This window comes from Callorhinchus milii, unplaced genomic scaffold, assembly GCF_018977255.1.
Source record: "Callorhinchus milii isolate IMCB2004 unplaced genomic scaffold, IMCB_Cmil_1.0 Scaffold2, whole genome shotgun sequence".
In the NCBI taxonomy this organism is placed as follows: Eukaryota; Metazoa; Chordata; class Chondrichthyes; order Chimaeriformes; family Callorhinchidae; genus Callorhinchus; species Callorhinchus milii.
This window is the reverse complement of record NW_024704743.1, coordinates 109213750-109502107: the sequence shown is the minus strand read 5'-3', so window position 1 is coordinate 109502107 and position 288358 is coordinate 109213750. Positions and strand designations below refer to the sequence as shown.

General features: G+C 41.7%; 6 protein-coding genes across 12 annotated transcripts; 2 read left to right on the top strand and 4 right to left on the bottom strand.

The window, feature by feature from the left end:
- Positions 1-52128: 52128 nt before the first annotated feature.
- On the bottom strand, positions 52129-120325 carry sgk3 (serum/glucocorticoid regulated kinase family member 3). 6 transcript variants are annotated; one of them, XM_007896754.2, is made up of 18 exons: positions 120116-120264; positions 84747-84798; positions 83738-83936; positions 80972-81055; positions 67273-67345; positions 63407-63482; positions 62011-62098; positions 61005-61054; positions 60717-60774; positions 60330-60413; positions 60104-60235; positions 59364-59476; positions 58705-58741; positions 58255-58341; positions 57303-57398; positions 56756-56911; positions 55090-55179; positions 52129-54985 (listed from the first exon to the last, which is right to left on the bottom strand). In XM_007896754.2, the coding sequence occupies exons 3-18, from the start codon at positions 83813-83815 to the stop codon at positions 54815-54817; spliced, it is 1473 nt and encodes a 490-aa protein (XP_007894945.2). In that variant the 5' UTR covers positions 83816-83936; positions 84747-84798; positions 120116-120264; the 3' UTR covers positions 52129-54814. The 6 variants fall into 6 exon arrangements, with proteins under 6 accessions (XP_007894945.2, XP_007894946.2, XP_007894948.2 ...); XM_007896755.2 differs by lacking the exon at positions 120116-120264 and adding an exon at positions 115098-115172; XM_007896757.2 differs by lacking the exons at positions 84747-84798; positions 120116-120264 and adding an exon at positions 120307-120325.
- Positions 120326-134615: 14290 nt separating this feature from the next.
- Positions 134616-160243, top strand: vcpip1 (valosin containing protein (p97)/p47 complex interacting protein 1). 2 transcript variants are annotated; one of them, XM_007896805.2, is made up of 4 exons: positions 134616-137276; positions 152014-152100; positions 154709-155632; positions 157259-160243. In XM_007896805.2, exons 1-3 carry the CDS (start codon positions 134666-134668, stop codon positions 155599-155601), a joined length of 3591 nt encoding a protein of 1196 aa, XP_007894996.2. In that variant the 5' UTR covers positions 134616-134665; the 3' UTR covers positions 155602-155632; positions 157259-160243. The 2 variants fall into 2 exon arrangements, with proteins under 2 accessions (XP_007894996.2, XP_042187872.1); XM_042331938.1 differs by having other exon boundaries at positions 158767-158813.
- A 2393-nt stretch (positions 160244-162636) lies between these two features.
- On the top strand, positions 162637-194260 carry mybl1 (v-myb avian myeloblastosis viral oncogene homolog-like 1). Its single transcript, XM_042332428.1, has 16 exons — positions 162637-162698; positions 175597-175702; positions 176037-176108; positions 176563-176655; positions 177228-177448; positions 178172-178355; positions 178483-178557; positions 179358-179456; positions 180287-180532; positions 184141-184515; positions 186474-186616; positions 187609-187723; positions 188283-188399; positions 188515-188622; positions 190057-190197; positions 190840-194260. The coding sequence occupies exons 1-16, from the start codon at positions 162679-162681 to the stop codon at positions 190963-190965; spliced, it is 2241 nt and encodes a 746-aa protein (XP_042188362.1). The 5' UTR covers positions 162637-162678; the 3' UTR covers positions 190966-194260.
- Positions 194261-211083: 16823 nt separating this feature from the next.
- On the bottom strand, positions 211084-225996 carry LOC103180735 (vexin-like). Its single transcript, XM_007896751.2, has 6 exons — positions 225818-225996; positions 225572-225627; positions 217947-218109; positions 216617-216792; positions 214272-214360; positions 211084-211926 (listed from the first exon to the last, which is right to left on the bottom strand). Exons 1-6 carry the CDS (start codon positions 225897-225899, stop codon positions 211749-211751), a joined length of 744 nt encoding a protein of 247 aa, XP_007894942.2. The 5' UTR covers positions 225900-225996; the 3' UTR covers positions 211084-211748.
- A 5462-nt stretch (positions 225997-231458) lies between these two features.
- Positions 231459-249928, bottom strand: adhfe1 (alcohol dehydrogenase iron containing 1). The gene is made up of 14 exons (XM_007896750.2): positions 249842-249928; positions 248232-248269; positions 246551-246594; positions 246270-246323; positions 245507-245661; positions 243250-243446; positions 241951-242028; positions 240883-240988; positions 239426-239578; positions 237958-238056; positions 234723-234801; positions 234086-234182; positions 233822-233979; positions 231459-232897 (listed from the first exon to the last, which is right to left on the bottom strand). The coding sequence occupies exons 1-14, from the start codon at positions 249892-249894 to the stop codon at positions 232814-232816; spliced, it is 1395 nt and encodes a 464-aa protein (XP_007894941.2). The 5' UTR covers positions 249895-249928; the 3' UTR covers positions 231459-232813.
- Positions 249929-252845: 2917 nt separating this feature from the next.
- rrs1 (ribosome biogenesis regulator 1 homolog) lies at positions 252846-253979 on the bottom strand. Its single transcript, XM_007896749.2, has one exon. It carries the CDS (start codon positions 253951-253953, stop codon positions 252904-252906), a length of 1050 nt encoding a protein of 349 aa, XP_007894940.1. The 5' UTR covers positions 253954-253979; the 3' UTR covers positions 252846-252903.
- Between the last annotated feature and the right edge of the window lie 34379 nt (positions 253980-288358).

The window sequence follows — 288358 nt, the reverse complement described above, 5'->3', positions numbered from 1 at the left end:
TCCCATATGCTTATTTAACAGCTTTATCTATCTGTCCTGCCACCTTCAAAGATTTACTTATATGAACCCCCAGGCCTTTCTGTTCCTTCACCCCCTTTAAGATTGTACCATCAGCTTATATTGCCTCTCCTTATTCTTCTTCCCAAAATGCATCACTTCACATTTCTCCACATTAAACTTCATCTGCCACATGTCTGTCCATTTTACCAGTCTGGCTATGTCCATTTGCAGTCTGCTACTACCCTCCTCACTGCTGCCACTGTCCCTTTAATACCGTGGGCTTCTATTTTGCTTACAAGTCTCCTCTGTGGCACTTTATCAAACACCTTTTGAAAATCCATATAAACTACATCAACTGCACTACCTTCATCCACCCTCTCTGTCACTTCATCAAAACACTCTATCAGATTTGTTAGACATGATTTGCCTTTAACAAATCCATGTTGGCTGTCCTATATTAACCCATATTTTTTCTAAGTGAAAATTTATTTTGTCCCGGATTATAGTCTCTAGAAGTTTCCCCACTACTGATGTTAGGCTGACTGGCCTGTAGTTCCCCAGGTTTATCCTTCTGCCCCTTTGTGTACAGTGGAGTAACATTTGCAACCCTCCAGTCCTCTGGTACCACCCCGGTCGGTGTCCAAGGAGGATTGAAAGATTGTAGCTGGAGCATCCATTATTTCCATGCTTACTTTCTTCAGTAATCTAGGATGCATCCCGTCCAGCCAGGGAGACTTATCTACCTTGAGCGCAGACAATCTTTTTAATACCTCCTCTCGGTTTATTCTTATCTTATCCAATTTCTCTACCCTCTCCTCTGATACGGCGGCATTGGCTGCATCCTCTTTTTTTGTGAAGACAGATGCAAAGTACGCTTTAACTCACTGAAATTAGCCCTCTTCCAGTTGAGTATCTTCACCTTTGATTCCTCCTTGTCCCTTTCCATAAGTACTCTAAACTTAATCATGTTGTGATCACTGTTGTCCAGATGCTCAACTACTGAAACCTGCTCCACTTATCCCATTTCATTCCCCAGAACTAGATCCAGCTCTGCTTCCTTCCTCATTGGGTTGGAAGCATACTGATCCAGAAAGTTATCCAATTTCAGGAATCCTTTCCCCTCCTTGCCCTTTACACTCTTATTTTGCCAGTCTATGGTAGGATAATTGAAGTCCCCATTATCACTGTTCTATTGTTTATGCATCTTTCTGAAATCTGCTTGCAGATTTGCTCGTCTATTTCCTTCCCTGATGTTCACTTGCATGAGGCACTGGGAGTAATCCAGCGATCACCACCTTTGAGGTTCTACTCTTTAGCTTTTTCCCTTGCTTCTGACACTCTCCCTGTAAGATCTCAGCTCTTTTTTCCCTATGTCATGGATCCCAACATGGACCATGACTTCTGGATGTTCCCCCTAACCCTATAGAATGTTTTGCACCTGTTCCATGATGTCTTCAACCCTGACACCAGGGAGGCAACATATCATGCAAGAATCAGGTCTTTGGTTGCAGAAACACCTGTCTACTCTTTTAACCATTCTGTCCCCAATGACAATTGCATTGACTCTCTTTCCTGTGTCCCCCTGTGCATCCATTTGCTTTTGACTTGCCTCCCCAGAGGAGTCATCACCCTCACCCGTATTCAGTACAGAGAACCAGTTTGTGAGTGCCACACCCTCAGGGGATTTCTGCACTGCCTCTTCCTACCACGCCAGGTGCTCACCTACTCACTCTCTTCATGAAAGGCGCTATACAAATGTAATTTTGTTGTTGTGGTTCTGAACCCTCTGTGGCTGTGGGGTGACCACCTCCTGGAACATTCGATCCATGAACGCTTCAGCCTCCCGTATGCTATGTAATGACACCAGCCGCTCCTCGAGCACAGAAACTCTAAGCTCAAGCTCGAACAGCCAAAGGCACTTCCTTCACACGAGTCTGTGCAGGACACACAACGCATCCTGGCATTCCCAAATGGCATAGATTGTGTATGCAACCAGTCTCAGCTGCCCTGCCATATTCCCATACATGTTTTATATTATTTTAATGTAAATATTATATATTTTATAATTCTGCACCATATTCCCACTCTCACCAAATTCCTTAACAGAATAACACTCTGTTCCACCTCACCCAGTTCCCTTCTCATGCTGCTGGGCTCTCTGCTTAAGTGAGGCACTCGCAAGTCTTCTCCTTTATATAGGACTCAAACAAAAGTACCCTGTTTGGTCTGGTCAGCAGATTTTTTAATCCCCAACACCTGGCCTATGATTAACTCCGAATTGACTTGTTTGCTGCTTATGTATAAGGTTGCCTCCACTTCAAGATAGATTTCCCACTCTTCTGCTGAGTGAAAGAGTTTTCTCTCGCTCTCTGGTATCTCTCTTGCTGAAGAAATCCCACTCTCATCAAATTCCTTAACAGAATTCTCACTCTGTTCCATCTCACTCAGTTCCCTCCTCATGCTGTTGGTCTCTCTGCTCATGAAGTTGACTAGCAAGATTGCCACAGAGGATGGGCTCAATTCTGACGTTCAATTGCCTCACATCTCACCTTGAAGCTAGTTCAGCTCCAAGGAGCCCCTATTTACCACCCCCCCACAGGAGGATAGTCACTAGTTGGTCATCTGACATCCAACAAGCACAGGTTTCCATCCTCACCAGATGGATGGCAGGTACCAGAACTCCTACAAGCTTCCTGGTAGGCAATACAGCTCCGCATAAAATCAGCATAAAATGCGTGAGAGCCATTGTCACCATCTTCCTGCCCACAGCTCAGACACACATCCCTTCCCATTGAGCAATGGAGAGTTTAGGAGGAACTTCTTCACACACAGGGTGGGGAGAATGTGGAACTTACTGTGGTTGAAGTAAAAAGCATTGAAGTTGTGGTTGAAGCAAAAATCATTGATGTATTTTAATGAAATCTTGATGTAAATGTGAGGGAATAATGGGGTGGGGGGGCTTATGTGGAGCGTAAACGCCAACGTCTAGTTAGGCTGAATGTCCTGTTTCCATGCCATAGCACTCTATGTAATTCTATAAAACACTTGTATTATTATTGGATGTCACGAGGTGATGAGTGAAGGACACAAACAGAAAGGAAGAAGTTGTAGAGGAAACATCCAGCTTTTGAATGGGAGATGGATGTTATTTAACTAGTCCTCTACTCCAGCATCTGAGAGGTGACAGGGATGAATAATGACTACTTCATCAACAATAGTTTGTCCTACGCTTAAGCACTGGCTGCTCTCCTTCGGGAGCCGTTCATCTTATTCAGTTGCTAGAGTGTGCCTGTGTGTGTCTGTGTGTGTGTGTGTATGTAGGAATTGAGATGTACATGAGAGACACAGGGCCCAAATGTGAGTGAGTTCATCGCTTTTGCCCAGCGTTGCATTGCTTTAAAACAACAGATTGATGGATTGTCAAAAGAAACACAACTGACAATAAAAATTCCACCACTCTGAGCAGAAATAAAAACATGTGCCCCCAATTGGGAACAAGTGACTGACTCTTCCTGTACTCTGTGGTTTACCTGATGGTAGGATTGTATTTTCCTTTTTATATTGTACTCAAATTTCACATCTTCTCATTGCTGGCTCATCCGCTGTGTGTCCCCTGTGAATCCATTTGCTCGGCGAGTGGCATATCACCATCCACGGCAGGTTGGGGGGGGAATGGGGAGGTACTTCATTGGTGCCGTACTTCAGATGAGATGTTAAACCAAGGTCCCCACCTGCCTTTTCAGCTGAACAATAAAGTACCACTGGCTCTATTCAAAAAGACAAGGAGTTTCTCCTGGTGCCTTGGTCAACAATTCCCAAACTAAAATTAATCAGTCACTTCATTGCTGTTTGTGGGACCTTGATGTAACATTTAGGGTAATATTTGCAGTTATTACCAGTCAACAACAACAACTTGCACTTGTAAAGCGCCCTCCACACCGGACGGTGTCTCGGAGTGCTTAACAATGGTGGAGCCCAAGGCTTAGCCAGTCAATTCAAGTTCGGATTTAAAAGCAGAGAGAAAGTGAGGGAAGTGAATGTTTAAAAGTGAGGCATGATATTTACCTTGGCTTCATGTGTAAAATCTACATGACCTATTTTCAAAATCAAATTACAGTTACCAAAAAAAAGTATTTATCTCTCAATTCTCTGTTACATTTCAAATCAGTGAAGGCAATGGACAGAGATACAGATGGAAATATTAATATCTTCCCTGACTGTTTAGAAACTGCTGCAATGAATGGAGTAGCATTTAATTATGTGCCTTATCGCGCCAAAATGCCTCAAGGTGCTTCACAATGAGTTGCTTTCTCTGTTTTCTGAAGAGGGAAATAACTTGCATTTTCTTAACATACCATCCAAAGGTCAGCATCTTCAACAACACAATGCACCTCTAGCACTGCACTGTATTGCCAGCCTAGACTGCAAATTCAAAGTCCCAAAATGGAGCTTCAACCCACAACTTTACAACTCAGAGGTGATAGTGCAACCAACTCAATAAAACACTCTGAGATGCCACGCCACCTGAAAGGCACTATATAATAATAATAATAATAATCCTTGCATTTCATACAGCATCTTATCACATCCTCAAGTCATCTCAAAGAGCTTCATAGGATATACAGTAAAGTGGCGTGACTGTGGATTTTGTATGTGAACACAAATGCAAATTGTTGTTGTAAGTTTGATGACACCACTCTCTGCTCCATGCAGATCCCTGGAGACACTTAGGCTAAGTTTTTAATGGAGTTCAGTGAAAGGATTGTGAAAGAGTAACCTTTATGCTAAAAGCTGGTTCATCCATCTGCACACCTGTGTTAAAAGGGTCCCTTGTCTAGAACAGTGGAAATGTCATAGCTGTCACCTGGAAAGAAGATGCATTAACTCCTCATTTTATAAGCTCACTGACTGCAGGGATCCATGCCTGAACCCTTCACTGCAAGGCTCTTAAACCATAAATGCAAAGAAAAAACATTTATTGTATGAAATATCTATTTTTCTTCGCAGATAGATTTCCTACCCTCATCTGAAAAAAAGCGGCATTTCCATTTGAGGCATATATCACAGTCTAGGCTGACACTCCAATATAATGCTTGGGGTGTGTATTGCATTGTCAGAGGTGCCGTCCTTCAGATGAGATGTTTAACCAAGATCCCTTGAGCCTCTCCAGGTGGATATAATTCTCTCAGTGTCCTGGCAAACAAATCCCCACATAATAATAGTCATTCACTTCATAACTGCTTGGGGACATTGCTCTATGCAAATTAGCTGCCTACATAATTACCAGAATTTACAGTATGAAATGTGAAGAACTTTGAGATGTCCTTCCAACCTGAAAGGCATTACATAAAATCTCAGGATTATTATTATTTTAATGTTCTCTTCCCTTCTTTGGTAGAATTTCAGGGCCCTCATACTTTCAGGAGAAAAAGGTGACAGGAGCACAAAAAGTGTTTGAAATGTTCCCCTTTAGTTCAAATAAAAGGACGTGTTATATGATCAGGTGTCATTTAAACCTTGAGACTGCTTTCAGAATCTTGAACTGAAATATGGCTTTCTGACTCCCAGAGCAATTCATTTCACTCCCATAATCTACTGGACAATTGCGTTCAGAGCACAGTGATTCACAGTTTCAGAGCAATTTGTTAACAAGAAAATGCCTCCTATCTTTATTTCCCCCAGTGGGAGACAGGCACAGGCTGACTAACAGCTTTTAAATAAACACTGGGATGTCCGAGTAGCTATTACCTAATTGTCTTGTATAATTCCCCTGGTTATGGGATGTATTGAGGCAACTTACAAACGCATTTAGATCTTTTTTCTATGGATATTTTCCCCAGAGTCAGTGTCAGAGAAGGTTTACAGCACAGAAGAAGGCCATTTGGCCCATCGTGCCTGGGCTAATACGAGCTTTCCCCATTGGAGCAATCTGTAATAAACCTTGCATTTGACAAAGCGCTTCATCGTGTAGTTGGGACATTTTAAAATGCTTCATGGGATTTTACTGTAAAGTGCAGTGACTGTATTTGTAGGCCTCAATCTGTACCTTATCAAATGGCTTCTGAAAAATCCATACACATGATTTGTCACTTTCAGTTCACTTTCACGCTTTGACTTTCTCAAAAATATTCAGTCAAATGATTCAAGTGGTGTGTGTGTGGATGAGTGGATGAAAGCATATTCAAAAAGATAGGTGTTTATACAGGTTTGAAGATAGGAGGAGATAGATAAAACAATTTCTGAGTCTGGGTATCAAAGGTTAAAATGGTGAAATGGGATCTGTCATGATTTTAAGGGGTAACCTCTGATCCCATGAACCCTCTTTTCTTACAAGATAAAAAAAAAGCTCAGGTCTAGCAGAACAAAGGCTTTGATTCCCAATATACTGCTGATAGTTTATTTCTTACAATAATGAGGTGCCCAGTACTCATTCAGAATTTAGAGATGAAGCACTGGAAGCACTGAATACATTTGGACGCTATTATAATGTGGTGCTTTGGATCCATAAACTCAGATCTACAAATTATAATGATCTTGCACCAGTTATAGCCCTAGACATCCTATAGAAATGGCCCCGTTGATATAATTTCTTCTGCACTGCCCTACACACTGCTGACATCACTTCCTTTGAGCTGCAGACAGACAAATTATGTGCAGCTCAGGAAGTCAGTCAGTCAATGCCAGAGGCCAGTAGTTTGCAACGATGCTACAAGCTGATGGACCCTATACCAGCCTGCATTATAACGAGATCTGACTGAAAAAGAGTAACAACAACAATAACGTGCACTTATACACTTAGTACCTTTCACCAAGTTAAACATCTTGAGGTGCTTTCTAGAGATGGAGTGCTCGGCCAACCAATGTGGGAGCTAAGGGGGCAGGGATGTAGGAGGGAGATGAGGTAGCTGACAGAGAATAACTTGTGAGGATTGATCGCATGAATCTCTTTGTCCCATTTATTGCTTTGGCAAATTTTCAAGCAAGAATAAAATCCTGCTCAAAGCGCTGCCAAGAAGATATCAACAATGTCACCAAGGAAATGATGGAGACGTCCGGAATAGAGATTACTCAAGGACTTGCAGTCAATAAGGGAGCTACAACCTGCCACTCAAATGATTGTTATTGATATTTTTTTTATCTTTCTGTATTCACTTGGGGCTTGGAGAAGGGCAGAATATTGAAACTTTAGACACAAGTGTTTCATCTGGCTCCAAAACGAATGGACCGTGCAAGAAATAAATTAGCCGTGTAGACAGGGGATGGTGTAAGGGGAAGGGGTAGAGGGAGTTTGATGGAAGAAAGGTGTCGCACTACTAAATGTTAGAGGGGCTGGAAGCAGACATTGATGCCAGTCAAATAACTTCAGAAAATATTGAGCTGTGGTTTCACCAAGTCCTTGGAGTGCTCCCCTCGTATTATTAACAGATTTGTTCAGCAATGGAGAGAGCAAGCAATTAATCACAAAGATTTAAATGGGAGGATAGGAAAAAGTGACATTAACACAGAGGGTGGCTAGATTCTTGGAAAGCTCTGCTACTCGCTTCAACTTTTAAAGAGGGGGGGTTAAGTATCATGCAAAGAGAAGAGTTTCTCCCAGTGCGCTAGCCGACAATCTCCCAGATTGTTAAAAGCGGTCATTTACCAAATTCATAGCTGGGTTTACTTCTTCAATCCCATTCAAAATAACTTGTACTTTCAGAACTTGAATAAATGTTTGCTCCATTGAAGACCCATTGTGCTGTTAAATTTTTATAGACAATCTGGAGAGGGTTTTGACAAGGATGTATTAAAAGGGAGGGTCTGGTACAGCTCCCACATTCTAACATGCTTTTGCACTTTGTAAATTCTGGGGAGATATTAATTATTTATGTTGCCCAAAAGTTTGATACCCACATTATGTTGTGGAATTTGCAGTCATTTTTAAAGTATTCCTTAACAATAATAATCCTTTAATTTGATACAGCGCCTTTCAAGCCAGGACGATGTCTCAAAGTGCTTCAAAGGATACAACAACAACAAGATTCCATTTATAAAGCGCCTTTCACGTCAGGAGGACGTCCCAAGGCGCTGTAAAGATATTACTGTAAAGTGTAGTGACTGTGTATTTTGTAGGCCAACACAGAGCCAATTTACACACAGTAATGACCCGCAAACAGCCATTGGGGACCAATTTTATCTTCAGGGTTTGTTGGTCAGATCACCGGGAAAAAATTCTTCTCTTTTCAAATAATGCCAAAGGGTCTTCCTCAAGCCAAACAGAAACATTCTCCTCACAAGCAAACCATGTATAGATGCATTTTCCTTTAATACCTCAACAATGTTTATTTTTGGTGGCTTTTTAAAAGAAAATGTGAGGCTTCTTATAGCACTTTACACATTAAAAGTATCACGTTCGTATTAACACAATAAAGCTCCTACTCATGGAAGATTTTTTCAACACATTCCTAGGTGATTGAGTACTGAGCAGGCTGAATCTCTTTACAACTGTTAAAGATGCCGAAGTGAGTTTGGGCCCTGTTTAAATCCAGCTCCTGGTGGGACTTGAATCCATAGCACAGTAAGGTTGAGATAATTGGCAAATCTCACTCTGAAAGGCCCTGTGGTGCGGGGCAGCGGGAGACTTGCTTGGCATGCGGTTGGGGTTGTTTCCCCCGAGGACAGATGCTAGAGATGAGAACTCAAAGCTCCTCAGGCCACCTCATCTGGTCTATTTTGGTGTTTTCATGTCAATAGCTAGTGAAAGTAGAAATGGTTGGTTCTCACAGTGCTGATATCTCTCTCCTCCCATTGGATTCCACACAGAAACTGAACTCCCTTCTTGGCAGTGAACTGTTGGATTGCTGTTGGAATCACTTCCTGTGCATCGAGTGGATTGTCACTATCTGCAGGAAGTTTTGCGGACGTCACTTCCCGCTCATTCATGCGCTGTGCACAGGAAGTGTCATTCATGTAAATTTACATGGCGCCCTTCACGCGGGGCAGGACCCGGAGCGCACAGTGGCGGAGTCTGACACTGAGCCAGAGAGAGGGGGAGGGGGGAGGTAACCATAAGCAAAATCAAAAAGAAAGGTTTTTAGGCAGGATTTGAAAGTGCGGAGGGAGAGGGCAAAACGGAGGGATTTAGGGAGAGCGTAGTGGTTGAAGGCTCGGCCACCGATGTGGAGCGTTGGGACGAGGGACAAACAGTAGGCCGGAGCCAGTCAAGCAGAGGCAGTGGGTGGTGGAGTGGGGGGGTAAGCAGATCTGATGACGTATTGGAATAGTCCAGTCAGGAAGTGAGATCCAGACTGCCTGGTCAGTTGGATGTTAAAAATCCGATGCACTATTTGGAAAGAGAAGGGTGTTTTTGCTGGTGTCCTGGCAAATGAGCCTCCAGAATGAATTAGTTGTTCACTTCACAGCTGTTTATGGAACATTGCTAGTTGCAAACTGGGTCCACTCTCCTCAGCTCTCTCTTCCCTCCCCACTTCCACCCCAGGTTCCCATTCAATTATGTGAAGTGCTTTGAGACATCCTCCTGAATGTGAATGGTGCTGTATAAATAGAAATTGATGGATTTTGTTCTTACAGACTAAATCAAGATGGAATTTCGTGGCACCAATCATTAATAGTAAGACCCCTTACATTTGTACCTTTCGCATCAGAAGGATGTTTCAAAGCACTTCACAGGATATACTCCAAAGTGACTGGATACATTTGAGGTGGACATAATAATAACAGTGCAACCTGCAATTGCTATGCTGAAAACTGAAGAGCTGAAACAAACCGCTATTTACCTCGACCGTGGTCGAGATGGCGTCCGATGTCTCAATAATGCTGATAGCTCTCACTGTGCTGATTGCGTCAATTCAAAATAGGTCAATGATTAGATCACATTACTCATCAGGGACTACTACATTTATCTGACTGAACTAACTAGGGGATAAGAGGCTCCATTGGCTGCAGTGCTGAGCCTTGAATGAGAATTTAATCTAGAGCAAAGAGATGAAAGCCCTTTCTAATTGATTCTGACAGGATTCAGCTGAGTCTCTAATGGACGCATGTTCCAGGCAAAAAAACAATCAGTTCCATTTGCTACCAATATTTGGCAGGTTTAGACTGAGGATCGAGCCAAGACCCAAACTGTGGGATCCTCACTTGTGCTCAAAGGAGAAACAAACTGATGGGAAAGTAGTGACTATGTGACTCCGACCTTGAGTTTTAAATACAACAACGTGCATTTATATAATGGCCTTCACTTGAGTAGCTTCTTGGCGTGCTTAATGGTGGAGGAGCTTGACGCCGAGCCAGGGAGAAAGTAGAGGTGACTGTAGGCATGGTCAAAGAGGTAAGCCTCCAGATGCAATCTGAAGATGGGCAAGGAGTGTGCAAGGTGGAGGGATTGAGGCAGAATTCCAGAGTTAAACCAGGGATAAATCCAAAAATACGTGGGAGGGAAGAAAGGAGGGGAAGCATGCATTTCCTTCCCTTCAAGGAGAACTCCACCTATAAATTCCTACATACCCTCACCCTCCTCTACCTCTGTGACTTTACCTAGCATTACTCTCCCACCCTCCCTGCTCGATGTCTAGCACCATCTCTGTAAAGCGCTCTCTGACGTTACCCTACAGGAAAGGCAAGTTGTTTCGGGTTGTTGATAGTCATTTAGTGCCCAGACCTCATTGTACCTTAGAACTAACCTCAGAAAAACAACACCTCAGAAATAGATTCCTTAATTCACAAATCCATTAAGAAATACCCAAACATTGACTCCACTTGGACTGCAGTATCAAAGCTGAAACCAAGCACCTTTTATTGACCCGTCCTCTCTGAACAGCACAATGTATTTTGGTTATTGACACTAACCTGCAATTACTCTGTTTCTCACACACCAGCACAGCCTGTACAGAGCCAGCTGCAGTTTGACGGCAGCAATGTCCCCTTTCTATAAAGATTATCATGTTCAGTGTCAGAAACAAGGTACGTATTTTATCATCTTCTGATCTTCACTTGATCTTCAGATCACAGCAAGGATTCAGCTCCTTAAACATATAAACTCCTCACATACGAAAGCAATTGGAGAAATTTAAAGAGAGAGTAAATATTTGCTAATGCAAAGACTCATCCTTTCATCCTGTGATACATTTGCCTACAAATACGCAATAATTTGAGACATGCTTCCAACGTGATAAAGCGCAATATCAAATGCAAGGATCATTATTATTTTGTGACTATGTATTTGTAGACAGATCCAGCTGCCAACTTGCACACAGCTATTACACCACAGCATTTGTATTTTAAACATAGTTAATAGGTTTTACATTCCCCGAACAGCCATCGCACTGTTTGAGAAAGAAAAAGGATTTTCTCCTGGTATCCTGGCCAACAAATTCACCGTATAAAATTGATTATTCACTTCTAGGCTGTTTTGGGACATTGCTGTGTGCAAATCGGCTGCTGTGTTTACATTTAAAATACACAGTCACTATACTTTAAAGTGTATCCTCTGAAGTGCTTTGAGATGTCTCGAAGATGTAAGATGCTCTATCAAATGCAAGTATTAATAATAATAATAATAATGCAAGTTGCTTCTTTTCCATGATCTTATTGTTTTCTGTAAGACATAAATTCTCCAGGTGGGATTGTGAACAGTCAGTTTCTCAGTGTGGGCTTAACTGTGATCAGTCACCACACAGAAGCACAGCCTCAGTCAGCAACAATTCATTTCACAGATATTGTGCTCACGCCCTATGGTTATTACACCACAACATCAACAATTTCAACATAGTTAATGGGTTTTGAATGAATTAGCGACAGGAAACATTGCAGTAGTGTTTAGCAAAGCCAGTTGTTACCTCCTTCTTTGTTATTTCCTCCTCTCAAGTCATGTGTGAAATAAACATTAAAAGCACCCAAGTGACGCCTTGAGCCGTCACAACCCATTTTGATCAACCTTAGCCTCAGAAGTCACAAACAATATTTTGCTTAATTAATCTCAAACCAAAACTGCGTTTGTCTTAACTTCAAAGCTTGGACTACATGATTTAGATGTTTATGAGTATAGTTATATATATTTATGAATAGTCCTTGCCTTGATGTAGTGCCATAACATCAAAACACTTCACAGGAATTTGCTGTCAGGTGAAGTGACCATCTATTTGTAGGCAAACATAACAGCTAATTTACTTAGAGTAATGTCCCACATACAGCATTAAAGTGAAAGACCAATTTTATCTGGAGTGGTCTTCTTCTGTGCTGTAAATTTCTATGGTTCTATGATTGTTTGCCAGCCGGTGGGAAAAACCTTTTTGAATAACGCCGTGGGATCTTTAACGTCCACCCGAACAACACAGACAGGTTTAACGTCTGACAAAGTTGTGCCCCCCTCCCTCCTCAGTACTGAATTATCAGCCTAAACTATAATCTTAAAGTCCCGATATTGGTTAAGAGCTTCAATACTGTAAAGCACTCTGAGACATTTCGCCATGATCACTCGAACATAAATTATTTCAAAATAATGGAGACTGGTTTGATACAGTCGATACAAAACATGGAATTGAACATTGGCTTATCACAGTCAGATTAAAAAGTAAAGGCTATTCTTATTATTAGTTGACCAGGACACTGAAAAAAACTCCCTTCTCTTTTGAATAGTGCTGTGAGATCCTTAACATCCACCTGAACAGCGAGAGGGGACTTATCTTCAAGTCTCATCCAACCACCATTGTTAGCAACACAAAGCAATCCCACCCCCGGAGGAAGACAAGTTCAAAGTCCCGGTGTGGGGTTGAACCCCCAAGAGGGCTACCAACTGATGAGAGTGCTAAGTGCTCCGAGATGCCGACCGGTGTGAAGGGCGCTATATAAATGCAAGTTGTTGTTGATGGTGCAAGGTTGATACAAAGGCATTTCTGAGATAATGCTTTCCACAATTTTTCTGAAAAATATAAATCAGGTTGACACGGCATAGAGAGTCGTCTTTGGTTGATAGAGACCAAAGGCAGTAAGCAAACGGAGCATAGCTGGTGTACATTGACAAGCAATGAAAAGATCCCATTTTCAACTCCCAGAATCTCTTTGTGTAATCCCTCCCACCCCCAAACATGGTGACATTTTCAACTGGCATTGGCAGCCGAGCCAGTGTGTGAAATGAAGTAAATAAAGACAAATATTTCTATACAAAGTGTGCGGACGAGTCTTGCAGATCCCCGTTTATATATCTATTTAAAAAAAAATTAAGAGCTTGAAAAAGCATGCTAAAAGCCTCAGAATGTTCTGCAGGCAAGCTGATTTAAAGGTCCATCGCAATACATTGCAAGACAGCAGCGTACGTGATGAAAATAACAATGTTACAAACAACTGGGAGTGTTATCCGAAAGAAAGAGATACTGATATATGGGCAGATTCAATCTCACTGTCACAAAGCGCTAGAGATCTCAGTATTTAATATTGCCATCAACAGTACAGTATATCTTATCCAACAGGCAAGGCATGAGAAGTGGACAGGCCGGGGACATTAACGTTGCTGCCACGGTCTCCTGATCATTACGCACTGCAGCTGGATCATTGAATGTTCGGTTCAGGAGCTCCAAGTTATTAGCAATGATTAGGGCTACGGCTCTACAGTCCTGAGAGAAGACAACTCAGGAAGTAACCTTATAAAGGGGTATAACATTTTAAATGAGATTCAAAAATTAAACCCACAGCAATACTTAAGGATGCACCAATACAGAACCATGGATTTAGAGCTGCAAAGGGAAATTTCAGGACAAACGCTAAGAAGTTTTTATTTACCTAAAGAGTATTTACAATACAAGTTACACTTACACAGTGCCTTTCACTTCAGGGAGATGTCTCAAAGTGCTTGACACTGCTGGCTAGGCAGCTGAGCTCGGAGTGGGAGCCGAGGGGGTTGGAAAAGGAAAATGACTGATCTCAATGATCACCTCAATATGAAAGTTGATATTTTATCATATATCATTAAATATATGATATTTAACTCAAATCTACCTCTTGTGTGGAGGTGCTCATGTAGAGAACACATTAAACTACAGGCATGTGCTCGCTCCATCTTCAGGTAAATTAGAACAACACTCAGATAATATTCAAAGATCTGAGCATGGAACAATGGATGGGGGTGTGAGAAAGTGTGCCTTTAAACATTGCTTTAATCGGAATAAGCTGATTATTAAATCTTGCGAATCCTGTTATCTGAGAACACAGGTAGCTCCTGCTGTAGAGATTGGCTCGAACACACAGAGATTCCTTTATAAAGAAACATCACGACTCAAAGGAATTTTACTCCAACACAATCTTACTTTCTGGACTGGGTTTCTGAGGGTCGGTATTACATAAATTTCCATATTAAAGAAATCATCTAGACTTACATTAGAGAAAGAAACAGGCTATTAGCCCCTCTAGTCCATGTGTTTATACCCCATTCGACTCTCCACTCTTCCAAACCCTTCTCCTATACTCCAACTATTTCCTCCTCCCTCATGTATGCAAGTTTTCTCTTAAATACGTTGTTGCTTTTTGCTTCAACCACAGCTTCCAGCAGTGAGGTCCACATTCTCATTCCCCCACCACCCACTCCCCTCGTGTGAATAAGTTTCTTCTAAACTCCCAACTAGTTGTACTGCTGATTATCTTATATTTGCACCTATTCACTTTGGATTCACCAACAAGTAGAAACTGACTATCAACATCTACCTTATCAAATCGTTTCATAATCTTAAATACGACTATCAGGTCCACTCTCAGTCATCTCATCACTAAAGAGAAAAGCTCCAACCTGTCCAATAGCTGTATCCACTCATCCATGGTAACATCCCTGTAAATCTGCACTGTACTCTCTAATGTATAATATCTTTCCTTTAATATTAGATCCCCTATATGTGTGCATTTCTGCTATCTGACAAGCCCCCTGGAAGCATTGAGAATTTCACTGGCTAGAATTATTGAAACAGGTTGAAAATGCAACACTTGTGACAATTAATACATCAGCTAAAGCTGTGGTCAAAACCAGTCATGGTTATTGGAATGAAACCAATAATTTAATTGAACTATTTTAAGAGACCAGCTTCAAACATGATAAGACTGTGCAACATCTGTTTTTTCGGACATAGATGTAAGCAAAGAGGGACAAAACTTTTCAAAGTAGATTGTGTCTGATCATAGAGTTCCATGTTTCAGCAAGCGCCCCTGAATTGTATTGACGTTGTTTAAAATCTTTCTTTCTGTATCCTAAGCCAGATACTTTATAAATTGCTCAAATGATTTCTTGATTTCTACATCTCTTCAAGGTGTCTAACGTTACAGAGCAAACCCCTCCACACACACAGATCTTGATATGTCAAAGTGAGGGAGTGAATCAGAAAGCATTGACAACCCCCATGCGGTTGTTAACCATTGAACGGCAACTTAGCAGATCGAGAAAAACTGCAGCTTCCCTGGTGGTTCAGTGAGATTTAATTTTCTGCACTGTGGAGCTGAAGAAAACAACAAAAATAACAGCAACAAAGGAAGTCAAAGATCAGACATAGCTTACTGTAAAAACCTACCCTAGACTGTTAAACACAATAGTTAAAAACAATTAAAATAAACTACTTTAAATACTCTTGCACACTTTAGTTTTCTATTTTGACATATTCTTTATTCTCCGGCTGTCTATTTTATTTTGGATTCATTTTAATGTTCTCTGGAATTAGTAAGCATGGTGTGTCCCTCCAAGGAGAGTGCACATTCCATTCCAGACACAGGAACATTTCCATGTGTAGGTGGCATATATATGTGGAATTCTCAGTCTGTTTTGGATACTCTTTGCCTGGTAATGGGTTTGTGCATGGGTCAGAAACCCAGCTGACCAAACCTTCTTATTATGGAAGGGGTGACCCAGGTCTTGTAGTAGAACGAGCTTGAAACTGACAAATTAAAATAATGGAACAGATCTGTGCTCTCATACCAAACTCAACGTCTAATGCAGAGCAACTCATTTCAACAGTAAACTGCCCTTGATCCTTTAGTTAAAAATAATCAATAGCCTCTTCGTTTAACATAAAAGCTGTCTCTCTGTAGCTGCCTCTCTGCATTGTGTAATGAATCGAAGAGGCACAAACTCAGATCACACGGCAGTGATTACAGAACAGCCTGGCTCAGTATGGTAGCATTTTCATCTCGGAGTCAGCATCCTGCCCAACAATCTTCTAGATAAAGAAATTGGTTGTTCACTTCATCACTGTTTGTGGACATCGTTGTGCGCAAAATAGCTGCCACATTTGCCAACAAATACACAGTCACCACAACAACTTGCATTTATATAACGCCCCTCAAGCAGGGTAGCATTCCAGAGCGCTAGACAGCTGAGGAGCACGCAAAGCCAGGTAGAGGGAGAGGTGACCGTAGGCATGGTTGAAGAGGAAAGTTTTCAGTCACGACCTAAAGATGGTGAAGGAAAGGGAAAGGCGGAGGTAGAGGAAGAGTGTTCCAGAGTTTTGGGGCGTAGTGTCTGAAAACGCGGCCACCAATGATGGAACAGAGGGACATGCAGAAGACTGGAGCCAGTCAAGCAGAGGCAGTGATTTGAAAACAAGTATGAGGATCGTATTCCTCTTTACAGAGATTACCTGTAAGGAGAAGAGGATATGCCCTGACATGGCTTAACGTCTTTAAGGTGCTGTAACAAATGCAAGGATTATTAGTTTTTATTGGAAGCGACCGACCGACTAATTTAAAGGCCTGCATGTGAGTCGTTCAACATCATTCTATTCTCATCTCATTTTCTGGCCTGAAAAATATTGCTGATGTAAGTGAGGGTTTGTACTGTGATATTTTATGGAATGAGCTGCAGTCCGAGTCCCAGCACATCCTCCAACAGGAGATGCAATCTCTCTGCTTGCAGTAACTCTGTCTAGCCAAGATTTATTTGATTGTGGATAACGTTGTCTGAGTATCCATGCTGCCTCTTTCAACCATCCACAGAGGGATTTATATCCGTGGACTAGAATGTAACCACTTTGCTGCCACACTGGTGCCTAACTGTTCTCTCAATTGACTCAAGCAAGCTTCTAGCTCTTTTAAGTGCATAAAATAGACATTATACAATAGAACCCCATTATAAGCAAGAAGTATTAATGAATAATTCTTACATTTGGTGTACACCTTTCACGTCGGGAGGACGTCTCAAAGCACTTCACGGGATATAGTGTAAAGTTTAGTGACAGCTTCTTTTTGTGGGCAAATATGGCAGGAAATTTATGCACAACAATATCCCGTGACAGCCATGAACGAATGACCAATTTTTGGGGGGATTGTTGGCCAGGACACCAGGAAAACTCCCCTCTCTTCTCGAGTAGTACCATAGGATCTTTAATATCAACTTGAACAGATCGACAGAGTCTTGGTTTAAAATCTCAACCGAAGGATGGTACCGTGGACTTGTACTCTTTCAATGCTATTTACAATTCTATATACATTTAAAAGGTCCCCTCCCTTTTGAAATGTCTCTTTTTAAGACTGAAGAACCTTGACTTGTCTAATTATCACTCATAGCTTATTCCCACCAACCCTGGGGATCATCTTCATTGCTCTCCACTGCATTGACTCTCCTCTAGGGCCTTGGCAGCCCCCAGTAGCTAGAATTAATACCCAGTTCACTCCTGCCTCTGCACGAGAGTGAAATACACGAGCTCTAAAAATCATCAATACTTAGGAAGTCTTGGACTAGGTTAAAAATGATGATGTTATCCAGCCCAACATGCTCCTATTTTCAAACATTGTAAATGTTTTCCTTTTGCTACCAGACAAAATATCTTTGTTCTGGTGAATAATGGTTCTGCATCAATTTGGACTTTGAAAAGATGTTTTTTTCTGTGGGGGCTTTTTTTCCCTGCAACGCAGCTGCCCCCTACTGTCAATATTTAACATTTTTGGGTGTCCGGAAAGCATAAGCAAATTCTCATGAACTAAGTAATATATTAATACTGGACTGGTTAACGGCTCACAGGAAGGGTACGGTCTGTGCATTTGTAGACAAATGCTGCAGCCATTTTGAATACCACAAATAACAACAACAACAAAATTACTTTTATAGAGAGCCTTTCACGTCGGGAGGACGTCCCAAAACGTCCCAAACACCTACTAATAGCCATGAAGTTAATGAGCAATTTTGGCACAAAGGCTGCTTGGCGCACTGGGAGAAACTCATTACAGACAACAGGATGTTTTCAATAGTATCTTTCAGCCCCACATCCACTTCCACACCAGAGCTCAATGTGGATAAGTGTCCAAGCAGAAAATAATAATAATAATAATAATCATTGCACTTGATATAGTGCCTTGTCACATCTTCAAGATATATTGTAAAATGAATGGTTGGCAAAATGTGGTAGCCAATTGGACACAGCAGTGTCCCACAAACAGTCGTGGATTGAGTGACCAAAGGACTTAAGCTGTGTACAGGCTTGTTAGAACACAGATTTGTTTTTTGTTTACAAGCAGCAGCCTCGTGAGGCTGAGACCATCAATGACATTCAATAGAGAAATAGATAAAATATTAGCAGCCTGAAAAATTCTCAAGGTCGTTGCCTTCAATCGTGTTATTTGATTATGTATCAAGTAGCAATCATCAATGGTTTAAAATTGTTGATTGCCCAACGTTTTTGAAAATTCTCAACTTAATTTTTAAAAAAATTGGCAGAAAACCCACTTCCAAATTTAACCTGAATTTCAGAATTTTGCAAAATCCTGAGCAATTTTAAGATAATGGTCTTAAAGCTAAGACCATGAGATATTTCAAGCCCCTAGAGGCCCCAAATTCTACCTAGTCTTAGCCTGTTTTTCCCCCACACTTCTGAATGGGAAACTGCCTTCCAAATTATAAGAATAATAAATAATAATCCTGGTATTTGATATTGTAACTTTCACAACAAGAGAATGTCTTAAAACATTTCACTATACTTACTGAAAAGTCTAGTTACTGTGTATTTTGTGGGCGAACACAGCAGCTAATTTATGCACATCAGTGTCCCACAAACAGCCATGACCAATTTTATCTGGGGGGTAGTTGGCCAGGACACCGGCAGAAACTCCTTTCTCTTTTCAAATAGTATCCACAGAAACGGAAACTTGGTTAAACATCTCATCTGAAAGACATTGTCTCAAACAATACAGTGCAGCATTTTATTAAAGTATTAGCAAAGACTGTGAGTTCCTTACATGGGGCTTGATGCTCGATCCCACAGCCTTATGACACAGATGGGAGAGTTCTACCAACTGAGCCAGGTGACACCTATGGATATGCACCTAATGCTCGAGGGGCTGAATGGCTTATTCCTGTCCCTATGTTCCTATGTAATTAAGACCGAATTTAAGAATTTTCCACAATTCTGCCTAGTTTTAAATTCTCAGACTAAACGGTCTTACAGGCTAAGGCTGGGTACAATTTTGGGTCTCATCTGACCTAAATACAGGCATTCAGCCAGAGCAGAATTAGATGTCGAAAGCTGTGTGGGTTATGTCAACTTCCTCCACAGAAAAGATAAGAGTTCTGGCACCGACGACCAAATACCAGCTTCAAGTAAAGATGTTACAATCTATTACAATTTGATTGTAGTATCTTTGCTGACTGCAGCAGCCATGGAGCTGATGTCTTCCAGCTCAGAGGGAGATTGGTTTCATTCGAGCTGTTCAATAATGTCCCATTTAATTAGGCATATTTAAACACACCTGTCCAATTATACAGAACCAGATGGAGATCAGCCTCATGTAAGAGACGTGAGCGATATAAAGTTCTAAGAAGTATTTAAACATGGAATTAACCCCCCACCCCACTGAGAAGGACGTGAATTAATTTAATTATATCGCTATAGATGTCAGCCTGACTCAGTTGGTAGCACACTTACCTCTGAGTCAGAAGGATATGGGTTGAAACCCCTACTGTGACTTCAAGCTCACAGTCTAGGCTGGACAAGCGCTGTGTTGTCAGTGGTACCATCCTTCGGTTAAGTCATGAAACTGAAGTCCCATTTACCTATGGATTTTAAGGATCCCATGGAGCTATTTGAATAGAGAAGCGAGTTTCTCCTGGTGTCCTGGCCAACAATCCCAAAGATAACATAAATTGATCTTTCACTTTATGGCTGTTTACGGAATGTTGCAGTGTGCAAATTGGTTGCCTTGTATGCAAACAAAATGTACTCACTACACTAGACAGTAAGAATCCTGTGAAGCACTTTTTGATATTTTGAGGATATGATAAAGTACAATATGAAAAGATTATAACAAAAGAGTATGTGGGGGTGGTGGGGGGGCTGGGTGGAGGTGGGGAGAAGGTGATGAAGGCAGAGGAGTGAGACTAAATTAAGAGCTAGCACAGGGTTGATGGGTTAAATAGTCTCCTTCTGTTCTGTAAAATTCTATGTATTGTGTCTCACAGTTGCTCCATCACCAAGAAATGCAAGCTTCCCACAGCAGAAAGCCATTGCTTACAATCTTAGGACTTAATCATCAGCTGGTGCTCCCTCCACTGACCAGCTCAGTCACAATGATCAGTTTGACCCTTAGACAGGTTTGCAAGATCTCAGTTATCACTTTTCTCTAATTTTCCTTTCAATCTTTAATTTCTATTTACAATTATTGGTACCTACTTATATCATAGATTTTATAATCATTGTATTTGAGAATAGTGCTTTATTATGTCATTGAAACATATCAAAGGGTTTCACAGTATTTACTGTAAAGTGCAGTAACTGTTTATTTGTAGGTGAGTGCAGCAGCAAATTTGCATACAGCCAAGTCTCACAAACAGCCATGAAGTTAATGACTATTTTTTTATTTGGGGGATTGTGGAACCAGGACACCAGGAAAAAATTCCTTTCTCTTTTGAAATAGTGTTTAAAAAATCCACTAAAACAGGTTTAATGTCTAATCCAAAGGATGTCACTGCCAACAATGCACCTCCCAGCACTACACTGAAGTGTCAGCATAGATTATACACAACAACAAGATTACATTTGTATAGCGCCTTTCACGTTGGGAGGACGTCCCAAGGCGCTGGACAGTGTACAGCATTTCAGACCCGAGCTGGGGTCAGGGGGGAGAAGGGAGGGGAGGGGAAGGGGGGTGGCCGATGGCATGGTCGAAGAGGAGTCTTGAGGCGGGACTTGAAGGAGGCTAAGGAGGGGCGAGGCGGAGTGATTGGAGGATGGAATTCAAGAGGTTGGGGGCAGAGTGACTGAAGGCTCTCCCGCCAATGGTGGGGAGGGTGGGTCGGGGTACGTGGAGCAGGCCGGAGCCGGCTGAGTGGAGGGAGCGGGCGGGTTGGTAGGGGGTTAGGAGATCGCAGAGGTAGGGAGGGGCGAGGCCGTGGAGGGCTTTGTAGGTGAGGACCGAGATCTTGAACTGGATCCTCTGAAGGATAGGGAGCCAATGGAGTCAGGCGAGAATGGGGGCGATGAGTTTGGTGCGGGAGAGGCCTGTGGAGGGAGGAGTTGAGACGACCGACAAGCAGGGCATTTGCATAGTTGAGCCTGGATGTGATGAAGGCATGAACAAGAGTTTCAGCGTTTAAACATTTAAATTTTAATTTAATTTAAATTTAAATTAATTTAAACTCAATGTCCTGACATAGGGTTTGAACCCACAATCTAGTTGGGCTTTGATTTTACCAATTCTTGCATTCGAATTGAACATCACTTCCTTTGTAGTAAAATAATAATCTTTTCATTTGATACTGCATCTATAATGTCAAAACATATCAAAGCACTTCACAGATAATTGCTGTCAAGTCCAGTCTAGGGAAACCCAGCAGGAAATTTTTCTCACAGGGGAGCCCCTGCTCTCTGGAATCCTCTCCCAGTGTTGCTTTAACTGAACTCCTCCCTCCCCACTTTCAAAGCCCGCCTCAAGACTGTATTTTTGGTCATCTTTCCCCCTTACACAATGTTCTTCAACTCCGACACCCACCTCCTCTCAAGCACAAGTGACTGGGCAGCTATGAAGCACTTTGAGACATCCTCCCAATCTGAAAGGTACGAGTGTAAATTGTATTGTAATTGTACTGCGCCAAAGAACAGGCTAACAAGAACTTAGATTTAACATCTCTTCTTGAAGGATGGCACCTCCAATCATTCAGTAAAAAGCTTCTCCGTGGCTGCACTATCTCAGCCTGAACTGTTTTATTTTGATCAATTGGGTGCCTGACACATATGGAAAACTTTGCTCAACTTATGTGGAAACCCATCACTGTGTTTAGGATTGAGTTCCACATGTATGCCACATACACATGGGAATTTCCCTGTGTCTGGAATGGAATACATTTTCCTCACTCTCCTGCTAAGATCTACCCATTGGTGTTTGCAGGGTTAACAGGGAGCTCATCCTGTTACCTGCCATCCAGGTAAGGGCTCAAACCCACGCCTGTCGAATGTCAAATGACCAACCAGTGATTAACCTCCGGAGTGGGGAAGGTAAGTGGAGTCTCTGTGGAGCTGAATTGACTCCAAGATGACATGTTTTTCAACAGAATGTCAGAATCGACCCAAGTCTCAGGGTCAGACTCTGCCAATGTCAAGCCCTCCGAGACCCTACCCTGCATAAAGGGTGCTATATAAATGCATGTGTTGTTGATGTAGTCCGGTTACTGAACCAGGATGGGCCTCGGTGTTACAGGACAACCCAGCCAGCCTGGCTCATCAGCAGGGCCTGGAATTGCAGACTAGTCACTGGGGGCAGGGATGCTTCCCACTCAGCTCCTGTTAACGCTGCAAGCCAAAGCTCTAACAAATAGGGTGGTATTAACGTTACACTTTAACTCACAAACTTCTGACCCAGAGGGTAAGAGTGCTTACCAGCTGAGCTAAGTTTGCTTCTGCGTTCAATCTCCCTATACATAAACGTAGTCCAATCTATTCAACTTTCTCTTCCTATTTTAAAATCGTTCAATTATCTTTTTTATCAGTTATCATCTTTCCTCACTATCTATTTTTGAAAGTCGGACCGAATATAAATTAACCTTCTGCACTATCTGGGATGTTTAGATCAAATGAATGTTAGTGAGGAGGTCCATGGTTGGATTGTTGTCCATACACTGTAGAACGAGCATTTTAGTTTGGCCAATTGGCCTTTATTATTCCAGCAGAGGTCCAGGAATGTGGAAAATGTCTTCAATGCAGTGTTGATTTGGAGGCAAGTTTCGCTTTTTTTTGCAAATTTTAGTGTGTCCTATTATATCGGTAACTTTCTCCCCTCTGGCTTAAGCCTCTCTGCTGCCGGTCTGGCTTCCTCTTGCTGGGGTGTAGTTCCACCGGTAATAGTTGCTCTCCGTTACCCAGTCCATCTAGTCATTATTCATATGTGAGCCTTGGTAATGATTGACAGTAGACCAACAATAGGCCTAGCCTGACCTCTCCTCACCGACACATACACACACACACATTCATACACACACAAACACACACACACACAGCACTATACCTCCCCCCTCTCCCCTCTCCACACACAATTCACAATTTTCAACAATTCATCAAGATCTTAGAAAGAATTTTGGGGCCACTGGCATTTTAACAGTTGATAACGAATATTATTATAACATATACAAAGCAGCAGACACCAACCAGGCAAAGTGAAATCTCATCAGGAAAAGCCAATGTCGATTGCTTTCAAATAGGTTTGTTATCACAGTAAAGGCATGTCAATGCGGGAAGCAACAATTCCATCTCTCCAGCTTTCAATCTAGGGCTTTTCATTATAGTTGCTGAACACAGAGCTTAGAATAGTGTCAAGTGATGAGATAAATGATCAAAGACCACAGTAGCATCAACCAAAGTGTTGGCCTCACTGACAACAGGCTCATCGCAATAAAAGGCACGAAAGTAGAAAAAAATGCAATAAGAAGACCTCATTACCAGACACTGATAAGCCTTAACACAATGGACTCCAGGCGTTACTCTAAATCAGTTACTTATGCTCTCTCGTCATGTACTAGGATGTCATATGGATCAGAGCAAACCCTGGAATGATTCACGCTAACTGTTTAGAAGCTGAATGCTTTCTTCAAGGCCAATGTCACATTTATAGGACATTCTGGCACTTATTCATCACACCCAATTTCATGCTGAAGTCAAGCGTTTATCAAAAAAATAACTTTGAATTGCAGAGCCCTCTTTACACATTAGGACATATGTCAATCCACGGCATAGAGCCTATGTTAAGGAGAGTCAGCCTGGCTCAGTTGGTAGAATCTCCCCTCTGAATCAGAAGATTGTGGGTTTAAGCCCCATGTCTGGACTTGGAACTCATATAATCTAAGCTGACATTCCAATGAGGTGCTGCGGGAGCCATTAATCTATCTGTCTGTTCAGGTGAAAGTTAAAAATCCCACGGCACTATTCGAAAGGAGAAGGGAGTTTATCCTGGGATTCTGGCCAACAATCTCAGAAATTAAAAAAATTGTTCATTGACCTCATGGCTGATGTGGGACATTGCTGTATACAATTGATTGTCCACAAAACACAGTCAATGCACTTGGTGAAGCGCTTTGAGATGTCCTCCCCATGTTTCATAGTAATAGAGGGAAGGACATTCAGGCCATCATTTCTGTGCTGCTGTGAGCTCCCCTACTGGATCCATCTACTCTAGTCTGTCCTTTGCCCATATCCTTTTATATTCTGATCATGGCTGTTTGTGAGTCTGTTGAGCGTAAATTGACTGCCACAATCGCCCCCAGGCGCTGCACTTTACAGTAAAATCCTGTTAACAACTTTGAAGGGGAGAGAGGAGGGGGGAGAGAAACATCTCTGATTATGTCCTCACCCGATCTCTACACACACATACACTGGCATCAGATTATTACTTATGTGGCATTTAGTAGCAATATATAAGGTTATTTAATATTGTATTAAATATATTTAATACGAATATTGTAGTGGTAAACAGTCTGAGACAAAAATGGCTAAGACTGGGTGGGGTTTTAGAATTATATTGAAAGTCCCTCAAAGGGTTAACCCATTTCGAGTCTGTAATAAAGTATTCTTTCTGAATGAAAAACTGTGAACTTTGGTTTAATACTTCAGATCAACCTGTCAGTCTCCTGCATTTATAACTTTTCTATTCATCCATAGAGGCAGCCCTTAATAACAGCCCAAACCAATGAAGCACTAAATTTAATATTCTTTACTGTTGACTTTGTTGAATTTTATATTTCACTTTTTAGGGCTGTTATTATGACTGTATTGTCTCATTGGTGTGATTTTCAAATCAAAATATCTGTACCTCTCGCTCCCTCTCTCTTGCGCTCACTCTCCAACCCACCCCTCCTGTGAATAAAGTAGTAATCTTGACAACTTTTGTAAGTGTTGGCTACAACACTTCTGTCCTTTTATCACATAGTAAGGCACTGACTGCTGAGTTATGTTGGCTCTTAGCAATGTATGACCGATCAGGTGCCACAAAAGGCGTAAACCTGAGCTCAATTTTCCACCCATTGGGGAGCTTATTGACTGCTCATCACTGAAGCCGGGATAGGCTATTGCCACCTTATTAAGGAATTCAGTGTTCTCATCTCTGGAGAGATTACTTTGTGCAACAGATGGAATACAAATGTGCATAGAGCACAGATTCGGTTCAATATCTGACCGACCTTTCAGTCTAAGATGGAGGAGAGGGCGAAAAGACTAAACCTTTCACAATTAGAAGAATTAACTTCTAAGGGAAGGGAGTTTCTCCCAGTGTCCTGGCCAACGATCCTCCAGATGAAATTGGTAATTTGCTTCATGGCTGTTTGTGAGACATTGCTATGTCCATATTGGATGCCATGTTCACCTACATATATATAGTCACTCCACTTTGCAGTAAATCCTGTGAAGCACTTTGGGATGTTTCTACAACATGATAAGTCACAATATCAAATGAAAGAAATATTATTATTGAAGGATTAATATATTATTAATAACTTGTGCCAGACTTTATCTGAACCAGAGGTGAAGCAAGTAGTACAGTTTGGGGTGTCCCGTTGTGGTAATGTGCCTCAGTGTAAAAAATATCATTCTTCTTGGGCTATCTTAAATCTTTGTACCTCATCACTTTCTTCCTTACAAGGAAATAGTTTCTCCATATTCATCATCAAAATGTGGAGTCCTGTAGCTCAGTGGTTAGAGTACTCATCTCACAAGCAAGCGACCTGGGTTGAATTCCCGGCAGGGCGAAATGTTGGGCAAGTTTCCTTACTCCACATGCCTGTTTACTTAGCAGGAAGTAGGAACCCAGTTATTAGTCGATTGGTGGAAAGCTTTTCCAAGGGTAATAATTCCTTAAAAAAAATTGGTCACTCAATCCACAATTGTTTGTGGGACACTTCTGTGTGCAAATGGCTGCAATGTTGTTTCCACAAAATATACAGTCAATTCACTTTACAGTATATTCTGTGAAGCGTTTTGAGGCTTCTCGAAGATGAGATAAGGCGCCATATCAAATGCAAGGATTATTATTATTATAAAATCCCTCATATCAGGTCCCCTGTCAACCTTCTCTGCTCCAATGAACGCAGACCCAACCTCTCCAATCTCTCCTCACTATAGCCCCTCATCCCTGGTATCATTGTTGTAAATCTGAAGCCAGGTGCCCAAAATTGAACACAACATTTATTGGTGAATACTGCTGGTAAAGCCCTTATATTTATAGGTTAGTAAAAAAAGGTCCCCACCAAAACTTTTCCAACAGCCTTAAAATGGTAAAAGTAGTTCAATGCAGGTTTAGAATTTAGTGAAAAACTTACTCCCACATGCACCACGTATGTAACATTGGGATCTAATATGCTGTATTTCTTAACAAATTTCTTAATAACAAATGTGTAATTATTGAATTTCTGATGCTGAATGGCTTCAAAAATGAAATATTGGATTTCTAACACGTTATTGGATATATTCTTCAAGCATATTCGACATTTTGGAAATTGGAACAATTGCACATTCCTTATTAAGAAATACCACAAATTATGGCCCCACATATTTCTCGCCTTCTACAGTCAACCCCCCTCTCCGACACATACACACACAAACACACGAATACTCGCACACTGCTGTTTGATCTCTCTCCACTATCCATGTCTTTGCAGCTGCTTGAATTGAGCATTTGACATCTGCCTGATAATAAATCACAGTATTAGATTTTTTTTAATATTTGTTCCTGGCAAGAATAACCACTTCAAATAAGTGTTGCTAAAATGAAGCACTACATCACTGTAATTGGCTGTAAATAAAACATGCCGCTGTTCTTGGCGATGTCGAAAATGTAATTATCACAGAATAGTCCAGTCTAATCGCTGGACTGGATGGACTTGAATATAAATCTCACTCGTCACCAGGCAATTTATCAGAAGAGGTCATTTTTAGTTGGAAAAATACTGTGGTGACTTCTTTCGAAACAATAATCTAGAACCATGGAATTTAATCTGCACAGGTCCATAATTCTATCAAGTTTAAGCCTGCAAGACATTTTCCTCACATTTTGCCTTAAATTTTAAGATTGCGCAGAATTATGTTTCTTTTTATAAATCAGCCTTAATTTGGAGGCCGGTTCTTCTTAAGAACTGCAGGAATTAATAATAAACAATCTTTCAATTTGATATAGCACCTTGCATGTTAGAGGATGTCTCAGAGTATGTCACAGGATTTACTACAAAGTGAACTCAATTGTGTATTTGGTAGGCAAATTCTGCAGCCAAGTTGCACACAGCAAACAGCCATGAAGTGCTTGGCCCATTTTATCAATGGGATTGTTAGCCAGAACACCATTGTGGCACATTGATGTGAATTACAATTTATTGTTTAACTTGTGATGATTATTTGCTAATTGTATTTCCTTGCATTTGCAATAGAAATGATAGAAAGTAAATATCAATAATGTGTTGAACAGTGTTTGGCCCAGTCTTTGACATCTTGAAACCATGCAACAATAGCGTTAGTAACAATGTGCTCTGATAATGTCTCTCTCTGTAAGATTCCCTGTCTGCTTTGCACATTATGCTTTAAAGACCTTGCTAATTCTATGTTTAACACTGTTTCTTCAACCAACATTCCTTTGAAAACAAATTGCTTTCCTCATTATGCCTGTTGAATGGGAAAGCAATTATGACAATGGCTGTTGAGTTATCCATTGCCACAACATCTGACTGAAACTATTCCGCTAACACACTTAATATGACAGTCAATTTGTGTCAGCCTGACTCTGGGTTCAATAGGTTGTGGATTCAAGCCCCATACCAAGACTTTGAGGTTACACTCCAGTGCAGTGTTGGAGGAGGCGGGGGTGGGGGGTGCATTAAAGTGCGCTATAAAAAATTAAGTTGTTGTAAATAAATGCAAGTTGTTGTTGTTAAATAGCAGTCCTGTGTGCCTGTTCAGTTGAACATTAAAAATCCCATAGCACATTCAAAAAAGTGTAAGTGAGTTTCCAGGCCAACAATCCCACAGATAAAATTGATTATTCACTTCATGGCTGTCTGTGGAACATTGCTGTGCACAAATTGTCTGTTGCGTTTGCCTACATGTACACAATTACTATAATTCACAGCAATTCCTTGTAAAGCGCGTTGAGACATTTTGGCAAGGGTTATGCAAGGATTATTAATACTCATGTAATGATAACAGTCTCCATTGAAGCCCTAGGCTTGGACCAATCTCCACATGAGATACACTGACACTCTCATTAGTGTTTGATTGGTACATTGATAGTTCTCTTATCTCAATGCTAAAACAGTGCTCCCTGAGCATTTGAGCAGAGAAGTTCACTTTGATTAAAAGTGGGGAAATGGGACAGAAAGATAGTCTGCAACAAAGTGATACAATGGCAAACCAGGTGCAATTGGCTACTCCTACTCCTAAATATTTAAGATTTTAAGTGAACTAAAAGTGACGTGTGGAGCTTGTAGCTCAGTGGTTAGAGCACTCACCTCGCGAGTGAGAAGACCTGGGTTCAATTCCCAGCAGGGCAAAACGTTGGGAACTTTCCTTACTCCACACACCTCTGTTTACCTAACAGTAAGTAGGAATCTGATTGTTAATCGATTGGCGGATTGCTTTTCCGGGGATAATAATCCTCTCTAAAAAAATAATTGTCACTCAATCAACGACTGTTTGTGGGACACTGCTGTGCTGCTGCGTTTCGCCCACAAAATATAGTCACTTCACTTTACAGTATATTCTATGAAGTGTTTCGAGATGCCTCGAAGACCTGATATATCAAATGCAAAAGGAAAAAAAACAATACACAACTTACAATCATTCATTTTATTATAGACCCTTCAGCATACGAAGTAAGAAAACATGTCTGCTTCCGCTCCCCACCCCTCATCCCCACCCTACCAAAACCATCAGCAACCTACCTTTCAACCACTCTGCAACCAGTAAGCCATTGGCGTAAACCAAGATCCAATAAACTGGAACAGGCTCAATGAGCTGAATGACCTTCTCCTTTTCCTGTTTTGCTACGTTTATAATTTTCACATTGAATCGGTTAAGAAATATTGCAATATTCACATTTCGTTCTACCATGAACTCCAAGACACTCACCCACATGAAGGACACTATATAAACGCAAGTTGTTGCTGTAACACGCTTCCTTTTGTGAGCTTTTTAGCAACCCTCTTAGCCTGTGGCGTGTGGGCTGAACCAAGACTTACTGGATTGTATATCCACATGTGTAATATAGCTGCATGGATTGTCAAGCTTTGCTAATAAGAGAGTCTGTTTACGGTGTGAAGCGACTCTCAGTATTCAGCCTGAGTATGCACTGATCACCCACAGAGAGGGTCAAATACTATCAAGCAATTAGACATTGTTTTGAAGATCAATGCGCTCTCAAATATTAAATCATTGTACACTTAAATGATATTTAGTTGTCTCCCATTCTTCTCACTGTGCAGCCACGTTGCTTCTTTTTTTGCAAGACTTCCTGAGGTCATGAAATAAAATATGGATTGGAAGGAATTCACTTTGGGAGCGAGAGAGAGAGAGAGAGGAAGAGAAACATTGGACAGGATTTTTTTTAGGCCTTTGTTTAGTTTCAATGTTGAAGCAGCAGCCAATATTGGATTATTGGCCAGGATAACAGGAGAAACTCTTTCCACCTTTCAAATAGTTAACTTCAACACATGAATTAGTCATTTCACCCACAAAAATATACAGTCATATCACTTAACAGTATATTCTGTGAAGTGCTTTGAGGCATCTCAAAGACGTGATAAGGCGCTATATTAAATCCAGCATTATTATTATTATTATTATTATTCACCTCAGGGTTGTGTTATGCACATAAAGATTGCAGCATTTGCCTGCAAACTACACTTGATAGCATTGTAAAGTGTTTTGAGATATTTGCATTTGGAACATTGCTGTGGGCAAAGTGGCTGCCACATTCGCTTACAAATATACAGTGACTACACTTCACAAAAAATTCTGTGAAGACTTTGAGATGTTTTGACGGCGTGATAATATGTTATATCAAATGCAAGGATTACTATCATTGTTATTATTATGAAGCTCTCTAATTCTCTCTTGAGTTTGCTGACACAATCTCACCACATCTCTGGGTATCAGTTCCACACACTTGTCACTCTGAGTAGTCATTAAATGCAAACTATCCATTTCCCTTCCATCTTCTCAGCTCGAGTGCAGGTCTCCTTATTTTGGATTTAGCTGACCGTGCTAACACAAAATCTCAAGCGGGTCTGCATTAAAACTTCAACTCAGGGTCACGCCAAGCTTGACTATTATCTGCAGTGTGCTGAGCACAGGCTGAAATTAGCCCTTGCTCTTGTTAAGCATGACCAGCTTCAGTCAGGCTAAATACTGTGCAAAATTGACCATGTCAAATTGTAAGGAGAGCAATTTGGGAATTGGAAATTTCCCTCTGGACAAAATTACATTGAATTCCAGGGATGACAACCGTAGACTCAAGTCCCTAATAAAGCTCTGGTGTGAAAGCAGAGCAATTAACTAAGTCACTGCTTCCTCTCAGATCACCGTCACATACTACGTGTCTTGGTTGCCAATTATTTTGCTAGGAACTTCAAGCCCCAATTATATCCACGAGTTGGTTGCTGGGTATTGTCCGTGTCCTGCTCTTAGCCTCACTGGCAAGGAGGTTAGATCGGAAAGCAGGAAACTACAACATATATTTCCCACAAACTATAGTCATTTCACTTTAAAGTATATTCTGTGAAGCACTTTGAGACGTCTCAATGAAGTGATAAGGCGCTATATCAATGCAAGAATTATTATTAGTAGTATTATTTGTATTATTGGTATTATTAGCCTATTAGTATTATTATCATTAGTATTATTATTATGATTACTACAGACCATTGCAATCCTTCTGACACACTCCAGGGTCCCCAAACTTTAGCTGTTTGCCAGCCTGCACCTTATACTGTCTTGAATTAGGTAAGCAGGGTTTTAAAGTGAAAGCATGTTTCTTTCACTTCATTGATTGGCCTGACACATATACTTTTTAATATTCAGATTTAGCAAACAAATGGAGAGTGCTGTACATGAGATAATAATAATAATAATCCTTGTATTTGATATAGGAGCTTATCACAATATTAAAGATGTTTTTAAGTGTTGGGTCACTACATTAGCATCCAACAGGGACCACTTCTGGACTTTGCTCTTGCCAACTTGTGCCTAATGGTCTCTGGAATTAGGTGAGCAGGGTGCATCTCTCCAGGGAAATTTCCACTTGTAGGTGGCATATATACTTGCATCTCTCATTCTGGTTTGGATACTCTTAAATATGGTGATGGGTCTCCATATCTGTCAGACACCCAGCTGAGCAAACCAAAAAGATATAGTGAGCAACCAGTTGTCGTGCGACCATCTCATCCACCTGGTCCTTCAACAAACCAACATCTCACAAGCTGAAAAAGAGCCTGCTTGGATCCTGTTCGGTCACTTACAAGTTCATCAGGTCATCCAGCCTGGATTCCTGGTGTCCCTTAGCAACAAATCTTGAGTTCCATTTATTTCAGTGCTTAAAGGTCTCTCTGCTCATTACAGGCTTTCCTGAAGATCCTATGTACAGATGCTGCTGACATCCTCCATGAATCACCTGCTTCTTGTGGAGGATAAAAGGCCCATCGAGAGCTCTTGGGTGTGAAGAGGTCAGCAGGCACCAGCTGAGACATTCCTTTCATAAGGGGCAGTGCAAGGGATGTGATTCGTATCTCTGCAGGAAGCATGCTTTGTGTGGACATGTTGTAAGTCACAAGGCTTTAAAGTGTTGTCTCCCTCTGCATTCCCGAGCCAGGGGTGAGGCACAAGCAGAAACTCACCAACACGTTGTAATGGCCATCAAAACCTTTACAGCTTTTTTTTAACAATAATCCATGCATTTGATATAACATCTATTATATCATCAAGCTGTCTCAAAACGTTTCACTGCTTGTCCACCTGGGACCAATCAATCCATTTGGGATTCGGCTTGCAGGTTAACAAGAACTGAGTGGAAAAAAATCATATCCCCATTGACTGGTAGATCCTGCAGATGAGCCAGGCTGCCTGGTCTGTCATTAGCAGTTCCCTGGAGTGCAGCGCCAGGCTGGCTCTGGAACTTGATTCTGACATTTTGACAAAGTATATTTCCATCTCTTAACAACAGTAACCTGTACGTATTTTGTGTTATTTAGCCACTTTCATGAAGGATAAGGTCTCAAAGTGCTTATAATGCTCTGTGTGAAAGTTATAGCATCTGTTGTCTAAATCTGTTCTCTTTATGGAAGTTAAAGGAACTGTCAGACTGAAATTCCACCCAGTCTTCCACTGTGGGACCATTTTGCCTTTAAAAAAATTTAAGATCACACAAAATTGTTGATTTTTTAAAAAAATCTAATCTTAATTTGCAAGGCATATTTCCCAAATTCATAAAATGAATCGGCTCCAAATTAAGACTGGATTTATGAATTTTCCAGTGATGTAATAAAATTTGCATTTATGTAGCTTCTTTCACATTGGGAGGATGCCCCAAGGCACTTGACAGTCCTGTCTTGACACCTGTGTTCTTAAATTACAAGACAACAATGGCATCACAGAGGGATATAGGAGAGGGGATTGGAAGGAGAGGAGGCATGTGGGAAGTATAAACCAGTTGGGCGAATGGCCTATATCCGTGCTGTAATTTCCTGTACAACTCTATGTAACAGGCTGAATGAAGCTGGGTGGAAATTTGGGCCTATTGTGTCCTTGACCTGAACAAATGAATCTTACACTTCTGACTTTTGCAAAGTTTAGACAATTTAAAGAAAGGTAATGTTATTTCATACAATGAGCGAATCCAACCCTTTGTTCATTTGGTGCTTTTCATTTGGAGAGCACAGAAAGATTTATATAAGCCTTCAAATGGTGGTGTGAAAGCCTCAAAGGCCCTCATCTTTTAGAAATACTTAACGTTATTAGTTTTACGAGCTGTTGTAGCCTTGCAGATTATCTTCACATTAACATCACATTAAATGCACATCATGCCTTGGAATCTTTGTGCTATATTTTCTGTGTTTCCCGATGAAAAAAGATTATGCGCTATTGAACTGCAATGAACAAACACACGCTCAGTGTTCCCTTTATCTTAACAAACATTGAAGAGAGCATTAGCTAGCATGAGAAATGTCCTCGCTGTTACATTTCCTAAGTTTGTATTTTATCAGAGGTCGTCACCCAAATGACTTGCCCAGCTTTCTTTCTGAACAGTATGAGATATTAAACCCAGAAGCTTTGCGCAGGGTGCTTGAGACAACCATCATCAAGCTCCATTTCCTTCACCAAATAGGTTGGTGCAAAGTCTCCAATGGGACCACAGAAAGCATGGGTTTTGGCTCCATTCCCTGGGTTTTTGCCTGGCGTGTTGGGGAGGTGAGGTAACTGGGAACTGAACTCGTTCCAAGTTGGCATACTTGCCACCAAATTGTCTGTGTCGATCTCGGTACTACAGTTCCTGAGCAAGGCTGGTCAGGGCACTGCTGATCTATCTTTCTCACCCTCTCCACTCTGTTGCCTCTAACGATTTCTCCTCCAGCCCCCGCACTGTCATGTCTGGCGTCCCCCAGGGATCTGTCCTTGGCCCTCTCCTCTTTAATATCTACATGGTGACATCATCCGCAGACATGGGGTCAACTTCAATATGTATGCGGATGACACCCAACTCTATCTTTCTGCTTCCACCCTCAACTCCAGGACCACTGCTGTCCTGACAGACTGTCTGTCGGACATCAAGTCCTGGATGAGGGAAAACTTCCTACAGTTGAATGTGAACAAGACTGAGGCCCTCAGGCTCTGGCAGCATCAACCTCTATGGTTGCACACTACAACTCACCAAGCCAGTCAGGAACCTCGGTGTCTTGCTCAACCCTCAACTGTCTTTTCTTCCCCATATCCAAGCCATGACCCGCTCTGCCTCCGTAACATCGCCCAATTCCGCCACTACCTCACCCCTCAGGCCGCTGAAATTCTTGTTCATGCCTTCATCACCTCCAGGCTCAACTATGCAAATGTCCTGCTTGTCGGCCTTCCCAACTCCTCCGTCCACAGACTGCAGATAATCCAGAACTCAGCAGCTTGTGTCCTCTCTCGCACCAAACTCCGTGACCCCATCTCCCCCATTCTCGCCCGACTCCATTGGCTCCCTATCCTTCAGAGAATCCAGTTTAAAATCCTGGTCCTCACCTACAAAGCCCTCAATGATCTCGCCCCACCCTGTCTCTATGACCTCCTAACATCCAACCAATCCGCCTGCTCCATCCACTCAGCCAGCTCCGGCCTGTTCCACGTCTCCCGACCCACCCTCCCCACCATTGGCAGAAGAGTCTTCAGCCACTCTGCCCACAACCTCTGGAACTCCATCCCTCAATCACTCCACCTCGCCCTCTCCTTAGCCGCCTTCAAGTCCCACATCAAAACCCTCCTCTTCGACCATGCCATTGGCCACCCCCTTTCCCCTCCCCTTCCTTCACCCCCTCCCCCGACCCTAGCTCGGGTCTGAAATGCTGTACACTGTCCAGCGCCTTGGTATGTCCTCCCAATGTGAAAGGCGCTATACAAATGTAATCTTGTTGTTGTTGTTGCTGATGACAGCACAGCCAGCCTGAGCAAGACACCAGGAGAAATTTCCTTCTCTTTTCCAATAGTGTCTTTAACATCCATCTAAGGAAAAGCAGACAGAATCTTGGTTTGATATCTCGTCCAATGATACGGCTCTTCCTCCAGCCCCCGCACTGTCTCGTGCGGTGTCCCTCAGGGCTCTGTCCTCGGTCCCTTCCTCTTCACCCTCTATATGCTCCCCCTTGGTGACATCATCCGCAGACATGGGTTAACTTCCACATGTATGCGGATGACACCCAACTCTACCTTTCCTCCTCTATCCTCAACTCCACGACCACCGATGTCCTGACAGCCTGCCTGTCCGACATCGAGTCCTGGACGAGAGACAACTTTCTTCAGCTCAACGTGCGTAAAACTGAGGCCCTCCTGAATGGCTCACGTCAGCGCCTCCGCACCTCAGGCGCTGACAGCATCAGCATCCAAGGCTGCACTCTCCACCTCTCAAAGTCAGTCAGGAACCTCGGTGTTCTGTTCGACCCTGAGCTGTCCTTTCTTCCTCGTATCCGCACCACAACTGGTACCGCCTTCCATCACCTCCGAAACATCGCCAGACTACAGCTCTACCTCACCCCTCACGCTGCTGAAACTCTGGTCCACGCCTTTATCACCTCAAGGCTGGACTATGGGAACTCTCTCCTCGCCGGCCTTCCCGCCACCTCCCTCCACAAGCTGCAGGTCATTCAGAACTCTGCAGCTCGTGTACTATCCCGCACCAGGCTTCGGGACCACATCACTCCCACCCTCGCTCGCCTCCACTGGCTCCCCATCCCCCAGAGGATCGAATTCAAGATCCTCATCCTCACCTACAAGGCCATTCACGGCCTTGTTCCCTCCTACCTCTCTGACCTACTATTCCCTACCTACCTGCCCGTACCCTCCGTTCCTCTGGCTCCGGTCTGCTCCACACCACCAACCCCAACCTCCCTACCATCGGTGGCCGGTCCTTCAGCCTCTCAGCCCCTAGGCTCTGGAACTCTATCCCCCAGTGCCTTCGCCATGCCTCCTCCCTTTCCTCCGTCAAGGCCGGTCTCAAGACCTTTCTCTTTGACCATGCCTTCCGCTCCCCTCTCAACTCTCTACCCCCTCCTCGCTCCCTCCCTTACCTCCCCTCACCCTGACCATTTCCCCTCTGCTCGGGTCCTGACCCAACTGTACAGCGCCTTGGGACGTCCTCCCGACGTGAAAGGTGCTCTATAAATGGAATCTTGTTGTTGTTGTTGCCTGTACACAATGTTTCCACCCTCCCACCTCTGACCCCGGGTAGCAATGCAAGGTTTAATGTGACATTTAAACTCTCAACCTTCTGACCCAGAGGTTCAGCTTGTTACCGTTTCAGTTCTAAGGATAGCTGCGCAAATTCCTCCTGCTTAGCTTGTGTTTAATAACTGGTTGAAGAGGAAAGTCCCCATCCCTGTGTTTGCTGAAGTTTCCTTCTTCTCAAAAAATATTCAAGAGTGGAAAACAAATGGCTTCAATTACTTTTTTATATCCTGGATGACAAGTATCTCAGTGCCCTTAAATTAAATCAGGAGGGTCAAAAGTATGGAAAACCTATCCCCTGAACAGGAAAAATGGGATTAGATAGGCTTTTATACCAGAGAGAGAATTGATAGATGACTCAAATTATCTTTTCTGTATTATCCACTCTTCCTTCAGAGCAGACTTTGTCATATCCCTAATAAATAGTTAAATCCTTTGATGGAGGAGAATGGAGTTTCTCCTCCACGTTCAACTCAAGACTTGGGCTGAAAAGAGAATTTTTAAAAATATATATCAATGGGTTCAATCATACATTTCCCCCCTTGTGGATTTACTACATGCATTATGTGTTTGGGATAAGGAGGCCAGTGGGTTGACCATATCCCACCTGCCCCCCACCCTCCCCCCCGACACACACACACACAATATCTAGGATGTTGCTTTGGAGAGAGGATGGAGACTTGACTGGCCTTGACCTATACTATTGCTTTTTCTGCCCTGATTTTCTCCCCTTAACCTTCCCATCCTCACTCGTGCTTGAGTATGGATCCATAGACAAATGGTACTCAACCCAAGAGACTACATGCTTAGAGATTAGGCTGACCACTTCAGGACAGTGCTGGAGGAGAGGTGCATTGTCGGGGACCTCTAAATTGTTTGAATGCCCATTCTTCAGTTGAAAAGATGAAATGGAAGTTTTGCCAGATTGTTCAAGTGGATATTAAGGATTCAACACTATTCAGAAAGAGCATTGCATTTCCCCTTGTTTCCTGGCCAACCAACCCTCCAAATATATTAGTCATTCACTTTGTAACTGTTTGTGCACAAAATGAGTTGTCACGTGTGCCTATGTGTACACAGTTACTACACGTGATAACAGTCACCTGTGAAATTTTGAAGTATTTTGATGTTTCAGACACAGTCTCAAATGCAAGGATTATTACTATTTTTAAGTGATTGGAGACAATGAAGCTTCACTGTTTACTAAATATCAGTCCATGTTTTTAGCCCATACAAGTATACCCAGTGAAAGGAATAAAAAGGCCTTTTTGCGACCTTTAACTGAGCACAAGCTAAACACTGAGAATAGCAAATGATAACATAACCAGATAGTTGATGAAGATCCATTGGGACCTCTGTGTGGCTGCATTCTCGATGTGACTTTACCCTTCAAAGATCACAGTACACAATGTAAATCAAAGGAAGTGTGGATGTAAAACCTAAAGGAGAAACACAACTAATGTTTTTATGCTGCACAGGGTTTGCAGTGTTACTGAGATGTGTAGATACAGTGCAGCTTCTGATTGGAGCAGTACTTTATAACAGGATCTAATGTACACTGTTTGCTCACCTTATGATCAGTGCTTGCGATCGCAAATTGCTAACAGAATTGGATAAGTTTCTGAGGAGAAAGAATGTAAAATCATACAGGGAAAAAGGGTGCAATTGGGATTAGAGCATAGTCGGTTTCAATGGCACCAATATTATAATAATCCTTGAAATAGCACATATTGAATATCTCTAAGCGCTTCACAACATTTCTGTAAGTAAACACAGCCACCAATTTGCACACAGCAATGTCCCACAAACAGCCATGAGGTAAATAATCAATTTTATTATCTGAGGGATTGTTGGCTAGGACACTGGGAGAAACTTCTCTTTTCGAATAGAGCCATGGGATTTTTAACGTTCACCTAAAGAAGTAGATAGGGCCTCGGTTTAAGCTCTCATTCAAAGGACATAACCCCAGTACTACAATAGAGTGTTAGCGTAGAGTATGAACTGAAAGTCCTGATGTGGGGCTTGAATCCAAAACCTTCAAGGTTGACAACTTACTCGGTTGGTAGTTGGTAGCACATTCACTGGATGTGCCAGATGTGGCGGTAATTTGTATGATATTATTGCACATTATAAACAGTTTGAAAGAGTAGTTAGCATTAGAAAACAGTGCACATTAGACACCCTCCACCCTTCTCTCAGAACTCGATATCAATACATACAACAGACCCATCAGGTCTCACTTATGTATGTTCATTTATATTTGGGGGAAAAAAATGCAACCTCTTTCTTGTGCCTCAAAGGCTAAAAAAAACACTACTCATTTCAGCGAGTTTCAAATCTGTTTTGCTGAAATAAAAGTCACTCTTGGTTGGTCTGAACTTGCAAGCTCTGAGACAAAGTAGATTAACTCATAACTCACAAGTGCAAAGGTCTTCTTCACAGAATCTCACAGCCCATTGGTTTCACACCAATAAAAATTCGAACAAATAAGATAATCGGGATTTTTTTTTATAGATATTTTTTCTTCATCTTTTCTGAATATCTTACCTCCTCCTCAAGCGAAAGACCTGAGTTCATTTCCAGACAGGGCGAAACCTTGGGCAAGTTTCCTTATTCCACACGCCTAATAATAATTCCTCCAAAAAACAAAACAATAATAAAAAATTGGTCATTTTCAATCCATGACTGTTTGTGGGACATTGCTGTGCGCAATTGGCTGCCGCGTTCGCCTACAAATATACAGTCAATTCACTTTACAGTATATCCTGTGAAGCGCTTTGGGACGTCTAGAAGACGTGAAAAGCGCTATATCAAATGCGAGGATTATTATGATTATTTCAGATATTGATTCTTACTACTTACTTGGCTCTACAGGTTCCACTCACCCATAGCTTGTCCAAGTGCCCATTTTCCATTGGAATGTTTTGAACAGAGACGAATGAATAATTGGGAAGTGAGGATAAGGGGTATTAAGGACTTCTTTTTGGCCAGTCTGGTTTCTGATGCATGTAGATACCAATCACCTGCTTAAGAGTTTCCAAACTAGTTCCCTCTTCAACATCCTCTACTGGTTGTTTGTATGTGTGACAGCCATGTGGAGGCAAGTTAGGCTTGGTTATTGTCACCCTCTACATTATTTGAATAATACTTAAAATACCACAATGTCACAAGATAGTTTTTTGATGAAGTCTCTTCAGCCCACTTAATTTCATTTTTCCCAAATACCCACCCACTCAGCACATCTCATTGCTTTTTAAAAAATAAATGAGTCCAGTGACCTGGCCTCAACCACCCTTTCGGTAACTTGTTCCAGTCATTAATTACCTTCTGGGTAACTAAAACCTTCCTGCTGTCTGCCCTAAAATTGCCCTTTGCATCTCTAAACCTACATCCTTTTGTTCTACCATCTTGGCATATCCTAAAGTATTGTTGTGGGTTTATTTTTCCTGTCCCAGACATCTTTTCTGTATCCCCAACCAGATAAAAAAAATTCTATTATCCTTGTATTTGATATAGCGCCCTTCAAGTCAAGAGGATGACTCAAAGTACTTCACAGGATATTGCGAGGATAAGATAGTGTAGCTCAACATGGCAGCAGATGTGTGTACAGCAGGTGTCTCTAACCAATCAATTGCCCATAGGTGGGTTCTCGAGAATGCTCCATAAAAAGAGGAAGGAAGAAGGAGGAACGATATTTACCTCAGTTTTATTATTATTTTGAGATGTATAAATACTTTGTGCATCTGGCTTTGTTTTCAATTGGACTCAATAACTATGCAGTCCTATTGCTCCTACCTCTTGTCTTTTTTATAATGCGCGATTGACCGGTTAGAGACCCCTGGTGTACAGACAGCAATGTCCCACAAACAGGCACAAAATGAATGACCAAGTATATCAATTTTACCAATTTCCGTGGTCAGAGAAACTTCTTTCTCTCCACCCTGATATCCAGCTCTTTTTAATGTGAAACACACACAAAACACCCTGGCTGCCAAATAGTAATATTCATTCACATTCTGCAATACTTTTCAGTATAAAATCACCACCTCGCTTCAGCCCACTGAGCTGAGTGTGGTGAACATTATGCATCACCGGGTGGAATTTAAATAACGATGTACATTATGCGTATCAGGTTTCTGTTTCTCTTCGCAATCTGATGAAAAGCCCTGATGCATTGACACTGTTCAGAGACCATATGTGTGCCAACAATGCAGAACAGAGAATGCCCTTGTAAACTAAAGGCCATTCGTAATCTGATGCAAGTGTAACATCTGCTTCATCCTGGCTCAGTTGGTAGCACCTCAACTCTGAGTCAGAAGGTTGTGCAGAGAAGTTAGGGTTAGAGTTAGCAAGAGGAGACCATACCAGGAGCAGAGGAACACATCAGTGGGGATAATTAGAAAAGAAATTAGCTACACCTATAAAATATACACTTCCACAGTAGATCCTGACATAAGACACTCTATCAAATGCATGGATTATTACTATTATAAGGATCCAATTCTTTAATATCCTTTAATTTGTTCACCTTTCACACTCTATATTAAGCAATAATTTTGAAATGTAATATTGCTCCTTCCCAGTGTAAAATATTCAAAGCGGAGATGAACTGCTCTAGTGGTGGAATCAGATTAAGTGGTCTCACAGGTAATTCCATTTAATGTATTTTTGTGCTTATGAATGTTATTGAAATTTGGAAATTTGAAAGCAGTTAACTCAATCTGCCAATAACACACATAAAATAGATGTCTCCTAACTTCAATATTTTGTGGGAACTACATACAGAAATTACATTGCGGGCAGTGGGGGCGGGGCAATTTACGTGTCAGGAGCATCGAATACATTGATTGTGTGAATCCCCATCAGTGCTAAATTTGCTGGGTTAGGGATAAACAGCCAGGGTTCGTGTTTTTAGGGAGTTGTTGCAGTCAGAGAGGGAGATTAAACATATCTGCCTCATTTAAGGTTTTCTGCTCAGTATACATACTCGACTGTATTCTCACGTCCACTCCTTTTGGCTCCATTGTCACACAGACTAGGCCGAGTAGGACAATAAATAATAATTATAATAATAATCCTTGTATTTGATAATGTGCTTTTCACGTCAAGGAGGACATCTTAAAGCGCTTCACAGGAATTACTGTAAAGTGTAGTGACTGTGTACTTTGCAGGCAAACACGACAGCCAATTTGCACCGGACAATGTCACATAAACAGCCATGAAGTGAATGACCAATTTTATTTGGGAGATTGTTGGCCAGGACACTAGGAGAATTTGTCTCCTCTTCTCCAATCATGCCATAGGATCTTTAATGCTCACCTGAACAGGTAGACGGGACTTCAGTTTAACTTCTCATCTGAAGAACAGAATCTCTAATAATGCAGCACTCCCCCAGCATTGGATACAAATGTCAGTTTAGATCTTGAGTTCAAAGTCCTGATGTAGTCTTTGAACTCACAATCTTCTGATACTGAGGCGAGAGAGCTATCAATTTAGCCAGATTGGCACGATGCTCTGAGGTAACATCTGGAAGGCGATTTCCATGCTTTGAATGAAGTCCTATGCGTTACCCACTTTTCCAATTATGTCCAGAGAGCAGGGAAATTGATGTTCTGCTTGGCTGTGCTGCCAGATTATCTGGACGGTCTGCCTGCGCAATGCCAAATTTGCTATTTCACTGACAACTCCTTTCCAGATGTGAGTGACGCTAAAGCCTTAAATGCCTAAACAGGAATCATTCTCAGGTTAGTGCATCGATCAGTAAATCCTGATGCTCTTAAAAGCCCAACAGTGCACTCAAGTGGTAGTGACTTACTGCAGCCCACCCTGTTATTACAGTGCAGCTCTTTCTGAGTACGCAACTCCTTCTAGTGGATAACTACCATTAGATGCAGTACCACAACTCCTACTGGCGGTGAAACAGAACCCATAGGTTTTCAATAGGAGTTGATGACTTTTGAAGGGGAGGAATATTAACAACAAAAATAACTTGCATTTATACAGCGCCCTTCACGTGAGGTAGAGTCCTGGAGCTTGTTATTAAATAGCAATGGGGGGTGGAGAGCCGGAGATCGGGATTAGATTAGGTAGCTCACATGGAGGGAGAGAGTGGGGGGTTGGCAATGGAATATTAGGATTGAGCCAACCCCTGCGGTGGTCTCGGTAGTCCAGTACCTCAGCTTTGCAATGAAATCCTGTGAAACATTTTGATGTCTCAACAACATGAATCGTTGCAACATCAAATGGAAGGATTATTGTGTATCCAACAAACTCACGGTGGTTTGAAATGATAACGTAAACTGCCCACCCAGCAGCTCTCTTTGCTCAGGGAGCACCGTGTAAGTCTGAGGGATAGACTGGGGAGGTTATGCAGGTGAGAGCTTTGACCCGAGCCCCCTCACCCCCTCCCTCCCGCCCCCCTCCTCTCTACCCCCAAACCCTCCCCCCTCTGCATCTCTCCCGCTCTCTCCTCCTCTCTCTCCGTCCCTCTCGTCTTCTATCCCCACTTGACCCTCCCACAACCTCCCTCTGCTCCAGCCTGGGAATCCTCCGCCGGGCTCACCGTGGCACTCGGCGTTGGCTGTCCAGCAGCAGCCACACCGACTGCCCCATTCCCCACCACACTCGCCACCCACCCCGGACACAGACCCGGGGAGTCAACCTCTCCTCCCTCATCCCCATCTCCCCCACCCCTGCCTCACAACCTGGACCCCCCTCCCCTCCCACACACCCTTCTGTCAACCGCTCCCTCCACATCGGACTGCAAAATGTCCGCTCCCTCTGCAACAAGGCCCTGGTCATCAACGATCTCATCCTTGATGAGAACGTTGATATCATGGCCTTGACAGAAACGTGGCTCACCCCAGGCGACACCTTCCCCCTCACGGAGGCCACGCCACCCGGCTACACCTCCCACCACATCCCCCGCCCCAACCGCCGTGGCGGTGGTGTTGCCCTTATCTCAAGGACACCACTTGCCCTATCCCCCTACTCCACTGGCTCTTTCCCCTCCTTTGAGCACCTCACCCTCTCCCACCCCTCATTCCTCTCCCTTAAAATCCTCCTCCTCTACCGGCCCCCTAAAACCTCTCCCACCTTCATCTCTGACATTTCAACACTCCTCACATCTCTTTGCCTCTGCTCCGATCGCCTCATCATCCTGGGCGACTTTAACCTACACTTCACCCCCTCCTGCTCCATCTCCACAGACTTCTCTTCCCTGCTCTCCTCACTCAACCTCTCCCTACACATAAACTCCCCCACTCACAGTCACGGCCACCCACTCGATTTGGTGATCACCCGGGGCCTCAGTGTCTCGGATGTCACTATTACCGACAAGGCCATCTCTGACCACTACTTCATCTCCTTCACCACCTCCACCCCCCTCCCCACCTCCACCAGACCCACCACCATCTTCTACCGCCCTTGGAAGAAGTTACCCCCACAATCCCTAACCGATGCCTTGGAGTCCTCTGAACTCCTCTCCCTCTGGCCTTCAACCCTCACCGACCCCTCTTCTCCTCTCTCCCTCCTCCACAATACCCTCTCCTCCACACTCGATACTCTTGCCCCCATCACTTCCCGCACTGTCTCCTACTCCCGCTCCTCCCCCTGGTACACCACCCACCTCCGCTCACTGAAAAGCCAGGTGCGGGCTGCTGAACGCACCTGTGTCAAATCTGGCCTAACGGTCCACCGACAAATCTGGCTGGACCTCCTCAAAATTTACCGCTCCACTCTAGCCTCGGCCAAGTCGTCCTTCTACTCCAGGATAATCCTGGAGGCGAAGAACAACCCCAGGCTACTGTTTTCCACCACAACCCGACTCCTCCGTCCCCCCGCCACCCCGCGCAGGTCATCTCCTCCAACCTTCACTGCGAGGAGATGCTGGATTTCCTTGAATCCAAGATCAAGGGAATCCGCTCCGCGGTCACTTCCCCTCCAACTTCCACCCACCACCCACCCCTTCCCTCCCACACTCCGACTCCTACCCATCCTCCCCTACACACCTTCGTACCCGTTTCCCCACCCTCTGTCACTGAACTCATCCTATCCCTAAAACCAACCACCTGCTCCCTTGACCCCATCCCCACTCCACTCCTTATCTCCCAGCTCCACTTTCTTGCCCCACATATCACTGACATCATCAACCTGTCCCTCTCCTCTGGCTCTGTCCCCATTCCATTAAAAACTGCCATCATCACGCCCACCCTGAAAAAACCCTCCCTTGATGCGTCGCAGCTATCAAGCTACCGGCCCATCTCCAACCTCCCCTTTCTCTCCAAGGTCTTGGAAAGAGTTGTCGCCTCCCAACTGCGCTCTTTCCTTTCCACCCATTCTCTTTTTGAACCCCTTCAGTCAGGTTTCCGTGCTGCCCATAGCACAGAAACTGCCCTGGTCAAGGTCACCAATGATATCCTGACCATCTGTGACCAGGGCTCCCTCTGTCTCCTCGTCCTCCTCGACCTATCGGCAGCATTCGATACGGTCGACCACGCTATCCTACTCCACCGCTTGTCCTCCCACCTCAACCTTCAAGGCACTGTCCTTGAATGGTTTAGGTCGTACCTTTCTCACCGTCTTCACTTTGTCTCAACGAATGGCTTCTCCTCCACCCCCCGTACTGTCTCATGTGGTGTCCCTCAGGGCTCTGTCCTCGGTCCCCTCCTCTTCACCCTCTATATGCTCCCCCTCGGTGACATCATCCGCAGACATGGGGTTAACTTCCACATGTATGCGGATGACACCCAACTCTACCTTTCCTCCTCTACTCTCAACTCCACGACCACCGATGTCCTGACAGCCTGCCTGTCCGACATCGAGTCCTGGACGAGAGACAACTTTCTTCAGCTCAACGTGCGAAAAACCGAGGCCCTCCTGATTGGCTCACGTCAGCGCCTCCGCACCTCAGGCGCTGACACCATCAGCATCCAAGGCTGCACTCTCCACCTCTCAAAGCCAGTCAGGAACCTCGGCGTTTTGTTCGACCCTGAGCTGTCCTTTCTCCCTCACATCCGCACCACAACTGGCACCGCCTTCCATCACCTCCGGAACATCGCCAGACTACGGCACTACCTCACCCCTCACGCTGCTGAAACCCTGGTCCACGCCTTTGTCACCTCAAGGCTGGACTATGGGAACTCTCTCCTCGCCGGCCTTCCCGCCACCTCCCTCCACAAGCTGCAGGTCATTCAGAACTCTGCAGCTCGTGTACTGTCCCGCACCAGGCTTCGGGACCACATCACTCCCACCCTCGCTCGCCTCCACTGGCTCCCCATCCCCCAGAGGATTGATTTCAAGATCCTCATCCTCACCTACAAGGCCATTCACGGCCTTGCTCCCTCCTACCTCTCCAACCTACTATCCCCCTACCTACCTGCCCGTACCCTCCGTTCCTCTGGCTCCGGTCTGCTCCACGTCCCCCGCCCCAACCGCCCTACCATCGGTGGTCGGGCCTTCAGCCTCTCAGCCCCAGGCTCTGGAACTCCATCCCCCAGTGCCTTCGCCTTGCTTCCTCCCTTTCCTCCTTCAAGGCCGGTCTCAAAACCTTTCTCTTTGACCGTGCCTTCAGCTCCCCTCTCGACTCTCTTCCCCCTCCTCGCTCCCTCCCTTCCCTCCCCTCACCCTGACCATTTCCCCCTCCTTGCTCCCTCCCTTCCCTCACCCTGACCATTTCCCCCCTCCTCGCTCCCTCCCTTCCCTCCCCTCACCCTGACCATTTCCCCCCTGCTCGGGTCATGACCCAACTGTGCAGCGCCTTGGGACGTCCTCCTGACGTGAAAGGCGCTTTATAAATGGAATCTTGTTGTTGTTGTTGAGAGCTGCAGATGAAATGGTGTTGAACGGAGCGAAGGAATATGGCTTCTGCTTGGAAGCCCGCCCCACCATCAGCAGACAGGCTTTCAGCTATTCTGCTCTTGCTCTCTGGAACTCTATCCCTGGGTCCTGCGCTTCATGTTTTCAAGCCCACATCTCAAGTCTCAAAGTGTACATCTTTGACTGCGCTTTTGTTCATCATTCTTCTGGCTTCCACCCCCAGCTCGGTTGCTTATCTAGCACTGGGAATTTAGTTTGGGAAGCGTTCCAGTTGTGAAAGAGCGGAGTGACTGTAAATTGTACTGTCCAACCGCAGAGTGAACATTTGCTGCCCTCCAGTGGAGTGCACCTGTAACTGCCCAGACATGTTAATCTGCAAGCGGCTTGTAGCTGCTGCTGCCATTACAACAACAACAACAACAAGATTCCATTTATAGAGCGCCTTTCACGTCAGGAGGACGTCCCAAGGCGCTGCACAGTTGGGTCATGACCCGAGCAGGGGGGAAATGGTCAGGGTGAGGGGAGGGAAGGGAGGGAGAGAGGAGGGGGGAAATGGTCAGGGTGAGGGGAGGGAAGGGAGGGAGAGAGGAGGGGGGAAATGGTCAGGGTGAGGGGAGGGAAGGGAGGGAGCGAGGAGGAGGAAGAGAGTCGAGAGGGGAGCTGAAGGCACGGTCAAAGAGAAGCAGACAAAACCCAAATCTACTTCTTCTCCTCCAGTTCCAATGCTGTTCTGTCCTCTTGTTCGTCAGACATCAAGGCCTGGATGAGCACCAACTTTCTGCAGCTGAATATTGACAAGACAGAAGCCATACCTTGGCTCCCATCAACACCTTTTCACCTGCAGCTCTGACATCCTTAACTTCTCCAGTCAATCCCTCAAATTTACTGAATCTGTGCATAACCCAAGTATCAGTTTGATCTTCAACTGCCCCACATCTGGTCCCTGATGAGGACCGCTTTCCTCCACCTCCGCTACAATGCCCGCCTCTGATCGTATCTCACACTCAACGTAGCCCAAACCTTAAACACGCATTTGTCATCTTTCACCTTGATTATTCCAATCTCCCCAGCTCCACCATTCATAAAATCCAATTAAAAATTCACCCACCTTCCCGTGTACTCTAAACTCCATACCACCCCAGTACCTGCCAGGCTGCATTGACTCCCTATTACAGAAAAGATTTCAAGATCTTTACACTCATGTACAATCACTTCACACCCTGATACCTCTCTCTCTCCAATCTGCTTACTCCCATTCCACTACCCACCATCTTTGATCAGCTGGCTCCAGCTTCTTGCACATCCCTTGACCCTTCTGTTCCACCATCGGTGGCCATGTTTTCAGCCATTATGCCCGGAAAATATAGAACTTTCTGCCTCAATTCCTCCACCTTGCCCCGTCCTTAATCACCGTCAAATCACACATGAAAACGACGATCGCACACTTCGAAGATCACATTCTCCCCTCCCCACGGCTTGGTGTCAAACTTCACCACTGTTAAGCTCTCCGAGATGCTACGCTATCTGAAGGGCGCTACATAAATGCAAGTTGTTGTTACCAGATGTTCGTGCTGCTGCTATTGCTGCCACTGTCTATGGGACATTTCTGTACGCAAACTAGATTACGCACAAACCACAAGATACACAATTACTACACTAAATAGTGAAATGTTTTCGTGTCTCGACTATAGGGGGAAAGCCAATGAGAGCTGGAGGGTGGGAAGGATCAGGTGGGGTCATAATCCCCCCGACCAATCAATCAGTTTGAGGTCAGCCAGTTTTCTATGTCAGTCAGCTAAAACTGACTGCAACTAATTTGTGGAGTCCTGTAGCTTAGTGGTTAGAACACTCGCCTTGCAAGTGAGACACCTGGGTTCAATTCCCGGCAGGGGGCGAAACCTTGGGCAAGTTTCCTTATAATAATAACGCCTAATAATAATCCTTACAAAAAACAATAATAAATTGGTCATTTTCAATCCATGACTTCTGTGCGCAATTGGCTACTGCGTTTCGCCCACAAATATAGTCAATTCACTTTACAGCATATTCTGTTAAGCGCTTTGAGACGTCTAGAAGAGGTGAAAAGCTCTATATCAAATGCAAGGATTATTATTATTATTAATAATTTACTTACTTTTAAATTCCCGATCGTGAACTGCATTGTGGCATGTAACAACAAATTACATTTGTAAAGCACCGTTCATGTTGGGAGGATGCAGAACAGTTAAGGATTTGGAACCGAGCTGGGTGTTGGGATCAGAAGCGATGGAGAGCATGGAGGGTAGGGTTGGAAGGTGACCCAAGGGGAGAATCTTGAGCCATGCCTTGTAAGAGGCGAGGGAGAAAGTGAGGATGGTGTTGTGGCTGTGTTGCAAATGCAGCCAAGAAGCATGAGCTCTATGTTCGGAGGTGGAGCTATGTTAGAAGTAGAAGGCAGAGGGGCGGAGCTGCTCACGGGGGACATTTATTGTAGGCTATATAATAGAGTAACCATACATCCCCAATTTCTGGGGATAATCCCCAGATGAGGTATTGTGTCCCTGGCCAAATCAGTGTGATGTTAAGGTTAAAAGATTTGTATGATGCTGAACAATAGGCTTAAAATTAATTGCTTATCGTGCAAAAAGGAATTAATTTGGATGATACAAATAAACATCGGAAAAATGTGCATCTGCATATAGCTGTATTGCCATACGAGACTGCAGATGCTGTAGTAAACCTATTTGTGTAAGCAGCTACTAATTACAAACGTGTTCAAATTCATGTTGAGATCAGCAGCACTCTATCCAAGAGGTTTTCTTGTCTCACAAAAGCTTCAAGCCCAATAGTTAACAGTGATAATGGATCAATTGACAAAAGTCATTGTACTTTTGGAGTCCTGTAGCTCAGTGGTTAGAGCACTCGCTTTGCAAGTGAGAGACCCAAGTTCAATTCCAGGCAGAGGGCGAAACCTTGGGCAAGTTTCCTTACTCCACAATAATAATCCCTCCAAAACTCAAAACAATAATAAATTGGTCATTTTCAATCTACGACTGTTTGTGGGACATTGCTGTGCGCAATTGGCTGCCACGTTCGCCCACAAATATACAGTCAATTCACTTTACAGTGTGTTCTGTGAAGCGCTTTGGGACGTCCTCCTGACGTGAAAAGCGCTATACCAACTGCAAGGATTATTATTATTATTATTATTATTGTACGGTTGAAGACAAGCCTGATGCTGATGTGGAAACCCACAGGAAAACAAATTAAAGCGTTGAAACTGATGTAAGTCAGAGCAGCCTGACAATTCCAGGCATCAAGAATGAAGATGTTGAAGCTAATGTGGGCCAGACATTTCTAGATAACGTCACAAATGATCCCGGTGGTTAGTGGAGTTGTAAGTTCTGCCCTGAGATACGTTATGCCGAACAGGACCAATGCAGATGAATGAAAGCGAGAATAAATTTGGTTTTCCCAAAGGTCCTGCTGGTAAAAGATTTTCTGAAACCTGGTCCACAACCATTCCAGCAAATCAGGCTCAACAGAAAAGAATTCAAAGTAACAACAACTTGCATTTACACAGTGCCACGTACACAGGGTTGAGTCCCAGAGTGCTTGACAGTGCTGGAGCACTTCCATCTCCTTTCGAATAGTGGCATGCGACCTTTAATATTGACCTGAACAGCAGACAGTACCTCGGTTTAATATCTCATTCGGAGGATGGCACCTCCAACAATGCAGCACACCCTCAGCAATGCACTGAAGTTTCAGCTTAGACTATGTAACTTCAAAGTCCTGACACTTAGACATACAACATACATACACCCACAATTCACTATGCCTTTGCTAGTGCTGCCAAATGGTATACTGAAAACAGGAAGAAATGGGTAAAATCATCACATCTTTAGACTTCCTGTAGAGAATGCTCAAGGGAGCAATACATCTCAATAGTCAAAGGGAAGTCAACAAACTGTTGATTATAATGGCTCAATCTCTTTGATGTGTTGAATGAAAGAACTTATATTTTTAGACCCTTAACATGTTGAAATATCTTGAAGCAATTTACAGTAATTACAGTGAAATGTAGGGCCTGTTCTTTTTTTTCCTCCAGTCTTGTGACATATTCCAGAAAATCACTTAACCTACACATTAGTTAGACAGACTTGCTCACATAAGAGAAATGTTAAGTGGGATTTTTGATCAACAAGATCGTCACAGGTTGCAAAACCATTTGCAGTTGTATTTATTTTTCATTACACCTGGTGACCATCAATGACACTTAACAGGTCACATTACGATCAGACAGTAGCTCCTGTACCAGGAGGAGTTAGTTGGAGTTGAGATGGTCCTTTTTTTCAGGGGCGACAAGTGATTTGAAAGTGGAGGGTGTTAGAAAATAAAATCAGCCAAATCTGCAAGGAAATAACGCTAATTCCTCTAACCAGATATCAGACTGTTTTATTATTATTCGTTCGTTATTCCCCAATATCCCGATGGGTCAGACCAAAGGCCAGTACAATCAACAGATCTTATAACAGAATAGTACCACTATAGATATCTCAAGTTCAAGAGTTCAACACTGTGTCTTTGCAGCACACAAGCTTGATTCTTCATGCTTTCAGTCTTCTTGCTTACAGCTTTCAATCTTCCATCTGATATCCTCAGTCTTAGTGTTTCCAGCTCTCAGTCTTCCATCTCCGTACCGTTGTCTCCGCAGCCCGGGAGGGCCCCATCTCCCGTATCCTTGTCTCCGCGACGGCTCCATCTCCCGTATCCTTGTCTCCGCGACGGCTCCATCTCCCGTATCCTTGTCTCCGCGACGGCTCCATCTCCCGTATCCTTGTCTCCGCGACCCGGGATGGCTCCATACACAAAGTTATCGGAACTCTTATACCAATGTTCATCCAATCATGGTGCAGACATTAGATCATCTGGTCGAAATCATGCCGGGTTCACGTGAACATCTCATGGGGTGTACGTGCCTCACACACAAACACACTGTCCTTGAGACTGTCCGTTATCTCGTGTACGTGCAGGGAGTTTCAGTCCAGCTGCCCACAACACACTTAACTTAAAAGTTAACCCGTTCGCAACATCTATTATGGTTCTAACATTATACAAAAAGTGTATATTCTAACAAGGGGAACAGCTGTTTAGCAGCTCGATGGCTGCATCAAGATTACTGGGATATAGGGCGGGAAAGAAAGAACCTGACTCCGAGCTGGGGGGGGGGTGTGACCGTAAACATGGTCGAAAAAGGTTTTCAGGTGGGACTTGAAAAAGGGGAGGGCAAGGCGGAGGGATTGAGGGAGAGTGTTCCAGAGTTTCGGGGCATAGTGGCTGAAAGAAGGATGTTTGTGAGGATGAGAGGCCATCTGTGAGAGACTCAGGGGGGCTTTTACCAAGGGCAGCTGAGGAAATAGTCATGAGATGGCGTTATGCCCAATGGGATGTAAAAGAAAAAAAGTTTTTACAAACTGAAATGATTCAGTTATATCCTCATTGTGTCAGCTTCCCATTCTCGCACAGCACAAGTAATTGGCTGCCCACTCGTATACTTAATAATAATAATCCTTGCATTTGATATAGCGCGTTTCACGTCTTCTAGACGTCCCAAAGCGCTTCACAGAATATAATCTAAAGTGAATTGACTGTATATTGGTGGGCGAACGCGGCAACCAATTGCACACAGCAATGTCCCACAAACAGTCGTAGATTGAAAATGACCAATTTATTATTGTTTTTGGAGGGATTATTATTAGGCGTGTGGAGTAAGGAAACTTGCTCAAGGTTTCGCCCTGTCTGGAATTGAACTCAGGTCTCTCACTTGCAAAGCGAGTGCTCTAACTACTGAGCTACAGGACACCACTTGTGGTGTTCTAAGCGTAAATTGGAAAATAGGGTTTTTCTGAAGGGAATGTATGAAGACTTGTCATGGAAATGACAATACGAAGAATTTCAAACATTGCTGTTTTATTTGACATTTGCCTACACCATATTTTACAGTGAACTATTACATTATTATTTCACATCACCTAAATGGAAGCAATAACGCGAGTAGCAACAGATGCTGTTTTGGATGATTTGGAGACAAACAATTTACTGCCATGTGCTGAAAAATCACTTTTTCTAAACTTATAGAATCAGGCACAGAAGATATTATCTCTATACAGTGTTTGCTGACAGCTGAGATACAACTTTCAACGCCAAGATATTTGAAGGAGAGCTTTTTGTTTTGGTCACCAGGGTGTCGAATACACGCGAAAACCCATCACCATGCTCAAGAGTATCCAAACCAAACAGATTTCCATGTATCCCACCTATTCATGGAAATTACCATGTATTGGAATGAAATGTGCGATATCTTCCCAGAGGGACACATTCTCTGTACCTAATTCCAGAGATTATAAGGCCAGGTTGGCAAGAGCCTTGGTGACTTCAGAGCACGCACTGAGCTACTCATGGAGTCTAACCAGCTAAAACTACATAACTGGTTCAGGGAAATGTCAAATGAACAGTCGGTTAATAAAGAAAATGATCTGCAAATTCTGTTTTACTAATAGTAAAATAGTTAAGTTCTCCTTCCTTCTCACCAACCTCAAATCAACATGTTCAAACTCCCAGCTCCAAGTAATTAACGATAACAAATCTGCCCAGGATCAGCATTCTGATCAATAATATGTGGTCCCATAATGTATCACTTGTGGAGCTCATACCGTTTCCCTGGCAGTGAATGTAGATACAGATTGATGTTGAAGTGTGAATCCAAGTTGGTTCCCTCTCTCCCTTTTAAAATGGATGCTAATGGTCAGACTAAATGCATTTGCCTTGTTTAATAAAGCCAGTCAGACTACGCTGTCTTGGTGATCTTCAGACAGGTTATGGTGGGTTATTCCCATTTACAGGAGCTCACAAATTACCACTGTGGCGCACGATTGTCATTTGCACATACACAGCATTTAGCACTTCCAATAAAAGTTTTACTTCATATTTAGCACAGAAATAGAGATAAATGTTTCCTGAGATGGTTACAAAAATTAGATGCAAATTTTCTTGCATTCATCTCTCAACCCTCATCCCACTCTCCTTTTCTCATTCTTTCCCTCCCCCATACAAGGTATGATTATGATGACTTTGGACTGTAATAAATATTAATTGTTGAGCCCTATTAAGCTCCAATAAGTGCTATGCATAACTGATGACATAGATGGGGGTATATACTCCCAAACATCTAATAATTGCCCCTTGTAATCAGCCATTAGGTTGGGGAAAGAGGAGGTAGTTGAGAGATTAGTGAAAGAGGATTTGCTGATCATTTTCTTTATTAACCCTCTGAAGAAAACATCCCATTATTTCTGTTTTCAAAGTCTCTTGGATAATCTGGTCAATATGAAGAACTTGCTATGCAGAGAATTGTGGAAGCAAACAGTTAACAAAACCAGCTGACTAAATGGGATAAAAAGTCCTTACCTAGTTTTTATAACTCCTTCATTGAAGCAACCTTGAATCCTCATTTACTTGTAAAACAGCACAGTACAAAGTCAAGCTACCAACATTTTACATATTTAAAATTATAATATGTCACCTGGATTATTTTAAACATGTGCAATCCAGTTATTCTGTATATAAATATATTCATATATATATATATAATCTTCATCTCAAACAAACTGCACTAAGTTAAATATCACAAAAGTAGCAGTTTCACCCAATTAAGCAACAGTAATTGCAGATCTGTACTTTTCCAATAAACTTTTGCAGAACAAAATGAACGTTTTACAACAGGTACAACAACAAATTTGTACTGAACAGGTTCTTTAACCAATATACATTGAAGAACTTGAAAACAGCTTCATATCTCTAACCTGAGTAGCTGTGAAACCTTCCTCCCTTATTCAAGTACTGTAATCTACATCCTCAACACACGTCTATTCACAGAGAAAACCCGAATGGATCATAGTGTCAGGACAGGGGAAAGCTGTGACCAAACCCGGTAGACTTTGACCTTATGGCATATCAAGGGATGAGGAAAGATAATTCCTTTTCCTTTGCTCGTATGACAAAGTGATTTGTGTGACATTTCGAGATATGATGGTGCTGAGTTTGGACGCAATAGAACATTAACTCTTGAGAAAGAAACAGTATAACCACATATTTCTCCAACATTAATTATCCAATATTGGCCGCCCCGTGCCCACAATATAGAAAATCTATGGCACATAGCATAACAATATTATTTTGACAAGAAACTAACTCAACGATTTGCACAAACAAACCCATAATCCCCCCCAAAATAATCAGGTCTTATTTCACAAGCAGATTGTCCTTAAAGCTGAGTCACTTTGAGTCTCGTGCCTTGAAAAAGTAAAAGCAATTAAATATTTGGATCATTAATAGACTGCTCATGGAATGTAGAGTTTTCTTATAGTTTTTCTTTTCTTTTAAAAAAGGTTGTGTGCTCACTTGTTTCCTTTGACCCAAATGCTACAAGCTTCATTTAAGGCATGCAGATAGTTGTGTTGCAGAATCATAAGTCCACATCTGGATGGCTTTAGGCTGGATCAAGTTTTCATTTCCTGCTGTTAAGTACTTTGTTTCCTATATAAGCGCAATTACTCAGTGTTTCGTGAACGTGTTCATTACAAGAACGAATCTTCAATCGGCGGGGCGTACGAAAAGCCAATAAATGCATCGTCAGCTTCTAAAACACTGGCGTTAACTATTGACCGGTCAGGAGACTGGCAGATGGAGTGTGGAACCTGTTCTTCTGTGAACTCTGGGTCAAAATTCTGTAGATCTTCAGGTCCCGCCTAAAACACAAATTATTAATGTTGTTAAATTTATTATCTTTTTTTCACATTTCATATCAGACATCATTGTCTTAGTTTATCTGGATCATTAATGAGTTACATACCACACTGGGATTAAAGGGTGGAGGAATTTCCTTCTGATCCAGGTCTTCCCAGTTGATAAGATCAAAAAAGGGATGGCATTTGATTTCAGCCTGGAAGAGTGAAAAACCATTGCAAATCAATGAACAGCAAATTGTGCAACATTAAAAGTAACAATAGTTAAACATCTATACAGAGTTGTTTGCTAAATTTCATTTGAGTGTGTCGGAATATTAAACAAATTAAGCTTTCCCTCCTCATTTGTTGCGAGTTTTTGTCTTTTTGCTGCACATTTTAAAAACATTTCAAAAGTTGTATTAAAAATCATAACTAAAATGCACGTAAAGGTCAAGGTTCAGGATTTGAGTTTATCAGTGCAGATTTGCATGAAAGTAACTGAACTGAGGCAATTTGTACACTTGTGTCTAATTTGTGCTATTTAACAGATTTCTATAAAATGATCACATTTCTAGAACACTGAATGGAGTGAAGAATGTATTGTTTGGCATATTTGATGCTGCAGATTGCAAGAATTCACTCTTCAATGCATTTTTTAGAGATGTTTTAGAGATTTGCTAATTACATATTTCTCAAGTAAACTGAATTACAGATGTTAAACCCCACTGTGAAATAGAGTTGTTCAGCATACAAGAAGCGAAACCTAGCCAGCCATCAAGTTCATTTTGGATTTAAAAAGTACATTAAAGCTGCATATACTGAGAGAATCTTAGAAGTTAAGGTGATTTGCAGGTGCTTCCATCTAAAAAATACTCCTCTCTTCACATTCTCTATGAAAAGAAACCATATTTGGTTTGGTTGAAAATCTGGGACCTGAAGGGAAGAAAACATAATTTTCGGGATGAAAGTAAACTCTCTTGCACAAGAAGGTTATAAATTGGATAAGAAGTTGGATAAATCATGGGAAACTAATAGATGTGAGCAACAGCAGCAGCATTTTAACTGGGAAGGTAGGTCCCTCAGAGTATCACAATATTTAAAAGTCTGCAGAATACCATCAAGTAACGTAGCAGAAAAACAGAGGGTGTTCAAAAGAAAGGGATAGAATTTTAGAGATCTGGAGAAACTTTAGTAACTGGACAGATAGTTTAAAGTTGAGGAAAGTGAGTAATGTCTAAATGGTACTAAAATAACATTGATTCTTATATAAAGGTAACATTGTTAAAAAAGGCAAGTCAAGAAAAAGGTCCATGTCGCAGCAGCAAAGTAGACATTGAAACGATCACTGAAATGTATTGCTACAGCTGCAAATGCAATGTTGATTAGTATAATTTGTTGCAAAGCATATGAATCCAATAGCAAAAGTGAGTTCCCTGCAGAGTCCAGTTTCCAGGTGTGATTGTTACACCTGGGTAGGAAGGAGTAGGAAGGATTGGGAAGGCAGGGTGGGAAACCAGGAGATTCTCTATTTCAGATGATTGAGTTACAAAGAAACGCCAAGTACATAGCATCATATTGACAAACTCGATAGCTCCGCAAATTAATACGACTCCATCTTTTGATCAAATGACCACGAGATTTCAGCAAATAATGTCTATTCTCAAATGACCCTTACACGGCAAAGTGTTTGGTTAACAATCCCGGTCTAACAAAATGCTAAAATTAACTGTGCAGCAACATCATTCTATTAAAAAAACTACTGTCATTTTTTTAAAAAAGAGAAGTTCTTACAAAATCTTCTTTTGCTCCTAGCCTTCTCTGCCGGTCTTTTTCGAGCAGCCCTTCCAGGATAGAGCAGGCGGAGTTACTTGTCCCAGGCCTCAACTGCAAAGGCTTGTGAAGAATGTGTTCGTACATCTCTGCAGTATCACGACTGTAGAAGGGAGGCTACAGGACACACACACACATTGATTTTGGTCAACTGGCATCACTTTGTCTTAGATTAATTCCCATCATCTATTTTGGTTCTTCTCCTTTTACCTGTGCATTCGCTAGGCTTGAAGCAGATCCTGCCAATATCATCGATGAAGTGGGGAATACATTTAATGCCTAGCATCGCAGTTACTGCACAGTTCTGCTACTTTTGCATGGGAGGTGGTGGAAGGTTCTGAATAAATGTTAGCTCTGTCTTGTACCAAGTCATCAGTATTAGTCGTCTCAAAGAGAATGATACACATGGGTGTGTATCTGATGAGAGCCCTTCCACCAAAGGCTTTCAGAGTGGTTTTATCAAAATTATGTTAATTGAAAATGTATCACAATAAAGTAGAATACACACCAGCCCATACAGCATTTCATACAGAACAGATCCAAGACACCACCAGTCAACTGTATTATCATAAGGCTGCTTTCGAAGCACTTCTGGGGCAAGGTACTGAAAAAGAGAGCACAATACGTATTTTCTACTAAACCACAACCCCTCAGTAATCAGTAACTTTTTTTGGATAGGGGAAAATGTTTCAGTGGTTTGACCTCACGATCCCAAGATCTGTTCCATTGCCCCGGTAGAGAATGACTGATAAAAGTTTCCAATGGCATCAAATGGAAAAAATGGGTAGCATAATGTGTCGATCAATCCACTCCAGAAACAAAAAAACGTTTCCTCAAATCCCAATGCAGTAGAGATGCAAAATCTCACTGAGATCACATTAGTTAAATCTTTAAACAACCCAACTCAAGATCCCTTCAAGATTAGGTTTAAACTGACCTATGTTCACCTCCAGAGGGGGCTGTACACCATTATCATTCATACTGGAATATTTCATTGCTGTGTCCCAAATTTCTGCTTCTACGGATATGTTTCCTTCAACGATGGCCAGACTACAGTCTATTAGTTTTGATCAGCTGGGTGCGTGACACATGCTGAAGGACCCTTCAACTCTGCATCCTCACCCTCACCAAACTCCACACGCCTATCATCCGAAAGCTCGCAAGGTCCACTCTCACCTTGTCTCCCATCAGATCGACTTCAAGCCCCTCGCCCTCATCTACAAATAGAGCTTTAAAGACCCCATGGCACTACTCAAAAAGAGAATGAAGTTTCTCTTGGTCAATAATCCCACAGATAGTATTAGGAATTTGCCCCATGGCTGTTTGGGCTAATGAATTTGCTGAGTGTAAATTGCCAACTGTGTTCACCTGAAAAGTATACAGTAACTACACTCAATAAATCCTGTGGCGGCCTCCTGATATGAAAATCGCTACATCAAAGCAAGGATTTTTTTTATTACCTCAGGTGTTCCACAGAAAGTTGATGTGGTGTCAGTGCAAGAGACTCCTTCTTTACACAGGCCAAAGTCTGTTAAAACTATGTGTCCCTGTAACATAAAAGCAAACGGCATTTGCTAAATCCAAGAACCACATCAAACACACCTTTTAAAACAAGAGGCGAGATTTTTTTTAATTTTGGGAGGGTGGTGGGGGGAGCTGGCTAAGCAAACTGAGATGACTAAACTGGCCAAATAAATCCAGGGGCAACTAAACTTATGAGGAGGGTAGGGAACATTACCAAGTCTTTAGAGCTTCAGCAACCAAATTCACCGTTATTATTCACTAAATTCACCATTTTTAACTCACATAGTAGGGAGTTTGAAGATTACCTCTGTGCCATGTCACACACTATCAGTATTCTGAAAGAAACTAATTGCTTCATTAACAAAGTAAACCATGCATGTACATACCTGCGAGTCTAAAAGAATATTTTCTGGTTTCAAATCCCTGTTACAAAAAAAGTGTAAGTTATTTTTTAAAAAGGTAGGTTTTCAAATTAAAAATAACTAACACGTTATTTCACACAAATGAGGAGTATGCGCAATGGTTTTCCTGTGATCAACAAAATGTTTACATCCGCAGTCCCAATAGAAGATGCATGCAAAACAGAGCTGCAATGTCATTGTAAACAGAAGATACTTACACAAGTTTTATTCAGTTGCTTTTAAAATCATTTCTATTGTGCTAGGAGGCAAGTGTATGCCATAAACAATCAATAAGCTCAATATGCACAATATGCGCAGTCAGTGGGCAGAGATAGCCTTCAAACTTCCTTTCGGTCAGCACAGCATCTTTGCTCATTCAGTCAGGACTGATTTGTTGTGGATTGTACACTCAGACACAACTGCCATCCCACACATGTTGCTCTGACAATCCACAATTGAGGAGAGTCCCAAAAAAACAGCTGACTGGACCAGCCATCAGGTTGAAAGTTACGCTTCAAAATATTGATTGTTATACCACAGAATGTAAACGCAGCATCAATGGTGCATCAATTTAAAATCCACCATAAAAACCTTAATAATAGTAAACAGTAGTGATACTTGGCACATTTAAAGCATCCGGTTACCTGTAAACAATGTTGAGTGAATGCAAGTACCCCAGTGCACTGGCTATTTCCGCAGCATAAAACCTGGCTCTGGCTTCTGGGAAGCAACGTTCCCGTTGAAGATGGAAAAACAACTGGAAATATTTTTAAATACATTAAAGTTAACAAGAAGACCACAGGTTTCCCATCTTACTCTCTCACCTTTCAGAGGGTAATCTATTTACATGTGATTGATATTTCCATTTCTTCAAACTAATTGTGCATTATAACCCCAATTATTTTGAGCAGATGGATTAAAATTGTCAAATGGTTTTGAATGTCTCCTCTCATACAAGTATTAGTAACCATAATGGCATCCTGTAAGTGTGATGTTTGTACAATGGGAACATTTGCTCAGCTCGCAATTCCCCCACAATCTCCAGTATTCGCTTAAGTTACTATATAAAAAATCCTTTTTGCTGTCTTGTCTGGAAGTGTTCACAATAACACTTTTATCCTGTACGAATAATGCAATAGAATATTTTGGGTTTCATGACAAATGAACGCAGTGGATGCGCCCTAAAATGGAAAGAGTTAACAGTGGAAAGGTGTTCAATATGATTATCTCCAAGTGAGAAAACATGTCCATTTGTTGCTATCAAGCAAACACTGCAGGTAGTGGTGACTGACAAATGTAAATTAATTCAACTACCATGAATCTGACTGTGGATTGACTGCGTATTTTGTGGGTAAAATGTCTCAGTTCATGTCTCAGTACAAACCTCTCCACCATTAATAAAGTCCAGGACAAAGTAGAGCTTGTCTGTAGTTTGGAATGAGTAATGAAGCCCAACAAGGAAGGGATGTTTCACATTTTTCAGCAACACATTACGTTCAGCCATGATGTGCCTTTGCTGCAGTGTGCAAAACACAGAAAAACAAAATGAGCAAGGAAAAAAAATTAACACTAAAAACTGATTTGATAACAAGTAAATGTCTAAAAGTTACCTCTTTTCTCTTTAGGATTACTTTCTTATGTAAGACTTTGACCGCATAAAATTTCCCGTCCATTTTGTGTTTAGCAAGCAGAACCTGACGAAAGAAAAATAAGAGTTAGATACACAATGGGATGCAACTCACAGGGGTACTCTTTACACATTAGAATTCCTGCTGACTCGCGGGAACACTTTCCTGGAAGTAGATCCCGTTGGAGCAGAGTTTCTATGGGGTAATGTGATGTCATGTACTTTGAGTTTCCAAAAGGTGTGCTACATTTGCATGTCTCAAATGCAGTGTTAAGGAATGGTATTCAGAAATATTGCAAATGAAGACCCAGATTAATATAGACGTCTTTGAAACACACAGTGAAAAGTAAAGCTGTGTCAGCAATCTTACCTTGCCAAAGCTTCCTTTGCCAATTACTTTCAAGAAAGCAAAGTCCGTTGGCTTTGCCCTGAAACAAACCCAAAAGCATTCTGTAAGTGCAACCAGCGCCTGTGGATGTAGGGGATTAATTAACCGTTTATAACTCACAAAAGCACAAGAAACCAAATCAAGCCACCTGATGTGAAAAGCACTATATAAATGTAAATTTGTATTATATGTACTGCAATCAAAAAAACAGGAAGAATATCTGAGTTTTACATTAAGAAAAGTAAATTCAAGAAATATAAGAATACTCACTGTGGATTTCCTGAGGCACCAAGGTAAATGCTTTCAGAGGTAGAATGTTGCTATAATAATAAAATAAAACAATCTTAGATTTCTGTGCCAGTCAGGACATTCAATCAGATTACTGCACCTGACAGCAGGGTTAATCTAGCCTAGAAGGTAAAGACAGCACTAAATGCAGCACTGCAAGTTATACAGACTGGGAAAAGATTGCAGATTCAACAGACCTCACCAGTCTGCTGTGAGGTAGCTGATCTCAGCTGGTGCTGCAATCAGCCTTCATGCCCCTCGTTTAGAGAAGATATAAATCAGCCACTGCTTCCGAATCCTTACAAGAGAATCCGTCCCCCCGAAAGATACATCACAAGATCAGTTCCAAAGAAGGAAGCCCTTTGGCCATTTGATTGCATCTTTCCAGAACATACACACTACCATCCTCCCATCACAGCATCAAGCTGTTTTTTTTAAAAAAACGAGTCCAGTGTCCAAGCCTCAACCACCCATTCTGTCAACCTGTTCCAGTTGTTCATTATTTCTGATACCTGTTCTGCAATTGCCCTTTGCAACTCTAAACCCACGTCTTCTTGTTCCTCCTTATCCTAAAGTATTGTTGTGGTTCCTAAAGTATTGTTCTGGGTTTACTTTCTCAATCGCACTTAAAATTTGATACACCTCAATTAGATCCTCACTTTGAAGGCTGAAAATGCATATGAATGTCAGTTGAGGACAAGATTGGGCTCAGATGTCACTGCCCAACCTCACATTTAAATAGGATCACACATGAATACTGGATAATTTTATTGAATTGTTGTTGTTCTTGTGGATACTTGGGCAAAGTATTGAAGTCTTTGGAATTGTCCTCCAGTGGATGGACAACAATTGCGAAAACAATTTAAGACAAATTTCCTGGTAGGATGAGTGTGGGAAGGAGGGAAGGAGAAACTGAACGTTAGACCTCTGAGGTAACAAATATATACATTTGAAAAAAANGTGAACCAAACTTTGCAATGTACAGTACCATTTGGCCAGTCTTTTCATCTTCATCCTCGGAAGGATCTGACTGATTTTTTGGGTTGTCCATTTGAAGGAATGCTCGGACATCGGGTCTAAATCAGAAAACACACAATAGCAAATTCCCTTAACCATAGGCTGTTTTGAGGTTCTTAAGAAACAATATATTATAAGTAAGATAAAGAGTTACGCTGGCACCCATGTTTCCAAAACATCAAGTGTGGTGCAAAACCATACAGTTGCATTCCAACATCTCAATAGTTATTTTTAATTAAAAAATTCCAAAAAACAAAACTAAAAACATCAGGAATATTGCCTTTTGGGCAAAATAATTTAAGCTCACTGAATTCGAACATTGCTGAACCATCCAACTTTCATGAGGACAACTACAACAATGGGAATCTTTCATAGTCAGCTGAAGTGGAGACATCAACTTGTTCGGTTCTTCAACTTCTGGTTAACATTCAGCCTGCAACCATTAGTTTAAATAACTATGGTTTTGGGAACTCTTCATTTATATTGATACTCTTGAATTAGTTTAAAAAGATGGGAATCAGCACAGGTAAAGCTGAGCAATAGAAATAACCCTTCAATATTATCTGCTGAATTCTAAAGTTAATAATCAAAAACAGAAGTTTAGGAGGATTCCAGGGAGCACTAATGATGAGTCTATTTCGAACGGTTATGTGAGTATTTTTCATTTCTCCTTTTTGTTTTAAACTGTGTAACTTTACAAAGACTGTACAGCTCAGAAAAAGGTCATTCGGCCCAACTATTTTGTGCCGGTTTATACTCCACACAAGACAAGCCTTAATTTCTTCTATGTGCCTCCATTCCTTTCTCCCTCATGTATGCATTGAGTTGCCTCTTAAATACATTGATGCTTTCTGCTTCAAACACAGTTTCTGGCAACAAGTAGTGAATAGTACTGCATTTTACATCGTCTTAAACTGCCTTATTCAGTCACTTGTTTTTTTCCCCAAACATTCCCATGAACATTTAATAATCTCCTCTTAATGACTCTCAGCTGCCTCTTGATTTCTTTTTTAAAAACTTCTTGACATTATGTTTTGTTCCTCTCCCTTCCCTACTCTTTTCTAGAGAGGAACTCCAGTTCACCGTTTCAGTTCCAACAAAGGGTCATGCCCGAAACCTTAACTTCTCTTCTGCTTTCAGATGCTAAGGATTTACAGAATTTTCTGATTTCATTTCAACCCAATTTCACTTAGAGACTTTCTTTCTATTTCTGCAGAACAGAAAGTGGAGAAGGAATGAGTCGTTGAAATTAATTGCTATTTGGCATTGTTTACTGTCTCCTCCACAACACTTACTCCAGCTACTGCAAAAGACCACTTAAAGTTAGTATCACCAGCATTTCAGAGAAATAATAGGGTGAAACTTACTGTTCACTTAACTCTGGATTGGAAACCAGTTTCTGAATGAACTCATTCAACCCTGCTCTTCTTTGCTTAATGAAGGCTGTTGAAAAGAAAAAAAGTGAAAAAAACTCCTACATTGAGATGCTTTTAAAATAAAAAATTTAAAAATTATGAAGCATTCATCCAATCAAAATGTTTGCGATTGAGACGCACCTAACAGTCAAAAACAGATTAATTTACTTATCAGAATTGTTTTTGCCTCAACATCACCCTGCATCAATGGACATGATTGTTGGCAATTGAATTGAAAATGCATGAGCCCTCTAGTGGCAGATAACAATCGAGTGTCTTAAATAGCAAATTACAGTGGAATATCCATTACAACAACATATTACATTTATATAGCGCCTTTCATGTTAGAAGGTCGTCCCAAGTCACTTATGGATATTATTTTATAATAATAATGGTACTTACATTTGATATAGTCTTACATCAGGAGGATGCCTCAAAGCGCTTCACAGGATAGACTACAAAGTGCAGTGACTGTTTTGTGGGCAAACGTGGCAGCCAAGTTTAACATATGGTAAAGTATGTGTTGTGTGCCAAATCAACTGTTGGAATGGTTTCAACCGCACTGTCCAAATGGACAACAATGATTTGTCCTGCCCCTTTGCTCCCCTCAAGCACAATTGAATGCACTTCCAACCACTCACCCACCCACCCACCTGGAAGTAGGTTTTGTTTATTAATAATTTGCTTATAATTTCTCCTTTGAAAATGACGATCAACAAGAAAGCGTCAAGGTTGATTACAAATCAATTTCCACAGCCATCCTTTTCCCACTGCTCACTTAGAGAAGGAAAGAGTGTTTCTTGTACTGATGGGACTAGCTTAGGTGGCCAGGTAGTAATAATATAATAATCCTTGCATTTGATACAGGGCTTTCTACGTCGTCTAGACATCTCAAAGCGCTTCACAGAATATGCTGTAAAGTGAATTGATTGTATATTTGTGGGTGAAATGTGGCAGCCAATTGCGCACAGCAGTGTCCCACCAACAATCGTGGATTGAAGTGACCAATTTATTATTGTTTTTTTTTGAGGGATTGTTATCAGGCGTGTGGAGTAAGGAAACTTGCCCAAGGTTTCACCCTGCCGGGAATCAAACCCACGTCTCTCGCTTGCAAAGAGAGTGCTCTAACCACTGAGCTACAGGCCTCCAAGTATAGGACTCCAGGTAAAAGTTATTCAAAAGATTGCCTTGTGAGACAACAAAAAAAATCTTTCTCTCTCTCACTCAAAAGCCCTATTACAAAAGGCAAGGTAATGCTACATTTCACTCAGACTATCTGAAAACTGGTTTTACAGCAGCCCGAGGCTGACACTGACCAGAATCCACCGGGATGACTTTGCATGCGTGTATACCGGGAACAATGAAAATCATTTAGGATCCTGGGTCACCACTTGCAAATTTTTACCACACCTGGATCTCTGAACGTTCGCTAGCCTGTTGGGGTGGACAGATGCTCAGTCCTTACCACACCTCCGCCCAACCAGAAAAACCCAGCACTCTTGCGGCAGCCACTTAGCTTACTGGGTTGTGTTGTGCCAGATCTGGTGTCGCCTCTGGATGTAGAAGCACCACCTCAGATAGCAGCAGTGTCTGTGAAATCAGGGCAACCACCAGAGTCAGGGCTGGAGGTGAATCGGAAAGTTAACATTTAAAGAATGAGAAAGGCCACACCAATGCTGGGTTTTCTGACTTTATCCCCCATGGATTAGTGTCATCACTTCACAGAACTTCACGGCATGGAGCCGTGAAGTAGCATTCCTCCAGTGCAGTACTCCATGCGGGAGAGTTTCAATCTTGTTCCCTTTAAGATTAGAATATGTTCTGGTTTGAGAAAAACAAACTCAGCGTGTGGTAATGTCCCTGAATATGCAGCAAGCTCAGTTCAAAATAAAACCTCCAGAAATTTAAAACCGGGAGAAGGATAATTAAATCATATGAAAAGGATTTTCATGTATATTTACATTATATATTAATAACAATCCTTGCATTTGATATAGCGTCTTATCACGTCTTCAAAATGTCTCATTGCGCATCACAGAATATACTGTAAAGTGAATTGACTGTATACCTTTGTGGGCAACCAATTTTGCACAGCAGTGTCTCACAAATAATCATGGATTGAGTGACCTAAGAGTGACCTAAAGTAATTTTTATTACTTTTTTATGAAGGGATTATTAACCGCAGAAAAGCAATCCCCCAATCGACTAACAACCGGGTTCCTACTTACTGCTAGATAAACAGAGGCGTGTGGAGTAAGGAAACTTGCTTAACATTTCGCCTTGTCTGGGAATCGAACCCAGATCCTCTCGCTTGCGAGGCAAATGCTCTAACCAATATGCTCCAGGATTCCATTTTAACTGCAGTGCATTGTTTAATAGGTGATTTTGAAAGTTATTTCAATCTATAAGCACTAACAATCGAGCCTACACATTGAGTAACTATAAGTAAATCGACCGGTCAGCATAATTTACTGGGTTTTTAGAATGCACTTATCCTGGATTCAATTCTTTTAACAGTGTAAAAAGCCATTGGGCTGGCAAATCATTAAATTAATGATATTATACATATCATACAACAGAGTAAATGAAATCGGGCAACAACTAATAATTATACACCACCCTTCACTTAGGGCAACGTTTCAGAGCGCTGTACAAGCATGGTTCGGATGCCAAGTGACAGGGAGCATAGACACGGTCGAAGAGATGGGTATTAAGGTGAGACTTAATGACGGATAAAAAGGGACGAGGTTGATTGAGGGAGGGGGTTCCAAAGAAGAGGTATATATAAAATCTGCAGTGGCACGTCTTTTTACATTCCAGCAGATGTTAGATAGAAGTCAAAGGGAAATCGCCTTCATTTATAATGAGTTCCTTGTGATAGTCCAGTAGGGCAACTCATAAAGAGCATACAATAGATGCTTCTCATTCTAGCACTTGTATCAACAACGGCTCAGTGGTCTGGGACAGTGAAATGAATCGGGAGACATTCTGATCACAGCTAGAACAGCTTCCTTCTCAAAGTGTGTGCTAAGTAAGAGTGCCAAAACCTTCCTCTTTCAAGTTGAAATGAAAGCTCAAAGGCGGAAAAAAATGTATTGACTTCTGCTCTGCAATTCTAAGTTACACTGGTGAATGTACACAGCACAATCAAAACATCTTCCACAGAATAGTCGCTGAGCTGTTGTAGATCTGATCTTACTGTTTTTTTAATAAAACAGATAAAATTGTAAATGGTAAAATTGCACCACCGAGCTAAAAGAGGGACAAGAGAGGGCCTGCGGGTGCTGTGGGTTGGGGCTGCTTGGAGGACTGGCTATCGTCCTCCTCAGGGTTTCCCCTCCAGCTCCCCTTAAAGAGCTGAGCTGCAAATAGATTTTTTTTTGGGGGGAGGAGAGACCGAGCCACTTCTCGCCCTAGCGACCCACCACTTATGGGCACTAGGGCAACACTGTCTCTCTTCTCACTCCCTCCACCTGCCTGCCCCTCACCCACAACCTTAGGAAGCAGCTTGAATCTGTAACACTGGAAACCCACATCACACTTGAAATGATTGTTTGACCAAGTACAATGATGCACCACCACACTCTGGCATTGAATATGAAAGTCAAGAAACAATGTTACATTTGATAAAAGGTTCAGTTATCACTTAACAAGAGCATTAAAAAACATAGAATTCACTTAAAGAACAAAAGGTTTAAATGATAAAAATAATTTTTACTTGGCAGGGAAGGAGAAAGGCTTAATCTGGTACCTTTCAACTGGATTATATTGTAAATCACTTCAGAAGCATTTATTGTTTTACACATAACCAACTTTACCTGGATCAAAGTTGTCTCCAAATATTCTTTTTGCAGGAAGTTTCAGCGGAAATTGAGGATACTGCTTCTTTAGCTGGAATGAAAGAAAAGTGACTGAATTAGATCTTTCATACAGACAGATCTCAGATTCAGAAACCATGTCTCTCTGTAGGAGAGAAAAAAATATTCCTGTTCAGAATCAGTGAGGCTCGTAGCTTTCTCCAGCACCATAAATTATGGTACACTAAAGGAGCTGTGCCAAAGTAATTAAGCCGAATATCAAGTGACTGTTTCCAGCAGTGTGTTGGGACACAGTTGGGTAGAAATTCCACCTGGGTGTAGGTTTATTCTTATTGGTGCAGCATTTCAGAGCGTGGGGAATTTGCCAATTTATTGAAGTCGGTTTTAACTTGGTTTGGTTTCTTTAATTCTTAAAAGAACATTCTAAAGACTAAATGTGAGAGTTTAACATATTCTGGATGCTCTGAAATGCTGCGCTAATAGAAGAAAAGTAGACCTAGGTGGAATCTAACAACTGTCTCTTCACCACTAGAACCTAGTTTTGATATTCCCTTCACTGTGACACCTATGGAGGCCAAGATGTCAGCCTGGTTTTATTGGTAGCACTCTTCCCTCTGAGTCAGAAGGTTGTGGGTTCAAGCCCCACATCGGGACACTGAACTCATAGTCTAGGTCAACACTCGGTGCTGGGGGAGTTCCAGAGTTGCCATCTTTCGGATGAGACATTAAACTGAGGTCCCATCTGCCTGTTCAGGGAGATGTTAAAGAGCCCATAGCAGCACTCAAAAAAGAGATTGAGTTACTTCCTGCGACCTGGTCAACAATCCCCAAGATAAAATTATTCATTTATTCAATGGTTGTTTGTAAGATGTTGCTGTGCATATAATGGCTGCTGTATATTTGCCTACAAAATACAGTCACCATACTTCACAGTAAATTCTTTGAGATGTTGCAACAACATTAAGTTATATCGAGTGCAAGGATTATTATTATTATTATGACAAGCTTTTTGAGTCTGCACCACAAAAACTCATTCCCAAGTCGAGTCAGAGGATGGCTGACTTGGTTCAGACTCCATTGGACCTGTCTCTCAGGGAAGAGTTTATACATCTTTGAACATGTCCACCTACTTGAAAACCCCAATTGTGGATGATTCAGATGTCATACATCAAAAGTTCTAACGTATCAAGGTGGAGTGAAAAGCAACCAAAAAANGCCCTGCGTTGGTAATGAAAACACACATACACACACATATTTAAAAATTGCAACGGCCGTGGAAACAAAAAAAGAGGTTGGGTCAAAGAAGAAAAACATCTTGTGATTTCAGCCAAGAAAGTCGACAAAAAAGTAAATGTTTTGAATGACGTCTCTGGCTGATGCACTGATTCCTATGAATCATGTGAAATAATGTAATTCAGCATTCAACACTAAACAAAAGAAATAGCTTAGGCCACTAGATGGTCTTTCAAATTCAAGCTTGTCATGAGTAACACCTTCTCAAAGTGATCTGAACAATTGCACTGAATCAGTGCGTAAAGGAGGTACAAATTATATAGTATCAAGAACCGATTCACAAATGCAATGTCTGGATGCAATTATTTCAAGAACAAATTTTAGGGGTAATTTTCGAATTTTCACTTAAGTGCAAAGTCTAAGAATAAGAATGCTAAATGAAAACTTTCAACATTAGACACCTTAGATAGTAAGTATTTTATTATAGGATCCATTTAATTCAAAACAATCAGCTGCAAACTGGTTAAAAGCAACATTTATCCAAACGATACTAATTTGTATTCAACACAGCAAGCGGTAGGTATTGCATATCACCTAGAGATTAGTCTATTCAAGTTTCAAGCAATTAAAGCTAAAAACAGTGACTAATATAATATTATAAACAGACCTGCCACATGTACTACCTGCCAGATTATGCTGAAAATTCTCGCTAAGTGCAACTTGAACTAAATTGACAAATCATTTATATTCATAACCGGCATAGGCAATGTGAAGAAACTACATTCAACATCTCAATTGCGAGGCGCATTGCAGTTAAGAGTATATTAAGCATTCTCTTAAGAGTTGCATGTTAGAAATTTGAATGAGTCAGTACCATAGAAGTTAATACTGCATGCTGCCTCATTCTCTTGAAATTGTTGATTGCAGATTCATTTTCTACTCCCTCCTCCTCTCAAACAGCTCAGACAGAACCTTTTTAAATTTCGCATGTCAGCACCCATCTTGATCAGTTTGCAAATGTGCCAGAAAATAGAATCATAAGATCAAGTTCCTATAATACTTGGATGTTTGTCATTAAAATCATCGTATGTTGTGCCTACTTAGAAAACACACCCAAATATATTCTCATTAGTACTGGTGTCAAGTGTCAGAGTGGATAGCATTCTTGCCTCTGAGACAGAAGGTTGGGAAGTGAAGCCCTACCTCAGGACTTTGAGTTTGTAGGCTAGGCTGACACTCGTAAGGTGCTGGAGCTGTGCTATATTGTTAGAGGTACTGTCCTTCAGGTGAAATGTTAAGCCAATGTTTCATCTGTGCCTGTTCTTGGCACTATTTTAAAAAAATGTTTCTGACCAACAGTCTGACAGATAAAATTGGTCATTCACTTTATAACTTCGTGGACGTTGATGTGAGAAAATGGCTGCTGTATTTGTCTGGAAGTAACTACAGTCATTACTTGTCACAGTAAAATCTTGTGAAGTGCCTTGAGATACCTCAACAGTGTGAGAGGTGCAATATCAAATGCAAATATTCTTAATATACTTCAGTGTACCTACAGAAAATACAGAAAATACCATTTTAAAAATAAACTTTGGACATTTTATAATAATAATAATCCTTGCATTTGATATAGTGCTTTTCACGTCGGGAGGACGTCCCAAAGCGCTTCACAGAACACACTGTAAAGTGAATTGACTGTATATTTGTGGGCGAATGCAGCAGCCAATTGCGCACAGCAATGTCCCACAAACAGTCGTAGATTGAAAATAACCAATTTATTATTGTTTTTGGTTTTGGAGGGATTATTATTAGATGTGTGGAGTAAGGAAACTTGCCCAAGGTTTCGCCCTGTCTGGAATTGTACTCGGGTCTCTCGCTTGCAAAGCGAGTGCTCTAACCACTGAGCTACAGGACTCTTTATAGTACCAACATCAAAGCACATTAGGTGAGTCGTGCATACGAACATAAGAATTAGGAGCAGGAGTAGGCCATTCGGCCCCTCGAGCCTGCCCCGCCATTCAATAAGATCATGGCTGATCTATTCTAACTCCACCTACCCACCTTATCCCCATATCCCTTAATCCCTTTATCCACAAGAAATCTATCAATCTCAGTCTTGAATATGTTCAAGGACTGAGCATCTACAGCCCTTTGGGGTAGAGAATTCCATAAATTCACTACCCTCTGAATGAAGAAGTTTTTCCTCAACTCAGTGCAAAAGGGCTTACCCCTAATTTTAGGACTATGACCCCTGGTCATAGTTTCTCCAACCAGGGGAAAAAGTCTCCCACTATCTATTCTGTTGTGCCCCTTAATAATCATATAGGTTTCTATAAGATCACCTCTCATTCTTCTACATTCTAGAGAATATAGGCCTAAATTGCTCAACCTATCCTCATAACTCATCCCAGGTACCAACCTAGTGAATTTACGTTGTAGCCCTCCAAGGCGAGTACATCCTTTCTTAAATAAGGAGACCAAAACTGCACATAATACTCTAGGTGCGGTCTCACCAGGGCCCTATACATTTGCAGCAAGACTTCCCTACTCTTATATTCTAACCCTTTTGTAACAAATACCAACACACCATTAGCCTTCCTGATTGCTTGCTATACCGGCAAACTAACTTTTTGTGACTGGTGTGTACAAGGACACCCAAGTCCCTCTGAATGCTAACACTATCTCGTTTCTCCCGTTCTAAAAAATAATCTGCTCTACTGTTTTAGCCACCTGGGTGGATGACTTCAGAATTCCCTGCATTATACTTCATCTGCCACCTATTTGCCCACTCACCTAGCCTATCTATATCTTGTTGCATTTTTTTTAAATGTCATCCTCAGTGTTTACTCTCCCTTCTAGTTTAGTGTCATCCGCGAATTTGGATATATTAAGTTCGATGTCCTCATCTAGATCGTTGATGTAGATTGTAAATAATTGAGGCCCAAGCACTAATCCTTATGGCATTCCACTAGTCACATCCCACCAATCTGAGAAGGACCAGTTTATCCCTACTCTTTGGTTTTCTTCCCGTTAGCCATTCTTCAATCTATGATAATATATTCCCCTTAATTCCATGGGCCCTAATCTTGTGGATCAACCTCTTATGGGGCACCTTATTGAATGCTTTTGGAAATCTAAATGCACGACATCCACTGATTGCCCCTATCTAACCTACTTGACATGTCCTCAAAAAAATCTAAAAGATTTGTTAAGCATGAAACCTTGTGTAAGCATTTCATTGTGCGTTAACTAGACAACTGAGATAAGGACACTCGATATTCCCTTTGTACTCATTTACAACTCACATAATACCAGCGTTTTCACAACTCAATGTATTAAAATGATTTGAAAAAACAATGGCACTGTGTTGTAGCTCACTGCCATTTCAATGTAACAAATCGGAGAGACAAGGCATATGCTTCTGCCTGTGATTCCTCCACACAGTGAGGTCCCCCACTCTCTTTGGGGAAGCACCAATGAAGACTACTGCTTAAAAAACAGATTACACATTAGGCTGGCTGACTACTTGTATCCTGTACTAATTGTGTCCTGTATACACAATCTTGCAATATTTTGATGGCACTCATTACAGACCTCTGCACAATTATTTGAAATGGTGCTACACAACATTTGTGTCACCTCAACAACAATAAATCATATAACTACTTGCCAATATAGTTCAGGTTCCCAATATCATGTTCCTTCGGACAGTAACCACAATAATCTCCATCCACCCCAAACCTACAGTTCCTGAATAATGGCCAGCAAAAGGATCATTTTAAACTTATTGTCAATGGGAAATTTCTTCAGGACCTTCAGATCTAGGTGCTGGGCTTATAGTCATTGTCTCTTCGGAAGTAGAAATTTTCCGTAATGAAATACAATATTCTCTCTTGTTGTCACTATGTCACTGATCAAGTCATTGTTCAGCTTTGGGGTTTTTTACAGGGGGGTGGGGGCAAAGGAATGGAAAGAGTCTTAGCTTTTAAGTATAATCATTGGGATTATAGCAACAACAACAACAAAATTACATTCATAGAGCGCCTTTCATGTTGGGAGGACGTCCCAAAGCGCTGAACAGTCAGATGTCAGGGCTCGAGCATGGGGAGGGGTGGTGTAGGGGTGAGGGAAGGCAGAGAGGTGGGAGGGAGACCAAAGGCATGGTCGAAGAGAAGGGTCTTGAGACCGGCCTTGAAGGATGCAAGGGAGGAAGCGAGACGAAGGGACCGTGGAATGGAGTTCCAGAGTGTGGGGGCAGAGAGGCTGAAAGCCCAGCCACCGATAGTAGGGTGGGTCGGGCGGGAGACGTGGAGCAACAAGCTTCAATGCATTTTTGAGCAGAAATTTTAAAATATCTAAACTCTGTTCCCCCGAGACCAGTTTCTCAGGAGCATGAAAATGGTGCCGCCCCACAACATGTTCAGAGGACTCATCTGTTTTTATAGGAAGCAGAATTTAACAATGAATAGCATAGTATATTAAGACTAAAGTGTTTTTCTATTCATACAAATATACACAACAGGACCAGATGGAATGCACCTGAGCACAAAGCAGTATTGTAGGAGAAGGAGGAGCAGTGACAGAAATGCCTCACAGCACATTGTGGAAAAGGATAACACCAGAAGGCTGGAAAATAATTCCAAATGTTCCCAGTTGAAGGCCGATTCTGTAGCGGAGGCACGCCAGCACTCATGGGTTCATTGAATGGTCCATGAACTCATGAAATTAATTATGGAAATTGTCTGGTTAGTTGTCTTTCATTGTTGACTTTCATTGAAGGATCTCTCTCTCACACACACACACGATGCCTCGATGCATCTTCATTACTTTGCTGCAAAAAATCAAAAGTCTTGTGTCTCCCTGGCTCAGAAGTTCCTAATCTCATGCATGTTATCGGGGGACATATGTACTGCCTCCTCTCAGAACCCAGCACCGAAGACCATGTCAGGATTTCCCCCCAGATCTCAGCAGGCAACAAGAGGAGGAACAGACTACGAACAAGTGACTGAGAGAAGAAAAAAAGTCAATAAGTGACACGTATCTATCTATTGGGATAGCAAAAAAAAAAACTGCAGTCTTACTGCAAAAATACTTTAAAAGTTTTATACAATTCCACAAGCTGTGAGATTTAGAGCACCAAATTAATTTGGGTGCGAGTAACTTAACAGTTATTTTTTTTTGAATATAAAGCCTTTGTTGATTGACTTTCTTTATTCATGGAATTAATTGAGGAATTCATTGTACATTGGAAATAAAGACCTCCAATTTTAATAAAGAATGTTTTTGTTTCAAAAAATCATGGGGCTTTTTCCATTGAAGATTTCAGGGGAGATGGGAGAATAATTCAATATAATTCATGAAAATCAATTTCCATCCTTAGTGGATAAAAATAAGAGTCATAATCTCATCTCTGAGTGGAATAAACTCCCTCATTCCACACTACAGAATAAAATTATTACAAACTGCATCAGACTCATTTTTTATTCTGAACATTATTCCTTCAAACGGAAATAAGAGGCAGAGGACACTTTGATACTTCCAATGACGTTGCGTGAGCCATCCAACTGTCTAGTCCAGCTGAACTACATTGTGCTGAGAGGAAGAAAAAAATATCTGGAGTACATTAACTGCCTTAATTAAAAAAAAATTACAAACATCAACAAAAAGATGGTGCACAGAGAGAGAAATAAGTGATTATAATTGTGTACTTAGAGGTGTATTAGAAAAATAAATTTACAATACATTGATAAAAAGTTACTCACGACCAGTGTTTCAGGCTGAAAAGATCTTACAGATTACAAATGCAATCTTTGGAAATGCAATTACCCACTGTGTAAAAAGTGGGAAAAATTATTACAATCAGAGCACTAACCATTCAAGTGTATTGCTGAGAGTCTGTGGTCTTCCCTCAGGACACTGATCTCCTGACCAACTGTCTCCTCTGTACAATGCCTGCAACCCCTACTGAACAACCAACTCTCACACTCTGAAGATATATTTGTGAGAAAAAACATGGAACATTTGGTTGAGTGGAAAAATACCAACAGATTGAATTATTTAAACAAAAAAAACTTGCTGCTTTCTGAAGGAGATTTAAGATCCAGCAGATTGCTGCTGGAACAAACTATAATTTTTTTTGGAATTGAAATTGTTAGCGACCTCCCCCCACCTCTCCCCAGTTTGAATTAGTCCAATTACAAAAACAAATACTTAACCTAACACCCCTAAAATGGATCAGCGATACTCACAAGTTCATAAGCAAATTCCAATTTTGAGGGTTTTCATTGTAGAACATCTTCAATGTGGAATTACTGTCCTTACAAGGCAAACACATCTGACTTGCCTTAGATTGGAGTGGAATTAAAAAGGACAAAGCAAAAAATAAACTAAAAAGAGTTGATGAACTCATCTGAAAGAGAATGCGATCTCACAAAGAGAAGTTGATGTGGTATGCAAATACATTGGTGACTGGCAAATTAAGGTCAATACTAAGAAATGCAAAGTATAGAATATAGGAAGTAAAAGTAGGAGACACACATAATAATAATCATCCTTCCTTTGGTATAGTACCTTTCGCTTCAAGAGAACATCTCAAAATGCTTCACTGGATATACTGTAAAGTGTAGTGACTGTGTGTTTTTGTGGGCGAACAGGTAGCCAACTTACACACATCGTAAACCCCAAACAATACTTTCAGATATGCCAGGACAGCAGAGCAGGAGGCACAGATCCCAGGAAAGATCACTGAGGCCATGACGTTGGACTCATTTCGGAAACATCCTAATGCTGTGATGGAACAAAATAAAGGAGTGCAATGCTAATACACATCACCTGTTCCTAACACAATTAACGAGCAACATTTTTAATCAAGCTTTAGACTCGGAGAAAGGCTCCAAAACGCTGGTGTTTCGCTCACTAGATCTGCCCTCTCCTACGTCGCCATTAAGGATGGAGTTGGGGTATCCATTTCTGGATGATAGAACTGCAAATAATAATCCTTGCATCCTTGCATTTGATATAGGCCTTATCACGTCTTTGAGACGTCTCCAAGCACTACGCACAATACACTGTAAAGTCAATTGACTGTGTATTTTGTAGGTGAAATGCGGCAGCCAATTGCGCACAGCAGTGTCCCACAAACAGTCATGGATTCAAATTTGTTTTTTTTTTGGAAGGAATTATTAGCCCAGGAATAGCGATCCGCTAGTCGACTAACAACCCCAATCATGGAATTTAGGGCACCCAACTTTCAAAAGGACATCATGTCCTTCCAGCATTAGCGCTATGGTCTCCTGTGCTGTAAATGTTCCATGCACTGGAGTGGGTGGAAAGGAGTGCTAAAATGAAGCAGATTCTTAGATTCCAACTCATTTTCACTGGGGATAAGAAAATTGAGAATGGACAGTTTTATTAGTCTTTAAGCTGCAGACTCCTGTTTGCAGTAATTACTGCTGCAGAGGACAACTGAACAATGACAACCACAACTCGTTTGATGTGGAACACAAAAAAAAGATGTGAGTAGTTTGCAAGATATAATTGTTGGTGTTCATGTAAATCACTCTATAATCAGAATAATAGAAAATGACATGAAAATAATTCTAGCAATAAGCAGATGTTTCAAAGACCTCAGAATAGTAGGAGGTACACACTTGCATTGGCCTCTTCAGTAAATGATGAAGGTAAGCAGCACAGCTTTGATCTTTTGTCGTGATCTAATTCACGCTTCATAACTTTTTAGGTCATTTGATTTTCTTGTGGCAAATGTCAGGATTTCTAGATAATTTATGGAGCAAAATCACTCCTAAGATGTTATCTTTATCTTACCATAGCACACGTGTATAAACTTTGCATGCTTATAGCATGAGTAGCATAACTGCATAAGTGGCTCATTTAAATAAGTGAATATTAAATTTGTGATTAATCTTTGGGTGGCTTAAATTCCAAGTTTAGCATGTGAGCTGTCATCCTGGGATACTTGAACGGCTTTCTAAATATAGACTATGAAACACACTTTTGTTGGGGGAATAAAGATACTAAGGTAACAGATGAGGAAACTTGATGCTGGAATGGTACTAATATAATCCTGGTTGTTGCAAGTACCCAGAGTTCATGTTCAAAAGTAAAAGTATTTGATCTTCAGCAATGTCCCAAAAGATAACTGCACATCATTTGTTGATAGCAGGATTTACAATGTCTAAAATTTGACACAATTCACCTGGCGTTTGACTTCTAAAACAAGGTTCAACTCCACGGGTTATACAAATGGAATTTTGTTGTTGTTGTTTTACTGCAGTCTGAAGTTGCTGACATTTCTCTCCTCATACTTGGCAATCATAATATTAATAGTATTATTATATGGTAATATTAATATTATCCATCTCAGGCTAAACTTAAAACAACACCTTTTTGTCAAAAGTTAATGGTACCATTCCACCAGATTACAGAAGAAAACATCCCTACATTTATAGTCTTTAAATGTCATGTAATAAAATAATAATCCTTGCATTTGATATAGCGCCTTATAATACAGATTATACATACCCAGGCCAGAATTCTTATAATACTTCCCCCACCCCATCCATTCAAATTTAATCATGCAAATAGTTTCTGTTGACCCTTAAGTGTTATCAAACATGTTTTACAAGATCAGCACAGGCAACTGAGCAGGAGTTTCACAGTGAATCAAGAAGCAACTTCCATTTAAATACTGCTTTTCAAATTGACATGAACGCCTTGAAGGGTTTCAGAAAGAGCAGGGTGGAGAGGAGGTTGCGGGGGTGGTGGGGGGTAAGGAAGAGTGTAAACTAAAGCATGGTCAGAGATATGTTTTAAAGAGTTTTAAAAATGGGGAGGGAAAAGAGATTTGGAATGATTGCTCCAGAGCGTGGAAAAACAGTGGTTGACTTAGTTACCAATATTCGGGTGGAGGGAGTGAGGAATAAGCAAGGAAGGATCAAGTAAACTAGTCGAAAATGTAAAGGGTAATGATCAGAGGTCTGGAAGAGCAAGTGTGTGAAGGGATTTGAAGGCACGATATTGATCTTCAAGTCAATTCACTGGGATATTGGAAGCCATAACATACAAGAAGGCTATTTGGTCCATCAATTCCACAATAGTACTAGTTCCCCCACAGCAGCTATATAATGTAATCCCAGTTCCCTGCTCTTTTATATTGTTCTGCTTCAAATACTTGTCCAATTCCCTTTTAAATATTGTGGGAGTGGGTTTAGCTTCAATAGGGATTTGCAGGGCTACTTAAATTTCAAGGCATTCAGTTTTCCAGTAGTTTATTTTACCCCCAATCTAGTTTCAGAATAAATTAAATCACCTCTGACAGCTGAGAACACACATAATGGTACAAGTTTGACAGTATCCCTTTGAGCCACTTTACGGAAAGACACTGCTAATTTATAGCTTGAATATAATTTACTCAATTTGTTATCTTCTATAACAAAACTGATATAACGCCTTTATGTCTCACAGCACTTCACAGGATTTTACTGAAAAGTGAAACAACTTTATTTTATATGTGAACGTGGCAACCAATTTGCATATATCCAGCAAACATCCGTGAAGTTAATAAACAATGTTATTTTGTGGAATTGATGGCCAGGATACCAGGAGAAACTCCCTTTTCTTTTACAATCGTGCCATGGCGAAAAAAAGGTGGACTTTAAAAATGGGGAGGGAAGGGGGGAGGGAGAGGGACTTTGGGATGGGGTTCCAGAGAGGGGGGCAGAAAAGCTGAAAGATTGTACACCGATGGTGGGGTGAAGGACTTGAAGCAGGATGGTGCTTGCTCTCAAAACACAGCCCACTACACCCTGATCAATACACTTCTTGCCAAGATATCTTTTCTCTATAAAAAAAATCTTTTCACTACAGCATGAAATAAGTTTGCATCAACTGCTACTTTGTGGTTTCCTGGCTATTGTTTGCTTTCATGGTTATTTCAGATTACTTTCTTGTGGTTCTGCTAATCAAAAAGTAAACTCGGATATAAAGTCTTTCAAGGCATAATCCTCAGGAAATTTGGATTTAAAAATTTCTTTAAAAAAAATACTGACCCTCATGACTGGGATCATCTTCTCTGCAATGCAACACCACACAACACAAACAATAAAAACACCACACAACAACTTGGATTTATGTAGAGCCCTTCACACAGAGTAGCATCTCAGAATGGCTATGCAACAACAACAACAAGATTCCATTTATTGAGCGCCTTTCACGTCGGGAGGACGTCCCAAGGCGTTGTACAGTTGGGTCAGGACCCGAGCAGGGGGGAAATGGTCAGAGTGAGGGGAGGGAAGGAGCGAAGAGGGGGGAAATGGTCAGGGTGAGGGGAGGGAAGGGAGGGAGCGAGGAGGGGGTAGAGAGTCGAGAGGGGAGCTGAAGGCACGGTCAAAGAGAAAGGTCTTGAGACCGGCCTTGAAGGAGGAAAGGGAGGAGGCGGCGAAGGCACTGGGGAATGGAGTTCCAGAGCCTGGGGGCTGAGAGGCTGAAGGCCCGGCCACCGATGGTAGGGCAGTTGGGGCGGGGGATGTGGAGCAGACCGGAGCCAGAGGAACGGAGGGTACGGGCAGGTAGGTAGGGGGATAGTAGGTCAGAGAGGTAGGAGGGAACAAGGCCGTGAATGGCCTTGTAGGTGAGGGTGAGGATCTTGAATTCGATCCTCTGGGGGATGGGGAGCCAGTGGAGGCGAGCGAGGGTGGGAGTGATGTGGTCACGAAGCTGGTGCGGGACAGTACACGAGCTGCAGTATTCTGAATGACCTGCAACTTGTGGAGGGAGGTGGCGGGAAGGCCGACGAGGAGAGAGTTCCCATAGTCCAGCCTTGAGGTGATAAAGGCGTGGACCAGAGTTTCAGCAGCGTGAGGGGTGAGGTAGTGCCGTAGTCTGGCGATATTTCGGAGGTGATGGAAGGCGGTGCCAGTTGTGGCGCGGATATGAGGAAAAAAGGACAGCTCAGGGTCGAACAGAACCCCGAGGTTCCTGACTGGCTTTGAGAGGTGGAGAGTGCAGCCTTGGATGCTGATGCTGTCAGCGCCTGAGGTGCGGAGGCGCTGACGTGAGCCAATCAGGAGGGCCTCAGTTTTACGCACGTTGAGCTGAAGAAAGTTATCTTTCCTCCAGGACTCGATGTCGGACAGGCAGGCTGTCAGGACATCGGTGGTCGTGGAGTTGAGGGTAGAGGAGAAAAGGTAGAGTTGGGTGTCATCCGCATACATGTGGAAGTTAGCCCCATATCTGCGGATGATGTCACCACAGGGGGAGCATATAGAGGGTGAAGAGGAGGGGACCGAGGACAGAGCCCTGAGGGACACCGCACGAGACAGTGCGGGGGCTGGAGGAAAAGCCGAAGAAAGCTGAAGAAAATGCAGAGTCTGGAGCTGAGACAGAGATTGAAGACTTCATCATTCTTCAGATGTTTTCCCTAGATTGGGAAGCACAGTCCTAGTTGAGCAGTCAGTTACTTTGTGGTGTGGTGAAATGCCTTTCCACCACACACACAACACATTCCCTGCAGTATTTTCAGAATGAAGAACACACTACATCATAAAGTCTTATAAAATGATATCTGCCAATTTACAGGTGACATTATAATTTACAACCCTTGAGACAACAAATGCAACAACACAGCCACTACCACTTTCAGACAAATAAGCAATCTTGAAAATGAGGAAAGAATTATTTCAGCAAGTTTCTGAAGGATTGAATACTTGAGACAACAAATGCAACAACACAGCCACTACCACTTTCAGACAAATAAGCAATCTTGAAAATGAGGAAAGAATTATTTCAGCAAGTTTCTGAAGGATTGAATATTCAGGGTACACCTAGAAGTACCCTAGGTTTGAGAGAGCTGGCAATCTTAGGTTTCCATACATCTCAAGACACTATGATATATGTCCTCCCACCATGAAAGGTGCAATATAAATACAATTTATAGTTGCTGTAGTATATAGAGCCCAAGTACATAAAGTTTCTGATTGAATGTGGTCATGAACAAATTATACAAGCATATGGCAATGAGTTTGTTTGGTCAAACAACAACAACAACAACAACAAAATTACATTTGTATAGCGCCTTTCATGTCGGGAGGATGTCCCAAGGCACTGGACAGTGTCCAGCATTTCAGACCCGAGAGGGGTCAGGGAGGGAGAAGGGAGGGGAGGGGAAGGGGCTGACCGATGGCATGGTCGAAGAGGAGGGTTTTGAGGCGGGACTTGACGGAGGCTAAGGAGGACATTCAATTATGGATACAAACGAAACATGATACTATTGCACAACTGTTTTAAAAAAAGTAATTTTCCTTCTGTTCTCCATATTCATCTTCCTCGCTTTCTCAACAACCTGCCATGCATTACAAGTGGAAATCAAGACATTGCATCCAATCACTTAATGCATTTGGCAGACTTCAAAAAGGTTAGAAATGGAAATCAATTAAGAAAAAAAACTTACTGTGTTGTACAATTTATCAAATTCAGCATAACGTCTCAAGACAAACCATTCGCTCCTACCCACTGTTACCAGCACTTTGTAGACCTGCAGATAGGAGGAAAAAGCTGTTACAAAAGAAAGCAAAACTAAAAATCATAAAACAGCTCTTTTCACATTTTACCAAGAGAACACCTGGATATCAGCTCACAGACATCTAGAATACATTCCACCAACCTCTGGTCATCAGTTGATTTAAAGGTTTTACTTCAATGGGACTGCAGTGAATTTTCTGACACGTCTCAATCTGAGCAGAAAGATCCTGTGTGCCTACTGACTTAACATAACTAATATTCAATTTCAGACTCACACACAGCAGCAAAACAAGGCAGACTAGTAACTTGATGAGCCAGGTGGAATTCAGACACCACCTCAGGCAGGAATGTCAAGATCAGAGCACTGTTTTGTTTGCATGCCTGATCAGATAGAAATGTTCACCGATCATATGGGTTTCAGTCCTCCATTAAGTGACCTACCAGTTTGTGAATCAACTATTTATTTTGCAGGGCACAATTGGGAGAGTGGATAAATGCGCTGCCCTATAGAACACATATCTATACAGACTTTTGGTTCAAATTCTCAGCTGATCTCAGCCTAAGCAGCAATTGGATCTGCTACAATCAGCTTCGGCTACGGTGACTATAGTTTGTAAACCAAATTTGGGGAGACACAAAAATATTGAACTCACCACAATTCCTGATGCCAACAGTACTGGAAAACCTTGTTGACTGTGTTTCTCTGATAAGTGTATCTGTTTTAGAATTTTATTGTTCTTTTCAGTTTGCTGCTGAACACAAAACAGGGCAAATTTGCCAAGAACACAATACTTTATCTGGGAGCTATCCCCAGAAATCGGGAACATATGGTCACCCTACCTCAATACCTCTAGGCTAGTGGGTATCGGGGTAGAAAATCAGCTAGCATTCCAGCTTCTGATACACACAGAGATCCCCTGCTTCTCTGTTCCTCTAGAGATCTGATATCCAAACAACCTGGATTTCTGGTACTATACTTACTTTAGTATTTCATACCATAGATCATTGAAATTTATGGCTCGGAAGGAATAATAATATTCATATCCAAGCCGTTTCGCCCACAAAATACAGTCTAATTTACATTACATTTGCATTATAATCTGTGAAGTGCTTTGAGACGCCTCAACAACATGATAAAGCGCTATAACAAATGCAAGGTTCATTATATTATTATTAATACATAATATGTATAATTTATGCCTCATCCACACACCCCTTCAAGCCTCTATCCTTCATATAACTGTCTATTTCCCTCTTAAAACCCACAATAGACTGTGCCTTTTCTACTTTACTTGGCAGGGCATTCCACATCCCAACAACTCAAGAGCGAAAAAAAAATTGGGCTAAGCTGCTTTCCTTTCACTCTTCTTGCGACTATCCTATCAATGGATGTATATTTATTGTCAAGTCACTTCTCTTTATTTCTTTTTTTCTCCCCCACTCACTCAACTGAGATATGGCTGGACTCCCTGACTGCTCAGCTCCTTGGAACGTCCTCCTGTCGTGAAAGGCACTTTATAATTGTAATTTTGTATTGTATTCATGGATATGGTTCAATGGTAAGTATCAGCAATGGTAGGGGGAGAGAAAGAGAGAGAGAGCGGGAATTCATAATTGAGAATTTGAGAGCAGTCCCTGGCAGCAGTTAATTATTCTACAATGGCGTTTGCGTGTTCAAACTCCATTTGCTAGATAACTACCTGTGCAAAGCCAGACTCCAAGGTGACGCCACCCAGAGCTTTTCAGCCAGGTAAGGGCACTGTCATATTTCCAAAGTTGGAATGGAAGGTATTTTAACCTTGTTTCTCAAGTAAGAAACTGAATGTATTTAGGAATAGAGTGCCACAATTTTGACCTTGTTTAAGTTTCAGACTTTGCAAAGATCCTGGAAATCACCAATAGAGGTGTAAAAAAACATTTCACTGCCAGGGTACAAACAGGATGCTCTCAGGATCATTCAGTCCCAGGGCCAGCCATCACCACTACCAGATGCGAGTGTTCACATTGAAGAGTGGTTTTCCGTTCCTACTTAGAAATCAAGCTAAACATTGCATCCACACTGAATACTGTACAACTCTGAACAGACTCAACCTTGTTCCAAACAAGGAACTCATCTGTAATTTGGAACATTTCAGTGTTCTCTGCCAAGAGACAGTTTAAAAATAAAGCGTTATACTTTATTATAACGTTATATAACGTTATATAAAGCGTTATACTTTATTATAACGTTAAGCGTTATACTCTCTTGGCCAGTATTTTAGATGTAATTTGCGTCTCTTGTGAGAAGCACTAATAATGCTGCAGGAAGTAATTTCCTAAAACAAACAGGTGGACAAGGATGGGGACAAGAGTGTTGATCTATTGTGAAACAAAAAGCACTTCTCCAGAATCAGCCAGTATCGAAGGTTAGTCATCAGTTTATTCTTTTGGGGACATTCTTTGGATATTTGAGTGTTCAACCACTGAATCAATAATTTTAGCCATTTTTACAGCTGAATTTGTTTGAGAAGTTCTATGATTATGCACTCTATTTACTAAAAAAAAATTCTTCAGGAAGCCAATGAGAAATTTAGAAAATAACCTTGATGCCTTGACCCAAGGAAAGGCTTAATATTAAAGAGCTGTTTTAATATTTAAAGGGTTTCCACAGAACATTTGTTACAGAAATTCTAAAAAAGATTTATTCAGTACTTACAGTGTAACGTTTCTTTTTCTCACGATGCTCATCAAAGCTGGGAATGCTAACATTCGGATAACTCGACTTGGAATCCATTTTACGCTTTGCTGAGCTGCTGGAAAGTACTAGTTCCAAAGTAGCAGAAATGGCAAACTGTGGATTCTACGGGTGCTGATGCAAACTTGATAATTCGTGACCAATACAAACATCATGCCGCCTGGAAAAGAACATGGTTTCATTTGAGCTCTTTAATCAACATTTATGGCTATGAAAACATAATCACTGAGCTGTTTTGCAAAGGTTTTTACCTTTACGTTTTAAAATGTATACATAATACAATAAAAATAAAGCGCACATAATCAACAGCTGTTCTTAAATTTCTTTTGTGACTGTACTGCAGGAATGAAGCTACCGACATGCAACTACAAGTTATAACATTCATGCCATATTACTGGGCTCTGACTAAACAGTTTTATCAGATTTCAACAGTGAATTGTAGCATACAGAAATTAACTATATGCAATGCAAGCCTTAGTTGATAGCACTCTCGCCTCAGAGACAGAAGGTTGTGGGTATACGCACCACATCAGACTTGAAACTCAGTCTAGGCTGACACTTCTATACAGTCTGAATAATAAAATCATGTGAGGTGCTTTGAGACTTCCTCCAAGAAAGAGGTTCGTCAAATGCAAGGTTTATTAAGGATTATTATATTTAATTTGTCTAGAGATGCACATCAATTGACCCTCATAACAATGCAACTAGCATGTCCGGAAAATAAATTTACAATAATCTGAATACATTGATACAGCAGAGTTCCAAACAGTATCACAGTCAGAGAAAATCTATAATTTGCAATACTAAATAATGTACCCATGCATTTGATATAAGTGCCTCATCACGTCGACAAAACAACTCAAGGTGCTTCACAGGATTTACTATCAAGTGTAGTAACTGTATTTTGTAGGCAAACGTGGCAGCCTGTTTTCTCATTGAGAAAGGTTATCCTAACTCTGCCTTGACTCACTGTATCAGTGTGGATATTTCCAGTTCCCACCATAGCCATCCTTCCGATGCATCTAAAGAGGATTCAAATCAGTGTCAATTTATGCATTGTGGACTAAATTCACACTACCCAAACATCTTTCACACAGCTTTGTCAGCAAAAAGAGGAAACCTTTATCCCATTAGTTTTGGGTGGATTCAAATCCAGATCTCAAAGTGGTAAAAAGGATGGTCCTTCATGCAATGTGTCCACCAGATCCCCCAGAATAACAAACGGACTTAAGAAAATTGTCTTGTGTTCATACTGGTCTCACAACACTAGTCTGCATTCAATTGTTACTGTTTGAGTGAGTAATCAAGGTGCTAAATTTGTAACACTGAGGACTCTTTTGCAGAGACAGAGAAGTTATAAATCTTTTCAAAAATGTTTTTATTCTCTACAGCCACAACAGCAAATTGTATTCTCCAGGCTACAATTAAAATGAATTTAATGTTGCTAAGCAATCTAAAACAAACAGGCAATACTGAGCCTGCCTATTAGGTTTTGGAATGCCACATTTTTTTGCAGGTCTGTGGTTTAAGATCTAATTTCGTACCAGTATCTAATGCATTGCTAGTTGTGACATGCTGCTTATAAAAAGAGAATAAGACTGATTGACTGAACAGAGTGGTGGAGGAGCAGCAGGAGGATATTACTCACAGATACTACACTCACACTAATTTCTGTATGTTAGTAACCATAATTGGATGTACTGTGCAATTCCTGTAGTCCTTTTAAAAATATTTGTTATGCCTTTTTTTTTGGTCAGCTGGGTGTCTGACACATGCGGAAACCAAAGCTCCGTGTCACTTAGACTAAGTGAGGTCAAAGTCTGTCTACGTGTGCCTTGAACCCACACCTTTCCAACTGCAAGGCGAGAATGCTACCAACTGAGCTAGGCTGACATCTGCAATCAACTACATGCTTTTCTGAGTCTTAACAGTAGAGCAAACATTAAGTTCTTCTCGAAACTTCTAGAAGTTGCCTCCAACCTTGTTATTTTGAGTGTTGGGAAGAGAAAAGGATAGAAGAGGTAGAAGATATTCTATGAATCAGATTATCTACAAAAAAAGGTAAAGTTATACCACAACAACCTGCATTTATATAAAGATGCAAATTAGGGAAAGTGGAAGAGAGAAAGACAGGGTAAATAAAACTGAAATGTTGACTTATAAATGAAAAATGATACATTAGGTGATATTGTTATTATTAGCAGGTCTGGATAGCACTCAGATACTACACTAACACTGTCCATGTTATTACCATAAAATGTTATTACATTTGTATTTATTTTACGCTAAATTGGGCAAGATGGAACGGGTTGGCCTAGTAAGAAAGTAATTTCCATGATTCATCAGCCGTCTAATAAGCATCTTACATGTTCAACAACAACTCGCATTTATATAGCGCTCCCTCACACAGGGTAGGGTCCAGGAGCGCTTGACAGTGGTGAAGTCTCACACCAAGCCATGGGGAGAGGGAGGGAGGAGGTGACCGGAAACACGATCAAAAAGGAAGGTCTTTAGGCGGGATTTGAAAGTGGAGAGGGAGGGGCAAGGCAGAGGGATGGAGGGAGAGAGTTCTAGGGCGCAGTGGCTGAAGGCACAGTTACCGATGGTGGAGCAGAGGGGACAAGAGACAAAAAGGAGGCCGGAGCCAGCAGGTGGTGGGGTGGGGGGTAAAGCAGGTTGGATAAGTAGGGAGGTGCGAGGGCATGAAGGGATTTGAAAACGAGTGAGAATCTTGAAATCGATCTATTCAGTAAGTGGGAGCTAGTAGAGTCTGGCAACAACTGGTGTGATGGGGGTACAGAGTTTTGTGCGGGTGAGCTTCCGGGTGGCGGAGTTTTGAATTAATTGGATTTTGTGGATGGTGGAGCTGGGAAGACCAGCGAGAGGGCATTGGAATAGTCTAGAGGGAAGTGACAAAGGCATGGATGAGGGCTTCAGCTGTGTCAGTTGTGAGGTAAGGACCAAAGGTGGACAATGTGGCAGAGGTGGAAAAAAGCAGTCCTGGTCAGGGAATAGATGTGGGGTAGAAAGAAAAGTTGGGGATTGAACCTGACGCCTAAGTTGCGAAGGGGTTTGGTGAGTCTGAGGGAGAGCTCAGGGAGGTTGAGGAGTTCAGACTCACAGCAGAGAAGACGTTGATGGAACACAAAAAGTATGGCCTCCATTTTGTCGACATGTCCAAGCATTTACTCTACTACCAGTTTTAGGCTAAATGGCTTATGTCATTTCTTGATTCACGTCTCATTACTTTTTTTTTTTTTGAACATGGTGATAACATTTCCTAACCTCTATCTTTAAATCCTACATTTATTGTTCCTAGTAGTATAAAACAGAGCTTCCTCCCATTTCCTTTCTGATTTTGTGTCAAAAGTTAGTAGCTGCTCCGTGGGAACAGCTGATGGATTGTTCAGAATTGTTCATCCCATTACTGTCAGCCTCCTCTGCCTTGACTACTTGAGATTATAGCCGTCATACCAAATGGTGAGAATCCATTATCTGCCCTCCTTGACAATTGACCTCAACGTCCTTGGATTTGAGGGGGGGGGGGTGTGTGGAGAAATCTTGGAGCCCTTGTTATTTTAAATGATATTGCGCAGCTATGAAGCAACACCCAAGACATTTGACGGCAACTTCTCTGGGCGACATTCTGGATGCGGCATTAAATCTGAAATTGCACCTTATCCAGTCATCAAAACTTCTCAAAACGCTTCACAGCATTTATTGCAAAGTGCAATGATTGTGTATTTGTAGGCGAAAGCAGCAGACAATTTTATGTGTAGCAATGTCCCACAACAGCCATGAAGTGAATGGTCAATGACAACATTTCATTGGGAACTGTGTTTGTTTATTGTGTAAACCAAATGAGGTTGTTGAGCACCAACTTCTGGAAAGTGCACTTGACGTGTTTCACTGTGGGCTAGTAAATAACAGAAATTACACACAGAAAATAGCCTATTGTAGATTCTATCATAGGCACCTCTTCAACGCTGAATGTGGAGGTGGTTCTCATTGAAAACAAAGCACGCAACCAGAACTTATTTTTGCAAATGTTTGCACAACACTAAGGTGCAGCTGGAGGCCGGGAATCAAACCCAGATCCTCTCGCTTGCGAGCCGAGTGCTCTAACCACTAAGCTACAGAACTCCAAGGGTTATATACCTCGTAACATCCACCTAAACACACAAACAGAATCCCAGTTTAACATCTCATCTGAAGGACAGCATCTCTCCAACAATGCAGTGCTCCTACAGCACTGCAATGATGTGTCAGCATAGACTGAGAGCTCAGTCGTAATGCAGAGCCTAAACCCACAAATTTCTGACCCAGCTACATAAGTGCCACCAACCGAGCCAAGATGCCAACTCATAAAAAAAACCTTGCATTTGATATAGCACCTTATCACATTATCACATCATCGAAATGTCTCAAAATACTTCACAGAATTTACTGATTTACTGGGTTTGACTGTGTATTTTATAGGCATAACATTGACTCAAGAATTTAACCCATGTGGATGTTGGGAGCAGAAAACGGTTAAGTCACCATACAACGAGCTTGCTGGCCTAAAATAAATCAGTTAAGTAATCGTAGTCTTTGACTAGCAGCTTTAAAAGATCCTCTTCACATCACTCATTGCAGTGTAGAGCCCATTAGACATCCTGATGCAAATCACTAAAAGATACTTCCCAAAAAGAAAACCTCTGAATAAAATGGGAAGCTATTACTAATTCCAAAACTGAAATTTGTGAACAAGCCATTTTGGGGAAATTAAAAGGATATTACAAATTTCTACAACTACTTAAGAGCTTCTATCCTATTAAATTATGGGAAGTTTAGATTCCATGGGCCTTACCCACAAGAGGATGAAAGTAATTTGGTTTCAGTCTCCTCTCTCAAACCCTACATTAATAAATCACGCAGTCATTGCACCTTACAGTATGTCCCATGAAGCACTTTGGGCGTCCACCCAAAGTGAAAGTTACTATTCCAAATGTAAAGATTTTCATTATTAATAAAGATTGCTAACCAAAAGCAAAACAAATTCACATCAAACTTTGATCGTATTGTGCATTTTTGAAAACCTGAATATACAGAGTCACGAACTGTGGGAAGAGTTTTTTTGGAAGAGAATATTAACAAAACTGTTAAGGGTCATGGGATGTACAATCATTCACCCGTTCTTCAGTTTTAAACATTTCATTCAATGAATAACAATAATCCTTGCATTTGATATAGCACCTTATCACATCTTCGAGACGTCTCAATAGCGCTTCACAAAATATACTGTAAAGTGAATTGACTGTATATTTTGTGGGTGAAACACAGCAACCAATTGCGCACAACAATGCTCCACAAACAGTCGTGGATTGAATGACCAATTTACTTATTTTTTTAAGAAATTATTACCCCCGGAAATGTGATCCATCCATCAACTAATGACCAGGTTCCTACTTACTGCTAGGTAAACAGAGGCGTGTGGAGTAAGGAAACTTGCCCAACATTTCGCCTTGCCGGGAATCAAGCCGAGGTCTCTTGCTTGCGAGGCGAGTGCTCTAACCACTGAACTACAGGGCTCCACTATCATAAATGCCACTATCAAACAAGCCATGTATAAACTCAAGCTCTCCAGCTGGAGATTGAAGGGGATACAACTGACTTCAACATCCTTGGATTTGGGGAGGGCGTGGGGGTGGGTAGAAAGCCAATATAATTTCCATTCCTGAATTGGTATCCAGAACATTGGTCTGAAAGTACTTATGTATTTGCATCCTTGTATTTGATTTAGCGCTTTTCAACATGTTGCCGCAACAGGATTCTAGATTTCAGCCTCTGCGATTAGGAAGTCAATATCTACCTACACCTTTCTTCCACAATCTTCCAATTTATTTATTTATTTTTTAGTACATTTTCTAAAATACTCTCTCTTTTGAGAAACTTGTGTGAGAGGCCCTTTTGTCTGTAGAGGCATCACAAGTGAACCTGAACCTGATACCCACGCACAAGCAACTTTCCAGCAGAATTCTCTGGGCAGCAATCAGAAGCAGGAACAGACTGATTTTCTCCTCCCTAAACCTGGGACCCCAAAATAAATTACACCCCTTCTAAACTTTACTGCCTTAGTGCCGTGATCCACTACTGCATCACTATTCCTTTCGATTTGTCACACAAGTCTCGCTCGTGGCTTTTCCGAGTGAGACTATGGACAGTTCTGTTCTGTGAAATTATAACCACTAGCAAACTGGGTTGATGACTACCAAAACTCATCACACTTTCATTCCATATTTGATTTGAACCCAATGCCCTTGGAAATAATCTCAACTTTCAATGAATGCAGTTATTGCCTGTGAACTGCTGCACTACAGGTTTATTGCTAAAAAAAGAATTAAGTGGTCAATCTCACTGTGCTCTAAACACCATCTTATATTGGTTTTAAAAAGGATGGAAAATAAAGAGGTCATTTCTCCACAAATGCATCAGCAGTAATTTATACACCATTTCAGAACTAAATTTATGCGCAGAAATTGCATAGCACTGTAACTTGTATTAGGGAGCTTATTGTTTTAAAATCAAGGTTTTAGCAAAACACGTATTTCCATACTGATGAAGCAATCGAGTTATGTGGCCTCTTTCAGTGCTAAAGTATAGGCTTGTGAAATGGGCATTAGTGCCCTGTTGACAGATGCAAAGGGGATAATTGAGCAGTAACTGTACAGTTCTAGGCTACAAGCTTTCAGCGTTAAAACACTTAGAGCAATTTCCTCTTGAAGAAGTTTCAGTGCTTGGACCATAACATCCCGTCTCCTCCGTGGAATGGTTTTCACATGCACAGTAGCTCATGTCTGCAAGGAGTCATATGAAAGGCAAGTGACGAGGATTCTTCCTGTCTATTGACATTGTGTATTAATGAGGGAACAGGAACAAGTAGAGGCTGAAACAAACATGTGACTGGCTGAAATACATCCCCTGATATTACAGTGACAAATACATTGGGAAATATGTTGTATTAATCAAAAGATATCATGCTACACTTTTGAAAATTAGGCCAGCTTAATCTGCTTAGCAAATTCAGGGGGTGGGGTAGAAAAGGGGAAAGGAGGAAAGAGAAGTACACAAAGAGAATTTGGTAAATGGCAATCGATTTGATTTTTTGTTTCTATCCATCCTCCAATTTTCTCACTTCTTCTTGGTAGTGTTCAATTTAATGGGGGCCATTCCCTCTCTGAACCCTACCCACTAGCTAGTCTTCATGTGAGTGCTTAATCACATCATTGTCGGCTACTTCAATCACGAAGTCAATAATTATTTGGGGAGAACAAATTTGCAGGGCTATGGGGAGTGAGCGGGGGAGTGGGATTGATTTGGATAGTTCTTTTCAAAGAGCGGGCACAGACACTATGGGCCGAAATGGCCTCCTTCTGTGCTGTATAATTCTATGATTTTATGACACCAAGCCTGATCCTGACCTTCTCCTAATTGCCCTTGCTGATAACGACAGCAAACAGGAACCCCTGGAGGAATTTTGTCCACCTCCTAGCCAGGAGCATTGAGGCCAAATGTTTAGCCTAAACTGCTTCCTCACACCAGATCAGCACAGGCTGGTAATCAAACACGGGTGATTCAGTTTCACATCCAGCTGTGGATTCATCAACTACATCATCAGAGGAGATAGACAACCACAAGCAACTACCATCAGACAAAAACTGCAACAAACTGACAACAAATCATGTTTATACAACACATTTTATGTTAGAAGGATGTCCCAAGGCATTGGACAGCCGAGTGGTTGTATCCAACCTGGGCACTGGATTTGGGAGGTGTGGCAAGGGGAGTGGAGGTGGAAAGAAGGTATTGAGACAGACTTAAAGGAGGTAAGGGAAGGGGCAAGGCAAAGGGATTCCAGGATGGAGTTCCAAAGGGTGGGGACAGAAGGCTGAATAACTTACCACCAATGGTGGAATGGGCAGGGTGGGGAACGTGAAGCAGGCTGGTGCTTGTCTAGCAGAAGGAGTGGACGAGTTGTTTAGGTTTTAAAAGGTCATAGAGGTAGGGGCTGACCGTGGAAGGATTTAACAGTGAAGATGAGGATCTTGAACTCAATACTCTGGGGGATGGGGAGCCCGTGGAGCCAAGTAATGATGGTGGTAATAGGCTCACAGACATGTGACTTGTGCAACACAGAGCACTGTAGCAATGCAATTTGTTGCACCTGATTCTGTGCATTCCAGCCAACGATATTACAGAACTGCTTCACTCAAGGTCTTTTCTTCCCTTGCCGTTTTCTATCATTTCAACCTTGGCCACCTCATCTCAGCATCTGATTAAACATCACACAGCAAAACATGCCTCACAGGAGAAGACTGGAGCCAGAAAATGAAGCAGAATGTTTACCGGGGGTGGTACAGGCCAGGCACTAAGCTCAAGGGGCTAGAACACAGAAGCAGTGTTTGAACTGGTGCACGTCATGGAATCTCACATTAGCCGGTGGAAACATGGTTAGGAAGTTCCAAGCACAGCAAGCCCCATTAATAACATTTCCTAGATTTCCATTACTCCACTCCATCGACTACGTGTTAAAACTGTGCTCGAAATGTAAATACACTCTTCTGCTGCTTTATTTCAGCATAACCGAGCACTGTCGCACTCAGACACGATAGCATGGTCTGAGTTTAAAAAAATAAAAACATCTACATTAAAATTATACAAATGAGGACGCATTCATAAAACCCAAGACACTTGCGCAAATCGTAAGACTTGAGCAAGTCCTAACCCCCTACCAACCCGCCCGCTCCCTCCGCTCAGCCGGCTCCGGCCTGCTCCACGTCCCCCGACCCACCCGCCCCACCATTGGCGGGAGAACCTTCAGCCACTCTGCCCCAACCTCTGGAATTCCATCCCCCAAGTCACTCCGCCTCACCCCCTCCTTAGCCTTCTTCAAGTCCTGCTTCAAGACCCTCCTCTTCGACTATGCCATCGGCCACCCCCCTTCCCCTCCCTTTTCCCCCCCTGACCCCAGCTCGGGTCTGAAACCCTGTACTCTGTCCAGCGCCTTGGGACGTCCTCCCAATGTGAAAAGCATTATACAAATGTAATCTTGTTGTTGTTTGTGAAGAGGGAGGCAGCAAAGAGCAATGGAAGAGCTGACTTTCAAGAAGTAATTTGGGCACAACGGTCTAAAAGCTGATTGTACACATTTTATAGTAAGGAATAAAGAATGATTATGCTTCCTCCACAAACACACACCCCCTCTCTGTGGGTGCACAGAAATGATGTACTGTTTTTTCCATGACTGCGTTGCAATAGTGACAGCAGACTGCGCTCCATGCCTTTTCCCCCACCTCCTTTTCCCACAGCCGCCAAACTGAAACTGTTGGCGAGAGGTGATGATGATGACTCATCTTCTCCCAAGGTCCTAGCACCCTTTCATTTAGTTAAAATTGAGACCATTAACAGTTATTCACAATGAAATGTTAACAGTAATTCACACATGAAACAGGTGAACTGAGGAACTGGATTGAAAGGAAAAATCTTTGAATGTTACAGCGCCTTTCACTATGTGAGGGAGTCTCAAAGCACTTTAAGGACTCTATTATAGAGTATTTTTTATACATAGGTGAACAAACTGCACAAACTGAATATGCTATTGTCATTATTAACATAGCTACAGGAGTATACAATTTGGCTTGCCTATTCTACCATTCTACTCAAACATGGCAAATCTTTTAATTCCATTTTCTCACCGTTTTCTCTACATCCATTACTTCCCAAGAATCTATCTATCTCCTTTTAAAACTTCCTAATTGATTCCTCACCTACAGCCTTCCGAGGCTTTAAATTTCAAGTTCTCACAAACCTTTTGCTGGAAAAGAAGATTGGCAACCATCTCTTTGTTTAGATTACAGAGGAGCTTCCAAATTAACATTTTAATCCTATTTGAAAAAATTACTGGCACCAAACTAAAGCAGAAAGTCGACATGCAAAGTAATGAATCACACACACAAAAAGCTACCGAGTCCACAAGTGAATGTGTAGAGAACAATCATTGCTTTTTGCTGGATCAGAATAGGAAATGAATATTTCCTGTTTGAGGGTTTCCAGGAGTTCATGAGCCGAGATTAACACAGTTTTTCATTGCCTATTATTAAGTATTTATAGGATAAGACAGTGTTGATAAGAGAGTTAACAAGTCAGCAATTCAAACAAATGATTTTGACAAAATCATAAATCACGAATGAAGTTCGAGTATTTTGACGGACATCAGCAAAAATTCTAATAGCAAAATACACTGAAAATAATGTAGTACACTTTTTAAAAGAAGTCTGACTATTTTAATCGTACCATGGGCCCCATATCCACCCACAAAATGGTGTCTCTCGCATAATGCCATTATTCCAACCGCCTTCCTTATTTGTTCAGGCTACTTTTGGACAAGCTGAGCTAAAGTTAATTTGGCAATTAGCACGAGTCACGTGGACTTTGTTTTGTACAAAAGAAGAAGTTTTTTTAAAGTTTTGTTGCAAGCTAAAATCAAATTTGAAATTCAAAATTGTTTCAGGATCTTACAGTTCAATCCTTTTGTCGTGTTTTATTATTAAAAATGGAGAGAAAATAATAATTTAGCAATAGTCCTTGCATTTGAATCCTACAGTGGAGTCCTGTAGCTCAGTGGTTGGAGCACTCGCCTCGCAAATGAGAGACCTGGGTTCGATTCCTGGCAGGGCGAAACCTGGAGCAAGTTTCCTTACTCCACATGCCTGATAATAATCCCTCAAAAAAAACAATAATAGATTTCAATCCGCAACTGTTTGTGGGACACTGCTGTGCGCAATTGGCTGCCACGTTTCGCCCACAAATATACGGACGTGAAAAGCGCTATATCAAATGCAAGGATTATTATTATTTGATGTCGTGCCCCTTCTCGTCAGGAAGACATCTCAAAGTGCTGCACAGAAGAACTTCATTTCCCGCGATTCAATGCGATTCCAATAATAATAATCCCTCCAAAACCAAAAACAATAATAAATTGGTCATTTTCAATCTACTACTGTTTGTGGGACATTGCTGTGTGCAATTGGCTGCCGCGTTCGCCCACAAATATACAGTCAATTCACTTTACAGTGTGTTCTGTGAAGCGCTTTGGGACGTCCTCCCGATGCGAAAAGCGCTATATCAAATGCAAGCATTATTATTATTATAATGTTTGCACGAAAGTGCGCATGCAGCGACAGGTCAAGACGTACCGAATCGTGGGAAATGTCATCTCCACTTGTCATCACATGTGCATTCACTGGCTGCAGTGATGAGGTACAGCATGCACATTTACTGGTTGCATTGAATTACACGTGCGCAGTGTCAACTGATTAAATCTGATTTTAAACGACATACAGATTTGTCTGCATTCAGACTTTGCGTATTTCATATTAAATGTTATAGTCCCGACTGATATGACTTGTGGGTTTTACAGCACTTCCGTTCAATTTATAGTACCACCTCATTGCACAGAAACATTTCAAAGCATTTTATATGAGTTACTTTGAAATAACATTTAAATGATTTAAGCAAATGTGACAGCAAATCCCACAAACAAGATAAATTACTAATTAAACTGTCATTTGTGTTACTAAATTAAAATTGTGAAGGCATATTGGACAGGACACTTAAATAGTTCCATGAGTAGGCAGACAGGACTTTGGTTTTAAGATCTCAGGTAAGAGAACACTACTTCATACTGTATTCAGTCTAGATTATGAATCTGACTCAGAAATGCGAGTCCTGCCAAAATGAGCTCAACTCACACGTTATAAATGGTAATAATGCCAGAAAAATATGTGAACCCATGTGCTCTTCCATGGCAGACTGTTTTGGATTTATCCAGATCCAAATCCCACAATGACCTTATTTTTAAAACAACACTGAAAAGAATCACCATCATTTAACTGCTTAATATTTTGTACAAGTTTTGGCTAGAATTAAGCAACCACTCAAAAACGCAACAGTAACAATCAGGAATGGAGTAAATTACTAATTTGCTTCACAAGCCATGTAATAGTTTCAAATTATGCTTACTGCCCAATATATTTAGAATTACCTTACGAGAATGGAGGTTATTAATGGTTATGAATTCCTCTCCTGAACTCAACCTGAAACCTTCAGACCAGTCAAGTCAGTATGAGATTAATCAAGAGAATTCATAAAAAACAGGAACATAACACTCACTACAATAGGCTAAAGGGCACACTTGAATTAATGAGAATTGAAAACACTGAACTGTTGGCATTGTCACACATACCACACATGCACACACGCAATCATCCTCAGAGGCAGAGCAACGATGCTAATACAACTAATCCAGATATAAAACAGATCTCAAATCGAATACATCAACAACTGACCAACTTCCATGCTGATTTGAAAACAAATGCAGTAGCTGAAATGATAACATTCTCACCGACTGTGGGAGGAAAGTGATTCTCTGCTACAACAGGATATTAACAAGCATACTTATTATGCTGGTATCAAGGGGTTAGGTGTGGGAGGGGGTGGATATATGAAAGTAACGCCATAATGTTCCAAGTAGTATGTAACAAAGAGCTTTTTTTTCCCCCACATAAAGATGTGTCAAAGTACTTCTCTTCTCTTCCAGAATAAATGACTCACAGCTGACAGCTTCAACAGAATTAATGTGCTCCGAGCTTGTGCATGTGAAAGCAGGTAATCAGTAATTCAGTATATTCCAGACATACAGTTGCTTAGATCTTGCAATGAATGTAACAAAGCCATGTATTTAATTTTGCTATTTGATTTTTTTAGCTGATGGATTTCCCACCCCCTTCCCTTTACATAGAATCCTGCAGTAAGCTGAAATCGGTCTCACTGCTTGCCACATTAAAATTTGATTATATCATCAACACTACAGTATTTGCTCTTGAATTCTACACGCAAAAAACCCACAACAGCTGCTGATAATGGCTGAAACTAAGAAAAATGTAATTAGCATATAAGTAAAAAGAGCTTCAGTCTTTTGATAGTAAACGTAAAAACTATCTGCATGACTTTTTTTATATTCAAGGAGAGGAAGAAAAAAATGAGGATTTAAAACAAATTGTGGTCAAAGACGGTTCTTTTTCAAATCTTTCCCTCCTCCCACCTCCCCAGCAATTTTAACAAACAATTACCAGCATCTATTTGATTACTGGTAGCAATGAAGCTAAATGAATACCAAGTTTTCCATGTGAGATCTTGGGCTTGCCAGGCAGGGAAGAAAATGTTCCCATTGACTGCAGAACATCTGACATGAGCTTGGGTCACCACAACCCAATTGATAGTGGTCAATAGTGAGTCCAGGTGAATCGGTCAGTCACTCCATAGCTGTTTCTTGAGACTTGGCTGACGGTAAATGGCTGCCGTGTCTGTCTACTAAAAGATTACCTACCGTGTTTGCCTACAATTACCACATTTGACAGTAATTACCTGTGAAGTGCTTTCAGACACCATCAGTAAAGCACAAAATGCAATGTATTTTTAAATTCTATAAAAGACACTTCTTTTCGAAGGAGCACCAATATATTAGGAATGCTGATTAATGCATCTTCTTGAGTCGTGCTTCCACTTCACAATCAAGACTATACTTCTCAGTCAATCAATGCTTCTCAATCAATCAATGCTATCTTTATCTTTTTGCATTAACAAAGTATGGGATGGTTGTGTATGATTGCAATACAATCAACATATTGTAATCTTAAGTGACAGCAAGCACGACTTTTTCTCAATAAAATCCCAAATAGGCAAAATGATTTGTTCTGAAAATTACAATCACATGCATGAAGCCAATTGCCTATAATGTGCGCAGAACATGAAGACAATCAATTTGCCTAACAAATTATATCACAAGATATAAAAAAAACTTGATTGCATACAAGGAATTAAATGACTTTGATCCTTAAATCAAATTTGTACATGACGCTGAATGTAAAAAAAATCTTAATGGCTTGATCACATTGATCAACACATACTGTGACTTTCGCATAGATAATATCCCGCAGCACTTCACAGGGATTGAGTTGGATGTAACAGCATTTTTTTTAATATAGATCCAAAATGCTTTCATAACAACTTTTATTCTTATCTTTACAGTCTTTCAGCCAAACCACCAGGATAATTGGGCAACACAGCAGAGTGAAATTGCGTAATTAGCTTACTCAAGAGTTTGACTTATTTAGCTTTTTTCTCTCCCCTCCTACCAAAGAGAGCCCCAATCATCTGTCCAAAGTCCCACCTACAAAGTGTCAGGCAATTCTTGGACTCAAACCTACAAACAGACAATGTGTGCATGACCTGAGCCTTCCAAAACAAGTATATGCCGAGTACACCAAAGAAGATGATTAACAGGCAACTGTCAATTAACCCAGAGTCTTGCCAGCTTTATAAAATCAGTAAACTCTGGGAAGTGCTGCTTTTACTGAAGTCATTACAATTTTAATACTTGTTTTTTGGGGGCTTTAACTAGCATTATGGGTTCAAACATTATGAAAACAGTACCTGGTACAACCTTCGTGGAGTACTTTTCACAGGTGGTTAGCGGAGAGGGGTCATTCAATATCCAAGTACATTTCCAAGTAGCCAAATGAAACAAGATAACACCACTTTTCCAAACTCATGATTTTCCTGCTCACTTGTTTATTATATACTCAAGATCCTGCTGGACTAACTTGCCCACACACCAAAGGTTCTGTTCTGATTCATCCAGAGTTGGCACAAGACTGTCTCAGAAAAACATTCTTCACCTCCTGACACTGGTGCCAGTGTCCAGCCAATAAAATTCCTTCCCCCAAATAGGGGGGTGGGACTGAAATGCCTGTGACAAATAATTAATAATAAAAGTATATTTACAAAGATCACCTAGGTTTACAATTTCCAAATATCATAAGTGATGCGTTTGGACTATTAAGTTGATTTCCGGATATTTGTAGATCCCCTCAAGTTATAGGGTATAGCATAAACCAGGTATAATGAAAATAGAGGTTGTTACAGGTAATCCAAAGTACTGATGCGTTATTTAATTTATTGGGTCTCAACATAAAAAACCTACTACAATAACCACACCCTTTGCTTTTTCCCCCAGTGTCCTCTTCTATTTCCTGACACCCTCTTGGCATCTCCTTCGAGCTTTCAGACCATCCATTTTGTAACATGTTAGGTATTACTTCCCTTGCTCCATCTTGTCTGGTTGCCTCTTTTATTTCCTTCTCTTGTTTTATCGCTTTAGCCATTTCCCATCCATTCTACTCCATTTTGTTATTCTAATCTTTGGTTTTCTATGTTTCCTTCTTCACTCACTATTCTACTCAATCCATCTGCCACATATAATGCTCCTCCTGGTGTATATTTGAATTCTACATTATATCTCTGTTAACATATTTGCATGTGTTGAAGTCTTGGAGACATTTCATTCGGTTTCCTTTTTAAAGGCTGTTTCTAATGGTTTGTGATCATTTTCCACTACTATTTTCCAAATACATACGGTTTAATAATAATAATAATTCTTGCATTTGATATAGCACCTTATCACGTATTTGTGACGTCTCAAAGCGCTTCACAGAATATACTGTAAAGTGAATTGACTGTATATTGTGTGGCCAGAATGAGGCAGCCAATTGCGCACAGCAGTGTCCCACAAACAGTCGTGGATTGCATGACCAAATTATTACTATTTTTTNAAAACGGGATTAATCCCCCCAAAAAAGCGATCGTCAATCGACTGAACCGGGTTCCTACTCACTGCTAGGTGAACAGAGGCATGTCGAATAAGGAAACTTGACCAACTTTTCACCCTGCCTGGGAATCGAACACGCTTGCGAGGCGAGTGCTCTAACAACTAAGCTACAGGCTCCACCTGTAGCCTGTTTGAACCACACAAAAAAAACTACTGGTAAACATTTCTTCTCTATTTATGCATATTTCTTTTCAGCCTTCAAGAATACTCTTGATGCAGAAACTACTGGATCTTCTCTTTGTATTAATATTTTGTATTATTATTATTAAAACTGCATTTATCCTGGTTTTACTTGCATCGACTGATATCTTAACTGGAGCATTGACATCATAAAATTTTAACAAAGAGCCCTTTGCAGGGCCCAATAGTGTCTTTTATTTTTTTTAAAATGCCTGCTGCTGTTTTCATTCCCAGATAAATTCCCAGTCTATTTTTACTAACTCTCTTATTGGCTCCAGAATCTCCGTTATCTTTGGTATGAACAGGGCCACCCAGTTCACCATCCTCATTAACCTTTTCACTCCACGTATTGTGTGCTGGCATCTTTATTATTGCTTTGACTTTCTTTAGATCTACCTTCAACCTTTTGTGTAAGTGGAGTCTTGTAGATTAAATTCACTTTACAGTATATTCTGTGAAGCATTTGAGACGTCTAGAAGACGTGATAAGGCGCTATATCAAATGCAAGGATTATTATTATTAGTAGTAAAGGTTAGAGCACTCACCTCGCAAGCGAGAGGACTTGGGTTCGATTCCTGGGCAGGGCGAAATTTTGGACAAGTTTCCTTACTCCACACACGTCTGTTTACTTAGCAATAATAACTGCATGTAATGCCTCATCACGTCATTGAGAAAATCAAAGCATTTCACAGGATACACTGTAAAGTGTAGTGATTTAATATTTTGTGGGCGAAACACGGTAGCCAATTGCATACAACAGAATCTCACAAACAGTCTTGGATTTAGTGATCAAATTAATTAATTATTTGTTTTTTTGAAGGGATTATTACCCCGATAAAGCAATCCACCAATCTACTAACAACCAGATTCCTACTTCCTGCTATGTAAACAGAGGCGTGTGGAGCAAGGAAACATGCCTAAGATTTCGCCCTGTCCTGTAATCAAAACTAGGTCCTCTCACTTGCGAGGCAAGTGCGCTAACCACCAAGCTGCGGGATTTCACTTTTACTTTTGGAATATCTCCTAACAATGCTGACCTTATGCCAAATGGCATTCTCCAGAAAGAATATCTTCTAAATGGTGTTAAGCAATATTCTTTGTCAATTTAACGTGCCAATTTCCTGATGAGCAATCCAATGTTGAAACAACAATTGCTTCGTGTAGTAAGGCATGTATATATATCTGTATATCTTAAGGATTGGTCCTGCATGTTTAATGTTCTCTTCTTATAGCTTTATCAGAAGAAGTCCTGTAGAATCCTGTAGCTCAGTGGTTAGAGCACAGGCCTCGCTCGCGAGAGGCTTGGGCTCGATTCCCAGCAGGGTGAAATGTTGGGTAAGTTTCCTTATTCCACACGCCTCTGTTTATCTAGCAGGATACCAAGAGAAACTCCCTTCATTCTTTTAAAATAACGAATAAGACTTTTAATGTCCAGCTGAACAGGCATACTGTTTAATGTTTGTTTCATGTCTCATCTGAAGGATGGCAGCTCCAACAATGCAGCACATCCCCAGTACTTCAATGAACAGTCATCTTAAGACTATGTGAAATTCAAAGTCTCAACGTAGGACTTCAACCCACAACTTTCTAATTCAGAGGCGAGAGTGCTAGCAATTGAGCCAGGCTGATACACGTAGTAAAGGAGCTATGCTTTCTTTAAAAAAATCGAATTTCATTGCCACCATTCTTAACATGGTCTCACTGCCTTGTCCTCCAGAAATTGGGAAAATGAACTTTTAACACAATTAGAAATGCTACTTAAGTCAGAGAGTCCTGACAATGTAATTGAATTAATGCACCTTGCTTCCTACACGTCTGAATGCTAAATGGTTATTTTTATTAAAATAAATCTACCTACTGAGGAATGAGAGCTAAATTATATCTGAATCGTAAAGGATGGTGTAATTATGTAGCAGTCAAATAAAACCCATTAAGAATGCAATTAGAACAGGAAGAAGTTATAAAGTACAATTCATTCCAAAAATAATTTTTTTTCACGATGAAGATTCAGCAATTAATAATCTGCTGCAGCTCTTAGAAAGAACAAGAATATAACACAGCTAAAAAACAACTAGAATGTTTAAAGTTAATTTTTAAAATGATGTAGTTCAGTCGTTTACACAATCTCCCAATCAAACAATTGCCAGCAAAGTCTATTTTGTTTCTCTCTCAAAGATTTAAATTAAAACCCAATTAAGCCTTTGTAAGCCTGATGGAATGCACAATTCTTAAATATATTTTTTCAGAGGGAAAGAAGCAGCAGCATCAATTAGCCAGCCATGATCACTCAAACGACATGACAGGAGTAGTCAGGAATGAAATACATTTTGTACATTTCCTCGGAACGCTTCTTGTTGAATCCCACTAAGTCTGTAAACGCTGTAATCAATCTTTTAGACAGAACTTGCTCTCAAGGTAAAAGTATTCTGTAAAGCCTCATGCAACAATTCATTTCAAAACCAATACTTATCACTGAGGAATGACAACGACTGACTGAAGGTTATGACATTTCCCAGCTAAAATCAGAGGAGTCAGTAATACTTGGGTAGCCCCTGGCTTCTCCTGGTGGCTTTCTACAGCAAGGAAGGGGTGGACAAGAAGATGGGTTGGAGCCCCGGAGCAAGCCAGCTGTCTACCACCTCATCTGCAGAGATATCAGCTGTCAGAAGGAGGAGCAAGATTCACAATGTTTTTACAAATTTACCCTGAACAATATCCCATAAAACAAAGTTTGGGCTGATTCTGGGACATGGCTCTGCACATATTGTCCGCCACATTTGCCTACAAAAATATCCAGCTGCTACACTTCATACTATATCTGGTGAATTGACAACACCCCCCGACACACACATATACACATATCATAACAAAGTCCAACCTTTATCAGCAGAAGCTCACCTGATGAACATGCAGTAAATGAGGGAGCTTTTTCCAGTGTGTTTTATTTCCACATGAAACTAATGGCAATCAAAATCCAAAACTCACTAATGAGGGCACCTCATTAATAAGAGCAAAATAAGCTCTTTTATTGACCGCACTTAATGGCGAGTTTCCATTGTACTTGATTCTATTATTTTATGAAATTATTTGGGAGGAACAGCTCCCTTGTGCCAAGAAGCACATAAAGCCACAAGAATTTATGCAATTATGCTTCCAGATATTTAATGGTAATTTACATTCCTTAACATCAATAAGCTCTCCTTTCTGCAATTTATCCTACTTAAAACACACACAAGAAAACAGTAATTCACAGCAGTTAAACAGCGCAACAGTGTGCTTACTTCGTGAATAACTTGGAAGTAACTACTCAACAAAAAACACAAAAAATAAAAAGCTGCAATTGTATGTGAAATCTCATCTCAGAAACATTTACCAATGAGTGTGGTTTTTTTTTTACACAGCCAGCTTAAATAAAAGTATTTTTCCCCAATGCTCCCTTCATCAAATAAGTATAGGTTTTGTAGCTGAGAAACTCTATTCTGTAACATGCAAGCAGCACAGTATTGCAGATGAAATGGAATCACCAGCCTTATATAATTAATGTTACAGTATGTACAGGAAGAATACATATGAGATTATGAAACTTCACTTACTGAAAATAGTTAACACAGCAAATTGCACAAACTTCATTGCTTTGAGACTGAAACTGTTATAGACAGGTGAAGCAAACCAATGCTCAAGACAATGATGATTTTATCTTGCCCTGTATACTTGTTTACCTTAAATTGAACAGTACGTGAAATTTACAACCTTTTAAGACACTTAGAAGGCACGTCTTAAGTGATTAAAATTTCCTGTCAGTAGCAGTGCCTGCAGTACAAGTCTAAAACAATATCAAATCAATTGCAAATCTGTCAATACAATCTATACTTTATATTTGTAAATACACACACATGGATAAACACACAAACACGTAACATTGTAATTATACCCAACACAAAGTGCAGTAAACTCCTGATAACTCATCACGCCAAGGGAAACGGGTCCAGTGACGAGTTATCTGGAGCGACAAGTTAGATATATGTATAAATACAGTCAGGATGTTGACAGCATGACGTCAGTGACAAGTTAAGCCAAGGTTGAGTTATCAGGAGTTCACTGCATTTTCGTCGATCTCATTACCAATGAACAACAGCATAGATCCGCTCTTTATCCTGTCTGCAAAAATAAAGCCCTCTGGAATGCAGTGGTTTGAGGATTTAGTTCAAGCCAGCTGGAGTTTAAAGGCTGATGGACAATTTGCAAACACGACTGCATGAACTGCAGAAATGATGACGAGAAAATCCTTCTTGTGCCTCAGGCAACTTTGTTTCTTCACGACCCACAAAAACAAAGACTTTGACAAAACTACTCAAAAATTATAAAAGTTGCACTTCTGTCAAATCTCATCTCAGAAATAATTACCAACAAGTTTTGTTACCAACAAAATATAAATAAATAAGGTTTTCCAGTACTGCCCTCTTGGGATTCAGATGACATTAATAAAAGAAGGGATGACCTTTCATGGTTTACGATGATCTTAACCCGACAATTAGATTGCAACTCGCTGGTGCAGAATAGCGGCCACATTTGCCTCCATGACAATATTCACTTCATTTCTAATTCATCTTCTGTAAAATGCTGGTAGACTTTTCTTTTATGGCTCCAACACTATGTAAACGCATGTTGTTTTGATGTACTCCGGTCCACATTATTCTACTTAGAATATGTATATTTAATAGAATATTTTAGTAGTAATGATTTGTATTTAATACAATTGTGAAATTGTTTAAAAAAACTAATGGCAAGTTTCAGTGCTTGTTGTGTAGTTTGGATGAGGGCACAACTGTTTTTGTTACATTTACCAAAATGATAATAGCATATTAATAATAGCATTGCATTTGATATGCAGTGAAACTTACAAACAGGCACCCAAGGGAACTAGCTCTAATGATGATTTAGAGATGATGACTTAGTGTTGACGAATTATCCCAGCGGCAAGTTATCAGATGTTCACCGTAGCCTCTTATTACATTGCCAAAACATCTCAAGGTGGTTCACAGGGTTTTACTGTAAAGTTTGGTGATTGGGTATTTTGGAGACATATGTGGCCGCCAATTTCCACATAGCAATGTCTATATACAGCCATGAAATGAATGACCAATTTTACCCAGAGGATTGTTATACAAGACACTGGGAGAAACTATTCTTTTCAAATAGTGCCATCAGATCGTTAAAGTCCTTCTGAACAGACCTTAATTTATTGACTCATCTGAAGGACACCTCTGACAACACAACACTCCCCCAGCATCGCAATGGAGCATCAGCCTGAACTGTGAGCTCAAATTCCCAATGTGAGCCTTGAATTTGCAGCCATCTGACTCATGAGGCGTGAGTGCTACCAACTGAGCCAGCTGACACACAAACATAAATCAGAAAAATCTTCGCGACTGCAGAGAAAAGAACACAGTTTCTTCATGCTCTGTTTTCCCCAATCTGCCCGGCTTCGCCAATGCCTCTTCCCTCAGGCAGCCGAAACCCTCATCCATGCATTTATTGCATCTAGGCTCAACTACGCCAACTCCCCGTTTGTCGGCCTTCCCAACTCTTCCCTCCGTTAGCTGCAGATCATCTAGAACTCTGCAGTCCGTGTCCTCTCCTGCACTAGGTTCCATGACCCTATCATCCACTGGCTCCCCAGAGGATAGAGTTCAAAATTCTCGTGCTCGCTATCCTGCTAATGCCAAATCAACCTGTTCGCTCCCTCCGCTCAGCAAGCTCTGGCTTGCTCCACATCCCCCACCCGCACACGCCATCATTGGTGGTCGGGCCTTCAGCTTCTTTGCCCTCACCCTTTGGAACTCCTTCCCACAGTTACTTCGCCTTGCCCCCTCCCTTGCCTCCTTTAAGGCACAATCAAGACCCTCATCTTCGACTGCACCTTCAGCCACCCACATACCAGCCACGCCTCCTGATCCCAACCACCAACTCGGGTCCAAATCCCTTCCCGTCCAGCGCCTTAGGATGTCCTCCCGAAGTGAAAGGCACTATACAAATGTAGTTTGTTGTTGTTGTTGATGTTTCTGGGTTGGCTTTACAGAATATATTTTCAGTATCTGTAGCACACACAAAACGTCACCCAAAATCCATGAAAATGTTTCACAAGTCTTGTGGAACATATGCACTGGCTTCAGCTAAGTTCCTAGTGAAGGCAGAATTACGAAACTGCCTGGAATTTAGAACAACGTGGCACTCTCCCTCAAATAGGCATAACGGCTGGTGCAAAAAATGGGAAAAGACACATTCCTGCAGTGGTTAGGAGGGTGGGTAGAAGAAAGGAAAGAAGAGTTTATCTTCTGAGGTTTGGACAAGGCACAGGTTGGGGGCAGAGACGTTTGGCTTCTGGCACAACTTTGTGTTGGCAACTGAGTAGTCAAAATGGAAAAGTACTTACATTACGTGTAATAAAAAACAAACCAAGATTTAAAAACTTTAACATGAACATTTCTTGCTGCTACAGTTCACAATACAGAAGCTCCTCAGTTCTCTCAAGAACTAGAAAAGCCTCTATAAAGAAACAAAGCGACTCTTTGTTCTAAGGTATTACAAGAATGAAGTGCACATTTCTCTCAGTTAGTCATAATGCTGTTAGAAATCTTAATCACAAGACACACACAATGCAGGGTCTATCTTCAGAAAGATTATAAAATTAATTATCCACTTTGGAAGCATATTAATTTTTCAGCCACTCCCACAATTATTCTAAAAAAGTAGATATAATGTGAGCAGATCCCTAAAGAGTCTCATCTGTGGAATTCATCTATTTTGAAATTAAAAACTATATATAAAAATTGAAAGCAATAAAAACACAGTACCTTTTCTTATATAAAAAAAGAGCGCCAAGCGTAAAAATAGCTTGGCTCAATGGTATAAACCTGACCCAAATCCTTCTTGGACCACTTATGTAAAATCTCAGACAGTACCCCAATTTCCAAATACAGGAACTTAAGTTTTAAAATGATCCAGAATCGAGCCACTGTACACCTTTCTGATTCCAATAATATTGCTTTGGCTATGCTTTATTATGCTAATAATAATAATAATAATAATAATCCTTGCATTTGATATAGCGCTTTTCACGCCGGGAGGACGTCCCAAAGCGCTTCACAGAACACACTGTAAAGTGAATTGACTGTATATTTGTGGGCGAACGCGGCAGCCAATTGCGCACAGCAATGTCCCACAAACAGTCGTAGATTGAAAATGACCAATTTTATTATTGCTTTTGGTTTTTGGAGGGATTATTAGGCGTGTGGAGTAAGGAAACTTGCCCAAGGTTTCGCCCTGACCTGCCTGGAAATAGGAACTGCCTAATAGGAACATAGCTAGACGAAAAAAGACCAAGGTCCATCTAGTCTGTCTTCTACCACCTTAGTAGTTGCATGCTACAAATAATAAGAGATTATTAGCAATTAACAGCAATTAATTCTGTATGGATTAGTCACCACACTTTAAAAGAGCAGCATTGCGTACCCACCCACCTTACTTAAATGGCCATTGTATGTGGGTTTACAGGGGTGCAGTGATGTAACAACATTCCTGATATGCACTCTCCCTCTTTTACCAAATCATAAGGTTTATTCCAATGCCCCCCCAAATCTGGTCATCCTTGGTTCCAGTACCCTTCCTCAGAATAAACATAATTGAAACCTCCAGGTCTTCACCACTTTTGGTTGTCAGTATCCCACACAAAAACTCCAACTGGCAGACTGGTGAGCTGAGAACGTGAGCTGGGATTAGACCGTCGTGAGACAGGTTAGTTTTACCGTACTGATGATGTGTTGTTGCAATAGTAATCCTCCTAAACCAAATCTTTGGTTTAAATCACTAAAATATTTCTACACAGATAACATTCGTTCCTTCATTAAAATTCTCACAGCTAGTATTACTTATTATAATATTAAAATATCAACAGTCTGCAAAATGTAGCTATTTTAGGAAGTTCAAACATACTAATAAAAGCAACATTCATTCATATGTAACATAGCAGTATTATTGGTCTGTCTAACCCACCACTGAGAAACTACCTGCATAGAGTTATTTAAACTGTTATAATAATAACAATAATAAATAATAATGAGGCAGCCTAACTCAGTTTGTAGCACTCTTTCTTCAGAGTCAGAAGGTTTTCGGTCAAACCGCACTCTGGGACTTTGAACTCACATTGTCTCGGCTGACAGACTGACATACAATATTGGGGGAGGCTCTGCATTGTTGTGCTGCCCTTTGCGTGAGACATTAAACCAAAGTCCAGTCTGCCTGTTCAGATGCATGTTTAGAAGATCCAAAAGAAAAGGGAGGTTTCTCCTGGTACCCTGGACATCAATCCCCCAAATAAAATTGGTCATTCGCTTCATGGCTGTTTGTGGGACATTATTGTGCACAAATTGACTGCTGCAGTCACCTACAAAATACCCAGTCGCTACACTTTACAGTAAATCCTAGGAGACACTTTTGAGATGTCCTCCCAGTGTGAAAGGTGCTATATCAAATACTAGGATTGTTTTTATTAACACATGACAACCATGCGAGTACAAGACTTCTCTGGACTACATATACTGCGACAGTTCTCACCCCTGTGTATAAACCCGCGATGTGTAACCTGCGTAGTGTACTAGATGGCCTCTGTATGCATCCTTCTCTGTGAAGCGCAAGTCCCTTGCTGTATGAAAACTTCACTAAAATAGGAGTCAACACAACGACAGGTTCTACCAGTGCTTTATAATTCTAGCATAGGGAAGCTTCCGTCAAGAGTTCTTCACACTAACAGACTGTGACATAGGCTCAACCTGTGTATGTAAACCGCTCCCTCCTTTGATTTGGACAGACTCGAGAAGCACGCTCAAGAAAACTCAACGGTATTTTTATTGATTATTCACAAACCCTATGCCTTGCTTAAACTGCCCATTAAATATGAAAATGGTCACAACATTGGAAATAGAAACCCTAACGCCCTACCAATCGTTAATAAAGACAGGAAAAAACAATCATGACCTGGAGGACAACTCTTCCTCAAGTCAGGCACAGATCTGTTTGATGAAAACCAACCAAGAGTCACTCGAGCTCGCTCCTTTTAAAGGCATTAAGCCCATCCCCTTTTGTAAAAGTACCTAACAAACTTTTCCCCACCAAAAATACAATGTAGCACGATGCCTCCGCTCCTGGATCCATGTGATCCTGTTTTCCCGCCTTCATGTTGCCATATCCCAGATTTAATGTCACCAAAGTGGTATTTACCTTTAAATTATATACTGGTCTACAGATCTTAAACGTGCTTAGAGCTAAGCGACTTATTTAGGATCAACCGCGCGTGCGCAAAATTTTAAACAGCACACAAACTTTCAATGGCGCAAAGGCTTAATGCAGCTTTCAATAGCTCATAGACATAAAAGGTAAAGTACACAAATAATGGGGTGTCCGTAACAGTACTATAACAAACATTGTAAGCCTTTAGACACATGTTTTTAGACACACAAAAATGAATGGTGTAATATAAAATATTTAAATAATATAACCACAAAAACAATTGCTTCAGAAAAAATAAACAGGCGTGTGGAGTAAGGAAACTTGCCCAACATTTCACCCTGACGGGAATCGAACCCAGGTCCCTCTCCCTTGCAAAGCGAGTGCTCTAACCACTGTGTACAGGACATGATCTACCCTGGCTGAGAAAGTATAGTGGAAATCCTGATCCCAGGGCTCCACCACTGCTGCTCTAAACCAGACCACAAAGAAGTACAGCTAGTCTTCCAGTTTCAATTCCACTCAGCAGCAATCCTCAATTTGGCCAAAATCAGCAACTCAACTTGTAGAAAATTAAGACACAAATCTGTACTCAAGCATCTTCACAGCACTGAGTATCAGAATGACATTTTGATGTGTCATTTTAAAATGCCACACAAATCTGCAAAAGTATGAAAATGGTTGAATCAATGGGGTTATTATGTGGCAAAATCATTTCCTTGTACAATCATTTCCTGAAAACTGAGAAAAAACTGGCTTTGTACTCACAATATACAGTCAATCCACTTTACAGTATATCCTGTGAAGGAAGTGCTTTGAGAGGTCTGAACAATGTGATAAAGTGCTATGACAAATGCAAGTATTATTATTATTATATTATCAAGAACCAGGATAGATCATCACTTGGGCCAATAGAAATGTGCGGCCACACCTTTTCTGCGGCTCCGGACGCATTTGCATGGTGAGCAGCAAGGCAGCAAATGGGCTACACTGGGAGGTCCCGCTGTTGTGACTGTCTGGGTGTGTCTCCATGTGCGTGTGTCTATGTCTCTTCTATATGTGTGTGTGATTATAAGTGTCTGCGTGACTCTGCGTGTGTGTATGTCTCTTTGCATCTGTGAGAGTGTGTCTCTCTCTGAGAATGTGTCTCTGAGTGTGTCTCTCTATGCATCTCTGAATGTTCGTGTCTCTCTCTGCATCTTATTATTATTATCATCTCTGAGTGTGTGTCTCTAAGTGTCTCTGAGTGTTAGTGTCTCTCTCTCTGTAACTCAGAGTGTGTGTCTCTCTCTGTATCTTTGAACGTGTGTGTCTGTCTCTCTCTCCAAGTCTCTGAATGTGTATGTTCTCTCTCTGCCAGTAGAGCAGAAGCAGCGGGTAGTGCTGTGAGGAGAGAGGAGGTTGGAGAGATAGAAGGGTTGGAGGACTGCCTCAACCTACCTGATCTGTCCTTAAGACTCTCTGAACCCGTGTGTAACTTGGGCATCAGGTTCAATCCCCAGTTATCCTTCCTCCACCACATCCGCTCCCTGACCAGGACCACTTTCCTCCACCTCGTTGCCCGTCTCCGAGAATACCTCGCTCCACAAGCTGCCAAAACACTTGTCCACGCCTTTGTCACCTCTCGGCTGCACTACTCAAACTCCCTCCTATCCAGTCTCCCCTCCTCCACTATTCACAAAATTCAACTCATCCAAAACTCCGTCGCCCGCCTTCTCACCCGCACTAAGCTCCGCACCCCAATTAATCCAAACTCCACTGGCTCCCTGTCACAGAGCAGATCAACTTCAAGATACTCACATTAGTGTTATATCCCTCCATTGCTTGGCACCCCCCCCCCCCCCCCAATCTCTCCAACCTTCTCTCTCCTCACAGCGGTACCCACTGCCTCCACTCTACTGGCTCCGGCCTCCTCCTCGTCCCTCAAATCCTCCACTCCACGATCACCAGCCGTGCCTTCAGCCACTACACCCCCAAGCTATGGAACTCTTTCCTGCGCCTGGCCCTCTCTTTCCCCATTTTCAGGTTGTGTCTGAAGACCTTCAACCATGCCTGTGGTCACATTCCCCTCAGCCTGGCTTGGCATCGGGCTCCACCATTGTTAAGCACTCTGGGACACTGCCCGGCATGGAGGGCGTTATATTAATACAAGTTGTTGTTGCCTCTGAGTGTATGTGTGTGTGTGTCTCTCTCTGGGTTGCTGAGTGTGTTTGTCTATCTCTCTCTGGGTCTTTGAGTGTGTGTGTCTCTCTCTCTGGGTCTCTGTGTGTGGTCCCAGCACTCACTCCTATACATATAGTTATTATCATATTGCGTACTTTACTTTCTAAATGCATGTTGAGACAGACATACATACGCATGTGTCACATAAGATTCTCATTAGTCATTGTTACATTTCAACTGCATCTACAATCATTACAGTGCAAGATAGAAACATAGACGAATTGCAAATGAAAGGTGCATCTGTCATTTGCTATAGAAAAAAAGTCAAATATTTACCAATTGGTGTGGTAAAATGTTAATGATTCAACAGTAGCACACACGTTGTATGCTGCGTTAACATTATTTTGCAGTTTATCAGGGTCTCTGCAGGATTAGAACTTTGGCATTTGATTTTAAACACGAGGGGCAGTAAGAAAATCAAGGATAAAACATTAAGATATTTGGCCAAATAACAATGTACAACATTTTAGGTTAGGTTAGATCCAGGCAGGGCGAAACCTTGGGCAAGTTTCCTTACTCCACACGCCTAATAATAATCCCTCCAAAACCCAAAACAATAATAAATTGGTCATTTTCAATCTATGAATGTTTGTGGGACATTGCTGTGCGCAATTGGCTGCCGCGTTCGCCCACAAATATACAGTCAATTCACTTTACAGTATATTCTGTGAAGCGCTTTGGGACGTCCTCCCGACATGAAAAGCGCTATATCAAATGCAAGGATTATTATTATTATTATTATTATCTCCTATATTCTGGAGAAAAAGGTTTTTTAAAATCTTTCCAGCTGTCACGGAGCTTGGTATCTGATACCTAGTGCTTCACTGATCAGAGTTGGGGCTTTTCAAGTCGGGAGGACAAAACCAGTATCCCGGCTATATTAACTAATTTAAATACATAAGTATATATTTTTATATTTTTACAACACCACAAAGCCTTAAATTAAGTTCGAGTCATAACACATAAAATGCCACTTACCCCTTCCAACTCTCAGAACAATCTAATTAAAATCTTATTGTGTTAATCTCTGGAAAGTTCTCCATCAACTGTAAAATGTGAAATCATAAGGGGAATTTTGAGACAGGACACTGTCCATTATTGCAGACCAGAGTTCTATAATCTCTGAAAGAGATGGCCATTTTCTCCTTGCAATCTGAAAGGTTTCAGGGAGCTGTGCATCAAGGAAGGATTGATGAAAACCCCTGAGGTAGAACTAGAGAGAAACTGAGTAAGACAACCAAAAAGAAATAGGGGTGCATGGGAGAAGTGATTACAAGGTTCATGTTCAGAATAAACACCAGTTGGGTTGAAGGGCCTTTCTTTTCTTATGCTGTAATGTTCTATGTAAAACAGAAAGGAGATGAGAGTACAACAGTTTGAGTATAAACAGACCATGTTCTGTTCAAAAGCCTCAGTGTATGATCAAGAACAGTGGGTCCCTCCCTGTACATTCTCAATGTACTGTATCAAACAGAGGAATTCTAAAAAGTGCAAGACATTTTCTCCCTAAACATATTAATAACTTGGATTTCTGAAAATAGATCCATTTTGAATACTTCAGTTCTCCCTCAATTGACCTAGGTTTTCTGAATTTAATTGATCAACAATTCCCCAAGTCTCTCGGAGAACTAGATCCGCACTTTACTATAGAGTCTTCAACTTTCAGAAACTAAAGAGCTGCATTCATTTGGGTGGGGCTTCCTTGTGTTGTAAGAGAGGGCAGCATATCCTGTCATGTAATAAACTGTTTCCCTCACCCATTTTTCTTATATCTCATAGCACAAAATACAAGCTGGTCATTCAGTCCATTGAGCCTTTTCCTCCCTTTTATTTTATTACATCATAGTAGGTCTAGTCATTCCCGTTTCCCGGTTACACTCTAGTTCTACCTCAGGGTTTTTACTCAATCCTTTCTTGGTGCAGAACCCTGAATCCTTTCATCATTAGAATGTACTTGTATCAATTGACTGCCACATTTTGCCCACATATATACAGTCAATTCACTTTACAGTATATTCTGTGAAGCGCTTTGAGATGTCTAGAAGACACGAAAAGCACTATATCAAATGCAAGAATTATTATTATAGCCTTACTTTTGTTCAGACAATTCTGTTCCAGCAAATGTCAGCCAGCAAAAGAGGCAATGTGTGAAGCCTTCCCACAGGAAAACTAAAAATATTATAGAACTATGTCTCGTTGTTTTTCTCAGCTTATGAAAGACACCCATCCTGCACCCACCCAGTTGGTTATTCACAGTGACCTTAAAACAACGTTGGATTTTGTCATTTCAAATGTTTTTCATGCATTCACAACACAAAGTGCTTTGAATGTAAAACTTTTTTTCAAATAAGCATTTAAAATGAAAACTCCACAATTTGCATTTTTCCTTCATAGTGAGTTACACCATTTGTCTCAATATAGACATGAGTTTATCTGTCTGTGCGTTTAAACAGTTATACACTGTGACAGTCCTGTCCTGACAGTCCAGCAAAGTGACTTTGGAAATTCCCCAGCACTTCCCCTTTAACTAGACCGGAACTTGCAGTGTACTAAATACTATATATATAAAAAACTTGTCATAAGAATTTGATAGTGACTGCGTTTCAAACCAGCTTTTGTTATGTAACTACATTTCAGCCTAATATTCGCTGAACAGCTACTCAAACAACCACTTGTCTCAAACAAGATATGATCCTTAGCACTGATGGCTGATATGCCCTGCATACCAGGGTTAACTATCTTTCAGTAATCGTGGCATTGCAAATGTTCATTGCAGATTGGTAACCAGGCTGAGCAATTATCCCATATCTGTAGCTTCATGCCCGAATTCCATACCTTTCTGTTATAGGGAGATCTCAGACAGGTATCTTGTCAGCCCGGCTCAGGTTTTATCACTCTCACCTCTGAGACAAAGACTTTGGCGAGGGGAGTATTGCATCGTCACAGGTACCACCCTTCGGATGAGACATTAAACCGAGGTCCCATCTGCCTGTTCAGGTGGTATTAAAAATCCATGGCACTATTCGGAAAGAGAAGGGAATTTCTCCCAACGGCCTGGCTAAAAATTGAGTACCTTGAGACATTTTGACAATATGATAAGGTATTGTATCAAATGCAAGGATTATTATGATACTCCACTGATCACACTGGGAAAAACCCAGAACATGAGCCATTCACAATCACTGTCCTGATTACCTGACTGTTTCAACACAGTGCCCAACCACAACAAAGGAGTGTCCCTTTCTGTGCTAAACCAATAAGTCAATTAAATAAAGACACAGAATCATACACATTACAAGACAGAATCTCAGGGCAGTTCAGATCACTCATCATCCTGGTAACATCCTAGTGAATTTATGTTCCACCATTCATACCCTGAGACAGTTCTATCACCCTTATATGTACACGAACGATATGACTTGCTCTCCCTCGCAGTGTACAGGGTGGCCTCTGTGTTCAATCCTCACTAACGAATGCAAGTCCCTATAATTAGGTGTAACTTGACTAATGAGTTCTTCCACAATGACAGGTACTACCAATTGTTATTTAAATTAAAGCAAATTGGGAAGCTTCAGTCAATCAGAGGTTTAAATTACACCTCTGTGACCGAGGCTGAACCTGTTTATGTATTCCCTCCTTCGATTTATACACAAAGCTCAAGTTAAAACACAGTTAAGTTAGCTCAACAGAATTTTACTGTAGCTTCAATGAAATCCACAACCCTCGGCATTAAATCTTAAACTTTAACACGATAAATATCAACAAAAACACCACTATGAGATAACAAACATAAATCACACTTAAACTGCACACCTAGCAGCTACTTGTAATGAAGTTAATGTAAAAATGCACAAAGAGAGCACGTACTTTTGTTGTCTTTGGGTAGAAAAATAGTGACCACAAGCACATGGCACCCGTTCATTTCAATGGGCATTGAGCCCCCCCCCCCCCCCGAATTAGGGCACCCAATGGTAATTGTATTGCACCAATTACTTAATGTAACAGGTGCCTATTTTATAGTCCAATCAGATCCTCCCTCAATTGCCCAATAGGGGAGAAATACACTTCCAATCCTTCATTTGCATATTGGATGGTAAGTTACCGCCAAATTGTTGCAATCGACGCTAGAGTCAGACTTGATGTCACGGTAACTATCAAAAACTTTAAAGACGTTTAAAAAAGAATCATTTAAAGCGCTACTCAATATATTTCAACAGCAGATAGGCATAGAAAACGAAAGGGGTGACCATGCCACCTCCAACTCACCCATACCTTACAACCAATGCAGCTGAAACCCTCATCCACGCCTTCGTCACTTCCCAGCTGGACTACGCTCTCCTCGCTGGTCTCCCCAGCTCCATCATACACAAAATTCAACTAAATTCCGAATTGTTAGCGAGGACACCAGGAGAAATTCCATCACACTAGTCCTTGCCAGGCTCCACTGGCTCCCAATTACCGAACGGATCAATTTCAAGATCCTCTCATTGGTTTTCAAATACCTTCATACCCTCGCACCTCCCTACCTATCTGATCTGCTTAAACCCCCACATGTTTACATTTGGATCTCGTGGTTTTTCTTCACTTTGAAGGAAGTAGCATATTTTTAAGTAATTGCTAATTAACATTACAGTCAACATTTATAATCAGCTACTCATTGGTATTGACTAAAGGTTACATAAGTTTGAAGTGTGTGATTTGGCCATTTAAGGCATTAACCTTTTCCCTTATAATTTCCAGGCGCAAATCTAAGTTAAAACAACAACAACAAAATGACATTTGTATAGTGCCTTTCACATTGAGAGGACGTCCCAAGGCACTGGATAGACAGAGTTTTGGACCCGAGCTGGGGATCAGGGTCGGGGAGGATGGAGGGCAGAGGGGGAAGCAGGGAGATCGAAAGCATGATTGAGAAGGCGGGTCTTGAAGGTGGCAAGGGAGGGGGGAGGCGGAGGGACGGCGGGATGGAGTTCCAGAGGGTGGAGGGGGAGTGGCAGAAGGCAAGCCCGCCAATAGTGGGGCGAGCCAGGATGGTAGGGGGTTAGGACATGAAGCAGGCCGGAACCTGCTGAGTGGAGGGAGTGAGCAGGATGATAGGGGGTTAGGAGGTCGCAGAGATAGGGGAGAGCAAAACCATGGAGGACTTTGAAGGTGAGGACCAGGATCTTGACCTATATCCTCTGTGTGATGGGAAGCCAGTAGAGTCAGGAAAGGATGGGGGTGATAGGTCGCAGAGCCTAATGGGGGAGAGGACGCGGGTTGCAGGTTTCCGGATGATCTGCAGCCTGTGGAGGGAGGAGTTGAGGAGGCCGACAAGAAATGAGTTTGCATAGTCAAGCCTTGATGTAAAGAAAGCATGTATGAGAGTTTCAGCGGTCTGCAGTATGAGACAGTGGCGGAGCCAGGCGATGTTATGGAGGTGGGGGACCAAGGTTCTGGACTGGCTTAGCAAGCTGGAGTGTGCACCCTTCAAACAAGTGTTTGATCTGTGATGCGTTACATTTACGACAAATGATAGCCTAAAGCATCATATTTCACCCCATAGTGAAGTACGTTCTTTCATGTGTCTGACCGACCGATCTTTGATAGATACAGGAGCTAAGGTAACCTTAATTTCAAATAAACTGGTACAGAGCGAGCCTACTACCAAAGAATTAACCAAAATACAGGGAATTAATCAAAACCCAATTATAGCACATACCCATAACATAATGTATAATGTAGAGATAGGATGAGAAGAGGAAGAACGACTCCCAAAACCATCCCTTAACTGGGATAAGGTGCTAAATGTGATATACTGTGATGGATCTTGTCAGAAAGTGAATAAGGTCAAATCAGAGCGGCAGGGATGTGATAGCTATTGTAATATGATTGTTAGCGGGTCTTTTGAAGAACAATCTGCCCACTCGATGCATCTACATTGTCAGTCCTCTCAGAAAGCAGAAGTGCTCGCCCTAAAAGAGGCCTTAGAGCATGTTGTTAAATGTGAGGTTAAATTGTTACTTACTCACTGTATGTCTCGTTAGCATATGAGGAGTCTCCAGATCTATGGAGCCAAAATGGCTGGACGGATCACAAGAAAAAGCCCCTGGTTCTTGGGGAAATATGGAAAGAAATTTGGCAAATGAAGCACATACCCCAAATTGAGCATAATACATACTATGGGGCATCAAACTATGAGTATCCACCTCACTATTGGCAACGAAAGACGTTGTTTGACAAGGATGGGCGGTTGGTTTTGGAGTCCCCAAATGTTGGGGAAAAGATAATCCCTCCTGAAGGTGAGAGATTATTTAAACAACATGGCACACAAATGGGACATTTACTACGAATGGTAGCCTAAAGCGTCATATGTCAACCCATAGTGAAGTACGTCCGTATTGCCAAAAGACTTCTATGTTCTGTAAAATGCATATGAGAACACATAGATACGAACTTGCTCAGCAGATTCAGCAACAGCAGCAGGTCTCTCCTGATGATGATACCTTGGTAAACTCTATGGAACAGCAGTCTGCATCTGCTTAACAATCAAGACAAACCCAACTTCAGGCAGATGAACGGCCAGCAGCCAATGACAATCAGTGCTGACCGGCAATCCATGCTGGGACTGAGTCAGGAAGAAGCAGTGGCTTCCCCGCAGGGTGGTCTCGCCCAGTAGCTAACAGACCAGCAGCTTGTACAAGATGAAGTCAAAGTGTGTCCGAGAGTGTCCAATGTCTCAGAAGAATACGAGTGATCTTTTGGTAGTCAGGATGAAAAAGATTTTAACAATTGAACTCTGACATCTTAATAATAATAATAATAATCCTTGCATTTGATATAGCGCTTTTCACATTGGGAGGACGTCCCAAAGCGCTTCACAGAACACACTGTAAAGTGAATTGACTGTATATTTGTGGGCGAACGCGGCAGCCAATTGCGCACAGCAATGTCCCACATACAGTCATGGATTGAAAATGACCAATTTTATTATTATTTTTGGTTTTGGAGGGATTATTATTAGGCTCTGTGTGGAGTAAGGAAACTTGCCCAAGGTTTCGCCCTCTCCCTGGAAATGAACTCAGGTCTCTCGCTTGCAAAGCGAGTGCTCTAACCACTGAGCTACAGGACTCCACGTCTTGGATGTGATTATTGCAATTCGCAGTTGTGGTCCCGAAGGTTGCAAAAAATGACAATAATATTAATCTGGACTATGATAATGGCACTGCTATATGGAAATGTCCAGCTGATTTGCTATTCTTTTGTGTTTTCTGTTCATTGTCACATGTATTGGGACGTTTGATGTATATCGCCCGGTGGCTAAATTGTACCTTGATTCAGTTTTGGCTGCTTTTGTTTCTGGCATGTATGCCGCACGTGAGAGGAAGGGACGTGATCGACTTGATGGCTGGCTCGCCATGCTTCCAACCCACCAAGAGGGGGAAATGTGGCGGTGGTGAGCTCATGACCAGCGGAGGCCTGCCCCTTTAAGTAGGTTGTGTAAGAGTTAGCCAGCAGTGTGGATGCGATTGCAACAATATAGGCATCAGGGGCTAACAATTTTTTTTACTAATGCAGTGCTGCTCTGAGAGTTTTTCTGATAGATATGTTGGATTGCTGTGTTTGCTACCCTTGCACATCTTGAATTTTTGTGTGCTTTATATGCAAGATGGTCTCTGGTGTTGTTAAGTTATAATAAAGAGTAGCAGCTTGGCAGGGCTGAGTGCCAGCAGCATTTCATGTGTTACGACTCAAGACTTAAGGCTTTGGGGTGTCCTTAAAAATATATACTTGTGTATTTAAATTAGTTAATATAATCGGGATACTCGTGGAGTCCTGTCGCTCAGTGGTGAGAGCACACGCTTTGCAAGCGAGACACCTGGGTTCAATTCCAGGCAGGGCGAAACCTTGGGCAAGTTTCCTTACTCCACACAGAGCCTAATAATAATCCCTCCAAAAAAACGAAAACAATAATAAATTGGTCATTTTCAATGTACGACTGTTTGTGGGACATTGCTGTGCGCAATTGGCTGCCGCGTTCGCCCACAAATATACAGTCAATTCACTTTACAGTGTGTTCTGTGAAGCGCTTTGGGACGTCCTCCCGACGTGAAAAGCGCTATATCAAATGCGAGGATTATTATTATTGTTATTATTACTGGTTTTGTCCTCCCGACTCTAATCGTCCAAGCACTGGGTATCAAATACCGAGTTCCGTGACAGTCAACCACAACAACAACAACAACAACAACACGATTGCATTTACAGAGCGCCTTTCACGTCGGGGCGGACGTCCCCCAGTCATCACCATCAAAACATGTCAGAGCGCTTCATGATAAATAATTGCTGGTTTTGGAGGCGAACACAGCATTTTTTTTGACACACAAAGCAAAGTCTCATGAACAGCCTCAAGATGAATGGCGAATCACTTGGGAGGGGTGTGGGGGGTTGTTGTTGGCTCAGACACCGGGAGAGACCTCTCTCTACCTGTGGAATAGTGCAATGCAAACAGGACACGGGATTTGACAGCAGAACCTGTCCCCAAAAGTGACCCCGAGGGGTCGGTCAGTCGGGCAATGAGTTGCAGTCCCAACGTTGGAGCTTTGAACCCGACCCTTTTCATTTTATTTCAATGCAATGCAGTGCAACGAGAGCCGCACCACAGACCGAACAGTTTGCAAGTGACCCCCTCCTCACCGTTCGGCGGCGGCTCTGAACTCTGCCCCCACCGTCCGGACTTTAAAGGGGAAAAAAAAAAGACACGCGGTTTTGCGACTAAAACCCCGACAGAAAGGTACGTTTGCACGTGTGCAGCAATGGGGGAAACGAACGCAACGTTTTAAGTGGGAGGTCAACCGGAGTGACACCGGGAACCCTCCGGCGATGTGAGGATCGGGAAAGTGTACCTTTACACAAATATACCGTATCTCCATCAGCCGCCACTTCACCTCTGAAGCCGCCAAACCTCCGAGAGAGAGAGAGAGAGAGAGCGCCTCAACAGTCGGTCACTCACTGCGCTTCACACGTACAGTGGAGGTCTCCGATCGGTCGGTGACGGTTCAGTGCAACTGTGCAAAAGGCGATGTAAGAAACCCACCGTCCGCGACAGGTGGTTCCTCAGCGCGATCCCGGGGGCGGGGCCGGGGGGGCGGGGCCCGGGGGGCGGGGGCGGGGCTCGGGGGGGGGCGGGGGGGGGCGGGGCTAGGGGGGCGGGGCTCGGTGGGGGGGGCTCGGTGGGCGGGGCTCGGGGGCGGGGCCCGGGGGCGGGGCCCGGGGGCGGGGCCCGGGGGGGGCGGAGGGCGGGGCCCGGGGGGGGGCGCCGCTCCACTGTCCTCGGGCTGAGCCGGAGTGCTCTCGGGCGCGCGCGCTCTCGGGCCTGGAGTTATCTCGGGCGCGCGCTCTCGGGGCTGGAGCGCTCTCGGGCGCGCGCTCTCTCGGGGGCTGGCGCGCTCTCGGGCGCGCGCTCTCGGGAGCTGGAGCGCTCTCGGGCGCGCGCTCTCGGGGGCTGGAGCGCTCTCGGGCGCGCGCTCTCGGGGGCTGGGGCGCTCTCGGGCGCGCGCTCTCGGGGGCTGGGGCGCTCTCGGGCGCGCGCTCTCGGGGGCTGGGGCGCTCTCGGGCGCGCGCTCTGGCCTCTGTGCCGGTTTCCTGTCTGACCTCTCGAGCTGTTCGGTGGTCGCCTTCGGAGCTCCGGCCCCGGGGCCGCCGCTGTGGACGGGGCACAGGTGGCGAGTCGGACACGTGGACGCGGTGCTGTGCTCCCGCCCTCCCGCCGGGGCCGCGCGCTGAGGTGCGAGTGGACGCGGTGCCGCCGGACACCGGGAGCTCTCAGTCGGTTATTCCGAAGCGGCTCTCGCGGCTCTCGCTGAAGGCAGAGCTACAGTCCGCGCAGAGCCGCCGAGCGGCGCGGCCTCTCCCCCTCTGTCTCTGTCTCAGTCTCCGGGGCCACTCGGCTTCACAAACTTCACAGCTCCTCCTTACGGTCGCAGTTGAGTCGTGAGACCCCGACAGTGCAGTGCAGTGCAGTCAGAGGGGACCAGTGCGGAGGTGTGTGGAGCTGAGGCTTCTGTGTGCAGGTTCGGGGTGAGATGTCGCTCCCTCCTCCCTCTTGTCCTCCTCCCTCTTGTCCTCCTCCCTTCCTCCCTTCTGCCCTCCTCCCTCTTGTCCTCCTCCCTCCTCCCTTCCTCCCTCCTGTCCTCCTGCCCTCCTTCCTCTTGTCCTCCTCCCCTCCTCCCGGCAAAGCCGCTGCTTACGTTGTACTTCTGACGTGTCGGGATTCCTCGAAAAAGGAGCGCCGTCTCTCTCCCACCAATAAAGGCACACGGACACCATTAACCCACCGACTGCAAACCTTTACACAGCCCCAGTTCTGTTTTTTTTTCTCTGGAAAATATATTCTATTTTGCAAACGTGACACAAATCTGCGGCACGTTTTGCAGTCCCACGATGTTGCTTTTACGCCACTTTGCAAAGCGTCCCCTCAGAGGGGCTCTGCTGTACTTTATGCAGTTACAGCGCCACTTGTCCCAGCGCTGCTGCTATTCTTTATTCACGGGATGTCTCAAACCCCATTAACCATTGCACTTTTTTTCAGGGCGACCCCCCCCCCCTCCACCCCCTCCGCTGTCCTTCATGAGCGAGACACCGGTTCTGCATAACATGTACAAGCTGCTTCAGACGCGTTTTGGAGGTCACTTCTATTCCTCTCTTTCCCATTCACCGGCCCCCACCCCCACAACTCTTTCTTTATTTCTCTCCCCCCCCCCCCCCCCCCCCCACACACACACACACCAGTTTAACTCCCTCCTCTCACTTCCTAATGCTGTTGTTGCATGTTGTTCAATGATACATGTGACGAAACTTTGCAACGTCTGCTCCAGCAGCAGGTTTCCTTCGCCATATTTTTCACACAAGACTCAATTTTTGCCCAAGTAACTCCACTCTTCTGGGAAGCAGTCAGACATTGTGAATGAAAGCTGCAGGTCATGCCTTGCAATTATGGCAAATTCCGTGAAAAGGCACTTCAACAACAACTTGCATTTATGTAGCGCCCCTCATGGTAGCGCCCCAGAGCGCTTTTAAGTATCACATTCATGCCTCTGGTGCCAATAATTATGCAATCATTTGTAGCTTATTTTCCGTAAGAATCCAAGCCAAACATGTACATCTATCTCTTACGTGGCAAATTGTAATCTTGATACGTGACAATACAAAATTACACTTGTACAGCTCCTTTCACGTTGGGAAGAAATCCCAAGGTGCTGGACAGTGATACGGAACAATTATAGGCGACCAGGATACAATGGACCCAAGAGCGTAAAGCTGACTTAATTTATCGAAAGGGTTAATTGGAACTCGTATACCAACTCGTATTAATGGAAATCCCATCGGATTTCGCAAGTTTTAGGAGAAAGATGAACTGAAATAGAAGTACTAATTACAAAACCTCAATTTACTTGCATTGAGAATTAACATTCAACTTTTCTTCGTTCAACAACTAATAAGTAAAGTATGTCAGCAGCAGCTTATGACCATCAAATAGCTGACAGTAAATGACAAGTTTCTTGCAGTTTAAACTGTTAAGCATAATTCATTTAATCACATCATTCATTTTCTCCTTCATTCCCGTTTAAATGTTATTGTGAAATGTTTCCTCCTTTGTTAATTTTTTTTCTCTATTTACTTGTTTCAGTATTACTATGACAACACTCACCTCATGGCTGTGTGTGGGACTCTGATTGTGCAAATATCTGTTGAGTTGCCTACTGATACAATCACAAATACAGAAACCCATCACCAGGCTTAAGAGTATCCAAACCAGTTTTGTGCATCCCACCTATCCATGGAAATTCGAGAGATTTTATTGGAATGCAATATGCACTCACTCCCTGGCGAATACACCCCATTTACCAAATTCCGGTGCAGATTGGCAAGAGCCAAGGCTTGGGGACCCCAGAGTGTGTGTCGGGATACTGCTGGAGTTTAACCAGCTAAAACCACATAGGTTGTCATTGAAAGCACTATCTGGCAAGCGTTCCCGCTGCTCGTCCAGCTAGGACCACCCTGCCCCTTAGGGCTTTGGTTTGCAGGGCATGTCAAGTCCTGCCAATGTGCCAGGCTGGCTGCGCTGTTAACAGCAATGCCCTGGAGGACTGCAGACCTGCCAGGCTCAGGAACCGGACTACCGAGGCAACTACCTAGGGTTGGCTTAATTCTGACATTCCGTTGCAAACATTTTAATTTAGAGCCAGTTGAGCTCCAAAGAGACCCATCTTATACACCCCTCCCCCAACCAAAGAGGATAGTCACTAGTTGGTCATTTGACATTCGACAAGTGCAGGTTTGAGCCCTCACTAGGTGGGTGGCAGGTATCAGGAACTCCCTGCAAGCAACCTTGTAGGCAACACAGCATGAAATACCTGGTAACATTGACACTATATTTCGGTCCACAGCTCGGAGACACATCCATTCCCATTGAGCAATGGATCCACCAGTTGGAGGTGTTTGAGTAGCAGCTGATTCCAAGCTCTCACTGTACGCACACATGTTCACAAACTTGGATGCCAGGTAACAGCTTCCAGCAGCTGTTGCCCCAACCCTCAGTTTCCTCAGCTGTCTGATAGACATCTGCTGGGTTGGCATGCAGAGGCAATGTGCGGGGTTGGGGAGGTGAGGTCAGAGACCAGAATTGTGTTGTGCGTTCGGGGCAGCAAGCGTGACGGCCGTTCCACAGGACATGGTGCTCAAGCGGATCCACAAAATCTTCACCCGATAACACCCCCCAGATAGAACTCCCTTGATGCACCTGAAATGCCCCCTCCCCCAGACATACCTCCTGGCTGCTAGACCTCCCAGCAGACCCTCCTGACTGCTATACCCTCCCAGCAGGAACCCAGACCCCTCCCCCCTCTCTCAGTACCAGCTGCATGTATATAGTGCATCTTCATGTAATGTCTTTACAGGGATGAGGGGTTGAATACCAAGCAAGGGACGGGGTGGTGGCCACAGGTGCCTCTGAAAAAGATAGGATTTGAGGCAGACTTAAAGACAACAACAACAAGATTCCATTTATAGAGCGCCTTTCACGTCGGGAGCTGTACAGTTGGGTCAGGACAGAGAGATGGGTGAGACGAGTGCGAGAGAGGGCATTCCAGAGTGTAGCAGAACTGAAGACTCGGCCACCAATGGTGGCATGTAGAGGGTGGGGGACTCAAATAGTGTACGTGAAAAGACAAAAAAGTATCCATTCCCAGGAAGTAATAATTAAAACAAATGATTATTTCAAGTAAATATTTAAAAAAACAAGCTCATTTATTTGATTGTTGTACATTATTCAACAGGAATTGTAACTTTCTGAAATGAATTAGAATTGTATCTACATATGACAACATTATTTTAAACCCCTCTGATCTTGCAGTTCCCACATGAGGATTGTTTAACAACCAATAATACTTGTTGCTCTTTGGGTAAACATCAATGTGTCCATAATGTATCCTATATTGAAATGATTTGAAGTACATGAACCAGGTTGCCAAAAATGCTACATGTTTAATCCCTTTGCTTGAGTACGTGGCTATTTGATCAAGTTAAATCAGTCTTAAGTACTTTATGTTGTACATTATCTTCACTGTCTGACAACACATATTCAATAGCTATTGAACATATAATTATGGTGCCCCCACTTCAGTAAATTTACATTTGCTTTTTAAATAGTCTATTACACAACAGCATATGAATCGTTAATGTAACTTTTACAAATAAAAATGAATTCAAACTCCTTCCAGAGTCGACAAAGTGGAGAAGAATATGGCAGACATTCTAATGCTCTTTAAGTGTGCTCCCCAGCCTGGAGATTAAAACATAATAACTATACAATATTATCAATAATAGTACAATTGTTTCTCTTCCACCAGATTCTTAAATAGTCGCCAAAACACATTGTAGGTATTTGGATAGATATTTAGAACTATCAGATATGATTTTTGCCACACTATTTTAATTCTCTGCATGAGTATGTGACCATGAGACAATTAAACAGTCTGGCAAACATGTTAATTGCCTCTTACATTTCAGAGGATTTCCTCTTTGCACTACCATGACAACAGCACCGCTGTGTTCACCAAGCAATGACAAACTATGTCATCAGATGCTTTTAACATACTCCACTGCAGCCACTGCCTATAACAGAAACCAATCATGTCATAGTTTAATCTGTACTCTAGATAAATATTAATGTTAAACAATTAGAATACTGCCCACTTGGGTAATGTGTGCATGGTCTTTTCTTTTCTCATGAATTTTTGCTCTCACGGCACAGACTCCTCTGAGGTCCGCAGTTGCTAGTTGCTCCTTCTGCCCATATGTGGCATTGTTGGAGAGAGGGGCTTCTTCACAGTGAAAGTGTTTAGCACACATCTTCAGTTTGTGGCAGGAAAAATAAGAAAAGGTATGCATCAATTTGGTCATGGCTTTGTAGGCGAGGTGGGAGTTGATTAAGAACATATGTATGAAATGAGAAAAGGTCATTGAGTTCACTCCCACCATAGAGCACACAAACATCCTATGATCTTCTAACTTCATAGTTCAAATCTATCCTCTCAGCAGACGAAACTCAATTTCCCAGCAGCACACTGTGTCTCTGGAGTTCATCTCAATCTGTATTTCTACATCTCATTAAAAGGCAAGAATTTGCAAGGCAGAAGAAGACCAAGGTCCATCCAGTTCGCCTTCCACCATCCTGGCAGTCACATGCACATGTTATGTCCCAAACTATATGAACAGAACACATCTTAAGAACAGAATCTTAACACATCTTAAGGACATAATCTCCAATTCTGTTCTTAAGATGATAGTTATTTTTGATAAAAGAACTGTATGTTTCATATATGCTAATCTATAGAGAAACAAAATCTCTCGAGTGTTTCAAATGTTAGCCCCCACCCCCCATTATTGGACCCTCCTGATAAATAATAATCCTGATATTTGATACAATGGCTTATGTCATCAAAACAACTCAAAGTACTTCACATGATTTACTGTAGGGTGTACACTGTATTTTGTAGACAAACATAGCAGCCAATTTGCACACAGAAGTGTTCCATAAAGTCATGAAATGAAAAACAATTTTTATCTGGTGGATTGTTGGCCAGGCCAGCGAGAATCTTTTTTGAATAGTGCTATGTGCACCTGAACAGCCAGATGGAAACTCAGTTTAATGTCCCATCCCAAGGACTGCACCTCTGATAATGCATGTAACCCCAGGACAACATTGGGAGTGTCAGCCTAGACCATGAGCTCCAATCGCACCATGGGTCTTAAATCCATAACTTTCTGTCTTGGAAAGACTGCTACCAACTGAGCCAGGTTTTATTCTATTTTGATCAGTTTATAGTATTCTCCACCTCCCCTTGCCAGGCTCTGTGTAAATATCTGAAATTAGAAAGTTTACAAGTTTTACAATAATAATCCTTGCATTTGGTATTGAATCTTTAATGAAATACTTTTTCTATGTAAAACATATTTACAGTTCTGTATCAGTGAGGCTAGATTACGGAGACTCCTTGTTGAAAAATGTTTCCTTTTCAAGTACAATTGATGAGTCTCATAATATAAACTGTTTGTAGCATTCTCATTTTGACGTTAGTTACTGTTATTCTTTGGGGATTGTTTTGCATTTTTGCTTTCTTGTGGTTGTGCGCTCTGAGACACTATCCCTCACTATACAAGTGCAAGTTGTTGTTGTTATGGCACTTAATAAATAATAATGATAATCCTTGCATTTGATATAGCGCTTTTCACATCTTCTGGACGTCTCAAAGCACTTCACAGAATATACTGCAAAGTGAATTGACTGTATATTTGTGGGCGAAACGCAGCAGCCAGTTGCGCACAGCAGTGTCCCACAAACAGTCATGGATTGAGTGACCAAATTTTTTTTAAAAATCTTTTTTAATGATTATTAACCCTGGAAAAGCGATCCAGCAATCGACCAACGACCAGGTTCCTACTTATTGTAACAATGTAATGCTTCTCTGGTATTGTGCTGGAGTGTCAGCCAGGAATATGGGCTCAAGTACTGGTATAGGATTCAAACCCACAACCTCTTGCCCAGAGCACTACCAACTAAGCAAACGCTTCATAACAACAACAACAACAACAAGATTCCATTTATAGAGCGCCTTTCACGTCAGGAGGACGTCCCAAGGCGCTGCACAGTTGGGTCATGACCCGAGCAGGGGGAAATGGTCAGGGTGAGGGGAGGGAAGGGGGGGAGAGAGGAGGGGGAAATGGTCAGGGTGAGGGGAGGGAAGGGAGGGAGCGAGGAGGAGGAAGAGAGTCGAGAGGGGAGCTGAAGGCTCGGTCAAAGAGAAATAAATTCAGAATTCCTCTAATGGTTCACTCAGAATCCCTTTCCAAGTCTATTTGGACAAATTGCATTTTACAGCAGACACAGATTTAATACAAGAAAGAACTTGTGTGAAGAATGAGGTTTTCCTTATTCTCTTAAATATGCACATAATACATATACACATAAATTATACATTAGATGTATGAGTAAAAGGTTGATTAGAGTTTAAGAAAATGAGGGAGTTGCTTTACAGTATTTCAAATGTTAAATTCATGTTTTCTTCCTTAAATAAAATTAGTTTGATTTGATAAATAATAATAATCCTTGCATTTGATATAGCGTCTTATCACTTTGAGACGTATCTTCAAGATGTCTCAAAGGGCTTCGCAGAATATATTGTAAAGTGAAGTGATTGTATATTTTGTGGGCGAAACGCAGCCAACTGCTGTTGTGGGGATTAATCTGACTGGATGTTATTGCAACTGTACAATGTGAAATAAACTAGTTATGTTTCATTACATTTGTATCATTCATTCTAGAGAAGTTTCATTCCTAATAAGCTGCATGTTTGCGATAACTGTCAGATACACAATATCAATGATTACAGTGAGAAAAAATTGGTACTGTGCAGTAAACATTTAATGTAATTGTAAACATTCTAAACTTTACACAATATTGTACTTAATAAATAAATTAACTGAAGGTCCCACCTGCCTGTGATTAGGTAGATATTAAAATTTCCTGCGCTGCTCTTTAAGCAAAGAACTAATGAAAAACAGCTTTACAACAACAACAACAACAAGATTCCATTTATAGAGCGCCTTTCACGTCAGGAGGACGTCCCAAGGCGCTGCACAGTTGGGTCATGACCCGAGCATTGGGGGGAAATGGTCAGGGTGAGGGGAGGGAAGGGCTTTAAAATTAAGAATGTTCTAAATTCTTGTACAATGTTAAGAAAATGGTCATAAGTTTAAAACCATGGAACATTTTGGATCTCAAATGTTTTGGTAAGAAACTAAAATCTTCAAGTCAGATATATATTGCCCTCTACTGATAATAATATACTTTTTAATAAATTACATTGATTCATCAACATTACAGGAATATTACTTATTTTAATTAAGTCTAATATTAACCATATTCATTATGTCATTTTTATTTTATAGAACGTTCCAGCTACAAATAACATACGCTATAAAATGTAAATAGTTGTTGGTGGGGAGAGAAACACCCATTTATGATAAATTGAGCCAAAACTCCCTATTAGGGAGGAATATCTGAATGGTCTTTGGGAGGATTTTAAGGCCGGTATAAAACGGCTATATCTACATCTATGTACATCTGAATGTTGACTAAAATTAAATACATATTCCTGTTAATACTCCCTCTCGTGGCTGTTATTTTAAAAGTTGAGTTGGGAGTTTCAATATGTCTGTCTTCAAGTATTTCTTCCATAATAGTCCCTAGAATTCAGTACACTGAATTTGTACAATACTGTAAAATCAAACAGATTTATGAGCAGCAATAACAAAGCTGCCATTTTACAATTTTCTGACTTCAACCATAGCAGCAGCACCACAACAACTACTCGCATAAATTCATGGTCTGTTTGAAGGAGACACTTTTTAAAACGTTTTAATGCATTTTCTCCATTTTTGCTTTCAGCTATGACAGTAAACAACATGCCAATAAGGAAGTCAGTGTACCTGCTCCAAGGTCTCCACTACAAAAACTGTTCTGAAAATGGTTGATCAGAGCTACATCAGAGTTGCCCGGGTAACGCATGATCTTAACTCTTTATGTGAAAAAATAGAACTCCTGTGGCTGACACTGAGCTCAGCATGTGGAAAACTATGAAATATAAATATACATAGTACCATTTCTGGCACAGCTTGTTTTATTTCGACAAGGTTAGCTGATTAGGTTAAAAAAAAAGAGAAGTTCATGAAGGCCATATTGTATAAAAAGGGAACTGCATTGAAGTAAACATATTTTCCATCCCATTTCCCCAATGTCACCAGATTATTGTGACTGAGAAAATCAGGGCAATTTGTCTCAGGTCTTCCTCAAACTGCCCACAAACCAATACAAGAATATTTTGATTATGATGATTCTTGCTTGGTTCCTTTTCCTCCCTGTGGAAAAGCAACTGGTCTTCATTCAGTACCGCCTCTCTACAACACAGCCAAGATTGGAAAATCAACACAGTGGAGAAATCAAACCTGGTTAGGATACTTCAATTCATACAGTATTTTGGATCTTAATTCTTCAATTTCACTTCAGCTGAAGGACAGCTCACAGGAATATAGGAACAAGAGGAGGCCAATCCTGCTCTACTAGTGTATTGGATAATAATAATCCTTGCATTTGATATAGCACTTTATCACATCTTCAAGACGTCTCAAAGCGCTTCAGAATATGCTGTAAAGTGAATTGACAGTATATTTTATATTGACATTAATATTTAGAAGCACCAGAAAAGAATATGATGAATGTTTAAAGGGTGTTATGGAAATGTCCAAAAGAGAACTTAAAACTGGAGAAAAGTGCAAAATAGGAGAAAAAGAGCTCAAGTATTTGGTCCATATAATTATAATAATAATAATCCTTGCATTTGATATAGCACCTTAGCATGCCTTTGAGGCGTCTCAAAGCGCTTCACAGAATATACTGTAAAGTGAAGCGACTCTATATTTTGTGGACAAAATGTGGCAGCCAATTACGCACAGCAGTTTCCCACAGTCGTGGAATGAGTGACCACATTATTATTTTTTTGCAGGAATTATTACCCCTGGAAAAGCGATCCAGGTTCCTACTTACTGCTAGGTAAACAGAGGCGTGGAGTAAGGAAACTCTATAAATGTAATTCCGTTGTTGTTGTTTGTTGCCCAATATTTCATCTTGCCGGGAATCAAACCTAGGTCTTCTCGCTTGTGATACGAGTGCTCTAACTACTAAGGAGTCCTGTAGCTCAGTGGTTAGAGCACTCGCTTTGCAAGTGAGAGACCTGAGTTCAATTCCAGGCAGAGGGCGAAACCTTGGGCAAGTTTCCTTACTCCACACAGAGCCTAATAATAATCAAACCAAAAACAATAATTAAATTGGTCATTTTCAATCTACGACTGTTTGTGGGACATTGCTGTGCGCAATTGGCTGCCGCGTTCGCCCATAAATATACAGTCAATTCACTTTACAGTGTGTTCCGTGAAGCACTTTGGGACGTCCTCCCGACGTGAAAAGCGCTATATCAAATGCAAGGATTATTATTATTATTAAGCTGCAGGACTCCTTGTACTTGGTATAGCGTCCTATCACATAATTGAAACATCTCAAAGTCCTTCACATATTTTACTGTTGAGGTTAGTGACTGTGAATTTTGTAAGTGAACGTGGCAGCCAATTTGCACACAGCAATATCCCATAAACGTGTATGAAATAAACAATCAATTCTAGCTGGGTATATTGTCTGCCAGGACACTGGAAGAATTATTTTAACTCCCTTCTCTTTTTGAATAATGCCATGGATTTGTATTTATATAGCACCTTCACGCGATCGCATCATGGAGCACTTAACATCCACTGAATGGGAAGACAGGATCTTGGTTTAACATCTCATTCTGTTGCAGGACATCACCCATAACAATGCAGTGGAGGCTCCACCAACACTATTTTGGAGTGTCAGACTGTGAGTTGAAAGTCTCAGCATGGAGCTTGAACCCACAATCTTGGACCCGGAACCAAGAGTGCTAGCAACTGAACTAAGCTGACACACTCAATAACCACTCTTCCTCACACCGCAGGCCGCCAAAACCGTCATACATGCTTTCATTACATCGAGGCTCAACTATGCAAACTCATTGCTTGTCAGCCTCCCCAACTCCTCCCTCCACAGGCTGCAAATCATCCAGAACTCTGCAGCCCGTGTCCTCTCCCACACTGGGCTCCGCGACCCTACCACCCCCATCCTTGCCCAACTCCACTGGCTTCCCATCACACAGAGGATACAGTTCAAGATCCTGGTCTTCACTTTTAAAGCCCTCCACGGTCTTGCTCCCCCCTACATCTGCAAGCTCCTAACTTCCTACAACAACAACAAAATTACATTTATAGAGCGCCTTTCACGTCGGGAGGACGTCCCAAAGCGCTGAATAGTCAGGTGTTGGGGCCCGAGCTTGCGGGAGGGGGGGTGGTGTAGGGGTGAGGGAAGGCAGAGAGGTGGGAGGGAGACCAAAGGCACGGTCGAAGAGAAAGTTCTTGAGACTAACCTTGAAGGAGGCAAGGGAGGAAGCGATGCGAAGGGACCCTGGGATTGCGTTCCAGAGTGTGGCGGCAGAGAAGTTGAAAACCCAGCCACTGATGTTGGGCGGGTCTGGCGGGAGACATGGAGCAGGGTGGAGCCCGATGAACGGAGGGAGCAGACAGGCTCGTAGGGAGTCAGCAGGTCAGAGGGTAGGAGGGGGCAAGGCCATGGATGGCCTTAAAGGTGAGGACGAGGATCTTGAACTCAATCCTCTGGGGGATGGGGAAGGGTGGGAGTGATGGGGTCATGGAGCCTGGTGCGTGAGAGTACATGAGCTGCAGTGTTTTGGATGATCTGCAGCTTGTGAAGGAAAGAGTTGGGAAGGCCGATGAGGAGGGAGTTCCCGTAACTAAGCCTTGAGGTGACGAATGTATGGGTAGGGTTTCAGCATCCTGATGGGTGAAGCAGTGGGGGAGTCTGGCAATATTGCAGAGGTGGTGGTAGGCAGTACCAATCCTGTTCGCTCCCTCCGTTCAGTGAGTTTTGGCCTGGTTTACGTCCCCTGCCTTACTAGTGGCGGGCCTTCCGCCACTCTGCCCCCACCCTATGAAACTCCATCCTGCAGCCCCTCTGCCTTGCCCTGTCCCTTGCCACCTTCAAGACCCTCCTCTTCGACCGTGCTTTCGATCTTCCTGCTTTCCTCCCGCCCTCCACCACCCCAACCCTCAGTTCGGGTCTGTAACTCTGTCCAGTGCCGTGGGACGTCCTCCCAACGTGAATGGCGCTTTACAAATGTAATTTTGTTGTTGTTGTTCCCATAGAAGCGAGACACCTGGGTTCAATTCCAGGCAGAGGGCGAAACCTTGGGCAAGTTTCCTTACTCCACACAGCCTGATAATAATCCCTCCAAAACAAAAACAATAATAAATTTTCAATCCACGACTGTTTGTGGGACATTGCTGTGCGCAATTGGCTGCCGCGTTCGCCCACAAATATACAGTCAATTCACTTTACAGCATATTCTGTGAAGCGCTTTGAGACGTCGAGAAGACGTGAAAAGCGCTATATCAAATGCGAGGATTATTATTATTATTACACAGCCAATAAATTTAATTGTGTTACCTGCGAAGCACTTGGGAAAACATTTCAATGTTACAGCCAATTTAAGTAGTCCCGTTCATGCTGCGCTGGACGGTACAGGCTTTGCATCCAAAGCCTCGGGGTGGGAGCCGGGCGGGGGAGCTGAGCGAAGGCACGGTCAAAGAGGAAGGTCCTGACATGGCTGTCGAAGGCGCGGGAAGGGGCAAGTCACAGGGACCCTTGAGATGGAGTTCCGGAGAACGGGGGCACAATATTAGATGCAAAGACTATTGCAGTATTATTGCTGAACTTGCCCAAAAGATTTCGTTTTTGTTTTGTCGCCGAGCCATGAACCCCACCCCTGCTCCACCATTTGCCCTTACCCCCAAAAAACACATACACACACACACACACACACGAGCCCAACGATATCTCATCGCTCCGAGGCGCCGTCCGGCCTGAAGCGCGCTGCATAAGTGCAAGTTGTCGTCGTTTTACTCACTCCGTCGTCACCTTCCCAGGTCGAGCAGGACGACGCTGCGCGCGACGTCATCAAACGGCGGCCACATCACCGCTGTCTCCATGGCAACCGGGAGCAGCTCGCCGTTACCGCCCTGACGTCGTCGCACGGGAACGGTCCCCGCGCAGTGCGCCACCCTGACCCCGACGGCTCGCGCTGTGCGCCACTCACGTGCTTTCGAAGAGACAATAATCCCGGCGGGTTGAATGCTGACGAGGGCGCGGGCGCGGGCCGGGGGTGGGGGGCAGGGCCGGGGCGGTATGGGAGGGGGGACGGCGGCGACGGCGACGGTTGGGCCGAAGGGTGGCAGAGAGAAACATAACGCTGCGAAATGGACCTGGACAGACAGAGAGCAAAAGTTGTGGTTTAATACACTTGACCAGAATAATGAACTAACGCGCGAGAGCCAACACACACACATACACACACACACAAAAAAAAAGTCAGAAACACGATTATCATTATCGTCACCTCTCTCTCTCTCTCTTCTCTCTCTCTCGCTCTTCCCGGCGGCTCAACTGCGCGCGAGTTCACTGGAGTCGCCGTTCGAAAGATCGCGCGACCAACGGCGGCCGCCCGGCAGCGCAGGCGCAGAGGGACGTCCCCGCTCACTCCGCACACAAACACACACCGGCCGTTCCGGCGGCGCAGGCGCACATTCCTCCTCTTGACTCCCCACACGACACACGCCCCGCCCCGCCCGCCCGCTCCGGCGGCGGCTTCGCTCGGTCCGCGAGACCAACGGCGCCCGGTTCCGATCCCGAACTACGACTCCCAGCGCTGCGGCGCATGCGTAGAAGGCCTCGCCTCCGCTTCCTCCTCCGTCCCCGGGGGTCGGCCCTCCCTCCCTCCCTCCCTCTGCTGCTGCCTCCTCTCTCTCTCTCTCTCGCTGGGTGGCTGTTTGCCTCCCGCCCGCGGTACGAGGTCAGTTTCGTTTCGTTCGATAACGGAAACTGCCGGAGTGGGAAAGGGGAGAAAAGGAAAGTGAAGAGAAGCACTTCCGTGTTCCGCAGCTCTCGACAGGACCATCGCTCACCGACCGCAGGCGGCGGCTCTCTCTCTCTCTCTCTCTCTATCTCTCTCTCTCTGACACCGTGAGCCGTGACCGTACACACACACAAAAAAACACAGAGAGAGAGAGAGAGAGAGACGGCGACAACCGATTTCACCGAATTTGTCAAAGGAGAGGGGGCTTCGAGGAGTGGGGGTGCGGAGGGCGGGTCGGGGGGGGGGGGGTTTACGTATAAAAGACGCCGAGAAACCAATGAGACGATGTTGCAGGGATCAAAGAAAAAAGACAAACGTATTCTGTCCGGTACGTGTCCGGATCCCAAATGCCAGGCTCGCCTGTTTTTTCCAGCCTATGGAGTCAGTATCGAGTGCACCGAGTGCGGTCAGCGCCACGAACAAAGGAACCTGCTCAGTGTGGAGGAAGTCACCGACCCCGACGTGGTGCTCCACAACCTGCTGAGGAATGCTCTGCTGGGAGTCACCGCTCCCAAGAAGGGCACCGAGATGGTGAAGGTGATGGGGCTGTCGAATTACCACTGCAAGCTGCTGTCCCCCATCCTGACCAGGTATGGCATGGATAAGCAGACCGGGAGGGCCAAACTCCTAAGGGAGATGAACCAAGGGGAGATATTTGACTGCGCCTTGCTGGGCGACAGGGCTTTCCTCATTGAGCCGGAGCACATTGCGACTGTAGGATACGGGAAGGATCGCTCAGGGAGTCTGTTGTACCTTCACGACACATTGGAGGAGATCAAGAAGGCGAATGACGATCACGAATGCTTGATACCTGTCCACGTCGATGGCGATGGACATTGTTTGGTTCATGCCGTCTCCAGGGCTCTGGTGGGCCGAGAGCTTTTCTGGCATGCTTTGCGTGAAAACCTCAAGCAGCATTTCAAAATGAACTTGGAGCGTTACAAGGCGTTATTCCATGATTTCATTGATGCAGCAGAATGGGAGGATATCATTAATGAGTGTGACCCCTTGTTCATCCCCCCTGAAGGAGTACCTTTAGGCCTACGAAATATTCATATATTTGGGTTGGCCAATGTGTTGCGTCGGCCAGTCATTTTGCTAGATTCACTAAGTGGAATGAGAAGCTGTGGTGATTACTCAGCTACTTTTCTTCCTGGTTTAGTTGTTGAAGAAAATTGTAGGGGAAAGGATGGACAGTTTAATAAGCCTATATGCATTGCATGGAGCAGTTCAGGACGCAACCATTACATACCTATGGTTGGAATAAAAGGGGGTCCTTTGCCTAGACTTCCTTTGAAACTGTTGCCTAAAGCCTGGGGTGTCCCACAAGAGCTTATTAGAAAATATATACAGTTTGAAGATGGGAGTTGTTTACTTGGAGGTGACCGTAGTTTGCAGGACAAGTACTTGCAGAGGCTAGTTTCTGCAATGGAAGATGTTTTCCTGAAGAAGCATGACATTCACCCTTCCCTGGTAGCAGATATGCATCAGTATGTCTATAGAAGGACAGGCGTTATTGGAATACAGCCAGAGGAGGTTACTGAAAGTGCAAAGAAGGCTGTGCTTGAAAACCGCTTGCACAGATGTTTGACTTGTGGTGCTCTTTCTGAGCTTCATGTGCCTTCTGAATGGTTAAGTCCAGGAGGAAAGTTATACAATTTAGCTACCAGCACCCATGGTCAACTGAGGCCTGACAAAAATTACAGCTTTCCAATTAACAATTTGGTGTGCTCATTTGACTCTAAAAGGGATATATTAGTTCCAGACTATAGTCTGAGCCATTTAACATCCTGCAGCTGGTGTCATGGTACCTCCATGCGCCATGTGAGAAGGGACAGTTCTGTGGTTTATTTAGATGGAGATCGAACTAACACCAGATCTGCTGGAGGCAAATGTGGTTGTGGTTACAAGCATTATTGGGAAGGGAAGGAATATGATAGTCTACCTGAAGCTTTCCCGATTACTTTGGAATGGAATGGCAGGGTGGTGCGAGAAACTGTTTATTGGTTTCAGTATGAAAGTGAACTGCCCCTAAATAGCAACGTCTATGATGTTGCAATGAAGCTGGTCACCAAGCATTTTCCCGGTGAATTTGGAAGTGAAATCCTGATTCAGAAAGTTGTTAATACCATACTTCATCACACTGCCAAAAAGAATCCTGATGATTATACTCCAGTCACTGTTGAAGGGGCACACGGTCGTAGAATCAGTGACTTCCAAGATGAACAAACTGCAGATGCACATCAGCCGAGCAAGATAATTTTAATGGGTCAGAAATCAAAGACCTTGCATAAAGAAGAGTTGACCATGAGTAAAATAGAACGAAGTATTCAGCAAAATATAACTGACCACGCGGCTATTATGCAGAAGCGGAAAACAGACAAATTGCGACAAGAACAGAAAGGATCAAGCCAACCATCTTCTCCTGGAATTATTAAAGATGGTCCATCATCGGCCCCAGCCACTCCCACAAAATCTTCTTACTCCCCATCACCCACCAAGGAAAAGAAAATCAGAGTAACCACTAATGATGGGAGGCAGGCAACGCTGATCCTACAAGCATCTGTAAAGTTTTCTGAACTCCAAGAAAGCATTGCAAAAGAATTTAACCTCCCTCTGCATTTACAGTGCATACGCTATGGCTTTCCTCCAAAGGAGCTTCATCCTCCTAAAGAGGGACGGGAGAATGAGGCTTTGCCATTGCAGCATGGTGATCGAGTTTCTGTGGAGATTCTGAAAGATAATAAGGAGGAAGTTGTACTAGCTGCTTCTACATCTGCAGTCCATTCCTGGAAAAGTGACGAACCTGAAGCTTCTGGTCGAAATGTTGTTAGGGAAATGCAGGACCACATTGATCTTGAAATGTCTTCCCTCTGCCTTCTAGCAACCTTAATGGGTGAGAAGCTTCAGTACCTTCTTTTTGTTCATTTTAAATTGCTTTAACCAATCATATTTTTGTCATTATAATAGCAATGCAGATGTTTAGGTGCAGGACTGGTAAGTGTTCTTTTTCTTTACCAAAACAGTATCAATTTTTGTTCAAGCTCCCAATGAAACCATGATTGGTGCATTTACAGCCTCTAACAATGAATAAAAAGCCTTTTGGAATGATGGGGGAGGGTTACGCGGGAGTATATTACAATATAATAATATTAATCCTTTAAGGGAGGATTTTGCAGTGTTGTGGTGCAATCTGAGATGGTTTCATAAATGACAAGAATGGAATTTGAGCATTTAGTTAGGATGTAAGACTTGAGTCCCAAGTCCCAATCTAGCACGACTATTAATGTTCTGACATGACCATCAACGTGATGTGTGCTTGAGTGATGGAATAGTGTCCACTATGCATCTATTTATTCATACAAAAATGGTGGCACTGATTGTACAGACCTGAGGAGATTGCATCAGCCTTTTAAGTCCGAAAACATGTTACTTTGCGCTCTGTGGTTTATAAGTTTGTGTAAAATCAAACTTAAAATTAGCAAAGCGCATTCATAACTTCCATATGTGATGAACTCTTTTTGCAGGAATAGGGAAAACATCATCTGGATTTTCTGTTTGTATTAAATATTAATATAACTAAGCCTCTTTTTGAAGCTATTACAATTTCCCTTGCTTTGTTTGTTTTCCTGGAACTTAAAATTTGTTATGGGTTTAAGCAATGTTTTAAAAATATCTGTCACTTAGTGAACATTCAAGTATTTGAATTACTATTTAGATAAAAATTGCTCCCACTAATGTCTGCTTAGCAGAAAGTTATTAAATAAGCTTTGATTTTATGACTTTCAGCTAATGTCACTGGCATGATTTGTGAATACTATAACAATATTTAATAATAATAATAATCCTTGCATTTGATATAGCGCTTTTCACGTCCAGAGAACGTCCCAAAGCGCTTCACAGAACACACTGTAAAGTGAATTGACTGTATATTTGTGGGCGAACGCGGCAGCCAATTGCGCACAGCAATGTCCCACAAACAGTCGTAGATTGAAAATGACCAATTTATTATTGTTTTTGTTTTGGAGGGATTATTATGAGGTTGTGTGGAGTAAGGAAACTTGCCCAAGGTTTCGCCCTGCCTGGAATTGAACTCAGGTCTCTCGCTTGCAAAGCGAGTGCTCTAACCACTGAGCTACAGGACTCCACGAGTCCATTTACAAAGCATGCTGGAGATATCTATTTGCAAACCACAAAATGATCATCATTAATTAATCTTTAATAATCTGTGCAGCATTTCATGTATGCAACCCTCATTCGCTTGGCACTGATAGATCCATTGAACCTGCTTTGTACGGTGGTTTTGGTCATATGAACTCCGACCAACAGCAAGCCATTCAGGAGCAATATGAAATCTCAGTTTTAAATGTTTTAAATGTTACAAGGTGTAATTTCGAGGTACAATCTGTTTTTGTCAGCCTTGAATTTCCTGTTTTTTATGCTGCATGATTTTTCTTACACCCCAATGAAGTCTTGACGGTTTCAATGTCCATTCGGACCATCAGTCAATGCTTGGCCCATTTTAGAAACGGTATTTTCCTCTGGCTTCCTATATCCTTTAATCTTTTACTTTTGAATAGATCCAGCCTCAATAGAAACGTAAAGAGGTAAGGTTTGCATTTTTTTAAGCATAACTTGCATTAATTAACCCCAGCACAATCAACCACAGGTTTCAGAAGATTCACACCTTTTATTGAGTTGAAAATCATTCTAATGTGGCTGATATTTCAAAGGTAAATCTCTGAATTTGTTAGTTAACTAGATAAAATATTGTAGCTCTTTATTGAGTTGTCCCGTTCCCCCCCATCACCAATTCTCCTCCAAGGTACTATTGACATTTGCTTGGTACAATTTCAGAGTGTTTGGTGTTCTGTTACCTCACTCGATGGACGTGTTATTCATACGCGAAGCTGGATAGTGAGCGTTAGCAGGCAGTGTGACTAGAGATGGGTAAAATATCTAATCGTGTTTACAACTGTTCTCTGCCTGTTTACAACCAGCAGGAAAGTTGTTGGATTGCAGTTAGGAGCAGAATTAATTTTTTTCTTCCCTCCTTAGCCCATGGATGTTGAGTCAAAAGATGCACTCCCATTGTCAATCAATGGGGATTGCTTGCTGGCATTGTAATTGGGATTTCCTGAGTTGAATACTTCAGCTCCAAATTGCCCTTACAATTATCACTTGAGCACTGAGGTCCAATTCTGTAACCTGTTACATTTCTAGAGCGAATATTGAACACTTCTGTCCAGATTGCTGTCTATATAAGTTTGACATGTTAACGATTGGAAGGCAAGGTTGTGAGGGCCCTTTCTACCTCTGATTTCAGTTAACAGTCCTGGCTTCTGTGTGTGTGTTTCTCCTCCAAGGAAACAATACTGAAGAATACATTTTTTAGTTCTTAAATCTCTGTTTTCCATGAGGGTGTAACTATTTTTGTAACGTTACACGGAATAATGATTAATTTAAAATGTTTCGTTTATAGGTAGGGAACAGACAGTAGGATAATTAATGTAACATTATTTGGAGGATGATAGGTCATTTTAGATTAAACAGAGAGTGCAATGAACAGATGCACAAGAAGGGTTCAAGAAGGCCTAATATAAGCAGAAATATTGGGGTCAGGGATAGAAGATGGGTGTTTAAAACAATACTTTAGGCTGTGTTTTATGTTTAAATAAGTAGTGTTTAACATCATGTATAGTTTGTAAATTAATGAATGTGTTCAATTCTGTGTGAACAGTAAAAAAAATATCCATTTTGAAGAAAACATTTTAGTTGGTTAAGTACTGATTGGCCTGCAAACATTTAAAAGTCACTTTTTGAGAGGTTTTTGTGAGGTTTATTGGAATAATTCAAGACAAGACTATACAATGGCCTTATCATTGAGTTCTCATAATATTTACACAGCTCTATCGTTAATTTTGTTGTTTTAGGTCTATTTTATTAAAAAAATAAACATTCCGTTCATCTCTTGCCTCCTTCAAGGCTCATCTCAAGACTTATTGTAATTTGTTGTTGTTAAATTTGCTTATTCTTGATTGAAGCTGAGAGCTTCTTGTTCAGTCTTTGCTATGGGATGCAGGGAAGAAATGTCTGAGAACTGGCAGCTCAGCCCCCAGAGAAGAGCTTCTCAGCTGCTTCTGTTCAGGCCAATGCTTGCATTTTGGGATGAAACATTTTCTCAACCATTGAGAAGATGGATGAACTCAGCAGGAAAACTTTGAAATTATTTATGTATATTTTAACTAAATTGTGTTATTTTGGGGGTATTTGGAGAATTAAAGAGTGTAGCGAATGCATTACTATTTTATAATTGTTTTCAGGTACTAAAGAAATTGCTTCTATGCACTCGCCTAGTCTGCTTCAGGAGTTCACTAATACGTGTTGCAAATAAAATAATAACCAATTGGCTGCCGCGTTCGCCCACAAATATACAGTCAATTCACTTTACAGTGTGTTCTGTGAAGCGCTTTGGGACGTCCTCCCGACGTGAAAAGCGCTATATCAAATGCAAGGATTATTATTATTATTTGGTTTGGTGTCTTATCACGTCTTTGAGACGCCTCAAAAAGCTTCAGAATATACTGTAAAGTGCATTTTTTGTGAACAAATGGATGTCATGCATTCATAATGGAAGAATGCTGACTCACATGTGAACTGTTTACTTTCATTTGTATGAATTATCAACTAGCTGCAGGGTGAAACTATTCTTCAGAATTGCATGATACAAGTGAATGTGATGTTCTGGTCAGCAATTGAATTAATGTACTGTGTGGTTCTGTGCCAAAGTGAGGAAAGGTTAAAAGATTGACAAAGTTGACCTTTAGCTCTCCTCCGTGAATTAATTAGCATACTGTTAGTTTGATGATGCTGCAGCTGCTCAGTCATGTTTTATAATTTCAGTTTACAGCTAATGTGCAGATACTGTAGTTAAAATGTACTCTGCCCATTATACTGCACTGCAGCATTCTGTAATTTTCTATATTCTGTAACCATTGAAGTCATTGATGGTATTGATTCGTTTTATCCCCTCACGATCATTTGGAGTATTCCACACTATGAATACTTGTAATTTGTGGGCATTTTGTTATCCAAATAATCCAAACCAACCAGTTATGGCATTAAAGCGACATGCTTTTATATTGTACAACAGGACTCAACTAAAGCACTGGATTATCCAAATAACCATCTTCAGCACTTTGTTAAACTGCTGAGCGGCAGTGCTACCTAAGTGAATATTTGTGTTAAATGAATACAAACTGCAGTTCTAAAACAATTTTGAAACAACTGCAAATGCAAATGTATTTTTGGCTATATTGCAAAGTTAACTTGACTTGTACAATATTATGCAGAAAAAAGGTAGCAATATGAATTAAGTCTAAATACTTCCAAATTACTTGCTTTGTAAGAGTTTATTAAACCAGACTTTTACCAATTCATTACAACTACACCAACAACTATTTGCATTTATATAGCACCCTCCACGTCGGGCAGAGTCTCAGAGCACTTAACAATGGCGGTGCCCGAGGCTGAGCCAGGGGAAGGAGGAACATGACTAGACGCAGTCAAAGAGGAAGGTCTTCAGGCGGGACCTGAAGATAGGGAAGGAGGGGGTGAGGCGAAGGGCTTGAGGAAGGGAGTTCCGAAGTTTCGGGGCGTAGTAGCTGAAGGCATGGCCTCTGATGGTGGAGCAGAGGATTCGGGGGACATGGAGGAGACCAGACCCAGTAGAGCAGAGGCAGCGGGTACTGCTGTGGGGAGAGAGGAGGTTAAGAGATAGGGCGGTGCCAAGGAATGAAGGGATTTAACCACTAGAGTGAGGATCTTGAAGTCGATCCGCTCTGACAGGGAGTCAGTGGAGTTTGGCAAGGAATGGAGTAATTGGGGTACGAAGTTTGGTGCTGGTGAGAATGCGAGCGGTGGAGTTTTGAATGAGCTGAATTTTGTGAATCGTAGAGGAGGGGAGACCATCAAGGAGGGCATTAGAGTAGTCCAGCCTAGAGGTGACAAAGGCATTACCTCAAATTCCTTGCAAGTTAATACAGTTGAACCACCAATGGAGCACTTGTCTCTTTTCCATTTCTAATTTTATAATTGGTGTAATTTTTTTTGTTCAGTGTTAGTCTTAGCCCCCTCCCCCATTCATTTAACAATAGAAATGTTAAATGGTCCAAAATAAATTGATGAAAATAGAACTGGAAGCAAAAGTACAGCTGGCATTACCATTTTAAGCCAAATTAACCCTAATAAATATTTTATGAACACTTCAATCTGCTAAAGAAAAATATGACTAATGCTGTATTGCAACATTTTAACGTTCCAGCTGTACAATGTTCATGGTAGGCTGTACCAAGGGTACTGCGTATTGTGTTGAACGTCATAAAATTAGGAGCTGCTGTGGCCCTAGAGGCAGTGCAGAGGAGAGCAACATAAATCCTTAATGCAAACGGGATGTGATATGAAAAACCCATTAGATATCTAGTCTTGAAATACGGCATTTCAAATGGGATTTTATACATGTATCTATATGTATCTATAATTGAAAGAATACTATTGTATGGCAAGAGAGGTGCTGTGTGGGATCCAGGTCTATGTCTACAGTTTCTGCACAATATATCTCAAGCTTGTTAAAACTAAACGCTAGTCAGATGATAGAATGTAGCCCCATGGGGAAGTTATACCTGTTTTCTAAGTTCTGCATGCAGGATTGCTGCCTGTTCTATATGATTGATGAAGTGCATTACCCAAAGAGTGGGAGAAAAATGTACTGGATATTATACAACACAGGTTAGTTTTGCCAGGCTGTTTGTATTCTAAAAAGGAAAAAATAGAGGACAAGTAACAACAACAACAAAATTACACTTATAGAGCGTCTTTCATGTCGGGAGGACGTACCAAAGCGCTGAGGTGTCGGGGCCCGAGCATGAGGGAGGGGTGGTTTAGGGGTGAGGGAAGGCGGAGAGGTGGGAGGGAGACCAAAGGCATGGTCGAAGAGAAGGGTCTTGACCGATCTTGAAGGAGGCAAGGGAGGAAGCGAGGTGAAGGGACCGTGGGGTGGAGTTCCAGAGTGTGGGGACAGAGAGGCTGAAAGCCCGTTCACCGACGTTGGGTGGGAGACATGGAGTAGGCTGGAGCCCGATGAATGGTGGGAGCGGGCAGGTTGGTAGGGAGTCAGCAGGTCAGAGAGGTAGGAGAGGGCAAGGCCATGGATGGCCTTAAAGTTGAGGACAAGGATCTTGAACTCGATCCTCTGGGGGATGGGGAGCCAGTGGAGTCGGGCGAGAGTGGGAGTGATGGGGTCACGGAGCCTGGTGCGTGAGAGTACACCAGCTGTAGAGTTTTGGATGATCTGCAGCTTGTGAAGGGAAGAGTTGGGACGAGATCGAGCTGTGTAGTTATAAATTGATTAACAAACTCTAACTCATTTGATATAGCGCCTTATCACATCTTTGAAACGTCTCAAAGCGTTTCACAGAATATACTGTAAAGTGAATTGACTGTATATTTTGTGGGCAAACACAGAAGCCAGTTGCACACAGCAGAGTCCCACAAACAGTCATGGATTGAGTGACCAATTTATTTTTTTAAAGAAATTATTGGGCCGGAAAATGGAATGGAAAGAGAGCTAGACTGATTTTTTTGTTTTAAATAACTTAATGGGCACTCAGTTTTATTTTTAGGATGGCTTCATAGCTGTATCACTGCTTCTATTTTTTTNCTCTCCCTCTCTTGGAGTGCTAATTCTGAGATACAGCTTTAGGAACAGCCCTCAACTTGAACCAGAACCATGAAAGGCAACACAACTGAACTCAATTCTGTTTTCCATTGACATCTGCAACATACACATTTTCCAGCAGAGTACGATTCAAACCTAGGTCAAATCAGTGAAAGGACTGTGTGCAAACTCAGTCTGCCATTCAGTTCCCCAGTAGTTTACATGTATTTTTTTTGTGTGAATATACCAGAGAAATCAGCTTTTGTTAGATTATTTTTTCTCTGGGAAACACTAGATGATTCAAGTGTTCTGAAATTGACTAAAAGACATATTCAACTCTTAATAAACTTTAGGTTGCTCAAACAGTGAGGAATTGTGCATTATTCCACCAGTTGTAATTTTTTTTCACCGCGGTGAATTATTGATCAGATGATGACTAGCCAGGGCTGCTGGGGGGTGAGAGGTGGTGAGAGAAAATAATCCAGAGAACCAATCACTTGAGACCATTCTTGTGCAATTCTTAATGCCTGGCTCAAAAAACAGTATCGACAGTTGTCTGGAAGCAGGTTACCTGTTTTCCTGCTTCTGAAATGTGACCTTAAGAGAAGGCGAAAATAGTACACTGATTTTTTTTTGCTACGTATGCAGCTGCCAGATCATTCCACAATCACACTGACAGGAGGCAGATTGTCATTCACATGATGTCTGGGACTCCTCTCAGTTTAAATGCTTAATTTTGCTACAGCAACAAACTGTTTGGTGCAATTGGGGTCTAATAATAATAATCCTTGCATTTGATATAGCTCTTTTTCACGTCTTCTAGACGTCTCAAAGCGCTTCACAAAATAGACTGTAAGGTGAATTGACTGTATATTTGTGGGCGAAATGCGGCAGCCAATTGCGTACAGCAGCGTCCCACAAACAGTCTTGGATTGAAAATGAATGTACTGTGGAATGAAATGCTTTTCCTGTGTTTGGGCCTTGTGTCAATATCACACTTCCAGGTCAGTTACATTATGGAGGAGATGTAGAGTAAACCACATTATACACCTTCCCTATAATTTACCATATCCCTATACTTGGAAGAACACCATGACTGTACAAGTGTGATTTTTTTTAAAATTTTACCTCTTCCTCAGTTCTAATTTCATCTGTTTGTCTGACTTAGCTGGCACAGGTTAGCTGCTGTTTTTCTATACATAACATTCTATATTATACAATTGTACTGTTTATTTCTACATCATCCTCCCATTTTTGATTATTAATTTAGGTTCCATCTGCCTCGTGGGTCCTGTAAGCTAAAACAACAACAATAAGATTACATTTGTAAAGCGCCTTTCACATCGGTAGGATGTCCTAAGGCGCTGGACAGAGTACAGCATTTCAGACCCGAGCTGGGGTCAGGGAGGGGGAAAGGGAGGGGAAGGGGGTTGTCCGATGGCCTGGTCGAAGAGGAGGGTCTTGAGGCGGGACTTGAAGGAGGCTAAGGAGGGGGGCGAGGCAGAGTGACTAAAGGATGGAATTCCAGCGGTTGGGGGCAGAGCGGCTGAAGGCTCTCCCACCAATGGCGGGGCGGGTGGGTTGGGGGATGTGGAGCAGGCCGGAGCCGGCTGAGTGGAGGGAACGGACGGGTTGGTAGGGTGTTAGGAGCTCGCACAGGTAGAGTGAGGTGAGGCCATGGAGGGATTTGTAGGTGAGGACCAGGATCTTGAACTGGATCCTCTGAAGGATAGGGAGCCAATGGAGTCGGGCGAGAGTGGGGGAGATGGGGTCACGGAGCTTGGTGCAGGAGAGGACACGGGCTGCAGAGTTCTGGAATATCTGCATAATAATAAATAATAATTTGCATTAAAGGGACAACAGCGCAGTTCAAAGAAATTAGGTGACTTCTCCCAATGACCCTGACCTAGTTCCGCGCCCCACCCCCAATTCAACTTCACTCCCAAATTCAAATGAATTGTCTGTTTATCTCAGTGTTGTTTTCGGGACAATGCTGGTGCAGATTAGTTTCTGCTTTTGCTAATATAATTCAGTGATATTCTGTTAATTGAATACTCAATTTTATAGCAAAAATTATTCAATGAACCAAGTTATTTGTATAACCAGACTAAATCTAAGAGGAGACTCATCTCCTAGAACTTGAGCCACACATACTTCAACCTACATGGAACTGGCAACGTGCTCCTTCACAAATCAGACACACTCGCTCATGCTCAACCAGTCAGTTGCCAGGGACCTCTGGGGAGTGAGGCAAGGCGAGAGGGAGGGATAATAATAATAATCCTTGCATTTGATATAGTGCGTTTCACGTCTTCTAGATGTCCCAAAGCGCTTCACAGAATATACTGTAAAGTCAATTGACTGTAGATTTGTGGGCGAACGCGGCAACCAATTGCGCACAGCAATGTCCCACAAACAGTCATGGATTGAAAATGACCAATTATTGTTTTTTTTGGAGGGATTATTATTAGGCGTGTGGGGTAAGGAAACTTGTCCAAGGTTTCGCCCTGCCTGGAATTGAACTCGGGTCTCACTTGCAAAGCGAGTGCTCTAACCACTGAACTACAGGACTCCACATGAGATGAGAAAATGTCAATGATGTTCACTCTTCACTGTAGTAGGTAGTGATTTGGGATAGTGTGTTTATCCAGACTTGGATTAATTGTTTTTAATATGAACGGTCACAGGGAAAATTATTCCATAAACCAAATTATACATGTAATAATAATAATAATAATAATCCTTGCATTTGATATAGCGCTTTTCACGTCGGGAGGACGTCCCAAAGCGCTTCACAGAAGACACTGTAAAGTGAATTGACTGTATACTTGTGGGCAAACGCGGCAGCCAATTGCGCACAGCAATGTCCCACAAACAGTCGTAGATTGAAAATGACCAATTTATTATTGTTTTTGGTTTTTGGAGGGATTATTATTAGGCTTGTGGAGTAAGGAAACTTGCCCAAGGTTTCGCCCTGCCTGGAATTCAATGAACCTGGTATTCAATTAACTGATCTATATTCTTAGATTTAGCATGCAAATCGTTTGGGATTTCTAAATTCTATTCAATAAACCTGACTATTCAATTAACCGATATTGCAAGTTATTAATTTACTGGACTTCCTTGTGGCTTCTCTCAGTGAGGTTAACCTTTAGCCCAGTTTTGTTATGCAGGCCAATGTTTTCAAGAAATGTTTTCAGGCTGCCAAGCTCTCGTTATTTATTTATTTATTTATTTTGGTCAGCGGGGAGTCTGACACATGGGGAATTCCATCACCATGCTTAAGATTTCCATGCATCCCACTTGCACATGGAAGTCCTAGGGATAGATTGTTGGAATGGAATGTGCACTCGCTCCCTGGAGGGACACATTCTGCTTACCTAATTCCCGAAAGAATTAGGCACAGGTTGTCAAGAGCCAAGGCTTAAGTACCCTAGAGTGTGCGATGGGGTATTGCTGGAGATTAACCAGGTAAAGTTGCATTGCCATTGATATTGCTGCTTGGGAAGCTTTCCCACTGCTTGTCCAGCTAGGATCACCATACCTGTTAGGGCTTTGGCTTGCAGGGTTAATAGGATCTTAGCGGGATGACTCCCTGCCACCAGTGACTGGTCTGCTCTACCAGGTCCTGCCGATGCTGTGCTGTCATTAGCAGTGCCCTGGAATGCTGCAGGCCCGCCTGGCTAAGGAACCGGACTACCGAGATCACCACCGAAGGCTGGCTCGATTGTGACATTCCTTAGTCCCACTGCCCTCCACCCTCCAGGTCTGGAGAGGGTGGAGGGCAGTGGGTGAAGGGGGATGATCGAACACACAGTCGAAGAGGAGGGTCTTGAGATGGGTCTTGAAGGAGGCAAGGGCGGGGAGAAGCAGAGGGACTGTGGGAAGGAGTTCCAGAGGGTGGGGGCAGAGTGGCTGAAGGCCTGCCCGCCAATAGTAGGGGGGTGAGGCGGGGGATGTGAAGCAGGCCGGAGCTTGCTGTGCGGCAGGAGCGGATAGGTTGATAGGGGAATGCTAGGTTATGGAGGACTTTAAAGGTGAGGAACAGGATCTTGAACTGTATCCTCTGTGTGATGGGAAGCCGTGGAGTCGGGCAAGGATGGGGGTGACAGGATCATGGAACCTGGTGCGGGAGAGGATACGAGCTGCAGAGTTCTGGATGATCTGCAGCCTACGTAGGGAGGAGTTGGGGACGCTGACAAGCAAGGAGTTTGCATAGTCGAGCCTGGATGTTATGAATGCGTGTGTGTGGATCTCGGCGACCTGTGGTATGAGACAGTGGCGGAGCCGGGCGATGTTGGAAAGGTGTGGGAAGGCAGAGCGGGTCATGGCACGGATGTGGGTTAGAAAGGATAGTTGAAGGTCAAACAAGACGCCATGGTTCCGGACTGGCTGGCAAGATGGAGTGTGCACCCTTGGATGGTGATGTTGTCAATGCCTGAGGTGTGGAGGTACTGACGGTAGCCAATGAGGAGGGCCTCGGTCTTGTTGACGTTCAACTGAAGAAAGTTAGCTCTCATCCAGGGCTTGATATCTGACAGACATTTTGTCAGGACAGCAGTGGTCCTGGAGTCGAGGGTGGAGGCAGAGAGATAGTTAGGTGACATCTGCATACATTGGAAATTGACCCCCTATCTGCCGATCTAAATGGAATTGCTTGGTGCCATTCAGCTTCGAGCTGTGCATGAACAGTAGTATTAAAGGAGAAGCCTCATGTAACAAGAACTTAAAATGGTATGTTACTACCAACACTTATGCCTCCATAACAGTAGTCACCACACTTCATGTGCAGTATAATGTCAAATGTGTTTTATTTTTATAACAACTGCTTAAATATGCATATTTAAATTAAAATAGCAGAAAGATTGTCGGTGTGAAATTCTTACACTCTCGTGTGATTGTGTACAAAATACATGCGTTTTTAAAAAATAGAAAATTGCCACAGAATGATGCAGTGCTGAAGCGCCAATAATTGTTGCTATGATGTAGTTGTCAGAGGTTTGATGTTCCTTCTCATTTTTCTAATCACATTTCCCTACCTTTTCTCCATATGTCTTAAAGTCCTTAATTCTGAGTATGTATTTATTTCCCACTTAAATACCTCTATTGATTACATGTATGGTCTTCTATGAGGAGTGCATTACATTTTCTCAATTGCTTTTGTGTGATGATTTCTGCATTAAACATTTTAGTATTAATTTTCAGATCATGTCCCCTTGTTCAGATTCACCCTGCTGAGGAAGTAGTTATTACCTGTCTACCTTGTTAATTCTCTATATTATTTTAACCTCAATCAGATCTCCCTCTTTAACATTCTCAACCTAGATCAGGAACTCGTATCTCAAATTTACAACACAGAATTATATTTGTATAGTGCCTTTCACTTCAGGACACCAGCCCAAGCCACTGGATAATCAGTGTTTCGGATGCAAGCTCGGGTTCGGGTTCGGGGAGACTGAAGGATAGGGGGGGAAGGAGGGTGACTGAAGGCACGGTCGAAGAGGAGGTTCTTGAGACAGGTCTTGAAGGAGACAAGGGAGGAGGCAAGGCGGAGGGACTGCGGGATGGAGTTCCAGAGAGTGGGGCAGAGTGGTAGAAGGCCTGCCTGGGTGATGTTGCGGAGATGGGGAAGGTAGAGCGGGACATGGCACGCATATGGGCTAGGAAGGATAGTTGAGGTTCAAACAAGGCTCCAAGGTTCTGGACTGGCTTCGTAAGTTGGAGTGTGCATCTTTACAGCCTTTTGACCCAGAGGTGGAGTGCTGTCAGTGTACTTTTATATGATTCTAGCTGAACTAAATTGATAGACTACTTGTTGATATTTTCCTTTAGAAAAATAATTCTGTTCTGTTTAGTAACTAACCTGTGATCCTGGTTTAGTTATTGCTTTTGAACTATCCCAGTAAATGTTTCCTTAAGATCTGGATTATTTTGTTTTACTTGAATTGTGAGAAATATTAACACGTACGTTTCGCCCACAAAAATACAGTCAATTCACTTTACAGTGTATTCTGTGAAGCACTTTGAGATGTCTAGAAGACGTGAAAAGCGCTGTATCAAATTCAAGGATTATTATTACATTTCCTAAAACAACACTCATTCTACTTTAGTAACAGTTGTAGAGTAATTGATACAAAGTCAGAAGTCGCTAGGAACACTCTGGTCAGGCAGCATCTATGGAAAAAGGAAAATTAGTCAACGTTTTGGGTCCACAACCCTTCGTCAGAACTGGGGCATGTTAATAATAATAATAATCTTTGCATTTGATATATTTGTGGGCGAAACGTGGAAGCCAATTGCGCACAGCAGTGTCCCACAAACAGTCGTGGATTGAAAATGACCAATTTATTATTGTTTTGTTTTGGAGGGATTATTATTAGGTGTGTGGAGTAAGGAAATTTGCCCAAGGTTTTGCCCGGCCTGGAATTGAACCCAGGTGTCTCGCTTGCAAAGCGAGTGCTCTAACCACTGAGCTACAGGACTCCACGTTGGGAGAGAGAGGCTTTTAAGGACTAAAAAGTGGGGGGAGGCAGGCCAAGAGAAAATGGGGTAAGACTAAGACTTCTGTTTTTGTTTCAGATTTTCAGCATGTGCAGTATTTTGTGTTTTGTTTATAAATACAATTTGGTCACTCACATCATGGCTGTTTGTGGTACTATGTTGTGTACAAATTGGCTGCTGCGTTTCCCACAAATAAACAGTCACTCCACTTCACAGTAAGTCCTGTAATGCGCTTTGAGACATCCTCCCAAGGTGATAAGGTGCTGTATCAAATGCAAGGGTTATTGTTATTTGTCCAGACCTTGGTTTAAAGTCTTATCTGAAAATTCATACTAGGCGGCAGTCAGTAGTTATGACTTTTAAAATAAGGAACATAAGGTTAATAAAAAAATCAGTATCTATTTGAACTGAGGAATTTGAGCTTTCATCTTGATAAGATAAAGTTGGTTTAACATATCCAGCTTTGGCTTCTTTTCAAGATTTGTTGCACAACTTATCCAGTACTTTGGACTGGTTAGTCAACAAACTTCTTAATTTTGAAGCAGATTTTCTGTAAATTCCAAAAAACTGACTTCAGAGTCTGAATTCACCAATTTGCCAAATTCTAGAAGCTGTTCAGGATTGTAACATAGTTATACTAATAAAAATACTACTTTGCAATTATGCCCTTCACAAAAAGTAACATCCTCCAGTGCTTTATAGAGTCAGACACTGAGCAGTGAGAATAGGGGAGAGGAGGAAGGTGATTAGGCATGGTTGAAGAAGAGATGGGGATCCTGGAGAGAATAGCGGAGGGTGCAAAGTTTTGTGTGGATAAGTATGTGGGCAACAGGGTTTGGCATCAGAAGTGTTTAGATTCTTCTTTCCTTTTTGACTTATTTTCCTTGGGAAGAGCAATTGTACTCATAACAATTATTTTGTTTGAAACTGTTCTACTGTACTGTTTTACTGTATTTTGAAGGTGAAGTACTTATATGATGTGCTTTAGTTCCTATTGCAGTTGTCCACAAATCTCTAATGAGCATTCGACCTCAGGTTGGTTTTGCCAGGTTGCTTGCATTCTAAAAAGGAAAAAATAGAGGACTAGTAACAACAAAATGACATTTATAGAGCACCTTTCATGTCGAGAGGCTGTCCCAAAGCGCTAACTCAAGACATATTTGCTTACCTTTTTGTTACAGGTTGCAGGCAGAGTACCCTTGAGGAACCTCAAAGTATATTGACTGCCTATCCCTTTAGTTTGATTGCAATTTATGCATGATGTTGGCAGTGAAAGCTACAAAATATTAGCTGACTACAGGGAAATGCAATGGCAGTACTGTTTAATAATGTTTCAGATAGGCATCTTCCTAAATAGATAGGAACTTTATGCCAACTGATTATAATTTTTATGCCTTTGTTCGATTGTCTTGCACAGGTGAAGATGTGTGGTCTTATGCAAAGAAGCTGCCACATTTGTTTGAACGTGGTGGAGTGTTCTATAATACAATGAAGAAAGATGTGGGTAAGTAAATCATGTTACACTATTCACCATTTTAATGCTCCTCATTCACTTTTTGTAATTATTGCAAATTTGTTAACCCCCTCTACATTTCCTCAATTACTCTGGATTCTTACCGCTACTGCAAAGAGGGTACTCTTTGTTAGTCGAACAGAACAATATCCCTATAATCAGTTTAAAATTGTAAAATTCTGTGATACGGTTTTACTAAAGTGAAATAAAGGTACATTTCTTTCCTCCAATCTCCTCCAAGGCAGTCAAGAGAAGTGAACTAAGCCCCTGGAACTTGTATGTTCATCTTCAACTTTTGAATTTTGTCCAGTGTTGGTTGTACTGGGGATATATTTGGTCCAGATTTGACCATTATGTATGGTATGGAGAAAATAATGCGGCCACTCAATGTATGACTGTTTGTGTGACGCTGCCGTGCACAATTGGCGGCCGTGTTTGGCCCCAAAATATACAGTCAATTCACTTTACAGTATATTCTGTGAAGTGCTTTGAGACGTCTCGAAGACGTGATAAGGCGCTATATCAAATGCAAGGATTATTATTATATAGGAAAGTAGAATTTAGGAAAGGACATTGAACACATCCTTTAAAACATGCCCACTTTTTAGTGGTCATTTACCTTTTACTTTAACTGTACTTTATTGGATCCACTTTTTTTCTTGATCAGGAATTTATTCAAATTTCTTTTGAATATTTCAACTGAGCATTAACTGGGTCAGCCAGTTCATAAGTTACTGCCTCTGAGCAAACTTTTTTTAAAAAAAATCAAGATATAGTAACATTAGAGATGCAGGGTCAGGATGGACTTCGCTCCCCGTAACTTAACTGGTCAAAATGCAAAATACTGCAGATGCTGGAAATCTGAAACAAAATTTGAGATGCTGCCTGACCTGCTGGGTGTTCCCAGTGACTTCTGTTTTTGACTTAAATGGTCAACATCAGCCTCCAATATAATGTTCACTATGCCCCAAGCCTATTATTGGTAAGTACAAATCAATGGGGGTAGATTGACAGCCGCGAGGGCACAGCTGTTAGTGTATCTGTAGATTAAGGGCACTGTTTAATGGGAGAAATTCTTCTAACACAATGATAATTGTAACACTGTCACCAATTGGAATGATCTTGCAGCCCATACAACTATTGAAACAATTTCTTGATTCAGAGCCATAAATTTATCTTATTAGGAAACAGCATTGTAACCAAATAATACTAACCCATCCTAGGAAAAAAATTGTTCTTGATGTAGAGAGAAAAGTCCTAGAAATTAATTAGAATTTTTTTCAGAAAGACAAGAAATTGCTTTTGTCTATGTATTCTGTCCAAAGTAATATTTTCCTCCAACAGTTCAGCCTCTCTCAAGTTTCCAGACGCATACAAAAAATAAAATTGTCAGTCTTTCAAGTTCAAATATTCTGACCACATAGTCATATTTCTACGTGGTTAGTGAAGAGATGAACATTCCGTTTAGACATATTGAAAGGCTATAGTATTCAAATTCATGAATAAAGTCATGCATACCAATTTTCTAACGCTGAATGTCACTGTCACTTTCAGTGAATTACAATGCGGTGGCATATTCTCAAAGCATTAAGAGCATTATTACTGGATCAACATTTTTACAACTTTGGCTCCTGAATATTTCCTGTGGGGTCTTGGGTTCTTTTCTCTAGATTTTGCTTCCAGCTCATTTTGTTCCCTTGCCTCTTACCCACACTGCATTACCATGTTGCTAAGGCTCTTTAACATTCTCTTCTATTTCTGCACCACTTATAATTTACCATTCATTCTGATTATACTCTCCTCATTGCAAGCAGTGTTCTGTTACCCAGTACTCTTGAAATTCATATTTTATCATTATTTGTTGATTTACCTATGAATTCTCAGGGAGGTAAATTGCTGGGTCTACTTTCAAAGTAAGTGATCCGAAGGTTAAAGGTGAAAATATTCTTAATTTTCTAATAGTTTTAGTTGTGAGATAAAGGAAGAGAACTGTAATATTTTAATTCACAGAAATTATTGTGTGAGGTTTGTGTTTGCCATTCCTACTTCTACATAGTGATTTATTCAAGTGTGCACATTATGATTTTTTTCCACCACTTTTCTCTTAGTGTTCCTTAAAACATTGGCTTTTGCTCAAGTAGTTACATGGACAGTTCACTGGCATCTTTCCATATGTAAACCTAGATTGGAAGAATCAACATGCATTTCGACCTTGTTGGGCAATACATACAGCTGAACCCAATACTTTTCTCACCCAACATCCACATCTTCACTGGGAAATAATGATGAGCAGGAATCCCTTCCCCCTTTCACACTGAGAATTACTAAGGCCAATTGTAGTAGAATTACTAAGGCCAAAACATTTGTTGCGTATTCAAACAAGTTTTAGAATCTTTATGTTGGTTCAAATATCGGTACTGCATTGAGCACACATAATGAACATTCATTTCTATTTGTGAAGATAAACTCTTAAGTAATTAATTAATTCATGTTTTAAATTCCAGAATGAATTTTGTAAAATTGCTACCACAAATACTGCATTATTTGCTAGTATGACAATTGTTTTCAATGCTTTTTTGATGTACATTTTTCTATGCAGGCTTGGTGGATGGGAAGCACCTAACACTTCCCCATCTTCCTGGTAAAACCTTTGTGTATAATGGGTCAGAAGATAGGCTGGAGCTTTGCATTGATCCAGCAGGACATATTCCCATTGGTCCTGACATTGACAGTCTGATTAAAGAGGCCTTAAATCAGTTACAATCTGAGGGGACAAGAAGCAGAGAAGGAAGTCCTTCCTCACATGGAAGGATGAAACTTGGCAGTGGTGGAGTGGTGCGAAAAAAATCTGAGCAAATGCCAAATGTAACAGCTTTCCAGGGAAAAGGCCATTCCCTTGGAACTGCTTCAAGTAGCCCACAGCTGGAACAGCGGCACAGCAGGAAACTAAGCACTGGCAGTTCTTCAGTAACAGATGTCAGTTATGGTATTGGCAAGTCTAGTCCCAAGCAAGGGGCTTCCCCTCCCAAATCCAGCAGTGGAGATGGTGAGCTAATACGAATGGCACCTGGCTTTGTAACCATGAGAGACAGTAGGCAGCTTAATCCTAATTTAATTGAAGCGCAACGTAAGAAGTTGCAGGAGATGGTATCATCAATTCAAGCCTCCATGGATAAACATTTGCGGGATCAAAATTCAGAGCAATCAATACCTAGTGATGCCCAAGAAGCAGAAGTACAGAATACAACTTCTTCACTCCAGATAATACGAACTGGAAGCTCACAAACTGGTGTACTGGAGCAGCCTTCGGTTGCTCCACAAATAGGCCATGAGCGTTTGCGTATGGAAACAACAGCAATTGGTGTGGAAATGTTCTCCCATTCATCCATAGCAACAAGCAAAGTGCAAGATGGGAACCTATTAAACGAAGATCTTGAAGAAATGGATAGTCAAGAACCTGAGGGGACAGTTGAACCTATGGATCACTCTTGACTTCATGTAGAAATTGATATTATGAAGCATGGTGAGTCCTCAAAAAAAAAAGATGTATTGTAAGCTGTTCCTAACAGCAGAATATTCCATTGTGGGGAAGGGAGTGAGGTGGAAGAATGATTTTTGGAGCAGTATTGTAGACGTCTGTGGCAAACGTGCTCTTTAGCGGAGAGGAATGAGAGGAAAATGTGGATGCAATCACTGCACTGCTCTCTTTTTTGATGAGATTAGTACAGTACAGTGATGGGGTAGGGGAGAACATAATGTTTGAATGTTTCAAAAATATATATATACAGGGTATGAAATTTCCCAGTAAGGCAGTGAAAAACAGTCACTTCAGGTTCAAATCAGTTAGGTTTATTAATGATAACTATAGGGATAGGGAGGAAGGGAAGAGCCGGAAAGTTTTACTAAAGTAAAATAAAATCTTCTCAGTAATTCTGATTTGATATGTGACACAAATAATTGGGTTTGGAGCATGTTTCAAGATCATAAATGCACTTTGGAGTTCAGGTGATATTTATAAGCTGCTTGACCTTTGCTCTTATTGTGTACAACCCCTCAAAGCTTCTTTGTTTTTCTTCCCTTTTAACTCAGCAGTGTACAGTTTAACATAAAACTTGCAAGCAACATTATTCTAAAGCAGTAATAGAGATAATTAATTTTTCAGTAAAACAGATTCTTCCTGTCAGCTGATGCTCTCACGTTCTTCGTTTAGCACTAAGATAAGCCTTCATTCTTTTGATTATTTATAACCAGATGCAAAAATCACATAAAGCAATTTTATCAGGATGAAAAGAAAAAATAGCAAAAATAAATAAATTGAGAACTAAAATGGGAAAGCTAATATGTAGCAAGGTCAGAATAATGTAAGGCTGTATATTCTTTTAAAAAAATAATGTGGCTGAGTTACTTATGTAACAAGTTGCCAAGTGTACATTGATATTTGACTGCTCAAATGTGTTGCAACTTGCATCACACTACCAGGCATCTATTATTCTTGATTTGGATGAACAATTTTAAATCTAATCATGTCAAATTCTTAAATTGATTTTAATATAATTAATATTAATAAATCAATCTTCCTATAGTACAGTGCACTACAGTGTTAGCTCAGGAGTTTGAGTGCTTATCTCAAATTTAGTTATGTGATGGATTCCGGGAATTGCTTGTTTCCCACTTTTTCTCCTTGGCAATGTAAAAGGCATACCTGCGTAATAGCAAAGCATTCGTGGTGGGGGATGTGGAGAGGGAAAGGAAAAAAGGCTGTGGATGGGAAGAACAAAACTGATCGTGTCCCATTTCACTTAAATTGTTGCACATCTTGGACAATCTAAGAGCAGCTTTGTATTTGGTTCTGTTAACATATATATTGTCCAGACCATTGTGTGCTCTGGCTTCAGGACGATGTATAGCTTCGGAACATCAAACCTGTTCTGCCATTTTATTAGATCATGGCAGACCATTTAATCATATTTCTCAGCCCTTCACTTCTCACGCTCTTACTTCCCAAATATTATCCCCTTTTAAACAGTTCAATTAATTCTGCATGTGTAATTACAAATATCCTGGTAAAGAAGAAAATGAGGGGGAGAAACTAATCTGAAAGGACAAACTCAGTTTATTTACTTGTTTAATTTTTTCCCCCTCAATGCAGGCAAAGCTGGGCTTTGTACAAGAGTCGTCCCATGGCAAAAGGAGCTCATCGTGTTCAAAAGACAGAATCAGATTTAATCCCTTTATTTGCTGCATGATAGCAAGATTTTTCTTGGCAATCCATATGACCGCTTCAGCCTTACTATTGCCCTCAATCAGTCTTCACAAATATACAATATCATGATTGCTAACCTGCACTCAGCTGAGATTCTGCCGTTGACGCAGCTTTCAGTAGACCTTTGTTGAAAGAGACGAGTCTCTTTACAGTGCAATTTCCAGATACATCTGATTTAAACATTAATTTGTGATGCTGTTTTGCTAGAAATAAAATAATACAGAGTAAGGTCAAATAAGGTCACATGGCCCTAGCTGACATGCTATGTAAGATGTACGTCCATCAACATACAATAAATGTGTTGTTGCTCTTTAGAAAGATCCAGAAACATTCTTTATTACTCTGGCTTCAAGGATTAGGGCCAGGGCCTAAGAAAATAAGTTGTTCTTGGTTTAAAAACTTTATAGAAATAATCAAATTGCAGTACCGTGTTCAGTCCTATTGCAGAGGAAAAGGATTCAGTTTGCCACAGAAAGATTCTTACATTTGATATTCACCAGCTTAAAATTTCTTTCATTGCTAAATACACTGTGATCATAGTGGAGGAATGGTCCAATTGCTTGTGACAAAACTGCCATTTGTGTAGATACGTTTGTTGGGTGAGTGCTTAACTAAAGTTGAATAATATCTTTTACTGAAAAAACTATTTCAAAGTTGGAAATCACTCTTTGCATAGGTTTAATACCAGTATTTTGCACTCATACAGTATATATACAATCTATAGTTTGGGATCTAGATAGCTTGTGTCCCGCTGTAGAATTTTGGGGAGAAAAGCCCACTGTCCTAATGTTGTAATAGTTATCCTAGGAAAAAGAGTAAGTTGCAGTGAGACACTGCATTGCTTCCTGAGGGACAAACAAGGACCTGAATTTGTTATTTTTCAGGGCTCCAATGCAAATATGGCTAACAACCTACTGTATAATTTTGTGAAGTACTCCATACTCTCCCAATTCTTTAACACAAGGCAGGAAGGGAGAAGATCCAATTTCTTTCTTGCATACTGAGGTCTAAAAGGTGGTTGTGTTTAAGGTTTTCATTACAGATATGAGAGTAACCATGCAAATGTAGCTACAGCTGGCAAACTTATAAAGGATGTTGAATGCAATCATTTGACATTATGCCCTCAGTAATTGACAGGAATTGGAAAGTGCTGAGTATTATGTGAACAGAAAATGAAGATGCTTTGGAACAAAAAAATGTCATGCAAGTATCTAGGACAATTCGCCTCCACTTGTTTCACATTTTAGTATGTCAGCCTTTCTTATGCCATCCATTTTACTTAAGTTCAGTTTAAAAGAAAATCCTCACAAATGTTTCATTATGGTGCAAGTAAAACAAACCATAAAGACTGCTGTGTAGTTAAAATTCACAATTTTGCCTCTTTCATTCCTCAGACACCAAATTCAGGAACTTGGAAAAATGTTGAAAATCATCTTCCTCTTAGCAAAGTTGCAAACTCTGAGGAGAAAAATGAATGTCTGTTCCTTCACTTTTAAAGGTGTTATTCTATGGTGTGTGCAGTCATTTGATACTGGTAGTGATCATAAAACTGAGCAGAGTGGTTATGAGCTGCAGCTAGTGAATTTATAGTGGTAATGTCAAGTTGTAATGGGAGTGGGAAGAACTACCAATTATCTGATTTTTGAAATACAACCACTAATATTCCTGTTATGTGCAAATCGTACCATTTACTTTTTACATGTGAGAAGAACGCACAGACCTTAATGAGACAAATTGCACAAAAAGTAAGCCTGTCTCATTTTAATAATTGTAAGAAGTGCAGAATTTCACTATTAAACAAGATGCTAGGGACTCTAGGACTAGACTTCAAATGATTACCTCTGATAAAATATAAAGCTGATGCTGTCTGCTCTTCAATTAAAACGAGCGTTGAATTGTACTATGAGAGATGATTACTTTTGCTTTGATATTGATAGGCTGATTCTGATTTTATTTAATTGAATAGTGAACCAATTAAAATCATATTTAAAAATGCTTCAAGACTTGTGCACTTCATAAAACATACCACTTGTAGTGTGAAACAGTTAGAGTGCTTTCAGGAAAGGGTTAATGTCAACAAAAATATCAACTTTCAAAAGAGAAGAGTTTTCCACTTTTCAAAATGAGCTTCATTTTGGTAACTAGCTTTGAACTGGGTTCATGATTCAATTGCTTCTGAATCTGTTTTTAGGTCATTTGTGAGGATTAAAGACATTCCGTTAAGAATGTACATTAAAATTCATTGCAGTCTTAACATGGGATTTTCAACTTTAATGTCCTTTTTAAATGCAAATAATATAATTCACGCAATAGTCCATTATGGAATATTCAGTAATGTAACTGAAACACAAATGTTAACAATTAGATTGAAAATACAAAATGGGTCTAAAGTTAAACATCCCACAAAAGTTGGATTTTTTTTGCAGTGTTTGCCATCCAGTTATTCAAATATTTTGAAGTACATTTTGAGTGTATTGTGTATATACAGTTTATTTTTAATGGAGAAGATATAAGAGTTTTGAATGTCCCTGTTTAAAAAAAAATGTTAACAAGATTATAAGAAACAAACTGACGCATTTATGGTAATCGGACAACACTGGCAACTGATTTGGTTTGACACTGGCAAATTTGGTTTGTTAATATTTGTGGTTGCTGTACCAAATATCTTAAATGCATTGCTCTATAATGTAACACCTGTGTATAATAGTATATATTGTACAATATTATAAGTGACTTGTACAGTAATTGGAGTTCTTTTATTGAATGCTTATTAAAAAAATGAAGTGGTACAGGCTACAAGTACCATCTTGCTGTTAGCATGAGTTATGAGCATATCCTGAAGGTGCAATAAATTAAAATGTTTCACGGTCATGCTGTCCAAGGATGTTTTAAACTTTTTACCGATTTTTTTTTTTTCCTTCCTTTGCATCAGTCCCTCAGAAAAATGCTAAGTTTCCGAGATTTTCATCATACACATCACTGAATAGCACATATCAATTAGTTTTCTCCCACTTATGCTGAATGCATTTCATGCTTTTTTTTGAGTTGAGAAAAAAATTTCAATGCTAAAATTTGTGTTCGACTAGAATATTTGATTCATGATTTTTATAGCTTTTCTTTTATGTAAAAAAACTGTAATTCATCTCCCTTTATGCTTAGACCAGCACATCGATTCCAACAAAGCATTCAACAGCATCAGAGACGATTTATTTTCGACACATGAAATAAAAACACACAGAGCTTATAAACAAATTACACACTAAGTATTCCTGGCTCATTTTAGTAATCAAAGTCTATGTTACGAAGTCAAATGTGACAAAATAAAGTAGTATGCATTTCATTCTCAAGTGTGATGAAGCACTTTGAGTCGTCCTCCCTATGTGAAAAATGCTATATCAAATGTAAGGATTATTATTTCTATTATTCCTGCACTGTAAGGCCTCCAATCTCAGATCTGAATGCCCAATATCCTTCTCATCCTTTCCATAAGTTGATGGTGAAATTCCCTCTTCCCTGGATGTTGAAATCAGTTTCAGAGTGCAGTACTGTATTTAATTCCATATCCAGATACATACTCGACCACTAGAGGACAGTAGTTCATTGATGGTCACACTGCAAGGCAAATGCAGTCACATTTTGATAGAAGTATTAATAAATCTGGGGATGAATTAACTTTTTTTTAAAAAAAACTTTTGTTGAATTTTCTATTATAAAACGAAAGCATTAGGCCTCTGGCATTGCTTCTGTCTATGAACATAGTGCACTTCCTAGTATTTTGCAGTGGAATGGAAGCCAAGATCTAATTTTTTCTTCATTTAATCCAATCGCTTACCCTGTATTCCAACATCATGGCTAATTGAGCTATTGCGGTGCAGATCTTCCTGGGCATAACAGCTCTCACAATTTTGTATCCATTTCAGATTCCTTCTTTCCTACTTTTTTACACTACTTTCTCATCTCTTTAGTGCTCCTCTGCCCTCATATGGTGCGTATAATTTCCAGACGACCTGTTCATAGGTCTTTGCTTTACTGCTGCAGAGACACTTACAAGGACGTGCGCAAGAGCAGCCACTAAATGGCCATTTCCCCGTGTCTGAATGGAATACGCACTTTCCCTGGAGGGACGCATCCTGTGTACCTAATTCCAGAGTTACTCGGAGTCCTGTATTCTTGCAAGCGAGACACCTGGGTTCCATTCCCGGCAGGGGGAAACCTTGGGAAAGTTTCCTTACACCTCACGCCTAATAATAATAATCCCTCCAAAACAAAACAATAATAAATTGGGTCATTTTCAATCCACGACTGTTTGTGGGGCACTGCTGTGCGCAATTGGCTGCCGCGTTTTGCCCACCAATATACGGTCAATTCACTTTACAGCATATTCTGTGAAGCGCTTTGAGACGTCGAGGAGAGAGGTGAAAAGCGCTATATCAAGTGCGAGGATTATTATTATTATTGGAGTGATGAGGCGCAGGTTGGCAAGAGACGAAGCTTTGGAGACCCCAGACTGTGCTTTGGGATCCGGCTGGAGTCTGACCAGATAAAAGCTTTCCTGCCGCGTGTCCAGCTCGGACCACCCGCGCCGGCAGTACTCCGGCTTGCGGGGTTAGCGGGAGCTGAGTGGGAAAGGTGCAATCTCCCAGCGACCGATCTGCCCCTCCCAAGTCCTGGTCTGGTCTGCCAAGTCTTATCAGTGCCTGTATTCCTCAGCGAACTACAGCCCCCACAGTGCAATGCGGCGGCGGAGGGGAGTGCGCACGCGAACCCGATCACTGAGAGGGGGGCCACCGTGTGAACTACAACTCCCAGTGTCCAGTGCGGCGAGGCGGCCCTGTGCGTGTGTGTGTGTGTGTGTGTGTGACGCTCCTCCCGGTGGGGGGGGGGGGGGGCGCTGCCACTCGCCGCGCTCTCAGCCTATGAACGGTCAGGGCGCGTGCGCACATTCAAACAGCGTTCGGGAATGTTTGAGAGGGAGGCTGCGCGCGAGATTTGGCGGGATATAGAAACGGAGCCCGAGGGCGAGCGAGACACAGCGGGGTCGCGGCATCGCCGGGACAGGCGGGGGGTGGGTCGGGGGGGGAGGGCCTGTCTGCCTGTGGGTATGAGAGCGCGGACACTCGCCCTGAGTCAGCCTGACAGCGGGGGCCTGAGCCCCCACAGGTATTAATACCGGACACACGCCGCCCCTTTGCCCACCGTTCGCTTGGTCAGCCTGAGCCCGACTGCCGGACAGACAGCCCGAGCCCGAGCCCGAGCCTGACAGCCGCGGACACCCGGAGCCCCACAGCGAACCGTCTCCTCCCGGGATGGCGAAGCGAGGACGGAGGTGAGTTGCGGGGAGGGCTGTGTTTGGGAGGGGGAGGAGGGGGTCAGGGTCCCGGCTTTACCCGGGGAGGGGAGGGGAGGGGAGGGCAGGGGGTCAGTCAGCGGCTCACAGTCCAGCCTTTGTATAAGGTGTACTTACAGACTTTTTAAGAATATATATATATATATATATATATATGTATATACACTTTATATATGTGCTCCACTGCTCTCATTCTTTTTAGAGTATTTTACTTTTATTTACCAAAGAAAAGTCCGAAATTTCGGACTTATAATAATAATAATAATAATTAATAATAATGAAGAAGAGCCGAATGGAGCGAGGGATCAGTCTGAAGGTGAGGTTCTCCGCTTTCTGTGCCGGGTTTATCTGTGAACCCGACTCAAAAGTGTTCATCAACTTACCCTTTTTTTTTTGTGGATCGCACCTGTTTTGGAGATTTTGGTTTTTTTTTGTTGTTGTTGTTGTTGTTGTTTTGTTGTTGTTGTTGATGGTGGTGGTGGTGGAGAGAGGGGGAGAAAGTGTTTTAGACTTAAAATGCTGCCACATCATCATTTGGGTTAGGTAAGCAAACTCTTGCTGTTTGGCAGCTGTGTCCGACTTCAGGCAACTGTTTGGGATTTAGTTAGAAATTTATCCAGATGTTTACATCAGTGTACAACCTCATCCAAGGATTTAGCAGAAATTATTCCACAGTTCCCAGGTGTTTAGGTGTTCATACCAGTGTATGTCTCATTGCAAGACATTTAGTATGCCAATATAAAAGGCATAAACTGAAATGATAAAAATGCATCAATCTGAATAGGAGTTAAATTGACCTTATTTTGAGTGCTTCACTGGAAGGGTTAAGAGTTAGGAGAAAGCATTGCCAAAATAAATTTTGGGCTTTTATTTCATTATATGTCCTTATCCAATGCAAGGCTTATTACATGAATTTACATCATTTATTTCTTAAAGTTTTTTTTATTAAACTTTCTTAAATCCTAAATACAGTCCTGGTCAAAGTCTCTAATGACATTCTAAACTTCTGTGATCCGGGCTCCCTCTGCCTCCTTGTCCTCCTCGACCTCTCTGCCGCCTTCGACACTGTCGACCACTCCATCCTCATACACTGCCTCTCCACTTTACTCAATCTTCGCGGACTTCCCCTTCCCTGGTTCGATTCCTATCTCTCTCACCGTCTCCACTTTGTCGCCTTTAACGGTTTCTCCTCCAGTCCCCGCACTGTCACGTCTGGCGTCCCCCAGGGCTCTGCCCTCTCCTCTTTAATATCTATATGCTCCCCTTCGGTGACATCATCCGCAGACATGAGGTCAACTTCCACATGTATGCGGATGACACCCAAATCTATCTCTCTGCCTCCACCCTCAACTCCAGAACCACTGCTGTCCTAACAGACTGTCCGTCGGACATCAAGTCCTGGATGAGGGCAAACTTCCTACAGTTGAATGTGAACAAGACTGAGGCCCTCCTGATTGGCTCGCGCCAGCGCCTTTGCACCTCAGGCTCTGGCACCATCGACCTCCATGGTTGCACACTACAACTCACCAAGCCAGTCAGGAACCAAGCTGTCTTGTTCGACCCTCAACTGTCTTTTCTGCCCACATTCAAGCCATGACCTGCTCTGCTTTCCCTCACCTCCGTAACATCTCCCGACTCCGCCACTACCTCACCCCTCAGGCCACTGAAACTTGTGTTCATGCCTTCATCACCTCCAGACTCGACTATGCAAACGCCCTGCTTGTCAGCCTTCCCAACTCCTCCCTCCACAGGCTGCAGATAATCCAGAACTCTGCAGCCCGTGTCCTCTCCTGCACCAAACTCCGTGACCCCATCTCCCCCACTCTCCCCCAACTCCACTGGCTCCCTATCCTGCAGAGGATCCAGTTCAAGATCACATCTTCCATACAAAGCCCTCCATGGCCTCACCTCAACCTACCTCTGCGACCTCCTAACCCCCTACCAATCCGCCCGTTCCCTCCGCTCAGCCGGCTCTGGCCTACTTCACGTCCCCTGACCCACCCGCCCCACCATTGGCGGGAGAGTCTTCAGCCACTCTGCCCCCAACCTCTAGAATTCCATCCCCCAGTCACTCCGCCTCACCCCCTTCTTAGCCTCCTTCAAGTCCTGCCTCAAGACCTTTTGGACCATGCCATCGGTCACCCCCCCTCCCCCTCCCCTCCCTTCTCCCCCCATGACCCCAGCTCGGGTCTGAAAAGCTGTACTCTGTCCAGCGCCTTGGGATGTCCTCCCGACGTGAAAGATGCTATACAAATGTAATAGTGTTGTAATTGACTCAAGTGCTGATTGAGAAACCTTTCCATTGATACATTTCTCGTCCTTTTCAAAAAAAAATACTAAACTAAAGCCTGTTGAGATGTATAGTATTATACATTTTATTATCATGGTAGTCCACTTAGCTGTAGGTTCTAACACTGCACTGAATTTGAGCTGGTTATCTAGGCTGGACTTCAGTGCAATGCTAAAGGAGTATTGCTGAATGGTTGGAGAAGCCCTCTGTTGGAAAAGATTTTTGAATCAATTTCCCATCTGCCTATTCTCATGGTTCAGATCGGTGTGACACAATTTTAATGACTTTGCTGTTTAATATAACTCATCTAAATTTACAAAAAATGAATTCATGATTTTTTTTCACATGTTAGCTGATTTATTTGCCTACATAACAGCCACTAAACTTCAAAGTAACTTATTGTGTTACTTTTGAGACATGTTACATAATAAGGCTACATGAACAACTTGCTCTTAAATAGCGCCCTCCACACAGGGTAGCGTCCCAGAGAGCTTAACACTGGGGGAGCCTGACTCCGAGCTGGGGGTGGGGGAGTGCGGGTAACCGTAAACGCGGTCGCAGAGAAGGTTTTCAGGCCGGACTTGAAAAGGGGGAGAGGGGGCGGGCAAGGCAGAGGGATTGAGAGAGTGTGTTCTAGACTTTCGGGGCATCGTGGCTGAAAGAGCTGAAGTGGCTGAAAGTGCAAATGCTGGTATTTTAATAAGTTGTAATTGTTTTCCTCCAATTTTAAAATAGCAAATGTTATCATAGAAACCACAGCCTATTTACGTGTGTAAGAAGTTTTGGCGAATTTACCATAAATCTGAATTTAGATTGCATATCCAATCCACAGGGTTCGTGAATGTCAACAAGACCCCTGTGGTTAAATTACAGTCACAAGCTACTTATCCGAAAAATGATCAGTTAACCAAACTATCTTGACCATTCAGCATATCCTGTGTGTATAATTATCATTGTACTGTAAATTTGCTTCTCTGCTGTATTAATAATAATAATACTTGATATAGCTCTTTTCACGTCTTCAAAATGTCTCAAAGTGCTTCACAGAATACACTGCAGAATGAATTAACTGTATATTTGTGAACGAAACCCAGCAGCCAATTGTGCACAGCAGTATCCCACAAACTCGTGGATTGAGTGACCGAATTATTATTATTTTTCTTGAGGGATTATTTTCCCTGGAAAAGGGATCTGCCAATCAACTAACAATCTTAGTTTGCTGCATGAACTCTGAACATCTTTTGCTCTGTATGCACCAGGTGGCACTGTGATGCATGTTAGAAGATAACCATGGTGATCATTTTTAACTGTTTAAGTGAGCAATATAATGAATTTTGAATACTACTGAAATCTTTGGGGGTAAGATAAGTATTTCAAATGTGTGCATTCTGAAATATTGTACTTTTTTTTAAAAGAACTACTATTACAACTGAGTGTATCTTGCAAATACAAAATTAGTTGTTTATAATATAGGCGTTACTGTTGGGTTTATTGTAAAACAACTAGTTTTGTTTCTTGCTATTATTGCTCTTGTGCTGTTTGCCAAAAAATGCTCATATACCTCTTTTTTATTAAGATTTAAGGTTTTCCAAACTTTAATTGCAATATTAATAGTGATCTTTCTTGGGCAAGCTTTATAATTATTGAACAAATTTGACAACCAAAGAAGGTCAATGAGTCTATAATTGTGGGGTTTGAAGAAGGATGCTCTAATCTGCTTTTATGTTGGGTTTTTTTCTAAACTTCTAATTTAAATTTTTAGAAGTTAATGTGTTGAATTTTCTAAACTTTGGTGAAAAGGATTAGCAAATAAGACTGCTTAAAGGGTGTCACCATATGTCTACCTTCCATTGCAAGTTTGGAGAATCTTATTACAGATGAAAAATCAAAGGCATTAAGTTTGACACAATTTTCAGACACTTTGTATTCTGGCATATTCTTTCAAAAAGGTGCAGTTGCCGTATATAAATAGGTTTACATCAAATCTGTGGTATAGGCGAAGGAGCTGTGATTCTGGGCTCCCAAAAAAGACCTGAGGCCTTCCTAGACTAGGTTTGCCAGATTTGTTGTTGAGAGAGTCCTCTTCATTGTAATCCTAATAGTGCGTGTGTGTGACTTTGAGTGGTGTGGAGGGGGAGAGAAACAAGACACTTCTAGTACAATGGCAATTAAAATCCTGTGAGTATTATTTCAACAGGAATATGTACCTGCATACGAGTAAATATAACTAACGGTGTAGGTGATTATGAATTTAGAATCCTGTGTGGAAAGATAGTAAATGTGATATTGAAATTAATAATAATAATAATCCTTGCATTTGATATAGCGCTTTTTCACATCTTCTAGACGTCTTAAAGCGCTTCACAGAATAGACTGTAAAGCGAATTGATGGTATATTTTTGGGCAAAATGCGGCAGCCAATTGCGCACAGCGGCGTCCCACAAACAGTCATGGATTGAAATGACCAATTTATTATTTTTTTGAGGGAATATTATTGAAATTCAGTAATTGAATGTGTAGTTAATCGTGATTTGAACTTGGATGGCAGAATGCCATTATGTGTTAAAGCACCAGTGTGGTGTCATAGAACGCTTGGGTTTAGATGGTAGAAATTATGATTGAAGATCAGATACAGATTTAGAGGGAAAGTAATTACCAGGGCATTACCGGATTCCTTGCTTGTAAACAAAAGGGATGAAAATCTCTTCAGCATCATCTGTTTAGCATAGATGCATTTAAGGGGAAGCTAGATAAGTACATGAGGGAGAAAGAAATAGAAGGTTATGCTGATAGGCTTAGTTCAGGAAGGGCAGGAGGAGGCTCATGTGGAGCATAAACTCTGGCATAGACCAGTTGGGCCGAATGGCCTGTTTCTGCTGTATGTTCTATGTAATCCTGCTGTGTAACTAATTTTTAAAATCACTGTACTAACTCACTGCATCTGGCATTACCTTGCAACTAATACAATTTTTCAATCACACTAGTTTAGATGACTGAAAACTGTCACTGTAAACATCACCAATGTATGATATTGAAATGCAAGTTGTATCAGTGGCTATAAATGAAAGCTGAATGTATACTAAATACTTTACTTGAGGCCCCACAACTGCTTGTAGCACCAAATTCTGAAGCTGTTTGTTTTAAATTTGAATTTTTGAGTTCTACAAAAATGGGAAATCTCAGAGGTAGGAAATAAAGGAATATTATATTCTAATCTTTCTTCCTTTTTTCTCACCCTTGTTTACTATTGATTTGTCAGGTCAGATACAGAGAAAGGCCCAATCTACTCTGCCTCAAAGTGTATCTTAACCTCAATTCATTCAAAACACTTTTGAAACCATGATGATTTTTTCACGCAAAATAATCCATATTATGTTCTTTCTGAGACTCAATTCATGAAATTGTTATTTTCCCCTTTGGATCTACTATGACTAAGTACTAGATTGAGGCTACCCAAAGTCATTTAATGGGGAACATTTTGTAGCATTAGAGAGAAAGCTTTCATCTCAATTCGCATGGGCTCTATTGATGCTAGGGTCCCAAAGATAAAAGGACAATGCACAATCCCAGTCCCTGAATCTGAGAGTTTTTAATACAAAGCACAGCTGTTGATTCCCTCCCTCCCCCTGCCGCATTACCACTCCTCGTCAGGCTTATCAATGTGATTGTGCATGCATCACAGATTGTCGCATTTTCATAGTTGAAATCTTATATCTTTAATGGATGCTGATATCTGATGTCAGCCTGATTTGGAATTCTGTTCCTGGAGTATTACTTAATACATTATCATTCACCTGCCTGTATTTCTTCCGCTGAGACTGGTCTGCTATTTGCTTTAATTTTTGTTTTGATAATTTCATGGATGGTGGTGTTTGACATCACTATTACTTAGTACTGTCCTCTGGAACTTGGCTCCGTGAAAGATTTGCAAGATTTGACTTGTGGGAAATATATCATCAGCCCTGAATTCAAGAATCAAATGGATAGTAATGGATTTAGGCAAATAATCTTTTTCTGCTCTTTCATTTGGACTGAACGTTTACAGACCAAATTGAGAATGCAAAATATGTATGCCTGTTTTAAAAGCCGATATTGGATATGGAATGAGAGCAAATTGTATGTTTTTGCAATTCATTCAAAGTCCCATTTTGCTTATTAAAGATGCAGTATCTCATTCTCGTTGACCATTTGGTTCCAGATTTGTTGAACTTTGTACCACATTGAATAATCTGTTGGTTTACTCCGTAAAAATTCTGTTCTTGTTGTTAGGGAGGTCGGAAGAACTGGTATTTCTTACTTATACTGAACGAGATTCTTACCTCTCAGTTTACATAAGAAACCTGCAGGTGGGCATTTGTAGTGGTTTATGTATCTAACATGAATATGTAAATATTTTCATAGTGTCCCTTTTACAATGCTAATCTGAAATTGAAGCTATTGTTTTAATATATATTGAACACAGAACGTTTACTTCACTAATGTTGTTAACATTACACTGTAATTCAAGAGTTTTGAATTGTGATTTGAAATCAATATAGCGTAATTAGTGAGTCCTGTAGCTCAGTGGTTAGAGTACTCGCTTTGCAAGCGAGACACCTGGGTTCAATTCCAGGCAGAGGGCGAAACCTTGGGCAAGTTTCCTTACTCCACACGCCTAATAATAATCCCTCCAAAACAAAAACAATAATACATTGGTCATTTTCAATCTACGACTGTCTGTGGGACATTGCTGTGCGCAATTGTGGGCCCATTTCGCCCAGAAATATACAGTCAATTCACTTTACAGTCTATTTTGTGAAGCGCTTTGAGATGTTGAAGACGTGAAAAGAGCTATATCAAATGCAAGGATTATTATTATTATCTGCATGTACAACTATTTCAATAATCATAATCCTTGCATTTGATATAGCATCTTATCACATCTTTGAGAGGTCTCAAAGCTCTTCATAGAATATACTGTAAAGTGTATTGACTGCATATTTTGTGGGTGCAACAATGTATTTTGTACTCTTTGACCTCCTGTTTCTAAAGAAACAATTTTTCCAGATAGTTTTTGCAAATAGTTTTTATATCTACTTAAAACATACTAAAACTACAATTTGGTAAATTCTCCCATCCTTTAGTCACTTGCCTCCTACTCTGCCGCCCTCCCCCCAATCTCCTATCCTGCTCAGACTTCCACTCATTCTCTGAAAAATGCTATGAGAATTCTCTTCCTATTTGAAAAGTGTGGATTAAGTATAAATTTTTGCCTATGTCAGCAGGGTCATCAATTTCATCTTGAGCAGCAATTTATGCTTCTGTTAAGCTTGGTTTGAGGTAGACAAAAATCAGACCAATTTCCCACTCTTAGTGGTTATTCTACAACTCCTGCTGAAAGGATGTGAGTGTGGATAGGTAAGGATTAGTCTCTCTTTTTCTACTGCCCCCCCCCTTTTTTTTCCCAGGGTTCAATATCCTGCTGACATACATGATCTGGGTTCCCACCAGAAGGTAACTGGGTGAGAAGGCCCAGGAGATGGACACCCAGGAGATGGACATTGAATTCTAAACTCTTTAGAGAAGAACAGAAAAAAAAGTACAAAAATACATACAGAAAAAATACATAATTTGGATCACTTTTGAAATTTCAACCATGGAATATGCAAGGGGAAAATAGCATTGTAACTTATTCAAATACAGTTGTGTGGGTTGTAAAATATTTCAGTTATGATGCCTAGAAGCCTTCTGGAGTTATGTTTCTCAACCCAAGAGTTCATTGTTAAATTATTTCAGTGGCTTAAACGGGGTTATGAATATTTGTAAGATGTGTGTACTATTAGATTAAAAATCGTTATCAAGCAGTTCTGTTCACATTGCTGATACAATCCAGAATAAATGTAAAGTTTTGGGGGATTCAAAAGCTTGAACTGAAGCGAATTGGAGGCTTACCATGGTTTAAGTCTAGAGGTCGTGTCTAGATGCATATTGTCCAAAAGTCAAAAGAAAACTTGGTTCTGTTGCTAAGGCTGTGGCTCTAAGGAACTATTCTATTTGGATCTCCCGGTCATTGGAAGCTGTGCGGTTGCTAAGGGAACACTTGGTCACTGCAGGTGAAGGGAATATACAGCTGTTAGAGTTCAAAAAATGAGCATATTCTCTTAGACCATCTTTGGAACGAAAATTATACCGTTGTGGGTGTTCTCTCGTGCTGCACAATGAAGGCCATGGTATAAATATTTAGTCATTAAGTACTTTTCGAAGTGTTGCAGTTCAGCTTGACAGTGGACCTGATATATGTTCAAATAATAGTGAGGAAGGGTGGAGGAAAAGAAGAGTGATAGTGTAAATCATACTTGTATAGTGGGAAGCAGTAGTGGACTGGACTCTGATTCGGTATCTGTAGAACGTGGTGTCACTTGCTCTATTGCAAATACTTTATGTAGGCGCACAAGACCTTTACCTTTGTAGTACCTGAAAAGCCAAGAGGCCACTCATGGCCTTTGGAAGACCTGCTGTTCCATGTAATTCTGGGCCTTCATTTAATGTCAGTTCATTTGTGTTGTTCCTCCACTGCTTCGTTCCTCCCTACATCTGTGAACCTCCCAACCCCCTACCAACCTGTCCGCTCCCGCCTGCTTCACGTCGCCCGCCTTGCCCGCCCCATCATTGGCGGGTAGGCCTTCAGTCTATCTGCCTCCACCCTCTGGAACTGCATTCCACTGTCCCTCCACCTCACCCCCTCCCTTGCCTCCTTCATGACCTGTCTCAAGACCCGGCTGTTTGACCGTGCCTTTGGTCACCTTCCTACCCCTACCCTCCCCGCCCTCCACCCCTTCTGATCCCAGCCACCAGCTCGGGTGCGTATCCCTGTCTGTCCAGCGCCTTGGAACATCCTCCTGACATGAAAGGCGCTATAGAAATGTAATTTGTTGTTGTTCCTTCTTTTTCATTGATCTTCAGCATAATAAGAGGCTATGAGGAAGGTGGGTTGTCCCAAGGTCCATTGTGAGCAGGTTGTTATGCCATTCATTCTTGTTAGGAGCTTTTCTAATTTGATCTACAAATATGAATTGAAATGTATAACATAAACCAAGTGCATTTCAAGCTTTTCCAGTTGAGTGCTTAAAAGCAACAAAATACTTAATGCAAGTTTAGTCTCCAGTATTACCATGGGGTGGGGGATGGGGTTGAGGAAGTAATGTGTAATTATTTAACATAAAACTTATTTCCTTTCTTTCCTCCATTACCATACTATGGTTGCTTTATGGTTTAGGTTGAAATATTTTAGTCTATAAGAATTTCAAAATTTTCCTCACCTTCAAAGCCCTCCATGGCCTCCCTCCCCCATTACCTCTGCGACCACCTAACCCCCAACAATCTTGCCCGCTCCCTCCGCTCAGCAGGCTCCAGCCTGCTTCGCTTCCCCCGCCTCGCCCACCCCACCATTGGCAGGTGGGCCTTCTGCCACTCTGCCCCCACCCTCTGGAACTCCATCCCGCAACCTGATCAACCTGTTTCCACCCCCCCCGATTCTCCAGCACCTTGGGACGTCTTCTCAACATGAAAGGTGCTATACTGGCTCCCCAGAGGATTGAGTTCAAGATTCTCGTCCTTACCTTTAAAGCCAACATTGGCCGTGCCCCCTCCTACCTCTCTGACCTGCTGACTCCCTACCAACCTGTCCGCTCCCTCCGTTCATGGAGCTCCAGCCTGCTCCATGTCTCCCACCTGACCCGCCCTAATATCAGTGGCCCGGCTTTCAGCCTCTCTACACCTACACTCTGGAACTCCATCCCACGATCCCTTCGCCTCACTTCCTCCCTTGCCTCCTTCAAGTCTCCAGACCCTTTTCTTCGATCGTGTCTTTGGTCTCCCTCCCACCTCTCTGCTTTTCCTCAACCCTACACCACGCTTCCCCCATGCTCAGGCCCCAACACCTGACTGTTCAGCGCTTTGGGATGTCCTCCTGACTTGAAAGGCGCTCTATAAATGTAATTTTGTTGTTGTATACAAATGTAATTTTGTTGTTGTTGTATAAATGAAGCACAAACAAAATGAGTAATGTTTCAAACATTATTACCTCTATAAATGGTTCTTGATAGGCTCTATAATACATTCCTTGGTCTATAATCACTTAAATGTTTACTTATCACCACTAGAAAAATTAGCAGTGAGCATGAATTTCAATAGAAAGGGTTATTTTAAAGTGTTATGGGGAATTGTGACTGTTCTTGTGCTGATAAAGAGGAGAAGGATCACATTTTGCTTTCAGCTTTTGATTCCTACTCTGATGTTCAAAATGCATGCATAACGAAAAACTGAATGGAGAGCTATGGAAGAGGGAATAGGAGGGGTGGAGCTCACGTAGAGTATGAATAGCAGTACAGACCAGATGTAATTTTAATCAACAAGGCAGCTTATTCCCACTCGATAAGTAATTCTCATCAGACTTCATACACAATTGGAATTTCCATCCCTGTTGTGGGTAAACCTCATAAGAACATAGGAATTAGGAGCAGGAGTAGGCCATTTGGCCCCTCGAGCCTGCCCTGCCATTCAATAAGATCATGGCTGATCTTCAGACCTAACTCTAATTACCTGCCCTATCCCCATATCCCTTAATCCCTCTTTTTTTAAAAAATCAATCAGTCTCAGCCTTGAAGATGTTCAAGGACTGAGCATGGATTGAAGAGTGGCTAACGGGTAGAAAACAGAGAGTAAGGATAAACGGGTCATTCTCGAATTGGCAGGATGTGACTAGTGGAGTGCCACAAGGATCAGTGCTTGGGCCTCAGCTATTTACAATTTACATCAATGATCTAGACGAGGACATTGAATGTAATGTATCTAAATTCGAGGATGACACTAAACTAAGTGGGAGAGTAAGCTCTGAGGATGATGCAAAAAGATTGCAATGGGATATAGATAGGCTAGGGGAGTGGGCGAGTAGGTGGCAGATGGAATTTAATGTGGGGAAGTGTGAAGTTATTCACCTTGGTAGAAAAAATAGAAAAGCAGATTATTTTCTAGAAGGGGAGAGATTAAATAGTTTAGAGTGCAGAGGGATTTGGGTGTCCTTGTACATCAGTCTCAAAAAGTTAGTTTGGAGGTGCAGCAAGCAACTAAGAAGGCGAACGGCATGTTAGCGTTCATTGCAAAAGGTTTAGAGTGCAAGAGTAGGGAAGTCTTGCTGCAACTGTATTGGGCTTTGGTGAGACCGCACCTAGAGTATTGTGTGCAGTTTTGGTCTCCTTATTTAAAAAAGGAGATACTTGCCCTGGAGGGGTTGCAGCATAGATTCACTCGGTTAGTTCCTGGGATGAGGGGACTGACCTATGAGGATAGGCTGAATAAACTAGGGCTATATTCATAAATTCTGGAGTCCCTTCTTTGATCCAACAAAACTTTTTAGATAAATAGCTATAGGCTCGGCATTGGGCTCCACCATTTTTAAGCGCTCTGGGATGCCGCCAGGCATGTAGGGCACCATATAAAAGCAAGTTGTTGTTGTGGATGACTGTTAGCACAGGTTGCCATCAGTGATTTTCTTCAATATAGTGTGCAACATTTTAGTCAAGTGAACAAAGCCTTGATGTACATTGAAAGAATCTGAGGCATTGAATGTCCCACATGATGATCGTTGGTGATAATTCTATTACATTGCATGTGCATCCCATGGATACTTACACTAGACATTTCAGGACTAAAGCCTTGGGACGTGAAAGGCGCCATTACAAATCCAAGTTCTGTTAACTACCGTATAGATACTTGATGCTTTCTGGTTCCTAACAAAAGTGGGGTTTAATAAGGAGTCTGAATATCTTTTATATGAGTATACAAACCTGTTTTATCACAAATGTGGGAATTGTGGTAAGATGTGAAATAATTGAATATTCCTCCCTGGGCCTGACGTCTATCCTTCAGATAAGATCCAGCATCTTAGGATGTCGTCACGATGTAAGATGCTCCATCAATGCAATTTGTTGTTCTTGAAATGTTAAACTCTATCCCCCAGTGCCTTCGCTGCCTCCTCCCTTTCCTCCTTCAAGGCCGGTCTCAAGACCTTTCTCTTTGACCGAGCCTTCAGCTCCCCTCTCGACTCTCTACCCCCTCCTCGCTCCCTCCCTTCCCTTCCCTCACCCTGACCATTTCCCCCTTGCTCGGGTCATGACCCAACTGTACAGCGCCTTGGGACGTCCTCCTGACGTGAAAGGCGCTCTATAAATGGAATCTTGTTGTTGTTGTTGTAAACTGAGGTCCCACCTGCTCAGGTGAATGTTAATGATCCTATATCATTATTCAAGAAAATTTCTCTTGCTGTCCTGGTCAACAGTCCTCCATTAGTAAAATTAGTAATTCACTTCATGGCTGTTTGTGGGACATTGCTGTGTGCAAATTGGCTGCCAGAATTGCTGTAAAAGTACGGTACTACATTCTGCTGTAAATCCCGTGAAGCACTTTGAGGCATTCAACAACTTGATATCAAATGCAGGGATTATTTCAGTGGACTCCTCAATTGAATGTTAACTGGTGTATAAATAGACACGGTAGTAATGTAATATAATGTAAGTAACTATATAATGTAAGTGTTTGTTTTGGAAACAGTGAGGATGATGAGGAAGAGCATCAATTCCAAGATCGTGACTACGAGATGCCTCAGCAAAAAGGTGGAAAGAAGCTCTGTAACAAAGTTAAATGGACACCTGATGAGGTAAATCTGAATGATCCTAGGAGAATATGTGCATAATTTTTGTTTATCATTTACAGTTGAAAATAAAAGTTCTTGCTTTAAAATGGTGAAGGTATAAATCTTTGTTTAACTTTGAAAATGAAATTCAAAAGGAATTTGTTTAATCTCATTACTAATGTACCTAAATGTCCATTTTAGTTTTTAAAAAATAATGATGATACCAATTAAGATGCAATTATTCTCAGATGAATAACTGGAAATGTTCTGATTTATTGTGGTTATGAAGTAGTTTCCATCTATCATTACCTTTGCATTTCCGATGTATTGTCATTGAGCTCTTGTTTATGCTGAACAGGATGAAAAGCTGAAGAAGCTTGTTGAAGAAAATGGAACAGAAGATTGGAATTTCATTGCTAATCATTTTGTTGTAAGTGAAAGTCGTCTGGAATTTTAAATGATGATGATTGCAATGCTCTGATATTTGCTTTGAAAAACACTTTTTTCTGTATGAACAATGAAGTCTAGATTAAGACAGGAACTTAGTTTTATTCAAAGCTTGGATCTTCTTCGTTGGCTACTTTCGTCTGAAACTTTCCCAAGTATTGTCAAAACCATTCGAGTATTGTGGCATCACATTCAAGCCTTATCTTCTCTGCCAACGTCTACATAACTTTACACTGGGGTTTGATAGTTTATTGGAGGTGGGAAACTTGCTGAATATTTTCGTTTGCTATATAGTCTTTTATAAATTTCTATATATTTTAGAACCTGTGCACATATTAAAGTAGTAGAGAAATTGCACACACTAATCAAGAAAGTTCATTATAAAAATCAATTGCACAATATAAGTTTGATGAAGCAATTTTTTTGGAATGTTACAGAACCGCACAGATGTTCAGTGTCAGCATAGATGGCAAAAGGTTCTGAATCCAGAGCTAATAAAAGGGCCGTGGACTAAGGAGGAAGATCAAAAGGTAATGGAAGAGTGTAGAATGCCTGAAATTAATTTAAAAAATGCTTCAGACTGTAAAATTAGTTCAAACATTTTCCATAATCCTATTTTATAAAATTGCCTTTCATTCATCTTTTTGAATGGGTGCAGGAGGAAATGTTCAAAATAGTCGGTTGCTTCTAGAGATCCACATGGCACATTTCTTGTAAATGTAGGTCTAGAATTCATGGCAATACATCTTAGCTTTGTAAGAAAAGTTCAATGCATATTCCATTTCCTGATGTTAATTTGTGGTCCAACTATCTGAAGGTGATAGCAGATATTCTACTGCTGTAGTTTTTCAAACTAATTGATTTACTCCAGAGATGTGCCATGAAATGGCCTTGTGATTGGATGGAGAGGGGGCCTGCTCTGAAGCTATTTGGTTATGGCAAGCTTGTCTTTTTATTATTAAAAATAAACTTATTTTGCTCTAGCATGTATTTTCTCCTGTGATTGACTTTAATCAGACACTTGCATGAAATTGAATCCAATATAAAGTAAATTAGGTTGTCATCATGTGACCCTATTATATGTTTATTTTCCCCTCTCTAGGTAATTGACTTAGTTCAGAAGTATGGTCCAAAACGTTGGTCATTGATTGCTAAATACTTAAAAGGCAGGATTGGAAAGCAGTGCCGTGAAAGATGGCACAATCATTTAAATCCTGAAGTTAAAAAATCTTCCTGGACAGAGGAAGAAGACAAGATAATTTATGATGCACACAAACGTCTAGGAAATCGTTGGGCTGAAATTGCAAAATTGCTTCCTGGAAGGTATGTTCCATCACGTGATCTAACGTTATATCTATTTCACTCAGAAAGATTGAGAGAATTCATTAAGCTGTTTTGCTTTTGTGAGGAATGTGAAATGGAACTTTTTTTACTTATTACTTAAGTCTCTTGCACTCTACCCCATGTACATAATGTAAGTGCAAGTCGTTGTTGTAGTTAGTATAACTTCTAGTTCGTTTGTACAATACAACAACAAATTACACTTGTACAGCACCTTAACTTTGGAAAGATGTCCCAGGGCGCTGGACAATCGGGTTTTAGACCAGAGTTGGGGTCAGAAGGAGAGGAGAGCAGGGGGGTGGGTGTCGGAGGGTGGCCGAAGGCACAATCGAAGAGGAAGTTCTTCAGGCGGGGAGGCAAGAGAGCGGGTGAGGCAGAGGGATTGCGGGATAGAGTTCTAGAGTGCGGGAGAAGAGATGCTGAATGTCTGACCGCCAATGGTGGGGCAAGAAGTGTGGCGAGCCTGGTGTGGGAGAGGACACGAGCTGCAGAGTTCTGAATAATCTGCAGCTTGTGGAGGAAAGAGTTGGGAAGTCCAGTGAGCAGGGAGCTGGTGTAGTCAAGCCAGACGTAATGAAAGTGTTGATTTGGTCAGTAGGTCAGATGTATAAAATTAATGTTGCTATGCTTGTGCCACAAGTTTGACATTTTGCATTACTGATAACCAATTGTTTTTAAATATTCCATTGCTGTAAATCCACATAGGACAGATAATTCAATCAAGAACCATTGGAATTCTACAATGAGAAGGAAGGTGGAGCAGGAGGGATATCTGCAAACAGTGCCCAAATGTGACTTGTCTATTTCTGGTGTTCAACCTAAAGCACCCAGGGCTCCTTTGAACCCCATGCAGTTCGAAAACCAGTTTTTCATTCCTGTGCCCACCCAGGTAAATTGCTTGTTCGTTTTTTGTCAGTTTTCCATACAATTCCTTTTTTGGGGGACTGTTATTTTGCACTTTTTTTTAAAAAATCGCCATTAAAAGTGATGTAAAACTGATGTATTTTATTTCTAAGGCCCAAGGTCATCAGTACTTGGGTACAGAAGAGGGCTGTATAGAGAATGTTCAAGACACAGCAGGATTTCCTCAAGTGAGTAAGAGACCAACTTTTGTTTGTTTTCAAGCAAATTTACAAAGGATGTACAGCATGGAAACAGGCCACTTGGCCCAATCAGTCCATGCCAGTGCATTTCCTCCACGTGCGTCTTCACCTGTTCCTTACTCACTCCCTACCCTTCTATTTCCCTCTCCCTAGTGTGAAAATCGATGCATTTACTTAATCGTAATTAGGATTGATTCAGCTGATGATCATGTGTTAATATATTTTCATGGTTTTAACCTAATCATTTTTTAAAAATGTCTTCTGTTTGTCACATAACCACGCATTGTGCTTTACCTTTTTAAATTGTATCCTATTCTGTTCTGGTTATCCATGATGCTTCTAGTTATAAATCTGGACATAATAGATGTTTTTCAACAGTTCTGTAGCTTCTAATCTATTGTGTGCCCCGTTTTGTACCATCTGAATAAAGTATTTTAAAAGATGTGTTTTGAGAACCCTGTAAGTCTGCAAAGGGCTTCAGGGTTCAAAATATAATTTGTAGCCTTTTGTGAAACTGCAATGGCCACTGCATTGATATAAGCAATGAAGCTATTCTACATCCAGAAAAATGTCTTGCAAAAAAATTCCAGTACTTTTTAATTTGGTTACAACAACTGACTCCTGATGAGGGTTAGATCATATAAAACCACCAGCTTTTACACACTCAATCTGTCACTGATAACCTGTTAAGAGTTTGTGCACTTAAACAAAAGAAGAAACCAAGTATCACTATCTCTTCCTGTCACTCTCCATTTGTTCCTTTTCCTCTCTCTTACATGTTAATTCAGCAGCCATATCTTGATGATGATCCTGATAAAGAGCAAAGAATAAAGGAACTCGAAATTCTTCTAATGTCAGCAGAGAATGAAGTCAGAAGAAAGCGAGCAGTAGCTGTAAGGATTCTGTATGCACTCACAACCTTTTAGATTGCTTAGGCATTTTTTTAAATTTTAGACTTGCTATTTTCATCTGTGCTTTCTTCTCATTTACTTTTGCATTGTGATGATTTACACTAATAATTAACTCTTTGAATTGTTTTCAAAACCACTGCATTGGAAACTAATGTAACATTTTGATGTAGTCAAACTTTTGTGTTGGTAAGCATTTACTGTTGGGTTCATTGTAATGGATTATTTGAAATAGATGGATATCCAAGGTTTGAAAAAGATTAGTAGGTTGAACATAAAAACTGAAATCCAATATAAACTAGCGGAATTCAACTACATTTCTGCTTGTAATGTTTTCTGATAACTGAGTAGATAAGAAAGCAAATTCCGTATGGATTAGAAATGGTATGATAAATTGTGGAATTTAGGACTAGAGTACTTTACCACTTGATGCATTAGTGAACCATTTTTCATTCATTCGTAGAATAAGTAACACTAGTTTTATTAAAGAAAATCCTGTGAAGAAATTTGAGACATTTTGACGATATTATGTGGTTCTATATCAAATGCAAGGATTACAATTTGAAGTGTAGTCTATGTTTGAATTAACCTATTGAGGATTTTAAATTCCTTTTCCATAGTGTTTTATTTTTATATAAAGTAAATTGTGTTGGTTTACTCCATTTGTTTAAATCATTCATGTTTCTTCCAAGTCTAAAACATTGTTTTACTGTTTATAATTACTGTGTAATAACTCTAAACCACACCAGTGTATTCCACAGTAAATTCCTAGTTTGTTTTATTTTTTTTCCTTTTTTGGTTTTGTTCAGCCACACGAGGCTAGTGGTTTTACCAGCTGGTCCAGAAGTTTCTTTGGTGATGACAGTTTGTCCAGCACCTTGAGCAGCCTGGAAGAAAAGCCAAGTGAAACTTTCAGCAAGGAGACACTCCATGGACCAAACCCACCTGTACAGCAGACCTCCCTCAACAGGTTTTTTGCACAGGAGCAGAGTGCAGTTCTTAACACTCTGCAGTCTATTCCTGATTTTGCTAAGACATTTGAACTCATAGAAGCGGTAAGTTTTTTTTCTTTTTTTTTTCTTTTTTTATCGTCTCTTTTAATTTTTAAAGGTGAGCAATAAGCTGAGATGCTTCGACCATGCTAACCTCCCCACCCCCAGCTCGGCATCAGGCTCCACCACTATTGAGCTTTCAGCCTCTGCCTGTGGGAAGGGCGCTGTATAAATATATGCTTGTTTCAAAATGAGTTTTTTTTACCATCTCCACAATAACAAACCAAATATTCATGCATAAAGTATATTTTTCTGTTTTTTTAAAGACATTCTTTAGAAAAATTGTAGGATTACTACAATTTTTTTTATTTGCAGCCCTTAATACAATTTTTTTTATCTTGCCTGTTATCCTTTCATTTCAATCTTTTGCTTCAAGAAATGAGCTTTCTTATTATCACATGTAATCTTATTACATAGAAATTGTTTGAGTGGGTGGACCTCCTAAACACTGTTTTCATAATTTATTTGGTGAAACAATGCTTGTGTACCAACTTAATCCATTTATGATGGAAGATTATATAAACCTTTTGTTGATTAAGTATATTTTGTTTTGGTATCCTGAACACCAAATTCTTTGTCCATGTTCACCGCTGATCAGTTGAGCTCTCCATCCCACACTTCTCACATTTTAGTTGCTGACTCTGTTTAGTGTTGGTGGCTGAGCCCATGTGTGAATCCATGTGGAAGTCCTTCAACTGCACTTTGAAATTTGGTTTTATCCAGAGATCTGTAATCGCCCTATCAACCTTGGTGAACCAAGGATATATTAGCATTGATGGCAGTCTTATGGTAATAAACGTTCCTCTGTTTCCATTCTACCCTTTGATTCTTCATGCAGAATATTGAAAATGGAGAACCAAATTCTGATCACCTTATTCTGGGTATTGGTTTCTGAATATTCTTTCAGCAGTGGCTCAATAATCGATCTTGCAAAGCAGAACATCTGTGCTGACAATGGGAGATTTATTCTGTCCCAACCTTGTGGATGTATTTCCACATCCCTTCTTTCTGGTTTTGTGGAAATAATGTACTATTTCAACAATAACTATTAAGAATGGTAACTAGGAGGAAAATAGGATTAGTAATAAAATAATCTTTGCATTTGATAAGTCTTTTTCTGTTAAAACATTTCAAAGCTCTTCACAGGATTTACTGTAAATCATAGTGATTGTATTTATAGGTGAATATGGCAGCCAGTTTGTGCCCAGCAGCGTCCCTCATACAACCACGAAATAGTGACCAATTTTATCCGGAAGTTTGTTGGCCAAGACACCAACTTGTCTTTCAAATACTGTGCTGGGATCTTTAAGGTTCACTTGAACAGGCAGACGAGACCTTGAATTAATGTCTCATGAAAGATGACACCTTTGACAATGCAGGGCTACCCCCAACCTTACACTGAACTGTTAACCTAGATTAATACACCGTCACTTTACTTTACAGTAAATACAACGAAGTGCATTGAGACGTTCCGACAACATGATGTGAGCTATATCAGATAAATTCAGTGTTCCGAAATAGTTCTGTAGATTGATTCATTGGGTTACTCGTACCAGCATCCTTTTATGTTTCTGTGTGTGTGTGTTTATTTGGTTGATTGCTTTCAGTACTTAACTTTGATAATGAAACTAAGGGACATAGACTTCAAAGGTGGAAATTTTGTAGAAAGGAGAGACTAGTGAGTTCCCATCTGTTCAAGGGGTTGTTAAGCGACAATTTCACTGTTCAAAAAGAGAAGTTTCTCCTGGCATCTTGGCCAACAAATGTCCTCAATAAATTGTTTATCTCCTGGGCTAATAGAAAAGTGTGGCCACACATTTTCTGCGGAATCTGCTATAAACACCCCCCTCCACTACAAACACTCTAAAAATGAAGTTTCTGGCCTTGGGCCTCTCACGCTGTTTACCTGACATTACTGTGGGCAGAGCAGCTCTGGACACAAGCGGGAAATAGGCTACACTCCACTCTGAGACCCTGCTGTTGTGTCTGTGTGTGTGTGTTTCTCTTTCTGTATGTGCTTGTGAGCGTCTCTATGTGTTTGTAAATGTCTGTGAGTGTGTGTGAATGTGTATGTGTGTCTCTTTCTCTCTCTCTCTCCTGTCTGTGTGTGTGTGTCTCTGTGTCTGAGTGTGTATATATCTCAGTGTGTGTGTGCCTCTCTGTGGCTGAGTGTCTCTGTGGCTGAGTGTGTGTGTCTCTGTGGCTAAGTGTCTCTGTGACTAAGTGTGTCTCTGGCTGTATGTGTCTGTGTGCGATGCTGGGCCCTGAGAGGCAGATGGTGGTGAGCTCCTGTAGCCACACGTCAGGACGCTGGTCCTGAGTGTCTTTTTTGGTGGATCTCCAGGCCCTTTGGGCCCGTGCTTGTCTGTCCCTGTCCCTCCCACCATGGCCATCCAGTTTTTGTTAAAGTAGAAATTATTTTGAAAATTGCAACAATCTAATATGTGTTATTTCCTCATGTTTAGCTTTTCGCAATAAAGTGAAAAAATGTTCGTTGGCAGTAAAATGTACCTCAATAGCACCAAACAACTCTGACAATTTCCTGCAAAATTTTCAAATTTCCCTGCAATTTTTGGCAAATATTGCTACACTTTTCTATGGGCACAGGTTATTTTTTCCTTGCTGCTTGTAGCACCTTGTGTGCAAATTGGTCGCCATATTTATCTACAAGTATAATTGCTGTACTTATGAGTAATTACTACAGAAGACTTTGAGATGTTTCAGTAGATATTATATCAAATGCAAGTATTAGATCTTGGTTGATGAAATTATTTTTGAAATCTAACTACCTGCTTTAGCTCAGTGAGAGGCCTTGGTTAGAGTTCCCAGTGAAGAAAAGTCGGCTCCTTGGTGACAGGCTTGCAGATCAGTCTCACCTGCCAGTTAACAGCCTTTCTTTTACTTTCTGTGAATGTATCATTGAGACTTCAAGAAATATCGTGTCCCTGTCTTTCTGTTTATTTCTTGCGAGTGTAAGCTACTGTCGTTTTAGCGGCTTCACTTGATGCATTTGGAAGAAATCACTGCATCTGCTTAATATATATCTGAGAAACACTAGGATTTAACTTGGGGTTGGAATTTCAGCTTTTTTGTTTTAAATTTTGCCCTCCTGTATATATTGTTTTATTGTCTCCATTATTTGAATATGATTACAGCCCAATATTTGGCCACTTTTTCTGAATTAAACATTTGATTCTTTGTGTTCTCTATTTTGAAATCTTTATTCCTTTACTTTATTATATTATGTGCTGTTGGTGGAGCTGTTTTGCTTTTAATTATAGCATATTGTATTCCCAACAGTCTTCATTCCTAAATGATCTGTAGAACTAAACAATTACAGTAACCATAACAATAGAATATGATGACATCAGTCAACTTGTATTCAAACTGCAACAACCTTTCTTTTCACTGCACCTTGTTTTAATAAAGGACCTATTCATTCGATCCTGAAAGCTAAATGAGTACAAAGAAATCAAACACTAAGTACTGCATTTTTTTTAAATTTAGTGACAAAAGTAATACTTTTTAGGTCTATATTTTGCGTTTAAAATCATGCACTTTTTGCAAATTCTTATCCGAGTTTAAATAACTATTGGCTTTCTTACTCCCAGGATCCTGTAGTGTGGAATGAAATATCTAACTTTGACTTGTCTGAAGTCACTGAGAAAACACCTACAAGACAGACTTCAGCTAAGCATGAGCGTTTGCAGACCAGAGGTGGAATAGCTTACCGCTTTGATGGTCGTGCTGTTTCAGACCTGAGTGGAAGTACTTGCAGTAACAGCAGTGGACAGGGTGACCTCATTCCTATAGCATCTCCTATCGTTGCCAAGTTCAGCACACCGCCAACCATTTTGAGGAGGAAAAGGAGATCCAGGGTTGGCCCATCTCCATCTAGTGACTCTAACAGTGCTTCTTTCATGGACATCAGTACAACGAGCCCCAAAAGCACTCCAGTGAAAGTATTACCCTTTTCTCCTTCTCAGGTATAACATTCAGCACTGTCATAGCTAACACAAGTAGCAGTTTGTAGTTAGACTTGGTTAGTTTCAGGATTGCTCAAACATTTCTATTTTGTATTGCTTTTTAGTAAATGCAGTAAAGTTTATGAATATAAATATGCCATTTTAAATTGGGCACATCTAGTTGTTCTCTTTATAAAGAGACTTGTATTGTTGGATGAACCTGCTTTTTTAAAAAAAATTGAGTAGCCATTTAACAAAATGAGAATTTATAAGAAATTGCTTGTGTATCGAATTTTTCGATGAGGTAACGAAGAGGGTGGATGATGGTAGTGCAATAGATGTAGTTTATATGGACTTTCAAAAGGCATTTGATAAAGTGCCACATAAAAGACTTGTAAGAAAAATAGAAGCCCATGGTATAAAAGGGACAGTGGCAGCACGGATCCAGAACTGGCTGGAAGATAGAAAGCAGGGAGTTGTGGTGAATGGCTGCTCTTCTGATTGGAGGGAAGTGTACAGTGGTGTCCCCCAGGGTTCGGTATTAGGACCTCTGTTCTTCTTATATATATATATATATAAATATATATATAAATGATCTAGACTTGGGTATAGCAAGTACCATTTCCAAGTTTGTGGATGACACAAAGTTAGGTAGGATAGTAAACAGTGAGAAGGATAGTAGCCAACCGCAGGAAGACATAGAATGGTAAAATGGGCAGACACATGGCAGACAAATTTCAATGTGGAGAAATGCGAGGTAATGCATTTTGGAAGAAAGGATGAGGGGAGGCAATATAGGCTGGTAATACAATCTTAAGGGGGGGGGCGGGTGAAGGAACAGAGACCTGGGGGTGCAGGTAAATGAATCCTTGAAGGTGGCAGGACAGGTAGATAAAGCTGTAAAAAGGGCATATGGGATACTAGGCTTTATAAATAGGGGCATAGAGTACAAGAGTCAGGAAGTTATGATTAATCTATATAAAACACTGGTAAGGCCTCAGTTAGAATACTGCGCCCAGTTCTGGTCACCACACTATAGGAAGGATGTTAAGGCATCGGAAAGGGTGCAGAGGAGATTTACAAGGATGATACCAGGAATGAGGGACCTTGATTATGAGGAAAGGCTAGTGAGGCTGGGATTATTCTCATTGGAGCAGAGAAGGTTACGAGGAGACCTAATAGAGGTTTTCAAAATCATGAGGGGATTTGATAGGTTAGAAAGAGAAAACCTGTTTCCACTGGTGGGTGTGTCGGTGACTCGAGGTCACAGATTTAAAATAGTCTCTAAAAGAAGCAGAGGGGAGGTGAAAATAATTTTTTTCACACAGCGAGTTGTTCGAATCTGGAATGTATTGCCTGAAGGGGTGGTGGAGGCCAATTCAATAACTACTTTTAAAAACGCGGTGGATGGGTTTTTGAGGAGGACGGGTTTGCAGGATTATGGGGAAAGGGCTGGGAAATTGGATTGACATTACATTGCTCTTTTCAAAGAGCCGGCACAGACTCGATGGGCTGAATGGCCTCTTTCTGTGCTGTATTGATTCTATCGTTAACTTGTGTTGAAATTTACTGCCGTGAGTGTTGGATTTGGACAATCTATTCAAAGGAAACACGATAGATCTTGCAGAATATTGGTTTATATTTTGACTGAATTGCTGAGAGAGGTTTGTTCTGAAAATGTTATGAGGTTGACTTCAAGCTCGCAAAACCTGATGGAAATGGTCCTCGGAAGATCAGTGAATCTTGGGCCTTGGGTCTTCTTCCCCTTGTAAATTCAAGCCATTTATATTACTAATGCTTGGAGACTCGCTTTCATTGTGATGCTGAATTAGATGGCCTTTTCTCATCTTAAAAGTTATTTTTGGTCTGGTGCCTGTACTGATTGAGGATCTTTTCTGCTTTTATGATTTAATAAAGAGGATAAATATGACCAAATACCAAAAGTTAACACTTTTTTAAAATGAAAATGTTTCTTCTAGTTTTTTAACATTTACTCTGGCAATGATCACCTGAACCTTGACAACCCGGCACTGACATCTACCCCAGTCTGTGGACAGAAACTTCTCGTCACAACGCCACTTCGTAAAGACCAGACGCCTAAGGTTCAGAAGGAAAATGCAGGGTAAGCAGATTTAATTAGCTTTCTCTTAAGATGCATTAAAAAAATTGTGAAACAATTGCTTTTAAAATATTTTCCCCTATTTTCTTTCCTTTCCCTAAAGAAACTTTAAATAGAACCTCACAGCATGTCGTCTTTAGAGTATGTTCTTCCTTATGTTTTCTTTCTATCTTTACATAGACTCTTCGTATAGAAGTAAATCAACCACAGCATGTGTAGGTAGATAGACCATTTGCTCCCGTAGAACAATTTATTTGGAAGTGGAGAGTAAGAAAGTTGCTTCCTTTTCTGGCAGTTACGTAATTCCAGCGAAAGCATGTCCCAATGAAGGCATGTGGACCTGAATGTTTGAAATTGTTTTAAAATGAATGGGTTAAATAAGACGCCTGGTTGAGTTAAAAAAGGATTGTTTTTTTCATCTTAAGCAAGACCTAGCTGTGACTGACAGTACCTAGATTTATATTCAGTGGTCATTGTTGATTAGATTCTGCAGAGGGATGGAAAAACTGATAAGAGAAGTGCAGCGTTTTGTGATAGTATCAAGAAATTATTTAATTATGTATATTATCATGCATAAAATCAGTTTTCTAAAATTATTTTAGAGGTGTCCATTAGAGCAAGAGGGTAAAAGTATACGTCTGGAAGTTTTAAGATGGTGCAATATTAAGTTCAATTATTAGGTTTCTCAAGCTAATATTTGGTGTGTGTAACCAATGGTCTTCAAAATATTTTTTAAATTGATGATTACTTAACTCTTAATTCATACATTGAATGTTCTCTTGTTTTGCCTAACCACACATTGAAAATCCCTTTGGAAAACTCCCATTTCCTGCAAAAACACTATTATCTATTCTTTCAGCTTGCTCAATAACCTCATCTCCATGTATTGTGTTCAATTGACTAGGCTGAATGATTTGAAATGCATATGATGATATTTATTCCGTATTTGGCACCAGAATCCATTTGTGTGTGTGTGTGTGTATGTGGTTATGCAGTTTCAGAACTCCCACAATAAGACGAACGGTTTTAGACAGCACACCAAGGACTCCAACCCCTTTCAAGAATGCACTTGCTGCCCAGGAAAAGAAATATGGACCACTTAGAATGGTGGTATGTTTATTCATCAACACTCACTAGGTAGCAGAAAATCTGCCTTGATCTTCTCTTGCCACTCTTTTCTGTTGTTCTCCATTCCGGTTGTCCAATATAAACAGCAAATCTCTCTATTCATCTGAGTCCATGATTTTGTCTGACCTCCAATGGACTGCTCGCCAAAGTATCACAGTGTAGGATATCAACAATATTTTTAAAATGGCAAACAGCTTTTTTCTCAATTATAAATACCTCAATTATCTAAAGGGCTTCTGATTTTTTTTGTTTGCTTGAACTGCACACCCCGATTTTTTTAAAAATTGGTGATTATCCGATTTAACACAACAAAACCTGTAAACTGTTAGCTTCCTGACATGCACTGGACATGAATCCTCTCCGTGTGCGCAGGCCCATATGAATCATCTATTAAAAGTAAGTGGAATCCCCCCCCGAAAAACCCTGATTTTTTTTAAAAAAAACGCAAAAATCCTTAAAAAAAAGATGCAGTAGAGCATTTAATCTTATCAGTTGAAAGTTAGTTGTTTTAAGAAAATTTAATTATTTTTGTGTCTACCAGCCTCAATCGCTTGCACATTTAGAGGAAGACATTCGAGAGGTTCTAAGGAAAGAGACTGGCACTGACATACTATTTGGAGATGGTATCGAGCCTCGCTTCAAAATGTGCGACCAGGAGGTAGTAACTTAAACTTTGGTTCTTAAATTCTTTTTGTGGTCTGAATTTTATTAGTGATTAAATTTATTTTGCTTGCTTTGTAATCTTTTTCTTCTTCTCTCTCCTCCCATCACAGCGAACTGCTCCTTTCAAGAAAGTAAGAAAGTCCCTTGTTTTAGATGGATGGGGCAAAGACAACCTCAGTACTCAGATGTTCCCACAGAACTCTGTATCAGATGCACAGGTGAGTTCACAAGTTGTTAGAGCTAAATGAATTATTTTCCCAAATGTGAAAAAGATACAAACAAATTTGTATGAATGTGAATCTGATGGCTGCACACACATGCTGATACTTTTATATATTCTCCCCTTATAATGTTGGGGCAATGATGCGGATGTGCCATGTCGCTTGCCAAGTGTTTGATTGTACCTTTCTCTAAAAACGGTCAATAGAGCTTTAGGAATTCCCCATATAAGCAGTTGTGGGGTATGCAACCTAGGCGTCAGGTTCGACCCCCACATCCGGTCCCTCACCAGCACCGCTTTCTTCCACCTCCAACGCATCGCCCGTCTCCACCAATATCTCACTCCAAAAGCCACTGAAACCTCGGTCCATGTCTTTGTCACCTCTCGGCTGGACTATTCAAATGCCCTCCTCACCGGTCTCTCCTCCACTACCATTCATAAAATCCAGGTCATGCAAAACTCTGCCGCCCGCATTCTTATCCGCACCAAACTCCACTCCCCGATTACCCCAGTCCTTGCCAGACTGCACTGGCTGCCTGTCCCAGAGAGGATCGACTTCAAGGTCCTCACCCTTGTCTTCAAATCCGTCCACTCCTCTGCACCCCACTACCATTGGTGGCCTTGCCTTCAACCACTACGCCCCGAGGCTCTGGAACTCCCTTTCTCACTCCTTTTGCCTTGCCCCCTCTCTTCCCACTTTCAGGTCTTGACTGAAGACCTTTCTTTTCGACCGCGCCTTTGGTCACCTTCCTCTCCATCCCCCTGGCTCGGCCCCGGGACCCGTTACTGTGAAACGCTCTGAGACGCCATCCGGCATGGAGGGCGCTATATAAATCCAAATTGTTGTTGTAAAAGCCTATAACTACACAAGCTGTGGTGTTTGTTGTAGTTTGCAAGGAAAAATGAATTTGTACTAACTCCAGAATATCTGTCTATTATGTCAGGGGTCTGATTTTTTTCATGTTCTTAAGTGTAAGGCTATTGTCTTAAAATTTTAAGATCTTGAATTTTGGAAAAAATACTCTTAAATTCAGCCTTAGTTTGGAAGATAGTTAAGACTGAATTTCGCGGTTTTCCATAACTTCCCATTCTCTTACATTTTCTTCAGCCTAAGAATATGAAGAATATCAGGTTCCTAGTATATTGTATATCAGGTATAGTATGCACCTGGTATAAATATACCAGAAGTTTCTGTATTTGAAGGTATTGGTTCCTATTTCTACTTTTGTGGCATAAATCAACAACAACAACTTGCATTTATATAGTGCCCCCCAAGCACCCTCTCTATTTTTCTTTGCATACCCACTATTGACAGCTAAATTTGGTGCACCTGGGTATGGATTGCTTGTTTGGTTGGGGAAATGGCATGGGAACAATGAGAAGAGGAAAACTATTTTAAAACAATGGAAAATAAACTACCTCTGTTTTACAGTCTGAAATCCTTTTGACAAGCTCATTACTGAGGGTCGCTATGTCTGAAAAACCTATTGCTACTAGGAGAGGAAATGGTACCTTGTGTGAGATAAAACAAATGTCTACATCAAAAAGTATACGGTTTGAAACTCCAAGGCAGGTAAGTTGTGGTATTGACTTACTGTGACATCTACAAATAACCTTGTTTTAGTTCTGAGATCCTCGATGGGACTAAATCCAGGGTTAAAACGTGGGAGAATTGCTGAGAAAAAGGCGTTTTTCCATCAGACAAGTGTTTCCCTTTTGAGAACCTAGGCATTTGGACCAATTATTAATCACTTTCAAAGAGACAAGATGGATTCCTAATGGCAAAAGGACCCTAGAAAGTTTGCAGCAACTTGATTCTATGGGATCCTTAAATGTATGTTAAGTGTTCAACTTATTTAAAGTTGACTGTCACTTATCTTTGACAATAAGGATATACCAGCCCATATTTTATTGTATGATGCTCAGTCTTCTATCTGGTTAATATTTAAACTTGCCTAACTTTTTTCAAAAAATTAATTTTGACTACAAAAATGGCTGGGTCACCTTTTGCTGCGTGGTATGTATGTCATCAACTCTAATATTGAGTTCTGCAAGTCATGCAGGCAGTAGATATCCATGGCAATGTTAGAAAAATAATGTAACAAAATATTCCTTGCATTTGATATAGTGCTTTCACTTTGGGAGGACATCTCAAAGCGCTTCATAGGATTATTGTGAAATGTAATGACTGATTTTACTTTTAATGATTCTGCAGATGAGCAGTGAATGGGAAGCAGTGGCTTGTGGAAAGACAGAAGATCAACTGATAATGACCGAACAGGCTCGGCGGTACCTGAACGCGTATAATGCCAGCAATGCAAGCAGGGCTCTCATCCTATAACTCGGTAACAGCCGCTGATGGAGGAGTGAGATCTGCACACACAAAAACTGATTCAGATCAGTTGGTTCATTTTAACCTTTGCTTAGATTGGTGTCTTAAAAATGTACAGCTTCCATCTTGGGTTCATCGTAGACCTAACTCCTAACGCATCTCTTTCACTAGGTGCGATTCGCATCAATGGTGATTTGAATCTTAAAAATTCCAATCTGTGTAAAATATGTCTAAAATGAAGCTGCTTTTGCTGAAAAATTATTTTGCTAATATAGTAGCTTATGTTTGTATAAAACACAATGGAATGGAAAGATGGAGAAAGGAAATACTGCCTCAGTTGTACACTTGGTCTTTGATAGCTATAAAAGCAGACTATTATGTTGAATAGAATTCCATATGAGGAATCGTCATGTAGTAGTGAATTTGCTACTTTTGCAACTAATCCCAAAAATGTAACCGCAGACCAATTAGGGTTTGTTGCTTGGAATAAAGCATGAAAAGTTAAACCAGCTAATATTCAGATGTTGGGCAATTGGCAAAGACATGATCATTTCTTATATGGTGTACATTTTATTTTGAACATAGTTCAAATATGTGATCAAATAAAAAGGAAGTGAAGCATAAAACCAAGTATTTTATAATGTAAGCTGATAGGATGAAGCAATTTTTATTTCACAAAGGTGAAATACCAGTATTTAACACACCAGTCTCTGGAACGTGGGACAGTGTTTTGAATGTATTGTATGTAGAAGCAGGGAAACGTTTGTAAATTGGGAGGAAAGGGTACATTTTCTATAAATTATTTTCAGCTTTAATCCTTAATAATAGTATTTATATGTGTGGATTCAGGACCTAGGAGCCACTGTTAATTCCTGTTTATAAGAAGTAATTGCTGTTGGTCACACAAGCATTCCCAGATATGCCCACATCAACTTTTACAGATGAATTCTCTCGACACTTGGCTACCCATTTAAAACTAATGCACATGTTTCAGGATATGATGGTTATATAAGTGTCCGTTTTTTGGTTTCGTTGAAGTTGTTTCCAAAAACTACAGATTATAGATTCCAGAATTATCAGTGGAATGGAGAGAACCATTCTAACCTTGCTTTGCACTTTGTAAGTAGTGGGTCAGTGCAGGGTGAAGAAATAAAATGAGCACACCTTCTTGTATCCAAAGGTTCTACAGTAGCATATCCTGTCTCCTAAGTAGCTAACACTACTCGACTTCCAAAACCAGTTACCATCTGCACTTAAAATATTTAAGCAGAAATAAATGTGCTGCCTTGCTGAAATTGAGATTGGCTAAATGACTGGTTTACATAACAAAATAGTGAATTTGTCATTCATTCCATCTGCTTTCCACTTTTTAGCAAGTTATTGCACACTTAAGTCTATTCAGTCGCACCTTAAGAGCATATTCAAGATTTTCCTATTTTATCCCACAAATATTTACTGTATACAAAGATTTTATATTTAATAAAAGGAGCATTATCTCCCTTTGTCATAATGTACTTTTGTGAAAATGATTTTTTAAACCAAAATGTAGACTCTTGCAATTTTGGGAATGGAAAGCATCCAAAAGAGGCTTCTGGTTTTGTTTAAAAATTCTCCTCATGTTGTGAAGGCATTCTTTCTTCTACTGATGCCAGGTGCCATGCAGTACCTTGGCCATGAGATATGTAAGCATCACCATGAGAGTCAGCTGTGTAACAGTGGTGTTATAGCCAAACCAGATCTGGTCCTCGAATATAGAATTACCAGCAGTGGATTTTTGTAGTCATTTTCCCTCACACTTCCAACCCATGTGTTCAATATTAGTGTTGCTCCTCCCACCCCAGGTGAGACCAGCTAAAGCAGAACACACACTATTGATGTAATCCTAAACATTCTCAATCTTAATTTCTCTGTGTGTTTTGCCCTGGGGATTCTAAGACAAATGGGGAGCCACATGTTTTACTTTTGATGCAGTAATACCTAATTTACAAAATGACTCGTCATTTCATGATGTCCATGACTTGTGTTTTTTTTAAGGAGGGGAGTGGCGGGGGGGGGGGACTGAACTTTACCGACACCATGGAAATGATCCTTTTCAATAAATTTCTGCAACAAAGAATCTCCTGTTTGAAATAGTTTAATTTGGGTTTTCATTTCTGGGTGTTTTTTTAAAAAGTCCAGATTAATCTTGGTATGTTGAGGTTCAACGTGCATGTTTATAATCCATTGTCTTTACTGCTGTAATTCAAGCATGTGAAATGATAAACCATTGAAGATTGCTCAGCTCAATTAATGGAATTTCTGGGAGATGAGAAAACAAAAAGCTTTTTTAAGATAATCTGATTCCAGTATTAAAATAGGTGCAATTTTAAAAAAAAATCTTTACTCATTTGGGCATTTTAAGCTTTAAAAACAGGCTGACTTATTTATGAAAAATCTCTTTCAAAAAGAGTAACAAATTGTGTAAGTCTCACAGAGTGCAGAAGATATGTTGCCCACATTATAATGGTCCCTTTTGTTCCATGCACAGGTTAAACATTGGCTTCAGTTGCCTGAATTTAGATGTTTGCACTTTTATTTTCAAGAAAACTATGTGCATTTCTTTCTTTCTTAGAAAGATTTTAATTACTTCTGCACAGTAAAAATGTATCCACAAAGATGTAGCACTGACATGTAGAAAAAAACTAGTTATTAATTAATAGCTATGTAATATTTAGACGTCCTCCCTCTCCCGAGTTTGTACTGCTATGCACAATAGCAGGATATGCTTGCTGCTACTGAGAGATGGAAAAGAAAGCATCTGATGCACTGTGTATAGAATGTACATAGTTTGTTTGATGGAAGCAGTGATTCTGTAATTGTTTAACAGCTATTTTATTGTAATATTTTAAGTGTGAAGGTTTTATTCTGCATGTTGTTAGCTAAGCACATTTTAATTCCAGACACTTTTTTGAAAGTTGTGTGTTTTTGTTTGTAGGATTTTTTTGGGTGGGTTTTTTGAAGTGGTTTTGTTTCTGTGAGGTTGAAATTTTGAATGTCGAGTACATGTAGCAGTTCTGCACTTACAAGAGAAACCGATCTGGCTCTGATTAAGTCTTGTATTGTTATTCACACATATGCTGCATAAACATTTTAAAAGTTCTCCAGTTATACTGCCATATTGTATGTTGGTTTTCTATAATTTGTCACTCATGTGATTTTAATATACTGCTGCATGACTTTTCTCTGCCATGATCAAAAACCTGGTACACCAACAGCCTATGTAGAGCATATGTATGTTGCGTTAAAATAAATTTGTTGTGTGCTATCATGTGGTTGTTCTCTGTTTTGTACTGTTCCAATTTTATTTTAAAAAGCCATGCCTGTCAACAATTTGCATTTATATAGTGCCCTTCACATAGGATAGTGTCACGGAGTGCTGCAAGCCAGAAGAAAACATAAGAATATCACTGCAGAATGTGCAAGATTAATTTGTAGCTTAGTGGTTGTTAGCCCACTGGCCCAGAAAGCCTTGATGATCTTGAGTACCTCCAAAGATTTGGGTTAAGTGGCATTGGCAGAGACTGCTAACAGGCCACCTACCCAATCTCGAGAGGATTTGTGTACCAGAGGAAATCTTAAAAAAAATAGAAAATGTCAATCAGAAGGGGGTCAATCTCAACTGGGTTAAGGAACTATGCTACCAACAAATAAATTTTGTTCTGTGGGACAGTGGTGATAGTGATATTTGGCCTCAGATAGAAGAGGACATTTTAATACTGTGGAATTTATTTTGGCAGTTTCTGCTGTAATCCTTGATCACCTCATAAGAACACAATCAAAAGAACCTAAGCATTTGCTAAGCGAAACAAGACCAAGGTTCATCTAGTTCGTCTTACACCATCCTGGCAATCGCTTGACATGTTGTGTCTGAAACTATATAATGTATCCCAAGATATTATTTTCTAGCAGGAATCGATCATTTTATTAGATTATAAGACGTAGGAGCAGGAGTAGGCCAGTTGGCCCCTCGAGCCTCCCCGCCATTTAATAAGATCATGGTTGATCTTCTAACCTAATTCCATTTACGCCCCCTATCCCCATATCCCCTAATAATAATCCTTGCATTTGATATTGCGCTTTTCACATCTCAATGTCTGAAAGCACTTCACAGAATAGACTAAAGTGAATTGACCGTGTATTTGTGGGCGAAACACGGCAGCCATTTACACACAGCAGTGTCCCGCAACCAGTCATGGATTGAAAAGGACCAATTTATTTTTGTTTCATTTTTGGAGGGATTATTATTAGGCGTATGGAGTAAGGAAACTTTCTCAAGGTTTCTCCCTGCCTGGAATTGAACCCAGGTGTCTCGCTTGCAAGGCGAGTGCTCTAACCACTGAGCTACAGGACTCCACAGTTCTTCTAACCTTCAGAAATCTATCAACCTCAGTCTTGAATATGTTCAACGACTGAGCATTTACAGCCTTCTGGGGTAGAGAATTCCACAAGTTCACTACCCTCTGAGTGAAGAAATGTTTCCTCAACTCAGTTCGAAAAGGCTGACCCTTAAGCTTGAGACTGACCCTAGTTTTAGATTCTCCAACCAAGGGAACCAATCTCACGGCATCTACCCTGTCAAGACCCTTAAGAATCTTATAGGTTTCTTATAGGTCAAACCCTCATGGCAGGAATCAACCTAGTGAATCTACGCTGCACCCTCTAAAGCAAGTATGTCCTTTCTTAAATAAGGAGACCAAAACTGCACACAATATTCTAGGTGCAGTCTCACCAAGGCCTTATACAACTGCTTCAAGACTTCCCTACTCTTGTACTCTAAATCTTTTGCCATGAGCCCCAACATGGCATTAGCCTTCCTAGTTGCTTGCTGTACCTGTATACTAACTTTTTGTGACTGGTGTACAAGGACAACCAAATCTCTCTGAACACTAACACTATCGGAGTCCTGTATAGCTCAGTGGTTAGAGCACTCGCTTTGCAAGTGAGAGACCTGAGTTCAATTCCTGGCAGGGCGAAAACTTGGGCAAGTTTCCTTACTCCACACGCCTAATAATAATCCCTCCAAAAACCAAAAACAATAATAAATTGGTCATTTTCAATCTACGACTGTTTATGGGACATTGCTGTGCGCAATTGGCTGCCGCGTTCGCCCACAAATATACAGTCAATTCACTTTACAGTGTGTTCTGTGAAGTGCTTTGTGACGTCCTCCCGACGTGAAAAGCGCTATATCAAATGCAAGGATTATTATTATTATCTTGTCTCTCCCCCTCTAGAAAATAATCCGCTTTTCTATTTTTACTACCTAGGTGAATAACTTCACACTTCCCCACGTTATACTCCACCTGCCACCTTCTTGCCCACTCATCTAGCCTATCTATTTCCCTTTGCATTCTTCATGTGTCATCCTCACAGCTTACTCTCTCACCTATCTTTGTATCTTTAATTTGAGACTACTTGGAAATTTCAATTTGGAGAGACCACTGGGTGGGTGGTATACGACTGAAGTGGGTAGTACACTGAGGCTGAGTAGGCAGTGTTTTATTCTGCACCTAATAATGATCTTTTTTTCCAATATACCTGACCTTTACTGTATATCTTGTGCTGGTCCTGGGTGCCCAAGATAAAAAAAATAATTTCTATGACAAACCTTGATGAGCAAGGAATTCACAGGAAACATGTGTCATCTCTCACCACCCCCATCCCATCGCCCCCGAGAGAGGAGAAATCGATCCCAAATTTTGATCCTGATCAATATTTAGATATGGGATGATATTGACAGCGATGTCTCCTCATAACCTACTAATCCTTGTTTAGGATCATACATGATTGGCTACTTGTAAAGATTCATTGAAGATTTCTTACTCACTGGGAAAGGAGCTACTGTAGTAGCCTACACAATACACAATCCATATACTTTACAGTGTGAGGCGTTTTTATATCAAATGCAAGGATTATTTGTAAAAAAAACTAATAACTTTTTTTGGAGGGGTTGGCAGCTTTGTTCTGATGTGTGTGGCAACCCATTGCCCTGCTAAAAGGTATCCAAACTGGACAGTTCCACCTCTGTATGGGAACTTCATTTTACCTACACATATACAGTCAATTCATTTTACACTATATTCTGTGAAGCATTTTGAGACGTCTAGAAGGCATGAAAAACTCTACATCAAATACAAGGATTATTATTATTATTACCTTGAATGAAAAGTGCACTCTCTAAGGAGGAATGAAGGTCGGGGTGAGCCAAAGCTTGTTACATTTAACAGTAGCTGAGTACTTTGATGCAATGATTGGTCGGCCCCTCTAAGTCTTGTTGAAAAAGCTCTACCTATTATGAAATAAATTCTCTTTCCTTGGAATTCCCCAGCACCCCCACCCCACCCCCATTTCTCTCTATGCTTTCAAACCCTTCCTAAAGGGCTACCTCTTTGAATAATCATCGATCAACATTCACAAACTCTTTCGCCCCCCCATCAGCAAATGACCTGTTTGGTGATCCACATTGTCTCTGAAAACTGCTTTGAGAGATCATCCTATGCGAAAGGCATTACAGACGTGCAAGTTGCTAAGGTAAACTCTTTCAATAAATTTGAAGCTTTGGAGGCACATCCTATTGCAAAACATTAGCTGTGTGTTTAGAGCCTCAAACAGTTTAACATTAAGTTAGAGAGTGATATAGTTGAATTCGAAGCAATGGTCGTAACTTTAAATAAAGCCAACATTGCAGGTATGAGAGAAGATTTGACTAAAATAGACTGGGAAATTAGATTTAAAAAATGACGGTAGACCAGCAATGGCAAACATTTAAAGATATAATGCATAATTCCCAGCGATCACATATTCCCTTGAAAAATAAAAATACCACGGAAAAACTGGTTCAACCTTGGCTAACTAAAGAAGTTAGAGAAAGTATAAAATTAAAATAAGAGGATTATAATACTGCCAAAAAGAGCAGTAAACCTAAGGATTGGGAGGGCTTTAGAGATCAGCAAAGGAAAACCAAGAAACTGATTAAGAGGGAGAAAATGGAATATGAGGGTAAACTAGCTAATTTATGTAGAATTATGTATTATATCTTTAAGGGCCGAATGGCCTACTCCTGCTCCTACATGTTAGCTAGGAACATAAAGACAGATTGTAAGAGGTTTTACAAGTACATAAGAGGAAGAGACTATCAAAAGTGAATGTGGGTCCATTGCAGGCAGAGGCAGGAGAAATTATAATGGGGAATAAAGAAATGGTAGAGTCATTAAACAAACATTTTGCTTCTGTCTTCACGTTAGAGGACACAGAAAACTTACCTAAAATAGAGGCTAATGTTAGTGAGGAACTTAAAGAAATGAACATCAGTAAAGCAATAGTACTAGGGAAATTGATAGGATTAAAAACCAATAAATCCCCTGGACGATAGTGGATACTTTGTTTTTGATCTTCCAAAATTCCCTGGATTCTGGAATGGTTCCCAGTGATTGGAAGTTCGGTGTATTTGGATTTCCAGAAGGCATTCGACAAGGTGCCACATAAAATGCTGTTGCATAAGAATTAAATTAAATTAAATTAAAGGTAATATATTAGAATGGGTTGGAGAGTGGCTAACAGGAAGAAAACAGAGAATAGAGATAAACGGGTCCTTCTCAGATTGGCAGGATGTGACTAGTGGAGTGCCACAAGGATCAGTGCTTGGGCCTCAATTATTTACAGTCTATAATCAATGGTTTAGATGAGGAAATAGAACTTAACATATCTAAATTCGCAGATGAAATGAAGATAGGTGAGAGAGTAAGCTTTGAGGATGACACATGAAGAATGCAAAGGGAAATAGATAGGCTAGGTGAGTGGGCAAGAAGGTGGCAGATGGAGTATAATGTGGGGAAGTGTGAAGTTATTCACCTAGGTAGTAAAAATAGAAAAGCGGATTATTTTCTAGAGGGGGAGAGACAAGATAGTGTTAGTGTTTAGAGGGATATGGTTGTCCTTGTACACCAGTCACAAAAAGTTAGTATACAGGTACAGCAAGCAACTAAGAAAGCTAATGCCATGTTGGGGCTCGTTGCAAAAGAGTTAGAGTACAAGAGTAGGGAAGTGTTGCCCCAATTGTATAAGGCCTTGGTGAGACTGCACCTAGAATATTGTGTGCAGTTTTGGTCTCCTTATTTAAGAAAGGACATACTTGCTTTAGAGGGGGTGCAGCGTAGATTCACTAGGTTGATTCCTGGGATGAGGGGGTTGACCTATGAAGATAGGTTGAGTAAACTAGCCACGTATTCTCTAGAATATAGAAGAATTAGAGGTGATCTTATAGAAACCTATAAGATTCTTAAGGGTCTTGACAGGGTAGATGCTGTGAGACTGTTTCCCCTGGTTGGAGAATCTAAAACTTGGGGTTGTAGTCTCAAGATTAAGGGTCAGCCTTTTCGAACTGAGTTGAGGAAACATTTCTTCACTCAGAGGGAAGTAAATTTGTGGAATTCTCTACTCCAGATGACTGTGGATGCTCAGTCCTTGAACATATTCAAGACTGACGTTGATAGATTTCTGAAGGATAGAGGGATTAAGGAATATGGGGATAGGACGGGTAAATGGAATTAGGTTAGAAGATCAGCCATGATCTTATTAAATGGTGGGGCAGGCTAGATGGGCCGAATGGCCTACTCCTGCTCCTATGTCTTATAGTCTTATGGTCTAAGAGTGTGAGGGAGAATGTGCTACTCATGATGTTTCAAACCTAAATATAAAGATCAATGGATTTAGCTTTCATAGAACTGAAGTTGACTAAATTTCCTCATTTTTGGAATGGGGTGATTTAACAAAAGTTCACAGTGAATTATTCTATCGTACACTTACTGTCATAAATTACACATAAATTACCTATTCCTATACAGGAAAATCAAGAACTAAAACAAACCAATAATCATGGTGATAGTTAGGTCTAATCATAATAATAATAATAATAATCCTTGCATTTGATGTAGCGCTTTTCACGTCTTCTAGACGTCTCAAAGCACTTCACAGAATAGACTGTAAAGTAAATTGACTGTATATGTGTGGGCGAAACGTAGCCACCAATTGCGTACAGCAGTGTCCCACAAACAGTCATGGATTGAAAATGCTCCTAACCGCCTAACAACCTGTCCACTCCCTCCTCTCAACGGGCTCTGGCCTGCTTCACATCTCCTGGCTTGCCTGCCCCACCATTGGAGGGTGAGCCTTCACCCTCTCTATCCCCACCCTCTGTAACTCTATCCCACAGTCCCTCTGCCTCCCTTCTTCCCTTGCCTCCTTCAAGACCCATCTCAAGACCCTTCTCTTCGATTGTGCCTTCAGTCACCCTCCTACCTCCAGCCCCCCACCCCTCTTGATCCCAACCACCAGCTTAGATGCAGATCCCTGACTGTTCAGCACCTTGGGACATTGTCCTGACACTATATAAATGTAATTTATTGTTGCTGAGGTGGATTATAAATTCAAATTATCTTCTCAGTGAGTAGAAGATTTCAATTGTTTGAAAACATTTCAAGAATATTCCTGATTAATCACCATTACCAAGAACATTTTGATGAAAAGTCTGCAATATTATTCCAAATATTCCACTCATGAAAATTATCATCCATTCTGTATAAAGTAAGCATTGTTCTACTGCAGTTCCCATGGTTAGTATTCACAGAATAAATTTAACTGTCTATATACAATCCACATTCTCATATTTAGCCCACACAAAACATTTAGATAATTTTTCAAGTAAATTATACAGTTTTTGAAAGCTCTGTTAGTGGGACATTGTGCAAATAGATTACCATCTACAAATACAATTTTTTGGAGGATTATTTTCCAGTGGTAGTATTAGTGCCATCATTAATACAATAGTGGACTGTGGGATGGACTAAATGCCCACTCATGTCCCTGTGTTCCTATGAGTACAAAGTAACACAAAGTTCAAAGTTATTTTTAACCAGTTTTAGGATTGTGGCTGATTGAAATATCTTCACTTGTCATTATCTACATTGAAACTTGTTCTACATTACCAATAACAAGCATTTATATAGTGCCCTTCAAGGGGGAAGCATCATGTCTAACGTGTGAAACATTGGTGTGGGTAAAAAACACAACAACCAATGTAACTGATTACCAGTGATGAGCATCACCTCATTGAACTTTCTGTTCCTGACAATAACTTGGTGCTGCTTGCAGCAGCCATTGCACTGTCTATGAATGGCTTTTGAGTCTGCCGCCCACTCACAGTGGAATTTTAGTGCCAGTTTAAAAGTTAAGATAGTATTCCTCAAACCAGCACTGAAACATTGAAATCAGAAAAGTGCAAAGAGGGTTATTAGATGAAGGAATGGTTACCACAATTCATTATTTGAAGGTAAGACCAGTTAAGGTAGTTGAACAACTAAAGGTTATGAGGAAAGAACATGGAGTTAGGATTAGAAAATATAATTTTTATGGAAAAGTGAGCACCACCATAGGCCTGATGGGATGAATAGCCTCCTCTGTGCTTAATTTCTATGATTCTGCATTGGAACATGAGACAATAAATGACTTAGATCTCTAAATTTTGAGAAGTTTGAAAACAAGTTCAGTTCTCTACAACAACAACAAATTACATTTTTATAGCACCCTTCATGTCGGGAAGACACTCCAGGGCACTGCACAGTCAGGGATTTGCACCCAAGCAGGGGGTTGGGATCAGGAGGTTTGGAGGGTAGGAGGGTGGCCGAAGGTGCGGTCGAAAAGGAGAGTCTTGAAGAGTGCCTTCAAGGAGGCAAGTGAGGGAGTGAGGCAAAGGGATTGTGGGATGGAGTTCCAGAGAATGGGGGCAGAGAGGCTGAAGGTCTGACCGCTGATGGGGGAACGTGGATCAGGTTGGAACCTGCTGAGCAGTAGGTGCGGTCAGATTGATATGGGGTTAGAAAGTCACAGAGGTAGAAAGGAGTAAGACTGTGGAGAGTTATATAACTTTATGATACTTAAATTGCAGAAGTGTTCTTATCGCACTTTCCTTCATAATTAAACCTTGTGCTACTCCCAGTACCCTCTATGGATCTTGTGGATTAGGCAAAGTGCGAGCGGTTAACGTATACTATTCATCAAGGGTTAATGGGTGCCTTGCTCTGTGTTTCATTAGCAAAATGACAGACTGGTGGAGGAGCAGGTTCAATTCTTTGTTATGGAAAGATTCCCTGGAGTGTTGGGGGTTGTGGACTGCATGTGCAATGTGTTAAGGGCCCCATCGAACAACAGGACGGATACTTTAACTGTAAGAGGCTCAGCTCACCCTGATGTCATCTGTGTCATTGTTCAGATTCTAGTGCTCAGGTCCACTACACATAAATAAATATTCCGACCTCATGGCTCTTTGCAGCAAAGATCGATGCTATGTTTGCCTACAATAGTCATTACATGTCACAGTAATTACAGTACAGTGCTTTTGAGAAGTTTGGACATGATAAGATGCTATAAAAATGCACACTCTTTCTTATGTCTAATAATTTGTGCTGCGGATATTTGTGATTATTGATTTTCAGATTATTTTGAAGTGTGAAGTGAAGTCCTTTTACCTTTTGTGAAATTGAAATAAACAATGTTTTGCCTGAAAATGATACAATGACAACATTACAGACCAGTTATAAACATAATGACTAGTTGTCTAAATGTATATTTTTTTAAAAAAAGAACATTTCCCCACAATAATATTCAGATGTTTGAGACCATTTATTTTCTTTGTATTTTGGAAAAAGTGCAAAGCTCTGTCCTTGTGCCAAAGGGATTTAAATCTCTATTAGACAAAAAACAATAATAAATTGGTCATTTTCAATCCATGACTGTTTGTGGGACATTGCTGTGCGCAATTGGCTGCCGCGTTCGCCCACAAATATACAGTCAATTCACTTTAAAGTATATTCTGTGAAGTGATTTGGGACGTCTAGAAGATGTGAAAAGCACTATATCAAATGCAAGGATTATTATTATTATTAGATGTTCCCATTGACCATGGCTCAGGGTGTACAATTACAACAACAACTTGCATTTATACAGCACCCTTCATGCATGTGGTGTCTCGGAGCACTTAACAGGTGTGATTTGAGGTGGCTATTGAGTATTTTAACAACTGTTTCTGCAATTATGCAAGAAAATGTGACACAAAGTGATTAAACTTTCAAACAAATGTTAATGAAAGATTTAACAGGTTGAATTTATTTAAAATCATACAAAGGGATTTTACGTAAAATAATATTTTAAAAATACATAGTATAACGTGGCTCAATAATGCAGCTATAAGACTGTGAAGAAAGATCTTACAAAGTTGCCAGGATGTTCTAGTTCAGCAGATTTATCTCAATCACATGCTATGGATTCATAAATTAATATGTCAAAGAAAGAGGCAAACGGTAGTTTGGTCCAGGGTCAGGACCTGAGCTCTGGATTTCCTGAATAGGGAGATCACAATAGGTCATTTGCACATGTCAAAGGCAACAAGCGTACCATAAAATAATTCATTTGTGATCTATTGTTTAGCCGGTCTGTTACATTAATGGACAGCTTCAGCTGCTTGTTCCCTGTGCTCACCGACCATGCTGTGAATTAGATGTGGCTTCAGTTTTGCTCTAATACCAAAATCTGTGGTCATTTAAATAGCAGTTTGTTACTGGGAAATTGATTGGACATGTAATCTTGTGGAAATGTGTTTAGTCCTACAATAAAATTGGACTTTGCATATTTGTATAAAATAAAAAATTCAAATGGTTGATGTTTGTTCCAAAAGACAGATTTCTTTTTTGTGAGATTTTCCTCTTCCCTATATTTTAAATACTTTTTTCTTCTTCTCTAAAGTCCTGACTATACTCACAAATATAGACCTTTTCCCAAAATAACCTTTTCCCAGATTTCTGCTCATGGAGCCCTTGAACAGAACTAATATGAGTGCATCAAATATTGATTTTTATTTTGGACATTAGGCACAACTTCTTAAATGTAAAATGTAAAGGAAATTTATTGGAGGGAAATTATATAAAATTGCCCTACATCCAGTAATTCAGGCCCAAGTTTATAATACAATACACTTTACATTTTTAAAGAGCCTTTCACATCAGGACGTCTCAAAGCACTTGACACTGAGCCGGGGGTGGAAGCCAAGACGGGTGGGGAGGGAAAAGATGACCGAAAGCGAGTTCAAAGAGGTTTGTCTTCATGTAAAACTTTCACATTTGCTTAATATAGAGGACAGAGAGACAGGTATATACATAGATACATACCATGGATGGAGTGAAAAAGGGCCCAGAAGCCCATCATGTTTACTCCTCACTGCACCTTCCCTCATAATATACACCTACACCTTTTTACACTGGACCAGCCTGAAAATTGTAATGAATAAAGTTACCATTTGCACATACAGTAGCAACGTTATGGGACATTGTTGTTTGCAATTGACAGCTGTATTCGCCTACAAAATACACAGACATTACACTTTATTATGTAAAGGGTTTTGAGTCATTCTCTGGATGTGGAAGCTGCTATTTCAAAATTAAGAATTATTATATTGTTTCGTGCTGGCGAGCAGCAGGTAGGCAGCTTGTGGTACAGTATTTCATTGCTTTGTATTCCTCTTGTAGTCTTGGGTGTGGAAGTGTTAGACTGTGGGCAGAGTTGGGTGGAGTAGACATACAGACAGGAAGCCAACCTATCTTCTTCTCCACCCACATGTTGTTTTTAAAATTCTGAAGTACCTACAATTAACTGCTTACACTACATACCAGACAATTGAAAGTACAAATCAGATATAAAAATCATAATCCGAGTGCCTTTCACATTGGGAGGACAACCCAAAGTGCTTCACAAGATAAGCCGAAACTGGAGTGACTGTGTTTTGTGGACAAACGTGGCAGCCACACAGTAATGTCCCACAAACAGCCATGAAGTGGCAATGTTATGGGTCCAAATCCCTGAGTGTCCAGCGCCTTGGGACCTCCTCCTGACATGAAAGGCGCTATACAAATGTAATTTTGTATTGTATTGTGTCTAGTGTCAAGTGATCAATTATTGTATTGATCAATTGTATTTGTATTTGGGGAATTGGTGGCCAGGATACCTGGAGAAACTCCCTTTTCCTTTTAGGCTTGTGCCGTGGGATCTTTAACATTCACCTGACCAGGCAGACGGGAAGTCGCTTTCGCATCTCATCTGAAGGACGGCACCTTCAATATCGCAGCGCACCCCCAGCACTGCATTGGAGTATTAGGTTAGACGATATGAGTTTCAAGTCCCAGCATGAACCCACAACCAGTTGACTAAGAGAAAGTGCTACCAACTGAATGACGCTGACAGGTAGCTCTATACAGTAGGTCACTCAGTAAAGAAATGCATTCAATGTGAACAACAATATTCAGCAGTTCAGGGTAACAGGAGTAACATACAAACTATAAATGCAGTTTGTAGGAGGACAATCTATTCCTGAATAGTTCGGAGCACAGGAAAGACACAAACATGTAAGGCTAGATGTGCAAGTACTGTATGTTCACATTTGTTCATTGTTTGACCTGAAGAGGCAAAGATAATCAGCTCCTTGGGACGTCCTCCCGATGTGAAAGGTGCTATACAAATGTAATCTTGTTGTTGTAATCTGTGGAGGGAGAATTGTACGTTTTGGACATAGAGACAGCAGATAGTTCGCGGAATCAAAGGATACATTAAACCCTGACAAGGATTTGCAAGATCAACCTTAAGGCAGCCAGCTCGTTTTGTAGAACCTAGCAATACTTACGTACATCAGCAAAATAATACAAGACTTTGCAACAGAGTGTGTTAGTGGAGAGAGTGATTTGCAGCTCTGGAGAGGAAATGACTGCATTTATAAACATTTATATAAACAGCTAAGCTAAAAACTGTGGGCTGTTCAGAAACCACAAGCGACGAGAAGGGGAGCTTGTCAGGAAGTTAGATCACTTCCCAAAAATGCGTTCTTGCCGGTGATGTTAATGAAGCAGACAGCAAGCTGCAGACCAGGAAATGAACAAGTGGCGCTGGCAAAGAGGTGAAACAATGGACTGTCATTGTTGTCCGCTTCACTGGCGAGAGCTGTGTGCAGGTCAAATCGTTGCTGAGTGCAGCGGGGAGGCCTCAACTGTGAAGCAAGGACAAAGCCTCAATCGGCCAGGAGGCCAGATACTGAAAGAATGACAGAAGCCTAATATTTATTTACAAATTAGTGAAGATCAGGACAAAGGCGGAGCGGCATGTGGCGAGGGGAGGGGAGGGGAGGGTCTCAGAGGCTTGTGCAGCAGTGACAGGCTTTTGTGTGTGCACCAGACACCAGATGGGAGTCAATTACAGACGTGACAAAGCTATCATCTGGCACAGACACTTTGGCACAGCGTCTGCCGCAGTCCAGCATTGGGCGGGAAAATGAGAGATAATAATAATTATCCTTGCATTTGATATAGCGTCTTAGTGGTGTCCTCAAGATGTCTCAAAGCTCTTCACAGAATATCCTGTAAAATGAATTGACTGTAGATCCCTGGTTGATGTTTGAAAAGTATATATTAAAACAAATAACACGTTCAGCCCTTGTGTTCAACACTGGATAAGGTCAGTGGTTTTCACCTGAAGCCAGATTGCGGAGGAGAAAATGTTATTAATCCACTAATAATTTGAGATTCTCCTGAATTAGTTTTGATTCCCAGCCCAGACAGTGTTTGTTTGTTTGCGGATGATCTCATTGCTGAGCCGCTATTTGTGGTTTGTTGCTATGTAAACACCACTGTTTGAAAACCAGGTCAATTCTGCCGAGGGCATTGGTGTGGGTTGGGATTCTTGGCAGAATCCAGCTTTGGTTCTGAGGTCATTTGAGGAGGCTGTGTATATCTGGATCAAGATTACCCACACTCACACACACTCTCACACCCACACTCTCATACACACACACGCACACACATACAGGCAGTTGGTTTCTTGGTCAGTCTGAGAAAGGCAGAGCTTCAAAGTCAAGTGAGGTTTTGCGTGAAAAAGTAAAAGTGATCGTTTTGCTCCACAGTTTCACCGTTCAGTATCCTGCAACAGGGACAAGCTGGCAAGCAAAGGTGCTCTCTGCTAAACCTGTGATTGGAATGCTGCAGCTACCCAACCCCGCATTTATACCATAATAAATAAATAAAATAATAATCCTCACATTTGATATAGCGTCCACCATTCAAGTTAGGAGGATGTCTCAAAGGGCGTGAATCCACAACCTTTTGACTTAGTAATAATAATAATAATCATCCTTGCATTTGATATAGTGCCTTATCACATCTTCAAGATGTCTCAAAGTGCTTCACAGAACATACTGTAAAGGGAATTGTGCGTATAGTTTGTGGGCGAAACTCGGCAGCCAATTGCATACAACAGTGTCCCACAAACAGTTGTGGATTGAGTGACCGAATTATTATTTTTTTAAGAAATTATTGCCTAAGTATTATTAGTAGCAAGACCATTGCCAACTCAGATTAGTTGGTAGCACTCTCGCCTCTGAGCCAGAGGTTGTGGGTTCAAGACCCCGGTTGGGACTTTGAGCTCACATTGTCTAGTCAGATACTTCAGGCTATTCCTGGAGGTCTTCTACATTGTTGGAGGTGCTGTTCTTTAGATGAGATGTTAAACCAAGGTCCCAATACCTGTTTAGATGGATGTTAAAGATCTCTATGGCGCTATTTAAAAAGAAGCAAGTTTCTCCCAGTTTTCTCCCAAAAATTGATCATTCATTTCATGACTGTTTGTGGGATATTACTGTGTGGAAATTGGCTGCTGCATTTGCCTGCAAAATGCAGACAATACACTTTGCACTAGATCATTCAGAACTCCTCAGCCCATGTCCTCTCATGCACCAGACTCCGTGACCCTATCACACACATCCTCGCCTAACTCCACTAGCTTTCCATCACACAGAGGATACAGTTCAAGTTCCTGGTCCTCACCTTCAAAGCCCTCCATGGCCTTGCTCCCCCCTACCTATGCGACCTCCTAAACCCCTACCAACGTGCCCAATCCCTCTGCTCAGCAGACTCAGGGTTGCTTCATGTCTCGCACCTCACCCACCCCACCATTGGCGGGCCTTCAACCACTCTGCCCCATTCTCTGAAACTCTATCCTGCAGTAACTCTGACTCATCCCTTCCATTGCCTCCTTCAAGACCCATCTCAAGATCCTCTTCTTCGATGGTGCTTCGATCACCCTCCTTCCCTCCTTCCACCCCTGCCCTCCATTTTCCCCAATTCCAACCCCCAGCTCGGGTCCGACTGTCCAGCTCCTTGGGGCGTCCTCCCGACGTGAAAAGCGCTATACAAATGTCATTTTGTATCCTGTGAAGTGCTTTCAGACATCCTTCTGATTTGAAACGTGCTATATCACATGCGAGGGTGATTATTATTGTGAGATGAGTATATCTGATTTGCTCTGGATTGACCACACCGTGGAATGTGAGTTTATTATGGGATTTTCCCAATTGTCGTAAATTTGCTAAGCAGTGGAGATCAACTTGCTTGGCTGAGAAGTTCAGTACAATTACAAGTGATCAAAATATCCCAAGTCCTTATCCTTATTTTCTACAGCTTTCTATGTGCTGCAGAGAAATCCATCTCTTAAGGTAGGTCTTATAGCCTCCAAGAACATTGTGCTGCTCCAGCCATCAGCAGCATCGCTGGAGGTAAATCTGGTATCAGTGCTGACAGCTTGGATCAATAGAAAAACAAAGGAAGAGTAGTCCACTCCAGCCTTTTATTAATCTACATGTCCAGATGTACGTGTGTCACTTTTAAATTTACTAATCGACTTTATTGATTTTTTGGTTTGCTGCCAACGATTTTTTTGCTAACATTAAGGCAGATGGCTCGTTAATCTGCAGAAATGTTGGCCCCTTTAAGAGCCCAATGTGTGAACTCCTCCAGGTCCTATGATCATCCAGAACTATGTTGTGGGGGAAGTCATGAATCTTTGGAGTGTTGTTACTTTCAAATAGAAATATGACTGGAAACGGTGTAAAGGTTGTGACAGAGAGAATGATGTCCTTTGTCACTGCAAGGTTTACTTCGACGTCTTCAGAATGGGTACAGGATTTTTACTGGCTGAAATCTAAAGGGATTGTAGATGGTTTTGTCCATAAAATACAGTCAATCCTTTTCACAAAATACTCTGTGAAGCACTTTGAGATGTCTCAACGACATGATAAGGCGCTATATTCAATGCAAGGATTATTATTATTATGGTGGAACTTCCAACGCAATCAATTGTTTACTTTCAACCTCAGTATCTCCTTGGAATTTGTTATATCAAAGCTTCATGACCTATATTTTGACAATACGAACACTGTATCTATTGTCTCAAGCGCCAGAGTAAACTAAAACTCAAATAATCACCACATCTGAAGTCAGCACTGTTCAGACAGCGATGGACAAACACATAACAACAGAAGTTATCATTTGGCTCATTGTGTCTGCTCCCCATTTTTCTAAGATGCCCTTTTCAGCTCTTTCACCATATCCCTCAGTGCTCAGGTACTTGTTTCATCCCCTTTTGAATGATTCTATTGATGCAGCTTCAATAGCCACTTGTGAGAATGAATTCCACGTTGTAACAACCATCTGAAAATATTCCTTCTAAAATCTCCCCTAAAGTCTCATTGTCAATGCAATAATAATAATAATAATCCTTGCATTTGATATAGCGTCGGGAGGACGTCCCAAAGCGCTTCACAGAACACACTGTAAAGTGAATTGACTGTATATTTGTGGGCGAACGCGGCAGCCAATTGCGCACAGCAATACCCACAAACAGTCGTAGATTGAAAATGACCAATTTTTATTTTATTTATTTTATTTTATGATGGCCTCACTGTTGTTAAGGGGGTGGAGTATAATATGTCACTTTCGAGGGAAGAATGCAGTGGGGATAGATGAATAGAAAATATGAGTGTTTGCTTCATTACCTTTGTTCTTTTATTATTACAATAATCCTTATAATCTTTGAATTCAATGTAGTGCCTTATCACACTATCAGGATATCTCAAAGTGCTTCAAAGGATGTACTGTAAAGTGTAATGTTTGTTTATTTTATGAGCAAAATGCTGCAACCAATTTGCGCACAGTAATGTCCTACAAACAGCCATGAAGTAAATGATTAATTTTATTTCGGTGATAGTTGGTAGTTTTTTCAGGAACTGTTGAAAACTGGTTTCCAATTTACGACTTTTAAAAATTCTGCACAATCTTATATTTTATGACAATGATTTCAAGGCTAAACCTATGACCAATTTCAGCCTGAATACCAAACTGGCCCTGGTCACTGATCATTATAGAATAATAAACACAGATCTCACTGCTGACGCAGACCAGTGTATTAAACAGCTGGATACTTTAATATCACAAAGCTTCATCTCTGTCAGGAATTTTTTTTGGTTAGTTATGCTATCGAGTTATACTACAGAGACATATAACAAAAATAATAATAATCCTTGCATTTTATCTAGTGCGTTGTCACATCCTTGAGACATCTCAAAGTGCTTCATAGAATATACTATTCCAGGCAGAGGGCGAAACCTTGGGCAAGTTTCCTTACTCCACACAGAGCCTAATAATAATCCCTCCAAAACCAAAAACAATAATTAAATTGGTCATTTTTCAATCTACGACTGTTTGTGGGACATTGCTGTGCGCAATTGGCTGCCGCGTTCGCCCACAAATATACAGTCAATTCACTTTACAGTGTGTTCTGTGAAGCGCTTTGGGACGTCCTCCCGACGTGAAAAGCGCTATATCAAATGCAAGGATTATTATTATTATTATTACTATAAAGTGAATTGACTGTATATTTTGTGGAAGAAACACGGCAGTCAATTGTGCACCTCAGTGTTCCACAAACAGTCATGGATTGAGTGACGAAATTCTTATTTGTTAAAAAAATTTGAAGGGATTATTACCCCCAGAAAAGTGATTGGCCAATCGACTAACAACCAGGTTCATACTTACTGCTATGTAAACAGAGGTGTGTGGAGTAAGGAAACTTGCCTAATGTTTCGCTCTGCCGGGAATCGTACCCAGATCCTCTCACTTGCGAGACAAGTGCTCTAACACTAAGCTACAGGAGTCCATATTGCATGTGAGGGAAAGGGATGGCATGAAGCCACGCCGCCTTAAGGAATAAAGGAATTAAAAGACCAACATTAGTGTCTCATCCAAAGAATGATTTAATGATGTGGTCGACGTGAGTGCGAGAGTGTGAACTTTGTCTCTCCTGGGCTGGTGGACACAGGGAAAGCAATATTGAACAATACAAACATCACTGAGCTCTATGTAAGACCTACAGTTTACAATAGGATTTGTAATATTGATATTCGAACATGAACAATATGCAGGAAAATCCTTGGTGCTCACTGTAGATTTGTATAATCTCTTTTAATCCAGAAGAAACATTCAAAACTATCACCGTTTATTCATTGTTAAACAACTGTTATACCATCCAACAACATCATAGGACTTTCATATGAGTAAATAAAAAAGATTTGTTCTAAAGTTCACAGCAGCATAGTCCAACATTACAATCCCAAACAGTACTAGCACTGGTCACTGAGACAACAAGTGTTACAAACTCAATTTAAAAAAGCACAAGTTGTTGCGTTATTGTTTATTTTAAAGTAGTATTTTCCTCCTGAGTATTATGCATTTACCCAGGCTAAGTGATTACTCAAAATATGATTTTCTTTACACTTGGAAACATTAGGGTTGACTGAACAGAACTGAATCCCCACTGTGGCCTAAGCAAGCTCCTCAGTCTGGTTCAAACGCATTATTTGTTGCCCCTGAACATGGCGACTTCTTCTTGCTTTTCATTATGATCCTGCCAAGGATGCTTCGGGTTGTGTGCGGTGGGTTTTCTGTCAGTGGTACGGTGGCATCTGGTCCTAGAGCCAGGACTGGGTACTGCTTGGCATTCTTCCTGTTTTGCCTGAAAAAAATATGTGTCAACCATGACCTTTGTACTTCTGTTTTAGCTTGTTTCGCTTAAACTGTTCAACTCCTCATTGTTATTGACTGTATTTAAAAATGGAACCCATAATTCTAATAGCGTAGAATATTTTATACTCTGATACAATACTGGAGTGTTGTATTGTTGGAGGTGCCATCCTTCAGATGACACACTAAATTGAAGTCTTGTCTGCATGTTCAGGTTCCATTTTCCCCATATAAAATTCATCATTCATCTCATGGCTGTTAGTGGGATATTACTGTGTGCAAATTGGCTTCTGCGTACACTTACAAAATGCAATCACTACATTTTGTGAAGCACTTTTAGAAGTTCTCTCAGTTTGAAAGGCACCATATCAAATGCAACAAGTATTATTGTTATTGTTATTATTATTTTAATAATAATTAATATTATTAACGTTAATAATATTAATTTGGGTTATTTTACAAGATAATTGAAAGAAATACTGTACAACAGCATTAACTTGCATTTATATAACACCAGGCACGTGGGATAATGTCTCGGAGTGCTGGACTGTAGCACCTTATCATGTTATAGCATGTCCAGCGCCTTGGGACTTCCTGCTGACGTGTAAGGCACTTTACAAATGTAATTTTGTTGTTGTTGGTTGTTATAAAATGTAGTGATTTTTTTATTCAAATAGGGAAATAATCTGTGCTTTTTTTGTACAGGGAAGCAGTTTCTGGAATGGCTTGTGACCAAGTTTATATGAATTAAAGTCAATTCATATAATTTCTGATTTAGCTACTAATCAAATAATGCTTGAAGTTATTCTAAGTCTACACTTAGTCATGATTATGATTTGTAAACTATTAAATAAATAAATAAATAAATTAATGGAGTATTAAATAAAATATATTGCAAATATTCCAAACAGCAATTTGCTAAAACTTGAGAGAAATAGTTTTTTATGTTAGTATTGTGATCAAATTACTGGTGTAATTACATTACAACCCACTAACAGTGAAAAGTACTTCACAGTGTCATGTAACTTGATAGTTCCAGAGATAAAACTCTTAACCATTGTTAGGTTTAGATAGTGACTAAATATCTTAATTACACTTCAAAGGCATTCATTCCAATTCATTTACTGGTAACAGGCTTTGTCAACATGGAGACACCCTTTCATGCTTAAGAGTATCCAAACTACATTGAGAGTTTAACCTACGCATGGAAATTTCCCTGTGTCTGAGTCTGCAGCTTAGGTCCTGCTTACCTAATTCTGGATAGTATTAGGCTCAAGTTGGCGAAAGATAAGGCATGGGGACCCCAGATTGTGTGTTGGAGTCCTGCTGGAGTCTAACCAGCTAAAACCTTTCTAAGTTGTAGAATGTGTCAAGAACAACTGTTCCATTGGGAACAAAATCTCTCTGTCGGCGGATTCATCAAATGGTAAAATGTTGTGAGACCTACCCTGTGCCCTCCTTCTCCTACATGCTGCCTCAACCAAGCCGTCATAGTGGGGACCTTGTGATGGTCAGGCTCTCTCCACCTCACATGGAATAGGAGTAAACAACCAGCATTTGTCTGACTTGCCCTTGGTTGGAATATACTTTGTCTACTCTACATTGGAGCCACGGGATCACTCTCTCTGACCCACTTTGGGAGGTGGGAGGGCGATTGTTAAAATCACCCACAAAACAGAGTCACTTCACTTTAGAATATATCCTGTGAAGCTGTTCCCGACATCCAACTGAGGTGAAAGGCACTATACCAAATGGAAGGATTATTATTATTGAGAGAGGATGCATGGGAAAGGTGAGAAAAACAGGGAAAAAAAGATTTTAAAAACATCGAATAGTTGTAATAAAAGTTTGCTGATTCTTTATTTTCCACTTCACCAGGTCTCCAGTGGATGAGGGAAAAAGAATATGGTTTTGAAAGCTTCAAAGCTGGTCCTGTGTACTGAAGAAACTCAGCCCCTCAAAGACTTAACAAGCAAGTCTGTTTTAACATTGTAGCTATACAGAACTGTCCTGTTTTATAGCGCAAATATTTGAGTGCTTTTGGTAAAAGCCAATAGCTGGCCACCCTGTCCCAACACAAAGGAGCAGACATGTGTTTTAGAAAGTGCTTGTTTGTGCACTGTGTTAAATGAGGGCTCATTGTCCAGGAAGGGTAATTGCAGTTGACGCTGTCATGTAGTAAAACAGATGACCCCTGACTTGTACCACCTGCCGCATTGCTAATCCCCTGCCGAGTGTCTGGCAGACGGTCTTCGCCCAGCAACAATCTCCCTACAGTTAGGCACAGCTGTGATCGGAAAGAAGAGGCTGCGATGAGACGGAGTGTAAAGAACTTACCCTCTCGCTGAAGGAGAGACATCTGGACTAGGCTCAGGAATCAGACCTGGTCTGAATGAAGCGTGGATGACTGGCAAGGCTTGCGATTTCTTAGAGAAAAAACAACCAGAATAAGATAACCTTGTAACCATTTCTAGTGCACACTTATGTTTGCTCTAGTCGCTGATGAAGCCAAGATTTCCCCCATCATTACCCTCACACTTTAAATAATAATAATCGCAGTGTTTGATACAGCACCTTAACACGTCGTTGAGACGTCTCAAAGCGCTTCACAGAATATACTGTGAAATGAGTTGACTGTATTTTGTGGGCGAAACGCGGCAGCAAATTGCGCACAGCAGTGTCCCACAAACAGTCGTGGATTAAGGCGACCAAATTATTATTATTTATTTTGAAGGAATTAAAAAGTATTCTACCTCAACTGCAAGTTTTAAATACTGCTTCACCTTATAGTTGTAGGGCACATCTGTTTCGGTTGCTGATCATGAAAGGAGTGGGGAGGTGGGGAATGCACAGGAAATATTTTATCCTAAGTCACGCTTTGAAATGTATTTGTTTAAGTGAGTTAATGTTTGTTCGCACATGCTGCACATTTTTTGTATGTTTTTGTTTCTCTGTGGTGTTAGTATGATTTCCAATCCAGCATCTAAAGAGAGCGGCTTTGTACTTTGGTATAAAAAGCCGGAATGTAATAGCAAACAGAACCTGACAGCGACCTCTAACAGCATGGGCTGCTACTGCACGTACTGACAGCTCACTTGCTTTTTGAGAAGAGTGGTTCACTAATTAAAACAGACAAGATTCTCAGCTCCCCTTCAATACAGTTCATGATCGCTGTCTGGTGACCCCTGCTGGAAAGTGTGTGTTACCGTGTGCGTGGAATAAAGATGGATTCGAGCTTGGGGTTGGAGTGCTGTTAAGGTACCAGGTATAAGATATTAATCGAAGCTCCAGAAGGCAGCTCTCCACTTGATTATTTTACAAAGAAGAGAGTTGTGACTGCGGGGGAAATGCCTGTGACATAAACAGTATTCTTTCCAGGGAATCCCCTGTATGGCACATAATAATAATCCTTACGTTTGATATAGCATCTTAATATGTTCTTGAGACGTCGCAAAGCTCTTCACATGACTTACTGTAAAGTGTGCCAATTGCGTACTTTGTAGGTGAACATGGCAGTCCATTTGCGCACAACAATGTCCCAAAACAGCCATGCAGCGAATGGTCATTTTTGTCTGGGGAGGATTGTTGTTCAGGATCTTTAACATCGAATGAACAGATAGTCAGATCCTCAGTTTTAATACTTCATCTGTAGGACAGGTAGGAATGGTGAGGCTTCAGTTCAGACCTGAGATTTCACTGTTTCACTGGAGCTTAATTTCTTTTGGAAGACTGTGTATTGTGGGAAGAGGCTACACTTGTCTCTTTGGCCCATTTTTGTTTTGCAATTTGACAGGTTTTGCTGTTTCACAGATATTGGAAATTAAACAAATGATTACACTTCCCATCTGTTCTGTGCAAATCAAACCCCAATATTACCAAGTGAGATTCTCCACATTCCCGTAACGCATGGCTCACAACTGAGAATAGCAGAGAATCCCATCCAAGACCTACGTCTTCGACCGTGCCTTTGGTCACCTCCCCTTTCCCCTTTCGCTTGCTTAGCGTCGAAACCCGCCATTGTGCAGTGCTGGTTAGATTCCAGCAGTTACCCCAATTCACACTCTGGGGTCCCCAAGCCTTGGCTTTTGCCAACCTGCGCCTAGGACTTTCTGGAATCAGGTAAGCAGATTGCGTCACTCCGGGGAGAGAGTTTGCATTCCATTTCAACAATCTATCTCTGGGCTTTCTATGTATAGGTGGGATGCATGGAATTCTGAGTTTGGTTTGGATACTCTTAAGCACGGTGATGAGTTTCTGCATCCGGCTGACCAAACAAAAACCAAACCACGCAGCTCCCCAAGACACACTTTCCTGCATGAACGACACTTATATAAGATGCAAGTTTTTATAATAATCCTTCCATTTGATATCGCGCCTTATCACGTCTTCAAAACGTCTCAAAACGCTTCACGCTTCACACAATATATTGCAAAGTGAATTGACTGTATATTTTTGGGTGAAACACGGCAAACAATGGCGCACAGTAGTGTTATTGTGTGTGATTTAAATATTGATATACAAGTAAATGTTTTTAAGCTTTTTACCTTTTTTAAGTTTCTGCTCCAACGTTTTAGAAATATTTACATTATATTGTCTTTTATCTGTTATTATGTTTGTCCTCCCTGAGCTAAATAACCGCAGGACAAATTCAAAACTTGTTGCATTTTGTTGCAAAAGCTTACCTCAAACATTGAGGTGCTCCGTCTTACTGCTTTGCAGACAGCCTGTGGGGTCGCTCCAGCCTGCCCAAGGTGACTACCTTGGGCAGGCTGGAGCGACCCCACAGGCTGTCTGCTGTCTGCTTTCTTGATGGAGTTCTCTTTGGTGTTGCTATTTTTCACTTGGCCATAGTTTTCCTCTAAAGGTAAAAGATGGGGAAAAAAACGATGCTGAAATTCTTAATCTGCCATTCGTCAGGGTTATTCCCAGGAATGTTTGATTTACTTGGGATCAAGGAAAAAAAGTGATGCGCACCACAAAGCAAGGAGATAATGGTGGGGACGGAGGGAGGGGAATGAGATATAATGAGCATGGGATCACGAGACTGACCGGTTTGTGACAGTGGCATTCAAAACTCTGCGGCCCGCATTCTCACCAGTACCAAACTTCATACCCCGATTACTCCTGTCCTTGTCAAACTTCACTGGCTCCCTGTCACAGAGCGGATCGACTTCAAGATCCTCTCTCTAGTGTTTAAGTCCCTCCATTCCTTGGCACTCCCCTATCTCTCTCACCTCCTCTCTCCCCACAGCAGTACCCGCTGCCTCCAATCCACTGGCTCCAGCCACTGGCTCCGGCTCCGGAAGTGTCCTCCGAATCTTCCGCTCCACCATCAGCGGCCGTGCCTTCAGCCATGATGCCCCGTAACTTTGAAACTCCCTCCCTCAACCCCTTCGCCTCGTCCCCTCCTTCCGCATCTTCAGGTTGTGCCTAAAGACCTTCCTCTTCGACAGCGCCTATGGTCACCTTCCCCTCCCTCTGGCTTGGCCTTGGGCTCCGCCATTGTTAAGCGCTCTGAGATGCCGCCCGGCGTGGAGGGATTGTGGTTGTGATTGTGGTAAAGTGTGGATTGTGCCAGTGAAATGCATACAAGTAAGCGCTGCCCCCATCTACTAACTATCATCGCTATTAGTGCAGGTTACGGCCCACTCCATGTTACTTTGGGAATGCTCATTGCTTGCCACTGCTTGCAATGCTCACTGAGACCAGCTAACTGAATACAGACCAGGGATTAAACTTGGGAAACCTTCCCAATTCGCATGCGTCACTGGGTAAATCTGCAGTGCAATCGAGGACCCCTCGGGTACTTATTCCATTGCAATTTATATCATGGAGTCAATTGCTGACAAACACAATAAAACCTTCAACCAAAACTTCGTTTTAAAGTAATTGGATAATCTTAACCTACAAAAGTTAACATTCCAATGTCCGACATAAAATCAACCAGTTTCACAGCTGCTTTGTTACTGCTTTAGGAAGCTACTTAACTGGGCCCTGAATTCCAGCACTTACTGTGTTTACTGACATAGGTGGATGGGAAGTATCCCTGTTGTCCGTTTTCCAAGCGCCCAAACCACCAAACCTCATCATCCTTGTACAGCACCTGGATAAGATCACCTTGGCAAAGTATCAGTTCGTCTGACCAGTGAGGATAGTAATCACATTCTACCACCACCTGCAAGAGGTCAACATTGGGAGGAGGTTATAACAAATGCTCATTCATTGTAACACTTGTCTCTGCCAAAAATCTAAACAATTTACATGCCAACACCATGTCTGTAACTACGGATAGAAACTGAGAAACTGAATTAAACTCAATTCACTTCTGGTCCACAGCTATAAAAAGTGATGACTTTCATCACATCTATTTGGAATGTATTCAAAATCAGGTGCCGGAGTTGGAAGGACAGTGCTCTCTCTCTGTCTCTCGCTCTCTCTCTGTCTCTCGCTCTCTCTCTCTTGCTCTCTCTCACTGCTGCCATGCTGAAGTCTGCTGACTTTGTGAAAGGGATGCGACGGGTCACAGCCAGTGTGAGATTGGGGTCTAAAATGCAGCATTTACAAACAGCAAGATGTGGTTTTCTTTCTTCGGGGCACCTAACATTACATGATTCGCTAACAGATTTACTGAAAAGCAATTGTGATCCCAAAGCTGGCAAAGGATGTTTCTCGGGCAGTTTTATGCTTGTTGTTGGACTTTTCTTGGCAGAGAAACTCCTCAAAACAAAAAACTGGCTCCAGTCACACACTAGAAAGACATCACCAAAAGCCTTATTAAACCAATGCACAGCCAAGGTCCTGAGGGACACTTTTCAAACGTGTTTGCACAGGTATAGTTTAATATAGTCACTGCCAAATAGGCATTCAGCACATTTGGCTTTCCAATTGAAATGATGAACAGTCCTGCCTATGAGCCCCTTTTCTCTGCTTAGAAAAGAGAAGAGAGTTCTCTCAGTGTCCTGGCCAGCAATTCCCCCCAAAGAAACAATTGGTCATTCACGTCAAGGCTGTTTGTGAAATTACTGGCTCCTAATTTTACCTACAAATACACTGCCACTACACTTTAGAGAAAGCCTGTGAAGCACTTTGAGCAATGTTGATATTATCGGTGCAATAACAAATGCAAAGATTATTAATATTATTATTATTTTCTATGTAGCCAGATTTCTCAATGGCCTTCTGGCTCTCAGATTTGACTGCCAGTCAGCAGGGCAGCAGTTTTATACTGAGTTTTTCTTGAGTATATACACCACTGATCCCCAAAGACAAATTTGTGGACCCAGGTTCATGAACATTAGTATCAAGAGGTACATGGAGTGAGGGGGGGTGAAGGGTCGTCTCCAGAACATCTGGATACATTTGTAAATGATACATTATAAGTTAATGTACAAAGTATTTATTAGATCCTGTTTCTTCTCAGAAATTTTAGATTGGAAGGGAGCGCGGCTTGGGTCACTCCTGCAACAGAATGGCTTTGGGAATACCTGGCAGCAGTGGCCCCTGCTCTTCACCCCTTTCTCTGTCTGGGTTACTAGGAGTAACAGAGGGAAGGGAAGAAAATGATGAAACTCCTCGAAAAAAAACAATAATTAAAGACTGAAATGCTGATTCAGGAATGGAGCCATATACTGAGAGTGCTACACAGGTGCATTGGTGACTGGGATCAGCATTGATGCTAAGATAAATATGAGGTCTGCAGTAACAGAGCTTCTATTCATATTATGACTTGGCAAAGTGTAATGAAAGGCCTTTGCGATATTAACTGACTGAAAATGCTGTACAATGAATCTGAACATAAAAATATCTTAGACATTACACATCTACAAAGAGCTTAAACATAGATGCCCTGCGAGTGAACTGCAACACTGCAGTCATTGTGTGACCAGTCAAAGGCTGGGAGTGGGTTAGTACAGGTGCGATCGAGGACAGAGGCAAACTGGAATACCCAAGGAAAAAAAGTGGTAAATAATATATAATATTTAATAAAGGAGGTATTTGAGGATATTCTGTGCATTGAATAGTACTTGTTGTTGTAACAGACTTGGGGTACCGGCAGTGAGGAAGCATGCTAAGGTGGGGCTTGATCTGTAAAGGGTGGAAGGTCTCTCTCTCTCTCTTTCTCTCTGGGGCTCCAGGAAGGCCAGGGATCGAACAAGCCTGAGCCTAGGTCATATGGCTGGCCAGGGGCTTGCGGACAGTAAAGTTGCGTAACGAAAGGGGAAGCGGGACTGTGAGGGCGAGAGGATGTAAGAGGGGTTGCAGAGCACTGACCACAAACCCAAGTGCCTGCACTTCTCCAGGACTGTTAGTGGTTCAGTCTGTCTCTGTTTGGGGCCATTGTGGTTTCACCCACCTCCCCATTTGTGTTAATAAACTGTGATTCTTGAACCAAGTGTGTGTCTATGTGGGTGAGTATCTTTCTGGCCTACGAGGTTACAGTATCATGTGGGAGCTGAGCCATTTCTGCTGAGGTCTGTCTGGTAAGCAAACAACAGATCAGATTAGCTGATTAAAAGTGGAATTGGCACAGCCTCAGCTGGGTGACTATTTCTGTCTGTGCAAAAGATCACACGTCCTTACTGTCCCATGATTACTGAGATTAATGATTCTTGCTGCCACAACAAAGGGCAGATTAATGGCAACAGTAATATACAATTCAGAGCTCTCTGTGGTCAGAACGCATCACTGTTAATATATATACATATATATATGCAGCACTATACTTTTGATAGTTCTACAAATACCAAGGATCAGATGCTTAGCGTGGTGTAAGAATGGAAAATACTGTGTCCTTAGCCTCATGGCACCTAGTCTCAAAGGTCACTACGCAAACACCACACACACCATGTCACAAGGTATTGTACTCGGAGACTTTGAATGAAAACGTTTGACACGCAGGAGACTTCAAAACACTTGCTGCTTTAAGTGCCGCTGCTACAACCGTTATTTATGCTGCGTTTTCTTTGATGGCTTGCTAGCAATGGCAAGCCCGTCTTCACTGACGATCAACCATGAAAATAATTAGACTTTCCTGGCGGCCGAAGTATATGGACCATTCTTGCCCCTCTGCAGCAAGTCACTGCTGTCCATTGAATGACATTGAGCAGCCAGGCACCAGACAAAGTGAAGGCTTCACAAGCATAGCCTCTGACACAGTCATTTTCATGATCATTTCTACCCACAAAATATACAGTCAATTCACTTTACAGTATGTTCTGTGAATTGCTTTGAGATGTCTCAACTATGTGATAAGGCGTATTATTAAATGCAAGGATTATTATTATTATTAACCAAGTCAACCTGGCTCAGATGAGAGGTCAGAGCGCTTGCGACTGAGCCAGGCTGATATCTAAAGCGATGTGGAGAGATATCTTTAATCCCAGCATGACCCAGAAGCCACGTCTCTGAGGTATGATGAAAATTGATATTTTCATTTCACGGAGTTTATTCTGGCAGCTTTACGCTGGAGAAGATAAGAGCTGGTAAAGTTACTAGTTTAAATGGGTTATAAGACTAGGAATCTCCCTTGCTGCTCATTAAACTGGATCAAATGTCTAATACAAGAAAGATGACCTAGTTTGTTAAAAGAAAATATAGCAATAGAAATGAATTAACTGTGGGGCTCTACTTAACACTTGGTGGTAAGGTGAGGTAGCAGAGTGCTGCTGGCATCCACATAACTAACCCTGAAATGAGTCAAAGCCTTCAGGAGAAGAGGGATACAATTTTCACACAGCGCCCGAGCAGGGGGTTGGGATCATGGAGGTGGAGGGCAGTGGGGAGGGTAAAGATGACTGAAAGTGCGGTTAAAAACAACAACAACAAGATTCCATTTATAGAGCGTCTTTCACGTAGGGAGGACGTCCCAAGGCGCGATACAGTTGGGTCAGGACCCGAGCAGGGGGGAAATGGTCAGGGAGAGGGAAGAGAGGGAGCGAGGAGGGGGTAGAAAGTCGAGAGGGGAGCTGAAGGCACGGTCAAAGAGAAAGGTCTTGAGACCGGCCTTGAAGGAGGAAAGGGAGGAGGCAAGGTGAAGGCACTGGGGAATGGGGTTCGAGAGCCTAGGGGCTGAGAGGCTGAAGGCCCGGCCACCGATGGTAGGGCGGTTGGGGCGGGGGATGTGGAGCAGACCGGAACTAGAGGAACGGAGGGTACGGGCAGGTAGGTAGGGGGATAGTAGGTCAGAGAGGTAGGAGGAGCAAGGCTACATTTTGAGATGTGCCTTGAAAGAGAGGAGGGAGGGAGGCAGGAAACGAGTCAGAGGGACTGGGATTCCAAAGAGCGGGGGCACAATGGATGAAAACCTGCCTGCTGACAGAAAAGAAAGGAAGAAAAACAGTAAACAACAGATGTATGTGTGTGAAATGATTCAGTTAGGTGAACTTGATCTTTGCACTTCACCTCTACCAATTACAGCCAGAGTGACTAGTGACTGTATCGTTCAGAACCCAGAGATTGGCTCAGGATTCATTTATATTAAAAAAAACTTAACAATCTGCATCCAAGCTAAATCATCTTGTTGAAGCTCAAAGCTAAATCATATGAAACTGATTCACAAGCGGGTAGAGCAAATGGGGGGCGCGGTGGTGGATGGGGTAGGAGTGCAAACCCTGCCTCAATATCTGCCTTTTATACAAACGGTGAGCTGAAAGTTTAAACACTATTAGTTTGGCCTGTTTTCAAAGACCTAAACCAGAACACTATTCTCAAGGACTACATAATAGGATTGTAAAAGGAATCCATCACATGCAGTCCCTGTTTACCCTGAGTTTCTGTGCAATACCATATTGTTCCCTTCCCCACCCCCAACAAATGTACTGTTGCTTCTTTTTTCACATGTTAAAGAACTGAGATAAATACAGAGCCTTATCCCAATGTCTCTGATTGGTGTAGTACTGAGCCATACACACCTAGAACTCCCCCCACCCTACCACCACCTCGGTACTATCCCTGGTCTCCGTGTTGCAGTGAAAGCAGAGATATGACAATTAGCATCTGCATTCCTGGGCTATAAACTGAGAAAAAAAAGTTAGGCTCTCATCACTATTCAGTCACTATTGCTACTGAATATGTGAATGTCAGGTAAGAATTGGACATGATGTTCCTTCCCCTTCAGCAGTCCAGGTGTGTGTGCGTGTTGGGGGGACGAATAAACAGCATTGCTTTAGTTTTCCACATTCTGTACAGTTTGCTGTAACTCAAAGTAAAAACGCAACTGCAATATGAATAGTGTGAAAGTATGAATGCTGACACAAAGTGCAATGGAAACGGCTTCTCAGTGCACCTTAAAAATGCCTCCACTATATTTTGAGTGTCCTGCAGTTTAGCAGTGAGCCTCCAATATAATATTTCGGATTGCTTTCAGGCTGTGAGCTTTCTTTACAGTACATTGTTGTTAGACATGAATTAAGCTTTTGAACACTCTATACTGAGACTGGCCAGAGAATCCACATCAAAGCTAGAGCCCGAGGGTCTTAGAAAACACAAGCTCAACTGATGCAGCTTTGTAACTTTGCCTACCTCTTGAAAACGTAATTCAACCCTGTTTATGTTTGCTTGCTCAGTCCTCAGCACTCTGTTTAGAAATCGCCATCAAGAAATGCTAAAGTTCTTAACCCACCATCTACAGCTTGTGATCTACTTCATAAAATATTGTTTGTTTCCAAAAATAGTATCTGATTCAATAACCTAGGATGGTTTAGATTATGACTGCTAACTCTGATAATTGACCTGTTGTATTTAACCCCTCACTGTCTCTCTCTTGCTATCTGACAGTACATTCTGGTGATTGCTTTGGTTACTTTGGTTGTCGACTCATCTGATAATCATTCCAGAATTTACAATAATAATAAAAATACTTGCATTTTACAGAGTGTCTTATCAAGTTATCGAAAGTCACAAAACACTTCCCAGGATTTACTGAACAAAACACAAAGTACTGCAGATGCTGGAAATCTGAAACAAAAACAGAGAGAGCTGGGAAAACTCAGCAGGTCAGGCAGCATCTATGAAGAAAGGAAAGTTCTGACGAAGGGTTGTGTACCTGAACCGCTGACTCACTTTCCTTTCTTCATAGATGCTGCCTGACCTGCTGAGCTTTCCCAGCTCTCTCTGTTTTTGTCCCAGGGTTTACTGTCCACCTGAACAGGTAGATGATTTAACACCTCATACGAATACCTCCAATTTTATGATAATAATAATCCTTGCATTTGATATAGTGCGTTACCTCGTCTTCGAGGCGTCTCAAAGCTCTTCACAGAATATACTGTATTATTGCTTAACTCTTTGAGAACATCACTGACATTTCTGTGTCTGCCGGCACAATATTAACCTTTCGATTTATTCATGAAAAAAGGACAATAATAATCCTTACATTTGGTATAGAGCCTTTCACGTTGGGAAGACATCCCAAAGCGCTTCACGGGATTTACTGTAAGCTGTAATGACTGTGTATTTTATAGGTGATTATTATTATAAGTTAGAACACTTTATTTATAGCTTGTTTGAATCTTTAGAAAATCCATCATTTCGGATCTACTCGTTTCTCAAATTGCTACCTTGAGCACAAGCGTAATTTCCAAAAAGCCCTTTCACAGTGTCTAGAAGCCTAAGACTGATCGATCCACATAATGGTTCACACGTATTTCATTCACAAGGTTGCCCCTAGAGGTGAAACGTCATCAATTGTAGACAAAGTCTGGCAACCCTGGAGCCCATGTAATAATGTAATAATAATAATAATAACCCTTGCATTTGATATAGCACTTTATCAAGTTGTTGAGACCTCTCAAAACTCTTCACAGAATATACTGTAAAATGGATTGAATTGACGTGTATGTTGTGGGTATAAATGTAAACTCCATACCTCCATCACACCAGTCCTTACTAGGCTCCACTGGCTCCCAATTACTGAACGGATCAATTTCAAGATCCTCTCACTTGTTTTCAAATCCCTTCATGTCCTCGCACCTCTCTACCTATCTATCTCGACCTGCTTCCCCCCCTCTCCATCACCCGCTGCCTCCGCTCGGCTGGCTCTGGCCTCCTGTTTGTCCCTCGTCCCCTCCGCTCCACCATTGGTGGCCGTGCCTTCAGTCACTGCGCTCTGGAACTCTCTCCCTCAATCCCTCTGCCTTGCCCCCTCCCTCCCCAACTTCACATCCTGCCTAAAGACCTTCCTTTTTGCTTGTGCTCGCGATTACCTCCCCGCTCCTTCTCCCCCGGCTCATTGCCAGACTCCGCCACTGTCAAGCGCTCTGGGACACTGCCTCCGTGAAGGGCACTGTATAAATGCAAGTTGTTGTTGTAAACCTTAAACCAACAAGTCCCAGGTTTGGTGCAAGCTTCTGTCAGTGCAAGATTGGGCTGTTAGCACTTACTGTGAGTTTAATCACACACCACAAGCTTTGAAGCACTTTGAGACGCCTCGAAGACGTGATAACACGTTATATCAAATGCAAGGATTGTTATTATTATTAATAATACTTGTTGTTGTAGTACATCCAGCACTGACACACACACACACTTTTATTCCCTGCAGGTTTGAATAGAAATGTGATTCTCTTACCCCATTATATATCAGCATCACTTTCTGGTGATTTAATTAGCTTTTTATATTAAAAAAAAGTGCACCTTACCGTTTTGTGCCTCACTGGTGTGAAGTCGCTCTGTTTGCTCCTGGCGGCACTGCCTGCTGTGAGACGGTTGAAAGAGAGCTGTGATTAAGAAGCAGCCTGGAATAATAACATTACATTTCACAGCTCAGCAGCACAGCCACAATAAAGGGTCAAAACAACACAACAAAACACACACACAATGCTGCACTCCCACTTCTACTGTCTGCACAGAAAAGTGAGGATCATCAGCCGGATATTGAGACTTACCCGCAACCAGCTCACTTTTAGGGGACAGAACAGTGGTGAAGACTTGCAAGCGGTCGTCACTGCAGCTGAAAACCTGATGCATTTTGCAGCCAGCCTGCCAGCCAGCCCACTGCCTGCCTGCCTGCTTTGGCTTTGACCACAAGTGCCAGGCAAGTGCTGCAAGGGGCCTCTTTAATCCAGCCGCTCCCGCCTCTCTGGTCCCACAGGGAGAAAATGCGAGTGACCCCGTTTACCCATCCCGTATTCTTCAGTGCAATTCCCATTAGCTCCATCTGTCTTTTTGTGAATCCTATTAATAGCAAAAGCCAATTTGTATTCAGTAAGCACTTCTAAACCCAAAGGGGGAGTTGAAGCTTCTGTTCACCCATTTATTTTACTCTCCCCCAACATGAGTACTAAAAATCAGTATCAGAAGTTTTTCTAATGCTGAAATAGCCAGATAAAAGAGTTATCATTGAACATCCATCGTTTTTAGCATAGATATAAATCTCACATTTTGTAAAGAAACACTCATTTAGCAAGAAAGTGGGCTTAACACAACTGTCATAATAGCAAAGACCTTTTAGACAGAAATTCCAGAAATGCACCCGCTGGGGCAGGCTGACTGCTGCTGGCCATTTATATACCACAAGGTATATAGTCTGTGATCCAATGCCCACGGTTATACGATCTGCCATTGTCATGTCATATCAGCAATAAAAACATAGGCGCTTCAGGATCAAAGACCAATGAAGAAATAATTTCTTAAATCACACTTCCAGTTTCCTTGTTGAAGAACTGTGGCCTCTTTATGTGTCATATAATAATAATCCTTGCATTCGATATTGTGCCTTATCATTCTTCGAGACATCTCAAAGCGCTTTACAGAATATACTGTGAAGTGAATTGACTGTATAATTTAGCCTACGATAGCCTACGAACATGAAGTCACTTTCAATATTCTGCAGCAGAGTCCTTTTTACAAAGAATGACATTGAAGTTACGATGTAATCATAGCCCTTGTAGACATTGATTTTTTTTGAAAGGAACACAGTTTTGCATTTGTATCATGCAACAATATTTAACCAGACTGTTCCCCGAGCTTAGCAGAAATTCATTTTCTTTGGTGAAACAAATTTTCTTGGCGAAGTGTTTTCTAACCTGTTAGCAGTATGACGAGAAATATGTTTTGTAGATTGTTTTAATCATTAACATTCTCTCCCGAAGATACCGACTCAAACTATAGTGAGGATCCACAGGCAACGGTTGTCCTCTGTTACATTGTCTTAGTGACTGATGTCAATTGTCACCCACCTCCCCACCCCCCACTCCCATTTGACTGCAGGAGTCATCATGCCAGCTGCACCCACTGCTGCCCTCATCTGACATCCACATACCAGAGGCTTCACAACACGATTTCTAGTTACAGCCATCAGCAGTGAGAACGCTGTCTAACTTCTTCCCTCACTACCCCAAGAGCACTGGAACCAACTATATAGTACTCAGCCCCACAACTGAAACCTGACTTTCCCAGTCTGTATAGTTCATTTTGACACTAAACCACGGCAGAGCTCGAAAACACTGATCTACTGTATGTGCTAACAAAAATATAACAGAGAAAAAAAAATTTCCATGCAGTTTGTAAGATAAATGAAAAAAAACCTACATTTTAAAGCACCTAATGGGGTTTAACAGGTAACAATTTCTACCTGAATTTCTTAATAATGAATCTGAGTAGCGATTCCTCTGATAGCCTTCTATATGTCACAAACATTTGTCATTGCACGTCACATAATGTACCTCTTTTGACACTTTTGGTCATCTTTCCTCTTGCCACTCCCTTCAGCTCGCACCCCCAACTCGGGTGCCCATGCAGCATTACAAATGCTTTGGGACGTGCTCCTGATATGAAAGGCACGATATATATATCTATATATGTACATGTAAACCGTGCTGTATATTGTCTTGTAATATCATACTGACCCACAGCAACTCAGCTCCAAAGTTCATTGTGGTGGATTGGTCAGCTGATGTATTGCCAGCCTCTTTATTAAGGAAACCCATCAGAAATCAACAACAACAACTTGTATTATAAATGCTGTGTATTTAAGCAGTTCGAGACATCCTTCTGACGTGAAAGGCGCTATGTAAATTGTATTGCATTGTACTAGATTACTGTATATATTTTATTGATGACCATGACCTATATTAATCGTTGTGATGTTCATCACAGTATTCAATTTATTACCTTTTCTTACTGTACAATTCCAACAATGGTTAATTTCACCCTGAAAATATTTTTGAAAGGACAGAGAAAAAGAAACGCTTTTTGAGGCGTTTAATGTCCAATGATACATACTAAATAAACATAAATATCCATGATCCATAGTAAGTTAGCTGCATGCATCTTGCACAGAACCTAAGTAAATAAAATGCTTTGGTCAATTTTCAATTTCACACGTATGTGTGTGTGTGTGGGGGGGGGGGCATTATATCATTCAGATTGGACCATTTTAGCATATGCGGACTCAACAGATGGGGATGTCATTTACCGAGATGGAAATTTTCTTATCCTTCTATTATATAAATGACAATCAAATCCAAAGAACCTTCTTCCCCTACACCGATTCAAGACTACATGGAAGGCAGTTCTGAAGCATTATGTCATCTGGTTTGAAAGCTGAATGAGTGAGCACATTATGTTCAAATTATAACGGCTAGAAAACAATTACTTTTTCTAATAACAGATTTCCCTGTATTCAGACTGACAGCAGTGTTGCGCCCATATCACCTCTGAGTGGGGAATTGTATCGTAAGAAAGGGTAATTTTTCTGGTATTACATCAACGCTTGCATTTTCCACTAACAATGTAAGTGGCAAAGAGTTAAAGATTGTACACTAAAAACAGCAATGAAGTCAGGTAGGGATTGAACTAGTCCAGTACTCTGTAACATTCAACTACAGTACTTTTTGCTGTTTGTAGAACACTATTGGCACAAATTAGCAGACATGTTTGCCTCCAGAACAACATTCACTTCATTTCTAATTAATCTCACTCTGTAAAGTGCTTGAAGACTTTTTTTAAAAAAGCCAAAGACACCATATAAGGTTACATTGTTGTTATGCCACCGGTCAGTCCTGAGTCACAGAGCAAACAGTTTTTTTTTAATATCACTACAGACTTAGGCCACTGAGCCTATTTTTTTGTATGTCAGAATTTATAATAGATAGCATGTTAAACTGAGCTGCTTGGAAGTTACATAAAGTTTATAACACTGCACGGTAAAAATGTGGAAAGCAGATAGCACAAATGCATTTTCTTCCACACAATCAGAAAGACATGATGAATTACACACAATTACATAGAGTGAAACATCACGGAAACTAGTCCTAAAGGGTAAAAAAAAAGACTTTAAATGAAACTATTGCTCGCTTCTAGTTACCCTGGAAACAGCCTACTCTCTCGTATCCATAGTGTTTTTTTTCCAATTGCCTAACAGTAAGAACAAGAAATGAAATACAATATTGCTTTGTTGTCACCTAAATCTTACCATAACTATATGATACTTTGCAGTAATATTTAGGCTCATAAAGTGTGTGATTGACTCTGTCATTTGTATCACATGGCCTAAATTGTTTGTTCAAGTAACTGGAAGCCCTATTGTCTATGTTTCACTTCATAAAGACCAGTTCCTGGTAAGAATCCTTCTGATATAATCTTAGGTTAAGCCCTTTTAAATCACCTGACCCTGTCTGTCAGGATAGCAGTGGAAATCATGGCTAATTTTGGAAGTGGAAATAGAAAAGAGACTGAATGAAACTCTTATCGCTTAATTATAGTTAAGCTGAAAATAGCCACCAGCACTTCAAACAATCCAGCAAACCCCAGCGTCATATTGGAATGTCAGCCTGGACTACATGGGCTCAAAATCCCGACGTGGGGCTTGAATTTACAAACTTTTGACTTAGAGGCTTCCAAGTTTGTCAGGCGGACACACAAGGGAAGGTACAAAAACTCGAACAAGTAGAAGTGACGTGTTGTCTTGAACCACAATGTAAAGTGCACTCTGGAGGAGCTGCTGCTTCAAATGAACAGCTCCCTCGTGTGGAGTGAAATTGAACTAAGAGCCACTGACTGGAAATAAATGTGCTGGGATTCAAATGTCTCTCTGACAAACCCATCTTCAAAGTACATTTCAGTTTAACGTGAATTGCAGTCAAATATAGAAACACAACCCCTGGCAAGAGCTGGTTACTTAGCGGGTTTGTTTGCAATCTCATGAATTGTTCATTGAGATGGAAAGTTGGTGTTTATAGCAATATATGTATTCAAGTACCACTGAGTTTCCAGGCTCCTTGTTTATGATCAGATCTGGGGATGATCAGCACAGGACATTTTTGAAGTTTGCTTAGAATTTAATGAAGAATCAAGATACTAAAGTGGTTATGGGTTAGGGACATGTGCACTCAGGCACGTACAGCTCCCACATATTTGAATTTACAAGCATCTAAGATCTCATGCAGGACTACTGATGATTAACGTAAAATTGAATTGAGAGCAAAACAAAATTATGTTCCAATCAAAATGAGCAACTCCTGCTGGCCAGCAGAACATTCCTCTTTTCCTCATCTATCCCTTTGCTTCGGTGGTACTTCATCACCACCACTTCTGAAGAGCAATTCTGTTCAAATCAACTTCAACCTCAGGAATGCTTCTTCCACAAAAATAATAATCCTTGCATTTAATATAGCGCCTTATCACATTTTCGCAACGTCTCACAGCGCTTCACAGAATATACTGTAAAGTGAATTGACTGTGGGCGAAACGCGGCAGCCAATTGTGCACAGCAGTGTCCCACAAACAGTCGTGGATTGAGTGACCAATTTATTATCTTTTTTTGAAGGAATTATTACCCTTAGTAAAGCGATCCACCAATCGACTAACAAGCAGGTTCCTACTTACTGCTAGGTAAACAGAGGCGTGTGGAGTAAGGAAACTTGTCCAATGTTTCGCCCTGCCGGGAATCGAACCCAGGACTCCACTGTAGGCAATTAACTCAAAAACATGTAGTAATGTATCTGAACCATATACAGGTACACTTGTTGGTTGATCTATCATGGTATATCATTTATTTCAATAATCCTAGCATTTGATAAGGTGCCCTTCATGCCAGGAGGACGTCTCGCAGGATTTACTTTAAAGTTTTATCGGAACAAGCAGAAGCCAATTTGGGCACAGCTGATGACCTACAAACTCCCATGAAGTAAGTGACCAATATTATTCAGGGAATTGTTGGCCAGGACACCGGAAAAAACTCTTTTCTCTTTTCGAATCGTGTCATAGGATCTTTAACGTCCACCTAAACTGGCAGGATCTCATTTTGATGTCTTATCAGAAAGACAGCACCTCCATTAATGCAGAAAACCTCCATTTTTGTTGGTTACACATTTGTATTGGTGGGGAGAATCCAAATTAATATCAGCAGTATGCTTTTTGCAGTATTATAGGGTAAGTGCATTTCCACCGGTTAACTTCCAGCTGTTATTCTCTTCTATATGGCACGGATCAGAAAATGGATTCGAAAAAACTACTTTACTGATATGGATGCCATTTGCTGATCGGAGACTGAACAGAGGACCTGAGAGGAGACACAGCAGTCCATTTGTGATAAAGCAGCTTTATTTCTGGTGTTATTCATGTTAGAATCACAGGAGCATGACAATCAATCAGAATCTATTCAAGTATGGACAGACAATATCAATACAAAGTTATGGGGCAGCAATTATATCTCTTGCTGTTTGACACAGTCCCAAGGCCATTTCAGTTGGAAAAAAATCAATATTATTTAGCGTCACAGCACTGTAAGGACACTTTCCTAAGGTTAAAAAAACACATTTAATCCGGAGAGCAAAAAACACAAATACATTTTTGCTCAAGAACCTCGGTTTCTTAGAAAAACTCACAAGTGTTTTGTCCGAGTCCGTTGCTATCTGTAGACAAGGGCTGCATACTGAGCATGTGGGGGAGTTCTCTTTGCACTATGTGATGAAAATTACAATGTTTCTTAATAGACTCAATGTGAGATCAGAATGAATCTGTTTAGAAATATTGACCTTTTATTTTATGACTAAAGATTGACAGCAGCTATCCCGCTCTCCCCCCCAACCCCGACTGTGGCACAGTTGTTGCGCTCAAAGATGATTTGCGGATTTTGACATCGTGAATGACACGATATCGCCTTAACTCAAATTACAACACAGGGGGCAGCCATTCTCTGATGCCATTTCTGGTTCCCCCACTGGTGCCAATTATTCTAGTTCCCATTCTCCGTTCCCCGTACCCTTTAATATTTTTATTCAAGTGTTTATCCCATTCCCTTTAGAAATATTATCATGGATTGGCACCAACAGCCATTTGTGCTGAGGCATTCTGTAATCTAATAACCCTCTGAGTAAAACAAATTCTTAATCCTTAATTTAAGCCATTCACGTGCCATGCAGAGCCGAGTGGGGGCCGATTTATGGGGAATTTTACAGGGATTGTATCAGAGGCTGGCAACGACCTCCCTCCCCTCCATGCTGTCTCAATGGTGAAGTTCAAGATGCTCACATTTTTATAACATGCCCCGTTATAATAAAATGGAAGTGTGATTTTATGAACACCCGCATTAAAACCGTGTCCGACTGTAATTGTCTCAGTTCTGCCAACACAGAGCATACTCCTGTCGTACCAAACCTACAATGAAAAGCGTGGGCTGACAATAATATTACCAAATTAACCTTAATACCTGAGGTGCACAGTAGTCAGTTGGGAATATGTATCACTGACAGACTGAGAACGGCCCTCTGTGAGTTTTGTTTCCACATAAACACTGCTTATAGTTTAAGGATTACAATACATTTCTTTCATTCTGACAGGTCGTTAGATTAAGTAGCAGCTTTCTTCTGTTCTTTCATGCTTGGTGAGATGACGTGTTACTTACTGTAGTTCTCAGCTTTCTGCTTAGCGGAACAAGATCAATACAGCTTCATGGAGGACTCAAACAAAGCTGCCAGTTCTTCCTCAGTCTGAGGCCGAGGAGACAGTTTTGTCACTCGCTCCTGAAACAAGGCAATTTTGTAGCGTTAACTACTATACCACAACAACAGCTTATATAGCGCCTTCCATGCAAGGTAGTGTCTCAGAGCGCTTAACAATGGCGAAGCCTGACTCCGAGTGGTGGGGGGTGGGGTGGTCGTAAACACGGTCGAAGAGGGAGGTTTTCAGGCGAGATTTGAAAAAGGGGAGAGAGGGGGCAAGATGGAGGGATTGAGGGAGAGTGTTCCAGAGTTTTAGGACATAGCGGCCGAAAGCACAACCTCCGATGGTGGAGTGGAGGGTGCAAGGGATGAGCAGGAGGCCAGTGCCAGTTGAGCGGATGCGCTGGATGGTGGATTGGGGAGTGAGGAAGTAGGGAAGTGTCAGTATGAGGGTGGCAGAGTTCTGAATGTGCTGGATCTTTTGAATAGCAGATCTTTTGAATCTATACAATATTAATATGTAACGGGGCACAGGGGAGGAATATAAAGGATTGCATTTAAATTACACTTTTAGTGCACTGGTAATACTTAATAATCTTTGCAACTGAAATAGCACCTTTCATGTTGGGAGGATGCCTCAAACCGATTTGCAGGATTTACTGTAAAGTGTTGTGACTGTGGATTTGTAAGCAAATGTGGCAACCAATTTGCGCAAGGCAATAAACAATCAACCTATGCAAATAAGTCAGTACACCACAGTAAAATCCTGTGGAACACTTTGACAAGTGTCAACGATGGGATAAGGTGCTACATCAATTCCAAGGATTATTGTTATGAAGTGAATAATCAATATTTATTTATCTTTACTTGGCCCTCCACAGGTCTGATTTCTCTCGCCATTATATTGCTGGTGAGCAGAGCAGCCAGGAACTGTGGAGAACCACCTTCCAAATCAAAACTCTTTTTGAGGTTTTTAGGTTACTAGGTTTCAAGGCATGAACCTACCTGAGGCAGAGTACCTCTGACCAATGCTGGAATATCTTCTTTAGTGTAACCGACTGCAGTCAGCCCATCATCAACATTTAGGTCATACATGAACTTTCGCAGTACGTCTGCCAGAACCAGACCTGCATCCTGGCGTTTTGCATTCCGTACGTCAGCTCCTGCAAGAGAGACCGAGCTCTGTCTGCCATCCCAGGTAGGTAAGCCGGGTTCCTAATACAGCGCAATGCATTCCACTAATTGAACATGCGTATGTATCTGTCTTACCAAGTATCTCAGCTGCTTCCAAGTGGCGTTCAGGGCACGCAGGGCCTGTAAAGGCAAATACTGCAGGTGATGTCAACACCACAGACAGGCCATGGGGCTGCAAGAAGAGCAGAGCAAAAAGTCCATCACCTGAGGCAATATTTGCAGCAAAACGCTTGGGAGACAATGAGACAAGGTTGCGTTTAGATAACGAGACACTGGTGGCTTGAGGGCGTGAGTCAGCTGTAGAAAGTTCCTATTGCAGTCATTTACATTTAAGGAAGTGACTGTACCAGTTAGTCAGCTTCATCTGAAGCTCAAAGGATAACCTAGTAATATATCTATGTTATATTTAGTTTACGATATAGATATATCACTAGGTTGAACTTTTTTTTAAACATAAAGATCAATTAACACTGAACATCAACACAAAGAATGAACATATGCAAAATTTTCTATTGGTTCGGCAAGTGTCTGGCACATATGGATGCCCATCACCATGCTCAAGAATGTCCAAACCAGACTGAGTTCATACATATGTATATCACCTGCACTGTCTCTGTATGGAATCTCTCTCCTGGAGGAATGCATCCTGATTACCTAATTCCAGACAGTAAGAGTCAGGCTAGCACAGCAAATACAATACATACATACATACCACCAAAGGATGATCCACATTGTAATCTTTGGCCCTGAATGTCTTCACCATTCCGGCGATTGGGTAGGACATTCCGTGGCTAAGAAAAATATACAATGTTTGAAGTTACTGCTGCTATTTCTGAGCAACTCAATGGTAAACAAAACTTTGGGTGCAAATTAACAACAACAACAAGATTCCATTTATAGAGCGCCTTTCACGTCGGGAGGACGTCCCAAGGCGCTGTACAGTTGGGTCAGGACCCGAGCAAGGGGGAAATGGTCAGGGTGAGAGGAGGGAAGGGAGGGAGCGAGGAGGGGGTAGTGAGTCGAGAGGGGAGCTGAAGGCACGGTCAAAGAGAAAGGTCTTGAGAACGGCGTTGAAGGAGGAAAGGGAGGAAGCAAGGCGAAGGCACTGGGGAATGGAGTTCCAGAGCCTAGGGGCTGAGAGGCTAAAGGCCCGGCCACCGATGGTAGGGCGGTTGGGGCGGGGGATTTGGAGCAGACCGGAGCCAGAGGAACGGAGGGTACGGGCAGGTACATGGGGGGATAGTAGGTCGGAGAGAGCAAGGCCGTGAATGGCCTTGTAGGTGAGGGTGAGAATCTTGAATTCGATCCTCTGGGGGATGGGGAGCCAGGGGAGGCGAGCGAGGGTGGGAGTGATGTGGTCACGAAGCCTGGTGCGGGACAGTACACGGGCTGCAGAGTTCTGAATGACCTGCAGCTTGTGGAGGGAAGTGCCGGGAAGGCCGGCGAGGAGAGAGTTCCCATAGTCCAGCCTTGAGGTGATAAAAGCGTGGACCAGAGTTTCAGCAGCGTGAGGGGTGAGGTAGTGCCGTAGTCTCGCGACATTCCGGAGGTGATGGAAGGCGGTGCCAGTTGTGGCGCGGATATGAGGGAGAAAGGACAGCTCAGGGTCGAACAGAACCCCGAGGTTCCTGACCGGCTTTGAGAGGTGGAGAGTGCAGCCTTGGATGCTGATGTTGTCAGCGCCTGAGGTGCGGAGGCGCTGACGTGAGCCAATCAGGAGGGCCTCAGTTTTGCGCACGTTGAGCTGAAGAAAGTTATCTCTCGTCCAGGACTCGATGTCGGACAGGCAGGCTGTCAGGACATCGGGGGTCGTGGAGTTGAGGGTAGAGGAGGAAAGGTAGAGTTGGGTGTCATCCGCATACATGTGGAAGTTAACTCCATGTCTGCGGATGATGTCACCAAGGGGGAGCATATAGAGGGTGAAGAGGAGGGGACCGAGGACAGAGCCTTGAGGGACACCGCACGAGACAGTGTGGGGGCCGGAGGAAAAACCATTTGTGGAGACAAAGTGAAGACGGTGGGAGAGGTACGACCTAAACCACTCAAGGACAGGGCCTTGAAGGTTTAGGTGGGAGGACAAGCGGTGGAGGAGGATAGCATGGTCGACCGTATCGAATGCTGCCGATAGGTCAAGGAGGACGAGGAGGCAGAGGGAGCCCTGGTCACAGATGGTCAGGATGTCATTGGTGACCTTGACCAGGGCAGTTTCTGTGCTATGGGCAGCACGGAAACCCGATTGAAGGGGTTCGAATAGTGAATGGTTGGAGGAAAGAGCGCAGCTGGGAGGCGACAACTCGTTCCAGGACTTTGGATAGGAAGGGGAGGTTGGAGATGGGCCGGTAGCTTGATAGCTGCGACGCATCAAGGGAGGGTTTCTTTAAGGTGGGAGTGATGGTGCCAGTTTTTAAGGGAATGGGAATAGAGCCAGAGGAGAGGGACAGGTTGACGATGTCTGTGATATGTGGGGCAAGGAGGTGGAGCTGGGAGATAAGGAGTGGAGTGGGGATGGGGTCAAGGGAGCAGGTGGTAGGTTTCAGGGAGAGGATGAGTTTGGTGACAGAAGGTGGGGAAACGGGTACGAAGGTGTGTAGGGGAGGATGGGTAGGAGTCGGAGTGTGGGAGGGAAGGGGTGGGTGGTGGGTGGATGTTGGAGGGGAAGTGACCGCGGAGCGGATTCCCTTGATCTTGGATTCAAGGAAATCCAGCATCTCCTCGCAGTGAAGGTTGGAGGAGATGACCTGCGCGGGGTAGCGGGGGGGACAGAGGAGTTGGGATGTGGTAGAGAACAGTAGCCTGGGGTTGTCCTTCGCCTCCAGGATTAGGCGAAGGACTAAGGAGGACGATTTGGCCGAGGCTAGAGTGGAGCGGTAGATTTTGAGGAGGTCCAGCCAGATTTGTCGGTGGACCGTTAGGCCAGATTTGACCCAGGTGCGTTCAGCGGCCCGCACCTGGCTCTTCAGTGAGCGGAGGTGGGTGGTGAACCAGGGGGAGGAGCGAGAGTAGGAGACAGTATGGGAGGTGATAGGGGCAAGAGTGTCAAGTGTGGAGGAGAGGGTGTTTTGGAGGAGGGTGAGAGCAGAAGAGGGGTCGGTGAGGGTTGAAGGCCAGAGGGAGAGGAGTTCAGAGGACTCCAAGGCAGCGGTTAGGGATTGAGGGGGTAACTTCTTCCAGGGGCGGTAGAAGATGGTGGTGGGTCTGGTGGAGGTGGGGAGGGGGGTGGAGGTGGTGAAGGAGATGAAGTGGTGGTCGGAGATGGCCTTATCGGTGATGGTGACATCTGAGACACTGAGGCCCCGGGTGATCACCAAGTCGAGTGGGTGGCCGTGACTTTGAGTGGGGGAGTTGATGTGGAGGAAGAGGTTGAGTGAGGAGAGCAGGGAAGAGAAATCTGAGGAGATGGAGCAGGAGGGGGTGAAGTGCAGATTAAAGTCGCCCAGGATGATGAGGCGATCAGACGACTCTGTGTGACATTATAAGTCCAATACCATGTTCTGCACAGCTACTCAAACCACAATAATAGCACAGTAAAATGGGGGATGAAACTTTAAAAATGGAAGGTAATTGTGTGAAGTGTTATTAGCACCAACAGGTATTATTTTCAGAGAATCACTCTGGTGATAAATAACCATGGCCCAGTTTACTCTGCACTGCTTGGATCATTTACAGTGGAAAGTGCAGTATAAATCTTGCCTGTGCATCACTTTACGTGAATCACATTGGAGCCTAGCTGTCCAAGCACAATATGAGGAGGTGGGTTGGGCAGCACATTCATTTGGGGGCTCCTATTCAATATAGGTTCGCTCTAAGTTCTTGACTGGTCCATTGGACACTCAGGGTTCCTACTACCTATCACAGTGATCTAACTGTTGTCTGTAGACTGCAACTCCCCATTTTATCTTATGATGTATGTGAAGTTCAATACCAAAGCCTGAAGAAAGTAAAAGTACCAGAGATGAACACCAGCATTTCCAAAGCCAATTCCAGCAAAGACGCTTGCAAGATGCATATTGTACCTCGCCTCATAGTCCTCAGGAGATCTGACAGCGCTGCAAAGTATTAAAGGGGAGATAAGAGTTTAAGAGAGTACTGTACAGATGGAGCCACCCCAATGAGGTGAATGGTCTTCTTGTGTTCCTAAAAATAACTATCCCCCTTCAGGTATCCTGTGCTGGAAAGGGTTAACATTGCATTTGGAAACAATCTCCCATTACTTGCAAAATAAATCCCTATCAATTGTGGTTATAATAATCTTGCAGTCTGGACCTTTTGTGTAGGACACAATACTATGTGCCAGCAGTACCTGTCTGAAATAATGTCACATCTACTGCACTTTCCAATAAAACGCTTGCATCTTGCAGTAGTTATTAAACTACAAGAACTAATTGCATTTGATCCTGCTCTTGTCCCACAGCTCCTTCTGCTGGGATGTTTTGGCTCATACACTTCTCCAAGAATGTTGCAGATATTGTTCTGTCATCACATTCAACCCCCCCTGAGATTCATTGCCTTCTCTCCCTCTCCTCCCCTTTATAATCAAGCTGGGAACGTATGAATGTAATTTGATTGAGATTGGCTTCATTTCCACATCCTCCAAGCCATTTACACATCTTGCAAGCAAATCGTGGAGTGTAACCTACTGGTGAGGTGGGGGTAAGTTTGTGCTGGCAAGAGAAACAGAATGATCTAAACTAAACACTGTGAAACAGAATGATCTAAACTTTCCTTCAGATTAACTCAATCTTGTAGCATTTGATTATAATATTCTAAACATTGCGATCTATTAAGTGTCATGTGCACAGTTGTGTATTATGGCATGGTTAAATTAAGGACTGAATACGCGTAAAGAGGAAATTACAGATCCCCTTAACTGTATAACCAACAGGCTATGAAATAGATTAAATGTCAATTACAATATTAAATGGACCTGCAATCTCCTCCATACTTGTGCATTTACATATTGTTCCTAACAGTTGTGTTTATAATGGCACATACTAAACCCGATTATCTTTATTTATAAGTAGGATATACACATAAATATTAAGTGTTAACTCGGAAGTCGATCTTTCACAATTATTTTTAAAAATTATAGAAAATTAGCTTCTGAACTGAGACTCAATTTAATAATAATATGCATACTAATCTTAAATGTTAAGTCTTCAACCTAATAATGCATCTTTTTTCCCTGGAAAACATTTGCCTTTTCATTTGAAAGAAAATGGCATTTTAAAAAAAAATCAGCAGACTTCAATTGACTCATCCTTATAGGTGGAATCCAGTGCTTTCTGAGCCCTTGGCTTAATTGCTTTGCCCACAAAATATACAGTCAGTTCAACTTGACAGTATATTCTGTGAAGCGCCTTGAGACATCTAAGTGATAAGATGCTATATCAAAGCAGGGATTATTATTAGTCATACCGTTTCATGTACTTGGCCACAATGGTGAGGGCGTGCTTGGACCAGACATCACTGATAGGGTTACTCCCCTGGTAAGCAGGACGATTGATTGGGTTTGAGGGACAGGGTGACCGTTGGTTGTAAGGCAGGGCTGTGTAGGACTCCAATGCATGGCTGCAGAACAAAGAAACACAGTCAGGGTCCGCAAGCATTCACTCTGCACTGTTTAAACACAATATATTTAAATCAGTTATTCTCCCAGTTTTGTGCATCTTGAGTTCAAGTGCTAAAAGGAATACACTTAACGGAGGGAGATCTTCAACTAATGGTGACCGATTTCCACAGTATAGCTATCAGGTAATGTTAGAAACTTGGAGCACTTTGAAGTTATTTTATGGTAGAGTTTTATGGTTTTATGGTATCTATCCTGTCTAGATCGTGGAAATCAAATGCAACAACAATTTTAAATTTATACATGGCCTTTCACCTCAAGGGATGTCTCAAAGTGTTTCAAATAGCCAACTGGGAGCCCGAACTGGGGGTGGAAGGGATAAGAAAGGGTGACCAAAAGCACAATAGTAAAAGGTCTTAAGACGGGCTTTATAGGTGGGGAGGCAGGGGCGAGGCTGAGGGACACCAGGATGGCAAGGGCAGAATGGCTCAAAGCTCACATTCCAATAATCAGGGGTGGGTTAAGTGGGAGACAACAACTCGTCATGGGACTCTCCTGAACAGAAATACACCACTTGATATATACCACATGTACCATATATCATGAAGCTTTCCATCAAATCCCTCGGTTTTTTTTAAAAAAAGAGTGCAACATAGCTTATGACTGGAGTAACTGAGACTTTTCCTGCTCATGAGACTTCTTCTGCTGGAACAAGAGGTCTTTAAAATTATGAGGGGTTTTGATAAGAGTCAGTAGGGAATAATTATTCCCACTGGTCAGTGAGTCAGTAACTCGAAGGAATCAATTTGAGGTAGTTGGTAGATGAGCAAATGGGGGAAGGTTAGGAGAATTTGTTCCACACAGAGTAGTTGGATATGGAATGCACTGCTAGGACTTCAAGAGGGAAATATACAGATACCTTAAAAATAATCAGCTACGGGGTAAGGAGAAACAGCAGGTAAATGGGACTAGAAGGTTTGCTATCGAGGTTGATGGCACAGACATAATGGGCCAAATGGCCTTCTTCAGTACCGTAAATTTCAATGGTTCTAAGAGTTAAAGGTTTAATTGTTCCAACTTGTCCTGTTCAAAGCATCGAAAAAAAAACAGTTATTCTGGTTTAATGTAACAATAGTTGTTTTGGAGTAATTACAAACACTGGGAAATTCCTAATGATGATGGGATTTCCTGTTATCCTGTTATAAAGGGGTATCTTATTTTTTCTGTGACAAACTGATATGACAACCAAGACATACTGTATTTACCTCATCAAAATTATTTAAACTAATAAAGATACTTTACTAACCAAAGTACATCAAAGCCACTGTTTGCAGCTACTCTCTCCGGCATGTGTAGTGTGTGAAGAGGATCGACTAACCCAAGGAGTGGTCTCAGAACTCTGCTGGCAATACCTAAGGTGCAACATTCAACTGAGTTACTAACAGACACACTGTAACAGAACCCGGTGCTTTTCCCTGCAATATATTTAATAAAACATCCTGCACCAATGTCAACCTTTTCTCTTTCCCACGCGAGTTACTCATAAAACCATTTCCTGCAGTTCTCTCTCTGAGTGGAACTGGCAGTCAATAACAGCAAGATTACATTTATATCAAGTCTTTTACGCTTGAAGGACGTCCCAGGGTGCTGAGGGTTAAGCCAAGTTAAGGGTTTGCTCCCAGGCAGGGGTTGGAATCAAGAGGGTAGGGGAAGTGCGAGGGTGGATGAAAGCACGATCAAAGAGGAAAGTCGAGATGGGTTTTGAAGACGACAAGGGAAGAGGCAAGGCAGAGGGAGTCCGGAATGGAATTCCAGAGGGTGGAGGCAGAAAAAACTGTATTGGACAACTGTGGCAATGTTTAAGGGTATGTTGAAAGGATATATAGTGTGGGTAATTGGATTGTGAGGAGATATATTCAATTACTTAAAATAAATAATCCTTGATCTAATGATGTTCACTTTGGGAGACTGATTCAAAGCGCTTCAAAGGATTTACTGTAAAGAGTCGTGACTTTGTTAATTGCAATGTACCGAACGCTACACTGTATTCTGTACGTGATTCTGGACTTAAAATTAGAAAGCGGTTATACTCTGCGTATTTGGATAATGAAAGAGGTATATGCTGTGCTCATGGATTATGAAGGGTTATGTATTTTATTCTTGTGTGTATTAGTAAGTAAGTTGAAAAGCAGCAGGAGGAGAGATTAATTTCATTATTCCACACTGGGTTAAAAGGTGAAGGACAGTCAGTGAACTGACCCCGAGGCATTTTGTCCTTTGTTGAATGTTATCTAAAAACAAGCTGCGTACTTTAATGTAGGAAGTGTTACATTAACACAATTTGCATTGTCATACACTCATTACTTGTTCATACCTGTTTTAATCTTCATGGCTTCATAATCAAACACTGCAACTCCTGTGGTTTCACTTCCAGTACCTGCTGTAGTGGGAACTGATTAAAAAAAACACAGAGCCTGTGGTTAGTAAAGTGCTCAACTCCCAACTGGTTTGACATGCGTTTTAAAAATACAACCACCCAACAACCGGCATAGCTAAAGCAAAATCCTCCAATTTAGACAATTATTGAGAGGAAAACTAGTTGAAGAAAAAGTCAGACAGATTGCACACCAAGATGAAAACCTATATGCAGAAAATATTTCTGCTCAGAATGGGTTTCAAAAAGCCTAACGGCACAGACTACAATTTGAACCTGCGGCTTTTCAGTTTTCAGCACCCAGCTCAGTGGAGTGCAGAACCAGGGAAGCTATAGATAAAAGTATGGTAGACTCTACCATTTGAGATTTGAAATCTACACAAAAATTGGATGGAATTGGGAAGGAAAATAAACTGCAAGAGAAAGACTGACGTAATAATTGACACAACGTTTCAAACAACTGAGGAAAGGTGCAACAATCCCTGCATATTAATGATTTATTTACAACATAACTGGTAACTTAAAACACATCCACAAATATTTACCAACTGCAATAACATTGCTCTTGAGTGTTTGAGTCCCACTATCCAACATCCAAGTTAGAAATATGTTACTTCAGACGTTAATGTTTAACAACCATGATGTAGATAAATGACAATATTAGGAAGGTCAGACTCTAAACAGTACTGCGGGAAATTATTTTGTCCGTTTGCAGATTACACACGTGATTGACTGTCTGAGGAGCTTTGAGAGAATCTTTAGTGGAGATGCAATTCATAGATTAGCACATCAACCGCAATGCAACTAGACAAACGGCACACACACCCGTTGCTCCTACCTTTAACCCTCAGCTCCACTGGCTCCACACCCCACAGTAAATTGAATTCAAGGTCCTCCTCATTGCATTTAAATCCCTCTGCAGCCTCAGCCCACCCTCCCTCTACAATCTCCTGCCATCCTACTATCCTGGCCGCTCCCTCCACTCAGGTACTAGTCTACTCATGTCCACTGCCCGACCTGCTCCACCATGGGTAGGTGATCACTATCTTGTTTCATCAAAGGTGTCTATCGGATCCCACTCTCATGTATTCCTAATAACTCAACGCCTTCCAAACATAAGATTTCTTAAAGGTGCAAATAGCATTTGCAGACTGAAATTACATCTCTCTTGTTACACAGAGTTATTACTGTCTTAATGAAACTGATAACATTCATGAAATCTCTTCTGTGTGAACCCACCTGCAATCAAAGGACGGAGACTAACTGTGACAGGTTTGCCTTTTCCAATTGGTGCATTGACGTAATCTAAAAACTCAGCATCGGTACTGCACGCGTAGAGATTAGCCACTTTGCACGTGTCCATCACAGATCCACCTCCCACAGCAACGTATGCATCGAAATTTTCTTGCTTAGCAAATGCTATGGCTTCCTTGAAGCTAACAACAAAATTTTGTGTTAAAACAAAAATAGAAGCGGAATGGTTATAAATTAACTAACAAATAAAAAGAATGGCTCAGAGAAATGTGTGGGGACAGACTGGCCATAGCTTGACGTTACATGCTTCCAGTTTACTTATTAACGAATCCTATTTTGTTCCACTGGGTCTGGCCTCCTCCTCGTCCCCCAAGTCCTCTGCTCCACCCTCGGCGGCCGTGCCTTCAGCCACTATGCCCTGATGCTCTGGAACTCCCTTCGCCTCAACCCCTCTCTTCCTGTTTTCAGGTCTCTGCTGAAGACCTGTCTTTTCGACCGCACCTTTGGTCACCTTCTCCCCACCCCTCCCCCTGGCTCGGCCCCGGGATCCATTACTGTGAAGCACTCTAAAATGCCGTCCGGCGTGGAGGGCGCTATATAAATCCAAGTTGGTATTAGACATTACCATATATTGTTCTGGTGTTTAAGATTATGATAATAATTCTTGCATTTGATACAGTGTCTGTAATGTTGAACCATCTTAAAGTGCTTCACAGGTAAACTCTGTGAAATATAATGATTGTAACTGTAGGTGAATACGGCATGCAATTTACACACAATACATCTATGAAGTGAATGATCAAGGTATCTGGAGGTTATAGCCAGGATACTCGGAGGAATCTCCGCTCTTTTCAAATACTGTCATAGAATATAACCATTCACCTGAATAGGTAGACGGGATCTCAGTTTAACATTTCAACTGAAGGGCAGCACCTCTGCCAATGTAGCTACACTGGATTGTGAACATAACGTCCCGATAGAGGGCTTGAACCCATAACCTGCAGACTCACTTTACGAGTGTTAACAACTGAGCCTACACTCACGCCTCTGAGACAGAGGCTTGTGGGTTCAAGGACCACGTCAGGATTTTGAGCAATCCTGCTGCATATTTTCCAAACATTTGTGCCATGAATTGTTGCAAGTTACCAGAATCAGACTGTGAAACCCCTTGTGATCAAATAACCTTCAGTCGTGGAGCCCTGTAGCTCAGTGGTTTGAGCACTCGCCTCGCAAGCGAGAGACCTGGGTTTGGTTCCCGGCAGGGCGAAACGTTGGGCAAGTTTCCTTACTCCACACGCTTCTGTTTACCAAGCCGTAAGTAGGAACCTGGTTGTTAGTCGATTGGCGGATCACTTTTCCGGGGGTAATAATTCCTTAAAAAAAAAGGTCACTCAATCGAAACGTTGGGCAAGTTTCCTTACTCCACACACTTCTGTTTACCAAGCCGTAAGTAGGAACCTGGTTGTTAGTCGATTGGCGGATCACTTTTCCGGGGGTAATAATTCCTTAAAAAAAAAAGGTCACTCAATCCACTGCTGTGCGCAATTGGCTGCCATGTTTCGCCTACAAAATATACAGTCAATCACTTTATCGTATATTCTGTGAAGAGCTTCGAGACATCTTGAGGACGTGATAAGGCGCTATATCAAATGCAAGGATTATCATTCACTGCGTGGGCTTGTACATTGGAATTTGCTATTGAGTGAGGTACTGGAGGGCTGCTAGTGTCTATGATATTGTACCCAACAGGAATCAGAGGCTTCAGACGAGTAGGGTTGCAAACCCACGACTGTCCAGTGCCTTGGGACATCCTCTCGACATGAAAGATGCTATATAAATGCAATTTATTGTTGTTGTAAGATGGAGGATAAAAAGAAAAGTACCCTCAAGCCACTGGCATTGTATTTTGTTTTGACGTTTCAGAAGATTGCCTTGTTCACTCCACTACACCCTCAAATGGTCACTTCCCTTATACATTCCCCAGTTATACCAACAGACACAATGAGGTCAACAAAAAATTCTCAACTTAATTTCTTTAGGATTGGTGAGCAGCTCTCATGAGCTCTGCTCCAGTAATTTTTACCGAGTGGAGAATGGCATTAGAGCAAATGGTAGTTTTCTAATAACATATGAAAATTCTTTATAAATTCTTCAGGTTGCTGCCACTAAACTACCAGTGTCCAAAGATCCCCGCCATCATTTAGGCATCTTCCCTTTCATATTCTCTCAGGTCTAGAGGTACCTTCCATCCGTTGGCTCCACCCTGACCTTGTCAAATACTTGAAACTTCACTCCATTGTGCACCAGTGAATTCAACACAGCCCTCAAAGGAGGAAGTGTGGCCATATTCTTGTCTGTCATCACGCAAACATTCCGAGCCCCCAGGTTTTGAAGGTCCTACAGCAAAAGCAGAAGCTGTAATATTGATTTATATTGAGAAAGTCAACAACAACAAGAACATGCATTACATAGCGCCCTTTACACGAGGTAGTGTCTCGGAGCGCTTAACAGTGGCATAGTTTGATGCCAAGCCAGGGGGAGTTGAACATGGGCACGATGTGGAAAACCTTCAGGCGCGATCTGAAGATGGGCAAAGAGGGGGCCAGAAGCAGAGATTGAGGCATACAGTTGCAGAGAATCAAGTATACTGGCTGAAAGCATGGCTGCTGATGGCGGAACGGAGGGGTAGAGGGATGTGCAGAAGGCCTAAGACGTCTGAGTTTAGAGGAAGAAATAATCACCAAATATTGCTTCTAAAACCCAAGTTTATGGAATCCCTAAGTCTCCGGTCTCTTTGATCGACCCTCTCGCAGAAGAACCCACTCTCCATTTGGTGATTGTAATGGCAGCCTGAAAAGTGCAGAGACTCTTGGGCTGGTTTGTGGCACATGTATCAGTGCTTTACAACATGGCATCTTTGAGTGCACAAGCCTTATCAAATACGTAAATTTATTAGATGAGACTAAATTTTTTAAAAAAAGTTAGGGACTCCACAAAACTCTTACCATACCAACTTCCTTGGTCACCCCTTCTCCATATCGGATATTTGAACAAGCTATCTATAATGGAAACATCATACAGAGAGATAAGTCTGCATTTCTAACAGAACTAAAAAATAAAAATCCCAAACTGCAATACTTTCTCTCCTCTCTCCCATCTGCCCAGCAAACACATCAATGTTTTCATTGGATATGTCGTCTTGATCAAATGTTTTTAAATTGTGATTTGTTACATTTAATTTGTAAATTACAAATTTAGTCTCTAAAGTGATTGCTTTTTGTTTTACCTCAAACGCATAGTCTGTCGATCTGGACGTGGCATGTTCTGGTGCTGGAAAACATGAACGCCAACAGTGAGGACATATTCTGAGCATAGGAAAATACCAGGTTCTGAAGAAACAAGGTTAATGCTAAGTTTGGGTACTTGGGGTTGATCTGCAGCAGAACTCCTTCTATTGAGAGACCCGCAATGAAAATATAACATTCTGCGTTGGGACATCCATAGCCGAACATTTCTGAGGTGTTGGGACACTTCTTCCACTATCTGTGACTGCGCAGTTGAAGAGATAGGTATTAAGATGAGACGTAAAGGCAGTTGGGAGTGGGGGGGGGGGGGGGGAGGGGTGGGAGTGCACGGAGGGGTAGAGGGAGGGAGTCCTGTAGCTCAGTGGTTAGAGCACTCGCTTTGCAAGCGAGAGACCTGAGTTCAATTCCAGGCAGAGGGCGAAACCTTGGGCAAGTTTCCTTACTCCACACGCCTAATAATAATCCCTCCAAAAAAACCAAAAACAATAAGAAATTGGTCATTTTCAATCTACGACTGTTTGTGGGACATTGCTGTGCGCAATTGGCTGCCGCGTTCGCCCACAAATATACAGTCAATTCACTTTACAGTGTGTTCTGTGAAGCGCTTTGGGACGTCCTCCCGACGTGAAAAGCGCTATATCAAATGCAAGGATTATTATTATTATTATTATTATTAGGCGTGTAGAATTTGTAAGCTCAGCCACCTTGGAAGGAACAGGGATGCGCAGCAAGTTCGAGTTATCCAAGCACATGGGGTGTGTAGAGAGGTGGGATCAAAAATCACAGAGATAGTGAGGAGTTAAAGAGCATGAAAGGATTTAGATGTGAGGGTGACGATCTTGAAATTGATCTGCTGGGAGACAGTGGAACCTGGCAAGCACTGAGGTGATGGGCATGCAGAGTGTGGTGCAGGCTGCAGAGTTTCAGATATGTAATAATAACGGATGGTGAATCTAGGTCAGAGAGGAGATCAGAGAGGAGGGCATTTGAAAGTCCAGCCGGGAGGTAAGGGTTTTGGCAGCATTTGGTGTATGATATGGCTGGAGGTGGGCAATGTGGTGAAGGTAAAGAAAAACAGTCTTGGTCAGTCTTTATCTTTTTGTTCACCCTCAAAACACAGTCACTGCACTTTAGAGTATATCCTATGAAGTGCTTTGGAACAATCTCCCGACATGAAAGGCACTATACCAAATAAACAGATTATTATTATTACTCACTGATAAAAGGCTTCTAACAATCACTGCCAGATACTTTATCAAGAAGATGGTGTTCCTTTAAAAGAACTTGCAACTCTTTTTAAGCGGAAATGCCTATTTCTGCAGTAGAATCCTGCTGCTGCTGTGTCTTTTTATTATCTACTTTGAAATTTTAATTGGAATTAAGTATCGTTTACCACCAAACCAATGTTTTTACTGTCATAGAGTCCGAGAACGTTACAGCACAGAAACAGGCCAGTTGGCCCTCAAAGCTGCTTTGGTGTATTTCTCCATAAGGGGTACTAATCAAGCGCCACTTTACTGCTTGCTTCCCATCTTCTTTGATTTTCCGCTTTTCAAGTTTTATCTAAGTTTGTTTCAAAGAAATTTGTGATGAAACAAAGGTTTATGGCAGAGAATCACACATTCCAACCAGAACGTGTTTTCTAGAGAAGAAGTACGTTACCTTGTGAGTAAGCATGAGAGTGAGCAGGGCACCGACATCTAGTCACACAAGAGAGGAAATAGAGGTATTGAAATCACATCTGATTTCCAAAGCATTCAGCATAAAAATCACATTAAAATCCCGAGAACACTCAGATAAAGCAGAAAATGATCCATTTAAAATAAAACAGATAAGATGAATAATGTTACAATTACATTAACCTCTGGGTAAAGCAAAAGAAACAAATCCTGGTTTCTACCTGAAATTGCCCTCAACAACTCTAAAACTGTGTCCTCTTGTTCCACTGTTTCACTGTTTTGGTGCGTCCTAAATTATGGTTCTGGGTTTACTTTTTCAATCCCATTAAAAATGTTATACATCTCTATAAGGTGTTCGCTGAGATACCTTCTCTCAAGACTGAAGGGCCCTAGTTTATCTAAATTCTTCTTCTTCATTCTTCTATCCTCATTGCAGTCCTCTACTCTGCCTCTAGGGCTTGGGCAACCCCCTTATTTGCAGGGGTGGGGGGGAATAGTGGCCAAAGATGCCGGAGTAATCTCCGGGTTCCTTTGCCGTGACCATCGTCACCATCGACGACAACATCTTCGAGGTGAAATCAACTGCCAGGGATTCCCGCTCGGCCCAGGTTAAAGCAAAGTCATCCCAAATAACCAGTAGTACAAGAAGACGGAATGGATGGTTTACAAATTGGCTCATCACACACACACACTGAGTTAGACCAACTCAAGGATGGGACAGTCTAGATCTAGACATTGATCCAAGCTTACCACCGATGGAAACTTTTTGCGTGGTGGTGGTGGTGGTGGTGGTGGTGGTGGTGGGTGGTGGTGGGGGTGGTGGTGGGGGTGGTGGTGGGTGGAATAACTTCTGCTCCCCCAACGTTTTAATTGAGGGGAGAATTAGCCCCCATTGCCTTCCCACCCCCCAGTTCCACAACTAATGGCCTGACCAGAATAGTATGTACACTATATGGGTTGGGTATGAAGTCTGAAGATCTGAACTCAACTGATTTGGGAATGTTGCCCAGTATCCAGTTTGCTGCAAGTTGCAACATCCAATGTTGCAACTTACAGCAAACCACAGTCAGCAGCTTTGGTGGAAGAGGGGAAAGGAATGAACTGCTTCAACTTAACCTTCGCTGCCCGATTTTGCTGCCCTCACCCTTTGCCTGTCCCAGTGAACAGGGCTGAGCTCAGTGTGTGAACGAACGGCAAGAGCCCAGTGCAGGCAGCAGAGGACAAGGGAAGGCACAGATCCTGGAAGTATCTCGCAGCACTTGACTGATTCGGATTGGGAGGGGGGGGAACAGAGGAGAAGCAAATCACCTAACCCCCCCACCCCTTGTAGACCCTCTCTGTGGTTGCACCTTTGCAGGGCACCAGTGCCCGGCTCCTGGATCATGCAGAAAAGCAACAAGAGAACAAGCAACAACGCTCAGTCCCGGCACCAGTTGTCAGCTCAGCTCTCGCATTTCTACTAACACTGAACTGGTGAGTTGCAACTGCTAAACCGGCAGCTCTCTGCGGCTTCGAGCAACACTCAGAGCGAATAAAGGGGGCATTTCAATCTGTGTTTGTCCCCCCCCACCAACAAAAAAACTAATCACTTACGATGCCTGTTGGAGCTGCTTCAGCAAGTGGACCACTCTCTCCCGACCAGCCATGACTTCCAAGGCACAGGAGCACTGTGGGAATAAGGGAGGAGCTGACAGGCAACTCCAGCACAGAGTGACAGGCAACTGCAGACAGGCAACTCAACCCAAAGTGACAGGTAACTCAGCACAGAGTGACAGGCAACTCCCACAGGCTCCAACCAAGGATAATAATCCGTGCATTATTGATATAGCACCTTATCACGTCTTCAAGACGTCTCAAAGGCTCCACAGAATATACCGTGAAGTGAATTGACTGTATATTTTGTATAAAACTCTACACAGTTACTAGTTTAGAGTAAAATCCTGTGAAGCACTTGAGAAGTTTTGATGAGCTGCTGTATCAAATGCAAGGATTATTTATTAGTCACAGTTGTGCAGCACTTAAAAGCATTGTAAACCCCCAGCCTCAATGTGGACATGCAGATGAGTGGAGATTACTATTTACCCCAACATAACTCTTCCCAACCTTGAAGCCCTCTATCAGGAAGGTTGCTCCTTAAACCAAATGAGACGGCCACCCGATGTGTGAAAGGTGCTACACAAGTGCTCTGGAACTGTATTGTATTGAGCTCTAGTGAAAAAAAACTCACGTGGAGGTATGTTCCAACAAACACCGACATTCTTCCAGTCACTTTCCCAAGTGGCCGTTCTTCATCGTGTTCGAATATATAGACTTGAGTGCTGATAAGCTATTGAGTGTGAGTGATATTGTAGCCATATGCAATGCATTCCTTCACTCAAGATTTGTACATACATTTTCCAACAGGATTGTCTAGAAGAGGTACTATTCCCCACCCTAGCCCAAAGTATCTAAGGTTGACTACAATAGCACATAACTATTTTTCCCCTCGGGCATTTTGAAGTCCCTGCTTATTACCTTACAAACAACATGGTTGGCGCAATCAACCCCCTCACCCCCCATTGTTTTGTGAAAACTCATAGGTTCAAATCCACAACCTGGAATAAATGTTTGGTGAGTGAAGCAATCATTAATATTACAATAATAGAGTAGGAGGTAAGCTGTTAAAAGTAGTTTTATTTGAACATTACAAATCTCACTTGTATTTTTTTTAAAAAAAGCCTTTTAACTTAAGAGAAATATATTTTCTGTTAAATCAAAACAAGTAATTTTGCTGAAACCTTGAAAACAATTCTGAACCATCTCTGTTCTGGTTTGTTTTGGAGGTGGGGGATAACCTTAAGAAAATAAATCAATTAGAAAATGCAAATTGATGGGGAAAATCAGATGCGACCAGATCAATATGTTGCCATTATTATATGGCAAAATAGAAAAGCTGGGAATGGTTAGCATGCTTGCATCAGTTCTCAGCCTGGCAGCTCTCTAGCCTCTGGGTCAGAAGGTTGTGGGTTCAAACCCCACATCAGGAGTTTGAACTCAAGTGTATCCAGGCTAACACTCCAATGCAATAAAGGGGGTTTCTCTCAGTGTCCTGGACAACAATCCTCCAGATAAAACTGTTTATTCGCTTCAAGACTGTCTGTGGGACACTGTTGTGTGCAAATTGCCTGCTGGGTTTGCCATTGTGTTACCTTATTGAAGCGCTTCCCTTTTCTGAGGTCCAGTAACTGTTCAGTCAATGCAACAACAAAATTACATTTGTATAGCACCTTTTGCATCAGGAGGACATCCCAAGATGCTGGACAATCTGTTTCGGACCCTAGCTGGAGTGCAGGATTGGGGAGGGTGGAGGGCAGGGGTGGAGGGTGATCGAAGGCACAGTCAAAGAGGAGGGTCTTGAGACAGGTCTTGAAGGAGGCAAAGGAAAGGGCGAGGTGAAGGGACTGCGGGATGGAGTTCCAGAGGGTGGGGGGCAGAGTGCCTGAAGGCCCGTCAACCAATTGTGGGGCAGATTAGGCGTCCGGAGCCTGCTGAGCTCAAAGAGCGGGCAGGTTGGTTGGAGGTTAGAAGGTCATAGAGGTAAGGGGGAGCAAGGCCATGGAGGGCTTTGAAGGTAAGGACCAGGATCTTGAAGTGTATCCTCTATGTGATGGGAAGCCAGTGGAGTCGGGTGAGGATGGGGCAATAGGGTCAGAGAACCTGGTGCAGCAGAAGACATGTGCTGCAGAGTTTGGATGATCTGCAGCCAATGAAGGGAGGGGTTGGGGAGGCTGACAAGCAAGGAGTTTGCATAGTCAAGCCTGGATGTTATGAATGCGTGTATGAGGGTCTCAACAGCCTGCAGTGTGAAACAGTGGTGGAGCTGGGCGATGTTGCGGAGGTGAGGGAAGGCAGAGTGGGGCATGGCACAGATATGGGGTAGAAAGTATAGTTGAGGGTCAAACAAACCCAAGGTTCCAGACTAGCTCAGTGAGTGCAAAATGCAGCATCCAATATGCACATAGCGCATCCTTTCAGTTAATGTATTTTCCCTCTTAAAAACGGCTACAGTATTTCCTCTTCTCCCTCTTCCCACCAACAAAAAAATACCTTCAGAAACTACCACGTAAAAAGCTCTCAAGGAGCTATAATTGATCCTGTCCAGAATTATGACTTAATTTAAAAGGTAGGCAAAAAACATGTGGCTCGCTTTGGTGTCAGCCACCAGTAAGCAAGTCTCAAACTTATAACAATACTGAATAAAATTTGTTTTTATAAAATAAAGCCGCTATTTTCGTACAAATCCAGAAGTTTAATTGTAGTTACTGCAGGTCATTTCCTCAAACATTGGACAATCCGTCAAACTCCCAATAAAAAAAATACAGGTTCGGTTTACCAACTTAAGTGTTTGTGAAAAGGTTCTCGCGTTTTGGGGGGGGAAAAATAGTTTCCCCCTTTTGAAACGAGATAAATATATATTGACACAGTCACATTCGCTTGACCGGTCTGAAAGACGAGGATGGGTGGAAGACATGGTTCTCTATAACTGCCCACGGCACCAACAGTCGATCCACTTTACAGTATATCCTGTGAGGCGCTTTGAGACGTCTCGACGACGTGATAAGGCGGTGTATCGAATGCAAGGATTATTATTATCATCATCATCATCATCATCGGTTTTATTTGCCCTTTCCTCGTTGCGTCACGGCCGGCTTTCGACCGGCGTTCGGTTTGCCCCCGGCTTTCGGTTTGCCCCCTCCCCACCCGTCGCGGCCCCGGCCCCGACCCCCTTTCCCCTTCTTCTTCTTCCTCTTCTCCGCGGCCTCCTGTCGCTCGTCCTCGCGGAGCTGCTTGTTGACGGCCTTGGTCAGGTTCAGCCTGGGTTTCTGGCCGGACTTGGCCATGCTCTGGAGGAGCTCCAGCTGCTTCTGCTTCTCGGCTGAGAAGTCGCCCAGGAGAGGTCTGAACTGCCTCCTCTTGCCTGAGCCCCGGGGGTTGTCCCTCTCCTTGGGCAGCTTGTCCTGGAACCTGCCGACCGAGGCCGTGGACAGTTTGGCCGTCAGGATGGCTCTGCTCAGCTCCCTCTTCCCCGGGTGCTGGACCGGGCCGCCGGCGGCCGCACCGGCCTCGCGTAACGTGCGGCCCCGGGCGATGTTCCGCAGCCGGTGCAGCTCGTTCTTGGCCACCCGCTCCTTCTTCTGTCCGGCCCGCTTGGCGAACTGGTCCTCGTTGGGGTCGGCGTTGTCCGGCACCTCCAAGGCCCAGTCCTCGGCCTGGTCGTTCGCCTTGCGGTAGCCCCAGCGCCGCCGCCACTCCCGGCGCCTCTCGTCCCAGGCCAGGCTGGCGCGCTTCTTCTTGCGGATGCCCTTGAGCCGCGCGAACTCCTCCCAGCGGGTGCTGGGCCTGGCCTTGGGCTTCGGCTTCTCCCGGGGCAGGCGGGTGGTGGCCGGGGGCAGCTCGGCCACGATCACCTCCCCCACCCGGCGGGTCGGCACGGCCCAGAGTTGGCCGATCAGCAGCTGCGTGTTGTCCCGGGCCAGAGCCCGCAGCATGGCCTCGCCCTCCAGCTGCAGCCGGCGGCCGCTGGCCGGGTTGGGGTCCAGGGCCAGCAGGTTCCCCAGGTCGAACTGCAGCTCCTGCTCCTTGTCCACGCTGATGCTCTTCAGCCGGAGCGCCGCCTCCTGCTCGGCCCGGGCCAGGAGCTCCTCCACCGCCGCCGCCGCCGCCATCTTCGCAACGAGCCAACGGCCGACAACACGTGCAGCCGAGAGGGGAGAGGGGAGGGGAGGGGAAGAGGGAGGGCCGCCGCGCCTTTCCTGCCCACGTTTTTCCTCTCTCTGTTGCTCCCTGTTACTCTGAGCTACACACCACAGCCCCCCATCACCATCACCACACCCCCCCCACCCCCCCCATCACACACAAAAAAAAATTTTGTTCACAAAATACACAGTCACTCCACTTCACTCGCCCCCACCGTTGGCGGGCGAGCCTTCTGCCCCCCCCCACCCTCCGGCACTCCGTCTCGCAGACCCTCCGCCTCGCATCCCCCCCCCACCCCCACTCTCCGTCGAGACCCGTCTCGAGACCCTCCTCTTCGATTGTGCTTTCGATCGCCCTCCTTCCCCCCCCCCCCCGACCCTCTCCCTCGGACTCCACCCTCCCCGATCCCTCGGGTCCGAATCCCTTGACCGTCCAGCACCTTGGGACATCCTCCCGACGTGAAAGGCGCTCTACAAATGTCATTTCGTCGTCGTTGTTGTTGTTTACAGTATATCCTGTGAAGCGCTTTGAGGCACCTCGACGACGACAACAACTTGCATTTATATACCGTTGCTCACACGGGGTAGCGTCCCAGAGGGCTTGAATCGACCACGTGAATTGAATCGACAGCTTATATCGAAATGCAAGGATGGTTATTAGAATTATTATTATAAATATGAGCCCAGCCCCAAAAAGAAACCCAATATCATGCATTGCCTCCCTACGGGTAGCAGCAGAGTGAGTGGCCAACTTAGATCTGCTTATTGAAACCAAGAAAAGGTCTTCAAAGATAAAACTTACAAGCAACACGATTTGCAGGTTTAAACCCCCCAAAAATTAAAATCAGACACCTGTCCAAAGCCGTTTTTTTTCCACGCGCATTATAACAAAAACACACATTATAATTTTAAAAATGGCCGTGAACCCCTATCTGCCTGTCTGTCACAAGCGATCTTCAATGCAAATAACTGCTGAAGACTTCCCCCCCACCCCCACCACCGACCCCTCCTCCCAAACAGAGTGATTTAACTTTGGCTTGCAAAAACATTTTTTTAATAAATATTAAATAAAGTATTAAATAACAGTGATAGTCCTTGCATTTGATAAAGCGCCCTATCCTCTGTGTGTGTGTGTGTGTGTGTATGTTGGGGGTGTAAATGGGGTCTCCTTGGAGCTGAACTGGCTCCCAAGATGGCATGTTTACCTATGGAACGTCATTTGGTAGTCTCAGTTGTCTAGTTTCTGAGCGGGTTGAGGGGTGGGGTCCACAGTGCACTTAAACCCTGGCCTCTGGCTGGACTAATGGGTGGGGGAGGGGGGGAGATCCAGAATTTCCGTCTAAGTGTAATTACAACTGATAGCATGAGCATTTATCGCCACTATCATTTTTGAATCCCACGAGCAGAAGATAGCAAATAAGCTATTTTCCTCTCATGGGATTTAAACAATCTGAGTCAAAGTTTGTTATCTGTTATATCAGAAGTAAACATGCTTGAAAATAATCTTTGCCATTTGCAGACAGGCAGTCCATGGCATGTCAATGGAACTTCACCATTCCCTACATCCTTTCTATCGAGGGCAGCTTTTAGGAATTGATCATTTATACGGTCTGCACCCAGTGACCCACATGGATAAAGAACAGTGTCCATTTTCTGCAGGTGGACTGTGACTCTTTCGGTCTGCTGAACACATTTAACTGTTTTTATCCATTTCTATCCAGATGGGGCCCTGCTGTGGGTTTGCAGGTCAGCCACCAACCCATGATAGTGTTCTCTCCAGAGATACGAGTGAAAATAGGCAAGAGACGAGAGAAGACTGACAGCAGCAGTTTGAGTCCTGAAATGTGTGGCAACCTGTAGCTCGCAATATTTGAAGAGAAGCTCCAATGAAATAACAGTGCTAGTATTGTTCCAAAGTCCACATCCTCTTTGTAAATGAGGTTTACATGGACTAGATAATAGCAAAGATATAAATAATAATAATAATCCTTAAATTAAATAGCAGATTAATAGCAGATGGTAGCCTTCTGTTACCTCATCCAGAGCCCACAATGTGTAGCCTGGTTTATAACTGTGGGAAAAAGCAAGAATTTAAAAAATGCTACAATAAACAAATCAGTCGACCAGATTGTGTTGTATCTAATAATGCAGTTGCACTTTGCCAACAAGTGGTGGCATCAAATCCATGTAATTCAGGATCCTGCCTACAATCACAAGCAAAAACATCAACCTCCGAGATTTTCAAACCATTTTCACTCAAACATAAAAACAGTGATAGATTCAGAACCATTTAGTTGCTGATCTGGTCAATGATCAATGAAAGAAAAATCTTTCTGGATTGAAGACTGCAAGTATAAGTAAATGGAAAATGAATGGTAATAATGACTCTAGCTTTCGACATAGCACCTAATTACGTTGTTGAAATGCTTCTCATGATTTACTCTAGAATGTAGTGACTGTATTTGTTAGAAAAAGCAGCAGTTAATTTGCGCATAGAAATGTTGCATAAATAGCCACAAATTGAATGACTGATTTATATCTGAAGGATTGTTGGTTAGGACATTAGGAGAGATTCTTTTCTATTTTTGAAAAGTTTAATGGAATCATTAAAGTTTACCTGAACAAACAGACCTGCTTGGTTTAGCAGCTCATTTGAGGGACTTGTATCTCTGACAATTCAGCACTCCCTCTCCCCAATTCTACTTAAATGTCAGTGTAGACCAAGGCTGGCCAACTTGCGGCCCGGGCAAATGCATAGAATAGTCATATGCGTCCCATAGATCCCAAGTTGGCCATCCCTGATTTAGACCATGAGCTCAATATGTCCTTTGGATGAAATGTTAAGCTCAGGTGGATGTTAAAGATCCCATGGCACTATTTGAAGAGTGAATGCTATACATGATTGTATGATTATTGAGGGTTCCCAGTATGTTGAAATTTATATTCTCGTTCATTCTAATTGTTTTCATTAAAAAGCCTACATGCTGAAGTTAGAAAGGTTGAAAGATAAGCAAAACGCATCGAAGATACAGCAGATGGCAGTGTTTGATACAGGTAACAGCTGTCCTTCCTAATTCAAGGCTGATTAGAAAAAAGACAAGTTTAACGTATATGGTAGTGATCCTTTCCTGACGTAGACAAGTTACATCAGTTACTATTTTAATAATTCTCATTTTTATTATGTAAAATGGTGGTCTATTGTTTTGGCTGCTGAGGGCTAGATCCGTATTTGAGAAACGTTAGTGGGCAGCATAAGCAATATTTTGGTGTTTCCAGAAACATAACATTTGTGGAATGTGGATTGTACAATTCACTCTTTCATTTAATTTGACCTATACAGATGGATGCAAGTAACACCCATATAGACCATACTGTTTTCTCTCATCCTCTCAGTATTTTTGTTCACACTGCTTCTGGTCTGTATCTCACTCTCTCTTGGTCCGCTCTCTCTTTGGTTTGTTCTTTTCTGTAATGTTCCTATTGTTGCACATTGTACCAATTCCCTTTCTCTGTCTTGCTCAGACTTCATCGTTTTCGAACTTCCCTGTCAATGACTGACTCAGAATCCTCCAGATTGCTACAATTTCCTCTTAGAATGTGTTTTGCACACTGTTTAAATTGCCCCAACAGGCTTCAGTCACTGTGCATGTATCACAAACACATGTGCCTACATACTCCACCCCAACAGCTGTTAGGCTTCTGAAACAGCACACAGCAACATCACTGGCTGTTATTTCACACCCAGTTGCCTTGTGCTGCTGCAGAAAGCACACGTTTATGCCTGGTGATGATTATGTGTAACTTTCAAAGTCTTTCTTGAAATGAATAAAAGTGCTTAAAATTCCATCTTTGGACCCATCAAAGTGGTGATTAGAGACCATATCCTAAAACATGTATAAGCTACTTATGTAAGTGAAAGGTATATTTTGTTAAAAGCACCGAAACGCAATGATGAAAATGTTACAATGCAGAATATTGCCGAATAAAAAAGCCCTGTATAAATCTAAAGGCAACAATTAAGTATGCCTTTCAAGGTATAAGAATACATCTTTTACGTTGAATTAGTTGGATCTTAGTAAATGAGTACAGAATTATGTGCTTCTTCTGCCTGTATTAAAACACTGGAGTTGAAAATAGCAGATTTGTCCCTTGTGGGAATAAAATAATCAGTTGGAGCACAAACCATTGTCGTGGATAATAATCATTACATTTTATATAGCGCCTTTCACATCAGGAGGATATCTCAAAGAGCTTCACAGGATTTGCTGTGAAGGGTAGTGATTGTGTATTTTGTAGGTGAAATCAGTAAACAGAGCAATGTCCCACAAATAGCCATGAAATGAGTGAGCAATTTTATCCAGAAGATTGTTGGCCAGGACACCAGAAGAAACTCCCTTCACTTTTCAAATGGCGCAATTGGATCTTTAACCTATCTTTAATGTCCATCTGAACAGGTAACACTCCCCCAGCACTGCACTGGGTGTAATGTCAACCTAGATTATGAGTTGAAAGTCATGTGGGGCTTGAACCAACAATCTTCTGACTGAGATTAGAGTACTACGAATTGAGGTAAATTGGCACATAAAGGGATGATAATTTTCCTTGTTTCTGATTACTTCTTGATTCTTGAAAAATATATTAGAAATTAAAGGAATTTCATCACAATAATTGTAGTCAGTGGTCTGATGGTGTAGCACATGCCAAGTTTCTGCTTGTGGTTACAGAGGGAGGAAGAGTACAGCAGTAACGATCCCTTGACCTGCTCTCACTACTCTGTCAATTACAGAGTGAGGTGAGCTGACCAGGGAGAAGGTTACTTGTATGCTCTGCCATCTGATAAATGACTCATGAAACAACTCATGAAACACATGGATTAAAAAAAAGTCAAAAAAACTAAACAAAGTAAAAAGCAAAACTTATTTAAGTAGAAACTTGATGCATACTTGAGGGAGAAAGGAATAGAGGGATAGTTGAGAAGGGAAATAAAGGCATATGAGAGAGAGGAATAGGAGGGGTGGAAGGTTGTGTGGAGTAGAAACACCAGCACAGACTAGTTGGGCCGAATGGCCTGTTTCCATGCTGAAATAATGTTGTACTTTTATTTAATTTTATAGGTGAGAAGATTCTCACAATGAAACTAACCCATGGATGTTTAAAAGACATAGTAGCATTGTAGTCAATATACTTTTACATTCACGAAATGGTGAACCCTGATAATGGATAACAAAACCCTAGAAAGAGGTTCTGAGTTAGTAACATCCATGAAATGGCAATTATAGTAAATGGGATCATCCATAGATTACCACAGCACCTCAGCTAGCACTTAATCTGATGCTCAGCACCCCCACCCAATGATTTAGCCACAAACTACTCTGTGTGTGCTTGACATGTCCAAGTATTCTGTGCAAGGCAACAGATCACTTGTTGCATTATATATGATCAGGTAGTCAGGGAAAATATAGCTTTAATTTGTTATAGCTTTTGAATTTGGCTGTGTGGGGGACATTGCTGTTTGCAAAATTGGCTGTCACGTTCACGCACAAATCACTGAAGTGCTTGGGGTTGTCCTTCTGATGTGAAAAGTGCCTTACGAAATATAAGGATTATTATTATTATTTAGGGTATCGTCAACCAGGGCTGATTCTGTCTTCACCCAATGATCAAATGTACATGTAAGGGCTTGGGCCTTGCAATAAGTTCTCTACAGATGCATGTTCATTGAAATAATGTTCACTGGCTGCAAAAGATCCGCAGGACTTAAAAGATGCAGGATAAAAATATACAAATTCTGAGTATGAAAGTACAACGATTATGGCTTGTATTTGCTATTTATTGAAATAAACACAAAAAGTGACATTTAAAATGTGCACAATATAGACCTTTTGAAAATCTTTCTCAACCTAATGTTAAAAATATAGGTTATCTTTCACTGCATCACTGAAAAGAATGAACCTTGAGACTATCTTATTTGAAACCTTTTGACTTCTAGTACTCTTGAGTGAACAGAGACAAATGTAACACATGAATCACTTGAAAGCATGTGTCACATAAATTGATGTTAAGTGCACTATAATGGTCAGCTTCTGCATTGCCTCAATTGACATTCTATTGTAAACCTGTTATACAAGAAGTGAAAAGCTAATATAGTCAGTGCTGCATAAAATAATTACATTGTGTTAAACCTTAGCCTGTTAAGATAACAGCAGATGACTTTGCATTGCCTCAGCCTGTCAACTTTTTTCAATTTGATATTTTTGCTTCCTAAACATATGATTACCACAATTATATTTATTTTATGTGTAAATGGAGTGTGCTGGGGAGGTGACTTGTGATGTGATAATTATCACGTGGAACATGTATGTGGTGCAAACTCACGTATAGTTACCGATTTCTGTGGGGTTGACACCCCAGACATCACCACAATGGCTGGGCCAGAAGCTGCTCAAAGATCTCGGTTGCTATCTTAGTTGCTAGCAGTCACTGGAGTGGAGCTGGCATTGTTTCAGTGCTGCTGTGTGAGGCACCATGTTAAAATTATTTATCACCCATGATAATTATCAGATCACAAATTGCATTTACTACCCCCTCAATACCCCCTCATCCTCAAATCTTTCCATAATTGGACGTTTCTGCTGAGGAAAGAGCAAAGGGGTTTTGATTGTTGCTATCATTGGGTTTCATTGGATTCATTAGGCATTATTTATCAGGGGAGCTATGGAAATAAATATGTTTGTTGATGTGGTGTTGAGCTCAATCCTCCATTTGTTAGGTCCCACTAACAGCATTCCCACACCTTCTGATCTCAGTCCTCCAACAAACTTGTTCTCAATCCAGCTATTAGAAGTTGAATAGGCAACACTTGGTCTTCTCAAAATCTCCTCCTTGTGCCTAAAATCTAAAATTCACAATGTGGCTACTACTACAACAACAATTTGTCTTAATATAAGCCTTTGTCATTCACTATGCAATGAAGCATATTACCAGTTTGGCTCATGTGCTTACACTCTCACCTCCGAGTCATAACGTTGTGAGTTCAAATGACAGGGTACTGGACTCATTAAAAAAACACAGCCGGTGCTGTAATAGGAGTATATTGGTATTCTTTAAGGATGGAAACAAATGGCCCAAAGGGCCTTCTTCATCCGAACCTCTCTCATGATAAGAAGCCTATTCTTACAGAAGTAATTGCATGTAGCCCTGGCAAATAAACACTGTAAATACTGGCAATTTTCTTCCATTACAACTAGATTTGACCTCAGGTTATTGAAGGGTTTATTAAAACTCTTGAGGGAATATTTTGGCATTATTGATCTTCTGAAGCAATTTTCTGTTTGAGTGGGGGCAATTACTCATAAATATCATGTTTTATTCCTAATATTTTTTCTTAGTGTAAAGATTTCTTTAGTTAAGGTGTGTCTAATAGATGGAAAACTGATACTGTAATCTTAACCTTTGTTCCTGGCATATTTACTTCCATCATCATTGAGTAATGTGGAAATGTTACTATATTAAGTTCTGCTTTTCTTAAGTTAGTCTCAATTCAAGTTTTAACATTATAGATGAATAATTAATGACATACAGCATATACAATCCAATGCACATCTACCTAAAGCTTCAAGATTGATTGTACCATTCAGCACTGAATTTGCCGTGCACCTTTCTATTGCTTTTATATCCTTCCAATAATAGCACATCCAAAACTAGACATAACTAGACTTGAAATGTTGATTCCTTCCAACACAGATGAGATAGTTTTCTTTTAGGAACTAACATTATGGGATATACTTCAAAGGTAGTTCGGGACATATGTGCATGCGATCTCCACGAAAGTGGAAGGCAAACTAGATGGACCTTGTTTTTTTCGTCCAGCATTTCAACAACAACAACAAGATTTCATTTATAGAGCGCCTTTCACGTTGGGAGGATGTCCCAAGGCGCTGGACAGTTGGGTCAGGACCCGAGCTGGGGGGAAATGGTCAGGGTGAGGGGAGGGAAGGGAGGGAGCAAGGAGGGGGTAGAGAGTCGAGAGGGGAGCTGAAGGCACGGTCAAAGAGAAAGGTCTTGAGACTGGCCTTGAGGGAGGAAAGGGAGGAGGCAAGGCGAAGGCACTAGGGGATGGAGTTCCAGAGCTTTGGGGCTGAGAGGCTGAAGCCCGGCCACCGATGGTAGGGCGGTTAGGGTGGGGGATGTGGAGCAGACTGGAGCCAGAGGAACGGAGGGTACGGGCAGGTAAGTATTTTGTATGTTATGTCCTTAATACTCTAACTGTGGCCTAACTAGGGTCTTTACAACTGGGAAGAGAGAATATCCATCTCCAGAATACCCAGCCTGCCCCCCCACCCATCACATCATTAAGCTGTTTTTAAAATGCGTCCAGTACTCTGGCCTCCCACACCCATTATGGCAACCTGTTCCAGTCATTAATTACTTTCTGGTTAAAGAAAAATGTCCTAGCGTCTGCCATGAAATTGTCCTTTGCAACTCTAAACCGATGTCCTCTTGTTCTACTGGCTTGGTGCATCCTAGAATATTGTTCTGGGTTTACTTTTTCAATCACATTTAAAAATGTATACATGTGATAGGGATGAAGAATTCTCCAATGCTGCCACTGATCATGGAGATTGATGTTTTTTTCATTACAGGTAAAAATAGAATACTAATGTAACTCAATTGCTATCCTGTGATAGCTTTCAAACATTACCTCTGGGACTAAAAAAAGGAAATTGGGGGCTGCCAAGCGGCAGCTAAGACGACAGAAAGTTTTTGTTTGCAAATTGCCTTAGAACATTTAAATGGTGCCTTTCACGTTCAGAGAATATCTCAAAGAACTTCACCCAGTTGAATTGGAGTCCGAGCTGGGGGTGAGGGGTTGGTCAAGAGCATTGAAAGAGATAGGTCTTAATGCAGGAGATAGGTCTCAAGATGTTGGTCAAACCAATGTCTGGAGTTGGGGAAGTGGCAATGGGTGGGGAGAGGGGTGTTGTAGGGATGTCCTTCTGACAAGAAAGATGCTTTACAAATGGTATTTTTTCTTCCTATTATTATTTAGTTCCACTGCCAATCTTTAGGACATTTCATAACAAATTCTATAGTTAAAAATTGCTTGAAATCTATTCTGCAATGTACTATTTCAGACCTTGATTTTTATTTCCTTTGCTGTTTTTTCCACTTCACTTCTGTGTTGTGTTATGTTGCTATTTCCCTTTTTTTACTTTTCCTCATCTAATAGTAATTGTCTTTCTCTTTGGCGTCTGCAATTGCTATAAATAGCAATCCTTTTCTTAGGTCTCTATATTGAGATTTCCCACTATTAAGGACGTAGCAAAAATACCTATTTTAAGTGATTGGCCTGTTGCTATTCCTTTCCTTTGCTTTTTCTCAGTTTGTTCCTCACTGTCATTTATTCTCTATTCCTCTTCGATTCCAATTCAGTGATGTTGACTCTGTCTTGAGGGTCCATCTGGCACCTATCACTTTGCAATCCTTTTCTGCAAAAGTAATGAAAAGATCACTATGTTTAGTGAACACCAGATGATAACCCTTTAGGTTCATTGTTGCTGCTATTATCCTATGCTTTCTTCTCTTGCTTTTTGCCTTCCACATTTATTTTTGGTTGATTTCTATTAAATGTTCATTGATTTCCCTTTCTCTCACTTTTTGAATCCCTGCCACCAAGGAGCTAAGTCATAGCATGTGCAAACTTGGAGCAAGTGTGGTTTGTTGTCGTAGAGTGTATATGTGACATCCAGAAAGTAACAAATTTGGCCTTCGGTCATCTTCACACCCTCACTACCTTTGGCCCACACTCCTCCCGAATGCAACCAACAGCTCAGCTGCAACCCCTCAAATGGCTAGTATCACATCCTCCTGGCATGAAAAGCGCTGTATAAATGCAATTTGTTGTTGTTAACTGCTAGTTCCCAGGACTGTTTGGTCCTTAGTAGTGGTGAACTAGTCAGCGGGTTTTGGAAAGAAAACATATTGGGGATAAAATACACCTGTATTCCATCTTTATTACCATTTACTCTTTTGTATGTGACAGAGATCTAGAGCTGTGGCTGAAATGAATCCAGAGCTAGCTCTTCAAAGAAAATATAAAGAAGATAAATGCTGCACTTACCGCATACAGCAATAGTTATAAAGTGCATGATAGACAATTTGAAAATGAGCTAAAGCTGTTAGATTTCATTGGGGGATGATGGTGGTGACATATCACAACAAAACTCTTAAGCGAGTCCATGAATATTTGCTGGGGTCAAATTTGCAGTATTTCTTAATGGTATTTCTTAAGTAAGAAATCAGAGTGGCAATTCCTTCCAGTAATTGGAAGTAATACAATACAATTTACTATTTATATAGCGCTTGGGGGGATATCTCACTTTTGGGGCACATCTCAAAATGCTTCAAATTAAGTAAGTCACAATGACTCAAAGGAACCCCAGATTGAAAATAAAGCATTCCTATCAGACAGCAACAGAAAATTCTTAATTAAGAAATTCTGTTTGAAATTACCGCAAGTGGAGTCCTGTAGCTCAGTGGTTAGAGCAATCACTTCAAAAGCAAGTTTGATTCCTGGCAGGGCAAAATTTTGGGCAAGTTTCCTTACACCACATGCCTCTGTTTACCTAGCAGTAAGTAGGAGACCGATTATTAGTTGATTAGTTGATTGTGGAGTCCTGTAGCTCAGTGGTTAGAGCACTCGCTTTGCAAGCGAGAGACCTGAGTTCAATTCCAGACAGGGCGAAACCTTGGGCAAGTTTCCTTACTCCACACAGGGCCTAATAATTATCCCTCCAAATCCAAAAACAATAATAAATTGGTCATTTTCAATCTACGACTGTTTGTGGGACATTGCTGTGCGCAATTGGCTGCCGCGTTCGCCCACAAATATACAGTCAATTCACTTTACAGTGTGTTCTGTGAAGCGCTTTGGGACGTCCTCCCGACGTGAAAAGCGCTATATCAAATGCAAGGATTATTATTATTATTATTACAGTGTATTCTGTGAAGTGCTTTGAGAAGTCTCGAAGACATGATAAGGCGCTATATCAAATGCAAGGATTATTATTAAAATTAACTTAATTGTTTCTGAGGCATTCTGCACAACGTAGTGATGAGACATCATAATGGACTTGACAAAGGGCTCCATGGGCAGATAAATATGGTGAGCAGCAGATGATAACACTGACCACAGCTAGTCATAACACATGCCTTGGGTTCCATTCTGTACCACTGCTGGGACACTACATAACCATTCTGACATGAAGATAAAAAGAGGCCCTACACGCAAGATGCTCTACAATATATGTAACTACAAATTGTAGCACTGTCTAGTTCAGTTCTTTTCAATGCTCAGAAATGTTTATCCAATGTGAAGGGTGCTACTGTATATAAATGCAAGTTGTTGGCTTTCTAATGTTGAACATGCTTCTCTTATTACTCAAAGCTACCATTGAACTTTGTGATAATGGGATCTAACAAGCAATATTCAGAAACTGGGTACATTGCGTTAAGCATGATTTGTGAATGTTTGCAAATTGTGAATTATGAGATTCACAAACAGCAACTAGTGTGTGTCCCAAGCTCGGGACATCCAAAATAAGGTCAATCAGCACCATACCTATCATTTCGCTCCTTGGCTTATTTTTGGGCTTTGGGATTTCACAATTCTCCATAGGATCACAAGGATGTTTGGATGATCTTCCCACTGCAGCATCAAGACGCTGCTTAGAAAAATTCTGCACCTGGCATCTACCTCCCTTCCTGGTAACCTGTTCCAGTTGTGAATTACAAAACTGAGATTTCAGGCTGGCGGGTTTGCCAACAAAAATATAAAGTCACTGTCCTTAATAATAATAATAATAATAATCCTTGCATTTGATATAGCGCTTTTCACATCGGGAGGACGTCCCAAAGCGCTTCACAGAACACACTGTAAAGTGAAATTGACTGTATATTTGTGGGCAAACGCGGCAGCCAATTGCGCACAGCAATGTCCCACAAACAGTCGTGGATTGAAAATGACCAATTTATTATTGTTTTTGTTTTTCTGGAGGGATTATTATCCCATATATCATGTGAAACGTTTGAGATAACCTCCTGACATGAAAAGCACCATACTGAATGGAAGCCACTTTATCAAGCGTAAGGGTTCTTCTTTTTCTTCTTCTTCAACTTTCTACTGTTGCTGTTTTATTTGAATACTAATACACTGCAGAACAGTGACATGCTGCTAAGATAAAATTGCTTTGAGTGAGCTCCAAAATAGAAGGATCTTTGCCTCTCAAACTATGTCATTGAAATATTTGATGATGTGAGGCTGACAGAGAAATAAAAGGAGTCTTCTGGGATTTCTATCAGTCTTTCAAGTTTTATCATTGATATCTTTGCCTCTGCTTCCTCTGTATCTTCTGTAGTTTAACAAATGTTTCTCATCAGCAGAGAGTTAAGTTAAGGGGGCTTACTGAGAGCAAATGGTTCCATTTTTAGAAAATCTTTGAATTCAAGATTAATACCTTTGGGCTCTCTAAGGAATTTGAGTTTTGCAAAAGTACTAATGTGTCTCACCCACTTTCAAGCAATACTCATTTGGCTGATGTTGTAACCCAAAGTGGGTCACAGCTGGAGTTGATTTTTTCTGTTAACCTGATACAAAGCTTAGAGCTGTTATAATGGGAAGAATCGCTTTCCAGACTACCCATTCAGTTTGCTATTTTAAGGTCCTAGAGGAGATAAAGCTAGCCAGATAATGTTTTTTATTCAATGCAACCCAGCTACTACTAACAGCATTAACAACTTTTCCACATTACTCAGCAGTGACCGTAAAGTATGATCGCTGAATTTCTAGCACTAGAAGTAACCTACCTCCAAGAGCAAAATATGAGCTATCACTTTTTCATCACCCTGACTGTAATTGTCACACCAAGCAGAAGTGGGTGAGCTCATCCTTGTTAATAGCTACAAGAAATTCTTGTTGCTACCCAGTCAGCTGGGTCCAATGTCTCACGATTTGCATTACAAGCGAATTGTGGAAAAAATTGGCAACAGCAGACCCACCTAGTTCAGAAACCGGGATACCTAGATCACCACAGAGTTTTAACTCAATTCTGACATTCTGTTGTCCAGCACATGACCCTGGGGCCAACTGAGCCACAGAGTACTTTGCTTACCTTTCTGCCCTTCCCCAACCAGCACATTCAATCGTTGTCAATAGTTGGCCATTTGACATCTGACAAGCACAGGTTTGAGCTCTCACTAGGTGATACCTAGAACTCTGTGAGCTTCCTAGTGAGTAGCTCATTATAAGAACATTGCCACCCACCTTCTGCCCACAGCTCAGACACCCATCCCCATCCATTTAGAGATGGTTCCATCAGTTGTCTGCATGGAGTTTGAGCAGCAGCTGCTTAGCTCTCTGCATACCAATCAAGGTGGATACCGAGTCCAGGATATATGTACATGGATTCACAAACCCAGACTCCGGGCAACGGCTTTCTTTGGCCTAAGGTTTTTCTCATCTTTTTGACAGGCATCTGCCTTCAGCGAGGTGGGAAAAGCAGCAGCCAATTTTCACACAGAAATGTCTCACAAATAGCCAAGAAGTGAATGACCACTTTTATTTCTTTGGAGTATTGTTGGCTAGGACACCAGGAGAAACACCATTCTCTCATCGAATAGTGCTGTGGGATCTGCTTGTTCAGACAGACAGATCTTGGTTAAACATCTCACCCACAGGACAGCAGCACTGACAGTACAACTCTCTCCCAGCACTGCACTGTAATGTCAACCTAGACTGTGAATTCCAAGTCTTGACATGAGTCTTGAACCTTCAGACTCTGCAATAAGAATGCTACCAACTGAACCAGGTTGACTGTACTAAGCTTTTATCTTAGGATTTCTTTGTTGCCAAAGACACAAAACCAACAAACATTCCAAACCTGAACATTTCTAATGCAGTGTCATTCAATGTGCTATAAATATTCTACCTCCTAAATATTTGTAACATTTACAATCAATGAGATTTCCAAATGAGCAGTCATGTTAATGAATTGTCCACTTAAAAGATATTAATCCATCAGCAGGGACAGCCACAAAGTCAACCACAAAAAAAAGAGTTCATTTAAAATGCTTCATTGATTCATACAAGTATTTAATCTGCATCAAAGAGCTGCTGCATAATGCAGTACTTTGCATTAGACTTAAATGCTTAAATAAATACCGATGAAGTCTTTGAAATACAAGAGGAAAAGTGAGTGTGCTGTTGTTTAAAATATTTTACATACTGAATGAATGATAGAACATAAGGCTTGAAATTCCACCTGGTCTTATCCTTAAGTGCATTTCTTTAAGTAATGGAAATTTAATTAATGAATCATTAAGTCCATTTCTTTAATGAATTTTAAGAACCTCACACTCACCTACAAATCACTTCATGCCCCGGCACCTCCCTATCTCTCTGACCTGTTCACACCCCACTCCTCTACTCGCCCCTTTTGCTCGTTTGTCTCAGGGCTTATGCATCTCCCTCCACCCCTCTGTTCCAGGATTGGTCTGTCCGTGCCATCATCAGTGGCCAAGCCTCCAGTTCTTATGATGCTAACCTCTGGAACTCCTCTCTACCACTTGGTTTTGCCCATTCTCCAGTCTTTAATTCCCGCTTGCATTCCTAACTCTTTTTTTGTAACATAACATAACATGTAGGAGCAGGAGTAGGCCATTCGGCCCTTCGACCCTGCCCCGCCATTCAATTATGGCTGATCTTCTAATCTAACTCCAGCTAATAACCTGACCCTGCCTTATCCCCATATCCCTTAATCCCCTTTGCAATAAGAAATCTATCTATCTGAGTCTTGAATATGTTCAAGGACTGAGCGTCAACAGCCCTTTGGGGTAGTCAGTTCCATACATTCACCACCCTTTGAGTGAAGAAGTTCTTCCTCAACTCACTGTGAAAGGGCTGGCTTCTGATTTTAAGGGAAAACAATCTCCCACGATCTACTCTATCATGCCCTTTGATGATCTTATAGGTTTCTATAAGATCCCCTCTAATTCTTCCATATTCTAGAGAATATAGGCCCAAATTGGTCAGCCTATCTTCATAACTCAACCCCTTCATCACTGGTACTAACCTAGTAAATCTACGCTGCACCCCCTCCAAGGCAAGTACATCCTTCCTTAAATGAGGAGACCAAAACTGGACACAGTATTCCAGGTGTGGTCTCACCAGGGCCCTGTACAGTTGCAGCAAGACTTCCCTACGCTTATACTCTAATCCTTTCATAATGAATGCTAACATACCGTTCGCCTTCCTAATTGTTTGCTGCACCTGCAGACTAACTTTCTGTGATGGTGTACAAAGACACCCAAGTCCCTCTGTACCTATGCCCACTTTCCTTCCCCCCCTCTCCCTTGCTTGATGTCCACCTCTATCCCTCTAAAATGCTCCGAGACCTTGCCTTACATGAAGGCCACTGTGTAAATGTATGTTTTTGTTATTCCTAAAAAGTATGATATGGTATTTCTCACACTGAACCATTAAAATGTTTAATTCTATTAGTGTCAAAGATCTAAGCTTTTATTGGAAGTACTGTAATTAGCTATTATAATTACTTCAGATTTGCACCAGTGAATAAAATACAGTCATTTAAAAGGAAGGGTTAGGCACCTAGGCATCTGATCAATATAAAGCTCACGTGGTTTTATGAGCCATGGGAACTGTCTGGATTTTGCTTTAATTGGCTGCAATTTGTTTTTTTATTTATTGATTTTTCTACTGACAGCTGATTTTTGTCCTACAAAAAAAAGTCACTGCTTTTTCCTTTAACCTTTCCAGCAGCTAAAAAATTAATAGCACATCTCAGATAGCTGCTTTGTCATAAATTAGGCAAATCCTTTTTCCTAAACTGTAGCAACATCCTTCCGCCACTCAGCTGCCTCCTCCAGTAATTAGCTGTCAAAAGTATTTAATAAGTAAACTTATTGAACTCCAATAGCGTTAATGGATTTACAGAATTTTAACTTTCTACACTCCAAACAATCATCCCCTGCTGTCTTCCAACCAGCCAGAACCTCAACTGCCTCATTGTGTTCTCCCTGCGAGATATCCCAAGGCAAATTACATCTATCTAAACGAACTGCTGACAGATTCTGTCATAAGTGTTTATTCAAACTTGTTGCTACAATATTAGTAATCTATAATCTGGAATATTTTTTGTTTCTGAAGATTGTTACTGTTAAGGTTCGGTGACCTCTCTCGCATCAAATGAGGATTCAGTTGATACATTAGCAATTTACAGGCTTCTGCTTACTGCACTCTAGGTGTTATGGATATGGCTAGCTAAGATAGTTAATCATTTGCCCCATACTTGTTTGTGGAATCTTGCTGTGTGCAAAACTATTGCTGTGTTTGCTTATAAACAGTCACTACTAGATAGTAGTTACTGAAAAGTGCTTGGAAACCAGCCGATTTGATACAAAATGTAAAAAGTAAATAATAATAACTGGTATTTATGTAGAGCCTTTTGGTTTTCGGGTCAAAAAAATTGTATATCATGTTAGCATTATCTTACACAGAAGCACCCCATCACTGCTACAAATGCATTCAGTGCTCCAAACACATGTGAAGGCCACTATATAAATGCAAGTTATGCATTAAAAACATGCATAATAAAATGTCAGATAAATTTGAAAGGTTTCAAAACCATTTATGCTACAGGAGATGTAATATCTCTTTGAGTGCATGCTGTTTGTACCTTGACACAAACGGGTCACTGATATTCTGATCCTTAAAAATAGCAATCTTTTTGTGATGTCTCCTAATCAATGCAAATTCCAAGAACCCAGTAACAATTCTCAGTATCAGACATTCAACCTATGAGGAACGGTTAATGGAAGCCAAGCGCATTCTTTTTGCAAAAGAGATTTTATTCTGACCCTTACTCCCAGAATATTAAGTGTCAACATTAATCAAGGCAAATTCTTCACTGCTTGTACGTGTGTGTTTTTCTCTTCAACCGTGCCTTCACCTCCCTTCTCGACTCTCTACCCCCTCCTCACCCTGACCATTTCCCCCCTGCTCGGGTCCCGACCCAACTGTCCAGCGCCTTGGGACGTCCTCCCGACGTGAAAGGCGCTCTATAAATGTAATCTTGTTGTTGTTTGTGTGTGATGTCCACCCAACATGAAAGGTGCTATGCAAATGTAAATGTAATTTGTTGTTGTTGGGTGCTAATGATTCAAATATCAGAAACAGCAGAGAAAGAAACTCAGAAATTAGGAATAAGAAAGGAAGCCAGACATAAATTTCCTTCTTTTTATAAGAGAGAAACAGATTTATGGGATAAACTGAAGCAGGCAGTGTCAATGAGTTCAGGGGGAAATTTCTGTATGCATTGTACATTGTGGCACTGAGCCACACAGGTCGCACGTTCTTCAGTTCAAACACTGCTCTGTGCTGAGTCAACTGATCTCAAGATTAGCATAGACAGGCACATTGCAGTTGCCTTCATATCCTCAGGATTGGGAGTGGAAAATCAGCCCTGATCTCTGCTTCTGATTACTTGGTGATCCCTGGTGGAATGTGCAAGCACATGTAAATCAGCTGGATAGGATTGAGCACAGCCCCCACCCTCCCCCTCCCCACTCAAGTATTCTGATGCTCATTGACCAGGCTTACATATCATATATATTGACATGTAAGCCTGGATATAAAGTGAATACTTGATAGAAGTAGTTCTGGAGGGTTGTCGGCATTCATGGAAGTCCACACGCCAGGGGAGAACAATGATGAGGAAAAGAAACTGGAGAAAAAACACATCAAACATTGCCAAAGGCATAAGTGACAGATTCAGACCTCTCTTAGCCTTTACATTAGGTGTAATTTATTCAACCCCCAGCTAATTATTTGATGCTAAAACATGAAACACAGATGCACTGTGAACAACATATCAATTTGTTTTCAGTTTATTCCGATAATAATACTAATCTTTACATCTGGTATAGTGGTGGTGCTTTCCACAGTCACTATGATTCACTGGATATACTGCAAAGTATAGAGACCGCTTTGTTAGGTGAACTATTTCAGCAGGACACACATAATAGGTTCAAGAAAAAGAGTAAATGTAAAATGTCACAGATCTCTTTATTTTAAAATCAACTGCTTCAACCTTTGAGGATAATGGGATATTTTATTTTATGTAGGTAACCATGGCGTTAGGACCTTGATCGCTGATCTGAATCTCACAAAAATCTCTTTGTAATACAGTGACATCAAGTAGAATGTTTTCCCCAGTGTTAAAATTGACTGCTAGCAACCTACCCAAATTGTAATGAGTGGAAAAGAAAATTGATATTGTTATTCAAAGAGCTTGCAACGTGAAACACCACCTGTGGGATGAACAATGTGGATAAGCATGATTGAGCTGAAAGTCATGTCTTTGGGAGCTGTTTTGCTCTTACAATAATGGTTGATGTCTGCGAGGGCTCTAATGGTAAACCCAGAAGAATTTCACCCAGAAAATTATTTTCTTGTGCACTTTTTAAAGACTATGAATCACTGAGTTAGATTAAAAAAGATGAGAGTTTTGCAATGTTACATTTCAGTAACAATTGGCATCTAAAATACAAAGTGGGCTACATAGCCCATTTACTCATCAATTGGAATGTTTAAAAGACCTTATGCTTTAATAATAATCCTCGCATTTGATATCTCTTCGACTGTGCTTTCGATCAACCTCCTTTTCCCCCTGTCCTCCACCCTCCTGAAGTGAAAGGCGCTATACAAATGTAATTTTGTTGTTGTTGCTGTTGCTCCATTTCATGTTAAGAGGACATCTCAAAGCATTTCACAGGATATGCGGTAAAGTATGATTGGGTATTTTGTAGGTGAATGTGGCAGTTAATTTGTGCACAGCAATGTCCAACAAACAATCATGAAGTTATTGGCTACATTTTATTAGGGAATTGTTGGCCAGGACACTGGGAGAAAGTCCCTTGTCTTTTCAAATTGTGCCATGTAATCTTTGACATCCCCCTGAACAGACAGACACATCTACAGTTATCTTTAAAGGTTACTAAAGATTAAAACTATTAAAAATACTTCTACTTAAAAGCAAGATTCCCTTGTCAAAACTTCTTTTATGAAGCTGAGCGTGACTCACTCATCTTTGTCTTAATAATAACAATGTCCTCCACTGCTCCTGAATGCATTAGACAACATGGTTTCTTACTCGGATTAAATCCCTTGGTATTTGCACTGCACTGGAGTGTCAGTCTAGACTGTGAAGCTCAAGGACCTGATTAATAGGTTGCTGCCCTAACTCAGATCTCCTGAAAAAGAATCAGAAAGGTTGTTTTGCCCTCGAAAAAAGATCCCTTTTCACACATAACTATTATTCAGGTGTTGACGTTAAGTCAAAACACATTTTATAACCATATTGCTGAATGATGTTTGGGAGTTCTACAATTTGAAACCAAACATAAATTCTCTGCAAATTTTGCAGGAGGAGAAATATTGAGGAAAAAAAGAAATTGTCTTCAGCATAATTCCACCAAACTTCTGCCCTGTTTCCACTGTGCAACGTGGCCATTGACAACCACATTTCTGTTGTGCCCTTCACCCGGAATAGTTTCTCAAAGTGCTGCACAGTGGCGGGGTTGGATGCCGAGTAAGAGAGAAGGGGAAGGTAGAGATGACTAGTCTTGAGATGGGATTTAAAGATAGATAAAGAAGGGGCGAGGTAGAGAGATAGAGGCAGGGAGTTCCAGAGTTTAGAGGCGTAGTGACTGAAGACATGGCATGAAGGGGTTTGGGAACGTGCAACAGGCCTATATTAGCTGATCGAAGGAGGCGTACAGAGGAGTGTAGTACGTGCAAGTCAGATACATAGGGAGGTGCTTGGGCATGAAGGGATTTGTAGGTGAGGGTGAAGATGTCAATGTCAATCCTTTCGGCGATGGGGAGCCATGGAGCCTGGCAAGGATTGGGGTAATGAGTGCATGGAGTTTAGTGTGGGTGAAGGTCCGGGAGGTGGAGATTTCAATGAAAATAATTGAAATGAGCAACCTTAGGATTTTCTCTCCCTTAAAGTAATAATAATCATTATATCTGCCTTTCACGTCAGGAGGCGTCTCAAAACTCTTCATAGGATATACTTTAAAGTATATCTGTGTGTTTTGTGGGTGAACACGAATGTTCTGACAAGTGTTGCTTTGGGTCAGTCCATGCTTGTGTGATTTAAGCAATCTCTCTGTGGGACAGCAGTTCTGAAGTGATGAGACTACCTCTTACATTCTGATTATAAAATCAAAGACATTTCTGCACAGAAAGAAACATTCGGCCCGCTGTGCCTTTGCCGTGCTAGATCTCCAAATGAAGCAATCTACTCTAATTCCATTTCCCTGCTCTTTCTCCATATAGTTTTATCTCTTCTTTCTTCAAGTAGCCCTCTAATTCCCTAGGTGATATAATTGACTCAGTTTCAATAGCCACTTGTGGCAATGCATTCAGATTGTAATAACCCTTTGTATAAAAGAATTTTCTCACCTCCTTTTTTTATATAACCTGATAATATAGCCAGACAACAGAAAATGAGACTCTTGCCACCTTTCATCAGTTTATTTGCACGGGCCAAGAAGATTTTATTTTTCCCAGGACAGGATTTTACTATAAACTTTTTTTTATTGACCATATTTGTATATTGATTTTGCAATGAGTCAGTGATTTTTTTTTGGTCAGTCGGGTATCTGATACTTGCGGAAACCCATCATATGCTTAAGGGTATCCAAACCAAACTGAGAATTCCATGTATCCCACCTACACATGGAAATTTGTGGAGTCCTGTAGCTCAGTGGTTAGAGCACTCGCCCCACAAGTGAGCGACCTGGGTTCGATTCCCGGCAGGTTGAAACCTTGGACAAGTTTCCTTACTTTACTCCAAACACCTGATAATTATCCCTCAAGAAAAAAACTCAATAAAAATCGGTCACTTCAATCCATGACTGTTTGTGGGACACTGCTGCGCACAATTTGCTGCTGTGTTTCACCTACAAATATACAATCAATTCACTTTACAGTGAAGCGTAAAGTGAAGTGTGAAGCGCTTTTCTGTGAAGCGCTTTGAGACGTCGAGAAGACATGAAAAGCGCTATATCAAATGCAAAGATTATTATTATATAAATTCTCTCCCTGGAGGGATACATCCTGCTTACCTAATTCCAGAAAGTATTAAATGCACAAGTATTAAATGCACAAGACGCTTCATTGTTTAGTAAGAATTATAAATTTGTTTTGGGTTCAAATTATAAAGATTATAAAGGTCCCATCTGCCTGTCCAGGTGGAAGTTGAAGATCGCATAGCAGTATTTGAAAAGAGAAGGAAGTTTCTTCCAGTGTTCTGGCGAACATTCCCCCAGATAAAATTGGTCGTTCACGTCATAACTTTTTGTGGGACATTGCTGTGCGCAAATCAGCTGTCGTGTTCGCCTACAAATACACAATCATTACACTTTCAGTAAATTGTGTGAAGTGCTTTGAGCTATCCTCCTTACATGATAAGGTACCAAATGGATTATTTATAAGTGTGATAATAGCTTTCAAACTGAATAAAATGTTTAGCATCACCTCTGTCCTTATTAAAAAGATTGGTGTAATTACACTTGTTGGCAATCACTCAGTAGATGACTCACCTTCGACGCGTTGATGCTCAGTATCTCTGTCTCAGTAATGTGGAATGTGAGTGCCAATTTAGATAATATTAATCAATAATTATTGGTGCAGTCATGGATTGTGCCAGACAGTGGATTGTTTTCCTTTGTTTAGTTTTGAGCATCATTCCTTGGCCTCAAATAAAAGTAGAAGTTTTAAAAATCAGAATGTTCATCTTCACATTATTATAATAATACTTGCATTTGGTACAGCGCCTTTCAAGTTGGATGGACGTCCCAAAGCACTTCATGGATTTACTGTGAAGTGGAGTGACTGTGTATTTGTAGGTGGATGCAGCAGCTGAATTGTGCACAGCAATGCCCCACAAACAGCCATGAAACAAATGACTAATTTTATTTGGGGGATTGTTGCCATGACCCCAGGAGAACCCCCTTCTCATTTTGAGTGGTTGCATAGGATCTTTAACATCCACCTGGACAGGGAGATATGACCTCAGCTTAAGGTATCATCTGACGTTCGGCAACTCTGACAATGCACCTAGCCAGCACTGCATTGGAATGTGAGTTTGAACATAGGGTTTGAACCCACAACTTTCTGACTTAAAGGAGAGAGTGCTACCAACTCAGCCAGGCTCAGAATTATTGGTGCTTCTTGCTTCAAACAACATTTTGTGAATGTTTCCCACATTTTCAAACGTTGTCAGTGCCCCCACCCGCCTTGTCATACAGACTTTGAAGCATTTGTGTGCTTGGTGCCTGCTTTGCATGTCGAGTGGACTGAGGTGGGTGAAGAGAAGCTCTTGATGTTCGTCTTACTCTTAGACTGACTCCACCAGCACTTCCAGTAGCTGATGGGAAAATTGTATTCTTCAAATTCAGCATTGTACCATTCAATATCAAAATACTGCCCTTCACACCTTTATCAATGTCTCAGTGCATTTCTTAGGGATAAATTGCACCATTACAATACTCAAGAACTGTTAACTTCTTGTTGTTGGACAGGCATTCTGATTGACTACCCTGTTGTCAAAACTGATCACTGCATCACGACTGAGTGCCTCAACAGGATTACGGTTGCTAACAGGACGTCATTAAATTCTGCCCAAAAATAGCATTAACTTTGAAGGCTCAGCTTGTCGATCAAGGACGTATAGTTAAAAGGAGTGAAAAACGACCAGACTGTATTTTAATGAAGAAACTGGCATTGCAACAGAAGCTTTCAAAGTGCCTGGAAGCCTTAGATTTGAAACATGATGTTTTATTGAAGTACTTCACCCAGGATAATAAAACAATTTGATGCAGATGATATTATACCATATTTATTCCAGTTTCAACTAAAGCTAAGAACAACTTGTTTAACCTATTAAAGGATTGTTAGTTGTTGAACATAAAGCTGAACACATTTCATTGCTTTCCCAATGGTAGACTATTGTGAGTGTGGAAAACTGTCTGGGTTTACCTACCAGAGGAGGGCAGGCTTTCAGCTATTCTGTCTTCACACTATGGAACTCCTTCTCAGAGCCCTACCGACTCTTCCCCTGCCTTTCCTCTTTCAAGGCCATCTCAAAACACTCCTCTTTGACTGCGCTTTTTTGTCATCTTTCCCCTCCCCAACCCCTCAGCTCCCACCCCATTCAACATTGTGAATGCACTTTGGGACATGAAAGGCGCAATATAAATGTAAATTGTATTGTATAATACCTCAGATTGAATAAGGCCAGTATCCTTGAATAGTTCAGAAAGGCAGTGTAAAGTGTTCGCTAAAATTGCCCTTTACAACACTAAACCTGTGACCTCTTGTTCTGATGTCTTGGTGCATCCAAAAGTACTGCTTCTGAGTTTACTTTTCAATTCCATTAAAAATTTACCCACCTCGATAAGCGATAGATCCATGAGATCTTAATGGAGCTTCAAAGCAGTCAGGGCAAACTGCCTTCCTATCCCCAGCAAATCTTTCTTTCTAATTTAGATGCCCTGAAGCCAAAATTATTTGCGTCACTTATTGAATTCTCAGGAGCAAGCAGACAAATGGCATGTTTAGCATTTGACAGTGGCAATAACTGCATTTGCATAAAACTTATACAGTTTAACCAGGAGATTAAAATGACTACAGTTATTCTGCTTAGTGTTCTCCAAGGTGCATGTGAGATGGTGCATTTGGGCTAAGCTCTCCATGGGGTAAGGTTCACATTTCCATCTGTGTGTGCTTATAAGTGACTAATTACAATTTCAAATATAGAATTTAAGTTTCACACTGAGATTGAATGCAGTTTATAAGTTAAAATTGTTCTAGTTACCTCAAACTTTTACAGAATAAACTCAGAGTCTCTTGGCATGTTTGATCAGCTTATTTGAATCAAGGACGGAACCAAAAAAAAGGGTAAATAAATCCTTTGCAGCTCAACTCCTCCTTTAGCTGAGTGAGATCAAAGACCAACAATTTCTCATGGTCTTAGCCTTAAGAACTCTGTCTTAAAGTTTTAAAAACTTTTGATACCCAGTCTGATTTTGGAAGCCATTATTTTCTGTGGGTATTTTTAAGAACTGGGATAAAACAGTTTCTAAATTAAGACTGAATTTAAGAATTTTCCAAAATTCTGTAAGTTCTTAAATTTTAAGACAATAGTCTTGAAGCTGAGACCATGAGAAGATTTGGGCCTCAGATAACTTCTGCACTTTCCAGGGAACAAATCTCGGATTATCTGGATCTGTGCAGTTTAGTTTCACAGATTGCTTATCTATTGATTGAGAGCACACAGGGCTTTTATCTGTTGATTCGCTGCAGCAAATTGTAATGTCCCCACTGTTGCTTAGTTAAAATAAGCTCCAATATAAATAAACTTAGGAACCAAACAAGGGATATTCTTGAATTAAAGTTTCTGCATTTCTTGGAACAGACACAATCAGTAACAAAGTACATCGTCCATCAAGTTGCTGCACAAACGTCTGTTGACAGGTGTAGCAAGAACCCTTACTGGATGGCAATGCCCCTTTGACAGTGACATTTATTGTAAAGATGCTGAACTGGGTGCACAAACTAACCTTTTTGCTGCAGTACATTTTGGGAATGTCATGTTGTTCTGAAAGAGTGATTAAGTTTGGATTAAGGAATGTATGTTATGCCTGGCATAAGTAAAGAAAAAGGTCAGCGACTGAGCAGAACTGCCCAGTTCAACACCTCTGCAATAAAGGTCACTAATGAGAAGCACTAGAGAGGTCTCAGTGCCGGGAGAGATCACTGTCAAAGGCCTAACTCTGATGTCAATAAATAGTGTATCCACATTACAACTATTGTTATCTAGCAGCACAATTATCAACATTTAATCAGACTGACAGTCATAGTTTATCATTGTTACACATAAGCTTTCAGCTTTCATTACTGAAACTGAGCAACTTATTCCATTAGTCAAACTGTTGTCTAATGGAATAAGTGTTGTACCAATGGACTGAATGTGAAACTCTTACCTTGGCACAGCATGGTGTGACATCTGTCACATTAACTGACATTGGGGTGTGCACTACAATTCAAGTAAAATGGAAAATTGTTGTTACCTTTGCTCTACTGTCAGGTTGTCAATAAAATCAGAATTGTGGAATACCCTGCTACCACTTGGTTGTAGTGAATTGGTTTCCCCATTTTGCTTGTGATTATAGTGATTGAATACTCTTACACTCATCACTTCTACTGTTAAGGTCACCTCTCTCAACAGCATAGGCAATCAAACTGCTTCAGCTTGCTCTGAGTATGATCAGGATTGCTAACTCCTGCTCCCTTCCACTTTGCGGTGTTATGGGTTACACTGAAGCTGCAGACCTGAGTCTTATAGAAGTCACAGAGAGCATGATCGAGGTCAAGTGATTTATTGGAATTTTACCATTGAGACTATTAATCACTTAATTTCAGACTGTACAAAGCTCAAACTCACTTTACCATGAGCAGAGATAGCTACTGTTTGTATGAACAGAAAGGAGAGGCACACAGGACTGGAATCCCATGTGGTTGAGGATAAGTTCAATAAAGATATTGTATAAACTGATGACCAAAATAAGCAGAAGATAATCAAAGCAAATAAGGAGGATGAAAAGGCAAATGGACTAACTGAAGGGTTGACAACAGATAGATGAACCACTCGAATCATACAATGTGTAAGTCATGGTGCGATTGATGACCCTGTATGTTGTTCTCTGAGGAAAGGCTAATTGACTGATGGGGTGGGCCTTTGAAACAAGTTAGAAACATCTTGCATTTTTATAGTACTTTACAATGTCATACCATCTCAAAGCCCTCTACAGTAATTATTGTCAAGACTGATGCTTAATAACCATTTTTCACACAGGAAGATCTGATAAGCAGCTATAATAATAATAATCCTTGCATTTGATATAGCGCTTTTCACGTCGGGAGGACGTCCCAAAGCGCTTCACAGAACACACTGTAAAGTGAATTGACTGTAGCTGAATGACTAAATTATCCAGGCTCATGTTTCTCAACCCTTTTGGGTCTACTGTGTGCAGCATAGCCTAAAGCTTCATGTAGCTGCAGAATCAAAGCTAGATTGATTGACCATAAGGTTGACACAGACTGGACTATGGGAAACACTGATCTGGAGGAATGACGGATTGGTCACTGGGAGCATCTCCCTTCTCTTTTTGAGTAGTGTTGTTATTGTTGTTCTTGTTGCCATGGGATCTTGTACATATATGGTGAATAGTGCTCAGGTGATGGTACTGTAACTAGTACTAGAAGTGCTATCTGGGAGTGTGGAAAAATGTGCAAGCTAGTACATAGGATACAATTGCTTTTGTGGGCATTTGGGGAGCTTTATCCAATAGAAGGAAGTTCTGAAGGTCAACCATGAATAGCTGGGTAGGGATCAAAAAAAGAAATGCAAACATTGTATAAGAAAATGATTAAGATGGTGAAGAAAAGGGTTAAGTGTTATACTAATGCAAGGAGCATTGGATTAGACAGCTAGCAAATGTATTGATGGCATTGGCATCAGTGACAGGTGGCAACAGCTAACGTAGGAGGATGATCAGTAAATATTCCTGGACAATGACAATTCTTTCCCTCATACTTTTATCCTGTCACTTTTGCCACTTAATTGCTTGTCGAGTGTTTATGGAACCAATTAAATTCCAGGACACCAGCCACGCATTCAGTCCAAGTCAGCATTTTGTTTAAGAAATGAGGAATTACATTTGTCACGTATTTATGATAGATTTCCTTAATCAAACCTTGGTATTCCCAAATAAAGGCCGAAAATTGATCCAGATGGAGCATTTACATTATCTGCCCATTAATGGGACAGTATAATTTCTCTGTGCTGACAGAACCAAAAAAGTTACCAACAATTACATAGTATGACTCACTCTATCCTGTCACTCTAATTGGTCACACCTATTTATCATAAAGACATCATATTGGCTATAAAAGTTGGCAGCCAGGAAACTAAAACAAAAGCCACCTCACTTACCCATTGAATCAGCTTTTCCAAATGTTTGCCTCGTTTGTCCACAAAAATGCAACTTAGTGGTTAGAGCATTCGACGTGCAAATGAGAGACCTAGGTTTGATTTCCGTCAGGGCGAAACATTGGGCAAGTTTCCTTAGTCCACACGCCTCTGTTTACCTAGCAGTAAGTAGGAAACCGGTAGTTAGTCAATTGTTGGATTGCTTTTCTGGGGGTAATAATTCCTTCAAAAAAATTAAATAATAAAAAATTGTTCACTCAATCCACAACTGTTTGTGGGACATTGCTGTTTGCAATTGGCTGCTGCGTTTCACCCACAAAATATACAAGTCAATTCACTTTACAGTACATTCTGTGAATCACTATTGCGACGTCTCGAAGACGTGATAAGGCACTATATCAAACGCAAGGATTACTATTATTATTTACAGTACCAAATACCAAATTTAAGGGAGAAAAACACAGCTATCATATTATACAGTGGCTCGCTTGGCTCAATAGGTAAGACTCTCAACTCTCTTTCAGCAGGTTGTGGGTTCCAGCTCCATGTTAGTACTTCAAACACACAATCTAGGCACTGCATTACATTGTTGGAGGAGTGCTGCATTGTCAGAGGTACTGTCCTTCAGATTAACAGCACACTGAGGTCCCATGTCTGCCTGTCCTCAGATGAACATGAACTATCCCATGATACTACCTGAAAAGATCAGGGAGTTTCTCCTGGTTTTATGATTAATAATCCAACACATAACATGGTCATTCACCTCACGGTTGGTGGTGGTCCTGTCCTTTGCTAATTGGCTGCCGTTCTTGCATGGTTCCAATCTTATCCTCGGTCCCCTGCTCTACATCATAAGTCCATATCAGCCTGTACGTTCCCTCTGCTCGGCGGACACCAGCCTGCTTCAGGTCCCCTGCACTTCCTGTCACACCATTGGCAGTCGGACATACAACATCTCTGCCCCCACACTCTGGAACTCTATCCCGCAATCCCTCCGCCTCACCCCTTCTCTTGTCTCCTTCAGTTCCGTCTGAAGAGCTTCCTCTTCAACAATGCTTTCAGCCACTCTCCCACCTCCACCCCCCTGTCCTCCTCCCCTTCTGACCCCAACTCCCAGCTCGCGACCAAAACCCATGATTGTCCAGCGCCCTGGGACGTCTTTCTGACATGAAGGGTACTCTACAAGTGTAATTTGTTGTTGTTGTTTACCTACAATTACACAATCACTACACTTGACAGGGATTATCTGTGAAGTGCTTTGACACATTTTGATATTGCAGGTGCTGTGTCACATGCAATGATTGTTACTATTACTATCTAATGTAGTTTTTTTGATTTTAAAAATTTCTGGTGTATTGAATGTGAAGGGTTCACAGACCTGACTCACCTTAACTACAGTCTTCCAGGGTGATTGTCCTCCTCCATCATCTCTCCTCCCTCATCTACCTTAGTGGGATCGCACTCGCATAGTCGAGTCCTACTTAACCAAATGCCTCCATTTCATCTCAGTAAATGGTTTCTCCTCCCGCCCCCGCCCCCGTCCGGTCACCTGCCTGGTACCCCAGGGCTCCATCCTTGGCCCTCTTCTTTTCCTTATCTATATGCTCCCTCTGAGCGATGTCATCCACAGACATGGGGTAAACTTCCACATGTATGCGGATGACACACAAATCTACTTTGCCTCCTCCAGTACCAACTCCAGGTTCGCTGATGTTTTATCAGCTTGTCTGGCAGACACCAAGGTCTGGATGAGTGCAAACTTCCTGCAGCTGAATATGGACAAGAGGGAAGCCATACTCCTTGGCTCCCATCAGCGTCTTCACTCCTGCAGATCTAAGCTCCTCAACTTCCCTGGGCTCTCCTTCAGACACACCCAAACCAGTGAGCAACCTAGGCGTCCGATTCGACCCGCAACTGTCCTTCCTCCTCCACATCCAGTCCCTGACCAGGACTATCTTCTTCCACCTCCGCCACATTGCCCGCCTCTGACCATACCTTACCCTAAATGCAGCCGAAACTCGTGCATGCGTTTGTCATCTCCCGCTTGGATTACTCCAACACACTCCTCGCTGATCTCCCCAACTCCACCATTCACAAATTCCAGCTCATTCAGAACTCTACTGTCCGCATACTGAACCAGACCAAACTCCGTACCCACATCTCACCAGTTCTGGCCAGGCTCCACTGCTCCCCATCACTGAACGGATCGACTTCAAGATCCTCACACTCATGTTCAAATCCATTCACTCCCTGGCAACTCCCTATCTCTCCGACCTCCTCACTCCCCAATCCACCACCTTGAGCCTCTGCTCGACTGGCACCGGCCTCCTGCTCGTCCCTCGCACCCTCCGCCCTACCATTGGAGATCGCGCTTTCAGCCACTATGCCCCAAAATTCTGGAATATTCTCCCTCAATCCCTCCCCATTGCCCCTTTTCTCTCCTCTTTTAGGTTTCAGGTCCCGCCTGAAAAATTTCCTCTTTACGGCTACCTACACCCTCCCCCCGGCTTGGAGTCAGGCTCTGCCACTGTTAAGCGATCTGAGATGCTACCCTGTGTGAAGGGCGCTATATAAGTGCACGTTGTTGTTATGTTTTGGGGCTTAGTGTTATAGGAGCTTGCTTTATACAGTCTTCAGTAATTTCGACCTTTACCACAAAGGTAATACACAGAGCCAATTATGTAGCGTTGCAGTGTTGCCATGCTTAACTTTCTATGTAGCAGCTCGATTCCTAGTATATCATGTGAAATCAGATTGAACTTGGGCTGAGGTCTGACTGAGAGATACTGAATTAAAGTATAGCAAGAAGTGCAAACAATTGCCTCTTCTCAAGTCTGCTAGGTGAGAATCCCTTGTGCGTACAATAGACGCACAACATCAGCTAATACAGTAGATGACGTTTAAACAGTGGGGGTTGAGGAAATAATAGCAAGCCATGAAATCTATTCAAATAATGCACAGATTGGCTGAATCAATGCCATTGTATAATGATGCAGTGAACCAATTCTGCACTTTTTATGATGAAGGCGCAGATAAAATACGTACTGTATTGAACTAATGGTTGGAATGAGAAGAGAGCAATTCAGATTTCACTTGCTATTGTTTGGCATTTCTTGAGGCACCTTTACTTCTTTAAGTAATCTTAGTGCATTTAGCTTCATTACAAAAGACAGACATTTAAAAATCAATGAGAGTGACGGACAAGAATGGCACTTGTCTCGAGAAATTCATTGGATTTTTAATTGCTGTAATAGACATCAGCTCTCAGCCTGGTGAAGATTTATTATTTTAACCAGATAATATCCTCTGCTTTCCTTATTCCTCCCGAATGTTCCCCTATTGCTTTTTTGGTCAATTTCTGTGACAGTCATTTGAATACTGAATTGCCTTGAGACGTACTCCTGACGTGAAAAGCACTATACAAATGTAATTTGTTGTTGAATCCATTGCTACTAACACATTTGTGTTTTTAACAAAGAAATCCCAGCAACAATGATTTACATTTATATACTGCCTTTTATGTTGGGAGGACCTCTCAAAGTGCTTCCCACTGTTGACTGAGAGCTCGAGCTATGGGGGTGACGGGGATGAACTGAGTAGTGGTGGGGAAAGATGGCTGTCTTGAGGCAGGTGTTGAAGAATGAAAGGGAGGGGGACAAGGCGGAGGGAGGAGGCAAGATGAAGTTCCAGAGAACAGGGTCAGAGTGGCTGAAGGTTTGCCCACAGGTGGTGGAGACAAATTCGTTAGGAGGCATGAAACAGGCCAGAGTTTGCTGAGTGGAGGGAGCAAACGGGACAATGGCATTACAGAAGGTCACAGACCTTCTGGGGTGAGGGTGGGGTGGGGCGAGGCTGTGGATGGATCTGAATCTTGAATTCGATCCGTTGAGGGGATAGGAAACCACTGGAGCTGAGTAAGGATGGGGTTGATAATTTAGGGAGCCTATTGCAAATTTGTAAATTCTGAACAAATTCAGCTATGAGTTGCTCCCCTTCCTCACCATTCCACTGAAATGTCAGCCTAGTTACTTGTTACAATGCATGTAAGAATGCAAGTAAAAGTTTTCACTAACACTTCAGTCCAATGCTATTTCCAAATCTGGGCACTGATGTGGATGAGGGATACACAATAATCTCACCTGCAGATAATTGGCAATTTATTATAAAACTGTACATAATCAAACATATATTGTGGAGTCCTGTAGCTCAGTGGTTAGAGCACTTGCCTCGCAAGGGAGAGACTTTGGTTCGATTCCCAGCAGGACGAAATGTTGGGCCAGTTTCCTTACTCCACATGCCTCTGTTTACCTAGCAATAAGTGGGAACCCAGTTGTTAGAGAAAAAATAATAAATTGGTCACTTCAATCCACGACTGTTTGTGGGGCGCTGCTGTGCGCAATTGGCTGCCGGGTTTTGCCTACCAAACATACAATCAATTCACTTTACAGAATATTCTGTGAAGCACTTTGAGATGTCTCGAAGATGTGATAAGGCACTATATCAAATGCAAGGATTATTATTATTATATATGCACCATTTCCGATTATGATTTCTAACCACCAAAGGTCAAGATTTCCCATTATAAATGTGGACCATCAAAGGTCATTTCCCATTCTAAGTGCAGTCTTTCCAAAGGCCACTCATTAAATGTACAATAATTGAAGAATACAGTGGTATACATTGACCTCCAAGGATTGGTAGATTTATTCTCGAGCAAAGAAAGAAACACTTACGATTGTTAAATTAAATTGCAGTTCCTTGGCTAGTTGCTAGTGTTTGTGATAACATACAAAGTACCTTAAAACTACTAAGAACAGTGTTAGCATCAGTCTGCCCAAAGGATAATCAAGGTCAGTGTTAATTTTGTAACCTGGTTTGTCGAGGCGAATTCAATCGGTTTAAAGATTGGTGCATTCCTTTAAATAACACTACATTCTCCTTTACGTTCTGCTATCTAGCCAGGTACAGACATCACTAAGATCTGCGCGATAGTTAAAGTAATCTATTGTGGTTTTCTGAAATTGCCCTTCACAACTCTAAATTTATATCATTTTGTTCCACTGTCTTGGCACATCCTAAATTATTGAACTGGGTTTATTTTTTCAATCCCATTTAAAGGTTTATACACCTCTATGCAATGGCGAACTGGCTCCCTGAAAGGCACTTGGATTGTCATGTAAAATAGGGGTGCTGATTCGTGGGGGGGGGGAGAGGGGTCAAAAAACAGTATTTCCTCCCACCCCGACCCCGTCCTCCTCCTCACCCGTCTACTGGGAATCCAGAGGATCTTTCACGGCTTCCACTTCTCAAACCTTCTCTTGTACTGTGTTCCAAGAAATTACCATTTTTGTTCCATTGACTATATATCGGTTCAATATTATTTTGAGTGGTGTGGGAGAGAGAGAGAAAGGAGTAGGCAAGAGTTTTAAATATTATCACGAGTTGTATTTGGATGTGCTGTCGGCAAAGAATCGTGGATGCTCACTCTCTGGAATCTGCTTCACCTCGTTGCCATCAATCGGCCTGTTTGATGGATAAAGCAAGTCCTTCTGCTCTTCCCCAACACCCCCAACCACCACCCCACCCATCTAAACAAACTCTTCTTTTTAACTTTAGCACACAAAGAAAATCTTGGTTATCAACAAAATGAAGTTGTCTTAAACCCATTTGGGCCTTGACTGGATGAGGGTTGAAAATGTGTGTGGCATATCACTGTGGCTTGTTCCAAATTGCTAATATTCGCCACGAAACAAGAAGGCCAAAAAATTCAGGAGCCATTCAAGGCCGAGCCCGAGAGCCGTTCATGGGGGTACTTTTCCCAATTTCCTGAATACCCAGTATCTCGGAGTGATAGGACAGTGAGAGAGCTAGACCCCAGTTTCTTTCTTAATGGGGTTTCAAAGCAGACAACAGGGCAAGTCCCCAGGTTGCTGTTTCCCAGTGTAAGAAATAGCATAATTCTGGGTTATTTTTTAGCCTTTGAATTTTACAGCTAAAGAAAAAAATATTCGATTCAGCAACACAATTGATATTTTCTTTTAAGTATTACCTCCAAGGTCAAGAGGTCATTGGAAGTTAATTTTAACTACAGGAGCCACTCTTCCGCGCATCACTTTTGCTATGTAGCAACAAGTAATTATTTTAGCAACATTTGTTGCATTCAAATTCAGAGGAATTAGTCACTGTTCATTGTAAATAGCTAGCAGCTGTTTGCACGGAGTGACCTTTTTAAAAACATGGCTCCTGATATTTTATTACATAGGATTCCCTGATGTGTCTTTGATTGCATTAGTCTAAGCATGACACCACTCCGAGTTGAAAATCTGGACAATTTTAGCCGGGCAAATACTTACGGTCGAAAGCCTGCTGAATTCAGCACAGAAGGAGTGTATGTATGTCTACGTTTTACACAGTTAACTCCCGATAATTTGGTACTCCAAGGGAAAAGGTCTCAGTGGTGAGTTATCCAAAGTGGTAAGTTAGGCATATGTATAAATACATAAATATATGCGGGCAGTATGTTAACAGAATGGTGACTTAAGTGGTAGTGTTAAGCAAGGGTCGAGTTATCAGGAGTTTACTGCATACATACTGATTCGTCCTTACTTTATTCTGTCCTAGCAACAGATGACAACAACTTGCACCTAATAATAATAATAATAATAATAATAAGAATAATAATAATAATAATAATAATAATAATAATAATAATAATAATAATAATATACCCATACAGCGCTCTTTACACGAGTAGCTTGGAGCACTTAACAGTGGTATGGTTTGACTCTAAGCTCCAAAGAGAGGGGAGGTGACTAAATGCACAGTCGATGAGGAAAGGCCTCAGGTGTGATTTGAAGATGGGCAAAGAGGGAGCAAGATGGAGGGGTTGAGGCAGAGAGTTCCGGAGACTGTGGGGGGCCTAGTGGCTGAAAGCAGGGCTGCCAATGGTGGAATGGAGGGCATGAGGGATGTGCAACAGACCTGAGCCACCTGAGTGAAAGCGGCAAGTAGTGGAGTGAGGTGTGAGCAGATCGGAGAGCTAGGCGGGGAGTTAGGTCGTGAGGTGGTTTGAATGTGAGCGTGAGGATCATGAAATTGATCCCTTCTGAAACAGAGAACCAGTGAAGCCTGGTGAGAACTGGGATGGTGGGAGTGCGGAGCCTGGTATGGGTGAGGACATGAGCAGCAGAGTTTTGTATTATTTATTTATAGTGGAGTTGTGAAGACCGGCAAGGAGT

Coding starts and splice junctions, on each gene's coding strand:
- adhfe1 (XM_007896750.2), bottom strand. CDS start 249,894: ATGGCTGGTCGGGAGAGAGTGGTCCACTTGCTGAAGCAGCTCCAACAG. Junction 243,447..245,506: donor GTGGAGCCAACGGATGGAAG/GTACCTCTAGAC, acceptor TTTTGTTGTTAG/CTTCAAGGAAGCCATAGCAT. Junction 234,802..237,957: donor AATGCTGGTGTTCATCTCTG/GTACTTTTACTT, acceptor TATTTTTCTTAG/CCACGGAATGTCCTACCCAA.
- mybl1 (XM_042332428.1), top strand. CDS start 162,679: ATGGCGAAGCGAGGACGGAG. Junction 188,400..188,514: donor TCAAAATGTGCGACCAGGAG/GTAGTAACTTAA, acceptor CTCCCATCACAG/CGAACTGCTCCTTTCAAGAA. Junction 190,198..190,839: donor GGTTTGAAACTCCAAGGCAG/GTAAGTTGTGGT, acceptor ATGATTCTGCAG/ATGAGCAGTGAATGGGAAGC.
- vcpip1 (XM_007896805.2), top strand. CDS start 134,666: ATGTTGCAGGGATCAAAGAAAAAAGACAAACGTATTCTGTCCGGTACG. Junction 137,277..152,013: donor CCTTCTAGCAACCTTAATGG/GTGAGAAGCTTC, acceptor TGTCTTGCACAG/GTGAAGATGTGTGGTCTTAT. Junction 152,101..154,708: donor TACAATGAAGAAAGATGTGG/GTAAGTAAATCA, acceptor TTTTCTATGCAG/GCTTGGTGGATGGGAAGCAC.
- rrs1 (XM_007896749.2), bottom strand. CDS start 253,953: ATGGCGGCGGCGGCGGCGGTGGAGGAGCTCCTGGCCCGGGCCGAGCAG.
- sgk3 (XM_007896757.2), bottom strand. CDS start 83,815: ATGGATTCCAAGTCGAGTTATCCGAATGTTAGCATTCCCAGCTTTGAT. Junction 63,483..67,272: donor TGGAGACAACTTTGATCCAG/GTAAAGTTGGTT, acceptor TCTTTTCAACAG/CCTTCATTAAGCAAAGAAGA. Junction 62,099..63,406: donor AATCCAGAGTTAAGTGAACA/GTAAGTTTCACC, acceptor TTTCTGATTTAG/ACCCGATGTCCGAGCATTCC.
- LOC103180735 (XM_007896751.2), bottom strand. CDS start 225,899: ATGCATCAGGTTTTCAGCTGCAGTGACGACCGCTTGCAAGTCTTCACC. Junction 225,628..225,817: donor TAAAAGTGAGCTGGTTGCGG/GTAAGTCTCAAT, acceptor ACCGTCTCACAG/CAGGCAGTGCCGCCAGGAGC. Junction 216,793..217,946: donor CACCTATGTCAGTAAACACA/GTAAGTGCTGGA, acceptor TTTTACCTTTAG/AGGAAAACTATGGCCAAGTG.